The 288,358-nt window shown below is 43.5% G+C and overlaps 2 protein-coding genes across 2 annotated transcripts; both read left to right on the top strand.

Moving 5' to 3' along the window:
* Positions 1-101,010: 101,010 nt before the first annotated feature.
* Positions 101,011-158,325, top strand: LOC134612074 (cytosolic phospholipase A2 gamma-like). The gene is made up of 9 exons (XM_063456454.1): positions 101,011-101,118; positions 127,279-127,421; positions 128,976-129,171; positions 129,309-129,426; positions 129,498-129,638; positions 136,668-136,721; positions 148,534-148,590; positions 153,003-153,125; positions 158,246-158,325. The coding sequence occupies exons 1-9, from the start codon at positions 101,029-101,031 to the stop codon at positions 158,323-158,325; spliced, it is 1,002 nt and encodes a 333-aa protein (XP_063312524.1). The 5' UTR covers positions 101,011-101,028.
* A 22,629-nt stretch (positions 158,326-180,954) lies between these two features.
* On the top strand, positions 180,955-266,993 carry LOC134611180 (cytosolic phospholipase A2 gamma-like). The gene is made up of 4 exons (XM_063454804.1): positions 180,955-181,080; positions 249,885-250,024; positions 250,150-250,324; positions 266,779-266,993. Exons 1-4 carry the CDS (start codon positions 181,017-181,019, stop codon positions 266,931-266,933), a joined length of 534 nt encoding a protein of 177 aa, XP_063310874.1. The 5' UTR covers positions 180,955-181,016; the 3' UTR covers positions 266,934-266,993.
* The last annotated feature ends 21,365 nt before the right edge of the window (positions 266,994-288,358 follow it).

Below are 288,358 nucleotides of genomic sequence, written 5' to 3'. Positions count from 1 at the left end.
GGGTTCCCCGAATCGTGACAAGCGTGGCTGAGCTCCTCTCCGGTCCGCGGTGCCCGGCCGGAGTGATAGGAAGGTGCACACTGAGTGTGCACTTCCTGTCAGTCCGGCTGGTTACAGGAAACAGAAACTCCTGTTCCACGTGGAGTTTCTGTTTCCTGTAACCGGCCGGACTGACAGGAAATGCACACTGAGCGTGCGTCTTCCTATCACTCCGGCCGGGCACCGCGGACCAGAGAGGAGCTCGGCCACGCTACAAGGGAGGGGGTAAGAAGAAGGAGGGGGAGGAGTAAGAAGAGAGGAGGGGGAGAAAGAAGAGGGGAGGGGTAGTAAGAAGAGGGGAAGGGGAGTAAGAAGAGGGGAGGGGGAGTAAGAAGAGGGGGAGGAGTAAGAAGAGGGGGAGGAGTAAGAAGAGGGGAGGGGGGAATAAGAAGAGGGGGGAGTAAGAGGAGGGGGAGAGTAAGAAGAGAGGAGGGGGGAGTAAGATGAGGGAGGAGAGTAAGAAGAGGGGGGAGTAAGAGGGGGGGGTAAGGGGAGGGGGGAGTAAGAAAAGGGGAGGGGGGAGTAAGAAGAGGGGAGGGGGGAGTAAGAAGAGGGAAGGGGGGAGAGTAAGAAGGAGGGGAGATAAGAAAAAGAGGGGGGAAGAAGAAGAGGGAGAGGGGGAATAAGAAGAGGGGGAGGGGGAGTAAGAAGGAGGGGAGATAAGAAAAAGAGGGGGTAAGAAGAAGAAGGGGTGAGTAAGAAAAAGAGGGGGGAGTAAGAAAAAGAAGAGGAGGGAGTAAGAAAAAGAAGGGGGTAAGAAGAAGAGTGGGGGTAAGAAGAAGAAGGGGGGAATAAGAAGGAGGGGAGTTAAGAAGAAGAAGGGGGAGTAAGAAGAGGAGGGGGGAGTAAGAAGAGGAGTGGGGAGTAAGAAGAAGAGGAGTGGGGAGTAAGTAGAAGGGGGTAAGAAGAAGAGGGGGTAAGAAGAAGAAGGGGGAGTAAGAAGAAGAGGGGGAAGTAAGAAGAAGAGGGAGAAATAATAATAAGAAGAAGGGGGAGTAAGAAGAAGAAGGGGGAGTAAGAAGAAGAAGGGGGAGTAAGAAGAAGAGGGGGAGTAAGAAGAAGGGGGGTGTAAGAAGAAGGGGGGTAAGAAGAAGAAGGGGGTAAGAAGAAGGTGGGGGTAAGAAGAAGAAGAGGGGGTAAAAAGAAGTAGGAGGGTTAAGAAGAAGAAGGGGGAAGTAAGAAGAAGAAGAGGGGGTAAGAAGAATGGGGGAGCAATAAGAAGAAGGGGGTAAGAAGAAGGGGGGAGTAATAAGAAGAAGGGGGTAAAAAGAACAGGTGGGGGAGTAAGAAGAACAAGGGGGGAAGTAAGAAGAACACAGGGAGGAGGGGGTAAGAAGAACACAGGGGGTGAAAAGAACACAGGGAGGGTGGAGGGGGGGATGAGAAGAGCACAGGGAGGGTGGGTGAGTGTGAGAAGAGACTGCTAGGGGAGGGTGGGGGAGAGGAGAGACCACTAAGGGGCAGGGGGGAGCTCTAAGGGACAGAAGGGACAGCTCTATAGGACAGGTGACAAGACAGGGAGCTATTTCACACTACGCGCGCACACACACACAATGCATCCCTATACATACACAGAAACACAACATGCTTCCCTTACACACAGAGAAACACACAATGCATCCATTACACACACACACACACACACACACACAATGCAACCCTTACACACAAAGACAATGCATCCTTTGCACAAATACACAGAAACAGACAATGCAAACCCTTACACACACATGCAAACACATACAATGCTTTTCTTACATACACACAGAAACACAATGCATCTCTTACACTCAATGCACACACATACAGACACACACCTTGCATCCCTTATGCATACAAACACATATTCACACAATGCATCCCTTACACACAACCAGAAACACATAATACATCCCTTATACATAAATACACACTGCTTCCACTACACACAAACACACTGCATCACCTGCACAAACTGGTATCCCTATACACTACAAACCATAAGCACACATATTAGATCCTCTACAATAACACATAACACATCCCCTACACACTCCACTCCCTGTGAGCGAACTCATGGGTGGGTGGAACATATAAGTGGACTTATGAGTGGGCCTTATGGGCATACTCACCGTCAGGCACTGGGGCCCAGACCTTGAGCTGTGTAAGAGGCCCCCAAAAATGGAGCTGCTTCCAATTCTCCCAGAACATTGAATTTTGTGACCACAGTTGCAAACAGCCTCCAGAGATCCTGTTCTACACCAGACCAGTGGAGCCAAACTGCAGCCCATCATCATCCTCATCTAATTGTAAGTAGGCAATCTAGTATATTATTAGTGACACTAATCTATAATTTACCTCACATTAAAGGGACACTATAGCTTAATGAAGTGGTTCTGGTGTCTATAGCTGGTCCCTGCAGGCTTTTTAATGTAAACACACACTGTGTGCAGCACTGGCGTTAGTTCATATGGCAGATCATATGGGTGGGGCATTGTGATGTCACATGGGGGTCGTCACATTTTTATTTTTTCTAGGGCGGCAAAAATCCTTGCACCGGGTCTGATCCTGGGCAGGTGCATCAGTCTACTGGTGACCCACAGGAGGGGAGTGCACTGATTGCACTGCACTCTCCTCCTGCCTCCTGTCTTTACCACAGTGCAAGTGCCCTCTGCCCCTAATTTACAGTGGCTCACACTCACAACAAGCAGTGCCTGGAGCCCTTTGCAGAGACGGGAACAAAGAGGTTCTGCGGCAGCTGGCCGTCCTGCAAGTATTACATTAAACAGCTGTTCCCCATGCAGCCACAGGTGGCGCTGTGCTGGGAGAATGTGATTACTCTTCACTTCCTCCCAGCCTACAGAGCAGCGCATGGAAGAGAGAGGAGAGGAGGCATGATTTAATCTTACAATAAATCCTCTAAGCAAACCTTTATAAATTTGGGGGGATCAGCTCTGTTTACACAGTTTATTGGTGTTTACTCTGATGTCTGTATTAATATTGAGGGATGTCTAAGTAGTAACGTCAGTGTGTGTCAGCAGGGCCAGCCATTGGGGTGTGCAAGCTGTGCAGTCACGCAGGGTGCCATGACAACAGAGGCACCCGGTGGCCAACACAGCTCACAAGTTGGGTACACCAGCATATTTAATTTAAACGATTCGCTGGTGGTCCACTGGTGCGCACCAGCAGTAGGTGCAGTCAGATTATATCCTCTCCCTCGTGGTTCTGGCGCTCAGTTAGTGAGTCCGAGCACAGGCTCAGAGCTTCTCAGCCTGTGCTCTGACAACATTGAAAGTCAGAGCCGTGAAGGAGCGGGTATGGCAAAGAGCTACTGATTAGCATAACATCAATATCCGTTATAAAACCAGGAAAAGGTGGGCATGGATGGTGAACTGATTTGGTGGTGCAATGGGCCACTTGACTGGTTTTGCCCCCCAGGCCTAAGGCTGCCAGCCCTCCCCTGCGCACCAACCTCAACATAATTAACTTGCCTCCTTACTAGGATTGAACTTTTTACTCTAACGGCACTTCAGCGGTGGCTATTACACTGGGATATCTCTCAACCTCTCAGAAGCACTACAGAGACAACCTCCACTCATCTATACCAACCGAATCATCACAAGTGACTTTAAACATGTTTCAAGCAAGTTTATCTCCTACCTTAATATATTCCAGAGTCACATATTATTTGGACTTACCTACTGCTTTCAAAACGCAAAATCTTGAGTCTATCTTAAATGACAGGTTGTATGATCTTTACATTTGCCATATATTTTATTATTTGCCATAGTGAAGAAGTTGTCATACAGAAAGGTTAAATGATGATGTAATGTTTAAATGTTCTCAATATTTGTAACCGGTGCATTCACAAAGGTTCACACCAGGATATTACATTTTAGGGAAACCGTAGGGAGACGGAGGGCTTTACATCTCGCTTTATTTCCCCTGTAGTAATGGCCGTATCGCGGTTATAGGGGAAATGAGACGTTATTTTTAGCTCCCTATCAGGAAATTGTTTTCGGTAAGACTACAGTACACCCAGATTAGGGACTCAGACCCACTTTCCTAAACAACTCCCGACTAAAAATGGTGAATGACTTACCAGTCTTACATAGTTCTAGAGGTCTGGGAGTCTTCTGTCTTAACATAAAGAGGAAAACTCACTTTTTAACTGATCCTCTGAATCTATATTAGATGAGGTCAATAACACACAGAATATAAAATAGCCAGGCATTCTTTACTATGCACTAAGTTCACCTCTATCTCTTTAACATAGAGTTCTCACGTACTCATTGACGAATCCGCAATTCTATCCATATGACAATCAACTCACAGACCGACTTGACCTATTACATTCTAGCAAACAAAAACTTATATATAAATTTGAAAAAACAATTTTTAATAAGACAAACATGACAACAATGCACCGGACGAGGGCTTTCTCAATCTCAAGTTCAATAGTACTCAGATGAACCCACATACTTGGCTAATCTCAAATCCCTCTTCCCCAAGGACTAGACGACACCAAGTCTGGGAGCTAACTGTCAACTGTCAACTGACCTCTGTGGGGGTCCCAGCTTCAAAAGATGTAACCCCTGTTGACCTCAGCAATAACATCTCTGTAATTTGTGCCATTTACTAAACAAATTACATTAAAGGATAATATTCCAAGAGTGTAATAATAAATTATACACCCTTGCCTTCGTATCCACGCCCCCAAAATGGGAGTGTATGGGGAATGTGGAATGACAGGGGCCAATGGGAGACCGTTTTACATTTTGGCTCCCACTGTCCCTTTAAGAGCACGCCCGAGACGTGTGGCGCGCTCTTAGAGCTAGGCGGGACACGTGACCGAGTCTCGTGGTCAGTGCCCGCCTTCGTCTGAACTTTGAGTGAGCCGCGCATGGCGGGAATAGAGGACCTCGGCCAGCACCCAGGTAACGTAAGTACCCCCCCGAAGACACGCCCACCGGGCAGGGGAGGACCTGGCCTGGCAGGAAAACCAGAATGGAAGAAGTGCAGAAGGCGAGGAGCGTGAACAGCGTCAGCGGAAATCCAACAGCGTTCCTCAGGCCCATACCCCTTCCAATGCACCAGGTACTGGAGGCGACCCCTGAGAAAACGAGAGTCAAGCACAGCAGCCACCTCGAATTCCTCATGACCCTCCACAGAAAGAGGAGGAGGAGGAGGAACATGTCAGGGGGCCAGGAGGAAAACAGGAGGAGGAGGAGGAACATGTCAGGGGGCCAGCTTCATAGAAGGAACACGAAGGCGGATATTGCGAGTGGAAAGCCACACTCTTTCACCCACAACATAGGATGGAGCCGCCCTGCGATGCTTGTCAGCTTGGACCTTTTGGCGAGCAGCAGAGTCCACCAAAGAATGCTGAACCTGCTCCCGGTAGAACGTAGACCAGCCAAATGTTCATCCAGAACAGGCATGCCTGTAAGGAGAATGCAGTCAGAAGAACAACAGGATGCTGGCCATAAACAACGTAGAAAGGGCTATTACCAGAAGATTCATGAGCAGCATTAGTACGAGCAAACTCAGCCCAAGGAAGCAGATCAGCCCAATTGTTCTGATGGTGAGATACGAAACAACGAAGATACTGCTCTAGGGATTGGTTTGCATGTTCAGCAGCTCCATTAGATTGAGGGTGGTAAGCGGAGGAAAACGAAAGAGAAATGCCCATTTCCGTACAAAAGGCTTTCCAGAACCTGGAAATAAACTGGCTACCCCTATCGGACACAATAGATTCTGTAATACCGTGTAAATGAAACACCTCCCTGGCGAAGATAGAAGCAAGTTCCTTGGATGAGAGCAATTTGACAAGAGACACAAAATGAGCCATCTTAGAAAATCGATCCACTACCATCAGGATGACTGTTTTACCATTCGAAGGAGGCAATTCAACAATAAAATCCATGGATAGATTGGACCAAGGCCTCTCGGGTATGGGCAACGGGTGCAACAACCCACATGGAACTCTATGAGAAGACTTTATACTGGCACAAGTAATACATGCCTGTACGTAATCGGTGACGTCCTTGCAAAAGGAAGCCCACCAAAAGTATCTAGAGACTGCTGTTAAGGTTTTAGTAATACCAGGATGTCCAGCAATTTTGGTGTCATGATATAGTGACATAATGTCTTGTCTTTCAGGAACATCAACGAACAGTTTATCAGCAGGTCTCTCTCTAGGTGCCATGTTTTGTCTCGCCCATATAACTTGCAAAAGGGATGAAGAAATAGATAGAACAGTAGTAGCTATTATTCTGTCCGGGGGAATGACAGGGGTATCATCAAACTCTTGTTTGTCGGTAGTTTTGAATTGTCTGGACAGAGCGTCAGCTTTAGTGTTACAATCACCTGGTCTGTAGGTGATGAAATAATTGAAATGAGATAAAAACAGTGACCACCTGGCCTGCCTAGAAGTCAATCTTTTGGCCTCACTAAGGTAGGAAAGGTTTTTGTGATCCGTAAGAATAAGGATGGGATCCTTAGTACCCTCCAAAAGATGTCTCCACTCCTTAAGGGCTAAAACATTAGCAAGGAGTTCTCGATTGCCTATGTCATAATTCTTTTCGACCTTGGACATCTGCTTGGAAAAGAAGCCACAAGGATGTAATGGCTTTTCAGGTGATTCTCTTTGAGATAAAACAGCACCTACCCCAATATTTGAAGCATCAACTTGAAGAATAAAAGGCAAAGAAGGGACAGGATGCTGTAAAATAGGAGCAGAGGCGAACACAGTCTTAAGGAATTTAAAAGCCTCAAGCGCCTCTGGGCACCAGACACGAGTATTACCATCCTTTTCAGTCATACGGGTTATAGGTGCTACAATGGAAGAAAAGCGTTTAATAAAGCATCTATAATATTTAGAAAAACCAAGAAAACGCTGAATGGCTTTCAGACCCTGAGGTAGAGGCCATTCTATGACAGCAGAAAGCTTCTTGGGATCCATACGAAAACCCTTAGCAGAAATTAGATACCCCAAGAACTGGACTGCGGATTGATCAAATAAACATTTTTCTAGTTTACAATAGAGACCATTAACAAGAAGGGTTTTCAAAACTAATTTAACATGCATGTGATGAGTAAGCAATTGGTTGAATATATTAATATGTCGTCCAAGTACACTATTACAATTGTGTGAATTAACTCTCATAGGACATCATTAATAAATTCTTGAAACACTGCTGGGGCGTTACAAAGACCAAAGGGCATCACAGTGTACTCGTAATGACCACTCCTAGTATTGAATGCAGTTTTCCAATCATGGTCCTTTTTTATACATATGAGAGTGTATGCACCTCTAAGGTCCAGTTTAGTAAACACAGTAGCTTGTTTAAGCCTGTCAAATAATTCCGTGATTAAAGGTATAGGGTAAGCATTTTTTATGGTGATTTTATTTAGGCCCCTATAATTGATACAAGGTCTTAAATCGTCCTCCTTCTTCGACACAAAGAAGAACCCAGCCCCTGCCGGAGAAGAGGATCTCTTTTGCAAAGATTCTCTGATATCTTCTTCCATGACAAGGTTTTCTTCAGGAGACAAAGGATACACCCTCCCTTTGGGAGGTATTGCGCCAGGTAACAAATCAATAGCACAATCGTAGGGTCTGTGAGGTGGTAATTTTTCAGCCTCCCTTTTATCGAAGACAGACTTAAGAGACATGTACTGAGGAGGTATAACAGTAGACAAAGGGGGAGTAGTAGGAATATTAATAGAATTTAAAGGGGTGATTTTAACAATACAAGACTCTTGACAGGCATCACTCCAAGATACTATTTGTCCTGACTCCCAGTCAAATATGGGATTGTGAGAATGCAACCATGGGTACCCTAACAGGATGTGAGAGGAAGGAGAGGTGATGATCTGAAACCGAATGGTTTCTGAGTGTAACAACCCTGTATACATATGCAACGGTTCATTTTCATGTGTGATAACTGGGGAGCATAATGGTCTACCATCTATGGCCTCAACGGCCAAGGATGTCTTCATCTCTCTAATGGGTATGTTGTGTTTTTTAACAAAGCCAGAATCTATGAAGTTCTCGGCTGCACCGGAATCAACCAAGGCTAGTATGTTCCCTGCTATGCTATTCTTTTCAAGATGCAGAGAAACAGGGATAAGTAATCGGTTAAGAGGCAAATGTGGGGACTCCGATGTCACACCCAAGGCCAGTCCCCTATACGGTCTTAGGTTTGATAGTTTTCCGGACGCACGGGCCATTCTTGTCGCATATGGCCCTTCCTACCACAGTACAGGCAAAGTCCCTCCTTTCTCCTATACAATTTTTCAGCATCAGAGAGCTTAGCAACCCCTAATTGCATGGGTCCATCCTCTGATACCTTGGAACTCTCAGGATTAGCAACTCTAGGAGTATTAAGTGTAACAAGGCGTCTATTCCTAGTCTTGGTATAGAGTCTGACATGAATCCTATTGTCTATATCAATGAGATAGTCGATGAGACCTTCTAATGGTATAGGAAGATCCCTGGCCGCTACCTCATCCAATATAGTTTCAGATAGACCTTCCATGAATGCAGCAATCAGCCCATTGTTGGTCCAATCTACCTGTGAAGCAAGGGTACGTAACTGAATAGCATAATCAGCAACAGACTTAGATCCCTGTTTAATTCTCATTAATGCCCTGGCGGCATTCTTCAACCTTTTAGTTGTGTCAAAGGTTCTACGAAAAGCCGTAAGGAAGCTATTGAAATCATGCACCATAGGTCCATTAGCTTCCCAAATAGGATTTGCCCACTCAAGTGCTTTATCTGTAAGTTGGTGCATAAGGAAACCAACTTTAGACCTATCAGTGGGAAATGAACGTGGATACATTTCAAAGTGGAATTCCACTTGATTAATGAATCCCCTGCATGTCTTAGCATCCCCTCCATACCTTGGTGGAGGGGTTAGATGTGCAGAAGCATTAGGCATGGTAGATGTATCTGGAACAAGGGGTGCAGGAGCAGCTGGTACGGATACGGGAGCAGTTCCAGATAAGAATGTCTGGATGACCTGAGCCATCTGAGCCATACGATGATCCTGCTCTACAAATCTAGTCTCATGAGAAGCCATTTGCTGACCTAAATATGTGGGGTCCATGGCCCTATTGGTAGTGTACCCCAACATGCAAGATTTAGTCCAACAATTGACAAGATAAAGCAGATACGTCTTACCGGACCGTAGAATGGCTGGACTCGACGTAGAACAGAGAAGAGACAGAGTCAGGAACGAGCCGAGGTCAAGGGAACAGAAAGACAGCGAAAACAAGAACTAGCCAAGGTCTGGTACACAGGAGTCAGGAAGCCGCCAAACAAGACAATGCAGGGATAAAGAGAAAAATGGAGTCAGATACAATGCCAAGTTCAAGCACGAAAAATCACAACTGAACCATACAAGCGCTAAAGGGAACTGAATCAGAAACCACAATAGGGCAGAGAGTTAAGGGAGAGGGAAGTATAAATACCCTAGTATTTAATTTGATTGGCCCCTGTCATATCCACACCTCCAAAACGTGAGTGTATGGGGAATGTGGAATGACAGGGGCCAATGGGAGACCGTTTTACATTTCGGCTCCCACTTTCCCTTTATGAGCGCGCCCGAGATGTGCGGCACGCTATTAGAGCTAGGCGGGACACGTGACCACGTCTCGCGGTCAGTGCCCGCCTTCGTCTGAACTTTGAGCGAGCCGCGCACGGCGGGAATAGAGGGTAAGGTAAGTACCGCTACAATTGTTTGCCAGTATTTTCTAAAATATGTTGCATTCATCTTGCCATCAATTTCCACAAGATTCCCCGTGCCTTTAGAGCTCACACACCCCCAAAACATCAGTGAGCCACCAACATGCTTCATAGTGGGGATGGTATTCTTTTCACTATAGGCCTTGTTGACCTCTCTCCAAACATAGCACTTATAACTCCAATGAAAAGCTCTATTTTAGTCTTGTCATTCCAAATTACAGTGTGCCAGAAGCTATGAGGCATGTCAAGGTGTTGTCGGGCATATTGTAACCACCTTTTTTGTGGCATTTGCGCAGTAAAGGCTTCTTTCTGGCAACTCGACCATGCAGCTCATTTTTGTTCAAGCATGGTCTTTTTCCAGAGCAGCCTGTATTGCGAACAATTCTCCTGGCAATTGCGGCTGAAATCTCGGTATACCTTAGCTTGGTATCAAGAGAATGTTCCACTTCTTAATAAGTGATTGAACAGTACTGGCTGGCATTTGCAAGCCTTTTGATATCTTTTTATATCCTTTTCCATCTGACAACATGTGTAATTTTTGCACAGAATTCATATTAGACAGAAATGGTCAAGGTGGTTGTAGTTACCATTTAATCTTCTTATCGGAGTCTGTTATTTATGGTCTTGAGTGCTCCTATATAATCATAGATACAGAAATCAAAACAATAATAAACACATTAAGAGATGATTGTGAATCTTGTGAAATTCTCTCTACATGCTGCATAAATGTGTCCTTTTCCTAATTGCCCATTACATTCATGTTTCCAGGAACATGAAGATTACTTGTGCTTGTAGATTACTTGTTTTGGAAAACATGAGAAAAAAACAATGCTGAGATCTTCTATTTTATTTGCTGCCAATATCCTTTATATATTAGTACATGTTTTACTAAGTATTGTATATCTTAGTCGTGTTACACATCAAGTTGCATAAAAATATGAGTGGTGAGTCATGTTTGCAAAGAAATTCACAGGAATTCTATTATCTCCTTCACAATTTCCCTAGAACTACAGTTCAAACATCAAATAAGCTTGCTTATCCACTGTTGACTGATTTCAGGTGTTTATGAACTACCCCTTAAAGGGATACTTTATTCACCAGCTCAACTATGTCTTAATTGTTCTGGTGTCCTCTGCCTGTCCCTGCAGGCATTTTAATGTAAAATGAAGTGCTTACTTTGCTTTATGACCCACATGGTGCTGGAGTAAAGGTACATTTTTACATTAAGGGGGGGGGGGGGGGGGGGCGGGAATGACCTTTATAGTGTTTTTAACACCATTGGGTCAGAACTACAAGTTTTTATTCCTGACCCTATATGGTTCCTTTGAAATAGCAGTGCATCATTGGTATTGTAACACAGAAACATAATTAAAGTTTATTGTTTCTAAAGTACTTGGCGTTTGCAAAAATATATTATTAAAGAGTACACAACTTGTCTCTAGCCTTTTTGGAACATTTTAAATTCCAAGGTTAGAAATAAATGTCCTATTGCCTGCCTATTTTCCATTGAATCTGTAAGGAAGCCCACTAACTAGCATAGCTCAGTAGATCTTGTCAGTTAAAGTGACAATTTCACAGTTAGTTTTAGCTTTAAATCCAGGACAACTGCCCAGCATTCCTTATCAGCTCTCCTGAGCTGAGCTTTTTAGGACAGATCGTGGAGTATGACTGGACTCCAAGCACCATAGGACAGTCTGATGTAGTGATTTTGGTTCCAGGAGAGCCCTGTGTCCCTTGCACAGTAAGTATTCAAACCAGTTAAGAGGGGTTGGGCAATATACCCAGAGTCCTCCAAGCATCCATCTTCATCTCCCCTGGAACCAGAAGCTTCTACAGGGAACAGTTGGCTCCAATGAGCACCTCTCTGCACAGCTGGACTTGCCATTCTATGAGTGTCCAAGACGTGCCCCTGTTCCATTTTTATCCCCTTAAGGACCAAACTTCTGGAATAAAAGGGAATCATGACATGTCAGACATGCCATGTGTCCTTAAGGGGTTAAAGGGCTCAAAAGCTCCTCCTCCATGCTCAATTTATCTATAGGTATTCGGCTCTTCAGCAGTTTGGAATTTGCTGGATGTCCGGAATCCTTTCTCTGTGATTGATCATAGACCCGGAAGTGAGGTCTGTTCTTACTCCGTCATGCCACTTCCGGATTATCATTCGCAACTACATTACCCACAGTCCATCTGCCAGTGAATATCTGCATGTCATATGCGGTTAGTGAACGTTTTGGGTGTTCTTTCTATTTCAATATACCCTAAGTATCATTCTCAGTGACACATAAATACATTTGTACAAATCAAAATTTTATTGGAAATAACTCTAAATAAGAAATATCCAGGGCCACCGGGATTCCTGGTGGGCTTCTCCTCTCTGGGTCTGCAGCACTGGGCGAGCGGCTCTAGGGAAGCCACCTCAGCGCCGGGCGGCTCCTCCAGGCGCCCGAAGCTGGGGGCACCCAGAAGAGCCCTGTCACAGTATGGCAGAGCAGGCACCTTCTTACCTTGATGACTGGTGCCTGCTCTGCCATCAAATGCCGGTGCCTGGATGAGAATGCAGGCAGCAAGGGAGGCTCTTACTCCTCCCTCGCACGCCCTCTGTGATGCCAGGAGCTGGAATATGACGTTATTCAGGCCCCAGCATACTAAACGGCACACTGGAGGAGTGAGAGGCTGCACCACACTGGACACCAGGGTGGTGAGTGTTGGGGTGTCTGTCACTGAGTGTATGTCAGTGAGTGTCTGTGTGTGTGAGTGTATGCCTGTCAATGAGTGAGTGTATGTCTGTCAGTGAGTGTCTGTGTGTTTGTGTCAGTGAGTGAGTATATGTCTGTCAGTGAATGTGTGTGTGTGTCTATCATTGAGTGAGTGTGTGTCTGTCAGTGTATGTGAGTGAGTGTATGTCTGTCAGTGAGTGAATGTCTGTGTGTGTGTGTGTGTATGTCTGTCAGTGAGTGAATGTCTGTGATTGAGTGTGTGTGTGTCAGTGAGTGTATGTCTGTCAGTAAGTGTGTGTGTGTGTGTGTCTGTCAGTGATTGAGTGTATGTCTGTCAGTGAGTGACATGAAGGGACGACATGAAGGGGCGGCAAAATGGATGTTTGCCTAGGGCGGAAAAAATCCTTGCACCAGCCCTGGAAATATCTATGTGTGTATTCATTATTCGCACTTCGAATATTGCGCTGTGTAGTGTATTGTTTACACAAAAAAATAGCAGCTAAAGCTAAAAATACCTTTTATTTGTTAAAAAAAACATTTTGTATAAAAACACACTTAAAAAAACACAACTTATAAAACATAGCTTATGCATTGTGACTGGTCCTTAAGAGAGTTGTGTATAAATAATTCCCAGCAAACCTCAATAAACTGAAGAAACATTATAAAGAAGAGTGGGCCAAAATTCCTCCACAACGATGTGAGAGACTGATAAAGTCATAAAGAAAACGATCACTTCATGTTATTGGTTCTAGAGGTGGTTCTACAAGTTATTGAATCATAGGGTGTACTTAGTTTTTCACACATGGCGTCTCCATGTGTGCTTAATTTTTGTTAAATAAATCTGTGTTGTTGTTCATCTGAGGTTGTATTTACTTAATTTTAAGACCTGCTAGGGAACATATTTTTGTTATTATGTACTGATAAGTAAAACCATAGAATTTAAAAAAGGGTGTACTTTCTTTTTCCCATGACTATATGTCCCTGTGGCAGAGGAGAAGCAGGGGGGTCTGGAGAAGCAGGGAGAGCCTTGGGCAGAGGAGAAGCAGGGAGAGCCTGGGGCAGAGAAGAAGCAGGGAGAGCCTGGGGCAGAGAAAAAGGGGCAATGGGGCAGAGAAGAGTGTATTCATTTTAAATAATAGCAATTATATTTATTACAAACATTTTGCTAATATGAGGGGTATAATTTATGGAAATAAGCTGCAAAGGGGTATACAAGTGGAAAAAAAGGTTGGAAACACTGTTTTAAAGGAAAATATTTCCTTATGTTGTTATAGGATAATCTGATCCCAATTCTGATCTTGAATAAATGGAGTCAGGAAATTATTTTGAATTGGTCTAGTGAGGTTCCAGTGAGCCCACCTGATTAGACAGATTGTAGATGACAAGGCAACCAACAAGGTTACCAATAAACACATGTATATGGCCCTTCCTACCACAGTACAGGCAAAGTCCCTCCTTTCTCCTATACAATTTTTCAGCATCAGAGAGCTTAGCAACCCCTTATTGCATGGGTTCCTCCTCTGATACCTTGGAACTCTCAGGATTAGCAACTCTAGGAGTATTAAGTGTAACAAGGCGTCTATTCCTAGTCTTGGTATAGAGTCTGTCATGAATTCTATTGTCTATATCAATGAGATAGTCGATGAGATCTTCTAATGGTATAGGAAGATCCCTGGCCGCTACCTCATCCAATATAGTTTCAGATAGACCTTCCATGAATGCAGCAGTCAGCCCATTGTTGGACCAATCTATCTGTGAAGCAAGGGTACGTAACTGAATAGCATAATCGGCAACAGACTTAGATCCCTGTTTAATTCTCATTAATGCCCTGGCGGCATTCTTCGACCTTTTAGTTGTGTCAAAGGTTCTATGAAAAGCCGTAAGGAAGCTATTGAAATCATGCACCATAGGTCCATTAGCTTTCCAAATAGGATTTGCCCACTCAAGTGCTTTATCTGTAAGTTGGTGCATAAGGAAACCAACTTTAGACCTATCAGTGGGAAATGAATGTGGATACATTTCAAAGTGGAATTCCACTTGATTAATGAATCCCCTGCATGTCTTAGCACCCCCTCCATACCTGGGTGGAGGGGTTAGATGTGCAGAAGCATTAGGCATGGTAGATGTATCTGAAACAAGGGGTGCAGGAGGAGCTGGTACGGATACGGGAGCAGTTCCAGATAAGAGTGTCTGGATGCATGAGCCATCTGATCCATACGATGATCCTGCTCTACAAATCTAGCCTCATGAGAAGCCATTTGCTGACCTAAATATGTGGGGTCCATGGCCCTATTGGTAGTGTACCCCAACACGCAAGATTTAGTCCAACAATTGACAAGATAAAGCAGATACGTCTTACCGGACCGTAGAATGGCTGGACTCGACGTAGAACAGAGAAGAGAAAGAGTCAGGAACGAGCCGAGGTCAAGGGAACAGAGAGACAGCGAAAACAAGAACTAGCCAAGGTCTGGTACACAGAAGACAGGAAGCCGGCAAACAAGACAAAGCAGGGATAAAGAGAAAAACAGAGTCAGATACAATGCCAAGTTCAAGCACGAAAAATCTCAACTGAACCATACAAGCGCTAAAGGGAACTGAATCAGAAACCACGATAGGGCAGGGAGTTAAGGGAGAGGGAAGTATAAATACCCTAGTATTTAATTTGATTGGCCCCTGTCATATCCACACCCCCAAAACGTGAGTGTATGGGGAATGTGGAATGACAGGGGCCAATGGGAGACCGTTTTACATTTCAGCTCCCACTTTCCCTTTAAGAGCGCGCCCGAGATGTGCGGCGCGCTCTTAGAGCTAGGCGGGACACGTGACCACATCTCGCGGTCAGTGCCCGCCTTCGTCTGAACTTTGAGCGAGCTGCGCGGCGGGAATAGAGGGTAAGGTAAGTACCGCTACAATTGTTTTCCAGTATTTTCTAAAACATGTTGCATTCATCTTGCCATCAATTTCCACAAGATTCCCCGTGCCTTTAGAGCTCACACCCCCCCCAAAACATCAGTGAGCCACCACCATGCTTCATAGTGGGGATGGTATTCTTTTCACTATAGGCCTTGTTGACCTCTCTCCAAACATAGCACTTATAACTCCAATGAAAAGCTCTATTTTAGTCTCGTCACTCCAAATTACAGTGTGCCAGAAGCTATGAGGCATGTCAAGGTGTTGTCGGGCATATTGTAACCACCTTTTTTGTGGCATTTGCGCAGTAAAGGCTTCTTTCTGGCAACTCGACCATGCAGCTCATTTTTGTTCAAGCATGGTCTTTTTCCAGAGTAGCCTGTATTCCGAACAATTCCCCTGGCAATTGTGGCTGAAATCTCGGTCTACCTTAGCTTGGTATCAAGAGAATGTTCCACTTCTTAATAAGTGATTGAACAGTACTGGCTTGCATTTGCAAGGCTTTTGATATCTTTTTATATCCTTTTCCATCTGACAACATGTGTAATTTTTGCACAGAATTCATATTAGACAGAAATGGTCAAGGTGGTTGTAGTTACCATTTAATCTTCTTATCTGAGTCTGTTATTTATGGTCTTGAGTGCTCCTATATAATCATAGATATAGAAATCAAAAAAATAATAAACACATTAAGAGATGATTTTGAATCTTGTGAAATTCTCTCTACATGCTGCATAAATGTGTCCTTTTCCTAATTGCCCATTACATTCATGTTTCCAGGAACATGAAGATTACTTGTGCTTGTAGATTACTTGTTTTGGAAAACATGAGAACAAAAACAATGCTGAGATCTTCTATTTTATTTGCTGCCAATATCCTTTATATATTAGTACATGTTTTACTAAGTATTGTATATCTTAGTCATGTTACATATCAAGTTGCATAAAAATATGGGTGGTGAGTCATGTTTGCAAAGAAATTCACAGGAATTCTATTACCTCCTTCACAATTTCCCTAGAACTACAGTTTAAACATCAAATAAAAGATATATAGAATTTCTCACACACTCATGGATAGTGTCCACATACAGTGCTGTATAAATCTCAATTCGAAAAGTGATTGTGATCAAACATGAAATAACTTCCCTTAGCAATATAGGATATGCCCGGAGATTTCCTCCTCCTGTATATATATATATATATACACACATATACACACACACATACACTGTCTAGGTGTATTTTAATATTAATATATATAATTATAAATATATATATATATATATATATATATATTAATATCACATAACATGTAGACTGATACTGATTAAATATATATATAATTATTTTTTTATATATATATTTATATATAATATAAAAAATATGTAAATACGTAAAAATATAAAATAAAAAAATTAAAAATAAAATATAAAAAAATATATAGATGTGTTTTATTTCTAACTGTATTGTGATATTAATATATATATATTTATATCAAAATACACGTAGAACGAAATATATATATCTATATACATAAATATATACGTGTTATATACCTATATATAAATAAAAATATTTTAAAAAAATTATATATATATATATATATATACGTATATATATATATATATACACATATGTATATATACATATATTAATTCTACACATATATTTATGTAATATTTTTACATAATTAGGTATCCTAATTAATTACAATTAGCGGGATCTGCCTGACAACCCATGCCAAAAGTATAGGGAATTTCATTTGCTAGCACTATATTTAACCCTATAACTTTCCAAGACACCATAAACCCTGTACATGGGGGGTACTGTTTTACTCGGGAGACTTCGCTGAATACAAATATTAGTGTTTCAAAACAGTAAAATGTATTACAACGATGATATTGTCAGTAAAAGTGAAGTTTTTTGCATTTTTCATGCACAAACAGCACTTACACGGACGATATTATTGCTGCAATACTTTTTTCTGTTTTGAAACACAAATTTGTGTTCAGCGAAGTCTCCTGAGTACAACAGTACCCCTCATGTACAGGTTTTATGGTGTTTTCAAAAATTACAGCGTCAAATATAAGGCTTGTGTTTCATTTTTTTCACATAAAAATTTGCCAGATTGCTTACGTTGCCTTTGTGACCCTATGGTAGCCCAGGAATGAAAATTACCCCTATGATGGCATACTATTTGCAATAGTAGACAACCCAAGGTATTACAAATGGGGTATGTCTAGTCTTTTTTAGTAGCCACTTAGTCACAAACACTGGCCAAAATTGGCGTTTTTTGCATTTTTCACACACAAACAAATACTAACGCTAACTTTGGCCAGTGTTTGTGACCAAATGGCTACTACAAAAGACTGGACATACCCCATTTGAAATACCTTGGGTTGTCTACTATTGCAAATGGTATGCCGTTATGGGTGTAAATTTATTTCCTGGGCTACTATACAGTCTCAAAGGCAACGTAACCAATCTGGCGAATTTCAATTTCAAATGTAACACGCTATATTTGACCCTGTAACTTCCCAAAACACCATAAAACCTGTACATAGGGGGTACTGTTTTACATGTGAGACTTTGCTGAATACAAATATGTGTATTTTATTGCAGTAAAAGCAAACAGTATTATGACATTCACAGTTAAAATGTCATGTAGAACTAAAAAAAATAAAAAGAAATCTTATTTTCTCCCATTTTTTTCATATTAAATTATGTTTCATAGCTAAATATTTGATATTAAATGAAAGCCCTGTTTCCCCTGAATAAAATGATATATAATAAGGGGGTGCATTTAATATGAAAGAGGTGAATTATGGTTGGACAGACATATAGCGCAAATGCCAGGTTTTGTTTACATTTTGTTTTGTTCACAACGTGTACATTTGGCTCCGTCCTTAAGGGGTTAAGTTTTCTACATGTGCGTCCCACGTATTGCTTTCCACAGGGGCAGTGTAGCAAGTATATTACATTTTTACTATCACAGTTTATGTTGGTCTTGATGTTAAATTCCCTACCTGTAACCGAACTTCTAAAATGTGTTGCTTTCAGAAGCCTCTGTGTCAAACAGGCTTTACAGGCTTTGGTATCAAGAGAATGTTCCACTTCCTAATAAGTGATTGAACAGTACTGGCTGGCATTTGCAAGGCTTTTGATGTCTTTTTATATCCTTTTCCATCTGACAACATGTGTAATTTTTGCACAGAATTCATATTAGACAGAAATGGTCAAGGTGGTTGTAGTTACCATTTAATCTTCTTATCGGAGTCTGTTATTTATGGTCTTGAGTGCTCCTATATAATCATAGATATGGAAATCAAAAAAATAATAAACACATTAAGAGATGATTGTGAATCTTGTGAAATTCTCTCTACATGCTGCATAAATGTGTCATTTTCCTAATTGCCCATTACATTTATGTTTCCAGGAACATGAAGATTACTTGTGCTTGTAGATTACTTGTTTTGGAAAACATAAGAAAAAAAAACAATGCTGAGATCTTCTATTTTATTTGCTGCCAATATCCTTTATATATTAGTACATGTTTTACTAAGTATTGTATATCTTAGTCATGTTACATATCAAGTTGCATAAAAATATGAGTGGTGAGTCATGTTTGCAAAGAAATTCACAGGAATTCTATTATCTCCTTCACAATTTCCCTAGAACTACAGTTCAAACATCAAATAAGCTTGCTTATCCACTGTTGACTGATTTCAGGTGTTTATGAACTACCCCTTAAAGGGATACTTTATTCACCAGCTCAATTATGTCTTAATTGTTCTGGTGTCCTCTGCCTGTCCCTGCAGGCATTTTAATGTAAAATGAAGTGCTTACTTTGCTTTATGACCCACATGGCGCTGGAGTGAAGGTACATTTTTACATTAAGGGGGAGGGGGGGCGGGAATGACCTTTATAGTGTTTTTAACACCATTGGGTCAGAACTACAAGTTTTTATTCCTGACCCTATATGGTTCCTTTGAAATAGCAGTGCATCATTGGTAATGTAACACAGAAACATAATTAAAGTTTAGTGTTTCTAAAGTACTTGGCGTTTGCAAAAATATATTATTAAAGAGTACACAACTTGTCTCTAGCCTGTTTGGAACATTTTAAATTCCAAGGTTAGAAATAAATGTCCTATTGCCTGCCTATTTTCCATTGAATCTGTAAGGAAGCCCACTAACTAGCATAGCTCAGTAGATCTTGTCAGTTAAAGTGACAACTTCACAGTTAGTTTTAACTTTAAATCCTGGACAACCGCCCAGCATTCCTTATCAGCTCTCCTGAGCTGAGCTTTTTAGGACAGATTGTGGAGTATGCCTGGACTCCAAGCACCATAGGACAGTCTGATGTAGTGATTTTGGTTCCAGGAGAGCCCTGTGTCCCTTGCACAGTAAGTATTCAAACCAGTTAAGAGGGGTTGGGCAATATACCCAGGGTCCTCCAAGCATCCATCTTCATCTCCCCTGGAACCAGAAGCTTCTACAGTGAACAGTTGGCTCCAATGAGCACATCTCTGCACAGCTGGACTTGCCATTCTATGAGTGTCCAAGACGTGCCTCTGTTCCATTTTTAACCCATTAAGGACCAAACTTCTGGAATAAAAGGGAATCATGACATGTCAGACATGCCATGTGTCCTTAGGGGGTAAAGGGCTCGAAAGCTCCTCCTCCATTCTCAATTTATCTATAGGTATTCGGCTCTTCAGCTGTTTGGAATTTGCTGGATGTCCGGAATCCTTTCTCTGTGATTGATCGTAGACCCGGAAGTGAGGTCTGTTCTTACTCCGTCATGCCACTTCCGGATTATCATTCGCAACTACATTACCCACAGTCCATCTGCCAGTGAATTGCTGCATGGGAGTTCCTTCTATTTCAATATACCCTAAGTATCATTCTCAGTGACACAAATACATTTGTACAAATCAAAAGAAGGACATAAAAACAATGTATTAATAAATATCTTTAGATAATTTTTTTTATTGGAAATGACTAAATAAGAAATATCCAGGGCCACTGGGATTCCTGGTGGGCTTCTCCTATATGGGTCCGCAGCACTGGGCGAGCGGCTCTAGGGCCGCCCCCTCATCGCCGGGCCGCTCCTCCAGGCGCCCGAAGGTGGGGGCACCCAGAAGAGCCCTGTCACAGTATGGCAGAGCAGGCACCTTCTTACCTTGATGACTGGTGCCTGCTCTGCCATCAAATGCCGGTGCCCGGATGAGAATGCAGGCAGCAAGGGAGGCTCTTACTCCTCCCTCGCACGCCCTCTGTGATGCCAGGAGCTGGAATATGACATAATTTCGGCCCCGGCATACTAAACGGTACACTGGAGGAGTGAGAGGCTGCACCACACTGGACCCCAGGGTGGTGAGTGTTGGGGTGTCTGTCACTGAGTGTATGTCAGTGAGTGTCTGTGTATGGGAGTGTATACCTGTCAATGAGTGAGTGTATGTCTGTCAGTGAATGTGTGTGTGTGTCTATCATTGAGTGAGTGTGTGTCTGTCAGTGAATGTCAGTGAGTGAATGTCTGTGATTGAGTGTGTGTGTGTCAGTGAGTGACATGAAGGGGCAGCAAAATGGATGTTTGCCTAGGGCGGAAAAAATCCTTGCACCGGCCCTGGAAATATCTATGTGTGTATTCATTATTCACACTTCGAATATTGCGCTGTGTAGTGTATTGTTCACACACACAAAAAAAAAAAAATATAGCATCTAAAGCTAAAAATACCTTTTATTTGTTAAAAAAAACCTTTTCTATAAAAACACACTTAAAAAAAACACAACTTATAAAACATAGCTTATGCATTGTGACTGGTCCTTAAGAGAGTTGTGTATAAATAATTCCCAGCAAACCTCAATAAACTGAAGAAACATTATAAAGAAGAGTGGGCCAAAATTCCTCCACAACGATGTGAGAGACTGATCAAGTCATAAAGAAAACGATCACTTCATGTTATTGGTTCTAGAGGTGGTTCTACAAGTTATTAAATCATAGGGTGTACTTAGTTTTTCCACACATGGCGTCTCCATGTGTGCTTAATTTTTTGTTAAATAAATCATGACCTGGTTTAATAAGTCATGTGTTGTTGTTCATCTGAGGTTGTATTTACTTAATTTTAAGACCTGCTAGGGAACATATTTTTGTTATTATGTACTGACATAGGCGTGCGCAGCCTATTGCATTAGGGTGTGCACCCTAAAGCACAAGCAGTATATATATATGTATATGTATATGTATATGTATATGTATATATATATATATATACACATATATACACACAGACACAAAGCTGTGGGTGTGCTGTGTGAGGGTGCTGTTAGTGTGATATGTGTGTGTGTGAGGGTGCTGGTAGTGTACTATGTGGATGAGGGTGTTTGTGTGTGCGTGCTTGTGAGGGTGCTGTGAATGTACTGTGTGTCAGGGTGCTGTTTGTGTGTGTGTGCACTTGTGAGGGTGCTGTAAATGTACTGTGTGCTGTGTGTGTTTGTTAGGGTCCTGTTTGTGTTTGTGAGGGTACTGTTAGTGTGCTGTGTGTGTGGGTGCTGTATGTGTGTGGGTGCTGTGTATGTCTATGGGTGCTGTGTGTGGGTGCTGTGTGTGGGTGCTGTGTATGTCTGTGGGTGCTGTGTATGTCTGTGGGTGCTGTGTATGTCTGTGGGTGCTGTGTATGTCTGTGGGTGCTGTGTATGTCTATGGGTGCTGTGTATGTCTATGGGTGCTGTGTATGTCTGTGGGTGCTGTGTGTGGTTGCTGTGTGTGGGTGCTGTGTGCGGGTGCTGTATGTGTGTTGGTGCTGTGTATATGTGTGTGTGGGTGATTGTGGGGGGTGGAGGTACATTATTCAATATCCCCCCTCCCTTCTTACCTTATGCCTGTGAGGGGGGATCCTGCTGCCGCCATCCATCCCTGGTGGTCCAGTGGAGAGTGAACTCTAGCCCCGCAGGGTTGTATTTACTTAATTTTAAGACCTGCTAGGGAACATATTTTTGTTATTATGTACTGACATAGGCGTGTGCAGCCTATTGCATTAGGGTGTGCACCCTAAAGCACAAGCAGTATATATATATATATATATATATATATATATATACATACACATATATACACACACAGACACAAAGCTGTGGGTGTGCTGTGTGAGGGTGCTGTTAGTGTGATATGTGTGTGTGTGAGGGTGCTGGTAGTGTACTATGTGGATGAGGGTGTTTGTGTGTGCGTGCTTGTGAGGGTGCTGTGAATGTACTGTGTGTCAGGGTGCTGTTTGTGTGTGTGTGCACTTGTGAGGGTGCTGTAAATGTACTGTGTGCTGTGTGTGTTTGTTAGGGTCCTGTTTGTGTTTGTGAGGGTACTGTTAGTGTGCTGTGTGTGTGGGTGCTGTATGTGTGTGGGTGCTGTGTATGTCTATGGGTGCTGTGTGTGGGTGCTGTGTGTGGGTGCTGTGTGTGGGTGCTGTGTATGTCTGTGGGTGCTGTGTATGTCTGTGGGTGCTGTGTATGTCTGTGGGTGCTGTGTATGTCTGTGGGTGCTGTGTATGTCTGTGGGTGCTGTGTATGTCTATGGGTGCTGTGTATGTCTGTGGGTGCTGTGTGTGGTTGCTGTGTGTGGGTGCTGTGTGCGGGTGCTGTATGTGTGTTGGTGCTGTGTATATGTGTGTGTGGGTGATTGTGGGGGGTGGAGGTACATTACTCAATATCCCCCCTCCCTTCTTACTTTATGTAGGGAGGGGGGATCTTTCCTGGCTGCTTTCCCTGGTGGTCCAGTGGAGGTGGGGGCAGATCAGTTATCCCCCCTCCCTTCTTACCTTATGCCTGTGAGGGGGGATCCTGCTGCCGCCATCCATCCCTGGTGGTCCAGTGGAGAGTGAACTCTAGCCCCGCAGGGTTGTATTTACTTAATTTTAAGACCTGCTAGGGAACATATTTTTGTTATTATGTACTGACATAGGCGTGTGCAGCCTATTGCATTAGGGTGTGCACCCTAAAGCACAAGCAGTATATATATATATATATATATATATATATATATATATATATATATATATATATATATACATACACACATATATACACACACAGACACAAAGCTGTGGGTGTGCTGTGTGAGGGTGCTGTTAGTGTGATATGTGTGTGTGTGAGGGTGCTGGTAGTGTACTATGTGGATGAGGGTGTTTGTGTGTGCGTGCTTGTGAGGGTGCTGTGAATGTACTGTGTGTCAGGGTGCTGTTTGTGTGTGTGTGCACTTGTGAGGGTGCTGTAAATGTACTGTGTGCTGTGTGTGTTTGTTAGGGTCCTGTTTGTGTTTGTGAGGGTACTGTTAGTGTGCTGTGTGTGTGGGTGCTGTATGTGTGTGGGTGCTGTGTATGTCTATGGGTGCTGTGTGTGGGTGCTGTGTATGTCTGTGGGTGCTGTGTATGTCTGTGGGTGCTGTGTATGTCTGTGGGTGCTGTGTATGTCTGTGGGTGCTGTGTATGTCTGTGGGTGCTGTGTATGTCTGTGGGTGCTGTGTATGTCTATGGGTGCTGTGTATGTCTGTGGGTGCTGTGTGTGGGTGCTGTGTGCGGGTGCTGTGTGCGGGTGCTGTATGTGTGTTGGTGCTGTGTATATGTGTGTGTGGGTGATTGTGGGGGGTGGAGGTACATTACTCAATATCCCCCCTCCCTTCTTACTTTATGTAGGGAGGGGGGATCTTTCCTGGCTGCTTTCCCTGGTGGTCCAGTGGAGGTGGGGGCAGATCAGTTATCCCCCCTCCCTTCTTACCTTATGCCTGTGAGGGGGGATCCTGCTGCCGCCATCCATCCCTGGTGGTCCAGTGGAGAGTGAACTCTAGCCCCGCAGGGCTAGAGTTCACTCACGCGAGATCTGAGCGTTGCCGCGGCAATAAACACATGTACTCTGTCGCTAGTAGATTCTATTGTGTTGATCCTTCTTTAACTTTTATTAGAAGTCTGTTGATTCTGTCTTCCGAGATCCAAATTTTGTTTTTTGTTGATAATCTCTTCTGATGGTTCTAATTGACTTTTTCTGAGGTTTACAATCCATCCGAAGTCCTGTAATGTTTGAAAAAACAGATCTCTTTGTGTTGTTAGCTCTTGTGGACAAGAGTTTGCTATTAGCATATCAAATAGATATTGGAAGATTTTTTACTCTTTTAAGACTGCCACCAGACTCTTTTAAGACTGCCCTTTTCTCGAAGACAGACTTAAGAGACATGTACTGAGGAGGTATAACAGTAGACAAAGGGGGAGTAGTAGCCACCAGACAAATCAAAATCTTTGAGAAAGTTCTGGGGGCAGAAGTCAAATTAAATGGCATTCCTCAAAATTGGCAATGGTTGCTAAATATCAGGAATCTTAGATATTTCTGGTGGTTTAGGGCAATAGGAATGCGTTAACATGCACTTTGGAAACCTTGTGATGTTTCTTCTCATATTGCTTATAGGATGGCTGCTCCTTTAAGAGCTAACACTCAATAACCCTATTTAAACGTATTAATATTTATATTCAGGGCTTGATTAATGAGTCTGTTTCATATGCTCATTCTCCCTTTGCTTCCCTAATGTTCTCTCTCCCACACCCAAATTAAACTTTACCCCGTGACTCTCAGAAACATATTACATTTTACACTGATATCTGACTCCTGGCTTCAATCCCATTCCAAACAAACTCCTGCTTTGATATACTGACTGACTCCGAAAGTGTTTAAGACTACTCTCTTTCTCTCTCTCTCAACTCCTTAACCTCAGATGGATTGCTCAACTTCAAACACACAGATTTGATCAAAGGACTCTAGCTTGTCGCTCCTCTCTCCTGACCTCTGGCTACAGTATATGACAACATTTACAGATAATCCCCTATATAACGGATAACCATCTGGATTGAACCTATGACCTAATTTTAAGGTATAACCCTTCCTCTGCTGGTTTGCAAGAAAGAGGTATTGCAAGAAAGAGTGTATATCACCACTGTACTATAAAGTGACGACAATATAGGGAAACGATGTACCTATAATAGTTTTATTAATGCCTTACTGGCTAATACCCTTACCCTATTGAGCAATATACAAATATCTCTAGCAGTACTTACAAGACAGTTAATCAAAATGTTTTCTGAGACGCTGTATAACAAACTATGGGCCTTGCATGGGCCCTCTCAACTATATAAATGGATTGTATATGAGAAATGTTCACCACCCCCTCTATGTATCCCTGTGATTTCTGCTTATGTAAACAATAAAAGTTTATAAAAAAAATAAATAATGATAAGCTTAGAGTCATGTCTGCAAATGCTCGCATGAATTGTGGCAATAATGGCAACTGATAGTGTAGATTTAGTCGCTATTACGGAGACATGGTATAATGAGAAAAATGACTGGGACATAGCAATACCAGGGTACTCTTTATATAGAAAAGACAGGGAAGGCAGGAAAGGGGGAGGGGTGGCCCTGTATGTGAAGGATAGCATAAAATCTAGCCTAATAAAAGTTAGTGAAGCGAACATAGAGTCCATTTGGGTTACGTTAGAATTTGGTAATCAGGACAAATAGGCCCCAGGACAAATTGAAGAGTTAGATAATCTACTAGTTGAGGAAATAGCTAAAATGACAATGAAGGGGGAAGTTATCATCATGGGTGACTTTAATCTTCCTGATGTGAATTGGAAAACAAAAATAGCTGTTTGTATCAGGAGCACACATATTCTAAACTCCCCACTGGGATTGTCTCTAAAACAAGTCGTTGAGGAGCCAACTCGTTAAAAAGGCCATACTAGATTTAGTGTTAACAAATGGAGATAGTTTAGGATCCAGTGATCATCAGTCAGTGTGGTTTAATATAAGAACAGTGACTGAGTCACACCACACAAAAACAAAGGTTTTAGACTTTAGAAAAACAGACTTTTCTAAAATTAGAATATGTGTAAAGGAGTCATTATCAGACTGGAGCAATTTAAATGGAGTCCAAGAGAAATGGGATTATTTAAAAGTTGCACTTCTAAAGGCAACAGAAAATTGCATTAGGCTTGTCAGTAAAAGCAAAAAATTCAAGAAACCACTGTGGTACTCCACAGATGTGGCCAAAATAGTAAAAAACAAAAAGTTAGCATTTAGTAATTATAAAAAAAAAAAAGAGCGAGGAAGACAGAATGATCTATAAAATTAGGCAGAAAGAGGCTAAGAAAGTTATAGGAGCTTCCAAATCACACACAGAAGAGGTGTGCACAGTCAGCAAAAAAGGGGGACAAAACTTTTTTTTAGATACATAAATGAGAAAAGAAAAGAAAAACAAGGCTTAGTTAGATTAAAAACAAAAGAAGGAAGGTATGTAGAAGAGGATAAAGGTCTAGCTGACTGCCTCAATTAATATTTGTGTTCAGTATTTACAGATGAAAATGAAGGAAAGGGACCTCAGTTAAGAAAAAGGATAAATGAGTCATTTATTACACATGGGTTTACAGAGGAAGAGGTTCTATTTCAACTGTCAAACGTAAAGACAAAAAAGACAATGGGACCTGATGGATTACACCCAAAGCTATTAAAAGAGCTTAGTGGTGTACTAGCAAAACCATTAACACATGTATTTAACCAATTTAACAGGAGTAGTCCCAGAAGATTGGAAGTTAGCGAATGTTGTGCCCATTCACAAGAAAGGTAATAGGTAGGAGTCGGGCAACTACAGGCCAGTAAGCCTTACTTCAGTAGTGGGGAAAGTGATGGAAACCATGTTAAAGGATAGGATTGTTGAACATCTAAAAACACATGAATTACAAGATCAGAGACTACATGGGTTTACTTCAGGGAGATCATGCCAAACTGATCTTATTGATTTGGTAACTAAAATTATAGATCAGGGTGGTGCAGTAGACATTGCTTACCTAGATTTCAGTAAGGCTTATCAATAAACTGTGATATTTAAGGTTGTATTCCAATATTGTTGAATGGGTAAGGCAGTGGCTGAGTGACAGGCAACAGAGGGTTGTAGTCAATGGAGTATATTCAAAGCTTGGGCTTGTCACCAGTGGGGTACCTCAGGGATCTGTACTTGGACCCATTCTCTTTAATATTTTTATTAGTGATATTGCAGAAGGTCTTGATGGTAAGGTATGTCTTTTTACTGATGATACTAAGATATGTAACAGGGTTGATGTTCCAGGAGGGATAAACCAAATGGCCAATGATTTAGGTAAACTAGAAAAATGGTCAGAGTTGTGGCAACTGACATTTAATGTGGATAAGTGCAAGATAATGCATCTTGGACGTAAAAACCCAAGGGCAGAGTACAGAATATTTGATAGAGTCCTAACCTCAACATCTGAGGAAAGGGATATAGGGGTGATTATTTCTGATGACTTAAAGGTAGGCAGACAATGTAATAGAGCAGCAGGAAATGCTAGCAGAATTCTTGGTTGTATAGGGAGAGGTATTAGCAGTAGAAAGAGGGAAGTGCTCATGCCATTGTACAGAACACTGGTGAGACCTCACTTGGAGTATTGTACACAGTACTGGAGACCGTATCTTCATAAGGATATTGATACCTTAGAGAGAGTTCAGAGAAGGGCTACTAAACTGGTTCATGGATTGCAGGATAAAACTTACCAGGAAAGGTTAAAGGATCTTAACATGTATAGCTTGGAGGAAAGACGAGACATGGGGGATATGATAGAAACATTTAAATACATAAAGGAAATCAACACCGTAAAGGAGGAGACTATATTTAAAAGTAGAAAAAATGACCACAACAAGAGGACAGAGTCTTAAATTAGAGGGACAAAGGTTTAAAAATAATATCAGGAAGTATTACTTTACTGAGAGGGTAGTGGATGCATGGAATAGCCTTCCAACAGAAGTGGTAGAGGTTAACACAGTAAAGGAGTTTAAGCATGCATGGGATAGGCAAAAGGCTATCTGAAAGTATTTAGAAAATTGGGCAGACTAGATGGGCCGAATGGTTCTTATCTGCCGTCACATTCTATGTTTCTATGAAATGGATCAAAGAGCACGTTAGATCCCCCAAAAATCGTGTTGAGACTCCGATTTCGAGACATTTGAAAGACTACCATTGACAGGAGGTGGTGGGGGGGGGGGGGGTAGTGTGTGTAGGGAAATACGATTCTGTGGCCTTGAACTGGTCAAACGTGACCAAAGACAAAGCAACTTTGACAAAATCCTTCGTCAAAAATAATGCAGATGGATATACAAGCGTATATAGCAATACCCTCAACCTGGGAGGTCTTAATGAAGGCTTTTCTTTTTCACTTTTATTTGAGGAATATTCTTTCCCTGTTAATATTCATATCCAGTGTTCCTATTATTATTCTTTACTTTTCATTTTGCTTATTTTCCCATCATTGTAGATCTTTTGTATAGTTTAGTGTGTGTATAAGCCAGTAACTTTGAAAAGATACTTTCTTCTGAACAATTATCTCCTATACATGTGGCAAACCTCAATTCCTATTTTGTATAACAGTGCAATATGGGTATCTAACCATCACTAGCATGACTAGCACTACTAACAGGACCGTGTCTAACTGGGCACCCTTTAAGTTCTGGACCTCCCCAGACCATTGCACTCAATCATTATACATGATTGATGACATGAGCCATCGGTAATTCATTATTCCGGTGTATCCATTAATATGTGCTCACTGTGCCTCTGTGGCTAGTCTGATATTATGTTTGGAACAGCATTTCAATAATATACTGCTTAAGTGGTAGTCCAAGTACCAAGTACTAATGGGACATAACCCTCCACGGGCTGATCATACGATCTTGGGACCTCATACAGAGGGTTACCTGGGCTTTAAGTGATATATATCCATCGGTAGCCCCTATTCACTGACAAGGGGTTAATCTTGGGAACATGTACATTGGACACTCCCACTAGATAGTCCCTGATTGGTCATAACATATTGAAGGGAGGTCCAAGTGCCCCTTTTTAAACAAGCAATGATTAATTTGCCACTCAGCTCTTGACAAAGGCGTACACTTACGCCGAAACGCTTGATCTCATACCTAACAAAGTTAGACTGCTCACAATGAGGTTTTTGAACTAAGTTCAACTAAGTTTATATGTATATATTGCTCTTTATATGTTACTTTGTACCATGTTTTACATTTATGTTGACGCTACGACATTATACATATCCTTTGTTGAGGATGCCTACCACATACTCATATTTTGAGCCGTACAGGGGAGACATGGGAACCTGACTGAGTCAGACTCTACGAGACAAGTAGAGACTGCAGGATGAACTGCCTGGGAGTGGCCTTGTCCACACGGCCATGACCCACCTAGAGGTTCCTGACTTCCTTCCCCTCTGGGACAAGCATCATAATCAGGTGGGCGCAACCTTAGGCCCACGAGTGGGTATAGGTTTTAACTGCCCCCGGGCGCCAATACCCCAACGTTACCTGAGTGATGGATCTCCTGAACTCCTCCATTCCTTTCCCAGGTTCCACCACCTATCCCCCCCCCCTCCATTGCCCCCTCCCTGACACGCGACAGTTGACAACCCCGCCTTATTGAAGGAAGCTGACCATGACGCTCACACTGGCCAACCTTACGATAATCTCCATAAATGCTAGGGGATTAAATAAACCAGAAAAGACATCAAATGCCCTCCATGATTTTCACTCCAACAGGGCCTCCATGGTCTTTACACAGGAAACCCATTTTAAGGAAGAGGCTCGGCCTAAGATGCACAATCACCAGTACCCCATGGGATATTACAGTGACTATCACTGGCCTCTATCAATACGATCAGCGTTAGGCTGGACAAATTGGAATCCCCTCAGACATCGTCAGTCATCTCGCCCATACCGACCCCCAGTCTTGCTCCCCCCAGGTAATGACACCTCCATAAACCCAATACCAAGCACTTCCACCACTTACATCATCACGCCTGCCCACTTCGTACCCCCGACCATTCGTAAAGACATCCTGGAAGGCAATGACATAAACCTTTGCTCTTTGCTGATTGCTTCTCAGGATGTGGTTGAGAACAAGGCATACTACTATGGCGATCTGTCGGTTGTGTTAAAAGCCAGAGACCCAAGACTCAACCGAAAGCTTACCATACCCGAGTTTGTCCTTGCTTTCGGCTTCTATCATGACGTAATTTGTTCCACTTCCCCTCACCGTAGGGAGGAGTTGGATTTGTACATGCACAAGTTGGTGGACCTATGGCACAAGTATGGGGGATTCTCTTTTTATGATTATCATAAATCTTTTTCAGCTAAAGCAGTGGCATCCCTTACCCAGTTTAACACCCATACCAACTGGAGTAAGCTGGGCACAGAACTTTTCTGTCGCCATTTTGACGGTCAAAAACCACCGTCTTGTGCCTTGTGCGCCTCCATCTCACACTCCACCAACTGGTGCCCAGTTGATCCAGTCTCCCTACCACTAGTCGTGCTTCCTTTGGTTCTTCCACTGCAGAACACAGAGGGTTGAAAGACACATTGGGTAGACCTATAGTATACCTTGGGAAAGCTCAAATCTGCAACAACTTTAATTATGGCAGGTATGGATTTAGCTTGTGCAGATTGTTGCACATCTGCTCAATATGTTTCAGGGCACACACAAAATATATGTGTCCTAATCGTCTGTATCCAAAACAATGACTAACCGAAGTTAGCATTGACAACCTGGTGTTTTACCTCCAGGCACATCCTTCCCATCACCTAGTTGACTTCCTGCTAAAAGGGTTCACAGACGGTTTCCACACTGGCCTTGTCACACTCCCCACTGGTATTAACAAATGTCCCAACCTACAGTCTGCCCTTCTTGACCCTGTTAGCACCGAATTACTACTCATGAAAGAGTTAAACAACGGGTTCATTTTAGGCCCTTTTTCTAATCCCTCCTTTTCCAGCTGGCATGCCAATCCAATAGGTATAGCCACTGGAAAGTTCAACAATGAAAAAAGGCTAATCTACGATTTGTCGACTCCACATTCTTTATTTACCCCCAACATTAATTCACTAATCCCCTCAAAAGAGTTCTCCCTGCAATACGCCACAGTGGATGATGCCATTCATGCCATTCTAAGGGCTGGGGTAGGAGCTTGGTTAGGGAAAACCGATGTTTCCAATGCATTCAAGCTCCTACCCATTCATCCATCCCTGTGGCACGTGCACGGCATTCGTTGGGAGAACAAGTATTACTTTGCTACTCGTTTAACCTTTGGGGCTGAAAGCAGTCCAAAATTGTTCGATATTTTTACTGACTTGTTCTGATGGCTGCTCCTCAACATTGCCGAATGCCCCTCAGTCCTACATTATTTGGATGACTTCCTCACTATAGAATCACCTCTTTCCTCTCCCATCAGCATTCCTAAAAATCTGGCTCTCTTTTCAGCATTAGGGGTTCCGCTGTCACAGGAAAAAACAATAGGCCCTACCACCAATCTGACCTTCCTGGGTATCCACCTAGACACAATCTTATTGCAAGCTAGTTTACCGATAGAGAAGGTACAGCAGATCCTGGAATTGGTGGAATGCTCTCCGGCTAAGGACAAGTGTACCAGAACAGACCAACAATACTTACTGGGCACATTGAACTTCGCCATGACAATGATTCCACAAAGCTAGGCTTTCATTTCTAGATTGTTGTGTCTTCTTCCTCTTCTTAATACCGGCACGAGCTCCATATGCCTAAACGCACATGCTAAGGCAGACCTACATATGTGGCTTAGGTTTCTTTCACGTTGGAATGGGAAAGCGATGTTCCTTCCACCCCTATCAGATTCTTCCCCTGTCATATGGACCGATGCCGCAGCTCATACAGGATTTGCAGCTATCTTTGGCGACGTCTGGTTTAGAGATTTCTGGAGAGTTGAGACCCATGATCTACCCTCATTCCACACTACTTCTGCCCTATTTTAAATATATAAGCCTCCAGAGCATGGGGGCACCTGTGGCAAGGGAAAGTAGTAAAATGCTTCTCCAATAATAAAGCAGCATGCAACATCATAAATAAGGGCAGATCTTCATAACTTAACATTATGAGATTAATTCAACAGTTAACATGGTTAGCATCTACGCTGCAATTCCACATTACATGCATACACATCCCAGGATGCACCAATACAGCTGCTGACACATTGTCTCGATTTCATTTACAGGTTTTCTTTAGAGTCCATCCCACAGCCAACACCAGACCGGTCAGCACCCCCTCATACCAAGACCTCATCCTGGACTAAAAAGACTGATATCACACAGCAGATATCTGGCCAGTTCAGCCCTCTCGACCAACACATCACAGGCATACAATAGAACTTTCACCCTATATACCAAATTCACAGTAGATTACCAGATAACCAACACTCATTCGCTAGACTCTTTAGTAGCATTTATCTCTTTTTGCCACCTTAACTTAAAATTATCATTAAACACCATAAAACTATATCTCACAGGAATCCAACATCACATTCTAAGTGCCTACCCTAGCACAATTCCCTTCATATATACCTACCCCATTAAGAATATTTTGAAAGGGATACACATCCCAGGATGCACCAATACAGCTGCTGACACATTGTCTCGATTTTCATTTACAGGTTTTCCCACTACCACTACCAGGCTTCCTATTAACGGTCCTAAATTTCATGCACTTTCAGACATTCTGGACCCTAATCCATTCGAAACCAACAGCAACCTTGTTATCAAAACGGCAGCTTATCTAGCCTTCTATGGATTCTTACAACCAAATTAATTCACTATCAATAACTTAATGTCTAACCACCAGCACCTTAAAATTTTGAATCTTCAAAAAGACACAGACCATTACGTACTTAACATCTATCACACCAAAACAAATATATATATATTTAATTTTTGCTCCTCTTTTTTGTCCTTATATCGATCACGTTTCACTTGATCTATGAATAGAATCAACAATTTATGTCTGTATAGCAATCAATCATCTTTTCTCCCATCAGTCATCACGGTCGGAACTCCGAATCCCGAAACAAAAAAACATACTTATCCATTGCGCTAGGGGTTTGCTCAGTTATACATCCATTTGGTACTTCAGATAACGGAATTTGGCTGTATCAAATTATATTTAATGTTGAATAACTTTAGGACAGAGTTAATTGTACACGTTCTGATCAAAACAAAATGTACCGTATATACTAAAGTATAAGCCGACGCCCCTAATTTTACCCCCAAAAACTGGAAAAACGTATTGACTTGAGTATAAGACTAGGGTGTGAAATGCAGCAGCTACTGGTACATTTCTAAATAAAATTAGATCCTAAAAAAATTATATTAATTGAATATTTATTTACAGTGTGTGTATATAATGAATCCAGTGGGTGTTTGAGTGCAGTGTGTGTGTGTGTGTGTATATGAATGCAGTGTGTGTGTGTGTATATGAATGCAGTGTGTGTGTATATGAATGCAGTGTGTGTGTATATGAATGCAGTGTGTGTGTGTGTATATGAATGCAGTGTGTGTGTGTGTGTATGAATGCAGTGTGTGTGTTATGCAGAATGTGATGCAGAGCCTTGGTGGGGGGTGGGCATTTTTATTATTATTTTTTTATTTATTATTATTTTAATCTTTTTTTTTACTATTTTTTATTATTAGTATTATTATTTTATTTTTATTTATATTTTTTTTTCGTCCCTCCTCCCTGCTTGATACATGGCAGGGAGTGGGGCTCTCACTCCCTGGTGGTCCAGTGGCATTGGCAGTTCAGTGGAGGGGGGCTGACACGAAGCGCTTACCTCTCCTGCAGCTCCTGTCAGCTCCCTTCTCCTCCGCGCCGGTCCGGTCAGCTCCCCTGTCAGCTCACAGTGTAAGTCTTGCGGCCGCGCTCTGACCCTGCGGCTCTCGCGACACTTACACTGGGAGCTGACAGGGGAGCTGACCGGACCGGTGCGGAGGAGAAGGGAGCTGACAGGAGCTGCAGGAAAGGTAAGTTACAGCTTCCTGACAGTCCCCCTCCTACACAGCCCCATTGTCTGTATTATGGCAATGTAAATTGCCATAATACAGACATTGACTAGAGTATAAGTCGAGTTGGAGTTTTTCAGCACAAGAAATGTGCTGAAAAACTCGACTTATACTCGAGTATATACGGTAAACAAAAACTGGAATTTGCGCTATAAGTCTGTTCAACCGTAATTCACCTCTTTCACATTAAGTGTGCCCACACTTATTATCAGTGGCGTCTCTAGGATTCATTTTTAGGGGGGCACATGGTGGGCCAGGGACAAAAGTAGGGTGGCACATTCAACCCCGCCCTCGCCGCAGTTTGATCCCGCCCCTGCCACACGTTAAGCCCCGCCCCCGACACAATGTGTTGTTTTTTTTTTTATATAATCCCTGGTGGAGGATTCATTATTTTCCACCAGGGATTATTAAAAAACCATATCCTTTGATACAGTGCCATAGTTGCCAACATTAAAAAAAAAAATTCCAAGGACATTTTGCAGCACATCTATCAATTACTGTGTATAATATCCCTGGACAGTCAGTGCTCTCTGTATAATACAGCGTTGTGTGTATAATAAATTGGGACAGTCAGTGCTCCCTGTATAGTGCTGCTCTCTGTATAATACAGGATTGTGTGTATAATAAATGGGACAGTCAGTGCTCCCTGTATAGTGCTGCTCTCTGTATAATACATGGCTGTGTGTATAATATCCCAGGACAGTCAGTGCTCCCTGTATAGTGCTGCTCTCTGTATAACACAGGTCTGTTTGTGTATAATATCCCAAGACAGAGAGCAGCACTATACAGGAACACTGACTATCTCGGGATATTATACACACACAGATCTGTATTATACAGAGAACAGCACTATAGTATTATACAGATAGCTGAGCATATACCCCATGTCCCAATCTCTAGACTACTAGTACCTGTCAACAGCAGCTCCCAGACGTGTGTAACAGGGCTAAAGTGTGCGGCAGCTCACACAGATGATTCAGCGGTAAAGCGCACTCGCTGGCAGAGCCAAACTGAGAATCCAAAGCAGCCCTGGAAAAAAAATGTATGCCATTTCTACAAGTCAATATGTATATATTGTACAGTAAGTACACAAGCTCACTGACATGCACAAATAGGCTTACTGACAGACAAAACTCTCTGACTCACACACAAGCTTACTACAGACAAACTCACTTGTAAAAACACAAGGTTCACTACAAAGAAGTTCAGGGACACACAGAAGCTCACTAAAGACAAGCAGTACCGTCTTAAAAGCGTTAAGGGCCCCCGGGCAAAGCAGTGCACTGGGGCCCTTCCTACACAACAACTCACAGGAATAACATTTTTAATTATTGATAGACTGCTGAGTACATACACACAGTACACTGAATACATACACACACACACACATACACACACAGATTTCTGAATGCACACAGATGTTGCTGAATGCACACAGGCTGATTTATACACGTACATACAGACTGCTGAGTCCATACACACACACATAGACATACAGACTACTGAGTCCATACACACACACACAGACATACAGACTGCTGAGTCCATACACACACACAGACATACAGACTGCTGAGTCCATACACACACGCAGACATACAGACGGCTGAGTCCATACACACACGCAGACTGCTGACTCCATACACACACGCAGACTGCTGACTCCATACACACACACACACACAGACTGCTGAGTCCATACACACATACAGACTGCTGAGTCCATATACACACAGACACACATATACACACATACTGCTGATTCCATACACACACAAACAGCTGAGTCCATACACACACATAGACTGCTGAGTCCACACACACACTGCTGAGTCCATACACACACACACACACACACAGACTGCTGAGCCAATACACACATACACAAACTGCTGAGTCCATACACACGCACAGACTGCTAAGTCCATACACCCACAGACACACAGACTGCTGAGTCCATACACACACAGAGACTGCCGAGTCCATAAACACACACACACAGATTGCCGAGTCCTTACACACGCAGAGACTGCTGAGTCCATAAACACACACACACACACACACAGATTGCTGAGTCCTTACACACATACAGACTGCTGAGTTCATACATACTGATGTCGCGAACATAAAATTTTCCGTTCGCGAACGGCGAACGCGAACTTCCGCAAATGTTCGCGAACCAGGCGAACTGCCATAGACTTCAATAGGCAGGCGAATTTTAAAACCCACAGGGACTCTTTCTGGCCACAATAGTGATGGAAAAGTTGTTTCAAGGGGACTAACACCTGGACTGTGGAATGTCGGAGGGGGATCCATGGCAAAACTCCCATGGAAAATTACATAGTTGATGCAGAGTCTGGTTTTAATCCATAAAGGGCATAAATCACCTAACATTCCTAAATTGTTTGGAATAACGTGCTTTAAAACATCAGGTATGATGTTGTATCGATCAGGTAGTGTAAGGGTTACGCCCGCTTCACAGTGACAGACCAAACTCCCCGTTTAAAGCACCGCAAACAACAACAAACAGTCCATTTGCACAACCGCAAACTCCCCATTTGCACAAGGTTGGATACCGATCGATGGTTCGATATTCTGAGCCCTCTCTGATTTACTGTACATGACTATTTGATATTCCCACAAATTTTATATAGCATTTTATGTTTGTTTGAGACCACCTTAAAAATATAGGATATCGCTAAAAATCATGATCACTATATACTTTCTCTACAAACCTCTAAAACGAACCAAACTACTCATCCATCCGCTATACCACTTTATCCCACCTAGAACTAGTGCCCAGTTAAAATACTTGACTCTTACTTACCCACACTCAGTCATGCCACACACATTTCACCACTACTCTTACTGAATCCCTCTGACTACGGCTAAATTCATCTTCTACATCAGAACACTACTCCTAAGATTGGGTTGTATCCATGTCTCGGGTCTTTCATTTAGAATAGGGCCAGCTTCGGTCTCCTTCAACACTGACACTCCAGTGCATATTATTAAAAGATTGGGCAGATGGAAATCCTCAGTCTACAACCGATATATTCCTCATCCCGAGAAAGAAATGAGGAAAGCTTTTAAAAGTTTGGCTTTGTAAATTTGATGCAATAAGTGTGTTTTTCTTTAATACCTTTTCACCCTCTTTGCATGAACCCGATTTACATATATTACTAATATGTTTCTGAACATTCTCTCTTTGAGAGTGATCACATGGCCCCGGGGGCCTGATTTGCCATGAGAGGGCTGCCTGGGCTTTCAGGCAGTCCTCCTGAAGAGGATCACGGTGGAGTTAAGTCCACCGGAGCTCCTGGGTAGAAAGCCGTTATGGCATTTATTGCCGCCGCAACGACTTTTAAAGCCCATTATAATGAGGACGTCATAAAACGCCGTTATGGCGTTAAGGGGTTAATATATTTAATATTATTATTATTGACATTTACATGGTGCCAATAGATTCCGTAGCGTTTTTAATACCCTGAACCATGTACAAAGTGAAGCACATTCTAAATTTAAAGTTTAATGTGACTACTATTCTGTATATTGAAATAGCATTACTGAAGTCAAATTTAATATATTTAATTTTATTTTATTGCCATATTTTTCTATAGGGTGATGTACCAGTTGTTGCTATTTTGGGTTCTGGTGGTGGACTTCGTGCTATGATTGATTTCTTGGGTATCCTTTCAGAACTGGCTAATGAAGATATTCTAGACACATTTACATATGTTTGTGGTACTTCTGGATCTACATGGTATGCAAATTGTGTTGTAAATTTTAAATTGTGTAAGGAATGTGTCAGGATCCAAACCCTAATTCCAGAACTTTATTGCCTTTCATTCAATTACTTCCAGCAGTAACTATGTTTTGTCACTAGTGGCCTCCCATAACACTACCTCTGATTTTACTTTAACTCATCCTCACCTGCCTGTACTAATGACTGATGCTACAGTGTAGCATCACTCAATACAGAGCCTTTAGATTGAAGTTGATGGTCAAACTGACAAGACTTCTGTCCCTGGCTCCTGGGAACTTACCATCCTGTTGAATACTAACCTTACCTACTGAGCCAAGCTTCTTAATTCCAAGGTGAACTACACAACCAATCTTCTTTGCTACCAAGTTTCTTTTTATCAACCTGAACTACACAACAAACCAACCTTTGTTACCAACCTGCATTATTCTCAGACTGCTTCATTTCAACCTGAACTACGTTATTAACCTGCTTTATAATACCAACCTGCTTCATATCAACCTGAATTACGCGATCAACCTGCTTAATGATACCAACCTGCTTTATTCTAACCTGAACAACGCAACCAACATGCTTTGATACCAACCTGCATTTTACCAACCTGAACTACGATACTAACTCATATTGCAAAGAGTAATTTACCTGCTTTATCAGTGCTCCTACCAACAGGGGGCTGATTCACTAAACTTTTTTATTTGCAATTCTGATATATTTCTGTTCTGATTTGCCTGTCTTTCTATATATCCTATAATTTCTACTACAGGTATTTACTTCTATCCAACTATATCTTGTAACAACCTGTCTGGGGCATATTGTCTATACCTCTATTATTTCACCTTCTACCTACTTACCTATAATTCCGCTTAAAGGTTCTCCTTCAACTCCTTCAACCTTACCTATAATTCTGTTTACAGTTTGTCCAACTACAATTTGCCTAACTCTCTTTTCTGTTCTCCCTTCTTTACTTACCTCCCTCTTTGGCTTGCAAAGTATACCAGTTGTGTGTAAATATGTCTAAGGTCTCAAATAAACCACCAAACGTTAACCCTGTCATAAGTCTCTTACCTGACCTGCTCAAGACCATGACAAAATGTTGTTTTACAACAAATATTCATTTAAAATAGATAGTGCAGATGCAAAACAAACATTTTAGGGCTATATATATAACTTCCTGTAAGAAAAATACGATTTCAATCATGGTGTTTTCGGGTGCCCATAAAATAGAGATGATACCTATCTAAGTGCTAAAATACAATAGTGTGTGGTAGTGAAACAAACAGGGTTATTAATTTAGCACTGGATTTTATCCAGATAGACACGATCCAGTGAAATTGATCGAATTCCAAGCACAATGGCAAATCTCATATTTACAAAAGCCAAATACTGTCAAAAATAGGATGTCTAGAGAAAATCTGCAGCAATCACCCAGATGCTTTTGGTGTTGAATTAAAAATCAAAGGTGTCACATCCAAATCCTATACAAAGTATAGGGTTCAGAAGATTCACAAATTATTAATACAATTTACAACCCAATACATTTGGCAGGATGCACATTCACAATTTATAGTTCACTTGTTTTTTTTGTAAGTTTAAGGAATGTCCACCAGGTATGGTGATAGGTTACCTTTATAACTACAAAGTCTATAACATACATCAGAATCTGTTTTTCCCATATGAAATAATTTGACTGGTGTAAGGGACCAGTGAATAAGTGTTTTAAAGAAAAACACAGTATATGAAAAAGAACAAAGAAAAAATATATATAGTGTAGATGGTCTTGAGAATAGTAATCATTAATAGATAAATAATTAGAACCACTTACATGGTATGGAGCCTATATAATATTGGCTCCATAAAATGGACCTCTTTGCTTCAGGGAAGCAACACACCACTCAATCTATGACGTTTCCTCCAAAAGAAATACAAGAAAAAAGAGATGCGACCAATGTGGGATATTGTACAAATTCAGATAAATCTCATGTTGGTAAGTATTACGCTCACCTTTTTCAGAGCCTTCAATGTCTGACTCTGAGGGTAATTAGCAGAGTGCCACTTTTCTGGGGATGAAAATTCTTGAGGCTTCAATGTCTTGAAAATTCCCCAGTGAAAATTATTTGAGGCTTCAAGGACTTGATTGGTTTCTTTGGGTGTGGCATGTGTTTAGCATGCAGGATTGTGAAATTCTTACTCCTGGGACTCTCTGCAGGTCAAGGCTAAATAGGATCATGGAATGAGGCACCTGTGACAGGGAGGGGTGCAATTTGAACACACAACTAGAGGGCACTTCCTGGTCTACAGCACAGTTTTTACGAGAAGAATTATAAACATTCACAATAGTGTTAAGAGAAATAAAAATCTATTTTTAACAATAGCTATAGACGCTTAAAAAGCCATAGATCGGCTAAATTGGAAATTCTTGGAACAGACTTTGATTTATTATGATATCAAGGGCTGGATATTACAGACAATTATGGCATTATATAGAAAGTCCACCGCGAGAACAGTCGGGTCCAATGTATGCTCAATTTGGTTTAATGTAGGTAACAGGGTTTCCCCCTGTCGCCGTTGCTATATATATATTATCTATTGAACCTATGGCTGTAAATATTAGAAATAATGATAAAATTGGTGGATTTAAAACGATAGTAATTTATAAATTTGTATGTATGCAGATGATATCTTACTATAAATGGCCCTAAGAATACAGTTGACCCTTTTATGGAAGAATTTAAGGACTATAGTTCAGTTTCAAATTATGAATTGAATAACGATAAAAATACTAATATGGGTCATGGGATAAAAAATGCGTTAAAACATAAGATTACAAATAAATATAATTTTACATGGGATAGAAAAAAGTTTAACTATTTGGGAATTTTGATGACAAAAAATTTAGACAGACTGATAGAATTTAATTTTATGAGTTTGTTAAAACAAACAAAGCAATTATTAAAAGACTGGAAATTCCTTGAAATATCCTGGTGGGGTAGAATTCATGTTGTAAATTCATATATTACCGTATATACTCGAGTATAAGCCGAGTTTTTCAGCCCATTTTTTGGGCTGAAAAACCCCAACTCGGCTTATACTCGAGTCAAGGTCTGTATTATGGCAATTTGCATTGCCATAACACAGACCGGGGGAGAGGGGGGCTGGCAGAGCTGTAACTTACCTGTTCTGCAGCTCCTGTCAGCTCTCTCCTCCTCTGCGCCGTCCGTTCTGCTCTTCTGTCAGCTCACACTGGAAGTCTCGCCAGCCCCCCTCTCCCCCCACTGAACTGCCACTGGACCACCAGGGAAGGAGAGCCCCCCTCCCTGCCATATATCAAGCAGGGAGGGGGGACGAAAAAAAAAATATATAAATAAAAAGAAATAATAAAAAAATAATAATACTAATAAAAAATTAATAATACAAAAAAAAGGGGTATAAGGACCACTATGGGGGGGGGGGGGTATAAGGACCACTATGGGAGGGAGGGGGTGGGTTAAGGACCACTATGGGAGGGAGGGGGTGGGTTAAGGACCACTATGGGAGGGAGGGGGGTATAAGGACCACTATGGGAGGGAGGGGGGTATAAGGACCACTATGGGAGGGAGGGGGGGGATAAGGACCACTATGGGAGGGAGGGGGGGTATAAGGACCACTATGGGAGGGAGGGGGGTATAAGGACCACTATGGGAGGGAGGGGGGTATAAGGACCACTATGGGAGGGAGGGGGGTATAAGGACCACTATGGGAGGGAGGGGGGGATAAGGACCACTATGGGAGGGAGGGGGGGTATAAGGACCACTATGGGAGGGAGGGGGGTATAAGGACCACTATGGGAGGGAGGGGGGGATAAGGACCACTATGGGAGGGAGGGGTGGGATAAGGACCACTATGGGAGGGAGGGGGGGGTATAAGGACCACTATGGGAGGGAGGGGGGGTATATGGACCACTATGAGAGGGAGGGGGTGGGATAAGGACCACTATTGGAGGGAGGGGGGGGATAAGGACCACTATGGGAGGGAGGGGGGGGGGTATAAGGACCACTATGGGAGGGAGGGGGGGGTATATGGACCACTATGAGAGGGAGGGGGTGGGATAAGGACCACTATGGGAGGGGAGGGGGAAGTAAGGACCACTAGGGGAGGGGAGGGTAAGGACCACTAGGGGAGGGGTGAGTCAGGACCACTGGGGGGGGGGGGGTGAAGGAACACGGGGGTGGGGAGGTAAGGACCACTAAGGGAGGAGGAGGGGAAGTCAGGACATATGGGGGGGGAGGGGGCGGCAAATTTTTTTTTGCCTACGGCGGCAAATATCCTTGCACCGGCCCTGCACACACTGCATTCACACACTGCATTCATACACACACACGCTGCATTCATGCACACACACGCTGCATTCATGCACACACACGCTGCATTCATGCACACACACGCTGCACTCATACACACACGCTGCACTCATACACACACGCTGCACTCATACACACACACATACGCACACACTGCATTCATTATACACACACTGTAAATAAATATTCAATTAATATATTTTTTTTAGGATCTAATTTTATTTAGAAATTTACCAGTAGCTGCTGCATTTCCCACCCTAGTCTTATACTCGAGTCAATAAGTTTTCCCAGTTTTTTGGGATAAAATTAGGGGCCTCGGCTTATATTCGGGTCGGCTTATACTCGAGTATATACGGTATTCCAAAGTGTAATTATTCATTTCAAAAGATACCTCTTAGTCCAGGATAGCTGGGTAACTCTATTACAAAAAAAATTGTATTTATAAAAGGTAAAAAAATAGGATAGAGAGAATTTTTTTTATCTCTCATGCCCATAGAAGGTGGCCTTAACTTTCCAGATGTTAAAATCTTTTATCGATCCAATATAATAGCACATGTTCATAGAACCCAATTACATTCTTCTTATAAAGCGGACTGGTTTAAAATTGAAACAGAAGCATTGGAGGTCAAAGATATATTCGGACTAGTGATGTGCCGAACTGTTCGCCGGCGAACATAGCGTGTTCGCGTTCGCCACGGTGGGCGAACACATGCGCGGTTCGATCCGCCCCCTATTTGTCATCATTGAGTAAACTTTGACCCTGTACCTCACAGTCAGCAGACACATTCCCTCCCAGACCCTCCCACCTCCTGTACAGCATCCATTTTAGATTCATTCGGAAGCTGCATTCTTAGTGAGAGGAGGGAAAGTGTAGCTGTTGCTCATTTGATAGGGAAATTGATAGCTAGGCTAGGGTATTCAGTGTCCACTACAGTCCTGAAGGACTCATCTGATCTCTGCTGTAAGGACAGCACTCCAAAAAGCCCTTTTTAGGGCTATAACATCAGTCTGTTTTTTTTTTTGTGTAATGTAATTACAGTTGCTTGCCTGCCAGCTTCTGTGTCAGGCTCACAGTGGATACTGTGCCCACTTGCCCAGTGCCACCACTCATATCTGGTGTCACAATAGCTTAAGCTTGCATTTAAAAACAAAAAAAATGTTTTCACTGTAATAGATTGAATAGCAGTTAGTTGTCTGCCAGCTTCTGTGTCAGGCTCACAGTGGATACTGTGCCCACTTGCCCAGTGCCACCACTCATATCTGGTGTCACAATAGCTTAAGCTTGCATTTAGAAACAATTTTATTTTCACTGTCAAAGATTGAATAGCAGTTAGTTGTCTGCCAGCTTCTGTGTCAGGCTCACAGGTGATACTGTGCCCACTTGCCCAGTGCCACCACTCATATCTGGTGTCACAATAGCTTAAGCTTGCATTTAAAAATAAAAATAAAAATTTCACTGTAATAGATTGAATAGCAGTTAGTTGTCTGCAAGCGTCTGGGTGTCAGGCATAACCTCCTCGTGTACTCTGCCAACCTCTGCCAACCTCTGCAAGTGCACTTTGCCACTCATATCTGTTGTCACAATAGCGTGCCTTTAAAAAGCAAAAAAGTTTTTCACTGTAAGCCAATAGCAGTCAGTGTCCTTCAAACGGGTGTCAGGCCTACAGCATGTACTCTGCCAACCTCTGCCAGTGCACATTGCCACTCATATCTGGTCTCACAGTAGCTTGCACGCATAGTACCACTAATCCCCAAAAAAATGACAGGCAAAGACAAACAGGGGTCGTCGTGGTGCTGTGATTCCCTTTTGCCCTAGAATAATGCCCAGTTTTCAGAGGCCACGTACCCTGAACTTGAAAAGTTCTGAGGACATAGTTGACTGGCTAACACAGGACACCCAATCTTCTACAGCTTCCGCTCAGAACCTTGACGCACCATTCTCCTCCAGCTTAGCTTCGGGCACCTCTCAAGATACCACTCACCCACCTGCCACCACCACCAACACTAGCACCACAGCCACTTCACTTGGTATGTCAGGAGTTATTTACACATCCGTTTGAAGAAATGAGTGATGCGCAACCATTATTGCCAGAGGATGTAGATAACAGGGATATGTCTCAGGCAGGCAACATTACACACATGGACGTACGGTGTGATGATGATGATGATGATGATGTTGTACCTGCTGCTGCTTCCTTTGCTGAGTTGTCAGATACTAGTGAAGCAGTTGATGATGACGATGCGTCCATGGATGTCATGTGGGTGCCCGCTCGGCAAGAAGAAGAAAAGGGGGCGAAAGTTCAGATGGGGAGACAGAGGAGGAGGAGACGAGTTAGAAGCAGGGGGAGGTCATCGCAAGGAGCTAGTGGCACAGTCAGACAGCATGCATCGGCACCCGGGGTCAGCCCAACAGCACGCCAATCAAAACATGCTGTGTCCACCACCAGAATGCCTTCACTGCAGAGCTCAGCAGTGTGGCATTTTTTTTGTGGGTCTGCCTCTGACAACAGCGACGCCATTTGCAACCTGTGCCAAAAGAAACTGAGTCGTGGGAAGTCCAACACCCACCTAGGTACAACTGCTTTGCGTAGGCACATGATCGCACATCACAAACGCCTATGGGATCAACACATGAGTACAAGCAGCACACAAACTCAAAGCCGCCATCCTCCTCCTGGTCCAGCATCTTTAGCCACATCAACCACTGCTGTCCTCCTTGCTCCCTCTCAACCATCCGCCACTCCGTCTCTCGCCTTGAGCAGTTCCTGCTCATCTGCCCACAGTCAGGTGTCTGTCAAAGACATGTTTGAGCATAAGAAGCCAATGTCACAAAGTCACCCCCTTGCCCAGCGTCTGACACCTGGCTTGACTGAACTCTTAGCCTGCCAGCTTTTACCATACAAGCTGGTGGAGTCTGAGGCGTTCAAAAAATTTGTAGCTATTGGGACACCGCAGTGGAAGGTACCTGTCCGAAATTTCTTTGCACAAAAGGCAATCCCAAACATGTACTCGATTGTGCAAAATTAAGTAATGGCATGTCTGGCACACAGTGTTGTGGCAAGGGTCCATCTGACCACTGATACCTGGTCTGCAAAGCATGGTCAGTGCAGGTATATCACCTACACTGCGCATTGGGTAAACCTGCTGATGGCTGCCAAGCATGGAATGCGTGGCTCTGCAGAGGAGTTGGTGACACCGCCACGACTTGCAGGCAGGCCTGCTGCCACCTCCTCTACTCCTCCTACTCCATCCTCTTCCATAACCTCCTCGGCTGAGTCCTCTTCTGCTGCTGCGTCTTGCTCCACATCAACGGCACCCCCCCAGCTCCCCAGGTACTGTTCCACATCCCGGATACGGCACTGTCACGCCGTCTTGGGGTTGACTTGCCTGAAAGAAGAGAGTCACACCGAACCAGCACTCCTGTCCGCCCTGAACGCACAGGTGGATCAGTGGCTGACATCGCACCAACTGGAGATCGGCAAAGTGGTTTGTGACAACGACAAAGAAATTTGTTGGCGGCATTGCCTGTGGGCAAGTTGACACATGTGCTGTGCATGGCACATGTGTGTAATCTGATCGTACAGCGCTTTGTGCATAAGTACCCAGGCTTACAGGACGTCCTTAAGCAGGCCAGGAAGGTGTGGGGCCATTTCAGGCGTTCCTACACGGCCATGGCGCACTTTTCCGATCTCCAGCGGCGAAACAACATGCCAGTGAGGCGCTTGATTTGCGACAGCCCGACACGTTGGAATTCAACACTCCTAATGTTCGACCGCCTGCTCCAACAAGAAAAAGCCGTTAATGAGTATTTGTATGGCCGGGGTGCTAGGACAGCCTCTGCGGAGCTGGGATTTTTTTTGCCACGTTACTGGACGCTCATGCGCAATGCCTGTAGGCTCATGCATCCATTTGAGGAGGTGACAAACCTAGTCCGTTGCACCGAAGGCACCATCAGCGACATCATACCATTTGTTTTCTTCCTGGAGCGTGCCCTGCGAAGAGTGCTGGATCAGGCCGTAGATGAGCGTAAAGAGGAAGAGTTGTGGTCACCATCACCACCAGAAACAGGCTCATCAGCATCGCTTGCTGGACCCACGGCAACGCTGGAAGAGGATTGTGAGGAAGAGGAGTCAGAGGAGGAATGTGGATTTATGGAGGAGGAGGAAGACCAACCACAACAGGCATCCCAGGGTGCTCGTTGTCACCTATCTGTTACCCGTGGTGTTGTACATGGCTGGGGGGAAGAACATACCTTCAGAGAGATCACTGAGGACGAGGAACAGGACATGAGTAGCTCGGCATCCAACCTTGTGCAAATGGGGTCTTTCATGCTGTCGTGCCTGTTGAGGGACCCTCGTATAAAAAGGCTGAAGGAGAATGACCTGTACTGGGTGTCCACGCTACTAGACCCCCGGTATAAGCTGAAAGTGCCTGAAATGTTACCGAATTACGGCAAGTTGGAAAGGATGCAGCAGTTCCAAAATCAATTAAAAAGTATGCTTTACACAGCGTATAAGGGTGATGTCAAAGCACAACGGGAATCTAACAGGGGAAGAGGTGAAAGTAATCCTCCTCCTCCCACGACCACGCCGGCAAGGACAGGACGCTTTACAGACGTGTTGTTGATGGAGGACATGTGGAGCTTTTTAAATCCTACGCATCGCCACAGCCCTTTGGGATCCACCCTCAGAGAACGACTCGACCGACAGGTAGCAGACTACCTCGCCTTAACTGCAGATATCGACACTCTGAGGAGCGATGAACCCCTTGACTACTGGGTGTGCAGGCTTGACCTGTGGCCTGAGCTATCCCAATTTGCGATAGAACTTCTGGCCTGCCCCGCTTCAAGTGTCCTGTCAGAAAGGACCTTCAGTGTAGCAGGAGGTATTGTCACTGAGAAGAGAAGTCGCCTAGGTCAAAAAAGTCTAGATTACCTCACCTTTATTAAGATGAATGAGGGATGGATCCCAAAGGGACTGACAGTGGGCGATACATTCGACTAAAAAAGGCTTGATGAGGGGGACTACTTAACACACCACTCCTATCTGGTGGCACATTAGATTGCACGCGCAGTGCCCCAAATTTGAAGTAGGATGACCGACCAAGCATGTTTTTCCATCTCCCGCTTCCTAAAATCGATGCCTTATATACACGTCCCTTGATAGGGGACGTAACAGGGATTAAACTGATAGGAATAGTACTACTTAACACACCTTATAATAACGCAGAGAGAGGAGTCTGAAGAAGAGGAGTCAGAGGAGGAAGGTGGCTTTGAGGAGGTGGAAGACCAAACACAGCAGGCGTCCCAGGGGGCTTGTTGTCACCTTTCGGGGACCCTTGGTGTTGTACGTGGCTGGGTGGAGGAAGAGACCTTCAATGACATCAGTGAGGACAAGGAATGGGACATGGCTAGCTTGGTATCCAACCTTGTGCAAATGGGGAGTTTGCGGTTGTGCAAATGGACTGTTTGTGGTTGTTCGCGGTGCGTTAAACGGGGAGTTTGGTCTGTCACTGTGAAGCGGGCGTAACCCTTACACTACCTGATCGATACAACATCATACCTGATGTTTTAAAGCAGGTTATTCCAAACAATTTAGGAATGTTAGGTGATTTATGCCCTTTATGGATTAAAACCAGACTCTGCATCAACTATGTAATTTTCCATGGGAGTTTTGCCATGGATCCCCCTTCGGCATGCCACAGTCCAGGTGTTAGTCCCCTTGAAACAACTTTTCCATCACTATTGTGGCCAGAAAGAGTCCCTGTGGGTTTTAAAATTCGCCTGCTCATTGAAGTCTATGGCGGTTCGCCCTATTCGTCCGTTCGCGAACATTTGCGGAAGTTCGCGTTCGCCGTTCGCAAACCGAAAATGTTATGTTCGCGACATCACTACATGCCAGATGTAGAACGGGTGCAGGATATACAGTAATCGTAAAGATAAAGTCCTCCTGGGATAGCCCATCCAGTCCTGACACAATTCCTATGATAGGACTGTTAGACACCTCCTGATGCCACTGACTCAAATATGACAAACTCGTAACTGGTACCTCAAATACATAACTTGTTGCTTGGCATACACTCTATTAACCCATGCCACTAGAACCCAGTCAGTCACTCCCCTCCTCCCACTCCCTTTTTTTACCTCTCTCTCATGCTCCCCCTCTTCTTCTATTTGCCTAATGCCTCGCCCTCTCTCGGACACTCCCCCTTGGCACCCAGGCCCGCAATGTGGTTAACGGCAACCTTGTTGTTTGGAGGTAGCTGATCAGCCCAAAAGGACTGAGAGAACTTCTGAAATACATTAACTTTTATTCCACCACATTTGGTATTTATCGATCTCTCACATTCTGAGACACACAGAGATGTGGCACACTAACACACCTAGCAAGTCGAGCTTGTTCTTCAATTTTTTTTTTCCTGGCCTACGCTAGAAATAGCCTGACTCCCCCCCAAAAAAGAAGAAAAAAAGTGAAAGAAGAGAGAGAAGAAAAGAGAGAGGAGACATAAAGAAAAGAAGGGGAATAGTGAAGAGGAGGGGAAGGGGGGAGCAGTTTCAATACTCACATTATCTTTAAAACATGGGATACCCATCACTAAAACTCTTGAGACAGACATACCCTATCCTTCTCACTCAGAAAAATGTGCATCTGTTCACATGTACCTCATTATTTAACCATATCAGTCCCTGTGCCCCTTGACTGCTAAAAATGGAGTAGGGATGTAGGAGATGCAGAGTAAAGGTGAGGAGGAAGGGGACGGGGTAAAAGCTATATACCGCCTGTAGATTGATAGGTTAAGCTGAAGGCTGCACACAATATGTAATGATGTCACACAACTCTGTATGTATTTGTTTCATGTTCAGCTAATTCCTTGTTTCATCAAAGCATGTATTCTTTCTCACAGTCTTGGACCCCTCTAGGTGATTATTTTGCAAATTCCAAGCCGGCAGGCCTATTCTGAAAAATGTTAGATGACTTACTAATAAGAATTTATGCAACTAACATGTATTTTAGAGCAAGAACAATGCATCCTGTTTGCACAGACTGATTTCTTAATGAATTCATTGTAGTTTAAAGACACATCACTGTGAGTATTATTGCTGTGGAGCTCTGTTATAAATAGGGACGCTTGAGAGGAATACAATTGCAGTATAAGGCTACAATATAAGAAAGTGGAACAATGAAGGTGTCTGAATACTTTCAGAATGCACTGAACATACAATAACAAGCAATGGGCAGGGTTAAAGACATGTCATGTCTAAAGGAGGTTAGGTTTTATAGAAGATAGATTACTAATAATCATAATACTCTGTTTATTTACTATGGTTTCATTGAGTTTTATAGTGCACAGTACCATTTTGTTTGTTTTTATAAAGTGTTTTGGATATAATCTTTTCTCTGGTGCGCACTCACTATTTGTGTGCTTTGGTAAGTCATTTATTAAGTCGCTCTTATTGGTGTGTTGCTGCCAATTTGTTTTCCAATTATATAGTATTTATAGTCCATTACCCACAGTTAGTATATTCAATAACATTTCCAGAACCCTCTGTTCTTCCCCTAAAGTCTTGTCCTTGCAGACATTTATGGTATAATGTCAGCAAGTGCCATATAATGTAATTAAAGCATCAACATTTTTTTGTATTAATTGATTTTGCTCATTTTAAATGTATTATCTATAAAATGTATTAAGAAGAACAATTTGAGATACGGAGGCAGAGAGGGCCCCATGTACCACAAATGGTGGCAATGTGCACACATTTATAGCTTCTGCAAAAGAGTGCACAAACTCATTACCGAGGTAACAGACTGTCCTATGCAACTTGTACCTTTAACTTACCTATTAATGCACCTACCCACTGCTACCTCTAAACCTAAATGAAAACTAATAATCCAGATCATATTAGCGGCACAACACTAGATAACAAAGGCCTGGAAGTCTACATATCCACCTAAAATCTCCTACTTACTGGTTAGACAATACCCGCATTTTTGAACACTCATATCAATCGACCTTCCCTTTATCTCGAGCCTCTAGTGAGGCATGGATACTCTGGAAAACATGGAGATGTGTAACCTAAGATCTGTTATGTAGACATTTGTAACATGGGTATATGCAGAATACAGCAACATTCTGAGCTTGAACATGGTAAACCTGCAAGATAATCAGATATCACACAATCATTATGTTGACATAATATGCACTCTACACTGGTTTCCATTTTAAGCCACCCTATTGCTAATAGATTATGTATCAGCCCGAATAGATGCATGTTAACTATTAGATCTACCTCTACATGGATTTACCTAACCATTTGTGTTATACCCGTGTACCTATGTTGTCAATGCTGTCTTTTCATGTACACAATGGATACCCCCCCCCCCCACGACTCCTAGGACCGCTACGATTAGGCGAATAAGGCATTCACCTATGGTGCAGGCCTCTGGGGGAGGCGCCCACCGGGAGGTTTCCAAGGTGGGCTGCCTTGTTGCTGTCTGGGGCTGGTGTGCTGGGCGAGCGGCTCCTTAGCCACCCCCCAGTGCAACCATTCAGCTGCTGGGTTCACTCAACAGCCGCTTGCCTGCTCGGGAGCGGGCTATGCTGTAACTCCAGCACCCGAGCAGAGCACTGTGCTTCCTGCAGGCATGGAAAGCCGGGACATAACTTAGTATCCTAGCTGTCCCCTGCCTGTGAACACCGGAAGCACTCTGAGGGAAACAGGAAGTAGCCTGTGCTCACAGTGCACGTCTCTCCTTCTCCCCCCACCAGGAACAACAGCAGCTACCTGCAGACTGGACATCTCTCCTTCATTCACAGCACTTATAAATTATCCATCTGAAGGTAAGTGGAACTGATGAGTATGAGTGTAAATTGGTCTGTGTGTATTGAATTGCTGTGTTTGTGTGTGTAAATAAAGTGTGATTATATGTGAAGTGGTGTGAGTTTGTGTGTTAGTGAGAGTGTGTAAGTGGCACTGTGAATGTCACAGTGTGTGTGTGTGTGTGTGTTTTTAGTGACTGTGTGTAAATGACATTGTGTACATCAGTGAGCTTGTGCAAGTGACAGTGTTTGTCAATGAGAGTGTGTGTGTGTGTGTGCAAGTGAAACTGTGTATGTCAGTGAGTGTGTGTGAGTGACATTGTGTGTGTTAATGACTGTTACATTGTGTATGTCAGTAAAAATGTAATCGACACTATGCTTCTGAGAGTGTGTAAGCGACACTTTATGTCAGTGAGAGTGTGTTAGATAGAATGTGCATGTGACACTGTCAGTGAAAGTGTGTTAGTGAAAATGTGTATGTATGTCAGAGTGTGTGAGTTAAATTATATTCATAATATATATTAATCTATTTAAATATTAAACCAAATTTTTTTTTCGCAGTAAGATAAATTAAATCTCAATATTATTACAAATGAAATACCACCAAATGCATTGAAAAAGAGTGTATGGATATATGTATTAGGCAGCATGTGTCTATTGATGTATGCCTTAGGCAGTACGTGTGTATTGATCTATGCATTAGGCAGTATGAGTGTATGAATGTATGTATTAGGCGGTGTGTGTGGATTTATGTATTGAGCTGTGTGCATATGGTTGATTGTATGCAATAGACAGTCTGTGTGGATGGATGCATATCCTGGATGAGTGTTTCTACACATTGTGTTTTCTTCCATAAATGTCTCTTCATTGATATTCAGAATTTAATGAATAAACCTGTGAGAGAATGTAGTTGCCTTCATGAAGGGGCGACAAAATGTATTGTTGCCTAGGGCGACAAGAATCCTTGCACCGCCCTGTGTATGCCAATGTAACATCAGTACCTGTTTCTTGCTACCTCCAACCCATCTCCTACACAACTAACCTGCTTTGGAACACTTCCTCAAGCAGGGCTCACCATCCATAAAATTCAGTATGCTATCTCTGTTACCAGGTCATCAGTGTCAGAATGGACTAATGTAGGTGGCAGAGTTTCAAAAACCGGCCACAAGTAAGGAAGACAGGTCGGTGCTAAATATGTGGTGGGTGGACAAATAGGTTAGTGGGCTGAGCTACATGCAGCCTGCACATGCTTCCCTGGCACTGCTGCACACTGTAACAGTGTGTGTGACTGTGAGTGTATGACTGTCTGTGTGTCACCACCTGTAACTGTGTATGATGGTCTGCCTGTAACTGTGTGCATGACTACTTGTAACTGTCTGCCTGAAGCTGTGTGTAGCTGTATGCAACTTTGCATGTATGACTTTCTGCCTGTGACTGTTCGAATGACTATGTCTGGGACTGTGGGCATGTGGCTGCATTTTACAAAATATGTGTATAACTGTGTGGATCTGACTGTGTGTCTGACTGTGTGCATGTGACACTGCAGAAATACACACCTGCCTCAATGCATTTTTTTCTGCAGTAAATACCCATCACAAATATTACACACAGTTAATACATACATATAGCACACAAGCAATACACCCGTAACAAATATCCCCCATGGAGGCGGAGGAGCAGACCAGATTCTTAGCACACTGGACCACCAGAGATCAGCATGTCCCCCTCACTGTATGAAAACAACAGGGGTTGGGTAATGAATATGATATATATATATATATATATATAAATATATATTAGATTAATAAAGCCCATATTACAAACACTATATACACACTATATATGGATGAGCAGCTTATGCTGATACCAGGAACTAGGAGCTTAGAAATTAAGCAGACCTCCCAGGAGCTGAATAGGGAGGCTCTGCAGCAAGATTGTATCCAGTACTAGAAACAAGGCAAGACTAGAGATAGGCACCAAACATGAAAACAAGACGGAACTAATAGAACCCAGAACCAGAGAAGGATAGTAAGCTAAACCCAGAACATATACACAAGACATGAGGAAAACATGAACATAACATGGGCATGACTGGACAGGACTGTACATGGACTGGGTATGATACCGGAGAAACTGACGGAAGCCAAGCACAGAGAGATGGACACAGGTTTCTTCAGGAAGGAAGAGATTCTTTATTCGGTTCACCGATCGGGACTCAGAGGGACTAATGTCACCAAAATACAGCAAGTTCTGAGCCCCGGACAATAGTGCAGGCTCCTTATATAGGCATATAACTCCTCCCATATTAAGCTCCACCCGCACATTCTCTTGACCAATCAATACAAATAAGAATTAACTTCCTGCTTGACCGCATGGCCTGTCCAGCACAATGGAGGAGGGGAATACTACATCCTGTATTCTCGCACATGCTCCGTACACTACTGATCGTATCTTGCCTTGTGCAACCAACTGATCGATACGTCAGCATTTGCACGTACACATGCCACGTGGTAATCTCGGCCTACTAAATTTATTTTTACCGAGATTCCACCACATTCCCCCCTTTGATGCCTCTTGATATTTCACAATTACTTGAGGCATCACTAAACCTTGGTTTGCCTACACCGCAAGTTACCATGAACCAGACCAGACTTGTCTATGATGTGAATCTTTTAACACTCATCTTCCTGCATTGGTTCTCCCTGATCTAGAGCCTTATATTTATAAATTGCCATTATCTGTGCAGCAGCCTTCCTCTCTGCTATATTTTCTATCAGGCTTTGCACAGACCTAACTACTAAGGGTATAAGACATGGCAGGAGTAGACACAACATTAAAATCAGTAGGACTCCACCTACCAATGCCTTAAGCCCTCCAAACTGCTCATACCAGCTACCAAACCAACTACTTGGATTATACCCTTTCCATACCTGAGTAGGCACATGCGCTAGTTTAACCATATGGCTAGTAAGCTCAGCTATTGCTTGCCCTTCGTCATCTATTTGAAGACAGCAATTGCTCAGGTTAAACTTCCCACATACACCTCCCTCTACTGCCAATAGGTAATCCAAGGCTAATCTTTTTTGGTACACTGCTGTCCTCATCCTGGTATTATGCTTCGCTAGAAGATTGAGCGCTTGTGAGGTCTCATTAGTAATAATCTCAACCACCGCCTGTAACCTTATAATACGGTTGAGCATATAAATTGGGGTTCTATAACCAAAGGTACCATCCTCTGCCCACGTGGCTGGCCCATAGTAATCTATAATACGCTGGGGAGGCCATTCATCATCTTCCCAGGCGCCTATCTCTATGGGTCCCCTTTTCTTCCTATGATTCACATCATACACTTTAACACCTAAAGTCTCACCTGTTTCGATAGGTAACAAGAAGAAGGATGGTTTGAGCATACCCAACACACATGCCCCTTCCCAGTCCTGTGGCAACTCTGAATAGGCTTTCTTACCACAGATCCAGTACAAATTTGCTGGGGCTCTCCAACTAGATGTGATGGATAAATCAAACCATACGTCCTTTAAATTGGTATATCTTGCAAACGGGTTAGATGGTTCTGAGACATTTGAAGCCGACCACCAAGTTGTATTCTTTGTATTATCATCATAAGCTTTTTGCCCTAGACAAGTTAACTCTCCTACAGAAGTATTATACATCATTCCTTTCCTTGCTATGCAAACATAACCTATGATGGAGGTCTTTAATCTCCACTCAGATTTACCTCTAACACTCATCTGATAATCGGCTTGTGAAGATATTAATTGTTCAACTGCCTCAGAACCAGACATTACCTCCTTTGCTTCCCAAGGCCATTGGTCTCCCATGTTAGTACCTCCACACACATAGCAGTTGGTAACATTAAGACTACCGGCAATACTTTCAGCTAAATCAATGAACAGGTTTTTAGCATTATGGGGGATCTTATTATCTATACTCATTTCTTCATAGAAGGAATGGTATACTTGATGAGTCTGGGAGGTTACCGTATCAGTCTCTATCCCTATAAACAATACTGTCCCAGGGTCTAAACCCGTCCCGTATATTTGAAACTCAAATAAATTACCATATTTATCTAAGAACTTGTCGGGGTTATTTATAAGTATATGGACTGGATTGCATTCCATAGACTTACAGTATGGATTGGTAGGCAACTTAGTCACAATCATGTCCTTGTCTGCTGTCTGTCCCCAAGTTGCCCACCCCACACAAGACCGATATGGGCAAAAGTTATATTCTCTATTTGGGCATCTAGGACTCACATACTTATTTTTACTGCTGGGACAAATATATTTATCATTAGACCCATACGTTCTCTCCCATCTAAGATCCCCACATACATTCCACGGCTTTCTACCACTTGATATCGCCTTACATGCATCAAATAGCAGAACACCCGAAGAATGTACGGATTCTAATACCGTTTTGTTAATTAGGGTCCCCTGAGGGTCTCCATTCCTGAGAGTCAACCAAATTGTACGGGGTTGATACTCTGGACTGAAGCACTTAGGTTCTCCTACTCCTAAATGGCACACACTATACTCTATATTTAAGTATCTACATCTTGATACATCTCCTTTACACTCGTATTGCGAATGCCAAATTAGGGTCTGGGAAATATGTTTACCTGTTCTTGTAGTCTTAATGCATACCTCACAGATAGGAGTGTCGGTACCTCTACCTTCCTGAATATAAAAATACACATATAAAAACATTATCAGAAACACATCTTTCGTCGTCATCCTCAGTCTTCGTCCGTGCGATGGCACCTCAGCTTCCAGGATGTAAGGGCTGCAGGGAATGGAGTTCTGCTCGTCTTCACAGGGGTCTCTTCGAGACTTTTCCTGACTTTTAAACTACACGTCGGTGAGCGGACAGGCTTTATTATGGCCTTCTCACTCACTTACCAATCCCTGAAACAATAAAATTTATAATCCACAAGGTTCCTCGTCACTCCGACTGAGTCGTGCGCTTTAACCGGATCTTGCAGGGATTCTCTGGATCTGCTGTAACTTGCCAAGAATCGACTGCTGCTGGTTTAACCCTGGAGTGATGTATCCATGGAGTCACTTCGGCCACTTTTATCGCTGTAGGGGTAGACAAAAGAACAACATAAGGACCTCTCCACTTGGGCCCTAGCGGTACATTATTCCACTCTTTAATCCACACTTGGTCTCCTGGGTGGTAACTATGAACTGGGGGATAAATATTCACAGGTAATCTATCTTGTACCCATTTCTGTACCTCCTCCATAGTCTTACCCAACTCTACAACCTGCTGCCGAGTAATACCTTCTCCCAACTGACTCAAATCCACCCTTAAGTTACCAAGTACGGGAGGTGGTCGCCCATACATGATTTCAAAAGGAGAGAGGCCCATCCTTCTGGTAGGTGTACTGCGGATTCGCAATTGTCAGGGTACCTGAAGTCTCTACCTCCGAAAGAGGTAGAGACTTAGTAGTTTATCCCTCCAGCAGGTCGGCTTCCTCCATCCCTCGCGGCTCTCTTAGTCACTCTCACGCCGGCCGCGAGGGATCCGTCCCATTTCATGACGTCACGCACACTGCCCGACGTCATGACGTCAGTCCGGACCGATCTGTCACTCAAGTGACTGGAGGCCACTCAGGACTCGTCGGAGGCGGGTCTACTCACTGTAACCAGGGTATTTAAACCTGTTTCTCCCATTCACTCATTGCCCTGTCGTGGTTCTAGTCAGCCTAGTCACACAGTGCTCTCATATTCTCTTGTCTTTTGGTTCTGACCCGGCTTTGTTATTACTTACCTGTCTTCTCTGTTATCCTTGACCCGGCTTGTCTCTCGCTTACCTGTCTTCTGTTATCCTCGACCTCGGCTTGTCCCTGACCATTCTATACGTAGTATTACGTTAAGTCCGGCCATTCTAAGGTCCGGTATACGTATCTGCTACTCTTTGTACCCTGCGTGTTGGATCCCTGACCCGATCCTGACATTACGACAGGGCCATGGATCCTGCAGGTACAAACTGTCAGCTTGGTTCCCCTGATCCTAGGTTTGACGCCATGGAGCATAGAATGGATCAGATGGCACTAGCACTACAGGCGCTGCTATCACGTCCTATTAATCCACCTGAGGAGATGCGTAATACTTCTATTCCTCCTGTGGGTTCAGGGCTAGAGGTAGCTACTGTAGGTGCTTCTTCCCGAGTTACCCCACCTGTACGTTATGCTGGTTCTCCTGAAAGGTGTTGTGGCTTTTTGAACCAGATCAGTATTCATTTCGAGCTACAACCCCGTTCCTACCCTACTGATAGGGCAAAGGTGGGATTTATTATCACCTTACTCATTGAGAAGGCTCTGAGATGGGCTAATCCGTTGTGGGAGAATGATAATCCATTAGTCTATAACTATAATGTCTTTGTAGCTGCTTTTAAAAGAACTTTTGACCCCCCTGGCAGGAAGGTCAATGCAGCTAGGTTACTGTTGCGCCTTAGACAAGACAACCGAACACTTGTGGATTATGCACTAGAGTTCAGGTCTTTGGCGGCAGAGGTTAAGTGGAATGAACAGGCCTATATAGACGTCTTTTTAAACGGATTATCCGATGTAATACTTGACGAGGTAGCGACGAGAGAGCTTCCCGAGAACTTGGAGGACTTAATTTCCTTTATCTCTCGCATTGACGAACGTTTAAGAGAGAGGCAGAACACTCGAGATAGAACTGGTAGAGCTTCCTTTAGACTAGCTCCTTCATTTCAAAGCCCTGAAACCAAAAATCCACAATTTCCAGAACCTATGCAGATAGGCCTTACTCGCCTCTCAGAAGAGGAGAGACAGTACAGGAGAAGGGAGGGGTTGTGTATGTATTGTGGAGTCAGAGGGCACTTACGTTTGAATTGTTCCAGTCGTCCGGGAAACGCTCGCACCTAAGTTTCTCTAGAGGACAGGCCTTGGGTGTTTCTATTTTGTCCTCTATTCATAACTACAAAGAACACAGGCTTCTACTACCTGTCTCTTTAACTTGGGAGAAGGGAACTTTAGAAACTATGGCATTGATAGACTCCGGAGCTGCTGAGAGTTTTATCGACCAAGTTTTTCTCACCAAACACGCTATCCCATCCCAGTTAAGGAGGACACCCTTGGCTGTTGAAGCCATTGATGGTAGACCTTTAGTTGAGCCTGTGATTTTCCGGGAGACTACACCTCTTAACTTAACTACTGGCATACTACACAAGGAGGAGATATCTCTACTACTTATTTCATCTCCTTCTGTTCCCATAGTCCTGGGGCACTCCTGGCTTAAGAGACATAACCCCATTATAGATTGGAAATCAGGGGAAATAGTCTCGTGGGGTCAGGGTTGTCAGGAGAATTGTTTAAAGAGAGTGTCACCTCTTTGTAGTGTTAACACACTTAATGACTCTACCGACTCTACTAAAATTCAGATACCATCCTTGTATCTTGATTTAAAGGCAGTATTTGACAAAGGAAAGGCTGATACCTTACCACCACATAGGCCTTTTGATTGCAAAATTAATTTACTTCCTGGTACTATGCCTCCCAGGGGTCATGTATACCCTTTGTCTACGAATGAGAACTTAGTCTTAGAGGAGTATATTCTTGAAAACCTAGACAAAGGGTTCATTAGGAGATCCTCCTCCCCTGCTGGGGCTGGATTTTTTTTTGTTAAAAAGAAGGATGGTTCTTTAAGACCTTGCATTGACTACCGAGGTCTGAACAAGATAACCATTAGGAATGCCTATCCGATCCCCTTGATCACCGAGCTTTTTGATCGATTAAAGGGTTCCAAGATTTTCACTAAGTTAGATCTTAGAGGTGCTTATAACTTGGTGAGAATTCAGCAGGGACACGAGTGGATGACTGCGTTCAATACTCGTTATGGGCACTATGAGTATACTGTAATGCCTTTTGGTCTCTGTAATGCCCCAGCGGTATTTCAGGATCTTATTAATGAAGTTCTTAGGGAGTTTCAACATGACTGTGTTATTGTATACCTCGATGATATACTTATACATTCCAGGGATATTGAGACTCACCACGGACAGGTCAGAAGGGTTTTGCACAAACTTCTTCAGCATGGCTTGTACTGCAAATTAGAGAAATGCAGCTTTGACCAAGTCCAAACTACCTTTCTTGGTTACGTGATTTCTGGAGAGGGGTTTGAAATGGACCCGGAGAAGCTCCAGTCCATTTTGGATTGGCCTTCTCCCAAGGGTCTCAAGGCTATTCAGAGATTTATTGGTTTCTCTAATTACTACAGACGTTTCATTAAGGGATACTCCTCTATCATTGCTCCTATCACCAATATGACCAGACAAGGGGCTGACACTAAGAATTGGTCTACTGAAGCACTTCTGGCTTTTAAGAGTCTCAAGGAGCTGTTTGCTTCCGCACCAATTTTAGTGCACCCTGATACTACTCTGCCTTTCCTACTCGAAGTTGACGCTTCTGAGACGGGTATAGGTGCCATTCTGTCCCAAAGGTTGGGTGTGGATAAACCATTACATCCATGTGGGTACTTTTCCAAAAAATTATCAGGTACTGAGAGCAGATATGACATTGGTGACAGGGAACTCCTAGCGATTATCATGGCTTTAAAGGAGTGGAGACATTTATTGGAGGGGACTTTGCATCCTGTTACTATTTTGACGGATCATAAAAACTTATCCTATATTGGGGAGGCTAAACGATTATCTTCGAGACAGGCCCGTTGGTCTATATTCCTCACTCACTTCAATTACATACTCACATATAGGCCTGGTTCTAAGAATTCTAAGGCTGATGCCTTGTCCCGTCAATATGAACCTTCTGCCATATCTGAGCCAGTTTTGTCCTCTATAGTACCCAAATGTAACATTATTGCTAACACAACTCTCAAGATCCATTCTCCGCTTCTTGATCAGATCAGGAGCTTGCAGCATCTGGCACCTAGACTGACTCCTGCGTCTAGACACTTCGTTCCTCCTGAACTCCAACTGGAGCTCCTACGGTGCCTTCACGAGAGTAAGGTGGCTGGTCACCCAGGCGTCCGTAAAACATATTCCTTGATCTCTAAAGATTTCTGGTGGCCTTCCTTACGGAGGGATATTAAGGATTTTATCGGAGCCTGTGAAGTCTGTACTAGGACTAAACTACCACATTCGCTTCCTTGTGGCCTTCTACATCCTCTGGAAGTTCCAGAGAAACCTTGGTCCTGTTTGGCGATGGACTTTATTGTGGATTTGCCTGTTTAGAAAAAGCACACTGTTATCCTCACGGTGGTTGATAGATTTACCAAGATGGCACATTTCGTACCTTTACCTAAACTCCCGACTTCTCCTGAATTGTCAGAGATATTTGCAAAAGAAATTTTTCGCTTGCATGGGATACCTTCTGAAATTACTTCTGATAGGGGCTCCCAATTTGTTTCACGTTTCTGGAGATCATTCTGTTCTCAATTAGGCATCAAATTGAATTTCTCCTCCGCATATCATCCTCAGTCTAACGGAGCTGCTGAACGCACTAACCAAAAAATTGAGCAGTATTTACGTTGTTTTGTTTCTGAACACCAGGACGATTGGGTCGTTTTGATTCCTTGGGCGGAGTTTGCGCACAACAATCTCGTTTGTGACTCTACTCATTCAAGCCCCTTCTTCATGAATTATGGCTTTCATCCATCTATTCTTCCCTCGGTTTCTCCTTCCCAAGGTGTACCGTCGGTTGATGTACATGTTGCCAATTTGAGGAAGTTGTGGGACCAGACTCGACAAATTCTTCTACACAATTCTATGCTGGTTAAGAAACACGCCGATAAACGTAGAAGGGCAGCTCCGATTTTCGTTCCAGGCGATAGAGTATGGTTAAGCACTAGGAATATTCGGCTTAAAGTCCCTTCCATGAAATTCGCTCCTCGATATATTGGTCCTTACAGGATCTTGTCTCGAATTAACCCAGTGGCGTATCGCCTAGCCCTCCCAGCTGCCTTACGCATCCCTAACTCCTTTCACGTTTCATTGCTGAAACCCCTAGTCTGTAACAGATTCTCCTCCACGATCGCCCCTCCTCGCTCTGTTCAGGTGGAGGGTCAGGAGGAGTATGAGGTTAACTCCATCATTGATTCTCGTATCTCTCGGGGGAGAGTACAATATTTGGTCGACTGGAAGGGATATGGTCCTGAGGAGAGGAGTTGGGTACCACAGGAGGATGTTCATGCTCCTCGCCTTCGCAGGGCGTTTCACTCACGCTTTCCGTCTCGTCCCGGTTCCTTCCGCCTGGTGGGCGTATCTGAGAGGGGGGGTACTGTCAGGGTACCTGAAGTCTCTACCTCCGAAAGAGGTAGAGACTTAGTAGTTTATCCCTCCAGCAGGTCGGCTTCCTCCATCCCTTGCGGCTCTCCTAGTCACTCTCACGCCGGCCGCGAGGGATCCGTCCCATTTTATGACGTCACGCACGCTGCCCGACGTCATGACGTCAGTCCGGACCGATCTGTCACTCAAGTGACTGGAGGCCACTCAGGACTCGTCGGAGGCGGGTCTACTCACTGTAACCAGGGTATTTAAACCTGTTTCTCCCATTCACTCATTGCCCTGTCGTGGTTCTAGTCAGCCTAGTCACACAGTGCTCTCGTATTCTCTTGTCTTTTGGTTCTGACCCGGCTTTGTTATTACTTACCTGTCTTCTCTGTTATCCTTGACCCGGCTTGTCTCTCGCTTACCTGTCTTCTGTTATCCTCGACCTCGGCTTGTCCCTGACCATTCTATACGTAGTATTACGTTAAGTCCGGCCATTCTAAGGTCCGGTATACGTATCTGCTACTCTTTGTACCCTGCGTGTTGGATCCCTGACCCGATCCTGACAGCAATAGAGCTATGGGCAAAAGAACATTCCACTTAAGTTGGGTTTCCTGACACATTTTTGCCAACTGGTTCTTAATAGTTCTATTCATTCTCTCTACTTTACCAGAACTCTGGGGTCTATATGCCGTATGAAGCCTCCACTTTATACCGAGCATATGAGTCAGTTGTTGTAGGCACTGATGAACAAAAGCTGGACCATTGTCCGATCCTATAGAGCAGGGTAGTCCATATCGGGGTATTATTTCTCGTAACAGGAATCTCACAACTTCTCCTGCTTTCTCTGTACGAGTAGGACATGCTTCTACCCATCCTGAATAGGTGCACACAACTACTAGGAGGTAGCGATGTCCACCAGATTTAGGCATTACTGTATAGTCAATTTGTAGATCGGACATGGGGAGTCCCCCCCATAAACTGGACTCCTGGTGGCTTTACTGGTCCTTGCCTTGCATTATTTTTAGCACACGTTACACATCTTCGTACAATGGCCTGAGTCAAGTTGGACAATCTTGGTATGTAGAAATGTTTTCTGAGAGATTCTTCTGTACTGTCTCTCCCAGAATGTGTCCCGTTGTGATAGTTTTGGACAATTTCTACCGCTAGTGATGCTGGAATAACTATTCTTCCATCTTCTAACTGATACCATTTGTTCTCCAAATACTTTCCAGGTTCAGTCTTTAACCACTCCTCTTGAGCTGTATAAACTGGAGTCCATTGAGACAGTGGAGTTGGTATAAGAGCAGCTATATGCTCCACATATTCCTGTCTTTCTGATTCAGCGGCACGCTTAGCTGCATTATCTGCTATCCGATTTCCTTTGGTTACATCACCATCTCCTCTCAGATGCGCTCGACAATGTATGATACTGACTTCTTTCGGTTCCCATACTGCTTCCAATAGTTGTAGGATTTCAGCTGCGTACTTGATTTCTTTGCCTTCTGAATTCAATAGTCCTCTTTCTTTATACAAAGCTCCGTGGGCATGAGTGGTTAAAAACGCATACTTGGAGTCCGTGTAGATGTTCACTCTTAAACCTTCAGCCAATTGTAACGCTCGTGTCAGTGCTATCAATTCTACCTTTTGTGCTGATGTTCCTTTTGCCAGTGGCCGAGCTTCTATCACCTTGTCTATTGTTGTTACTGCATATCCTGCATAGCGGATCCCTTCTTTCACATAACTACTGCCGTCGGTGTAATATTGAACATCGGTGTTCTGGATGGGAAAATCACGAAGATCTGGTCTACTTGAAAATACTTCATCCATCACCTCCAAACAATCATGTTGACTTTCAGTAGGTTGTGGCAAAAGGGTAGCTGGATTTAAGGTATTTACAGTCTCTAAATGCACTCTTGGTTTTTCACACAACATTGCTTGATACTTGGTCATACGGCTGTTACTAAACCAATGATTTCCTTTGTAATCCAACAACGTCTGTACTGCATGTGGGACTCGTACATAAAGTTCTTGACCCAGAGTGAGTTTATCGGCTTCAGCTACTAGTAGGGCGGCTGCAGCTACGGCTCTTAGACAAGGTGGAAGTCCGCTGGCCACTGCATCCAGTTGCTTAGACATATAGGCAACAGGTCTTTGCCATGATCCCAAGTACTGTGTCAATACTCCCACAGCCATTCTTCTTTGCTCGTGTACATACAGGTAGAATGGTCTTGTGTGATCAGGCAAGCCTAATGCTGGGGCACTCATCAAAGCCTTCTTCACATCTTCAAATGCCGTTTGTTGTTCTTGAGTCCATAAGACCTGTACCTTTGATAGCTGCATACAGAGGTTTTGCCAGTATCGCGTAACTGGGAATACATATCCTACAGAAGCCTGCTGCCCCCAAGAATTCTCGCACTTGTCTTCTATTCTTGGGTGTTGGTATTTGGCACACAGCTTCTTTTCTCTCTGGCCCCATAATTCTTTGACCTTCAGAGATATGGAATCCCAGATATTTGACAGTTGGCAGACACAACTGAGCCTTCTTTCTAGACACCTTGTATCCTGCCTTCCAGAGAATGTGTAGTAGATCGTGCGTTGCTTGCTGACATATTTCTTTTGTAACTGCTGCTATCAACAAGTCGTCTACATATTGTAACAATACACACTCTCCTGGGATGGACTCGAAATCCAGTAGATCTTGACTTAGAGCTGAACCAAATAGGGTAGGTGAATTTTTAAACCCTTGGGGCAGTCTTGTCCAAGTCATTTGGCGTTTTGAGCCCGTTACAGCGTTTTCCCATTGGAAAGCGAAGATACATTGGCTTTCTGCGGCAATTCGGAGGCAAAAGAAGGCATCTTTGAGGTCTAAGACTGTAAAATAGGTTGCCCCGTCCGGAATTAAAGCAAACAGGTTATACGGATTGGGCACAACTGGATGTATACTAACAACCGCATCATTGACTGCTCTCAAGTCCTGCACAGGGCAATACTCATCTGTACCGGGCTTTTGAACAGGCAGCAATGGGGTGTTCCAGGGGGGAAGTACAGAATTTTAGGATACCATACTTATCCAGATAAGATTGGATGTTCTTCTTAGCCTTCTGCGGGATGTGATATTGTCGTAGGCTCACTGGATAAACACCAAGTTTTAGTTCGATTTTAATAGGTGGAATATTGCGGGCCAGTCCTGGTGGGTTGTTCTCTGCCCAAACTCCTGGTATGTTAAATAAGGATTCATCACTCCTAGGGTTTTGGCTAGTCAACGCTGTATAAAGTCGCCACTCTTCTTCCTTTGGTACGGATAATGTCATAATACCTGAAGGTCCATTAAACTTTAAGGATGTTGTTCCGTTTGGTAGGAACGTAATCTGCGCTTGTAATTTGGAAAGCAAATCACGTCCCAACAATTGGACTGGACATTCAGGCATATAAAGGAACTGATGTTTTACTACGTGGCCTCCCAATGTACAGAGTCGACTTTTAAGAACCGGTTTTGCAGCACTTCTTCCAGTTGCTCCTATTACGGTAATAGTTCTTCCAGATGGAGGAGCAACTAGGTTAGTCACCACCGAATGTTCAGCACCAGTGTCGATCATGAATGCACTCCTTTTTCACCCTATTGATACATCGACCATAGGCTCCGCTCGACCAAGGGGGATGGAGCCCGGTCGGTATCAATAGTCCTCCATGACCGTGTCAGCCAATCCTACAAAGTCCCTACCTTCTCTATCGCGGGACCTTTGCGCTGCGGGATAATACCTATCTTATCTTACACTTCCTCTGTTTCCATTACTTCCTCTATTACCATTACTCCCTCCGGGGCCTCCTCTACCTCTCGCTCTGCCTCTAAAGTTTCCATAACCTGCCCTGGGTGGGTCTCTCTCGTACTGCTCTCTTTGCGGACACTCGCTTCTCCAATGCCCTTCTTCCCTGCAATACGCGCACTGATTCCTACTCAGGGGCTCCCTATTCCACCTACTATCGCCTCTATCTGGGCCCCGTCTATCTACGCCTGCGATTGCTACCGCTAGCATATCAGCCTTTTTACGCATCTTGCGCTCTTCCTCTTTCTTACTTTCTGATTCCCTATTCATGTACACCTTATTTGCTACCTCCATTAGTTGGGTGATGGACATTCCTGCAAACCCTTCTAACTTCTGTAGCTTGCGCTTAATATCTCCGTAAGCTTGGCTGACAAAGGCAGAGTTTACCATTCGGGAATTATCAGCGTCTTCCGGATTAAAGGGGGTATACAAGCGATATGCCTCCAATAATCGGTCATAAACGACACTTGGCGCTTCATCACTTTTCTGAATCACCTCAACTGTCTTCGACATATTAATGGCTTTCTTCCCTCCGGCTTTCATGCCAGCAATTATAGCGTCTCTATAGGCTTTTAGTTGACGCATGTCTGCGCCATTAACGTTCCATTCGGGATCGGTATTAGGATAATGAGTTGCGGCCCATGCTGCTGGATTGGCTTGATTTAAAGTACGGGCTTCATCCTCTAGTGCTTTAATGGCCGCTTGGTTAATCCTAGTCCTTTCCTCATTATTGAACAATGTCATTAATAACTGCTGGCAATCAGCCCATGTCGGATTATGTGTCTGAACTATCGAGGTGAACAGATCGGTCATAGCTTGTGGTTTCTCAGTGTACGAGGAATTGTGGGTCTTCCAATTCAAGAGATCGGTAGTCGTGAACGGGACATATACGAAGACTGGGTCAGCATATACCATTTGACCTGTGGCATCGAGATAGGCTGACCCAGGATTCAAACGAAGAGGCATCTGATAATGTTTGGGTTGTTGGGTACCGGTCAGTTGTCGGGTTAGTATAGGGCTACGTGGAGGGGTGTCGGTTATGGGTTCCGGTCGAGGGGTAATAAGGCGTGGGGATGTAGAGGCTCTATTGTGGGGAAGGCCGGTGAATAAAATATTCCGAGCCGAGCTAGAAGAAGCTTGACCGGAAGTTTGAAGTGGCGCCAAATCAGGATAATTGGGTTTAACAGGGGTTGGTTCCGGAAGGGGAGGTTTAGTACGACGGGGGGTGGATTCTGAACTGGAGGAGGAAGCGGAAGCGGATGGGGACAATGGGCGAGTGGGGGTGGAACTTCCTGTACTTGTATCACTTCCCTCTACAGGGAAGTAAGGGGGCGGCATAGGGATCTCGGACTCGGGGGGCGTGTCCAAAATGGGCCTAACCATAGTCCTATGGACAAACAAGTTCTGGCCACCATGAGGCGACATTGCTCCTCGTGGCATATCCGAATCCATCTAGGCGAGTCGTTTACGGCCTGTCTCCAACAATCAATATATGGAAACTGTCCGTAAAGTTCAGGCCTACCTGATACAGCCACGTGTACACGCTGTACCAGATTTGGATCCAAACTGCCACGTGGCGGCCATGCCGCAACCAAAGTAGGCCACTCCCTAGTGCACAAAGTGACCAAACGTACAGGAGACATTTTAACCCCAAAATCACATGTTGTAAATCCCTTTTTAAAATTCTTTACCATACAACCTAAGGGATCCAAAATCGTCGACTCCGACGCGCCCATACTTATCAATGGAGCGTCGTTGACAACGAATACTATGCACACGTTCTATTCAACAGTCACACCCGTTTCTTCCGGCAACAGCACCACGTGGTACAGTTACCAAGTGAAACGTACACAATAACACAATAAACACTCAGGGAATTCCCGTACACACACAGCTGCTACACCAGTCACTAAATAATCAATATTATGCCCTTTGCAGAAACTATACAGTCACCCACGCTATAATTCTCTATATATGAATTACCCGTCTATAACACACCCCAGTAACATCGTCTTTTACAAACAGCGGTTACAGTACGGTTAGCATAGGTCAAAGCACAATTTAAGGTCACAATACAATTATTAGTGGTTATGGTGTTAAACATGGAATAAACGACAATGATTAGTACTTATATACAATGTCAGTAAATATACAGGGTTATGGTACCGTGCACTATAATACAGCAACACACTATTAACACTCTCGCTAGACGGCTGAGCTCGCGCTATCTAACAAGATATACACTTTACTAACAATCTTTAACACATATACAATCCCAACTAAACTATTGGCCAGTACCTTGATGGACTACCTAAAACGATCTACATCCGTTTTGGTTAGCCACACTGCCCAAGCACCACATATAGCGAACTAGAGTGCGGAATTTACAACAGAACATTTTTAGTCTTTCTACTCTATCAATAGTCTAGTGGGTTCCAAATTTACACGCCTTCCCACTTAGCCAAGATAGGTTGAGATCTAGCAAACGATAATGTACATCAGAGTCTGCTTAGTCTCCCGTTCCCTCCGACCTAGCGAACAAATTGTACACCCTAGAACGCTAGTCTAGACAAGACACCGGTGTCCGGCTAGGGCTATTTACACAGAACCCCGCCTGACTCCAAACCAAATCAAACGGTCTTACTAAAGAGCGTTCGATTGAGCGGTGCGCCTTCGCTCCTTCCCTCCGACAGAGGGGGCAGATTCCATACACCCCTTATGGGCCTACCGCACAATCGGTATACCCCTAGTGGGTCTGCCGTCTAAAACAGCAGTTGTCTTACCTCCTCGTTCCTGAACCTGAGTTCACACTCATCGACGGGGACACCCCAGCACTTCTTACGTAGAGGGCGATGATCTCCTGGACAACAGACCAGTGGCGCCGAGATGAAGGGAGGTCCACGCAGGAGTTCAGGGGTGCAGCCGTAGAGAACGTGGGCAAAGATAGACCGTCTCACGCCTCTGCCTCTCAGCTACCGTTGAACGATGAGCTTCCCGGCCAATGCACCAAATGATACCGGAGAAACTGACGGAAGCCAAGCACAGAGAGATGGACACAGGTTTCTTCAGGAAGGAAGAGATTCTTTATTCGGTTCACCGATCGGGACTCAGAGGGACTAATGTCACCAAAATACAGCAAGTTCTGAGCCCCGGACAATAGTGCAGGCTCCTTATATAGGCATATAACTCTTCCCATATGAAGCTCCACCCGCACATTCTCTTGACCAATCAATACAAATAAGAATTAACTTCCTGCTTGACCGCATGGCCTGTCCAGCACAATGGAGGAGGGGAATACTACATCCTGTATTCTTGCACATGCTCCGTACACTACTGATCGTATCTTGCCTCGTGCAACCAACTGATCGATACGTCAGCATTTGCACGTACACATGCCACGTGGTAATCTCGGCCTACTAAATTTATTTTTACCGAGATTCCACCACAGGTATACAAACTAAAACAAGACAAGACAAGACAACATAGGCAAAACAAGAGGAGAAATAACTAAGTACTACATATGAAAATCATGGGAATTTAGTCACATTATATGATCATACATTGCATAAGCCTGCCAACAATGCCAATGTATCCAGGTCCTACACTGCCTAATGTATGCTAAAACATCCAACACATATATAGCACTTACCTGCAAGAAAGGGCAGAAGCCTTGAGGAGCTGCCTGCAGGACACTGAAACAAAAAGGAATGATGGAAAACAAACGGGTGTGGCAACATAAAACAAACATTTAAATGAATCCAAGAGACTGGGAAATCCAGGGACGGACTATAGGAATGAACCCAGAAATCCCAGCATAAAGAAAACCAGACATAGAATAGAAAACCAAAAGTCCAAGAAAAACTAAACAAGAATTGTAACAATAGTACTGGATACCAGAAGCCATTGCCAGACATCACCACAGAACAGAGCAGGACGTGACAGATAACAGACACGCCAAGTGTGAAAGGAGGGACTGCTGATTGGATGTGCCTCTGATGTTAATTGTATCATGGATGAAATACTGACTCCTTAGGTCGGGTGTCATGCCAGCGATCACTGGTTGTGCAGCCAATGAGAGCTACCCATATGCTACGTACTGCTATAATGTACACATATGAGTTTAATGCCCTTAAATTCACCCCAAGTGCAGTGAGAGCATGATTAGTCTTGCACTTGCACTGTACTTACCCTCAGTCCTCCTGACAGTGGGCAACAGAGCAGGTCTGTTGGAAGATTAGGAGGACTGGGAGAAAAGGCATTACACATGGAGATTGTTTGACTTGGCAATTCTGCTATACATTTGTTAGCAATTCTGCTGGCAAAATGTACAGATGGTTTTATATGCACTTTATTTAACCGAAACTTGTATGAAATCTGCTACTCTTCAAGCATAGCCACTATGCAATGCAAATATAGTTGCAGATTTTCTGAATGACAAAGACACCTACATACTTTCACGTGGATTCTTGGCAAGTTAATTTGAAAGGAGTGGCAACTCAGATGAGTCAACAGCTTCTTTCAGGAATATATAAAAATGAAGAACATGCAACACAATCTCATTCTTCTTTGACACAGATGCCAGTTCAACTTTCAAAGGTACTGTAAATTAAGTTGACACTTTTCTTTGGCACTTTTTTAATCTAAACATAGTTCTCAACTTTACTATCTAATTTTTCACTTGTGTTTCTTAGTTAAGGAGACATCCAGTCCAGGAGACATATGGTAATGGATATGACATAACAAGTATATCAAGCAACGGAAATGTAAATAAGCAGTATAGAATATTATACATAAGAGATGATTGTACATAAATTGTAGCTGAGGAAGGTTTTCGATAAGTAGAAACAATTCTGATTATCAATGACATTCGGATTACTAAATTATTAGTATCAGTTATAAATCACACATAGCCATATTAGTCCAGTGATATAGATGTAAAAAACAGATCAAATTTGTATCTTGTAATACCTTTTTTTTTATTGGACTAACAGAACTCTTTAATGACAAGCTTTTGGGAGAACCTCCCTTCCTCAAGTCTAAAGCATTTCTGAGCAAGACGACACATAGAATTCAAAGTTGAGTTCTGACACAGGGGTTAAAGTGACATGAGTGCAGATAAGACATAGGTTTGATAGAAAATAGACACCATTCTTGCAGAGGGTCGTAAATATCTTGTGTGAAGATCACAGAGTGAGGGGGGAGAGAGGAAAAAAAAAACAGTATTCTTAGCACCATCTTCTGCACTGTTTGCTTGTTTTTTTTTTCTCTTTCCCCCCCTTAGTCTGTGATCTTCACACATGATATTTACAACCCTCTGCGAGAATGGTGTCTATGTTCATCATTTCTAGAACCATTATGCCCTTTCCCTTCATACATCCCTTCCCATCCCTCCCCTCCTTCACATTTCTGTTATTCTATTTTAGGTGCTTTTAAGCGATCTGTTACCCTTAAAGCGGCACTGTCATGCCGAACTTACCTTTCCTCAATCTCTTCCTCTTCTCCCCCTCTCTCAGGATCTGTTATTCTTTTCTTCCTGTCTTCTTTAGTTTTCTTTAAAATCATAAGACAAAGTAGGGACTCTTTGTCTTATGGAGGATTTCTCCGCTTGACCAGCTCAGACCAGTGGAGGAGCAAAGTGTGCTTTATTTCCGCTGGTCAGAGCAATTTTCCCATAATCCTTACCTTTCCTCTGTGTTCCCGCGATGCTTCCTGTCATTTTAGACGAAACTGCCGAATTGCGTTCTAACTGAATGAGAACATTATGTTCGTTTGTTTTAGAACGCAATTCGGCACTTTGTTCGGATCAGAATTTCATTCTAATGAATGAGACTCCGATCCTATTCATTGGTGTGGCTGCATCTTGCAGCCGCTTAGTAGATCACTCCCTAATTCCCACGGTATCAGGGAGCTATCTACTAAAAGGCTGAAAGACCTAAACTGGTCTTTAAGCCAAATTTACTAACACTATGTAAAAATGACTTAGTTTTAGTAAATAAGATGCCCCTACTCGCTATACCGCGAGTAGGGGCATGTCTAGTAAACAGTGAGCAGCTGTGGGTGGGGGCCATAAATTACAATGGGGGGGGACCTACTGTCCTCCCCCCCAGCCCCCACCCTGGCACGGTGGGTGGGGGCCATAAATTACAACGGGGGGTACCTACTGTCCTCCCCCCCGGCCCCCGACCCCTGGGTGGCGGGTGGGGGCCATAATGGTAATAAGGGGGGACCTTTTTTTTTGCGCTCTGGTTTTTTATTTTATTTTTAGTTCGACGGGTTTGATGGTTTTTTATTTGGCCTTTTTGGGGGCTGAAAAATGGAGATTTTAGAAAAAAAAGAAGACGTTGAATGGTAAGTTTAATTTTACTTTACAGGTTAGCAATTTTATTCCCCCCTCACTATTTTTTAGGGTGAGGGGGGTAGGTAGGGGCATTTTTATTTGGGGGGGTGGGTGACTAGGGGCTTGGTGACCCCTAGTCACCTTGATGGGGGGTGAGTAGGGGGATTGACTTAGTGCCCCCACCCGCCGCCCAGGGGTGGGGGCGGGGGTAGGACAGTAGGTCTCCCCCATTATCATTATGGCCCCCACCCGCCGCCCAGGGGTGGGGGCCGGGGGCGGGGACAGTTGGTCCCCCCCCCTTATTACCATTATGGCCCCCACCCGCTGCCCAGGGGTGGGGGCCGGGGGGGAGGACAGTAGGTCCCCCCCCTCATTACCATTATGGCCCCACCCGCCGCCCAGGGGCAGGGGCCGGGGGGAGGACAGTAGGTCCCCCCCCTTATTACCATTATGGCCCCCACCCACCGCCCAGGGGTGGGGGCCAGGGGGGGAGGACAGTAGGCCCGCCCCTAATTACCATTATGGCCCCCACCCGCTGCCCAGGGATGGGGGCCGGGGGGGAGGACAGTAGGTCCCACCCATTACCATTATGGCCCCCACCCGCCGCCCAGGGGTGGGGGCCGGCGGGGGAAGACAGTAGGTCCCCCCCCCCCCAGCTTCTCACTGTTTAGTGGACATACCCCTACTCGCGGTATAGCGAGTAGGGGCATTGGGGAGATTTTAATCTCCCTTATGCTATTATGGGGGTCATATTGACCCCCATAGAGTGAGGGGGGACCTGGGGGGCTTATGAAGTGGTGGGGAGCACAGCTCCCTGACGCTTCTGTCTTTACATATTACAAGGAGGGAGATGCACGCCGGTAGCTCCCTCCTTGTAATAAACCGAACAAACAAACGAACACTGATATTCGGTGTTTGTTTGTTCATTTGATTTTTTCTATTCATTCATTCGTCTGTCTGATGAATGAATGAATAGGTGAAATTCCCGTTCGCATGTCCAGGTGTTTCACTGGGCATGTGCGGGAATCTCACAGTCTGTGTAGTGTGGGTAGATGACGTGTCCCACAGGGACTTCACCTACCCACACAAAGATGGCGGTGCCCTGAATAAAGATCGGGGCAGAAGATAAAGAATACAAAATATGTAATGTGGGGGGCTTAGGGGCATTTGGGGGTGACTAGGGGGTCGATTGGATGTAGTGGAGGCGGGAGGGGGGTTAAAAAAAAAACGGGATTCGGCATGACAGTGCCGCTTTAACTTCAAACCTCCACTGTCATGCCGAATACACAGTGTTTTATGTATCTATATAATTACATTTATCTATTTCCATGGATTAATCCCTTATTCTCAAAGATCCTTTCCACTCCATAGACATTACTTATATAGTTACATAGCTGAAAAGAGACTTGCGTCCATCAAGTTCAGCCATCCTCACATATGTTTTTGCTGTTGATCCAAAAGAAGGCAAAAAAAACTAGTCTGAAGCACTTCCAATTTTGCAACAAACTAGGAAAAAGTTATTTCTTGACCCCAAAATAGCAGTCAGATGTCTCCTTCGATCAAGCAGCTATTACCCCATTAATTAGAAATTATATCCCTCTATGTTATGTTTTTGCAAGTATTTATCCAATTGCAGTTTAAGCATCTGTATGGACTCTGATAAAACCACCTCTTCAGGCAGAGAATTCCATATCCTTATTGCTCTTACTGTAAAAAAAAAAAAACTTTTATTTGCCTTAGATGAAATCTCCTTTCTTCCAGCTTAAATGTGTGACCTCGTGACCTATGTATAGCCCTGCTTATGAATAGATTTCCAGATAATAGTTTGTACTGGCCCCGAATATATTTGTATATTTTTTTATTTATTTATTTTCTCACATCAGAATAGGTAATTACTATTTCATATTTTGTAAGTCAGGATTGACCTTATCAAATACTAAGTCATCATTTGGTTTTGTCTCAATTTCTTATATATATATATATATATATATATATATATATATATATATATATATATATATATAAGGCTTGGCCTGTAATTGTGGGAGGCACTATCATCCCTATTTAAACCCAGTGAGCCCCTGCTTACCTGTCGTCGACGATCTCGGAAGTGATTCGTTCTACTTCCGGTTCACGTAATCCAGACGCGGCGGCAAGCGAGATAGGGTCAGCATATTGAGTTTGGGCCAGTAAACGGAAGCCTAACCGCTGTACAAGGCTGTCCCATGGGTAAAACAGTGAGTTACTGCATGGGCGCATCCAACGACACGAGTAGCATTAGTTAGGGAACCCCTTCGTCCCTCAGGCTCCCCGGCAACGTGCTAGGCTCAAAGGGACCCCCCACGTACTCACAGGGGGCACGGCACATAAAGGGTGCATACTTGCTTTCATGCCGCGTACCGGCTTCGTTTTACCATTTAGACACTGCAATACATTACCTCCCTATACTTACGTGCGCTCCTTGTTCGAGGTAAAATCTTCCTATTCGGGGCTGCTTTCGGCTATTTTTTTTCATAGCTTTTCCCTGCATATAGGCTGGTTTTAACTGTCAGAATGTCATTTACTCAGTATGTGGGTCTAAATATCGCCACCTTGTGGCTATGGTCAATATATATTGGTTTCATTCATTTAAATGTTTGTATAACTTTCATGTACTTTTTCAAATTGGACACTGTGTCAAAACTGAATTTAATTATCAGATGGGTTATAAACTGACTATAATTTTTAACCTGCTACTCTTTTCAATCGCACGCCAGTATTAGACACGTCACTATTAAAATTCTGTAGTTTAATCTATTAATTGTTAAATAGCTTATATTATGTTCAACTCCGTCTTATCTTTTGTTTCCCGCCTGCTCTATCTCGGAAGTAATGCGGTTTACTTCCGGTCACGTGTTCCTGACGTAATTTTCCCATCCGCCGGCAGTGCATTGTGTTTTCATTTCAGGGTTAATACAGAGTGACAAATTCACTACACAAGGTACTGCTGGTGTCGGGTGCCTAGACTTTCATATGGTTAAAGCTTAATTGCGGGCTTTTACTTTGCGTGCTTTTACTTTGTTTATTAGTATGTTATACAGGTTATTACTTTCAAATTCCTTTGATTATTACTCCTTTACATGACAGCCGTTGGTGAGTAAACACATTCAGGCACCTTCGTTGCGCTCTGTATACATTAAAAGTTAAGTTTCATGGTATTTATACGGTTCTGGTTAAATTTTGTCTTTTTTATGGTATGGCAATTATTTGCAACTGTATCCCCCTGACAAATTTAGTTGTGGTAATGAAAGCATGCACACACGCTCTCCATGTTCTTATGTACATTTATACAGCAGCAGCTGTCTGCTTTTGATATTATCTTATAGTATATAATTGTTAAAGATTCTTCATTTGGCCGTCAATAAGGTTTTGTACTATTGTTGTCATCTACTGTGTTTTTCTTAGTAAAGTTATATGTATACGCCCTTTAATAAACACTAATCTGTCTGGGGAGTATGACTAAACAGCCAACAATCGTACGGCTACACCGTTAGTTATACTCTGTCATTCGCACGTTTCCCTGTACTTATCTTCATTCACATCTTCGTCTGAACTTTCATTCAATGCTATAACACTCACGTTAATCGGTCGTTAGGTACCACTGCAATTCGTGTGGTCTGGCTTTCGGTTAACCGTCGTCAGCACAGTACCATTTATGAATGTTTAGTTGTCCGTTTGCCTACATTTCTATGCTTACTATTCCTATACATATGAGTCTTTCTTTAAAATCAGCCTCTTCATTGTTTTTTATGTCTAAATTAAAAAACGAACAGCAATATCCTAATCAGGATGTTTAAGGGCAGTTAAGGTCATACATTCACGGTGTATTATTTTTCTTAAACCATAGCTAAGGTGTTTTTTGGTATATATAAGCATGTTAAATAAGATTATTTTACGCCCACTTCTGTCTCCTGCATCTCATGTTCCTAATTACACTAGGCTGTATTTAAATTAGATGTCAATTTAAGTTAGTTTATCTTCCCTCTGGTTAAAGTTCATACAATTACTGTCACCGATTGCAACGGTGCCTTCTTGGTTAAATACGCCACTTCATTTAAAGAGGTCTCAGTTTATTTATTATACTACATTGTGCGCTCAGTTATAGTTGGCTTCTTCTAAACTACAGTAGGTCCCCCCCCTAATTACCATTATGGCCCCCACCCGCTGCCCAGGGGTAGGGGCCGGGGGGGAGGACAGTATGTCCCCCCCCTCATTACCATTATGGCCCCCACCCGCCACCCAGGGGTGGGGGCCGGGGGGGAGGACAGTAGGTCCACCCCCCTTATTACCATTATGGCCCCCACCCGCCGCCCAGGGGTGGGGGCCGGGGGGGAGGACAGTAGGTCCCCCCATTACCATTCTGGCCCCCACCCACCGCCCAGGGGTGGGGGCCAGCGGGGGAGGACAGTAGGTCATCCCCCCCCCCTTATTACCATTTTTTTTTTTACAGTGAGCAGCCACAGGCTGATCACTGTTTAGTGGACATGCCCCTACTCGCGGTATAGCGAGTAGGGGCATTGGGGAGATTTTAATATCCCTTATGCTATTATGGGGGTCATATTGACCCCCATAGAGTGAGGGGGGGACCTGGGGGGCTTATGAAGTGGTGGGGAGCACAGCTCCCTGCCGCTTCTGTCTTTACATATTACAAGGAGGGAGCTGCACGCCGGTAGCGCACAATGTAGTATAATAAATAAACTGAGACCTCTTTAAATTAAGTGGCGTATTTAACCAAGAAAGCACCGTTGCAATCGGTGACAGTAATTGTATGAACTTTAACCAGAGGGAAGATAAACTAACTTAAATTGACATCTAATTTAAATACAGCCTAGTGTAATTAGGAACATGAGATGCAGGAGACAGAAGTGGGCGTAAAATAATCTTATTTAACATGCTTATATATACATAACGACCGATTAACGTGAGTGTTATAGCATTGAATGAAAGTTTAGACGAAGATGTGAATGAAGATAAGTACAGGGAAACGTGCGAATGACAGAGTATAACTAACGGTGTAGCCGTACGATTGCTGGCTGTTTAGTCATACTCCCCAGACATATTAGTGTATATTAAAGGGCGTATACATATAACTTTACTAAGAAAAACACAGTAGATGACAACAATAGTACAAAACCTTATATATATATATTCGGGGCCAGTACAAACTATTATCTGGAAATCTATTCATAAACAGGGCTATACATAGGTCACGAGGTCACACATTTAGGCTGGAATAAAGGAGATTTCATCTAAGGCAAATAAAAGTTGTTTTTTTTTACAGTAAGAGCAATAAGGATATGGAATTCTCTGCCTGAAGAGGTGGTTTTATCAGAGTCCATACAGATGCTTAAACTGCAATTGGATAAATACTTGCAAAAACATAATATAGAGGGATATAATTTCTAATTAATGGGGTAATAGCTGCTTGATCGAAGGAGACATCTGACTGCTATTTTGGGGTCAAGAAAGAACTTTTTCCTAGTTTGTTGCAAAATTGGAAGTGCTTCAGACTAGTTTTTTTGCCTTCTTTTGGATCAACAGCAAAAACATATGTGAGGATGGCTGAACTTGATGGACGCAAGTCTCTTTTCAGCTATGTAACTATATAAGTAATGTCTATGGAGTGGAAAGGATCTTTGAGAATACGGGATTAATCCATGGAAATAGATAAATGTAATTATATAGATACATAAAACACTGACATGGAGGTTGGAAGTTAAAGCGGCACTGTCATGCCGAATCCCGTTTTTTTTTAACCCCCCTCCCGCCTCCACTACATCCAATCGACCCCCTAGTCACCCCCAAATACCCCTAAGCCCCCCACATTACATATTTTGTATTCTTTATCTTCTGCCCCGATCTTTATTCAGGGCACCGCCATCTTTGTGTGGGTAGGTGAAGTCCCTGTGGGACACGTCATCTACCCACACTACACAGACTGTGAGATTCCCGCACATGCCCAGTGAAACACCTGGACATGCGAACGGGAATTTCACCTATTCATTCATTCATCAGACAGATGAATGAATGAATAGAAAAAATCAAATGAACAAACAAACACCGAATATCAGTGTTCGTTTGTTTGTTCGGTTTATTACAAGAAGGGAGCTACCGGCGTGCAGCTCCCTTCTTGTAATATGTAAAGACAGAAGCGGCAGGGAGCTGTGCTCCCCACCACTTCATAAGCCCCCCAGATCCCCCCTCACTCTATGGGGGTCAATATGACCCCCATAATAGCATAAGGGAGATTAAAATCTCCCCAATGCCCCTACTCGCTATACCGCGAGTAGGGGCATGTCCACTAAACAGTGAGCAGCCTGTGGCTGCTCACTGTAAAAAAAAAATGGTAATAAGGGGGGGACCTACTGTCCTCCCCCGCCGGCCCCCACCCCTGGGCGGCGGGTGGGGGCCATAATGGTAATGGGGGGGACCTACTGTCCTCCCCCCGGCCCCCACCCCTGGGCGGCGGGTGGGGGTCATAATGGTAATGAGGGGGGGAGGGACCTACTGTCACGCTCAGTTATAGTTGGCTTCTTCTAAACGCCGTAATGATTAGGGTGCCAATTAAGCTTGACGTATTCCCATTTTTAGCATTTGCCGGGCAGCCAGTCTATCATTGGCCCTTTATAACGTATTTGTTATACATTTTCATGAACATTTCTGATTAAGCACTAATGTGGTTACCCCAGCGCACATTACTAGTTACAGGGAGTACCGGCAGTTACATTCTTTCAACATCTAGTGTCCGTTCACTTAAAGTCATATATTTAACCATTTGTATGCTTACAGCAGCCGGTAATGGAGACACTCTCATACAATCTTTTCGTTTATTTTATGCAAACTATCGTTTATTTTCAAATGAACCTTCATCGTTATGTTTCTTGTGGTATCATATAAACTATCAAGTAGTACCACGCTGGTTTTTCGCTCTGTCATAGTAGTAGTAGTTTATTCCGTTTAAACAGCGCTGATATCATCCTTCATTATTATGTTCTTTTCCTGTACTTTTGTCCATATACATACACAAATTTAACGTGTACAATGACAGGGTCATTAATTTACTAAAGTATTTTTCCTTAAAGCAATTATGTTTTTTTGAGTATATAAGCATGTTAAACTATGGTTAATATCATGCTCAGCTTCTGTCTGGGGCATTACTTATTGCTAACTAAGCTACGCTATATAATTAAGATGACAATTATTTATGTTTTATTTTCTCCTGTTATAAGATATTCCATCCTTCTTGGTTAAAACGCAAATGCAGCAGTTAAAGAGTTCTAGTTATCACCCTACCAGGACAAGTCAAATCTTCTTAACATTAGTCTACATATACGGGTCATGTAGGTTCATTTTCAACTACAGTATACTTTGCTCAGGACAATCAGAAGGTGCGGTAACTAATAAAACCAGGTGGTATCAGGAGTAAGTTTAAACTCTCGGCAAATTAGGTATGGTCCCGTAGGCATCTCCGCCTATTAGTCAAAGTGGTCCCGCAAGGCATACAGTCAGCCCTTCCGTTCAGAGGTTCGTGCCCAATCGGCCCAACGCATAGTTATAGCCTTGCATCAAATCATAGTTAGGGCCTCACCTGTCACGGCCAATCGATATTACATTCTGTTACGGTCACTGAGAGGCCAACACCCCGCCACCCACCTCAGTGGCACAAAGGCCCCACGAGCCAAATCATAGGTAGAGCCTCTCAAAGCCACTTGGCAAGTAGTCAGGGCGTCACCTTTCACCAACATAAGCTAGTTAATACAATTTCACCTGTAGGCACTACTCTAATAAGCTGGGTCACTGCAGGTCTATATGGTACTATACTAACCAAGCATCTGCTTCACTTCCTTAGCATGTCTAATGCTTCTATATTAGGAGATGTTCTGTCAGTTACTAGCACCCCTCTCAGGTCAGGCTCGGAGAGAATACAATACAAACACCGTTTGGGGTCAGTTACACACAGAACTGTTTCTAGCGTTTTTTTTCGGGTCTCAAAACACCTTCCTGCGCCATTTGCTCAACAGCAGCTCATACGATCAAATTTCGTATGGGAAACTTAGCAAATTCCCTCTACCAGTAACGCTAACGCGTATTATCAGTACAACATCCGATGGAGCATATGAAGATGTCCAATAGTCATACACTACTTAGACAACTTCCTCACCATCGCACCACACCACGCCACACAGCCTTAATCACATGTTCACTCTGTTCAAGATTTAGAAGTTCCCGGACAAAACAGTAGGTCCCAACACCGACATTACATTCCTGGGGATTACACTCAGTTCTATTTCTACAACATCCGATGGAGCATATGAAGATGTCCAATAGTCATACACTACTTAGACAACTTCCTCACCATCGCACCACACCACGCCACACAGCCTTAATCACATGTTCACTCTGTTCAAGATTTAGAAGTTCCCGGACAAAACAGTAGGTCCCAACACCGACATTACATTCCTGGGGATTACACTCAGTTCTATTTCTATGCAGGCCAGCCTGCCACAAGAGACAGTAGATACATTTATTTCTTACATCAACATCTGCACGTCACAAGGCACTTACACCAGGAATCAGCTACAGTTACTACTCGGTTCACTCAATTTTGTGATGAGAATAATTCCCCAAGGCAGGTTTTAATTTCCAGATTCCTCTCTCTCTTGCATGGTCTCCCAGATGACGACTCCACACTCTCGTAGACCATCCAGCTAGAGCTGATCTTAATAATGTGGCTTCTCTTCCTGTCTTTTTGGAATGGCAGGTCGCTATTTCTTCCCCCCATTTATGACAATTCCCCTGTGGTTCAGACTGATGCATCAGGTACCGTAGATTATGCAGCGATTTTGGTAACTAATGGATACACGTCTCTTGGCCAATTGAGTTTACCTCGCTTATAAATTTAAATATCACCTCAGCGCTAGTGGAATTATACCCAATCGTAGCAGCTACACACATATGGGGCGAAGAGTGGAGAGGGCAGTCGGTCAGAAGCTTTTCCAATATCTTGGCGACATGTAATATCGTCAACGAAGGCCGCTCTCAGTCCCTCTCGATTATGAACTTGGTAAGGAGTCTTACCTGGCTGGCGACAAATCTTCAATTCTGCATAACTTGTGTTCACGTTCCGGGTGTTCAGAATAACGCAGCTGACGCTCTCTCACGCTCTAATTTGCAGGAATTTTTCAGTTCATTCATTAGAAACTCGCAGCCCTGGAAGCCTCAAAGCTTCACAGTCCCAATTATGCGTTATAAACTCGGTTGCTCCATAGTAGGTCGCTCGCGTAGGCTGGTTTATTCCTTAATTTAAGAAAGCCTTTTCCAGAGAACGTATGAGCTTAAAGTTTTGTTCGTGAGTATTGCGTAATTAATGCTTTCCATTTTGAAACTGGTCGCATTCACAACTTTTGCCACTTTTCTCTTAAATTAGTTTAAAATACTATGAAACCTTACTTGACAGGCATACACGTTTATCTATTCTCATACCAAAATGAGCATAACTGGTCCAACAGTACAGAGTAAATACTAGCCTACCTCTACCAAATCTCGTCCTATCCACGTTTTGGATAATCTAGTGGAATCTCAACTCACTTCCATCCCTGATTCCCCACTATTAGCTATTCAAGGGAAACCCCTAACCACTATACATTTCATCCTTTACATTCGTATGATATCACTCTGTCAGGATCGGGACAGGGATCCAACACGCAGAGTACAAACAGTAGCCAGATACGTATACCGGACCTTAGAATGGCCGGACTAACGTAAGTAGTACAGTATAGAATGGTCAACGACAAGCCGAGGTCGAGGGTAACAGAAGACAGGTAAGCGAGAGACAAGCCGAATCAAGGGTAACAGAGATAAGCAGAGTAAGTTAAACAAGCCGGGTCAAAACCAAAAGGGATAAGAGAATACACAAGCACTGAGTGACTAGGACAAGCTAGAACCACGACAGGGCAATGAGCTAATGAAAGAAGCTCCGTTAAATACCCTGAGCATATGTCTTGCGGATGCCAGGATGCCCAGCCACCTTGCTGTTATGGAGACAGCGTAGCACCTCCAGTTGGAGAGCGGCAGGAACGAAGTGTCGATCCCCCGGAGTCTGTTTGGGTGCCAAGTGCTGAAACTTCATGATCTCGGAAAGCAATGGAGAGTGAATCTTGAGATTAGTGTTCGCGATGATATTCCCCTTAGGAACTATGGAGGACAGGACTGGTTCAGTTATAGCGGATGGTTCATATTGACGAGACAAAGCATCGGCTTTAGAGTTCTTAGAACCAGGCCTATATGTAAGTACATAATTAAAGTGAGTGAGGAATAAGGACCAGCGAGCCTGCCTGGCGGATAAGCGCTTAGCCTCCCCAATATAAGACAAGTTCTTATGATCCGTTAAGATAGTAACAGGGTGTAATGTCCCTTCCAGTAAATGTCTCCACTCCTTTAAAGCCTTAATGACCGCTAACAGTTCCCTTTCCCCAATGTCATATCTGCTCTCAGGCCCAGAAAATTTCTTAGAGAAGAACCCACAAGGGTGTAACGGTTTGTCCACCCCTAACCTTTGAGACAAAACAGCCCCAACTCCTGTCTCAGAGGCATCGACTTCGAGCAAGAAAGGCAGAGTCGTATCAGGATGGACTAGAATAGGAGCCGAGGCAAAAAGTTCCTTGAGAGTCTTGAAAGCACCAAGAGCTTCCTTAGACCAGAACTTAGTATCACCCCCTTGTTTGGTCATATTGGTAATAGGCGCAATGATAGAGGAGTAACCCTTAATGAAGCGCCTATAGTAGTTGGAAAAACCAATAAATCTTTGGATAGCCTTGAGTCCTTTGGGCAAAGGCCAGTCTAAAATAGATTGGAGTTTTACAGGATCCATTTTAAAACCTTCCCCAGAAATCACGTACCCAAGAAAGTCTACCTGAGACTGATCAAAACTGCACTTCTCCAATTTGCAATATAGACCATGTTGCAGCAGCTTGTGTAATACCATTCTGACCTGTCTATGGTGAGTCTCAATCTCCTTAGAGTGTATTAGTATGTCGTCCAGGTAAACAATAACACAATCATGCTGAAACTCCCTAAGTACCTCATTAATCAAATCTTGAAATACTGCAGGAGCATTACATAGTCCAAATGGCATAACCGTGCTGGATTCTCACCAAATTGTAAGCCCCTCTGAAGATCTTGGAGCCCTTAAGACGATCAAATAACTCGGTAATCAGTGGGATAGGATAGGCATTTCTGACAGTTATTTTATTCAAGCCTCGGTAATCGATACAAGGTCTCAGGGTGCCATCCTTCTTCTTAATGAAAAAAAACCCAGCCCCGGCCGGAGAAGAAGACCTCCTGATGAATCCCTTTTCTAAATTCTCCTGAATATACTCCTCTAGAACCGAGTTTTCCTGAACAGACAAAGGATATACATGGCCCCTCGGAGGCATAGTCCCGGGTAGAAGCTTAATTTTACAGTCAAATGACCTGTGTGGCGGCAAAGAATCGGCATTCTTTTTGTCAAACACTGCCCTTAAGTCTAGGTAAAGGTCTGGTATTTGTCTTTCTGTGGACTGAGTAGGATTCTCTGGTATGCTAACATTAGCTAAAGGAGAAACCTTGCACAAACACCTATCCTGGCAGCCCTGGCCCCACGAGAGTATCTCCCCTAACTCCCAATCGATAATAGGGTTATGTTTTTTCAACCATGGGTACCCCAGAACTATGGGAACGGAAGGAGACGAAATGAGCATAAGAGATAAATTCTCCACGTGTAGGATACCAACATTTAAATTAATGGGTATGGTTTCACGAAAGATAACAGGGTCTATTAGTGGTCTACCATCTATGGCCTCAACGGCCAAGGGTGTCTCCGTTAGCTGGGATGGGAGATTGTTTTTAATAGCAAAGACTTGGTCGATAAAATTCTCAGCAGCACCGGAATCTATCAATGCCATAGCCCTTACTACTTCCCTCCCCCAAGTTAAGGAAACTGGTAGCAGAAGCCTGTGATCGATATAATTAGGAGTAGAGGACAAAATAGAAACACCCAAGGCCTGTCCTCTAGAGAGACTTAGGTGCGAGCGTTTCCCGGGCGGTTAGAACAGTTCGAGAGTACATGGCCCTTGGCTCCACAATACATACACAGACCCTCTCTTCTCCTGTAATGTCTTTCCTCCTCAGAGAGGCGGGTATACCCTATCTGCATAGGTTCAGGAAGCAAAGATACCGTGGAGTCAGGACTTGGAAAAGCGGGGGCTAACCTAAAAGAAGGTCTCCGGTTCCTGTCTCGAGTGTTCTGTCTCTCTCTTAAACGTTCATCTATATGAGAGATGAACGAAATTAAATCCTCTAAATTCTCAGGGAGTTCTCTGGTAGCAACCTCATCAAGGATTACATCAGATAGGCCATTCACAAATACATCCATATACGCCTGCTCATTCCACTTGACTTCTGACGCCAGAGACCTGAACTCTAGTGCATAATCCACCATTGTTCGGTTCTCCTGTCTCAGGCGCAACAGTAATCTGGCTGCATTAACCTTTCTACCTGGAGGGTCAAATGTTCTTCTAAAAACAGCTACAAATGCATTATAGTTATAAACTAATGGGTTATCGTTCTCCCATAGTGGGTTGGCCCATCTCAGAGCTTTCTCAATAAGTAGGGTGATAATAAATCCTACCTTTGCCCTATCTGTAGGAAAAGAGCGAGGTTGCAATTCAAAGTGGATACTAATTTGGTTTAAAAAACCACGACACTTCTCTGGAGCCCCACCATAGCGTACTGGGGGGGTAATGCGAGAAGCAGCACCCACTGTGGGTACCTCTAGACCTGAACCGACAGGAGAAACAGGGGTATTACGTATCTCCTCTGGTGGGTTATTGGCATGAGATAATAGAGCCTGTAGCGCAAGCGCCATCTGATCCATTCTGTGATCCATGGCTTCAAACCTAGGATCAGGAGAAGCCCGCTGACTGTTTGTACTTGCAGGATCCATTGGCCCTGTCGTAATGTCAGGATCGGGACAGGGATCCAACACGCAGAGTACAAACAGTAGCCAGATCCGTATACCGGACCTTAGAATGGCCAGACTAACGTAAGTAGTACAGTATAGAATGGTCAACGACAAGCCGAGGTCGAGGGTAACAGAAGACAGGTCGCATTCACAACTTTTGCCACTTTTCTCTTAAATTAGTTTAAAATACTATGAAACCTTACTTGACAGGCATACACGTTTATCTATTCTCATACCAAAATGAGCATAACTGGTCCAACAGTACAGAGTAAATACTAGCCTACCTCTACCAAATCTCGTCCTATCCACGTTTTGGATAATCTAGTGGAATCTCAACTCACTTCCATCCCTGATTCCCCACTATTAGCTATTCAAGGGAAACCCCTAACCACTATACATTTCATCCTTTACATTCGTATGATATCACTCTGTCAGGATCGGGACAGGGATCCAACACGCAGAGTACAAACAGTAGCCAGATACGTATACCGGACCTTAGAATGGCCGGACTAACGTAAGTAGTACAGTATAGAATGGTCAACGACAAGCCGAGGTCGAGGGTAACAGAAGACAGGTAAGCGAGAGACAAGCCGAATCAAGGGTAACAGCAGAGTAAGTTAAACAAGCCGGGTCAAAACCAAAAGGGATAAGAGAATACACAAGCACTGAGTGACTAGGACAAGCTAGAACCACGACAGGGCAATGAGCTAATGAAAGAAGCTCTGTTAAATACCCTGTCTAGAGCAGTAACCACGCCTCCTAGGCGTCCTGATTGGTCCTGCAGCAATTGACTGACAGGTTGTTCCGGAGGAGTGTCCTGATGACAACTTCCTGCCTAGATGCTGTAAAAGGCAGTCACTCCCTCGCGGCCGGCCTTGCATGACCGGATAGACCGCGGGGAAGGGAGCCATCAGACCGTCTGGATGAAGGAACAGCTAAGTCTCTACCTCTTTCGGAGGTAGAGACCACAGGTACCCTGACACACTCTGACTAGGACATAACCCACATTCCTTCTCGGGTCGTTCATTCCGCATTGGAGCAGCCACAGCTGCCTCTGGAAATCACGCATCTACTCACATCATTAAAAATATAAGTCGGTGGAAATCATCCGCATACAACAGATTCATACCCACTCATGAGATAGCAGTAACACTGGTTTTCTGTGAAATGTCTATATAATGATCTGCTTTATAAATGTATCTGACTTTTAAGAATCACTTCTTATATTTTTGCCCTCTTTTACAGGTCTAACCTCACGTCAGTTTCGGCACACCTCAACTGACTTTGCTCTTACTACTTCTGCTTCATTTATTATTGTTCCGTACGTCCTGGGTATGTGCCGTACACAAATAGAAGGCTTGGCCTGTAATTGTGGGAGGCACTATCATCCCTATTTAAACCCAGTGAGCACCTGCTTACCTGTCGTCGACGATCTCGGAAGTAACCCTCCCACCGCACCCTCTATTTATTCTCATGTCACCTAGGTGGGCCCTCTTTTACAGGTCTAACCTCACGTCAGTTTCGGCACACCTCAACTGACTTTGCTCTTACTACTTCTGCTTCATTTATTATTGTTCCGTACGTCCTCGGTATGTGCCGTACACAAATATATATATATATATATATATATATATATATATATATATATAAATGTTAAAAACAGATACAATTTGTATCTTGTAATACCTTTTTTATTGGACTAACATAATTTTTTAATGACAAGCATTTTGCAACACCATGTTCACTGATCCCTACCATTCAATAAGACATACAACAATTCACATAGCAAATAGTATATCAACATCTGGTATAAATACATATATTATTACACAGTAGCAGACGCATCTGTATATACGTAACTGGTAATATAGTTCACATAAATTTTTCACACGCTGCTCACACAACAGACTTTCCCCTAGCAAGGGGACATACAACATACAAGGTGGGGACAAACCACTTTTTCACTTGTACATACGGCACTTAATGGGTTAAGATTGATACCTATTTAACCAGTATGGCTTTGATGTTTAATATTTAAACATCACAGCACTTTACTTTTCACATATACTATACGTATTAAGATAAGCTTGGTCTATGCCATATTTCCTTATGCCATACGGTTTTATCCATTCAGGTTACAGTTACTACTTAAAAACCTATACGGATTGTCAGGTTCAATACCATACTAGCAGGTACATACACCTGCTCACGTAGTTATCCATCTCTTACCTTCCCTGGAATAGTAATAGCGTACTGGCAATTAGGGTTCTAGGGCCCAATAGGTATTACCCCCTTTTTTCTCTGCATTATGCTTCAGTTAGTGGTCCCGCGAGGCCAACACCCCGCCTCACACTTGGAGGCATACACCCCTCGGGCCACTCGTGAGCTAGCCGCCTCGCATTGTATCATAGAGAGGGCCTCACCTGTCACTCCCCTTCCTATTTTCTGGTTACTGTCACCGAGAGGCCAACATCCTGCCACAACGTTCGGTGGCCACACAAAATCCCCTCATGCCAAGCATAGATAGAGCCTCTAAAGCCACTTGGCAACTAGCAGGGCCTCACCAGTCACCAAAAAACACCAAGCCTAATTGTTTCGCCTTACGGCTTAGCTAGCAAGCCAGTACAAGACCCCTAGGTACAAATAATAATTGCAATCTTTATTGTTATTTAAGTATTTCTTAAAAAGATGGTGAAGAATCACCTCTTCCTAGCACCCCGGCTAGAATTGATACACCTTCAAGCAGAGGAGATGTTGCTAGTCAAGCAGCAATCAGATCCTGGACGATCCCACACATTACCACCGACATAAGGAGGTGACAAATCCCCTACCCTGCCACAGCAAGGAAAGCAGAGTTATTCAAACTCTTCCATACATCAATGGACAACACGGAGGCAGGGGAAGGCCCAGCTACACCAACTCAGGTGACACCCAGGCCATGCTAGCCTCACTCAAACTCATGAGCCAAAAAATTTGTGACAGACTGGCAATCTCGAGTCAGTAACCACAGCCCTCACAAGGCTGGGCATCACGCTACTGTACAACCAGCACCAACCGAAACTCTGTTACCTGGTACAATCAATTCTTATGACACACAAGACGTTAACCCTGCACATATGATCCCAGCACATTGGGGAAACAAGGCATATATATGTATGATGATGTATCTGTGATGGTCAGATCCAGGGATTCCAGGGAAATCGGGAACTGACCATCCCTTGGTTGGGTTGGCATTTGGAATATGTAGAGATGTTTATTTGTGCAAGTACCCATATAGAAGGGATTTTGTCCCAAACAAATGGACGAGCACTCTCAGGCTCCAGGTACCAGCACCTCTGAACTACCAGAGACAATTGATATGAGTAGTTGCATGGCATATAGACTGTTGCATATATGTTCAAATGGTTCAGGGCACATGACAAACCATGTGTCCCAATACAACTTACAAATAACATACTCACCATCTGTACACACCAATGCATTTTCCACACTACTGACTCATCACCCTTCCAGACTTGTAGTAGATTTACTAAAGCTCTGGAGCTTCAAAGGGCTCCCATACAGGTATCATAAATACACCTTCAAGGAATATAGCATGCCCTTACTTACAGTCAGCACAATAGAACCATTGGCTGTAAACACACTCATAGCCAAGATTTGCACAGTGCCTTTACTTGGGTTTTCCTATCTCAACCATTTACAGCATGGCACCAAACACAAACACATTGGTATTGTCACAAGGAAATCTTCCCTTAAACAAAGACTAACCATAGACTTATTGACACCACACACCTCCGCTACCCCAAGTCTCAACTCCCTCATACCCTCCGAGGAGTTTCCTTACTATACAACACCATTGATCTACCTTTACAGCTATCACTCAAGCATGGGTTGAAGCTTGGTTAAGTAAGACCAATATCATCAATGGCTACCATCTACCCTACACACTGGCACTTACATGGCATAAATGGGCTGTCCTTTCCCTGCTCAACTTTCGGGCTACAGATTAGCCTACTATCGATATTTGCAGATACTCTGTGCTGGTTATGATAACATATCCAGAGGCCTTACAGTCATACACTATCTAGAAGACTTCTTGTTAATCAAAAATAACATTTTTCACTAGAAGCCTCACGGCAGCTTAGTCTAGTTGACCACTTGGGCGTCCCAGTACCCCATAAGAAACAGAAGGCCCAGACACTATCATCACATGACTGGGCATACGACTTGAGTCGGCATCCATACACGCAAGTTACCACAAGACAAATAGGGAACATTCTCAACTACATAAATCACTACCTCCTGCTTAGTACTTACAACTGCAAGGAACTACAATCCCTACCAGGTTCCTTAATTTTGCCATGCCAATCATCCAGAGTACTTTCCCCTTTTTTCACACTTCCAACATGACGATCAAAGGATGTCCCTAGACACCCCAGCAACAGCAGACCTGCACATGGGGGGGGGGGGATTTCTTAAGCACTTGGCATGGTAAAAGCATGTTCCTTCCAGGATTGTCTGACACGTCTCCAAACAGATGGTCAGACGCGGCGTCTACCAATGGTGTGGCAGCGATCTTCAGGGAACGATTGCTTTGGAGCTGTTGGCCATGGCATCCAGGTTTGGAAATTTTTCCACCACCTCAGCCCCTTTGGGGGATCTACCCCATTGTAGCAGCTGCTGTGGCATGGGGTAAATCATGGTCAGGGTCATCAATCCGTTTTTACTCAGACAACTAAGCACATGTCATATCATCAACAAACACCACTCATCATCCATAAGGTCATGATATTTCTGGGGAACTCACTCGGTTGGCCACTTATCACATTTCTTTTATTGTCATGTACCAGGCGGGGGTATACATCCCTGCCGACAATTATCTCATTTATATTCCAGGCATGTTCATCATACGCTTCCTACAGCTGCCCATACAGTCACGGCCACTCTTTCGTTCCAGAGACAAAATCATGGATTAGACTTACTCGTGCAGCATAGCATGCACTATCCCACCTAGCACTTTCGTCCCATACTTGTAGAATGCATAACACAGCTTTTCACCTGGCTTAAAGAATCTCATTGGAACACGACATAGCTCAACCTGTGTCATAACATTTCTCCTAGGTTTTGCTTCGTTTTGCCACCTTAAACTATCTCACACACCGTTAATTATACATTTTACAGGCATTCAACAACACTGGATAACCTATGGCCAAAACTACCATAACTTCAGGCTATCATACCAGACAAGAATATACTCAGAGGTTTTCAGGAATCCATTCCCCCACGTTCCTCTCAGATGTTACCAATAGCCATTCAACTTTTCATCCTTATCAGACCTATTAGATCTACAACCATTCAATTATACTACCAAGTCGGCCATTACCAGCCATGTACATTGCCTTCTATGCCTTTCTCAGGCCAGAGAATCAACTACCATCACCACCACTCAGACAGATCATTGTCTTCAACAAACCCACTTATATAAACACATATATCATTACCTATTGGCTCTACCACATTCCGAAACGAGTCAACACGCACCAACAGTAGAGATAGCATACTATCCTACTCACAACAAATGGTGTCCACTTTCGGTCGTAGATTCCTAATTTCAAAATCCTTCCAGGAATTAAATACTGTAATGCATTTAAGGAAATGTCTGGTTAATTTGTATATATTTGTTGACTGTATTAAATCTTTGATTATTCATTTTTGCCCTCTTTATTTACAGGCCTACCGTATCGTCGGTCTCGGCACACCACAACCGACTTGCTCCCTTTATACTATCGTACGCTTATGCTGGATCCTTACTCCATATACGGCTATTTGCCAATTACACAAGTATTAAGGCCGTTTGGCCTGTATTTGTGGGAGGGGCTTAAATTAATTCACTCCCTTATATAAGGGACACCCCTTACCTGACTCATATTGCTTGAGGTCAGCATCAGAATGACCCTCCCACCCACTCCTCATTTCAACACTTTCTCTTTTCTTTCCATTTACTTTACTTTGTTACTCCTTGGTGGGCGCTCTTTATTTACAGGCCTAACGTATCGTCGGTCTCGGCACACCACAACCGACTTGCTCCCTTTATACTATCCTATGCTTATGCTGGATCCTTACTCCATATACGGCTATTTACCCCTTACACAAATATATATATATATAATATATATATTTGTATAATGTTATCATATCCCCTCTGAGGCGCCGTTTTTCCAAACTAAATTTTTTAACCTTTCTTTGTAACTAAAATGCCATTCCTTTTATCAAATTTTGTAGCTCGTCTCTGTACTTTTTTCTAGTGTCATGATATCCCTCTTTAGAACATATGCCCAAAATTGCACAGCATATTCAAGTTGTGGTCTTACCAGCGATTTATAAAAAGGCAAAATTATATTTTCATCCTGAGAATTTATGCCCCTATTTATACATGACAAAACCTTACTGGCCTTAGCAACTGCAGATTAACATTGCATATTGCTGCCTAATTTGTTGTCTATAACAATTCCTAAATCCTTCTCGTGTGTGGTTATCCCTAATTCACTACCATTTAGGGTGTAAGTTGCTTGTGCATTCTTGAGCCCGAAGTGCATAACTTTGCATTTCTCTACAATAAATTTAATCTGCCATTTTAGTGCCCAATCTATCCATATCCCTCTGCAGCAAAGCAATATCCTGCTTATGACAAACTAAAGAGGGAAATAAAAAAACAATTATAACATGTTTTCTTCTGTCGTTCTGTCGAGATGTTTTTTATTCTGTGTCTATTTTCCATTAGATTTATTTTCAGTTCCAATGATTTCATTTCCATTTCCATGTTTTCTTGTGCTTCTTTAACTGTCTTTTTCTTCCATCTTTATAATATTTATCCCAATTTCTTCTTGTTTTAGTTGAGATGCGCTATTATTTTAAATGTTAACTTGATTTTAAAATTGAGTTTAATTATTTTTTGTAGATTGAACATAGAATTTCTCGTGTCCATCGTTAATGATTCTTCTAATATCGTGTTATCTGCTCCTTGTTTGTTTTGTTGGGGAGAGAAAAAGGATGATACACCTTTATCTTGTTTGTTATGCCTTTTTAATTCTTTTTTATTTGATATTGTTGCAGTAGCCATCTTTTTCACTGTTTAGGCTCGATGCCCTTTTTTAAATTCTTTATTTTTGTTGTGCATGCAATAACAGTAAGCTTACTCAGCCACAACAGCCGTCGCAAGCAGAATAATAACAGGTATAATAAACTTAGTATGGCATTTGAGTAGACGGCATAACATTTGTATCAGTAATATGGCATTAGTAGTTACACATTTTTTATGTTGTGTGTTGACAAGCGTGTAACAGTAACTTAGCAATAAGTGTCAGTATGTAAGAGAGTATCTTGGCTTAGTGAGCAGGCTGTCTTTGGATGCCCTTTTTAAATCTCTTTTTCCCCTTTTTCTTTTCCTTTCTTCCTTTTTCTGCTACAAGAACTCTCCAGCAATTTCCAAATCCTATTCAGCTGGTACTCCCCACTTTCTTCTCCCACATCGTATTGATACTATATCTGTTTCAAGCTATTATTTAGATGTTTTTATTTATTTCATATTTGTCAGCATTTCGCTAGTTGTGACGAGAGCAATCTCGCCACATTGCATTGGAGAAGCCTGGCTGCCCGCCTGCTGCCTTTGGACTATGGCCCTGGGAGATTGGGCCCTTTAAAAACAGTATTCGGCCATACCAGAGTGTATGTCACTCATTCTGGCCCTTTAAATACAGTGGGGTCATTTGGTACTTGCCCTGTGTGAGCTGTGGTAACCCAGATAGCTATGCCATGGAGCCTATTCGTGTGATTAAAGACTTTGGCTCTATGGCGATTAAACTGTATTCGGTTGGTCTGAGTGCCATTCACCTAATAATGTGCACTCAGACCTGAGCTATCTGGGGATATGTGAATTGTCTGTGTGTTATGTGTAAAATGTGACTTTATGTATTTTAAAGTGTTTTATGTTGTTTTGCAACCATGTGGTTAATGGAGTCTGCCTCTAGTCCTGGATAATTGGATTACTTCTCCAATTATCTCCAGGGCAGAAGGGATGAAACCAGGATGCATTGTGGGGATGTTTTTTTGCCATGCTGCCAGGGGTTTTAAAAGATACTTTACTAACTTTTGAACCCCTGGTCTGATTCATGCCAATTTTTAATATGTTGTTCCCCTGAATGGATTGATTGTGGATATGGATTTTTATGTGAATGTGATGTATGGTTTTAGAGTTATGAAAGTTGGGTAAAAAGTATGTTTTAACTGTATGTATAATGGGATTATGTGTCACACTAAGGGGAGGGGATGTGTGGGTTGCACCCGTGATACTATTGGTTATTTTATGCCTCCCCCTGGGTGTGGCCTGTATGTGTTCACTTGTAATAAAAACCAGGCTGGGTGTGCCAGCACCTCAGACCACTGCTTGACCTTCAACACGGAGCCTTGTCTCGTTCTTGGGGGGATTCACTGTATGCTGTTGGAGATTGATTGCTAGGAGTGTAAGCTGATGTCTGCTTTTCCTATTCATCTGCTAGCAGCTATTCGTGAGGTTCCAGCTGAGAGTGCTATCTTATTCCCTGGTATACAGTTCGGGAGTTTGATGTATTCACCTATATCCAATTCGTGAGTTTTGATGTTCTGCAGTAGCTGTGCCTTCCTGTAAAAAGGGGATTATCGCCTAAACGGAATTTATTCCCTTTTATGCTGAAACGGTCCGTTACAATTGGTGGCAAGCGGCGGGATCGTTCCTACAGCCAGAAGGACAGCTACAGGAGACACCAGTTCTTTGGATTGTACAATTTGAGGGCAACGCATGTCTCACTACAGCGACCCTGACAGCACCAGGATGGAACCAGCAGTGGAGTACGATGAGGGTGACATAGATGACCGAGATGCATTGAGGAAAGGCATTTGGTACCAGGCCCTGGATAACGTACAGTACCAGCGGGGCAAGAGTCTCCCCAGTGAAGAGCAGCGATGGCAGACACGACTGGCACTGCGGATCCCCTTCCTGGGAGAGCAGCCTCTGGAGCAATGGGTAAAGGAGCTCGAGCACCGGGTATGGCAGGAGCTGTGGCTGGAGGATGCCTACCAGGCGCTCTGGTGGTATATGGCACAGTATATACCCTGGACAGCCGAACATGACAAGCCAGAGGGAGAGGAGTTTGATGGTCCTGGCTTGTTATGGGAGTCCTTTGCAGAGCCTGGCTTCGGGAGCCCTGCGTAAACCAGACTTCAGGATATTTTCTATGAGAGGGAGGCTAGGCATGAGTGGGATGACCCCCATGAGGTAGAGCAAGACCTGGCTCACCTAGCAAACATGGAGTGGGAACTGGAGCAGGACTACCGAGATCTCTTCCACTCCATTGGGAAGGCTCAGCAGGACAATAAGGTGACAGACCCAGATCCAGACCCATTCCGCTGGGAAGATATTGTGGAGATTTACTGGGAAGAACCCCAGGTGGCCGGTAGAGATGGGACCGAGGTCTCTCCACCGGTCCTGCAGGGAATTGGGAGCCCAGTCTCCATTCCCCAGTGGCAGGCTGAGTTACAGGGGGCAGAGGTAGTTGGTCCCACCCCCCAGCAGCAGAGTGATATGCCGGGAAGGCAGTGTGAAATGCAGGGAGAGGAGAGCAGCGTCCTCCCTCCCCAGCGGCAGGCTGAGTTACAGGGGGCAGAGGTAGTTGGTCCTACCCCCCAGCAGCAGAGTGATATGCCGGGAAGGCAGTGTGAAATGCAGGGAGAGGAGAGCAGCGTCCTCCCTCCCCAGCGGCAGGCTGAGTTACAGGGGGCAGAGGTAGTTGGTCCTACCCCCCAGCAGCAGCGTGAATTTTGGGGAATAGAGAGCCCAGTCTCCTTTCCCCAGCGGCAGAGTATCCAGCAGGGAATAGAGAGCCCCGTCTCCTTTCCCCAGCGGCAGAGTGTCCAGCAGGGAATAGAGAGCCCAGTCTCCTTTCCCCAGCAGCAGGCCACTGTATTGAGAGAAGAGACAGTCGGTCTCCCTCCACAGATGATGGAAGTATGTATGGGAGAGGAGCTTGCTACCACCTCTCCCCAGCAGCGGGTCATTGATGTGCAGGGAATAGAGAGCCCAGTCTCCTTTCCCCAGGGGCAGAGTGTCCAGCAGGGAATAGAGAGCCCAGTCTCCTTTCCCCAGCAGCAGGACACTGTATTGGGAGGAGAGACAGTCGGTCTCCCTCCACAAAGGCGGATATTATGTATGGGAGAGGAGCTTGCTACCACCTCTCCCCAGCGGCGGATCTGTAATGTGCAGGGAATAGAGAGCCCAGTCTCCTTTCCCCAGCGGCAGAGTGTTCTATTGGGAGAGGAGCCTGTTACCCCCTCTCCCCAGCGGCAGCTTAAGGTACCAGGGGGAGACTGTAAGCCCCCCACCGGTGCAGATGGGACCGTGGTCTCTGCACTTACCACACAGGGGGTAGGGATGGTCGGTCCTGCCCCCCCACGACAGGGCTGTTTAGCCAAAGGGGAGACAGTCAGTCTCCAGCAGCAGAGCTGTGTAACTAAAGGGAAGACAGTCGGTCTCCAGCAGCAGAGCAGTGCAGCTAAAGGGGAGACAGTCGGTCTCCAGCAACCAGGCTTCAACCAGACTACTCCCGTGGTAGTGCTGGCATCAGGGCAGAGTACCGCTGGTCTCTGCCCACTCAGCAACCCACCAAGGCAGACTACCAGTCCCCCACACAGCCATGGTGAGGCACCTGGACATGGACAAATTTCTCCTCTACCCAGGTGTAGTAACCAGTTATTGTGGGTGGGCTGTACTGCTGTCTCTGTTTTGTGGGTGGGCTGCTGGACTAACAAGGGCACTGACCGGCAGGAGGTCAGATACCCTGTTAGTCTGTTTGGAAAAGGGGAGAGATGTGACGAGAGCAATCTCGCCACATTGCATTGGAGAAGCCTGGCTGCCCGCCTGCTGCCTTTGGACTATGGCCCTGGGAGATTGGGCCCTTTAAAAACAGTATTCGGCCATACCAGAGTGTATGTCACTCATTCTGGCCCTTTAAATACAGTGGGGTCATTTGGTACTTGCCCTGTGTGAGCTGTGGTAACCCAGATAGCTATGCCATGGAGCCTATTCGTGTGATTAAAGACTTTGGCTCTATGGCGATTAAACTGTATTCGGTTGGTCTGAGTGCCATTCACCTAATAATGTGCACTCAGACCTGAGCTATCTGGGGATATGTGAAATGTCTGTGTGTTATGTGTAAAATGTGACTTTATGTATTTTAAAGTGTTTTATGTTGTTTTGCAACCATGTGGTTAATGGAGTCTGCCTCTAGTCCTGGATAATTGGATTACTTCTCCAATTATCTCCAGGGCAGAAGGGATGAAACCAGGATGCATTGTGGGGATGTTTTTTTGCCATGCTGCCAGGGGTTTTAAAAGATACTTTACTAACTTTTGAACCCCTGGTCTGATTCATGCCAATTTTTAATATGTTGTTCCCCTGAATGGATTGATTGTGGATATGGATTTTTATGTGAATGTGATGTATGGTTTTAGAGTTATGAAAGTTGGGTAAAAAGTATGTTTTAACTGTATGTATAATGGGATTATGTGTCACACTAAGGGGAGGGGATGTGTGGGTTGCACCCGTGATACTATTGGTTATTTTATGCCTCCCCCTGGGTGTGGCCTGTATGTGTTCACTTGTAATAAAAACCAGGCTGGGTGTGCCAGCACCTCAGACCACTGCTTGACCTTCAACACGGAGCCTTGTCTCGTTCTTGGGGGGATTCACTGTATGCTGTTGGAGATTGATTGCTAGGAGTGTAAGCTGATGTCTGCTTTTCCTATTCATCTGCTAGCAGCTATTCGTGAGGTTCCAGCTGAGAGTGCTATCTTATTCCCTGGTATACAGTTCGGGAGTTTGATGTATTCGCCTATATCCAATTCGTGAGTTTTGATGTTCTGCAGTAGCTGTGCCTTTCTGTAAAAAGGGGATTATCGCCTAAACGGAATTTATTCCCTTTTATGCTGAAACGGTCCGTTACACTAGTCACAGGTTTTCAGATTGATTAGAATTGATTTAGAACAGTGTAAAAGCAGAGTATTTGTGCGTTACCACAGCTTTGGCAGCTTTATCAGCTTATCAGCCACTTTGTTTCCCCTCCACAACATACAGGAAGTATTTGGCAGATATTATTTGGATATATATATGCAGATTTATGGCAGATAAAACTTTGTATTCTTATAATGGTACCTTACCATACTCTCATAAGCTTGACTATTTACACCTTCTTTTGGTCTGTAATCCTTCAGACCCTTTTATTCCAAGCTGGAACTCCTGATGCTGCACATTACTTTCACTAGCTTTTAGTTTGACAATAATCTCCTCGATTTTCTCACTCTTGGCTTTCCAAGGTGGGGATCTTTCCTCAGTGCTCTGAACTTGTTCTTGTTATTATTATTATTATTATTATTGCAATTTATATAGCGCCAACAGATTCCGTAGCGCTTTACAATATTATGAGAAGGGATTTAACTATAGATAGGACAATTACAAATAAACTTACAGGAACAATAGGTTGAAGAGGACCCTGCTCGATCGAGCTTACATTCTATAGGAGGTGGGTGTAAAACACATTAGGACAGGAATTTGCAATCAAATAAGGTGGACTGCCCTTTAGGAGAGGGCAAGAGACAGGTATGTGAGTGTCAGGATCGGGACAGGGATCCAACACGCAGAGTACAAACAGTAGCCAGATACGTATACCGGACCTTAGAATGGCCGGACTAACATAAGTAGTACAGTATAGAATGGTCAAAGACAAGCCGAGGTCGAGGGTAACAGAAGACAGGTAAGCGAGAGACAAGCCGAATCAAGGGTAACAGAGATAAGCAGAGTAAGGTAAACAAGCCGGGTCAAAACCAAAAGGGATAAGAGAATACACAAGCACTGAGTGACTAGAACAAGCTAGAACCACGACAGGGCAATGAGCTAGTGAAAGAAGCTCTGTTAAATACCCTGTTCAGAGCAGTAACCACGCCTCCGAGGCGTCCTGATTGGTCCTGCAGCAATTGACTGACAGGTCGTTCCGGGGGAGTGTCCTGATGACAACTTCCTGCCTAGATGCTGTAAAAGGCAGTCACTCCCTCGCGGCCGGCCTTGCATGACCGGATAGACCGCGGGGAAGGGAGCCATCAGACCGTCTGGATGGAGGAACAGCTAAGTCTCTACCTCTTTCGGAGGTAGAGACCACAGGTACCCTGACAGTGAGGTAAGGGTTAGTCTTGGAGGCCATATGCTTTCCTAAAGAGATGAGTTTTAAGGCACTTCTTAAAAGATGCAAGACTAGGGGAGAGTCTGATGGCAGTAGGCAGGCTATTCCATAGGAAGGGAGCCGCCCGCGAGAAGTCCTGCAAGCGCGAGTTGGCCGTACGAGTGCGGACAACGGACAGGAGGTGGTCACGGGCAGAGCGGAGAGACCGAGAAGGGACATACCTATGGATCTGTGAGGAGATATAAGAGGGGCTAGAGTTGTTCAGTGCTTTATAGGTGTGAGTTAGTACCTTGAATTGACTCCTATAGCATACAGGAAGCCAATGTAAGGACTGGCAGAGGGGTGAGGTGTGAGAGAAACGACTAGAGAGGAAAATCAGTCTAGCAGCAGCGTTCATTACGGACTGTAGGGGTGCAGTACGGCTTTTGGGAAGACCAATCAGGAGAGGGTTACAGTAATCCATGCGGGAGATTACCAGAGCATGGACAAGCTCCTTGGTAGTATCTGGTGCAAGAAAGGGGCGGATGCGGGCTATGTTTTTAAGATGGAATCTACAGGATTTGGCAACATGCTGGATGTGAGGCTCAAAGGTGAGACCAGAGTCAAGTATGATGCCAAGACAGCGCGCTTGCAAGGATGGACTGATGTTGGTACCACAAACTTGAAGGGAGAGTGAAAGAGGAGGATCAGTATTAGGAGGAGGAAAGACAAGGAGCTCAGTTTTTGAGAGATTGAGTTTCAGAAAGTGGGAGGACATCCAGTCAGAGATGGAAGAAAGGCAAGCAGTGACACGTTGCAGGACGGCAGGGGAGAGGTCCGGGGAGGAGAGATATAGCTGGGTGTCATCAGTGTACAGGTGGTAGTGGAATACAAAAGAGGTAATAAGTTTGCCAAGAGAGGCAGTATAAAGAGAAAATAGAAGGGGACCAAGGACGGAGCCTTGGGGAACTCCAACCGAGACAGGGCGAGGGGAGGAGGTATCATTAGAAAAGGAGACACTGAATGAGCGTTGGGAGATATAAGAGGAAAACCACGAGAGGACAGAGTCACAGAGGCCAAGTGATTGAAGAGTTTGAAGAAGGAGAGCATGATCAACGGTGTCAAAGGCCGCTGAGAGGTCAAGAAGAATTAGTATGGAGTAGTGGCCTTTGGATTTAGCTGCGATTAGGTCGTTAGTGACTTTGATAAGGGCAGTCTCTGTAGAGTGGAGAGGGCAGAAGCCAGATTGAAGGGGGTCAAGGAGAGAGTTGGAATTGAGGAAATGAGACACACGGGTAAAGACAAGCCTTTCCAGAAGCTTTGAGGAAAAAGGGAGCAGGGATATGGGACGGTAGTTAGAGAGGGTGGATGAGTCGAGGGATGGTTTTTTTAGTATAGGTACTACAGTGGCATGTTTAAGGTCAGCAGGGACGATGCCAGAAGAGAGCGAGCAGTTGAAGATGTGTGTTAGAGAAGGCACGAGACAAGTGGAGAGAGATCTGATAAGGTGAGATGGGACAGGATCGAGCGGGCAAGTGGTGGGGCGAGAGGAGCAAAGAAGAGCAGCCACCTCTTGGTCAGTAGCTGGGGAGAATGTCTGAAGGGTAGGAAATGCATGATCTATGTGTGATTGAGAAACAGAAAGGCAAGGATGGGAGAATTCTTTCCTTAGCTGTTCAATCTTGTCAGTGAAGTAACATGCAAAGTTATCAGAAGTAAGGTTAGTTTTGGGGGTGGCCACAGCAGGGCGAAGAAGAGAATTAAAGGTGTCAAAGAGACGCCTGGGGTTGCGGGAACATGAACTAATGAGAGAGGAAAAATAGGACTGTTTGGCAAGGGCAAGGGCTGCACTGTATGAACACAATATGAATCTATAATGGAGAAAGTCTGATTGGGTACGAGACTTCCTCCAGGAGCGTTCAGCACAACGGGAGCATCTTTGCAGGTTTCTTGTGAGCTCCACTATCTCACCATTGTCCCTTCGACACAAATGCCGTTACCACGCAGCTACATACGTCCGCCGGTCCGTCAGTCCCTCAGACCCCTCCTCCCGATGCGTTAGCATGTCGTCACGTCATCGCACCTCCCTTTGATTCATTCTGTCCCCAATTATTAGTTTTAATAACTTAGTAGATATGTCGGACATAGGAATGTTTTAAACCTCCCTTACAGTAATATGAGTGCCTTTCTGACCACCATGGGTTTTTTCAATTTTATTATTACTTTTTTAAGTGGCGGCTTTCTAGCAAGCACTGACCAGCAGCCACATAATTAACCCTTGCTCTGCTGATGTTTTTTAAATATTTGCCTGCTAGTGATGCCAGTGGCAAATAGTACTTAAAGAAGCACTAACGTATTAAGAATATAAACCTGTATTCCCAAAAATGTATTGCAAAAGGTTGCACATGTTTAATGAGGCATTAGGCTTTAGAAAATAATTTTGAAGCATAGAGTATGTCAACACATATACAGTCTAGAAGATAAATATTCTGGATCATGACAGAACCTAGCTAATGCGACTTTCGTTTGAAAGGGCACATTAAAAGTACACAAATATGTCATACAGAAGGAACATTTACAGTTCTCATATTATTATTTTTATTATTGGCATTTATGTAGCTCCAACAAATTCCATAGCGCTTTTACAATATTATTGGACAGGGAGATTCAACAATAAATGAGACAATTGCAAAAACTTACAGGAACAATATGATAAAGAGGACCCTGCTCAAACGAGCTTACAGTCTAGAGCAGGCTTCCCCAAACTTCGGCCCTCCAGATGTTGCTGAACTACAACTCGCATGATTCTAGATAGGCTAAGTTCAGCAACATCTGGGGGGCCAGAGTGTGGGAAAGCTTGGTTTAGAGGATCATATGAAAGACTATTATGGCGGCCACATCAAATTAATTATATATAAACTTTTTTAAAAAAAATTTAATTGATGTTATATATTTTGTAAGACACATACACACAACTACTAAAATTATATATCAATGTATTTATTTTCAGCACTCAAAAATAACTTTTAGAAATGGACATATCTACAGGAGAAAATACATCAGTTAAAAATAGAAGAGAAAAGGTGCATGAAGCTTTCAAAAGATTGAAGATCAATACTGAGGTAAATGTGTGTCTGTGCTCTGTCCTATGGGAAAGTAAGAATTGAGAAATACAATTTAAGAAAAAGCACTTTTATTTATAAACAAAAATATTTTGATGTACAGGTGCCGGTCAAATGGTAATCGATATTGTGCTCCAGCAAGAGTATGGAAAAAAAGACAGACAGGGTTACACACTAAACTGAATATGATGAAAATGGCTGAATATCAGCCATAATGGCAATTGTCATATTTACGAAAGCCAATTCAGATCGGAATTCGGTCAGGTCGAGCAAATTTGCGGAAATCACTTGGATGCATTCGTTGTCTGGATTACAATTGGTGCTTTTGCATCCAAGTCCTACACAAAGTAGGATTCATATGATTCACAAACCATTTGATTTACTACAATTCAGGATATAATGCATCTGGCAGGATGACATTCTCAAATAATCATTCACTTTGTGCATTGATAATTTCAAGTACTATTAGTCTGCTGACAACACTAGCAGCCACAAGGCAAATAGTTAAAAGCTCAGTCTTGTGAGGATTAATTATGTGGTGGATGGCCAAAGTTAGAGATAAGTTGAAAAAAAAACCTACAGGGGTCAATAGGACCCCTATATTAATGTAAGGAAAATTTAAGACATCTCTATGCTCAATGCTGCTACCCATCCCATGTGTTCCCTATTAAGGGTTAATAAGTATAGGGGTGTATATAAAAAATACCCCTTTCTGTCTCATTAGAGATATCTTTGCCAGAAGCTCAAGGAAGCAGGCTGAAGGGTCAGTGTTAGGACCCGCTTAGGGGGGTCTGCCTTGACGTTGGCAGGCGGGCATTCCTCCAATGGCCATTGGAGCAACTAAATGACCTCCATTTGTCTAAATATACATAGGGATTAAGGAGAAAGCGCAAGTAACATTTTCTTTTCTTTGGTTTTTACTATATATTGGGGCTGATGTGTGTTGTAGTCCTTGCTGCTTAAGCGCAGGACTTCTCTTTTTGTATTTGTATTTACTTTGCATCACACAGCCTGGTTACAATGCTGCTACCCATCCCATGTGTTCCCTATTAAGGGTTAATAAGTATAGGGGTGTATATAAAAAATACCCCTTTCTGTCTCATTAGAGATATCTTTGCCAGAAGCTCAAGGAAGCAGGCTGAAGGGTCAGTGTTAGGACCCGCTTAGGGGGGTCTGCCTTGACGTTGGCAGGCGGGCATTCCTCCAATGGCCATTGGAGCAACTAAATGACCTCCATTTGTCTAAATATACATAGGGATTAAGGAGAAAGCGCAAGTAACATTTTCTTTTCTTTGGTTTTTACTATATATATATATATATATATATATATATATATAATGGTCCAAGTTTATGCTAGCACTCAATGTTTTACATTCTTGAATAAAGAAGATAGAATTTTTGAGTGCTAGCATAAATTTGGGCTATTATGTAACGTGTTGCAGAACGCTTCAATTAGAAAAAGAGAGAGAAAAAAAAGGATGGAGCCTTTAATGACTGGTACCTCCGTATGGGGGATAACCCCTAACTAAAGTAGAATAAAGAAAAGAGAGTTGGAGGTAAGCATACTAAATAGTTAAAAAAAAACAGGTAATCACTTTCATTTTATGCTGGATTAAATAATGTATAGAATAAAACGTCACTTTTAATCTGGTAGCTAAAAAACCCTTGAATATAAGGGTTAAATATTTATTAATTTACACACTGACACACAAACACTAAATAAAGAAAATGAATAAAATCACAATATGTAAATTGTAATCTCCAGAAACTGTCCTATGTCAAGATTTTACAATAGGATCTACAGTTTAATACTGACAGGTAAAACTGGAGTACAGTTCTGGTGAAGGTTCTCAAATGTAACCTAAGTGGACAAAAATGAACCACTAAAAACAATAATTGAATGATTGACCACACTACCTCAATGTTTTGTGTGTGAAGCCCACATTATTACAAGCAAGGAAATACATTAAGCTAGGAGCCACGTCCACAACTTTATAACTCTACTATCGATCTACTCCAATAGCAATCAGTTAGAAGATTTCGGCAAAATAGCCTAAATCACTGATGGTTTCATTTCCCCATAGACTACTGAATGATTGCTAGCATTGTCAGCCAAGGAGTTTATGTACTGGCTATTAATACAGTCTATAGTAACTGTCTCTAAGGGTAACTGTAATATAGATACATCTAATAAATTCGAAACATTGGTGTTGAAATAGTTGTAGCAAAACCCTCTTATAGATACAACAGTAGCTTGCTGCTGAAAGTATACGTTACAGGCAATCCCTTTTGGTATAGAGTGTGCTGAAATACAACCTCAAGTTTGGTATAGAAAATAGCAGGCTGATTTTAGTTTTACTTAAATACTGGTGAGAAATCTATGTGTGCTCTCACTTGATCTTTAATACCCCCTCAAGGTTGCTCCTTTGCCATATACTCTGTGCTGGTGTACAGCCTTAAAGTGTTTCACAATAATTTGCTACTTTAGTTGTACTAGGGAACATAACTGGTTACATAAACAGAATTTATGAAAGGGAACATAAATCATAGATGGTAGTAATATGAAATTCCCTACTGCCCGTTCCCCTCCCCTCCCCCCCGCTTTTTTCATATAGCAAAGGAAAAGTAAATTATTGCTGGTGCTGTTATTTAATTATTGTTACCCCTTGCCGATACACCAGTTGGAGGGTATGATGTGTTAGTATAGAGCCTCAGGATGCTCCGTATAGATGACTGGTGCCAGATGGTGCCAGACTGGTGCCAGACTGGTGCTGAATAAAATAACTAGTAGATGATGACACGTTGCAATAGCGGGATAGAGGGAGGGAGAGTACAGGTTCGTTTGCCCCAAAAGTAGTAAGGCTCACCCTACTGTGCCTTCGAGGGCACCCCTTATAAAAACTCTTTCCCTGGTTTGTAACTAACAGAAAAGCCCGTCCCCTACGTTTAGATATATAGCGGAGAGGAAAGGAAATCAGCAAAGGGTAAATATGTAAGTATGTATCAGCCAGGGCAGAACTTTTCATCTAATTCAGTTAGAGTGCAGGACTGCTACAAATGTGTCACGTATTCATCCACACATAACAATGTGGTTAATGGCATTTACCGTCCTGACAGGAAAAGTTGTGCCGAGCAACATTACCGTCCTGACAGGAAACGTTGTGCCAAGCAGCTATCATGCACATGGAAACCTGGTAATTGCTTTTGGGGTCAAAGGCAGGTTTACGGCCAATCAGATCCACAGGAGGGTTTGTGCTGAGCAGCAATCATACACATGGAAACCTGGTAAATGCTTTTGGGGTCAAAGGTCAGTTACGGCCAATCAGATCCACATGAGGGTTTGTGCTTAGCAGCAATTATGCACATGGAAACCTGGTAATAGCTTTTGGGGTCAAAGGCCGGTCGGATCCACAGGAGGGGTATTTAAACCCAATTCACCTTTTGCTCATTGCCCTGTTGTGGTTTCATCCTGATGGTAATCCGAGAGTGCGTTCCTGATCTTGATATTCTGGTATTTGACTTTGGCTTCGTTTTGACTTCCCTGCATTCTGGTATCCTTGGCTTTTGGCTTTCCCTCATCGTTGTGTCTGATTCTGTGTTCCTGACCTTTTATCAAAGTATTTTGACTATTCTTGGATATGTTAAGTCCGGCCATTCTAAGGTCCAGTTATACTTTATCCTTAGTCCTAGGTGTGACACAGTTCTGCGTGCTGGATCAACTTGTAATCCTGACAGTGTGTGTGTGTGTGTGTGTGTGTATATATTGTGCATGTATATATATATATAAAAAATATATACTGTACCTTGCACTCAGGCTACCAATTTGTTCAAAACCAGGTGCATTACCAGGGCCAAAACATCATAGATTCAAATAGTATGGCTGCACTCACGTATATTTCTTTAAAAAATAACTTTTATTCTGGTTCCATAAAATAGATTGACGTTTCAGTCCAACTTGTGGACTTTCATCAGGATCAATAAACATTAAAAAGCATGTCATATATAAAGGAATGCAATAGTTATAATAAATGTGAATAACTCACCCCAGGTGCTGATCGTGAGAAAACCGGCGTCCCTCCCGATAGAGTGCGCATGTGCAACAATGTCCCCGCCCATTTACGTGACATCATCACGCTAATATCTTCCAATTTTCCTGCTAGGGTTAGGGGTAGGGTTAGTGGTAGGGGTAGGGGTTAGGGTTAGATTTGTTTCATCATTCCCTTAATTTTACCTCCCTCTCCTGTTTTGCCACTTTTCAGAAATCCAAAGTACTTCGGCACTTCCAAAATTTGGTTTGGATCGGCACTTCTGAAATTCTGCAGTTCCGAAATTCGGCACTTCGGCAATTCAGACATTCGGAAGCATCTGAATGTCCGAATTGCCGAAATGCATTCAAATTTTAATTTGGACCAAAACGAATTGCACATGTCTAAGTATGATGCAATTTGCATAATCACTTACTGACCACTCCTATCTACTACCTAATTTCCTGCTTCCCTTCCCTTGTAGCCAGTCATATCATATATATTCCCCAAGGATAATAAAGCATATTCATTAGAACACTGTGACAAGGCTGATAAAGGTTATGCATGCAGGCATTCCTCACCTATCTATGAACCATGATTATTAGCTAATCAAATAAGTAGTTGTACCTGGCATGTATACTCATCAGATTATTCAGTTATGTTAGAAATAGAACCACAAATAGTGTGCCTAGCCACCAAGCTACCTGTCAATATTCCTGAAGTTGATAAACATTTACCCTTTGTAGGATGTTTATCAAATGCCACCTCGGTAACGTAGAAATATCAAACCTGTTTCCTACAACATGTTTCCTATTCCCAGTATATATAAGTCCATTATATATATTCCACCTGCGTTACTGTAAGGAAACCAAGTATATTTAAACCTCCTTCGGTAGTTTCCTCCCGAACCGCCAGAGCCTAGTGAATAGTGATGTCGAGAACATAAAATTTTCAGTTCGCGAACGGCGACCCCCCTATATAGGGGGAACAGCCCCTATTCTGCTCTGTGTCAGTGTGTATCAGGGTCCCTGAGGACAGGTGTCAATCCATATCTGCCAAGTGACCCTATGTAGGGGGAACAGTCCCTATTCTGCTCTGTCAACTTGCCCAAATGCAATGCCGCCCACAAATTTCTTCCGTTGTCACAAACCACTTTGACGATATCCAGTTGGTGCGGAGTCAGCCACTGATCCACCTGTGCGTTCAGTGCGGACAGGAGTGCTGGTCCGGGTGACTCTCTGCTTTCAAGCAAGTCAACCCCAAGACGGCGTGACACTGCCGTATCCGGGATTTGGAACAGTACCTGGGGAGCTGGGGGGTGCCATTGATGTGGAGCAAGACGCAGCAGCAGAAGAGGACTCAAGGATGCTCCCATGGCTGTTCCCTTCGTCTGAGGATAAAATACATATGTTTGACTTTTGTGCCCTTAAAAGCTATCACAGCCATGCCTACTAATGGCATGTGCAACATGTGACCCAGACTCTATATATAATATGGAGTCGCATAGCGCCGCACGCACATGCGTTCTTATTAGTGTAGGGAGAAGATGCTGCCGCTGATAGGGACAGCTTAGGAAAGCATTCTGCAAACTAGTACATTAGTGGGGTGAACTTCATATCTGAGAGTCAAATAGAAGCTTAAAATACTGCTGTCACATTGCAGTTTTAAAACTTTTTGGGAGCTAAAAAGTACATTAGTGAGAGTCAAATAGAAGCGTCAAATACTGCGCTTACTGCGCAGTGGTAAACATTCTAATTGTTTTGCTGCTAATCTGCTAAATAGTAAATTTTGGGGCCTGTTCTTCATATCTAAGAGTCAAATCGAAGCGTCTAATAGTGTGCTATCTGCGCACTTGTAAACATTCTAATTGTTTTGCAAAATAGTACATTTGGGGCCTGTTCTTCATATGTGAGAGTCAAATCGAAGTGTCTAATAGTGTGCTTTCTGCGCACTTGTAAACATTCTAATTGTTTTGCTGCTAATCTGCTAAATAGTACATTTTGGGTCCTGTTCTTCATATCTTAGAGTCAAATAGAAGCGTCTAATAGTGCGCTTACAGCGCACTTGTAAAAATTCTTATTTTCTGGGTGCTAATCTGCTAAATAGTACATTTTGGGGCCTGTTCTTCATATCTGAGAGTCAAATAGAAGCGTCAAATAGTGCGCTTACTGCGCAGTGGTAAACATTCTAATTGTTTTGCTGCTAATCTGCTAAATAGTAGATTTTGGGGCCTGCTCTTCATATCTAAGAGTCAAATAGAAGCGTCTAATAGTGTGCTTACAGCGCAGTGGTAAACATTCTAATTGTTTTGCTGCTAAACTGCTAAATAGTACATTTTGGGGCCCGTTCTTCATATGTGAGAGTCAAATCGAAGCGTCTAATAGTGAGTTTTCTGCGCACTTGTAAACATTCTAATTGTTTTGCTGCTAATCTGCTGCTTACATTGGAGTTTTAAAAAGTCATTTTTTTTTGGGGGGGGGGCGCTAAATAGTATTTTTGGGGTGTTCACTTCATATCTGAGAGTCAAATTGAAGCTTAACTTTGATTCGAATTTACTACCTTGGTCACTTGTAATATTGTTTCACCACTACAACACTTGTTACACAGATCTAAGTGATTGATATTTTCTACGCTAGAAACTATCAGATATATTTAAACCAGTGATCAATATCTAAGAGTTACTTCAACAATATTGCAATTCTGGGGCAATACCCTCACAAGTCAAACTGAGAGGTCAGTTTATAGGGAAAAGTGTTGCCTGGAGTAAATTCGAAAACAATTTCCATATGTCCTTTGCAGACTTTACATGCTGTAAAAACACAGGTGCCAACTGCTGTGGCTTTCTGCAGTGTGCATACCGGCAAGGAGGACAGGGTTGAGGAGTGGGTGGAAGATGATGTGGAGGATGATGAGGTCCTAGACCCCACATGGAATCAAGGTCATGCTGATACCCGAGAAACTGACGGAAGCCAAGCACAGAGAGATGGACACAGGTTTCTTCAGGAAGGAAGAGATTCTTTATTTGATTCACCGACCGGGACTCAGAGGGACTAATGTCACCAAAATACAACAAGATCTGAGCCCCGAACAATAGTGTAGGTCCCTTATATAGGCATATAACTCCACCCATAATAAGCTCCACCCACACATACTCTTACCCAAGCAACCGAACAAAGACTAACTTCCTGTTTGACCACATGGCTTGTCCAGCACAATGGAGGAGGGGAATACTATATCCTGTATTCTTGCCCATGCTCCGTACACTACTGATTGTATCTTTGCCACGTGCAACCAACCGACCGATACATCAGTATATGCACATACACATACCAGATGCGCTCGACAATGTATGATACCAACTTCTTGCAATAGTTGTACTATCTCAGCTGCGTACTTGATTTATTTACCCTCTGAGTTCAGTAGTCCTCTTTCTTTATACAAAGCTCCATGGGCATGAGTGGTTAAAAACGCATACTTTGAGTCCGTATAGATGTTCATCCTCAATCCTTCAGCCAATTGTAACGCTCGTGTGAGTGCAATTAGTTCTGCCTTCTGTGCCGATGTTCCTTTTGACAATGGCCGAGCTTCTATCACCTTGTCTATGGTTGTCACTGCATAACCTGCATAGCGAATCCCTTCTTTCACATAACTACTGCCGTCCGTATAGTACTGGACATCAGGGTTCTGGATGGGAAAATCACGAAGGTCCGGTCTGCTTGAGAACACTTCATCCATCACCTCCAGGCAATCATGTTGACTTTCAGTAGGTTGTGGCAAAAGGGTAGCTGGATTCAAGGTATTAACAGTCTCAAGATGCACTCTTGGGTTTTCACATAACATAGCTTGATACTTAGTCATGCGGCTATTACTAAACCAATGATTGCCTTTATAGTCTAGCAACGTCTGTACTGCGTGCGGGACTCGCACGTAGAGTTCCTGACCCAGAGTGAGCTTATCAGCTTCGGCTACCAGCAGGGCGGTGGCAGCTACGGCTCTTAGACAAGGTGGAAGACCACTGGCCACTGCATCCAATTGTTTGGACATATATGCAACAGGTCGTTGCCATGATCCCAAGTACTGTGTCAATACTCCCACAGCCATTCTTCTTTGCTCGTGTACATATAAGTAGAATGGACGTGTATGATCAGGTAGACCTAATGCTGGGGCGCTCATCAATGCCTTCTTAACATCTTCAAATGCCTTTTGCTGTTCAAAGGTCCACAGGAAGGGATCGTGTTCTGTACCTTTTATAGCCGCATAAAGAGGTTTCGCCAATATCGCATAACTGGGAATCCATATCCTACAGAAGCCTGCTGCCCCCAAGAACTCTCGCACTTGTCTTCTATTCTTGGGTATGGGTATTTGGCATACAGCTTCTTTTCTCTCTGGCCCCATTATCCTTTGACCTTCAGAGATATGGAATCCCAGATACTTGACAGTTGGCAGACACAACTGGGCTTTCTTCCTGGACACCTTGTATCCTGCCTTCCAAAGAATGTGCAGTAAATCATGTGTTGCTTGCTGACATATTTCTCTTGTAACTGCCGCTATCAACAAATCATCTATGTATTGTAATAGTACACATTCTCCTGGGATGGACTTGAAATCCAGTAAGTCTTGACTTAAAGCTGATCCAAACAGGGTAGGTGAATTTTTAAACCGGCAGTCTCGTCCAAGTCATCTGGCGTTTCGAGCCCGTTACAGCATTTTCCCATTGGAATGCAAAGATACACTGGCTTTCCGCAGCAATTCTAAGGCAAAAGAAGGCATCTTTGAGATCCAAAACTGTGAAGTAGGTAGCCCCACCCGGAATTAAAGCAAGCAGGTTATATGGATTGGGTACAACTGGATGTATACTTACTACCGCATCATTGACTGCTCTCAAGTCCTGCACAGGGCGATACTCATCTGTCCCGGGCTTTTGAACAGGCAACAATGGGGTGTTCCAGGGGTAAGTACAGAATTTTAGGATACCATACCTTATGAACTTATCCAAATAAGATTGTATGTACTTCTTGGCCTTTTGTGGGATATGATATTGTTTTAAGGTCACTGGATAAACCCCTAGCTTTAATTCAATACAAATAGGTGGAATATTACGAGCAAGTCCTGGTGGGTTATTCTCTGCCCATACTCCTGGTACATTAAACAAAGATTCATCACTTTTAGGGTTTTGGCTGGTCAACACTGTATAAAGTCGCCACTCTTCTTCCTTTGGTACTGATATCGTCATTATACCTGAAGGTCCATTGAACGTTAAAGATGTTGTTCCGTTAGGCAGAAATGTTATCTGTGCTTGTAATTTTGATAACAAATCACGTCCTAGCAGTTGGACTGGACATTCAGGCATATAAAGAAATTGATGTTTTACTACGTGGCCTCCCAATGTACAGAGTCGACTTTTAAGAACCGGTTTAGCGGCACTCCTTCCAGTTGCTCCTATTACGGTAATAGTTCTTCCTGAAGGAGGAGCGACTAGGTCAGTCACCACCGAATGTTCAGCACCAGTGTCAATCATGAAAGAACTCCTTTTTCCCCCTATTGCTACACTCACTTCTCCAATGCCCTTCTTCCCTACAATACGCACATTGGTTCCTACTTAACGGCTCCCTATTCCACTTATTCTCGCCTTTCTCCGTTCCCCTATTCACTTCCTTTTCCCTTCTATCTACGCCTGCGATAGCTACCGCTAGCATATCTGCTTTCCTTCGCATCTTACGCTCTTCCTCCTTTTTCGTCTCTGTCTCCCTATTCATATATACCTTATTCGCTATCTCCATTAGTTGGGTTATAGACATCCCTACAAACCCTTCTAACTTCTGTAGCTTGCGCTTTATATCTCCGTAGGCCTGGCTGACAAAGGCAGAGTTAACCATCTGTGAATTCTCAGGAGCCTCTGGATTAAAGGGGGTATACAATCGGTATGCCTCCAGTAATCGATCATAAAAGGCACTGGGCGATTCATCACATTTCTGTAATACCTCAGCCGTCTTAGACATATTAATCGCCTTTTTCCCTCCGGCTTTCATGCCAGCAATAATAGCGTCCCCTGTATGCTTTTAAATGGGCCATGTCTGCTCCATTGACATTCCACTCCGGATCAGTATTTGGATAATGGGCTGCGGCCCATGCTGCCGGGTTGGCATGATTTTGTGTACGGGCCACTTCTTCCAGCGCTTTAATTGCCGCTTGGTTTATCCGTGTCCTTTCCTCGTTATTAAATAATGTCATGAGCAATTGCTGGCAATCAGCCCAAGTGGGATTATGTGTCTGGATTATGGAGGTAAACAAATCCGTCATGGCTTGAGGTTTATCGGTGTATGAGGAGTTATGGGTCTTCCAGTTAAATAGATCAGTTGTAGTGAAGGGAACATAAACGAATACGGGATCAGCGTGTTCTAATTGGCCCTCGCCGTTAATATGTTTCGGGCCCGGTGTCAGTCGGAGAGGCATTTGATAATGTCGGGGTTGGAGGGTACCGGTCAGTTGTCGGGTTAGTATTGGGCTTCGTTTAGAAACGTCAGTTAGGGGTTTCGGTCGAGCGGTACTAAGACGAGGGGAAGGGAATGCTTTTTCTTTACTGAGGGGGAGGTCAGTAAGTAAAATATTCCGGGCCGGGCTGGGAGGAGCCAGACCAGGAACTAGAAATGAAGTCAAATCTGGATAGGTGGGGTTAACAGAGGTAGGTACCGGAAAGGGAGGGTTTTGAACAAGAGGGCTGGACTCTGAGCTAGAGGAGGAAGTAGGAGGGGACAACGGGGCAAGGGGCAAGTAGCGTTACCAACAGCACCTCCCCTTCCTCTTCCTGTAGAGGAGGAGTAAGGGGGCGGCATGGGGATCTCGGACTCAGGGGGCGTGTCCAAAATGGGCGTAATTACGGCCTTAGTGGACAAGCGAGTTCTGGCCACCATGAGGCGACATTGTTCCTCGTGGAATACCCGGATCCATTTTGGCAAGTCATTTACGGCCTGCTTCCAACAGTCAATATACGGAAACTGGCCGTGAAGTTCAGGCCTACCTGATACAGCCACGTGTACACGCTGCACCAGATTAGGATCCAAACTGCCACGTGGTGGCCATGCAGCCACCAAAGTAGGCCATTCCCTACTACATAAAGTAGTCAGGCGTGTTGGAGACATCTTTACCCCCAAAATCACATACATTATATCCCTTTTTAAAGTTTTTTAACATACATCCTAAGGGATCCATAACCGTTGAATCTGACGCACCCATACTTAACAACGGAGCGTCGTCTCCAACAGAAACAAAACAAACACACTTCCAACGGTCACACCCATTCCCTTGGCAACCCTGTAGCACCACGTGGTACATCCCTGTAGCACCACGTGGTACAGTTACTAGGCGAAACGCACACAACAAAACACTCAGGGAATTCCCGTACACACACAGCTGTTACACCAGTCACTAAATAACTATTACTGTGCCCTTTGGCGAAACCATACAGTCACCCACGCTATAATTCGCAATATGTAAATTACCCGTCTATAACATACCCTAGTAACATCGTCTTTACAAACAGTAGTTACAGTACGGTTAGCATTGGTTAGAGTACAATTTAAATTCACAGTTCAATTAGTAGTGGTTATGGTGTTAAACATACAACATAGACGACAGTTATTAGTAGATATTTACAGTATCAGTAGTTATAATACATGGTTATGGTACCGTGCGCTATAATACAGTTACACACTATTCACACTCTCGCTAGACGGCAGAGCTCACGTTATCTAGCAAGATATACACGCTACTGCAACAATCTTTAACACATTTACAATTCCCAACTAATCTATTGGCCAGTACCTCGATGGACTACCTAAAACTATTTACATCCGTTTTGGTTAGCCACGCTGCCCAAGCACCACATATAGCGAACTAGAGGGCGGAAATTACAACAGTACCCTCTTAGTCTATCTACTCTATCAAAAGTCTAGTTAATTCCAAATGTACACGCCTTCCCACTTAGCCAAGATAGGTTGAGATCTAGCGAACCGAATTTACACAGGCGCCGCTTAGTCTCCCGGTCCCTCCGACCTAGCGAACGTAATATACACCCTAGAACGCTAGTCTGACAAGACAACGGTGTCCGGCTTGGGCTATTTACACAGGACCCAGCCTGACTCCAATACCAAAATTAAACGGGCTGACTACAGGGTGTTTAATTACGAGCGGGGCGCCTTCGCTCCTTCCCTCCACTGGAGGGGGCCAATTCCATACACAAATAACCCCTTATGGGCCTACCGCACAATCGATATCGAATACCCCTAGTGGGTCCACCGTCTAAAACAGTAGTCGTCTTACCTCCTCGTTCCTGAACCTGAGTTCACGCTCATCGACGGGGACACCCCAGCACTTACTACGTAGAGGCCGATGATCTCCTGGACAACAGACCAGTGGCGCCGAGACGAAAGGAGGTCCACGCAGAAGTTCAGTGGTGCAGCCGTAGAGAGCGTGGGCAAAGATAGACCGTCTCACGCCTCTGCTTCTCAGCTACCGTTGACCGATGGGCTTCCCGGCCAATGCACCAAATGATACCGGAGAAACTGACGGAAGCCAAGCACAGAGAGATGGACACAGGTTTCTTCAGAAAGGAAGAGATTCTTTATTCGATTCACCGACCGGGACTCATGTCACCAAAATACAACAAGATCTGAGCCCCGAACAATAGTGTAGGTCCCTTATATAGGCATATAACTCCACCCATAATAAGCTCCACCCACACATACTCTTACCCAATCAACCGAACAAAGACTAACTTCCTGTTTGACCACATGGCTTGTCCAGCACAATGGAGGAGGGGAATACTATATCCTGTATTCTTGCCCATGCTCCGTACACTACTGATTGTATCTTTGCCACGTGCAACCAACCGACCGATACATCAGTATATGCACGTACACATACCACGTGGCAATCTCGGCCTACTACATTTATTTTTACCGCGATTCCACCACAATGTGAGTGACGTGTGCAGTTTGGAGGAAGATGCACTGGTCGCACAGAGGCACCAGCACAGCATAAGAGGGAGCAGGGTGCAAAAGTGGAGCGGCCGTCCCCTAGCGCTCCTCGGCATGTATTAGCTTGAGAATTACCAGTTATCTAAGTAATACATTTAGCGATCAAAGGATTCATAATAGAGTTGAGCAAACTCTTCAACGTTCGGGTTCGCACGAGATTTAACGATCCATTCGTAGTTTCACAGTGAGGTGGGCAGTCCACTGACCAGGACCCAGACACTCTCTGGGCGGCGGTCGGACGACCGGGACCCAGTATGCCTGATGTATAAGTTAGGAGTCACAGTGTGGAATGGATTAGCAGGGTCTGGTGCAGGGTAACCGCACGCCTCCTGGTGTTGAGCACCAGTGTTTGTGTGGCCACATACCATGACCCTGATGCAGCTTCAGTAAAAAGAGTACTTGATACCATAAGCCATCACCAGACTGATCCGCAACTTGGAACAGGATGTGACATTCACTATAGCGGCTGTGCGTGCTTTTGACGTTGTCATCCTGCTGCTACTCGCCTGTCTGCGCTGTAGCGTAACTTCGGCCTTCCCGCTCACCGCCTCATGAGACTTTGCGAGCAGCAGCAGGCGATAGTGGAGTTTCAGCTGCAGCACGAACGGGTCAGTGGCTCTGCACCAGACTTCCCTCCAATTGATCAGAGTTAAAGGATTTCAAGTGGACTCATTACAATTACAGGGCCTCTAAAGAGGTCTGTATTGTTATTTGTTGTCACTACCTTCCTGCGTCGGGAGTGGGTCATTTGCGCGCCTGCTGCCTTCCTTGCATGTGGTAGCCGTTTCTCAGGGTCCCTGTACGGAATGGAACCCTGATTCCCCGTTACCCATGGTCACCATGGTAGGCGCAGAATCTGGCATCGAAAGTTGATATGGATGACATCCGCATGCAAAGTTGCCGCCACGGGGATGTGCGATTTGCCAGAGGTTCTCTAGACTCAACAAAGTTCCTGCGCAACTATAATGTCAACAGCTACTCTGTGGAACAAAGTTGTCTTTTTTTTATATGTCCCAATATTTTGGGGGCTACCCCAATTAAAAATATATATATATATATATATATATATATATATATATATATATATATATATATATATATAAAAACAGTGTTGGTTACCTCATCCTCCTCCTCCACCGCCACGATCACCGCCAGGGCCGGACTGGGAATTAAAAGCAGCCCTGGAAAAAAAATATTTACCAGCCCCATAATGCATCGCGCCAGCATAGTGTGCAGATACAGAGTTAGAAAAGATAACTCAAAATTTAATATTATTACTCCAACGTAAAAAAAAAGCACTCATAGGCTTCAAAATAAACAAAAGTGCTGATTTATTTTAAGCAGACGTGCCTTTGCATGTAATCAATGTTTCAGTCCAACTACCTTGACATATTAAGGAAAGCTTGGTAATGGGACTGAAATGTATTTAGGGCACAACTGTAAAAAAATAACGTTCTCTTGTTTATTTTAAAGTCCTGTGGGTGCGCTCTTCACTTTAAATATGTTATTGTGCTGGAGTATGCACCTAGCAACAAGACTGGGCCAATATCTGCTCATTACATATGGTACATATCTCTGTGTATTATGCATATATAAATGTACATTAATATATGTGTAAATATAACAGCGGTTCCTTTGCTGGGAATTGTGGGAACCGCGAGGGAGCATGGTAGAGCATGACTATGCTCCTCCCTCCTCCTTCAGCCCTCAGCGAGTCAGCATTAGTGACAGGAGTGCCGCCGGACCGGCGAGGCTTCCACCTGGCCCAGCGGCGCCTTCTCATTGAATCCCTTATCCAAAAAAATCACAGTAGAATATAAATAATGAAATAATGAGAATAATGAAAACAAATAAAGATTTGTAGATTTGCAAAGGACAAAACATAACAGGCAGGTTGTTAGGAAGCAGCACAAGCTATTAATCAAAGGTGTAGACTGCATGCAAGTGTAGTGTTAATTTTTATGCACTAGTTTGAAAAGTAGATACATTTGTATCTTTGTTGGAGTAGAATGATAGAGTAATCAAAGTCCATTCCATGGTCAGGGGTCAGAGAAGTCAGCAAAGTCGGATTCCAATAAGCAAGGTTCGGTACACGTGTAGTAATGGAAGCGAGTTCAGATGGCAACTTTGTATCGCTTAGCTACAAATTATAGCTACAAATTAACTGAGCGATTTCAAAGATGCCACGGCTTCCCTATATTGTGGCTGCGTCTGACGTCAGGCGCATGGGCGGAGCATGTCCGGCGAAACCCGGATGTGACTCTGTGGGAATTGCCGATCGGTAAGTATGACAAGCAGTAAGGGACCCAATAGTGAAAATAATTGGACGTCCAAAGGGTTGAACAAATTTTACTGATGATGAATTAGCCCACTGAGCTAGCTCACCAGCTTTCTAAAAGAATTTTAGGTGATATTGTCATCTTGATTACCTCTAACAGGCCAAGCCAAAAGAGGAATTTATATTTCCAGGCGTGCAGGATTGTCACTTTCTCTTTGAGGAGTTTAAGATAATTAAATGTTACCTTATAGGCCTATATTTCGTGTTTTAGATTCAGGAGTGATTAGTGGATGCGTAATTGTCAGTAATATATCGTCCACAAAGAGGTTCAGTTAGTATTCCTTACTACCTATTGGAACTCCGCGGATGTCTTTGTTGTTTCTAATGACTATGGCTAGGCGTTCCAGCACTTGTTTTGCAGGACTGTGCTCTATTTAAATGTACTCTTTGTATGAGAAATCCATCTATTTGTGAAATCCATCTACATGAATGATGTTATTGATCTTTAGCACCAACCAAAGTTGGGCTCGGGATCACACGGTCAGTGCACGAATGATAAGTCATTGATCTTTAGCACCAACCAATGTTGGGCTCGGGATCACACGGTCAGTGCACGAATGATAAGTCATTGATCTTTAGCACCAACCAATGTTATGCTGATCTGAGGATCCCCTAAGAGCCCCTATGACATTGGTTGGTGCTAAAGATCAATAACTTGTCATTCGATCACTGACCGTGTGATCCCGAGCCCAACTCCGGCTACAATAGTGGGGTTTATTTGGACCATAAACCTTATCTAATTAGGCATTACTCCCCGGTTCTGCAGTAGGAGTTTATTTTTAACTAGTGCGCACATTTTTTTCTTGCACTACTGAAACACACTCCAGCGCTTCTTTTTTTGACCAAAAAGCACTGTGAATGTGGTTATTCTATTGTGCAAACATATCTTTGTCTGCGCTTGCTACATACTTATTCCGTGCCTGCATGGATGCACAGGGACAGTGAATACACTGTCATATGCAACCTTATGTTTCTTTGTAACAATCTACTGTTACATATATAAATATATATATATATATATATGTAGGTATCTCTGTGTTATCTAAGCATGGCTTATTGATCTAATCATTATTGTATGCAGCTTTTTTGTTCCTTTGGGACTCTACTCACCTTGTATACTGTATTAGTATAGTTATATTATCCTACTACTGTATTGTAAAAACCATATGGTTTTTGCACACCACTAGGAGAAGGATCCTGAAAACGTTTGAACAGGACCTCCTTATCTAGACCTAGATTCTAGTTATATACAGTGTGAGTTTGTTTTCCCTTTAGGATTTTTACCTTTATGGTTCATTTTGTATATACAGTGACACTTGAGTCTAAATCATTATTCTCTCGTTTCATATTTATAGCGAGTATACCATTTATTTTAACTATACCTATTAAAAGCTATATTTTAACACGTAGGGGCACTTACCTTCGCAGTTGACTATAGTGTACGTTGAATTATTCATGGTGCAAAGCAATATTAGGTACCTGCCCTGGTGGTCGGTTTTAAAGGCTCTCTTGTTAAATAGACATGTAAATTTAGACGAATTTCGGCAATTCGGACATTCAGATGTTTGCGAATGTCCGAAGTGCCAATGTACTGACATTTGAGAGTTCGGAAGTGCCGAACCGAACTGAAGCGCCGAAGTTCCGAATTGCAGACGTTCTGAAGTGCTTTGGAATTCTGGAAAAGTGGCAAAACAAGAGAGAGGGAGGGAAAATTATGTGAATGATGACAGGAATCTTGAACAATAAGCTAATTTCTTTTGTGCAATGTAATGCTTGCTTGCCCAATCCGGTTTCACTATTCTCTGTCCAATGAAATTAGTAGATTTTTGTGATTGATGTTAGAGGATAGCCAATTAAGTCATTGAGGTGAGATAGCAATAAATCAGGCTTTCAGGGTGTTGGCTTGCATTCATGTGACCAGATGGCAGACTAGTTGTGATAGCACAAAGGGACTGAGAGAAGTAAACAACATTCCATTTACTTTACTTGTTGCAGACTTGGGGAGCCACATTTTTAAAGAGGGGATGAGAGAGTGTGTGGCTGTGCAAGCCAGCCTAATTGCCAGGGTGTCTCTCTGCTGCACTGTAACTTTATTTTAATGGGGAAAGGGATACAAACTGAGAATTTCAGAAACGTTGTGGCAAGAATAAAGGGGGATAACCCTAGGTAAAGAGTAATTGAATAGAAAGGTACTTGCCTACTAGAGATGTCCCGAACAGTTCACCGGGAACTATTCGCCAGTGAACATAGCTTGTTCGCGGTCGCCGCGGCGGGCGAACATATGCGATGTTCGGTCCGCCCCCTATTCGTCATCATTGAGTAAGCTTTGACCTTGTACCTCACAGTCAGCAGACACATTCCAGCCAATCAGCAGCAGACCCTCCCTCCCAGACCCTCCCACCTCCATGACGAATAGGGGGCGGACCAAACATCGCATATGTTCGCCCACCGCGGCGACCACGAACAAGCTATGTTCGCCGGCGAACAGTTCCCGGTGAACTGTTCGGGACATCTCTATTGCCTACTAGTGTCACTTTTATTAAATTAATTAAAACATAACATTTAATACATTTGTTTAAAATATTACTGTTGAAAATCAACAGATAAACTAACAGATATTACTTATTCTAAGACTATCAATAATATAGACCAAAAAACAAAAACAAATGTTTAAAGAAAACAAAAAAATATATTTTTAAAAGAAAAAGACTAATATCGAATATCCAATATAAGTTGAAAAATATATGTGAAATGAATTGATAGTATATTGGTTGTTTCTGGAATTGCAGGATGAGCCCAAGTATAAGAAATGTATAGTGTTACATAGTTACATAGCTGAAAAGAGACTTGCGTCCATCAAGTTCAGCCTTCCTCATATTTGTTTTTTTGCTGTTGATCCAAAAGAAGGCAAGTTTAGAGATACCGGTAAAACTGAAACTGGCAATCCTAAGAGACACAAAGTATCAAAAGAGTAAATATAACCACTTAATCAAAACTATAGTATAGTATACAATTGTTTCAGTCGTTTTCTTTTAAAACATATATATTTTTTTTCTTTAAACATTAGTTTTTTTTGTTTTTTGGTCTATATAATTGATAATCTTAGAATTAAGTAATATCTTTTAGTTTATCTGTTGATATACTACAGTAATATTTTAAACAAATGTATTAAATCTTATGTTTTAATTAAATTGACACTAGTAGGCAAGTACCTTTGTATTAAATTGCACTGTAACTTTACTGCATTGATTAATTTTGTATTATTTACCTGTTGCCAGGTAGCCTGATTGATTGCCAAGGTGTCTCTGCTGCACTGTGACTTTGCTACAGTGATTCATTCTGTTTTTTTTTCCTGTGATTTAATTTAAATAACAATTTCATAACACAAAAGAAACCACATCCTCCGAGTCCTCACATTCTCCCCTCAAGCAAAGTGACTGAGGAAACTGGTAGCCGTCATGTTGCTGCTGGAAGTATCACTACTAACTCCTCCACCAGTACTAGTGTTAAGAGACAGAACACAGGTAGTGGTACACTTGCTTCCTCTTCAACTCACCTGAAGAGGAGGCAAATAAAACAGCAGGAGCAAGTGCTTCAAATTCCTGCAACCAAAGCCAGCAGTAGCACTAGAAAGAGTTCAAGCCCAGTTAGCCCACCAATAAAACAGAAGAGTGCAGAGAGGGAACCTGCAGGTCCCAATGTCCAGCTATTTGGCACCAAAAAAGAGCAGCAGTTGCCTTCGAGTAGCAGGGTTGAGAGGACCCCTGGATCCACGAAGCAGTCACCGTCCAAATCTCACAGACGGCTGTTTACTCCCCTCATAACCCCTTGCATTGCTAGTGGTGACAGTAGTACCTCTACCTCCACTACTGTCAGCTCCACTGCTATGTTTTACAACAGCTGGGCAGTTTCAACATTGTCTGTTACTGCTGCTCAGTTTGCCCCAATTTCAGCTGCTGGTGACATATCGTTGTTTCTCAGCAGCAGAGATTTGGAACAAGGCTCTAGTCTAGGAAATGAGAAACTAGACTATGATGATGAGCCTGAGGATCTCTCTGTTGAAGACAGTCCACCACCACCTACTTAATCTCCCCTACTGATATCTGCCCCGCCAACTCCAGCAGTGCCAACTGCCTCTCCAGTTGATTGTGAAATTGCATAGTCTCCCCCACCCATCACTAGTAGTGGCACCCATCGTTCCACAGTGTGGGAACATTTTGCAACAATTGGAGATGGCCGGCTAGCAAAGAGTAAACTATGTTGCAGGGAAGTTGGCCGTGGGAAGGTTTTGGGTCATCTTACTAACTCTGGGATGAACAACATCTTCGTACACACCACAAGGACATCTTGCTAAGGCAAGAAAGTGGTGTGACTCCTCCACCTAGCAGTACTTGGAGAAGTAGTAGTGCCACCACCACTAGGCAGGACAAGGGGAAGGGGGATCATCAAACTTCTGCTGCAGGGCATAGTGCCACCAGTCATCTAATTCATGCTGCACAGTCCACCCTAGAAAGTTGTTGGTGGATTTTACTCTAGGGGGATGTCCAGGCAGCAGTCCAGGAAAATTACTCTACTCATCAGTGAGCTGATAGTCTATGGAGGCTGTTACAACACAATATGTCATTCCATCGCGCACTACTTTTAGAAGAAACGTTCTACCGTTCCTGGGTTGCGGTGTTGAAGGAGAACCTGGCAAAGGCTTGTGGCCAGTCAGTGCACTTCACAACTGACTTGTGGAGTGCTCCTAGTGGCCAGCATGCCTTCTTATCCTTGACAGGACATTGGTGGCAGCCCAAGGTGTCAGGAGATGTCACCACATCCTGCACAGGGAGCAAACACTGCTCTTTCCTCCTCCATGCTGAGATGATGAACGAACAACATACCTAAGCAAATATTTTGCAGACACTAAAGAAGATGGTTTTGCAGTGGGTAGGACAGCAGGCAGACACACAGATGGGATTTGTGGTGACTGACTGAGCAGCAAACATGGTGAAGTCTCTCCGTGATGGTAGCTTTGTAGCCGTGCGCTGCTCATCTCATATCCTTCATTTAGTAGCGAAGGCTGTTATCGAAGAGGAAAGCAGTGGATGGTTGGCAACCCTGCTTGAGAAATGCAGAAAGATTGCTGGCCACTTCCACCGAAGCGTGATGGATAGCCAGCTCCTGAGAAATGAGCAAAGGAAGGCAGGCATTGACCAGCATCATCTCAAGCAAAATGTAGGGACTAGGTGGAACTCCACTTTGGAGAAGCTGGAGCGCATCCTGGAGCAGCAGAAATAAATCCATGCCACGTCCTATGAGAATTACATTGATATCGATAGCCCCTTAGTCAGGGAGGATTGGTTAATGATCGGGCTCTCTGCTCTGCTCTCTCTCTGCTCCTAAACGCTCCATAAAGATGGTGTCACATGCTGGGAGTGCTCCCTGATTGGCTGCACTATCTGTGCAGTGAAATTATCATCCATTTTGTAAATTGTATATATACTAAACTAACACTACTAATTATTAACTAAACCGTGACCACTTCTTTAAGATTAAGTGGTCTGGGTGCAGCTGTGGTCCACAACGCAATGTAAAACACTGCTGTTTAAGAAAAAAAAAAAAAACACACAAAGTTCCGAAGTGACATGAAAGCTATTGGTCCGAATTGCCAAAGCAGACAAAAAAAATGTACGTACACGAATTTCTGAACTGACCGAATTCTTTCCCCATGCACATACCTATTGTCAAAGGCCAAGTGTCTACTAAGTAAGATGGATACTCCTCTGCTTTTGGTAGATGTTTTTAATCTTTTATGAGTCGTTTCTTTCAGGAATTGTACTGGAGGATTGAAGGAAGGCAGAGGTGGTTTCTATGTTCAAAAAGGGTCCAAAATCTCTCTTGGAAATTATAGACCTGTGAGCTTAATTTCTGTGGCTGGGAAAGTATTTGAAGAATTATTAAGGGGTAATATTCAGGAATTAATTGGGAAGAACAATGTTATTAGCAATAATCAGCATGGTTTTATGAAACATAGGTCATGTCAAACTAACCTAATTGCATTTTACGAAGAAGTAAGTAGATGTATTGATCAGGGTATTGCAGTGGATGTGATCTACCTGGATTTTGTCAAGGCGTTTGATACGGTTCCTCAGAATAGGTTAGTGTTTAAAGTAGAAGAAATTGGTCTACATAAAAATTATTGTTCTTAGGTAAAACATTGGCTTAAAGATAGAATACAGATGGTAAATTAATGGTACATTTTCAAGCTGGACAAAGGTAGTAAGTGATGTTCCTCAGGGTTCTGTTCTGGAATTGCTTCTATTTAACATATTTTTAATGATCTTGAAAAAGGCTTTGAAAGCTATGTTTCAATGTATGCAGATGACATAAACTCTTTAAAGTTATACAATGATAGCAGGATATTGCTTTAATGGGCACTAAAATAACAGATTAAATTTAATGTAGAAAAATGCAAAGTTATTCACTTGACTAACCATGAATAAAAGCATCAATATGTGCAATGTTCTGTGCCTCCATGCATTTATTAAGCCCTGATACATAATATTATGTATATATTTTGCATGCACATTTTCCCACTATTTGGTTCACAGATCAAGTGGGAAAGAGTAACCAATAGAGGGAAAAAGAGAGGGAATGGGAAAAAAAAACTGTATTTATATATTATATATATTTATTATACATATAATACATATATACAGTATTTCACTGCATAATAGTCACCACCGCATAATAGCCCTGGTTTTTCATTCGGAGTATTGGTTCAAATTAAATTCATTGCGTAATACTTGCATAATTGACCATTGCTATAGACCGTAAGCTCGTTTGAGCAGGGTCCTCTTCAACCTATCGTTCCTGTAAGTGTTTTTGTAATTGTCTTATTTATTGTTAACAGATGCAGAAAGATAAGTCCTGCGCTCACTCCCATCACTGGGCGGCAGCAATGACTACAGTACACATCAGCCCCAATATATAGTAAAAAAACAAAGAAAAACAAGTTACCTGCACTCTCTCCTTAGTCCCTATGTATTTTTAAACAAATGGAGGTTTTTTAGTTACCTCCAATAGCCATGAGAGGATGAGCCCACCTGCCAACGTCAAGGCAGACCCCCCTAGGTGGGTCCTAACTCTAATCATTCACTTTGCTTCCCTGAGCCTCTGGCAAAAATCTCTAATGAGACAGAAAGGTGTATTTTTTATATACACCCCCATATATTATTAACCCTTAATAGGGAACACATGGGATGGGCGGCTGCATTGTTACAAGACTGAGTGATACAAAACATGGATACAAATGCAGAAAGATAAGTCCTGCGCTCAGGGGCGTACCTAGAGCATTTGGCACCCAGGGCGGGTCCTATTTTTGGCACCCCCCTCAACTTGAAATGTAAAAAACAACCAAATTTTTTTTTTATGTATTTAGCACTGAGCGGTGTTTGTGTGTGAATGTATGCATGTTTTTGTATGGAGTATGTGTGAGTGAATGTATGGGTGTGTTTGTATGTAGTGTTGGTATTTGAATGCAAGCATACATTTGTGTGTTGTGTGGTATTTGAATGCAGTGATGTGGTAATATATAATGTTGGGGTTTGAATGTAGTGTTGATGTTGATATGCATGAGTGTATTTGTGTGTAGTGTTGGCGAGATTTTGAGATATCTGCACATATACACATACACGGACATACACACATGCAGATACATATACACACACGCAGTAATACCGTGCTCTTCATGCTGGCATCTGACAACACATTTACATATAATTCACATTAGGCACCCAGATTTCTTGTTGTGGGCTGGCTGACACCTCTTAACTCTTAAATCATTGTTTAGCAGATAACTCCACTATTTGCTATCCTTATGTGGGCTTGCCATATTTAAGGACACCAAATAAGGGAACTATCTGCTAAACAGCACCCTTATTTGGTATCTTTAAATATGGAAATCTCGCATACAGGCACCAATTCAGGAAATGATCTACTAAACAGCTAAAGGATCAAAATTAAAAAAGCCCTTTTCTTATTTTCAGTTGTTTAGTAGATACATCCCTTATTTGTTATCCTTATATTAGATTGCAATATTTAAGTACACCAAATAAGGGAGCTATCTACTAAACACATACACAGAGATACACACAATCACACACATAATCACAGATATACACAAACACAATCACAGACCCACACACATACAATCACAGACACACAATCACACACACACACAAACATTACATACATACACACATTTAATAAATAAGAGGTCCACCCAGCCTCCCTACCTTGCTCTAGAAGGGCTGGAGTGGATCCTCAGTCCCTCTTCCTGCACGGGTCCCTCGCACGCCCTGTAATGACGCAGAGGCCGCGATGACAACATATCCCAGCTCACTGCAGGGGAAGACCGTCAGACACAGTCAGATGCACACAATCCCACACACACAGTTACAGGCAGACAGTCAAACACGCAGTCACAGGCAGACAGTCACACATACACACACACAGTCACACACACACACGCACGCAATCACAGGAAGACAATCACACAGGCAAACAGTCACACACATACACACACCATCACAGGCAGAAAGTCTCTCTCTCACACACACACACAGGCAGACAGTCACACACACACTCACAGACAGTCACCAAATAAGGGAGCTATCTACTAAACACATACACAGAGATACACACAATCACACACATAATCACAGATATACACAAACACAATCACAGACCCACACACATACAATCACAGACACACAATCACACACACACACAAACATTACATACATACACACATTTAATAAATAAGAGGTCCACCCAGCCTCCCTACCTTGCTCTAGAAGGGCTGGAGTGGATCCTCAGTCCCTCTTCCTGCACGGGTCCCTCGCACGCCCTGTAATGACGCAGAGGCCGCGATGACAACATATCCCAGCTCACTGCAGGGGAAGACCGTCAGACACAGTCAGATGCACACAATCCCACACACACAGTTACAGGCAGACAGTCAAACACGCAGTCACAGGCAGACAGTCACACATACACACACACAGTCACACACACACACGCACGCAATCACAGGAAGACAATCACACAGGCAAACAGTCACACACATACACACACCATCACAGGCAGAAAGTCTCTCTCTCACACACACACACAGGCAGTCAGTCACACACACACTCACAGACAGTCACCAAATAAGGGAGCTATCTACTAAACACATACACAGAGATACACATAATCACAGATATACACAAACAGGCAGGCAGTCACACAGTCACACATACACACACACACAATAACAGGCAGACAGTTACACACACACACACACAGTCACACAGACAATCACAGATAGTCTCACACACACACACACACAGTCAAAGACAGTCACAATCACAGTTACACACAGCACACACTCTCTCACTTACAGTAAGCTTGGGCTGGAGGAGGAGTGGATTCAGTCCCTACTGTGCTGTAGTTAGGGAAGCAGGGACTCCTTCCTGCTTCCCCTCTGTGTGCAACAGTATGAGGCTGCATTTAGCTCCACCCCCACACCCTGCTTTGCTCCGCCCTATGGCCATTTTTACTCCGCCCCCAAATCTCCGTGCAGCCAGCTGGTCTCCTGCTCCCAGTCCCAGCCCCTGCGTGTGAGCTGTGTCGGCTGCCCGGCGCCCCTGCTGCTATGGCACCTGGTGCAGCCACACAGCTCACAGAATAGCAAGCCTGGCCAGCCCTGGTGGCATCCCCCTGCCCGATGGCACCCGGTGCGGACTGTCCCCACACTCTCCCCTTAGTACGCCACTGCCTGCTTTCACTCCCATTACTGGGCGCCAGCAATGACTACAGTACACATCAACCCCAATATATAGTAAAAAACAAAGAAAAACAAGTTACCTGCTCTCGCTATATAAGTGCCAATAATAATAATAAATTGCTATTTTTGTTGTGAAACTATCTTAAAAAATGATGATGAACATCCTACTGACTTATACTTGAGAGTGCATTAAGTGCACTTAATGCATTAAGAAATGATAAGAAATGACAGGAGGACAGGGATCAGGATAGAATTTATGTAATGCATTAGGAAATATGCATGTTATCAGCAACTATAATGTTATCAGCAACTGTTAAAAAACTTTTAGAAAAACAACGCTTTGCGTACTGGTCGCATATACTATCGCAAAAAATAAATCTTCACATAATGGTCACACCACCATTTTTAAGGAAAGGAATTAGGCATAAAATCTGTGACTTTTATGCGGTGAAATACGGTATATGAATATAGATGTTTTTCTGCTCTTCTTTTTGTCCCTTTATTAGTCACTTCTCACTTGATCTGTGAATAGAACCATCATTCACTGGCTGTCCTTAGCCATCAATCATTTTTTTTTCCATCAATCATTATGGCGGAACTCTGAATCCCAGAGCAAAAAAACATGCTTGTCCATTGCGCTAGTAGTTTGCTTGGTTATATGTCCATTTGGTACTTCAGAGATACAGAATTTGGCTGAACCAACAATTAGCCCAAAAAATAACAATTTAAAATCAGGCCGAAACCAAATGCACAAGTCTGTTTATTATTACAATATTTATAATTAATTTTTAACAGATTTAGAATAATACCATGTACAAAGTAAAGCACATTCTAAATTGAAGATTTTGCATGAGTACTATTCTGTATATTTAAGTCACATTTCTGCAGTCAGATTTAATGTAGAATTGAATCTATATTACTTAATTTTCTTGCAATCTTTTTCAATAGGGTGATGTACCAGTTGTTGCTGTTTTGGGTTCTGGTGGTGGTCTTCGTGCTATGATTGGTTTCTTGGGCGTCCTTTCAGAACTGGCTAATGATGATATTCTTGACACAGTTACATACATTTGTGGTACTTCTGGATCTACATGGTATGCAATAACTATGCTATTTTTTAAAATATTGTGTTCTAAATTTTAAATTATTTTAAGGTATGTTATTATAAAGCAAATATTCATTTAAAATAGCTAGTGCAGGAACAAAAGAAGCATTGTATGGGCGATATAACTGGGTGATATAACAGCATGGCAGTCAGGTCCCACCCCATGAAATTCCTTCTTAAAGGAGACTAGGCATGTGCAAAATCTGCCCATTATTTTACATGCCTAACTGCTCTTAAGAGAGCTTCCCCAAACAGCTGCCAATCAGGAGGAAGGGGCGCTGCAAAAGTGAATTGTATTACAGAATTAAGGAGTCACCGATGTATTTATTTATTAATTTGACATACACATAAGGGACCATTTGCCTTAAGTGCTACATATGCTGATGTTTTCTATTCTCTGCTATGTTTCAGAGAGAAGATATAAAAAATTGTTTAGTTTTAAATAACCATTGGCATATTTTCTGCATCTCGAGTGTCCCTATAAAAATTTCTTTCAAGTAGGTCTGAAAAATGATTTCATATTTCTATACCACATGTTAAATCTACACCCGAGGCAGTAAAGAATATGAAAATGATAGATATATTAATTTAAGCAAGATGATCATTGAAATTTTAGCTACAATTATAGTAAATGTGACTAAACAAAAAAAGAAAAAGAAATATTTAATTGCAGAGATTTATCATAACAAAAACAAGTGCTATTTTGGGGAAAAGTGCTAAAGAAAGATCAATCACCATGGAAACTAATAAAATGTCATTCAACATTTCGTTTTTGGCACTTAAATTATTTAAGCTAAAAATGCCTGTGATATTAAAAACAAACAAAAGGGGCACTCTCACCCGCATATGGAATGTTGTATTGGTTATAGTGCCAGGGTCCCTTACATTTACTAACAATTTGACTCTTAACCAGGTAAGTTGGGTGCCTGCAATAATTTCTGACTGCCTATGATATGTTTATACTTCCTCGTTAGGATAACAGCCTTGGATGGTATTCATTGGCTGAAAGCAATCAGCTGACACACTCAGCCATTGAATATTGCTCAAAATTGGTATGTACTGATACGCTAATGTGCTAGCATGACCTTCCTCTTTAGCATAGCAAGGCAGATCAGAAAATATGTGGGTGCCCAACAGAGCCAGGTAAGATTCAAACTGTAGTATCTCACCTTAGAGCATTCTGAAGGACTGTGTTCGATCAATTAGGGAATGACTTGAAAATGATAATCAACATCCTGAAATATCCAAACAAAAGACAGTGTTTCAGTCTAATAGAAGATCTGTAGAGTAGCTTACCTACTTCTACTATGAAATCTTTAGCAGGTACTAGAGACCTTTCCAAACAAAATTGCTGTTAAATGCATTAGCTAAAACGTGCGCACTTCTGCAACAAAGGTTTTTACATTTCTTTTTTATTTCCATAATTTTTTAAATAAATGTTCTATTTAAAAAAAAATACATGATGTGAAGAGATAAAAAAAGATAATTTCCAGACAAGCAGACAAATTGTAAAACATGTTTCATGCACTTTTCTTCTTTTCAGGTGTATGTCATCACTTTATGACAATGACAATTGGTCAAATTGTATTGGGGAGATGGAAGGCAAAATCTGTAAAACATTCGAGAAGGAGTATGATTTACAGAAATCATGGGAGAAGCTGAAACAAACAAAGGAAAATGATACTGCATCACTAACTTCTTTTTGGGCCCATGTAATCATTCAAATGATGACTAAGGATGTGAGTACTGTATGCATTTTAATTAATCCTTTCTCTGCTAAATTTGGCATAGCAGGAACTCATGATTATGCATTTTCTTTTTTATACTTGTAATACTAATTCCTGAAATATTGTCTTTTTCCACTCTACTCTTTTAGGTTAATGAAAAGAAGCTTTCTGATTACTGTGGTGCCTGTGAAATTGGGTCAAATCCATATCCAGTATACGCTGCAGTGGAAAAAACAAATGTGAATAATGGCATTAAACATGAACCAGGTAGGTCCCGATAAATATTAGTATTACCTATTTCCATAGCTTCTGTAAGTAATGAACCATTGCAATTTCAGAAACCTGGTTTGAGTTTACTCCACACACATCTGGATTTCCTGCATATAAAGAATATGTGGACACAAAGTTACTAGGGAGCAAATTTGAACAAGGCAAGGTATCAAAGAGCCAACCTGAGAGAGAAGTTTGTTTTCTGCAAGGTAAGTTAAAATGTTGACAAATGTAACTCATATGACATATTACAAAAAGTAATAATACATATATTAATAATTTTTAACTTAAGAATCAATATGACCAGATGCACGAGCAAGGTGCTCCCTGAGCTAGTCTGCCCAGATTATGTTGGCTTTGTCCCTAGAATGGAGGCGAAGGATACACTATACATGCTCTCATTGTGATGCATGTGGTTCAGAGTTTCGGGCTCCGAATCCTTCTCCTCTCTACCGGTGTGGAGAAGGTGTTTGACTGGGTGGGTTGGACGTTTATGCTGGTGACTCTATGGGCAATGGGTTTTGGACCTCATATACTAGCCTGGATTTCCTCCCTTTCCATGGTGCCTGGTGCCTGGCTGTTAATTAATGGTGTCCTTTCAAATTTGAAATGGTACGAGACAGGGGTGCCCCTTATCCCCCCTCCTGTTTGCCCTCTCTATAGCCTTTTCTACCGGTGGTCAGATGGGATGGTGTCATTAATGGCTCTTGAGAACATAAAGTTGCTGCCTACGCAGGTGATTTTCTTTTTTTATGAAGAGGCCTACAGTGTCTATTTCAAATTTACTTGTGAAGTTCCGAGAATATGGTCATCTTTCAAACTTGAAACTCAGCAGAGATATATCCGATGCCCACCAGTCACCTTCACACTCATAGATTATTTACGCACCCAATATCCCTTTAAATGGTGTCAAGTATCTCATATATTTAAAAATATGTGGCTCACGAAAGATCTGAATTCTGTCTATCAGGACAATTTTTTACCCATTCTCTGAACGTTGCATTTCGACGTTTCCTGGTTTGGTAGGATAAATGCTCAGCAAATAAACCTTTTGCTAAGACTTCTGTTTCTCTTCCAAACCATCCCAATCTTATTACTAAAACCCTTTTCCCAGTCGATTAATTTAGCCCTTACAAAATTTGTCTGGAAATTAGGACCCTCCAGGGTCAACAGATCACAACTATCTCTCCCCAAAAAGTTAGTTGGAGTCAGGCTACTGTTTATTCATCGGTACTACCGTGTGACTTATCTTTTGTGACTCCTAGACAGGCACAGTAAAATTTCACAGAAGCTCTGGATCGATCTGGAGAAGTCCCAGGTATGTTGGAGACTTCTTTCCCAACTCTGGTTTACTAACCCCCTGGGTGACAAGCTCATACAAGACCATCCTTTCCTGAGTACTACTATGGATATTGACTAGACAATTGTCGCAACTTACAATGCTTCAGTCCACTCTCTTATAATCCTGAAGTGACTGGAGGCCTTACGTCCTAAGGGCTGACGGGATTTGGGGAATCAGACTGGCTGTTTTTGAAACAATTGTGTAAAAATTCAGCTCCAGGACTTTGTTCCGGATGATGTTCCAACGGGTTTACACCGATTTCGCTACCAGCAAATACAACACTTTTACACGTCTCTCCATGCAATGCATCTAATTCACCATGAAATTACCTCCTTCAGACTGTTATGCGCTGATAGGGATTTCTATTCTTTACTCGACGTTACTTACAGCCACACAGAAGGCACCACCAAAATACATGGCTAGATGGGAACAGAACACCGGTACTACACTAAATGAATGACAATGGGAAAAAAAAATCCACATTTTAGTGCACCAAGGCACTATCAGTAGCAAGCTACAAAAATGTAATTATAAACTGATCACCTATTGATACAGGCCCCCCTGCTCGACTGAACCGTATGCATACAGATATTTCTGCCACCTGCTGGAGATGTGAGAAGGAAGTAGGAACTTACCTGCATGTTTGGTGGTCATGCTCAAAAATAGTACCTTTCCATCAACAAATACATAAGCTATTTACATAATCAGCAGCAACGTCTCAACCTGCTAAGTGGTCTTTGTCAAGCTGATTTTTATGAAGTGTTGACTTTTAAATGTAGCTTTACAGCTGTGTGTAATGTTGCTTGAATGAAGGAATGTATTTATATATAATTTGGGCTTTTGACTGCAGGGGTATGTTTGCATTTAGTGCTGGCATTTGATTGCTGGTAATTGAGTGCTGATGTATGCACATATACACATTCACTGCCACATACAGTATCTCACAAAAGTGAGTATACCCCTCAATGTAAATATTTTATTATATCTTTTCATGTGACAACATTGAAGAAATTACACTCTGCTACAATGTAAAGTAGTAAGTGAACAGCCTGTATAACAGTGTAAATTTGCTGTCCCCTCAAAATAACTCAACATACAGCCATTAATGTCTAAACTATTGGCAACAAAAGTGAGTACACCCCTAAGTGGAAATATGCACATTGGGCCCAAAGTGTCAATATTTTGTGTGGCCACCATTATTTTACAACACTGCTTCACATGTTGCCACTGGAGTCCACTTCCACTCTTCCATGCAGGGCCATCTATAATATGAATAGGACCCTGGGAAAATAATTTTGTTGGGTCCTCTGGGCCCTGCGACCCTCCCAATCCCCGCTCCCCCCAATTACGCACAACCCCCAATCACACTGACACACTGACACATACACAAACAGACAGACATATTAAAACATTCACAGATACATACTGACACACACATACACTGACACACAAATATATACTGGCAGACATATTGACACACATTCAGACATACTGACACACACAAACAGACACGCATACATACACACACAGACACATACACTGACAGATATACTGACACACACACACACACACACACACACACACACACACATACACTGACAGATATCCTCACACACAGAGACACATACACTGACAGATGTATTGACACACACACAGACATGCTGACACACACAGGCATACTGACATACACACAGACACACTGACACACACACAGGCATACTGATACACACAGACAGACATACTGACAAACACACACATACATACACACACACAGACACAGACACATACACTGACAGATATACTGACACACACAAAGACACATACACTGACAGAAATACTGACACACACACACACACATACACTGACAGACATATTGACAGACACACAGACATGCTGACACACACACAGGCACACTCATATACACACAGACACATTGACACACAGACAGACATACTGACACACACACAGACACACTGACACACACACAGGCATACTGATACACACAGACAGACATACTGACAAACACACACATACATACACACACACAGACACAGACACATACACTGACAGATATACTGACACACACAAAGACACATACACTGACAGAAATACTGACACACACACACACACATACACTGACAGACATATTGACAGACACACAGACATGCTGACACACACACAGGCACACTCATATACACACAGACACATTGACACACAGACAGACATACTGACACACACACAGACATACTGACACACACACACACACATACTGACAAACACACACACATACTGACACACACACAGACATAATGGCACACACACACACACAGACACTGACAGATATTTGACACACACACACACACACAGACATACTAACACACACAGGCATATGGCCGGGTCCAAGGGAGGCTGCGCATATCGCAGGGTCCATGGGGCAGCTTCTCTGGGGCCCCCCAGGAGCAACTGGGCCTGGGGCAGCTGCCCCGTTTGCCCCACTCTAAAGACGGCCCTGCGTCCATGACAACATCACGGAGCTGGTGGATGTTAGAGACCTTGCGCTCCCCACCTTCCGTTTATGGATGCCCAACAAATGCTCAGTAGGGTTAAGGTCTGGTGACATGCTTGGCCAGTTCATCACCTTTACCTTCAGCTTCTTTAGCAAGGCAGTGTTTATCTTGGAGGTGTTTTGGGGTCATTGTCATGTTGGAATACGGCCCTGCGGCCCAGTCCCCGAAGGGTGGGGATTATGCTCTGCTTCAAGATGTCAAAGTACATGTTGACATTCATGGTTCCCTCAATGAACTGTAGCTTTCCAGTGTCGGCAGCACTCATGCAGACACAGACCATGACACTCCTACCAAAATGCTCGACTGTAGGCAAGACACACTTTTCTTTGTACTCCTCACATGGTTGCCACCACACATGCTTGAGACCATCTGAACCAAATAAGTTTATTGTGGTCTCATCGGACCAAGTCTTTGCCATGAGATGCCATGTTCAACTTCCAATTATCAGTGTGTGAGAGCGATAACACCAAATTTAACACAACTGCTCCCCATTCACACCTGAGACCTTGTAACACTAACGAGTCACATGACACCAGGGAGGGAAAATGGCTAATTGGGCCCAATTTGGACATTTCCACTTAGGGGTGTACTCACTTTTGTTGCCAACGGTTTAGACATTAATAGACATAATGAGTTATTTTGAGGGGACAGAAAGTTTACACTGTTATACAGGCTGTACACTTACTACTTTACATTGTAGCAGAGTGCAATTTCTTCATTGTTGTCACATAAAAAGATATTACAAAGGGGGGCGGAGCCTAACCGTTGTGCTGGACAGACGTGCTAAAAATCAGCTCCTGACAAACCCAACATAATAAGGGGCATAAACCCAGAAATTCAGCAAGTTCACCCACCAGAAGGCACAAGCGGTATAGGGGGAACCCGGGGGCACCAGAAGACATTAAAAACGACATACATACTGCCCGGGAACCCGCAACAAGCAAACGAGGCCTGTCTGTGGCCGAGCCGAGGAGAGGCGGCCGCTCTCCTGGACGGTAAAACCATGAACAGATCCCTCGGTGCACGGGCCTCCTACCCCCCCTCAGGGACCAGCGGGGGTTAACCCGGTCTACACAGGGTGACTGGAGCAATCAGCCAAGACCATACCTTGCACCCAAACGAGAAACAGCCCGCACGAGGCGCACCTAAGATGGCGGCTGACAACACAGCACCCAAAAGCAAGCTGCCGATACAGAGCCCACAGCAAGACACCTTGCAGCGTTTGTAGGTGATTTTTAACCGCTTCTGGGACAAACTTCAAGAGCGGCACCGAGCACCCATACCCGACCTGCATGACCTACTAACAACAGGTAAGAGGAGTCGCAGGCAGCGGGAGGTGAGGGGAAAACCCCAGGGCGCAAAATCACAACACTCACCCACCCACACCCTACCTGACCCACATGGGAAGCAGGCCACAGAAGAGACCACCCGGAAGAATCTCCCGCACACACAGAGGCATAAGCGGCCCAAGAGACTGCAGACTAACAGACCCTCCACCAGAAGTGCTGCACCCCACCGACTAGAGACACTCGCTCTCCTCCCTCTATGCGACTCGCTATTCTCCCTCTATGCGACCTCGGACCCAGCTCCAGCAAGAATCCGCCAACGGCAACGACCCTTTATGCACCGCATGCAAGCTCCCATGACCTCGAGAGGTCGGGCATTGGATAAACTGTTTCAGGGACTAACGTTCGTAAGCTGCAGCCCAGAGATGCCACTCTTAATAAGCAGCATTTCCCCTTGTCCACTGCACAACTCTACTTTAGCATGTATACCTATAGTACACCTAACCTATGCTGTAGCTTCTAGCAGATAAGCAAGAAATCCCCATGTTCAGCAATAAGCTCTAGGGCAGCCTAGTCAAACGGATTATCAATCCTGTTACTAGTATTGTTATCAGTACTTCTCTATGCCACATTTTTGTTATGGCTTCAGATTAGTTGCGCGTTAGTTTTATCACTATATGTCGAAACCCACATAATCCACTCACCTATGACATGCATAAGGCCCTACATAGCCTAGCATTACTCTTGATAATCGCATAATTGATCTGCACCTGCCACTGAGCCTAAGCAACCTATAGTGAAGCCTGATTATTTTGAGTTTATTCAGCTTTCAGATGCCATAGCCTAGTACTAGCCTGTTTTTCAATAATCTGCAACTGAATAATCGCCCGACGTAACCTTACTATTCTTAACATAAAATGAGGCTAGCAAATATTTAGAGATGATATGCACTGCATTGTATTACTCCCGACTTGTATGAAACTTTATTGTCTCCCGTCTTACATTCTGTACCCTCAAACTTTTATGCCTCAATAAAAAATAGAATTACAAAAAAAAGAAATTACAAAATGTGACGAACCAAATCTTGTCACAGGCTCCTGGAGGAGCCTGCAAGCCAGTCTCAAGCCCCAGGATTATGGGCCATGCAAAAGACACTGAAAAAAACTTGGTTTGTGCAATTTGGCTTATATTGTTCGTGAACCGAACAGCCGCACAACTCATAGACCACCCGGGTGCTTGTTAAGCCCAATTGATACTTTGTAGCAATTTCCACCGCAGTGTTCTAACTGTTCGTCTGGGTTGCCGCATTTCATATGAATGACCACAAGGTGGCGGCCATCTTGTTCCCGCAATCGCAGGAAGCGGTGTTTGGGCATAAATCATGGGCAGACACAGAAACTCCCGAACACCGCTATACTTCCATTTTCACCTGCGTTCTGTTCTGCACTCACCTGCACTCACTTCCTCCCAGTATTGCTGATACTACAGGGACTTTCTTGTGCATTTAAAGAGCCAAATTGACCGATTGGCCATCTGTGGAGCAATACCCAGCTTGTGGGCCCAAGTGTTGTACCTGCTGAACCTGCGGTATTTACACCACTGGCTGCTAAGCAGGTTGGGAGGGAGCTGCTGGGATCACTGTGCACTGGTTGCCAAGTTCCCTCACGTACCCTGTGATGATGCTTTACCTCATACTCTGCATTATTAAAGATCTGGATGGACTTTGGCAATCCGTTAAGAGACTGATCCTAGCAGCATACCACTGGACACTGGAATGTGTGTTATGCAAATGTAAGTATGCACATGTTAAAGGAATGTTAAAAACTATAGTTTGAGTGGGGGCAGAACACATTTCTACTCCAGGCGCCATGTAGCCTAGGTAAGCCTCTTACTACAATTGCAAGAATTAGTTACATAGATAGTAAAGATTGCAGTGCAAAATGTATAATGCCACCATATTAAGGCCTCATTGACTTAAATTATTACATTATTTAAGGTTAAAATGGAATTGACTTTTTGATCATGCTAAATTTACCTTTTTAGGAATCTGGGGCAGTGCACTTGGAAGTGAAAAAGTAATATTCGATTTCATCAAAGGTACTGTACAAATAGATCTTAACTGTCTTGATAGGGTATAAAAGTAAATAACTATTAATTGAAATCTAGCATAGCAACACATTTAAGTAAAAGGGTCCTGCTTAAACAAGTTAGTACTGTTAAGCACTTGTGTTTATGCAAAACAGATAATTCACTGACAAGAAACAATGGTTATTTTTTCAACATTTATGGCTTGAAGTATTAACCCTTTAAGGACTGAGCCAAATGTACATGTTTTGACCTAAATAAAACGTAAACAAAACTTGGAATGTGACTATATGTCTGTTCAGCCGTAATTCTCCTCTTTCATATTAAGTGCACCCAGACTTATTATATATAATTTTATTCAGGAGGGCTTTCATTTAACATCAAATATTTAGCTATGAAACATAATTTAATATGAATAAAATATAAAAAAATGTGAGAAATTAAGAAATGTTGCTTTTTTTTTTTTTAGTTCTGCATGATATTTTAACTGTGAATGTCATAATACTGTTTGGTTTTACTGCAATAAAATACACATATTTGTAATCAGCGATGGCTCACGTGTAAAACAGTACCCACTATGTACTAGTTATATGACAAATGGTATGCCATCATGGGGGGTAATTCTCATTCCTGGGCTACCATACGGTCTCAAAGGCAACGTAACCAGTCTGACGAATTTCAATGTGGAAAAACGGAAACACAAGCCTAATATTTGACTCTGTAACTTTTGAAAACACCATAAAACCTGTACATGAGAGGTACTCTTATACACAGGAGACTTTGCTGAACACAAATATTAGTGTTTCAAACCCGTAAATCGTACCACAACAATTATATTGTTAGTGTAAGTGTAGTTTGTGTGTGAAAAACGCAAAAAACATCACTTTCTCTGATGATACCATCGTTGTAATACATTTTACTGTTTTGAAACACTAATATTTGTGTTCAGCGAAGTCTCCCGAGTAAAACAGTATCCCCCATGTACAGGTTTTATGGTATCTTGGAAGTTACAGGGTTAAATATAGTGCTAGCAAATTAAATTCTCTGGACTTTCTGCCTGGGTTATCAGGCAGGTCCCGCAAATTGTAATTAATAATACGTAGAATTAAAATAAGAAAGTAAGAAATATACCCACTATAGGGAGGACAAAGGCAAAGGTTTGCAAGGACTGGACTGCAGTTCTGAATAAGTGCTCTCTGGATCTCATGTTGATAACAATCCAAGATGTTAAGGATGACCTGGTAGACATCAGAAGGAAGATCCAGACAGTGGAGAATGAATATGCATTACTGCTTGACACACAAGAAGGGAATAACATCACACTGAAATTGAGTGAGGAACTCCTTAAATACAAAAACCAGTTGATTAAGTTCAAACGGCAGAAAATGGAGAGGGTCCACCAGGACTATCAAGAGTCCGCAGTGTACAGATGGTTGTCAGGCGAGTACAGGGGGAGACCGAGGAGGTATCGCAAAAGGATTACCAAACCGAATGTTCCGACTATTGATGTAACGTCTGGGGAGTCCGCCTCAGAGGGTGAAGGGAACCAGGCGGGCCCATCGGCCCATTTTTTAGACGAGACAATGCATCAAGATACAACCAGGTTACCGACCACGATGACAAGGAGCATGCACAGGCTAGGAAAAGAACCTTCACCAGGCGAGGACAGAAAGGACGAGTCCACTGGTCCAAAGGGCAAACCTCCGAGGCGCAATTAATCCCCATTTTCAACTTATCAAAACGGGCACTAACCCCGACCGAAATCGACATCCTGAGTAAAGGCCTTTCTTTCATACCCACTACCCCCCCTAATCACTTTCAATGGGAGGTCGAACTTTTTAAGTTTGGTCGGAGTTTAAGACTTAAAGAATTTTTCAGTAACACCAAATCACAAATTTCTTCTAACAGCGCAACATCTTATAGATTCAAACCCACTAGTGTGTTTGATCCACCCACAACTCAGGTGGCCATCAAGTCTTTTTAAAGAACAGTGAGGCAAGATACGAACTCTATTTTACAGAGCCACCAGCCTAAACACTACAACCTGTCTAAAGAAAATTTGGCCCTGATTAAGAATTTGGCTTCAGATCCGACCATAGTGATACGCCCGGCAGATAAGGGGGGAGGTATTGTCGTTTTGAACTATGAGGAATATGCTGAGGAAATCAGATCACAATTGAATGATACAAAAACCTATAAGAAATTGGACCAGGACCCCACCAGTTCAATAGCCAGAAAAATTGAAGAATCTCTTTCCTTTGGACTCCAAGCAGGACATATAGACTTGGATTTATACCATTTTTTACAAAAGAAACATCCTAAGTCTCCTATAATATACACACTTCCCAAAGTCCATAAAAGCCTGACTCAACCTCCGGGACGACCCATTGTCTCTGCAGTACAGGGGCTGCTAGAACCAATAGCCAAATACCTGGATTTCTTATTTAAGGGCCCCGTGACGGCACTAGCAACATGTATTAAGGATACCCCAGATCTTCTACAACGATTGAAGCAGGTGGGAACTTTCCAAGGGGTTCTGATTACCATGGATGTCGGTTGCCTGTACACCATCATCCCACACGATGATGGTGTACAGGCAATGCGGGATCTCCTCACACAGTCACCAAATTATCATGGTCCAACTATTGAATACGTTTTGGAATTGTTGGATATAGCGTTGCAGAATAATTATTTTCGTTTTGAGACCTCATGGTACTTGCAGATAGCAGGGACCTCTATGGGGGCGGCCATGGCCCCCATGTATGCGAATGCATACATGTACCAATATGAGTTGAAATATATTTTGCAACAATATGAAGATAAAGTCATCAGATATTTCAGATTTATCGATGACATCCTCATTCTATGGAACGGCACATTGGAGGAAGCGGCCCAATTCACGAAAGGCCTTAATGAGTTACCTACTCCAGTCAAAATGACCAGTCATATAGATGAACATAGTGTTCAGTTCCTTGACATTGAGATCATGGTCATTGACCATAAGCTAGAGTATAAACTCTTTACTAAACCAACCGACCGTAATACTATCTTACATTACGGGAGCTTCCACCCCAGGCATCTGAAAATGTCACTACCGTTCTCCCAGTTTCTGAGAGTGTTACGCAACAATTCCCAAGCAAATCAATGTGACCTCCAACTTGAAATCATGTACAAGAAATTTCAAACAAGAGGATATCCCCGTCCTGTACTTGAAGAGGCTCTTAAGAAAGCCAGAAGTACCCATACTGTTCCTGCAACACGTGCTGACAAATTGACTAACTCTAGACCTATTTTTCCAATGCTTTTCAACACCGCTAGCACGGAACTAACCACATCGGTCCGGCGTAACTGGAATATCATTACACTGGATCCATCCCTTCCCAAGAGCCTACGTCAGAGACCACTGTTTTGCTTTCGAAGAAACAGGAATTTAAGGGACATGTTAGTGAACACAGACCCTACACACTGCTACAAGCCAACATTTAAAGATTCCAAAAACACGGGATGTGTAAGGTGTTTGGGGTGTGTCACCTGTGTACACATTATCCCTGCCAAAACCTTTAGTCATCCACACACGGGACAGAATTTTCGAATCCAACATCGGATTCATTGTCGGAGTGACTTTGTAATCTATAAACTGACTTGCCCGTGTGGCTTGAACTATGTCGGCAAGACAGAGACGGCACTCTGTGAAAGAATCAGGGGCCACAGATCGAGTATCCGACTTGCCTATCGTGATGGCAAGTCGGACAAACCTGTGGCCCGACATTTTTTGGAACTATCACATCCCCTGGCTTCACTCAGGTGTGTGGCCATTGACCACGTACCGACCCCTCTTCGGGGGGGAGATCGGGGCAAACTCCTGTTACAGAGAGAAACGTACTGGATAACACGGTTGGACACTATTTCGCCCAGGGGCCTGAACGAAAAATGTTCTTTCACTATGTTCCTATAATTCCCTAGTACGAGGTTGATCACAGTACAAAGCATCACAGTGGTATCTGAGGTATAGGGATGGACATTCTATCTCTATTGTACGTAGTTCAAATAATAATCTAGTACTGCTTTTTACTATATTTTATTCTTTATTTAATATAAAGAGGATTTTTTAGTCATTATAAAAACAATTTTTTTGTTACTTACATATCCATGGGGGTAGAGCGGGAACTAGGGATTATGCAAATTGTTCCACATATATATATCATTACCAGGCCTATTACATATTGGTCATCTGCTCATGTTTATTATACTCACTAGGTACTTATATAGTTTTTTACTTTATAGAACTTTCCTTATAAACAATAGCACCTTATTACATCTCTCACTTGTTGCACCTTTGTTATATGATTAACACCTTCTACCTTTAATAAATTTTTTGTACACAGATAGAGCATCATACACTTAGATATACATTTTTGCCTCACTAGCAGGCTAGTGCAACTATTTTAGATACACTCATTATAATCTAGTTTACACTTCACAAGATAGGCTGATAGTCCGCCTTTCATTAGTAAAAATCACATAGACTTTACGAGATCGCAGATCACTTCAAGTGTATATTCCACACATCATAGTATTCACGTGTTAAAGGAAACAATGACCAGGCCGTTCACTTAAGATATTATATGACATAATACTTTATTGGTTTGTACATATGCCATACATATATTTTGTCTAGCATTCCCTGGATACCACTGATTATCTGTCACTGCCTGTATTCCCCTGTTTCCCCTCCTTCTCCTGACTGTTTACGGTCCGGTTGCCACGGCAACACATTTTTGCACCGAAGGGCTTAGGAGGATTGACTCATGCCGCTGTCCGTAAGTAAAGGGTTTGACCACAGTGACGTTGGCGTCCCTGGTTGCCCGGTAACGACAGTCGGCGAATCAGATACCTCGGATCTGGTCATGTGGCCGGGAACCCGGAAGTGTAGTGTGCTGATACGGCAGGCAGCTGTGGTCCGTCTGATGGCGGGAATGGAGGTGAAACACCTGAATATGTAAGTTTACTAATTTAGATTCTCCCTATATAAGCTTGCTTGTTTCATTGTTTAAGTTGTCCTGATGAAAGCTCCATGAGGAGCTGAAACGTTGACGTCCTGAACTGAATAAAAGAATACTTGTATCACTGAGAATTCCTGGAGTGCCGGTATTTTTTGGATATTTATGTGTATATATATATATATATATATATATATATATATATATATATTATTATTATTATTTATATATAGATATATATATTGATATACATATTGATATAGTATCAATCTATATGAATTAATATCAAAATAGAGTTAGAATGAAATTACACATATATTTGTATATGTTTTAATTATTTATTTTTTATTTATATATTTATTTTATATTAGATATATATATATATATATATATAAAATCCGAGTGCCCCGCACTCAATTTAACCGGTCTTGTAAGGTGCCTCGGTGCAACAGCTCCAGCCACTCTATATATTCCCGAAAGAGTGCACTCAAAGGACTTGAATAGATTTTCAAATAAATACTTTATTAAAGTATTAAAATGCAAGAAAAATACGGATCGACGTTTCAGTCCCAACGGTCTTGATAAAAGTCCGTTGGGACTGAAACGTCGATCCGTATTTTTCTTGCATTTTAATACTTTAATAAAGTATTTATTTGAAAATCTATTCAAGTCCTTTGAGTGCACTCTTTCGGGAATATATATATATATATATATATATAATTATTTATATATATATATATATTAATATATATAAATAATTATATATATATAATATAAAATAAATATATAAATAAAAAATAAATAATTAAAACATATACAAATATATGTGTAATTTCATTTTAACTGTATTTTGATATTAATTCATATATATTGATATCAAATTGATACTATATCAATATGTATATCACTGTATATATCTATATATATAAATAAAAATTATAAAAAAAAATAATAATAATAATAATATATATATATATTTAGAACAGGGGAGAAGAGTCAACACTAAATAACACACAAAATGGCAGCAACCCAAAAAAGGGAATCCCTCAAGACCCTTTAAAAACAAGATAAAAAGATCCTCCTTTGCATCTTTTTATATATATAAATATATATATTAATATTAAAATACACTTAGACAATGTATGTGTATGTATGTGTAAGTGTATTTATATATATGATCTAAGTATATATTATTTTATTTTACCCCTTAAGGACTAGACTGTTTTGAGATGTTGTACATTTGCGACCAGGCCTCTTTTTACACTTTTGTAGTGTTTGTGTTTAGCTGTAATTTTCCGCTCTCTCATTTACTGTTCCCATACAAATTATATATTGTTTATTTCAGGACAAAAGGGGCTTTCTTTACATACCATTATTTATATAATCTCATGTAATTTAATTTAAAAAAAATATGATGAAAGATTGAAAAAAATACATGTTTTTTGACTTTTACTTGAAAAATCTTTTGCTCATCTCCAAAAGCGAATGAAAAAAACTGCTGAATAGATTCAAAATTTTGTCCTGAGTTTAAAAATACCCAGTGTTTACATGCTTTTTTTTTGCAAGTTATAGGACTATAGGTACAAGTAGGATATTGCAGTTTCAAAACATACATTTTTAAAATGTATCAATAGTGACTTTGTAACACTATTATCTGTCATAAATCTCTGAATAACACCCCACATGTACATATTTTTCTTTAAAGTAGACAACCCAGGGTATTCAATATGGGGTATGTACAGTCCTTTTTAATAGCCACTTAGTTGAAAACACTGGCCAAAGGTAGCGTTCATATTTGTTTGTGTGTGAAAAAAGTAAAAAACTAAATTGAGCGCTAATTTTGGCCAGTGTTTGTGACTAAGTGGCTACTAAAAAAGACTGGACATACCCCATTTGCAATACTTTGTGTTGTCTTCTTTTGCAAATGGTATGCCATCATGTAGGTAATTCTCATTCCTGGGCTACCATACGCTCTCAAAGGCAACGTAACCAACCTGGCCTTTTTCAAGGTAAAAATATTTGACCCTGTAACTTTCAGAAACGCTATAAAACCTGTACATGGGGGGTACTGTTAGACTCGGGAGACTTTGCTAAACACAAATATTAGTATTTCAAAACAGGAAAACGTATCACAGCAAAAAAAGTCACTTTCACTGACAATATCATCGCTGTGATAGGTTTTACTGTTTTGAATCACTAATATTTGTGTTCAGCGAAGTCTCCGGAGTAAAACAGTACCCCCCATGTACAGGTTTTTAGGGTGTCATAGAAAGTTACAGGGTAAAATATAGTGCTAGCAAATTAAATTCTCTGGACTTTTGGCCTGGGTTGGCAGGCAGGTTCCTCAAATTGCAATCAATAAAATTACTTAATTATGTAAAAATATTACATAAATATGCACGTAGAATTAAAATATACAGTTGCAAGAAAAAGTATGTGAACCCTTTGGAATGATATGGATTTCTGCACAAATTGGTCATAAAATGTGATTTGATCATCATCTAAGTCACAACAATAGACAATCACAGGCTGCTTAAACTAATAACACACAAAGAATTAAATGTTGCCATGTTTTTATTGAACACACCATGTAAACATTCACAGTGCAGGTGGAAAAAGTATGTGAACCCTTGGATTTAATAACTGGTTGAACCTCCTTTGGCAGCAATAACTTCAACAAAACGTTTCCTGTAGTTGCAGATCAGACATGCACAACGGTCAGGAGTAATTCTTGACCATTCCTCTTTACAGAACTGTTTCAGTTCAGCAATATTCTTGGGATGTCTGGTGTGAATCGCTTTCTTGAGATCATGCCACAGCATCTCAATTGGGTTGAGGTCAGGATTCTGACTGGGCCACTTCAGAAGGCGTATTTTCTTCTGTTTAAGCCATTCTGTTGTTGATTTACTTCTATGCTTTGGGTCATTGTCCTGTTGCAACACCCATCTTCTGTTGAGCTTCAGCTGGTAGACAGATGGCCTTAAGTTCTCCTGCAAAATGTCATTATAAACTTGGGAATTCATTTTTCCTTCGGTGATAGCAATCCGTCCAGGCCCTGATGCAGCAAAGCAGCTCCAAACCATGATGCCCCCACCACCATACTTCACAGTTGGGATGAGGTTTTGATGTTGGTGTGCTGTGCCTCTTTTTCGCCACACATAGTGTTGTGTGTTTCTTCCAAACAACTCAACTTTGGTTTCATCTGTCCACAGAATATTTTGCCAGTACTGCTGTGGAACATCCAGGTGCTCTTGTGCAAACTGTAAACGTGCAGCAATGACAGCAGTGGCTTCCTCTGTGGTATGCTCCCAGGAAATCCATTCTTGTTTAGTGTTTTACGTATTGTAGATTCGCTAACAGGGATGTTAGCATTTGCCAGTGACTTTTGTAAGCCTTTAGCTTAGGAATTCTTCTTCACCTCATTGAGCAGTCTGCGCTGTGCTCTTGCAGTCATCTTTACAGGACGGCCACTCCTAGGGAAAGTAGCAGCAGTGCTGAAGTTTTTCCATTTATAGACAATTTGTCTTACCGTGGACTGATGAACAGCAAGGCTTTTGGAGATACTTTTATAACCCTTTCCAGCTTTATGCAAGCCAACAATTCTTAATCGTAGGTCTTCTGAGAGCTCTTTTGTGCGAGGCATCATTCACATCAGGCAATGCTTCTTGTGAAAAGCAAACCCAGAACTGGTGTGTGTTTTTTATAGGGCAGGGCAGCTGTAACCAACACCTCCAATCTCATCTCATTGATTGGACTCCAGTTGGCTGACATCTCACTCCAATTAGCTCTTGGAGATGTCATTAGTCTATTGGTTCACATACTTTTTCCACCTGCACTGTGAATGTTTACATGGTGTGTTCAATAAAAACATGGCAACATTTCATTCTTTGTGTGTTATTAGTTTAAAGGAACACTATAGTCACCTAAATTACTTTAGCTAAATACAGCAGTTTTAGTAGATCATTCCCCTGCAATTTCACTGCTCAATTCACTGTCATTTAGGAGTTAAATCACTTTGTTTCTGTTTATGCAGCCCTAGCCACACCTCCCCTGGCTATGATTGACAGAGCCTGCATGAAAAAAAAAACTGGTTTCACTTTCAAACAGATGTAATTTACCTTAAATAATTGTATTTCAATCTCTAAATTGAACTTTAATCACATACAGGAGGCTCTTGCATGGTATAAGAAAATCTTAATTAAACAGAACTTGCAATAAAGAAAGCTTAAATAGGGCTCTCTTTACAGGAAGTGTTTATGGAAGGCTGTGCAAGTCACATGCAAGGAGGTGTGACTAGGGTTCATAAACAAAGGGATTTAACTCCTAAATGGCAGAGGATTGAGCAGTGAGGCTGCAGGGGCATGTTATATACACCAAAACTGCTTCATTAAGCTAAAGTTGTTCAGGTGACTATAGTGTCCCTTTAAGCAGACTGTGATTGTCTATTGTTGTGACTTGGATGATGATCAGATCACATTTCATAACCAATTTGTGCATAAATCCATATCATTCCAAAGGGTTCACATACTTTTTCTTGCAACTGTATATGCATATTTATATATTTGAAGTCTACGTGCATATTTCTATAATTATTTACGTAATTTTGAATATGGACATATGTATATTTCGTATTATTTTTTATTTATTTATATATACATAGATATATATATATATATACAATTTCATTCTAAGTGTATTTTGATATCAATATATATATATATATATATATATATATATATATATATATATATATATATTACTATCAAAATACAGTTAGAATAACATTTCATATAGATATATATATCTTTTAAATTTGTATTATTATTTTTACATGTTTTCATTTAATTTAAATTACTTATTATTTGTATTTTATAATAATATACACATATAATTTTTTTTTTTTTTTTATTAAAATTACCCTTTCATTTTTTATTTTATTTTACAGCAGCAGGGAGACTGCCTGTTAGCACAGGCAGTCCCCCTGCAGGCAGACACATGGACACCTATTGTGACCATGTGACCACTCTGTTGAGCGATCGCATGGCCCCAGGGGTCCTAATCCGCCATGGGGAGACTGTCTCCCCACACCGGGAGCACCACCGATCACCGCCGATCGCCGCCTGGGGAACGACGGCGATCAGGCAAGTACATTGCACCGTTAGGACGGTTCAGGACCGTCACGGCAATGCAAAAATGCAGATGACGGTTCTGAACCGTCCTCGGTCCTGAAGGGGTTAAACTGTGTTTAAACTTTATTTTAATATATTTCATGCAGCAGGGGGACTACCTGTCATTCCAGGCACTTCCCATGCTGGCACTGCTATGGACGGCTATTCCGTCCATGTGATCGTGAGGTCCTCACAAGGACCTCGCGATCACATGGCCCAGGAGGGATGGATCAGCAGCAAGGGGACTACCTGGGATGCCAGGTAAGTTCCCCCATTGCGATCGCCGGCTTGGCATAGCCGGCAAACATTTAAGTGCATAGGACGGCGTGGACGTGCTATGCTGCCAGCCGGCATTTAGAGCCGGGTCTCTAAGGATGGCATAGCCCGTCTGCCATCCTTAAGGGGTTAACGTGGATTTGTTCACATGCCTGTATACTAAAAATAGTGGAGTAATGTTACTACAGGGTGGACGAAAATTCAGAGAAGGGTGAAGTCAATAATGTTTTTATTTCAATTATAATTATATAATTTCACTTTCAATTATATTATTTATTTCCATTATATTACATACATTGAATGACATTGATGACATATTTTAAATGGTCTCCATTTGCCACCTCGCAAAGTTAGGCTCTTTCAACTGCATTGTTCATAACATTGGTTAATGTTTGAATCTCTGTCACTCGAATTTCTGCACGGATATCTTGAGCTGGTCAAGTGTAGGCAGTTTGTTTCCTTAAAATGTTGCATTAGTTTCCAAAAAATAGTCACTGAGAGTCCATTTCTTACACTGAATTGGCGTCAGTAAGATCTTTTGAGAGTAAAATTCCACTATTTAAATTTATTGTTCCTTCATAAAATTAACTATTATCAATCTCCCAAAACTCGATTATAATATGCACCTGCATTATTTTGGCCCACCCTGTATATTGGGGAATTTCCTCCATTGAAGTTATGAGTCAATGTACTGCGTAACACTAACATTTCTTGGTCAACAATCCATGGAATCATGCAATAGTTTTTACTACATCATTACTCTACAAATAGCTTACTACAGCTCTCTCCCCAGCTCATCTGCGGGCATATTACCTCCGGAAAGGGCTGAATTAATGGCGGCATTTACTAATATCAGCTGCTGCTCCCAGAATCTAACCACCTCTAATCTCTGGCAGACTGGGAAATGAATGTCCCAGTATTACCCTAAGATTAATAAAACCCTGTCATAAACTCTAACATTAGCACACTAGCTCTCAAATATCATATAATATGTAGTGTAAGGTACATAACAGTAAAGCATGTATTAAAAAAATACTGCTATTTTGAAGTTCTGTGTACCGTTGATACTGTAGTTAATTATAATGTCTCCATATCAAGAAATTAGAACTGAACACAAACAAAATGCATAGAACTATAAAACCTCTGGTGTAGCAATCCATGGACGAAAACAATCATTATTCTGTGCGTCATCTGCTCCAACTGCCGGCGTAAGTGCTCACTTCACATCCAATTGACTAACATAGTATAAACTGTCCACTACAATATGTGACATGTCATTTCTTAAAAGTTTTTATTTATATATTTATATATTGTGTGGGTGTGTATAAAATACATTTTCGATTTAAAACATAATAATGAAAATGTTCTCTTATATTCTAGAGCAAATTAGAGAGATATGGAGCAAACTTTGGTCCATCCTAGCTCAATCTAATAAAGGTACAGTATGACTAAGTCCTAAACTATATGAAATTAGAATTGATATTTTCATTATGATATTGTGTAAAGAAAATTCAGTGTATAGTTTGGAGGAAAGACGAGACGGAGGGGATATTATAGAAACATTCAAATACTTACGGAAATCAACTCAGTAAATAAAGAGAGTATATTTAAAACAAGAAAAACTACCACAACAAGAGGACATAGTCTTAAATTAGAGGGGCAAAGGTTTAAAAATAATATCTGGAAGTATTACTTTACTGAGAGGGTAGTGGATGCATTGAATAGCCTTCCAGCTAAAGTGGTAAAGGATAGCACAGTGAGGGAGTTTAAGCATGCATGTTTAAGCATATCTAGTCACTTTAAGCCTCTCCCCTCTCTCTCCTTCGGTACTATGCAGTTTTGATTGGCTGCTATAACTGCCAATCAACCGCAGTCCTGATAGGTTAAATATTCTTACATTCTGGCATTAATCAATATTGAGCTTCAGCTAGACGCTTTCACTACCATAGGAACAGTTATCTTGCCATTAGGAGGTACAAGCTGAACAGACCACTTTTGGGAGCTAATAAGCATTAACTATTTCAGCACCACTGATTTGAGGCAGTTAGTCCCGCCAGGTGTCCTTGAAGGCACAGTTTAGTTATATTTTCAGTGTGTGCTGAAACTTTATTGTGGTGCTGGATGAGACAATCCTTCTTACCATCTCTGCCAGCAGCAAGATCCCTAATATTATTTTCTCTCTATTGACTATCATTACATTGTAACAGTATCTTTTTATTGCGCTTGCCTATAGTTACATTGCAGCATTGTTGTTCTACATAGCTTTATCCTTCACACAGAGAAGTACTTTAGAGATGTATTGATACTCTTTACTAGACATGTGCAATTCGTTTCGGTCCGAATATGAATTCGGACGAATTTCGGGCAATTCGGATATTCGGGTACTTCCAAATGTCCGAAGTGCCGAATTGCCGAGGTCCCGAAGTTTCGAATTTACCGAATTTCCGAAGTGCTGAAGTGCCGAAGTTCCGAAGTTGCCGAAGTTGCCGAAGTGTCAAAGTGCCGAAGTGCCGAAGTTCCAAAGCACAGTATTGCCTAAGTACTAATATACTTACCCAGTGGAAGAAGAAGAATGTTACACTGTATACAAGTTTAAATAAAGTATACAAACATAGCCAGGATTCAGCTGTAAGCATTTGCAACACTTACAACAATCAAGTAACATACATTCATATAAAATGTAAGTTACTTGGCCAGTCAGTGTAATGACAGGAATGAATAAGTAGATAACTCCCTAATGCCCACGGTATTAGGGAGTTATCTACTAAAAGGCTGAAAGACCTGAATTGGTACTTCAGCAAAATTTACTAATACTAAGTAAAGATTACTTAGTATTAGTAAATTATGTCCCTACTCACTATACCGCGAGTAGGGGCATGTCTATTAAACAGTGAGCAGCCTGTGGCTGCTCACTGTTAAAAAAAAAAAAAAAAAAATTGCCCCCCCCCCCCCCCCGTTCCCCACCCCTGAGCGGTGGGTGGGGGCCCTAATGTAAAATAATGGTTACTTAATCCACCAATCACAGTGTTTTGAGTCAAATTACACAGCGTGGGAAAATTCCAAAGACTTTCCCACGCTGTGTAAAATGACACAGAGCACTCTGATTGGTGGATTTCAAACCAACCAATCAGAGTGCTGTGACAGGTAAATGTAGAGACTTACCTGTCAGTCTCTTCATTTACCTGTCAGAGCACTCTGATTGGATGGCTTAAATCCACCAATCAGAGTGCTCTGAGCATAATTGCAGGGCGGGGCAAGGCTTTATAAGCCTCCCCCCGCCCTGCAGAGCTCAGTCTGCCCGGAGCCCTCCATGTGTGAAGAAGGATTTTTTTTTTTGCGCTGTTTTTTTTTTTTATTTTTTTTTTTTATTGCGTCGGTTATTATGGTTTTTTATTTGCCCTTTTTTGGGGCTGAAAAAAGAACATTTCAGAAGAAAGAAAACATTGAATGGTAAGGTTTTTTTTTTTGTTTTCTTTACAGGTTCTTAGTTAAAGGTCCCCCCTCATTAATTTTAAGGTGAGGGGGGTAGGTAGGGGGATACATTTTTTTTGGGGGGGGGGGGGACACACATTTTTTTTAAGGCCCCCATCCGCCGCTCAGGGGTGGGGGCTGGGGGGGAGGACAATAGGTTTCCCCCCCCATTGGTATTTAGGGTCCCCACTCGCTGCTCAGGGGAGGGGGGGAGGGGCAGACATTAGCCCCCCCTTATTAGTATTTAGGGCCCACACCCACTGCTAAGGAGTGGGGGCCATGGGGGAGGACCTTAGCCCCCCCTTTTTTTTAATATTTAGGGCCGCTGCTCAGGGGTGGGGGCCAGGGGGAGGACATTAGGACCTCCCCCTTATTAGTATTTAGGGCCCCCACCCGCCGCTCAGGGGTGGGGGCCAGGGGGGAGGACCCAAGGTCCCCCCTCTTTTTAGTATTTAGAGCCCCCACCCACCACTCAGGGGTGGGGGCCAGGGGGAAGGACATTAGGTCCTCCCCCCCTTATTAGTATTTAGGGCCCCCACCCACCGCTCAAGGGTGGGGGCCAGGGGGAGGACATTAGGCCCCCCTTATTCCAATTTAGGGCCCCCACCCGCCACTCAGGGTGGGGGCCAGAAGGGAGGACATTAGGTCCCCCCCTTATTAGTATTTAGGGCCCCCACCCACCTCTCAGGGGTGGGGGCCAGGGGGGAGGACATTAGGCCCCCTCTTATACCAATTTAGGGCCCCCACCCGCCGCTCAGGGGTGGGGGCCAGGGGGGAGGACATTAGGTCCCCCCCTTTATTAGTATTTAGTGCCCCCACCCACCGCTCAGGGTGGGGGCCGGGGGGAGGACAATAGATCCCCCCCCATCATTTTACTTTGGGGCCCCCCTTTAGTTTAAAAGCGGTGGGGGCTCGGGAGGGGGGACCCTATTTTTTTTTATTTTTTTTTTTAAAACAGTGAGCAGCCATAGGCACGGTATAGTGAGTAGGGGAAAAATGTACTAATACTAAGTCATTTTTACTTAGTATTAGTAAATTTGTCTGAAAGACCAATTTAGGTCTTTCAGCCTTTTGGTAGATAACTCCCTAATACCGTGGAAATTAGGGAGTTATCTACTAAGCGGCTGCAAAAGAAGTTCTGAAGTGACGAAGTGCCGAATTTGTCGAAGTGCTAAAGTGCCAAATTTGCCGAAGTGTCGAAGTGCCGAAGTTCCGAAGTGTTGAAGTGCCGAATTGCGAAAATTCCGAATTTCGGAATGCCGAACCGAACCGAAAATTTTCCCCATGCACATGCCTACTCTTTACTATTTGTGCCTATACATATATATATATATATATATATATATATATATATATATATATAGCACAACTATATAGGTGTATGCACATTTTTTATTTTCAGTTCTAAGGAGTCTGTACCTATTATCTACTTACTTCTCCCCATCACTGATTTTAATTATTACTATTAAAAGTTAATTTTTATATTTGTCTCATTACTTTTTGGTCCAGGCAGACCTTTCTTCTTTTCAGTAATAGAAGTAACATGATCCAAAAAGTACAAAAGTAAATTTTCTGTTGAAAGTAGACTCCCAAGGGAATGTAACCATCATATTTCCAGCCTCTGTCACATCTACAGATTTTTATTATATTATACATTTATTTATTTGTTTACTTGTTTATTTGCTTTTGTGTTTTTCTCACATTTTATTTTTGGGGGAAATTTATAGACAATGTGTGTCCCTCTACTGTAATGACCCTTGATTTCGATTCTGCTACTGCCCCCCCGAGTACAATGATCCCCTGACCTTTTCCATATTTTCGAGAAGTTATAGAGTCAAATCACAGACATGCTAATTTCAGCTTTGGAATTTCCGGTTTTGATATAGTTACTGAGCTCATGTTGCGTTTCGGGCAAAGTAGTAGCCCCAACTGCAATTTATCCTATGGCATACAATTTTCTAAAGAAACCTTTGGGCGATTTCATTTTAAGTAATTTTAGCTGGCATGTTTTATTATCAATGTCTGCAAAATTAAGCATTACATTTCATTTTTAACAACACTAATAAATATGAAAATATCAAAAATATCAAAATAATGCTTGAAATTAACTGTCACTTTTCAGAAATCTGATAACTACACCCCATTGTGTCTTGATATTTTACAGGATTATTCACTAAAGTAAGAATTCAAAGTTAATTTCAAATGTAAAGTCAAATTAGACAAACTGTAAAAACTCTCTAAGCCAGCCATGTTTAGGCCAAAGTTCTGCTAATTTAGCCTAAAATTTTGAATTCTCTTTGAATCCCCAGTAAATAACCCTGAATGTTTGCTTTAATCTCATCTAATCAGACGTCCCTTGTATTTGCTTTCACACACAGTGACCAGCCATGGGGAGTACTGTAAATGTGCACTTTTGAAGGAACTTCTCGCAGAAGACCTGGAAAGCCTGGATTATAAACAGAGTGAGGAATTTCTGCAGAAACTGAAACACTTATTAGAAGGTGAGATGCATTCTATATAGTGCAGTATTGCTTGAACTGGTGTTTATTTTGGGGGTCATATAAATAAATTGTAATTGTTTGTATTTGGCAGGTGATTACAATTCTATTGTCACAACAAAAAAGGGTTATAGGCGCTCACTATAATATAAGAAAATTAGTGTGCAGCAGTTAATCACACAAGGATTCCCAAACCTAGTATGTAACAAAAAAATAAAATTCTATTATTTTTTATTACCATTCCATGTATCTATTAATATAAAGTTTTCATGTATATTCAAGATTCAAATTTGCTCTAAGCACAGCTTAATTTTAGCACCAGTTTCACCCCTAGTTTATCTCTGCACTTCTGTTATCTTTATAGTATTGCTTGTTTATTTTTGAAACATCTGCCTGAAATACAGTGGTTGAACTAATGGAGAGAGGGCCCTGGTGCAAGAATTTTTTTTGAACCCCCCTTTAGCACCAGAGTGGCGAAAAGATAGAATACACTCCGTCATACAACTCCGTCAATGCTATAAAATAATCAATACGGTACTGCACTCCACAAATAGTGTTGCAAAAGAGTTTAGGTTTATTCATATAACATTGCCACCAATGGTCAGGTCAGAAGGTACAGAAACAAAAATACATGAGCATCAAAAACTAACCACCAAGAAAAATAAGTGCTAAAAGTTTAGAGTACCGAAACTGCAGCATGCAGAAGGACGTACCCAGGAGCAGGGGTCTCGCACATCTGGAACAAGGCCCGGTCCGGAGCAGCCTGTAAGGAGATAAAAGGTGAGAGACCATCCCTCCCTCCAACCCAGCATCCACAGGCCCACTCCAGGGGGGAACTAGGGACGGGAAGCACCCAGCAGGCCCAGGGGAGACATGGAGGGAAGGCAGGGGCACTGGAGGCCGGACACAGAGCCCTCTGGTGCCCACGTTATAAGTCCCACCCACTTGCACCACCTGGCGAGTCAGAGGCCCCATGGGCATTGGCCTGTGGCCTACTTACCAGCCTGAGGGCCTGGCCTGCACTCCATTGCCGTGACGATCGGGTAAGATGCCGGGGATCCAGATGCGTAGCTCGGGCTGCCGGGGACATCAGAGCAGCCCGAGATGCAGCAGAGGGTAGAGTGAGAGCCATGCACAGCCTCGTGACCATAGACCAGGAGGCCCGCAAGGTAGGACTGTGGCTCCTAGCACTCTCAGCCAACTATTGGGAAAGCACCAGAACCCCCACCCGAGAGGGAGCAGGTGGCAACGGAGAGCTCCCGGTCCTTGCCACCACGGACCACCTAGGGGAGACAGAGACAGAGGGGGAAGAAAGAGACAGAAGGGGAAGATAGAGATACAGGGGGAGGGGGTAGCAAGAGACAGAGGGAGGAGAGAAACAAAGGGAAGAGACAGAGGGGGGAGGGAGTGACACAGGGAAAGAGGGGATAAATATAAGAGGGGAAGAGAGAGACATGGGGAAGAGAGGGGGAAAGAGACAGAGGGGGAAGAGAGAGGCACTGTGGGAGGGAGAGAAAGAGACAGAGGGAAAAGAGAGATACACAGGGTGAGGGGGGAGACACAGGATGAGGGGGAGAAAGAGACAGAAGGTAAAGAGAGAGACACAGGAAGGGGTATAAAGAGTCAGAGGGGGAGGGGGACAAAGAGACAGAGGGAGAGAGAGTAGAGAAACAAAGGGGAGAGACAGAGGGGGAGAGAGTCACACAGGAAAAGAGGGAGAAGTAAAAGAGGGGGAATAGAGAGACACAGGGAGGAGAGGGGGAGAAAGAGAGAAAGGGAGAAGAGAGAGTGTAGCAGAATGGACGCTGTTATATACTTTTTATTCCCTTTGTTCAGCTGTCTGAAACCCCCCCCTCGCGTTTGTCTACCGCACCCCCATCTGTGTGGTCCATGTGGTCACTTCTTTTAACAACCAAACACCCCCGACTGTTAACCATTGCTTGTCTGTACCTCTCCCCCTCCCACTCCCCCTTACTTTTCCTGTCCTAGCAGGACGTTGTCTCTCTTTCATCCGCCATTAGCTTCTTGGGATGGGAACCCCTGATGTTTTGTGTTGGAGACCCCATGTAGGGGTCTGTGCATGTAAAACCTTGTGTGACAAAATAAACAAAGGTCAGTCAGTGTTGTATCCCTCCAAACTGTGTGTTGTCCAGTTACTGGGGGGGGAATGGATGCCTGCTTGTTGTAAGGGTTCCTGAATGGCTGAAGGAAGAGAATTAGCGGAGGTAACTGGTCTGGTTACCTGGGGATCCACTACAGAGAGGAATAGGGGAGTGAAAGAAAGAGACGGAGGGGGAAAGACAAATACACAGGGTGAGGGGGAGACACAAGGGGAGGGTGAGAAGAGAGAGACACAGGGGGAGGGGTAGAAAGAGACAGATTGGGAAGGGAAGAAAGAGGGAGAGGGAGAGAGAGATACACAAAGGGGAGAGGGAGAGGGGGAGAAAGTGACACAAATGGGGAGAAAGAAAGGAGGGGGAAGAGAGAGGCACGGGAAGGAGAAAAGGGGGGGAAAGAGACAGAAGGGGAAGAGAGAACAACAACATAGGGTAGTGCTTTTTTATCTGTAGGAAGGGCAATGAGGGGTTGATTCTTAGTTTAATAAATTTAAACCTCATAAGAAACCTATTTGGATAGGGCATTTTGTTCTCATTTATCTACAAAGGGGGAAGAGAGAGACACAGGGGGAGGGGGAGAAAGAGACAGAGGGGGAAGATAGAGACATGGGGAGGAGAGAGGGAGAAAGAAACATAGAAGAGCAGTGAGAGGGAGAAAGAGACACATAGAGGGGCTGGGGGAAGAAAGAGGCACACCGTGGGACTGGGGGAGGCAAAGAGACACACAGAAGGTTTGTTGGGGGGGACAAAGAGACATGCAGAAGGGAAGGAGAACAAAGAGACACACAACGTTTGTGAAGTCAAAGCTGGGCAGCAGGATAAAGAGATACACACAGTGGCTGGGAGGAGAAAATAGACACACAGAGGGACAGGAGTTAGTAAGAGACACTCAGAGGGGTTTGGAAGGGGATAAAGAGACAAAGGGGCTGGGGCTAAGACACACACAAAAGGGGTGGGGGAAAGAGACATACTGAGGACTGGAGAAGGGTAAAAAGAGATGCACAGGGGCTGGGATGAAGTAAAAAGTGCACAAGGGGAGTTCAAAGAGACACACAAGGGAGTTTAAGAGACACAAAGGAGACAAATTGGAGACGAGATACACTAAACGAGATAAAAAAATCAAAAGAGGGAATAAGAAACACAGAAAATATTTAACTAATTTAAAAGGGGGTTAAGAGAAACACAAGAGAAGATGCATTTTTTTGTGTGTGTTTGGGGGCATGCATTTCCGCCTGTGTCTCCTGCTCTCCCATAAACTCAGTACTTCAGCACAGGAAGTTGTTTATTTGTTACTAAACCGCACTCTCCAAAAGAAGCATATGCTTTCTCAAATATGTTAAACTTGATCCATGATTAAAATCAACATTTCCTGGTTGATCCCTAACTATTATTCATCTTTTTTTGTGCAATCTCTTGAATGGACAGGAGATCCAGCCAACATGATTGTGTAATTGGGCAGGCCTTTTGGCCATCATGGCAAGCTAAGGAGCTTATTTGCCCCACCCAAAAACCGCCTTTACTCCATTCCATCCTCATTCTTTTCTGATGCCAGGAATGGCACTAAGAAGCAAGATTCAATGTGAATATTGACACCCGTTTAGCCCCAATTCAAATGAGTTGTAACTTGGGCCAAACTGAATCTCCAAATCAAGTATACACTGTATACCAAATCTGCCTCTACTTCTTCATTTTCTTTTATATATAAATGTGCTGCATCTTATATATGTTATTCCGTTCAATGGTACATACAGAGTCCATACAGATGTTCAAACAGCAACTAGATGCATACTTGCAAAAACAGAATAATCAAGGATATAATCTTTCAATGTAGGGTAATAACTGCTTGATCCAAGGATAAATCTGACTGCCATTCTGGGGTCAAGAAGGATTTTTTTCCCTAGCTTGTTGCAAAATTGGAAGTGCATCAAACTGTTTTTTTTTGCCTTCTTCTGGATCAACAGCAAAAAACAAATGTGAGGAAGGCTGAACTTGATGGATGCAAGTCTCTTTTTAGCTATGTAACTATGTAACATGTCTGAAAACAATATATTCCCCAATAAATAAAGTCATTGAGATGCCTTCTTTGTCAAACAAGTACATTCATGATAAGCAGTGGCTTAGAAACCTGTGAGACATTACATGAAAGATTGAAAGATTCCATGATTCAACTGGCATAAATATTATTTACATCAATAAACAGTCAGAGAGTCATCTCTCTGAATGTTATATATTTTAGTTCCAGCAAGCCAATAAGTATACAATCTGCTTTGATCATATATATGCAAGATTTTTTTTTAAATTTAGTTTGCACATTGATGGTAACCTACTGGCATTATGCATCACATTTCATTATTATTTCAGAATATCAGGGGGAAAAAAATAACTATTTGAAATACATGCCATAGAAAGTATGTAATCTAAGATTTACATTTTTGAAGAGATAATCTTACATTTTTAATTTGATCTACAAGTGTGTTTATGATTTACACAAATGTAGGGGACAATAGGGGAAAGGAAATTGGGAAAGGAGTGACCAAACATGCAATTCACATGATTTACCAAAAATAGTCTAGCACAAAGGCCCAAAGAGTTTTCTGACTGGCTGGCTGACATCTAGCTCATTCAATATAAGCATGTTTTCCTCATTCTTCATCCATTCCTTGAGTATGGGAGTGGGATGGTTTCTCCAGTGGAGGGGGGTGAGGGCTTTGCCTGTAACTGTGTAACTATGAAAATTTGCTCATTATCTCAAAGCAGTAGGCTCCTCAGGAAATAAGAGGAGCCTTTATTTCATATAAAAATAAAGATGTTTCTCTCAGAGTTCATATTTTGAAAGATGCAATGGTGAAAAATAAGTTACCTCAATAAATATATGATTCACCTCTGTGCATGTTTGTTATTTTAGCCACTAGCAGGTGGATAATCTACAAGATGCATATCTTTGTATTGCTTGCACATTGTTTGTAAACTACGAGTCTTATGTATGTTGTGTCATTATTATTTCAGATGTTGAAAAAAGAGAGAAACAGCTTGAGACAAAATCATTATTAGGTATGTATTCTGTTAAACTGTTTGATGCACCGTAACCTACACTTAGCGCTAGCATTAGGGCTGTATGAAATGTGCAGGTGCGACAGACCATTATGTAGGCTCAGTGTGAGTGAGGCTGGGAGGTAGTGATGTCCCGAACGGTTCGCTGGCGAATAGTTCCTGGCGAACATAGCTTGTTCGCGTTCGCCACGGATGGCGAACATATGCGATGTTCGGTCCGCCCCCTATTCGTCATCATTGAGTAAACTTTGACCCTGTACCTCACAGTCAGCAGACACATTCCAGCCAATCAGCAGCAGACCCTTCCTCCCAGACCCTCCCACCTCCTAGACAGCATACAATTTAGATTAATTCTGAAGCTGAATTCTTTTATTTATTTTATTATTTATTTATTTTTTGTGTTTGTGTTTATTATACATTATCCTCCATAGCCAGTAACCTGTGTTTATTGTACATTATCCCCCATAGCCAGTAACCTGTGTTTATTATACATTATCCCCCCATAGCCAGTAACCTGTGTTTTTTATACATTATCCCCCCATAGCCAGTAACCTGTGTTTATTATACATTATCCTTCCATAGCCAGTAACCTGTGTTTATTATACATTATCCTCCCATAGCCAGTAACCTGTGTTTATTATACATTATCCCCCCCATAGCCAGTAACCTGTGTTTATTATACATTATCCTCCCCATAGCCAGTAACCTGTGTTTATTATACATTATCCTCCCATAGCCAGTAACCTGTGTTTATTATACATTATCCTCCCATAGCCAGTAACCTGTGTGTATTACACATTATCCTCCCATAGCCAGTAACCTGTGTTTATTATACATTATCCCCGCATAGCCAGTAACCTGTGCTTATTATACATTATCCCCAAACAACCAGTAACCTGTGTTTATTATACATTATCCCCCCACAACCAGTAACCTGTGTTTATTATACATTATCCCGCCATAGCCAGTAACCTGTGTTTATTATACATTATCCTCCCCATAGCCAGTAACCTGTGCTTATTATACATTAACCCCCATAACCAGTAACCTGTGCTTATTTTACATTATCCCCCATAGTCATTTATCGTAGGACCTAGGCAGCATGATGTCTTAGGCCGGCCCAGAGAGTGAGTGAGTGAGTGAGTGAATAATATAATATATATGTTCAGAAACATATTAGTAATATATGTAAATCGGGTTCATGCAAAGAGGGTGAAAACGGTATTAATCAAAAACACACTTATTGCATCAAATTTACAAAGCCAAACTTTTAAAAGCTTTCCTCATTTCTTTCTCGGGATGAGGAATATATCGGTTGTAGACTGAGGATTTCCATCTGCCCAATCTTTTAATAATATGCACTGGAGTGTCAGTGTTGAAGTAGACTGAAGCTGCCCCTGTTCTAAATGAAAGACCCGAGACATGGATACAACCCAATCTTAGGAGTAGTGTTCTGATGTAGAAGATGAATTTAGCCGTAGTCAGAGGGATTAAGTGAGAGTAGTGGTGAAATGTGTGTGGCATGACTGAGTGTGGGTAAGTAAGAGTCAAGTATTTTAACTGGGCACTAGTTCTAGGTGGGATAAAGTAGTATAGCGGATGGATGAGTAGTTTGGTTCGTTTTAGAGGTTGATTTTAGTTTGGTTGATTTTTAGCGATATCCAATATTTTTAAGGTGATTGGGATAAGTGGTTGTGGCTGTATTTACCTTATCCTGGGACCGACCTGGCTCCTAAGCTTGAGCCGCGCATGGCTGGATCACTCCTGCCTCCACACGAACCGCATGCAGCTTGATCTCCTCTTCTAACTTCTGAATTTATCTTTAACCCTTTCCTGTCTTGTTTGCCCATGTGACTGATTACCATCTACCTGACTCTGGCTTGTTCTCGTTTTCGTAGTCTCTCTGTTACCATGACCTCGTCTCATTTCTGATTACGCTTTATCTCTGTCTGACGTTTAGTCTGGCCCTTCTAAGTCCAGGTAATAAGTTATATCCTAGTCTTGTCCCTTGCTATCCTAAACTCTGCGTGTTGGGGTATTACATCATGACATTATGATAGGACCATGGGCCCTGCAGGTTTAGGACAGCAAATGGCCTCCTATGAGGCAAGATTTTAAGCAGGATCACCGTATGGACCAGACTGCCCAGGCCCATCAGACACTTTTGTCCAGAAATGCTTATTTGGCCCCGGAGACATTGGTATGCGTACCATCTCAACCCGTACCTCCCATTCCAGAGGCATCTATCCTGACTAGAGATGTCCCAAATAGTTCGCTGACGAATAGTTCCTGGCGAACATAGCTTGTTCGCGTTCGCCACGGATGGCGAACATATGCGATGTTCGGTCCACCCCCTATTCGTCATCATTGAGTAGACTTTGACCCTGTACCTCACAGTCAGCAGACACATTCCAGCCAATCAGCAGCAGACCCTCCCTCCCAGACCCTCCCACCTCCTGGACAGCATCCATTTTAGATTCATTCGGAAGCTGCATTCTTTTTTTTTAATTATTATTATTTTATTTTTTTTAGACAGAAGTGTGTTATATTTGAGCATGCTAGACTGAACATGCGTATGTCACTGAGAGTATGAGTATATAGCAGTACATTGTTGTGAAAGATGGCTGTCATGTTTAGGGTGTAGCTTGCACGTTATCAACTGTGCATTTATATCAGCAGCTCCACCACTAGTTATAAATCAAGTGTGAGTCGCCCCATGAGATGAGACTAGTGAATAACATAATACATGAATGGTTCAGGTAAAGGCATGTAAGGAACTACGACAATAATTTCTTTAGGAGGTGAAATAATGACATGTTTAACCCCTTAAGGACACATGACGTGTGACATGTCATGATTCCCTTTTATTCCAGAAGTTTGGTCCTTAAGGGGTTAATCGCTTGCTACTTTACGATTAGTTAATGTGCAGAGAGCAGTTCATGTGATCAAAGGCATGGTGTGGAGGATCGGCTATAGTGGGTCATGCTTAACAGGCTGCTGTTTACTGCTTGTTCTCATCCGATCCCTTCTGGGCGCCAGGTGCAGACCCTGGGAGTTCCTGATACCTGGAACAACAAAGGCAAGTCTCTGGCTGAGTGCCGGGTTCGCGGCTTGAGGTGGTGAAAGCTGGTTTTGTCGGGTGGACGGATCTGTCCCGGTGGTGCGTCACATCCGGTGCGGGATTGTGGTGACTTAAGGTGGAGGTGAGTGCTTGACCTGGGGCAGGCTCTGCATTTCTGTTTGTGCCTCCGGTCCCGTCTTCGACGCCTTTTGCGTTGGTGGATTTTAATGGGGACTGCTTCGCTTAGCTGTGGTAGAGCTTGTAGGGACTGTGGTGGAGCTTGTTGGGGCTTCCTGCTTGTTATTTGCTTCCAAAATTGATTAAAGAGTCTGTCCAGCTTAGACTCAATATCCTGCCATGCTTTGCTGGTACCAGGAGGACACGCGTCTGCCGCCATATTGGGAGAGTCGCAGATGAGTATGTCAGCCTGGTGGCTGTGCTCTGTGCGTCCATTAGCTCCAGACAGCCTCTCAGGGGTGGACCGGGATAATCCCCACCGGTCCGAGGGGGGGTAACGGAGCTCCTGCCAGGAAGTAGCTGCTCCTGGGCATCCCAGGTTCGGGAGATCGGCCGCCTCTCCAGCCCGGGGAGCACCAGGTCACACTTGCCACGTGGAGGTAAGTAAGACTCTGTCGAGTTGCTGACCGCTATTAAGCATGTCGGGTCGGTCAGGTAGGAGCAACATTGCTGGGTCATCCCCTTCTGGGGTGAAATTCGCTTGTTGATAGCTGCTTAAAGTGAGATATTGAGGGAGCTCACACGAAGTGCATCTTTCCTCCATGACAGCTAGGACCCGCCCCCCGGAAGCTGCATTCTTAGTGAGAGGAGGGACAGTGTAGCTGCTGCTGATTTAATAGGGAAATCGATAGCTAGGCTAGTGTATTCAGTGTCCACTACAGTCCGGAAGGACTCATCTGATCTCTGCTGTAAGGACAGCACCCCAAAAAGCCCTTTTTAGGGCTAGAACATCAGTCTGCTTTTTTTTTTCCTGTGTAATCTAATTGCAGTTGCCTGCCTGCCAGCGTGTGTGTCAGGCTCACAGCGTATACTGTGCCCACTTGACCACTGCCACCACTCATATCTGGTGTCACAATAGCTTGCATTTAAAAAAACAAAAACATTTTTTGACTGTAATATAATAGCAGTCAGTTTCCTTCACATGTGTGCGTTTCAGGGCCTGCCAGGGCACAGTGTCACACCAGTGCAACTCATATCTGGTGTAACAGTAGTGTACATTTAAAAAAAAAAAAAATAGAAATTTGACTGTGAAATAATAGCAGTCAGTTTTCTTCACACGTGTGCGTTTCAGGGCCTGCCAGGGCACAGTGTCACACCAGTGCAACTCATATCTGGTGTAACAGTAGTGTACATTTAAAAAAAAAAAAAATACAGGGGGCTTGTTGTCACCTTTCGGGGACCCTTGGTGTTGTACGTGGCTGGGTGGAGGAAGAGACCTTCAATGACATCAGTGAGGACAAGGAACGGGACATTGCTAGCTTGGTATCCAACCTTGTGCAAATGGGGAGTTTGCGGTTGTGCAAATGGACTTTTTGCGGTTGTTTGCGGTGCGTTAAACGGGGAGTTTGGTCTGTCACTGAGAAGCGTGCTTAACCCTTACAGTACCTGATCGATACAACATCATACCTGATCGGGGACAGTGGGCATCCCTGCCTTGTACCGTTGCGTATAGGGAAGTGGGGGGGTTGTGCGTTTGGAATGAGTAGTTTTGCTTTTGGGGTGGAGTAGATTGTTTTGAGGGCTGTTATGAATGGTGTGGGAAATTGGAGTTTCTCTAAAGTGGCGAATAGAAAGGGCCATAGTAGTCTGTCAAATGCCTTCTCGGCGTCAAGGGATAGTAGGAGGGTGGGGATGGTTCGGTGGTTGGCTACCCAAATGAGGTCTAAGGTCCGTCTGGTGTTGTCGCTTGCCTGTCTTGCTGGGACGAATCCGACTTGGTCGGGGTGGATGGTCGCTGGGATGTAGGGGAGCAGTCTGTTGGCGAGGATTTTGGTAAAAATTTTAATATCTACATTCAGTAGGGAGATGGGTCTATAGTGGCCTGGTTCTGTGTGCGGTTTTCCTGGTTTGGGTATACCTGATGTTTTAAAGCACGTTACTGGGAGGTAAGGACACAACTTTTTGATGTCATCCTGCTGTCTCAACACACAAAACCATTCTATTACATTCTAGAACATCAATGCTGAAGGTGGTTAATGAAGGATCAGATAGAGCCACAACAGATGGTGTGGAAAAATACACACTCAAAGTCACTGAAAAAAGATATTTCAGAGGGATTAGACTGATAGAGGCACACACAGGGAAGACATTTACAAAGACACACAAGGGGGGGGGGGGTGAAGGAAAGATATGCATAAGGGGGGAGATGGTGAGGCATATTTGGAGCAGAGAAAGACAGCCAACCAAGCTGGAGATGTTGAGACATTCAAGACACACAAGAAATTATGGAGATTGAGACTTTTTTTTTAATTTTGTTTGCACATTTATGGTAAACTACTGGCGTAATGCATCACAGTTCATTATTATTTCAGGAATTAAGTTTGAAGAAAAAAAAAATAACTATTTGAAATGCATGCAATAGAAGTATGTAATCTAATCTAAGAGTTTAATGTTAGAAAATATAATCTTACATTCTGAATTCAATTGTCAAGTGTGTTTATGATTTACACAAATGTAGGGGACAATAGGGGAAAGGAAATTGAGAAAGCAATGACTAAACATGCAATATGCACTATTTAAAAAAAATTGTCCAGCACTAAGGTCCAAAGAGTTGTCTGACTGGCTGGCTGACATCTAGGCAGAGTGCAGTCATTATTGATGTGGGTAAGCACATCGCACATACGTATGTTTTCCTAATTCCTTATCTTTTCATGGAGTGTGGGAGTGGAAGGGTTTCTCCAGTGGAGGGGGATGAGGGATTTGCCTGCATTAATCACAAGCATAGCAAGGTTTTTCTTGTATTTGAAGAGTGAGTTGGACGAATAGTATAATGACAACTCCTGTACACCCAGTAAATAAAAAATAAAAAATCAATCACAGTTGTATGGACACCTAGCAACAATTTACAAGGTGTCCCTGAGCACAAGCCCTGTGTGGTAGAGATGCTCAGAACGACAGGCCACTCTATTAAACACACTTGGTGTAACTTCTACTGAGTAATTTTACTCCAAAATCATACTTCCACCCAGCACAAGCAATTTTTTAAAAAAGATTCAATGGTGGAAAATAAGTTAACTCAATAAATATATGATTTACCTCTGTGTATGTTTTGTTGTTTTAGCCACTGGTCACTAGTAGTTGGATAATCTACTTTGACCATATGCATAAGACACATATCTTTGTATTACTTGCACATTGTTTGTCAACTACAAGCCTTATGCATGTTGGGTCATTATTATTTCAGATGTTGAAGAAAAAAAGATACAACTTCATTCATTAGGTATGTATTATGTTAAACTGTTAATGCTCCGTAACCTACACTCAGGGCTAACCTTAGGGCTGTGTGACATGTGCAGGTGAGACAGACCATTATGTAGGCTCAGTGTGAGTAGGGCTGGGAGGTAAGGATACAACCTTTTGATGTCATTCTGCTGTCTCAACAAACAAAACCATTCTATTACATTCTAGAACAGGGGTTCTCAACCCAGTCTTCAAGGACCCCCTACCAGTCCAGGATTTAGAGATTACCTGGGTGTGTCTAAGGTGTTCTTTTTCTAAACACCTTAGACAGGCCCAGGTAATCCCTAAATCCTGGACTGGTAGGGGGTCCTTGAGAACCCCTTTTCTAGAACATCAATGCTGAATGTGGTTAATGAAGGATCAGCTACATCCACAAAAGCTGGTGTGGAAAAATACACAAACAAAGTCAATGGAATTAGATATTTCAGAGGGATTAGACTGATAGAGACACACACGGAGAAGACATTTACAGAGACACACATAGGGGTGAAGGAAAGATATGCATAAGGGGGGAGATGGTGAGGCATACTTGGAGAGGAGAAAAACAGCCAGCCAAGCTGGAAATGTTAAGAGACATTCAAGACACACAAGAAGTTATGGAGATTGAGAGATACATAAGTCAAGTGTGGAGAGCATGGAAAAAAACTGATAAGTGGACATGAAGATAGACATAAAAGAATGAAGATAGGTTAATTAGTATTGTAAAACGTAAAACTGTATTTCTGTGTGTGTGCGATGTTCCTTAATCTTTATTTTGTATATATTTTGTATTTCATGGAAGCACCACTGCTGAGAAACGCTTGTTCTGGGTGTGCCCCCAATTCCCTTTCTTCTACAAAAAAATAAAGAGACACACAAGGGGCACAAGGAAGGATAGAGATGGGGGTAATCAAGTGGGAATGGAGAGGCACATACAAAGCTGGTGTAGAGAGAAACATACATACACTATGAAAAGAGATGTACAAGACAGGATGGAGAGAAAGACACACATGGATGGGTGGAGAGAGACATATCATGTTGAAAGAGATGGGAAGAGTTAAGTGAGGAGGAGCATGATCGGGGATAATAAGGTAAAAAGAAAAACAATGCATTCCCACGCATTTGCAATAAACAAAAAACATCGCCACGCATTTGAGCAGATTTGCACTACATTGAAAAAAGATACCATTTTACATGCCGGCAATACACCCCTGCATTTACACGTAGTGAGGTTGCATGTCAATCTTACAACAAATAGAATTGCAAACCTCCATTTACTTCAACTTTATGCAGACGGTAACATACATTTTCATGGAGGGGACGTGGCTTGGACTCCAGAGCGGATGGACAGGTGAGAGCTGTACTCCATACAGAACGAGCCTAAAAAACAATAATCCCGGACAATAAAGAGACATGGCAAGGAAAAAATCCAAGGCAAATGCAGGTACTACCTCATCCGGTGCTCAAACTTCCACAAAAACCTCATTAAGGAGATTCATAACCGACTATGCCGAAGTGGGCATGAGATACAAGATGGCGGCAGCCAGACAATCTCCGGACAAACAACCAGCGAGCCTAGCTCCGACGGACTGCTCGACAGATGAAGCATACTTCAGAACAATCCTAGCCCACTTACCATCGAAAGCTGACCTCAAAGAGATGTTTTCCGCGAAGAAGTCCAACAAATTTTCACTAGAGTACCAACCCCAGAAGATGCGGGTGAGTTTGCTGAGGCAACATCAAAACTATGTGAAGACAGTACAACAATCACACAGTGAGGCCATAATCTTCCTACAAAGGAAGCTGGAGGACTTAGACAATTATGGCAAACGCAAAAACCTCAGAGTGCGCGGCATACCCGAAATACCTAAAGGGGCCAAGAAAACATTGTAAAAACACTTACCTCTCTCTTCAACCATGTCCTAAACAGGACAAAAAGAGACCACCATAAAATATGACAGGGCTCACAGGGCCGCAAGCCTTGTTACATGAAAAGCCTAGGGATGTGATATGTCGACTTCATAATATCCCTTTAAAAGAAGACATCCTGCAAAAGGCAAAATGACAAAGACAACATAAAAGATTGGATGGGCTTCTCCTTCGATCAGGACAAACAACTACCCCAAAGAGCAAGATGGCAGCGAACGCCGAGAAAAAGGAGACGACAGCTCCCCTCCGGAGCTGACTTACCAAGGACTCCCAGAAGCACAGTGTCCTGATGCTCGAATTAACTCTTCTATATCATTTCCACAAGGAAATCATACCTTCTAGTTTACACAGTTGATTTATCACTATGCCATAACATGTTTAATTTTGTTGAAATCCAAAGGTGGCCGGGGTCCAGTCGGGACAGACCATATAGGCCGCTGGTGGACTCCAGCCACCATAGCAAGGGGATTATCCTAATTGAATTGCATACCTACGTTAAAGGATTACATATAATATTATAATACTTTAAGGCATGTAAGTGTATATAATAAGAAATAACTATACGAAGGACCCAGCCCTCTGGGCACCTATGCCATTTTACCCCCGAGAGGTGTTTACGGCAGCTTGTAGGAACACAATAGTCCCTCACGGGATTAACACCATCTCTAAGATGCAGATACCTAATATGTACATAGGTATTCCACTGTTCCTCACCCCTCCCTGTACCTCCCTCCCCTTGGATACCAACCTTCAAAAACTGAAGGAAGTGGAAGTGCCCCGCACAAAGCGCCCCACACTTTGAAAAAATATAACAAGTGATATTAAATTAATGTCCCTGAATGTACAGGGGCTCAACACGCCTGAAAAGCGCAAAATTCTGGCACAGGAAATAGACAGGCAAAAGGCCGACATAATATTTATTCAGGAAATGCACTTCTCGGGAGGAATTTGCACCCAAATTGAAATCCAAAACAATTGGGCATTCATACTTTAGCAACTACCACAGAGGTAAATCTAGAGGTGTCACTATAATACTAGCATCTTGTGAAGAAAATAGACTTAGTTCGGTATTTTCTCCTATGTTCGGGCTTTTTCTGCAGTATTTTGTGCATGTTGAATCTATTGGTTCGGTAGTTTAAAACTACCGAACACCGACCACCCTCCTGGCTCATAAACTTCAAAAGAACCATCTATTAAGCGCTCTCTGGGCGGTCGCTGTTCGTATAGCCAAATGCCACAGGGAACAGAAAACGGCGGCCATCTTGTTTGCACGAAAGGAGGCAGTGCGACTTGGTTTTCGAGTGTCTGGAACTAAAATCGGACACTCGACCTCCCGAACCACAGCTGAAACTACCGAACGCCTGCTTCCTTTAGTTGCCGAACAGCCAGGAGAGCGCCATTCAGTAGTTTTGTTCATACGGACAAGGGGAGCAATTGCTCCTATGAGCCAGGAGGATCCATTCGGGACTTTTATTCGTTTTATGCCTTTTTCTGAATTGACCGACCGCACACGCTGAATTCGTGAAACTGTTTTGGGCAGGAGCCTCGTGTGTGGTCGGTAAGGACCCCTGAACCGATCTGGGTGAAATTTGGATATGTTGGTCCCCCAGATTGGGGCTATCAGGGGATACCTGGTGTGTGGAAAGGGGTGTTCTAACTTTTGGGAAAATCGTGTGCCCTCTGCCTGTAGATAATTGGGTTATTCCTTAACTTATCTCAATATCTCCCAGGCAGAGAGAGGGCAGGGGTTACTGTAAAGCTGTATGTTAATTGGTTATTGTCTTTGTTTATTGTGGGAGGTCCTCTTGCAGGAGGATTTCTCCATAAAAGCCAGTGTGTCATCAATAAACTTCATTCCTGTTACACCCTTCATGAAGTCTAGGCTCATGTTTGGGGAATATTCTATTTGCTGGGGAGAATCCTCTTGGAAGCTGCATTCATCTACAATATTCCTCTACCTCCTACTGCAGTTATAATCACTTATGCTCAGCTATTGGGGAAGGAGTAGAAGACCGCAGTACCATAACCACTGCCGGTCTTAACAATTGGTGTCAAGTGACCGGATTGAATGGTATGCATAAAGACAACTGGTGAATGGCCCAGCAGTACGAGAGACTAAAAAGGACTAAGCTAAAGGATCTGATGGAAGCCGGAGGTCAGGTGGCAAGCAACAAAAAGAAAGCTACCCTCATAGCAGAACTAATGGAGGGCGACCAAACCAGCAGCATGGCGAATGTCAGCCGGGAGGAAGCAGAGTTTCAACAGAAGGTGATGTGGAGGCTAAACCTATATGGGCCAAACCCTACAACAGAGATGGTGATGCAAGTCCTGACTTAGGTGAACGCAGAAGCAGAGCACAACAGGCAAGCTTAAACCAAGGAGACAACGCTTCCTTAGCTGGAACTATAAATGGAGGGCAGCGGAGAAAGATTAACTATGCTGCTTTTAAAAGTTTTTCGGATGGAGAAATGGAAATTGACGCATACCTACAGAATTTTGAGCGTCAGTGCGCTTTGGAGGGTCTGGAATCAGAACAATGGGCCGCGATTTTAAGCAGCAAACTCACGGGCCGAGCAGCAGAGGCGTACTGAGCAGTTCCTGATACAGCCATACATGACTACATCAGGGTAAAGGAAATTCTGCTAGCCAGGTATGCCGTGACCCCAGAGACTTACAGAAAAAAGTTTTGGGCATTACGGAAAGGGGGCCGAGACTCCTACACTGAATGGGCCTTTAGGATGTATCAGGCAACCCAAAACTGGATACAAGGCTGCCAGGCCACAACGCTAGAGGAGGTGCTGCAACTCCTCTTGCTAGAACAATTTTTTGACCATACACCTGCAGACACCAGGGACTGGGTCAGAGATAGGAAGCCGGCCACAGTCGAGGAAGCGGCCAAGCTGGCAGACGAATATCACAAGGGAAGAAAAGGAGAGGCTAGTGGAAACCGTCCTCTGATAAGGTCCAGTGCTCCAACGCCAGATCCTGTGACCAACCCCAGACCGAACGCGGTACCACCCATGACACAGCCTAACTTTAACCGGAGACCACCATTGGTATGTCACCAGTGCAATCAGACAGGGCAGTACAAAATACATTGCCCTCAGCGAAGCAGAGGCAATTGGGATCGGCCATCACCACCACCACCGAGGGCAGCCGCTCATCACTTTCAACACGAGCTGCAAGTATGATGGAAGATGGAAGTAGGCATTATGTCCGGCCTACCTGCGGAAGTATTGTTGGGGAACGATTTGGGGTGCCTAACTTCACAACTGATTACCCCAGATCCCGCTGGAACCTGCCCCGTGACTCCCAGGGCGCAAGCCCGCCGAGCTGGACAGGCACACTCCGAGGAACCACAGGTAGGAACCGAAAACCCGTTGTATGCCCTAACCCTATCCCCTTCTGGGGCACTCCCCAAGCCCAGCAGACAGATCCCACATTAGCAGGTTACAGGAAGGCAGTAGGTACTCCTAAGGAAGGTAATGCCCAAGAGAACTTCCACTGGGACAAGGGACTGCTATATAGGGTCACAGTGGGGTTGGGAAGTGTGGCAGCCCAAGTTATAAAAAGTCAGCTAGTCGTACTCTGCAAATACAGAGCAGAGCTTCTAAAGCTCAGCCATGATATTCCGCTAGCCGGACATCCGGGTATCAAGAAAACTAAGGACCGCCTTACCCAGACGTTCTTCTTGCCAGGGATTTCAAAAGATTTGCAGATGTACTGCAGGACATGTGACACATGTCAAAGGATAGGGAAAAGGGGGGACCACCCTAAAGCCAAATTACATTCCATACCTATAATAGAGGAGCCATTCTACAGAGTGGCAGTAGACCTGATAGGGCCCCTCAACAAACCCTGCTCCTCCGGAAAGCGCTACATCCTCACGGTGGTGGACTACGCCACCAGGTACCCTGAGGCTGTGGCGCTCTCCAACATTGAGACGGAGACGGTAGCAGAGGCTCTAGTCAGGATATTTTCCTGGGTAGGATTCCCCTGGGAAATACTTTCAGATCAAGGAACGCAGTTCACGTCAACTGTAACTCAACAGTTGTGGCAGAGCTGCGGGGTGAAACCGTTATTTAGCTCCCCCTACCATCCCCAGACCAACGGCCTCTGTGAACGATTCAACGGCACGCTTAAGCAGATGCTCACAGCATTCACAGAGTCATACGGTCAATGGGAGAAATTTCTACCTCACCTCCTGTTTGCCTACCGGGAAGTGCCCCAGGCGTCCACCGGGTTCTCCCCCTTCAAACTCCTATACAGGAGAAAAGTCCGGGGACCCCTGGACCTCATACGGGAGCACTTGGAGGGCAACACAGGAGAGGAAGGGATCCCAGTCTTGCCATACATGCTGGAGTTCCAGGACCGCCTGCAGGCACTGACCGAATCAGTTCGGGAGAACCTGCAGGTGGCCCAGAAATGACAGAAACAATGGAATGACTGGGGGGAACAAGATAAGATAAAAGGAGAAAAAGGCTGCGCCAAAAATGACCTAAAAATACAGTAAAATAAGTCCCAATAAAAGTGAAAAAGTAAAACAGTAAAACGAAGGTGACCCTCTGTAAGGTTGCTGCCTTTTATATATTATTAGCGCTAACCTACTCCCCACTTTTTTCTTGGAACGAGATAAGAACCTGGACGTGGGGCAAAAAGTATTAGCCCTCAAACCTTCCAAAAAGGACAAGCTACAGGGGCTATTTAAAGTGGTGGAATATAGCGACACCACCTATATTGTAGCCAAATGTTCAGATGAAAGGATCAGACGAGCCTTTCATGTGAACATGTTAAAAGCATATTTTGAGCGCTCCAAGGATGTGGCCGCTATCTGTGCCCCGTCCACTGATAATAGTGAAGGACTCCCCTTGCCCGACCTACTGGCAGCTAACCAAGGTACCTTAGAGCAGGTCGGGTTAGGGGAGAAACTAGACCCCACACAGCAGGCAGATGCAAAACAACTGCTCCAGGAATACCGTGGGCTGTTCTCGGTCCTACCCAGGTACACCTCCGCCGCAGTACACTGGGTAGAGACGCAGGGGGAAACCCCATTACGGCAAGAACCGTACCGTATCCCGGCAGCAGTATGGACCAGCATGTGGAAAGAAATACAAGAAATGTTGGAATTAGGAGTTATTGAGGCTTCCCAAAGTCCATTGGCATCCCCGGTGGTTTTAGTACCAAAGCGAGACGGTACGACTCGCTTCTGTATTGCTTACCGGAAACTGAACGACCGGACTATCACGGACGCATACCCCATGCCACGGATCGATGAATTGCTTGATCACATGGCCAGCGGGCACTTCCTTACTACCCTGGACCTGTGAAAAGGATATTGGCAAATCCCGCTAGACTCGGCCGCCATCCCTAAGTCGGCATTCGTCACCCCATTCGGGCTATACCAATTTCTGGTTATGCCTTTTGGGATGAAGAATGCCGCAGCTACGTTTCAACGGATGTTGACTGACATCTGGAGGGAATGCAGGACTTTGCATGTGCCTACCTAGATGATATTGCTATCTATAGCGGCACATGGCTCACCTGACGCACTTGGCTACGGTATTTGGGAGGTTACAAGAAGCCGTCCCCACCCTGAAACCCGAGAAATGCCATGTGGAAATGGCAGAGGTTCAATATCTAGGGCATAGAGTAGGGTCTGGGAAACAGCGCCCCACGAACCAGCCAAAGTAGAGGCCATAGCCAATTGGCCCCAGCCCCGCACCAAGACGCAGGTATTGGCCTTCCTAGGCAGACCAGGGTACTATAGAAAGTTAGTCCCCGAGTATAGCACCCGAGCAAAACCCCTCACCGACCTGACCAAAAAGTCCCTACCCAAACAGGTAGCATGTTCCCCGGAGTGTGCAACGGCATTCCAGAGACTTAAAACTGCTTTGAGTGAAGCTCCAGTATTGGAGGCCCCAGACCCTAAAACAACATTTCTCGTTCATACAAATGCCTCCATGTTTGGGCTGGGAGCCGTGCTGAGCCAAGTGGGGGAAGATGGCATGGAGCACCCGGTGGCATATATCAGCCGTATGTTACTACCACGGGAGGAAAAAGAGTGCCTAGCTCTAGTATGGGCCCTAAAGAAACTCCAACCGTACCTTTATGGCCATGCCTTTAACCCTATTCACTGACCACAACCCCCTCATTTGGCTCAACCAAGTCTCTGGAGACGATCCCCGGTTGCTGCGCTGGAGCCTAGCGTTGCAGCCCTACAATTTTACACTGCAATACCGCCCGGGCAAGCAGAACGGCAATGTGGATGGACTTTCCCGTCAAACCGACTTGGATGTATAATTATGTTACCCGGACATCCCCTAGCCAACCCAGCAGGGTCTAGGAGGGTATGCCGACCCATGTAACTAAGGGGGAGTATTTTGAAGAAAAAAGATTTTGTTCGGTATTTTCTCCTATGTTCGGGCTTTTTCTGCAGTATTTTGTTCATGTTGAATCTATTGGTTTGGTAGTTTAAAACTACCAAACACCGACCACCCTCCTGGCTCATAAACTTCAAAAGAACCATCTATTAAGTGCTCTCAGGGCGGCCGCTGTTCGTATAGCCAAATGCCACAGGGAACAGAAAACGGCGGCCATCTTGTTTGCACGAAAGGAGGCAGCGGGACTTGGTCGTCGAGTGTCTGGAACTAAAATCGGACACTCGACCTCCCGAACCACCGCTGAAACTACCGAACGCATGCTTCCTTTAGTTGCCAAACAGCCAGAAGAGCGCCATTCAGTAGTTTTGTTCATACGGACAAGGGGAGCCATCGCTCATATGAGCCAGGAGGATCCATTCAGGACTTTTATTCGTTTTATGCCTTTTTCTGAATTGACCAGCCGCACACGCTGAATTCATGGAACTGTTTTGGGCAGGAGCCTCGGGTGTGGTCGGTAACTTGTGACTTCCATACTTTTTAAGAACCCCTGAACCGATCTGGGTGAAATTTGGATATGTTGGTCCCACAGATTGGGGCTATCAGGGGATATGTAATTTGTGGGGATACATTTTGGGAAAATTGTGTGCCCTCTGCCTGTAGATAATTGGGTTATTCCTTAACTTATCTCAATATCTCCCAGCCAGAGAGAGGGCGGGGGTTACTGTAAAGCTGTATGTTGATTGGTTATTGTCTTTGTTTACTGTGGGAGGAAGATTTCTCATAAAAGCCAGTGTGTCATCAATAAACTTCATTCCTGTTACACCCTTCATGAAGTCTAGGCTCATGTTTGGGGAATATTCTAGCTGGGGAGAATCATCTTGGAAGCTGTATTCATCTACACAATTCCTCTACCTCCTACTGAAGTTATAATCACTTATGCTCAGCTATTGGGGAAGGAATAGAAGACCGCAGTACCATAACCACTGCAGGTCTTAACACATCTCACCTAGCATATACCATAACAGCCAGTGTAATAGACCCACAGGGGAGATATATTGAAAGGTATGAAAACCTTGAAAACTTTGCAGAGGTAGTGGTGGTGATGGGGAAAACATTCCACTCCAACCAATTAATTGATTGCTGGAGACTCATGCACCCCCAAGGTAGGGACTATACCTATTTTTCACAGGTCGCACATAGTAACTCCAGACTATACATGTTTTTCCTAGACCATAGACATCTCACGATGCTTAAGGAGGCCTCGATAGGACCAAATACCTGGTCAGATCACGCCCCCATCTTCCTCACCCTATCCCTTATCGAGACACAAAAGAACAGCGCAACCTGGTACCTTAATGAAATGCCGTTAGATGAGGTAAGGGTAGTGGACAATCTAACTACAGCTATCCCTCTATACTTCCAAGAAAACAAAAAAAGGGACTGTAACGGATCGACGGGCACCCCGACTGGGTACCTCCGTTGAAGGATGCGCCTAGCGCTTCCTGAGGACTCCAAGCACTGCAGCAGACACCACAACCACCGAACCGGAGAAGCATACGAATGCTCTCAAGCATGCTGTAAACAGCTGAACAGGAAAAGCATACAATCAGTTTACACTCCTGGCAATCAGCATACAATCCAATTCCCCCAATAACGAGACAACACTTAATTTTGAGGTCAAGCAGAACTGACTGTACTGGCACATACAGCATCTTTTATTCACAATCCACAAACATAGTACTTCCCACAGGGTTTTGAAATACAACCAATGAATCCGTACAATACACACAGACACTCCCACACAAAATCCTCCCCTCTGCCTGTGATATGATTACTGAACACAATGGTTAATATAATTATCACAGGCAGAGAAATACAGTATTATAAAACATATCACAGGGACCCCCAAACATACAATAACCCCATAAAAATATATATATCCTCGGAACCGGGAGATCTAGGTGAACCACATATCCAAAATTCACCCAGCTCCGTTCAGTAGTTTGGAAGATACAGTTTAATACAGATTCCGCAGAACATATACAGGCTATATGAAAAATAATTATTGTATAATGTGTCCCCTGTTGTATAGTTTAAAACTATTGCACGATGTCTTTGTGCACCAAATACCGGCGAAATGGCACTGTGTAGAAAAGTCCAAACAGTGTCTGTGAGCAGTGGCGTACATACCAGGGTCGCAGGGGTCGCGGCTGCGACCGGGCCCGGCCCACCAGGGGGCCCGGCCGCCCCTGCGACCTGGTATGTACGCACTGGGCCAGCCTCTTCTCCTGGGGGGCCCAGGAGCCGGCCACCTCCGGGCCCCCCGAGGCTGACCCTGCTTACACCCGGCGGGCAGTCAGGCTGGCCGGTGCATGAGGGAGCACTCTCCCCTGAGTGCTTCCTCTTCAGCTCCCTCGCGCACCGCACTGATACCGGAGCCGGAAGATGACGTCATCTTCCGGCGCCGGTATCAGTACGCGGCGCGCAAGGGAGCTGAAGAGGAAGCACTCAGGGGAGAGTGCTCCCTCACGCTCCGGCCAGCCTGACTGCCCGCCGGGTGACCGGCCCCCCAGGAGCCCAGCAGCACCACTGGACCCCAGGGAATCCCCTCAGCACTCCAAAAGGTAAGGAGGCTGGGGGGATTAAATTTTTTTAAAAATGCGTTAGTGTGTGTGTGTGTGTGTGTGTGTGTGTTAGTGTGTGTGTGTTAGTTTTACTGTGAGTGTTAGTGTTAGTGTGTGTGTTAGTGTGTGTGTTACTGTGTGTGTTAGTGTGTGTGTTAGTGTTAGTGTGTGTGTTAGTGTTAGTGGGTGTTACTGTGTGTTAGTGTTACTGTGAGTGTTAGTGTGTGTGTTACTGTGAGTGTTAGTGTGTGTGTTAGTGTGAGTGTCAGTGAGTGTGTCTGTTGAGTGTGTGTCTGCTAGTGAGTGTCAGTGAGTGTGTTACTGTGTGTGTCTGTTACTGAGTGTTTGTGTTAGTGAGTCTGTTTGATGTCTGTTAGTGAGTGTGTGTTTGTCAGTGAGAGTGTATGTTTTGTAAGTGAGTGTGTATGTATGTCTGTCGCTGAGTGTGTGTCTGTTAGCTAGTGTGTATGCATCTGTTCGTGAGAGTGTGTGTGTGTCTTCAGCACTTACCTTTCTCCAGCTCCGGTCTCCTTTGGCGCTGGGGATCCCTCTGCCGCTCAGCTCCGAATGCGCATGCACGGCAAGAGCCGTGCGCGCATTCAAACCGCCCATAGGAAAGCATTACTCAATGCTTTCCTATGGAGGTTCAGTGTCTTAGAATCGCGGAAGCTCCTCTAGCGGCTGTCAGTGAGACAGCCACTAGAGGCTGGATTAACCCTCAGTGAAACATTGCAGTTTCTCTGAAACTGCTATGCTTTCAGCTGCAGGGTTAAAACTAGAGGGACCTGACACCCAGACCACTTCATGAGCTGATGTGATCTGGGTGTCTGTAGTGGTCCTTTAAGTGTGTGTGCATCTGCATGCACTGGTGTACATACCGCGGTCGCAACCCTGCAACCCCTGCGACCAGGTGCCCGCCGCCATGTGTTGCGGCCCCGGCCTGTGCAGAGTAAGCGTGCCGGGGGTGGGGCACAGATCAATTTTCGCACCGGGGCCCCATAGGTCATGTGTACGCCACTGTCTGTGAGTTAAAATGGCCGCCATCCATTGTTCTCACCATGTGCTTCATCCATTGTTCTCACCATGTGCCTCTGATACATGAAATGGTGGACACCCAGTAACTCCACAGTATGTCCCCAGATGGTTCTTAAAGGGCCAGCAGCCGCATAAAAAAATACAATATGCCCAAATACTGTATTTAAAGGGCCAAATCTACCAGGGGCCATAGTCAGCAGGCAGGAGGTGGGCAAACAGGCTTCTCCAATGCCCAGTGGCGAGGTTGGTTTCGCCACAGGGACTCGGACGACTCCTGGGTTTGGGAGGCCCACAATGGGATAGCCCAGGGGATCCTAATCAAATCGAGCACCCACAAAAAAAAGAGAGGGTAGCACAAATACAAACACTCATGAATGCCATCCAAACCTCAGAACTGACACATAAAACAACACCCACTCCAGAAATATACAAGCATCTAACAGCACTGCGCATAGAATTACGTAACCTACTCAATCTAAAGGCACACAGCTAACTAAAGGAGCATTTTACGCCCATGATAATAGAAGTGGGAAACTATTTGCCAAGGCACTTAAAGACAAACACAAGAGGATATACATAGCACACATTAATACAACAACGGGGGCACGACAAGACATTACAGAAGACATAGCAAAAGCATTCTGCGAGTACTATGGCAAACTATATAATCAACTTCACAACCACAATTAAGGAATATATTACAAACAACTTATCACGCACATTAACCAAAGCACAGGCAAATGGCCTAGAATCGCCCTTCAGGGAGAGGGTACTAAATGTAGCTGTAAAAACCCTACCCACGAGCAAGAGCGCAATATTACCCAGACGGGCTGACAGCGTGATATTACAAAACATTCCCCATAGTTCCTGGACATGCTAAACACAGTGCCACCCTAGTCCTCCCTACCTCCACCAATGCTGAATGCATTGTTCACTGTCCTACCTAAACCAGGGAAGGACCATACATTATACATTATGCAGTAGTGTATAATTAAAAATTTTACTCTGAAAGGACCAATATTTTATATTGAAAAAAGCAAAAAATAAAAATAAAAATATATATATATATATATTTATATATATAATCTAGGGTGGCAAGACATAGCCTTACATATTGCATGCGACAATATATGGCGCAATGACTGTATGAGGGTGTTGTGTGTGTGTGTGCAAGGGTGCTGTGTGCTGTTTGCTATGTGCTGTGTGAGGGTGCTGGTAGTGTGCTGTGTACTGTGTGAGGGTACAGTGTGTGTGTGTGTGTGTGTGTGTGTGTGTAAAGGTGCTGTGTGCTTTCTGAAGGTGCTGATAGTGTGCTGTGTGTGTGTGAGGGTGTTGGTAGCGTGCTGTGTGAAAGTGATGTGTGTGTGTGTGTGCGTGTGCTGGTAGTGTGCTGTGTGTATGTGTGTGAGGGTGTGTGTATGTAAGGGTGCTGTGTGTGTAAGGGCGCTGTGTGCTATGTGAAGGTGCTGGTAGTGTGCTGTGTGCTGTGTGAGGGTGCTGTGTGTGTGTGAGGGTGCTGGTAGTGTGATGTGTGTAAGGGTGCCGTGTGTGTGTGTGTTTGTAAGGATGCTGTGTGCTCTCTGAGGGTGCTGGTAGTGTGCTGTGTGTGAGGGTGCTGGTAGTGTGCGGTGTGCTGTTTGAGGGTACTGTGTGTGTATGTATGTGTGTGTGTGTGTGTAAGGGTGCTGTCTGCTCCTTGAGGGTGCTGGTAGTGTGCTGTGTGTAAGGGTGGTGTGTGTGTGTGTGTGTGTGCGTGTGGGTGCTGTGTGTGTGTGCTGTCTGTGTGTGTGTGTCTGGGTGCTGTGTGTGTAAAGGGTGCTGTGTGTGTGGGTGTTTGAATTTGTTTGGAAGGATTGTGTATGGGGGTGGGGGGACAGATTAGGAAATAGCCCCCCTCCCTTTCTTACCTTTTGCCTGGGAGGGGGATCCTTGCTGCCATCCCTGATCCCTGGTGTTCGAAGTATGAGTGAACTCTAGCCTGCTGGGCTAGAGTTCATTCTCGCGAGATCTGAGCATTGCTACGGCGATGCAACCCAAAGACTAAACGCGTATAATCACTTTCACAAAAGAAACTCTAATCTTCCAAAAACAATGGATGCAGGGACTCCACATACACATGTCAGCCCGAGATTGGTCACAAATATTCACTAGACCAATGGTAGCATCAGTAAGCCTCTTTAGAAGAGAATCGTTCTATAAGCACATCACAAGGTATTAAAGGACACCGGACGTGCTCCATCAGTTCTGGCCCACACTTAGGGATAAATGCTGGAGGTGCGAGGGAGGGATTGCATCGAGCATATCTGGTGGAAATGCCCAAACCTCTGTACATATTGGAACAATGTTCTGGCTGTAATAAAATACATCCTAAAACCACCAAAAACCTTGACCCCATTCCAGATATTGCTGGGGTGGCCAAACACATTCCCTGAGATGAGAAAGCAAACCCTACTCTGGTTATTACTTGGGGAGGCAAATGGGCTGATCCCAGCACACTGGAGGCAAACCGAGCATCCATCAGTCACTCAGTGGGTTAATAGAGTGGAAGATATGAGAGAGATGGAAAATGTGTGCTTGTCCTCTCTAAGTAAAAGAGTCAAATGTTTGACCATATGGGAGCCATGGCTGAACTACTGATCAGATAGAGCAGATTAGTCACAACCCAAAAGATATATATTCCAAGGTATCCTGCACCCCTTCCTCCACCCCATGTCATGTGTCCTTAAGGGGATAAAGAAACTGGAATTGTAGACTCATGTGTAAGGAAAAACTGTTACTTGAATGTTGCAACACATCTCAGTATTTGGAAATGTTTTGGATCTGTATGGAATGAACAATAACCTGTTATCCCCCACCCCTTTATTTTCTGTATCCCATGTTTTTGAAAACAAAACAATAACATTTGAATTAAATAAAAAAATATATGTAAAAAAAACAACATACAGTGTCACTGAATACGCACCTGCAAACACATATTGCTACACAGAAGCTATTTGTAAAATGTATTTAAAAGAGGACACTTCAAGCATCATAAGAATATATAGCTATACTTATATATAGCACAGGTGAGATATGTATCCTGTTGCCTATACAAATATTTATATGGCATGTACACATATGATGTGAATCTCCACTAGTTCTTTCAAGCTTCTTTACAGCTTTTTTATTCTATTTATTTTTATAAGGCATCCTATGATGCATTTGCCACTTGCTTTGCTATGAAAAAAATATATGAAACGAGCTTACCAACAATACAACTACTTGTATTTGCATTTTATATAGTGAAATAATGTTAACAGATACCCCCTAAAGACATCTTGATCTAGTATAAACAATTTCAGCTTTACAAGTCTTTTTGCCTTTTCCCTTATTAATTTTGTTTCCTATCTATGAACTTTACTAGTAACATAATATCCATCATAAGAACCAGTACACTGTACACTCGTGTTTAGGTATTGTTATCCATTTGCAAAGATTTGTAAAATAATATTTTCATCTTGTGGTTTTATACTATTTTTAACATATATGCAATGTTTTTAAATTATCTTAAAGGGACACTAAGTATTCAAACTACTTTAGCTTAATAAAGTCATTTTGGTGAATAGATCATGCTCCTACACTCACTCACCTCTCAATTCTCTGCCATTTAGGTGTTAAATCCCTTTTATTTCTGCTCATGCAGGCTTAAAACACATCCCTTGGCTGTGAGTCACGCAGCCTGCATGGAAAAAAAAATCATCTTCAATCAGATGTTAAGATACTTTAGAAGTTTTTATCCCCCTGCTCTGAGAAGTGAATATTATCTTACGCATAGGAGGCTCCTGCATTTTTTACACAATCTGAAAGATAACTAAAAGTTAACTTGGTTCTATTTCTTTTATTATTATTTTTAAACATGTTTTTATTTTTAATTTACATTGTCTGCATGGCTGTCCTGGTATTATCTATCGTTTGTTATCCTTTATTTATAAATTTCCCTGATCCAGTGTCTAAAATATTCCAGACTTGATTGTAAATGATTGTAAAAAAAAAAGTCTAAAGACACAGAGGCAATGCACAGCAAATGGTTTACAAAAGATCCACTTGTTTCTCTATTACTGAAGTAAACCCATTATAACACTCCATATAAGCATTCTGGATCACCCATGCTAACAAATAAACTTTGTGTTTCTTTTTTGTTTTTCTTTGCCCTGGGTGCAGGTGACATCTGCTGGAAAGTGGAAATAATAGGTTTTCTACTGATGTATCTCAGTCAATGGGAATGGGGAACAACTCATAACTTCCTTTATGATCCCAGCAAGTCAGGTGAGTTTTTGACCTCCGTGTAACAGAAAACATACCAAAGAATAAGGTGACCTTTTGTTATTATTATTATTATTATTCTAATTCTGCAGCGCTTTACAATAGTAACAATAGGACGTACTAGTAACAATAGGACGAACTTGAAAACCAGAGTAATCTGAATGTACCTCTACTGGTTAAATACTTTGTTATTATTATTATTATTATTATTATTATTACTATTATTATTATGAAGGAGGGGGTGAAACCGGAGAAACTGACGGAAGCCAAGCACAGAGAGATGGACACAGGTTTCTTCAGGAAGGAAGAGATCTTTATCCGATTCACCGACCGGGACTCAGAGGGACTAAAGTCACCCAAAAACAGCAAAAATCTGAGTCCTGATCGTACAGTGTAGGTCCCTTATATAGACATATAGCTCCTCCTATAATCAGTTCCACCTACATGTACTCTAACCCAATCAACAGAATAAAGACTAACTTCCTGTTTGACCACTTGGCTTGCCCAGCACAATGGAGGAGGGGAATACTCGTATATCCTGTAATCCTGCACATGCTCCTTACACTACTGATTGTATCGTTGCCACGTGCAACCAACCGACCGATACATCAGCATATGCACGTGCACATACCACGTGGCAATCTTGGCCTACTAAATTTATTTCTACCGAGATTCCACCACATTCCCCCCTTTGATGCTTCTGATATTTCATAATCCCAGATGCATCACTTAATCAGGGTTTGCTTACACCTCAAGTTGCCATAAACTAGACTAGACTTTGCGACTCTCTAGAGATACGAACCCCTCAGCATTCCTCTTCCTGTACGTGTTCTCCTTGAATTAAAGCCTCGTACCTGCAAACAGCCATTATCTGTGCAGCAGCCTTTCTCTCTGCTATATTCTCTATAATGCTCTGCACAGACCTAACTACCAAAGGAATCAGACACGGCAGGAGGAGGCACAGCATCAAGATTAGCATGACTTCACCTACCAGTGCCTTGAGTACTCCAAGCTGCTCGTACCAATTACCAAACCAACTACTCGGATTATACCCTTTCCATACTTGAGTAGGCACATGTGCTAGTTTAACCATATGGCTAGTAAACTCAGCTATTGCTTGCCCTTCATCATCTATTTAAATACAACAATTGCGTAGATTAAACTTCCCACATACACCTCCCTCTACTGCCAATAGGTAATCCAAGGCTAATCTATTCTAGTAGACGGCTGTCCTCATCCTAGTGTTATGCTTTGCTAGGAGATCAAGCGCTTGTGATGTTTCATTGGTAATTATCTCAACCACTGCCTGTAATCTTATGATACGGTTAAGAATGTATATCGGAGTTCTGTATCCATAAGTACCATCCTCTGCCCACGTAGCTGGCCCATAATAATCTATAATACGCTGGGGAGGCCACTCATTATCTTCCCAGGTACCTATATCTAGGGGTCTCCTTTTCTTTCTATGATTTACATCATACACTTTAACTCCCAAAGTCTCCCCTGTTTCAATTGGCAACAAGAAGAAGGATGGTTTGAGCATACCTAATACACATGCCCCTTCCCAGTCCTGTGGTAACTCCGAATAGGCTTTCTTACCACAGATCCAGTACAAATTTGCTGGGGCTTTCCAACTAGATGTAGCAGATAGGTCAAACCACACATCCTTTAAACTGGTATAAATTGCAAACGGATTAGGTGGTTCTGAGACATTTGAAGCTGACCACCAAGTTGTATCTTTTGTACTATCATTATAAGCTTTTTTCCCTAGACAAGTCAATTCTCCTACAGATGTATTAAACATTATTCCTTTCCTTGCTATGCAAACATAACCTATAATGGAGGTCTTTAACCGCCACTCAGATTTACCTCTAACACCCACTTGATAATAATTTTGAGAAGATATTAACTGTTCAACTGTCTCAGAACCGGAATACATTACCTCCTTTGCTTCCCATGGCCATTGGTCTCCCATATTAGTACCTCCACACACATAGCAGTTGGTTACATTAAGACTACCAGCAATGCTTTCGGCTAGATCTATAAATACGTTTTTCGCATTATGGGGGATCTTATTTTCCACACTCATCTCCTCATAGAAGGAATGAAAGACATGATGGGGGTGTATGAATGCAGTGTGTGTGTGGTGATACTCTGCAAAGGGAAGACGTGATGACGTGATGACGCTCACGCCGGGTGGGGAGGGGCTACGATCGTAGATGAGAGGTTGAGGAGAGGTTGAGGCCGCCATCACCGCGTGGAGCCGAGAGACACTGAGAGACGGAGGAGAGATTTCGAACATGCTCGTATGGACACAACATAAGCAGACACTAAGAGTCTGGAAGATGTGGTGAGATTATGACCTATTGGAGTACATACATCGGATTGCACCAGATTTTTTCCCCACTATATAGAGGGGAGTCAGTTTGTGCTAGTGTGATATCAAGACACTTTGACACCAGGGATAATAACGGTCAAACCACCAAAGCCTCTCAAGATTACCAGGGTGCAAAGCTCCTGGTGCAACGTTGCCCCTAAGGGGCAGGACAACGGGAAAGTTAACAGAAAGGGGGAGAGGGGAAAAAAAAAAAAGGGGGTTGCCCCTTTTTCCCCTCAAAAGTATATCACGGACACTACAATCCCTGGAGGAAAACGAAAAGAGAGGAAGGGGGAGAGGAGAGAGTAATTATTTCTGATTATGTTATAAAGTTACTCTTGAATATAAACTTAGAGGTGTCAGAAATTAGGGGATTATATGCTAAACCTCTATATGCTTTATGAAATATATGAAATATATGCTCCCACTGAAGTGATCTACTGCAGAAACGGAGATATCTCCCTAAGCTCTAATTTAATTTATGCTAATATAGCCATGTTGAAAAGACAAGTTCTTATTGAAGATACTCTATTTACGCTTTAAATTAATTCAATTCAATCTAGCTACCCTGAAAAACAACATACACCAGGGCACCACAGGTTAAACCACTATATGTGCTGGGAAATATACGTTCCCATTGAAGAGACCTACTGCAGAGATACAGAGACACAGATATCCCTTTAAGCCTCAAACTAACTCTCCCTATTATATTGACTTTGAAAATATATAAATTCATTGAAGAGACCAAGATACGTATTTATATTCTAAAAATATATGCTCCCAGTGAAGAGATCTACTGAAGAGACTCAGATACACCCCTAACTTCTAAACTATCTCATTCTAATATTGTTACTTTGAAAATTTCAATATTATTAGAACATATATCTACTTATCATGGAGAAATGTCAACTAAAAAAATTCCAGATAAAACCTCAACCAGGTCAGATAAAAAAGGTCAGAAACATGAAAAGAGACTTTCCGCTTTTTTTGTACCACAAGACAACCTGGAAGGTGTGGAACAATCCCCTCTGGAACCGTTACATATAGGGGCTTTACCCTCCCCCACTAAGATCTCAGATAAAGGGGAAGTTACTCCTATTTTTCTAAAGAAATGTTTGGAAGACATCTCTAATGATATCAAAATGGAGCTGAATAATAAATTTTTAGACCTAAAAACAGATTTAGCCATGCTAAATGATCGTATCCAGAAAATAGAAGAAAAGGTAGAGGCTTTAGAATTTCAACTACAAAAAGCAAACGAGATCCAAACTAAGACGACAATGAAACTGAAAGATCTGGAAGATAAAATATGTGACCTAGAAGATAGATCAAGAAGATTGAACCTGAGATTCAGAAATATACCAGAGGAAATATCAGATGTTCAACTACAGGACTTTTTAATAAAATATATTGAATGCCTGGGGATTTCTACTACACAGCAAGACTCTAAGATGTCACGCTACCATCGTCTTTCATATAGAAAACAGAATCAATTATATCCGCGAGAAGTAATTGTGGCGTTTACTACGTATGTATTTAAGATACAGATCCTCCAAGCAGTTAGAAAGACAACGATAAATGATGAAAAATATAAAGACATAAGAGTTCTCACAGATGTCTCTTTTACAACGAGGCAAAGAAGAAACCTTTTCTCTATGATTTTCCCAACTCTGAAGAAATATAACTTAAAGTTTAAATGGAACTCGCAATCAGCTTTAATAATTTGCTATAAAGATTTATGGAAGTCCTTCAAGACACCGGAGACTGCCCAAGCCTGGCTTACAGACAATGACATGTAGCCACCCTACCATCATCTAGTTAATGAGGGGTCATCCCACTAATTTGAGATATTATATAATATTTTTAGTTTTATTAGTTTAGTGTTATCACTTTACTATGCACTTAGAGTGACATATTGGCTTTGGATTTTGCACTTGGATTTAGAATTACTAATTAATTCACTTATTATTAGTAGTAACCCAGACACATTAAGTCAGTTCACAGTTAGTGGCTTTAATAATTATGATAGAATTAATCTCACACCTATATAATAGAACTAATTAGAGTTTATCCACAAAACACTTAAAAGGAAAATGGGAAAATTAATAAGTAAAACACCAATAGATTTGGATTAATATAATGCTCTTCAAAAAAGTTAATGATACACGGGTTCGTTTTTATTATTATGTTTTCTTTTTTTTTTTTTTGTTTGTTCTTGAAGTAAATAAGGATATAAGGGATTGTTGATGATAGTATATAATATTTTTAGTATCTCTGGCTTATTTCTATTTCTCACTTTATTTTATGCATAAAATGAAATACAGGCCAAGGCCTCTGAATTAGGACTTAGGACCTTTAGCTAAACCACTTTCTATTAGTATTAACTATGACACTGTAATTAATCGCACATTCAGCATCCTTAGTTTTTCTCGTTATAATTAATCTCATACTTATAGAGTGGACATAGTGAAGACCTGATCCATAAAACTCTCTTTACGATGTTAGGAATAACAATAAGTAATAGATGAAACGATATAGAGAGCTACAACGTTTCTTAAAACTAATGCCATATGGGCCTGTTATTACAATTTTTTTTCCCTTCGCTCTCTCTTCTAATAAGATACTCCAAATCTATATACCCCTCCCTGTGGGACTCTATGGGACTCCCAGTATATGGAATACTTTTTTGTATTCCAGGTTTCTATGTAAATATATATGTTTTTATGTTGTTTTGTCAGTCATGTAATATGTGTAACCGGTCGGATATATCGCTTATATGGTCAGGGAGCATGAGAAAGAAGATTAGGTTGAAATATGGTTAGAGTTTTAACTATTAATGCTCAAGATCTCAATTCCCCTGTTAAACAAAGCTATTTATACAATACCCTTGTTCAACAACGTATACAAATAGGGTTTATTCAGGAAACCCACTGGATGGCGGATTCGAAGAAATTTTGGTCGTATAAAAATTATCCTTTGATTTTTTCCGCTTCTATACAAGGGAAAAAAAAATGTGGTGTCTCAATAATTTTTTCCAGAGAAGTTAATTTTGACTGTTGCTTTAACTATTTAGACCCAGACGGGAGGTTTATCATACTGGTTGGTCAAATGAATGGGATAGATTACACTTTGGTTAATGTGTATCTACCCAACAAGGATCCAATTAAAACATTGCTCAAAATTCTAGACATGGTGGAGCAAGTAAAAAAGGGTATAGTTATGATTGCAGGGGATTTTAACTGTATTTGTGATACCTTAATGGATAAACAATTAGCTAAAAATCAAAAAATAGACAAATCCCTGAAAAGACAGGCAGCATCATTAAATAGAGTGTTAAAGAAAGCGGAATTGTATGACTGTTGGAGATTATTCCATCCTAATGAAAAGAATACGACCCATAGATCAATCCCTCATAATTCATCGGCGAGGATAGACATGATTATGGGTAATCTAAATTTAATCCAGACGATGTCTACAATCTCTATCGTTGAAAATACTTGGTCAGACCATGATATGGTAATTGCAGATATGGTGGGAACCCGAAGACCCCCCACGATCTGGAGATTGGCAGATTATCTATTAAAGGATAAAACTAATGTAGATCATATAGAGAAGCTAATGGATTATTTTATCAAGGAGAATTCATCTGAGGATATATCTAAAGAATGCCTATGGTGTTCCTTTAAAGTAGTCATCAGGGGATACTGGATAAAACTAGCAAGTCATCAAAAAAATAATGTAGATAAGATCTTGTCAGATCTCTATATAGAATTCTATAACCTCGCTAAAGCTAATAAGCAATCTTTTTCTGAAAGGAGAACATCTGCTATTAAAATCTGCCAAGAAAAGATAAACACACAGCTCAAAATTAGGATAGAACGTAATCTAAAAAAACTTAATATTAGTTATTTTTTTTTTTTTTTTTTTTTTTTTGACATTCTTTATTTTACGGTTTTTCTTATTTTAGATCAAGTGGGGGGTACAGTAAAGAAAAAGGGTATAGGATGGGGGTTACAAAAGGGTTACAGAACACGCAATAGCTATGCTTGACAGATACATGTGCGTTTGAAGTTACACAGTAGGTTTTTGTTGGTTACATGAGGTTGTCTGAGGTTGGAGGACCAATGTAGTATTCCGTGTTTGTATCGGCATGTCGTAGTAACTCATATTAGTTGTGCAATTATTCATTTATTATTTGATTGTGGTCCTGGTGCATTTGTCAGCTAAGGTGTATGTGGCAGGTGTGAGTGCTTAGGTGGGTCGGGCGGGCGGGCTGTAAGCTACAGTCATGCGTGGGGTGGGGCCTGTTCCGGCCCAGCCCGCCTCGTGCACTTCCGTTTCGGGTACAGGTGAGCTACCTGGGCCGCTAGGTCTTGTCCATTCACTGCTGCTCGGTCGCTATGTGTGCCGTTCCCTCAGTCCTAGGTACTGCCGTTGGGGTCGTCTAGTCGCGTTTTTAAGTGTGTCTATCATGTCTGGATGTTGCCTACGTGTGGCGTGACTGTTCGGTGGTACCCGTGTACACAGGTCTATCGCGGCGCCTGCTGTGAGTCTGGTCATGAGCTATGGAGTATCGTACAGCGACCTGGGGGCTGGCGGTGTCTCATCCCGTCCGCGTGGGGTTCCGTCTGCCGGTTGTTTCTTTGTCTGTGTATAATCCATCACGCTATGCGTGTTCCAGTCCAGTTCTGGGTATGGTTCAGTCGTGTCTGTCTCGGTTCCGAGGGGGGAAGGGGAGGGGGGGAGGAGAGTTGGGGGTGAAGCGAGGGGGGGAGGGAATAGTTGAGAAAGAGATGGGTGGGGGAGTGTGGGGGTGCGGGGCTGATGAGGGCTAAGGTATGTGCTGAGGTCTCAGGGGGTTGTCCTGTCTGCAGTTATGAACAGAAGCCAGGGGGTCCACGTCAGGTTGCATTTCTCTGTGCGGCCTTGGAGGGAGGCCGTCATTGCTTCCATGTTGCGTATTTCTCCCACCCTATCCACCCATTGTTGGAAGGTGGGGGCGGCGGCCTTTTTCCATAGAGTGGGTATCAGGGACTTTGCCGCTGTCAGCAGGTGTTTTGTCAGGGATTTCTTGTACGTTTTAAGTGACATGGTCGTGTGGTGTAGCAACATGGGGAGTGGTTGGAGCGGGAGCTCCGGGTCCGATATTTCCCGGATGTTGGTGTTAACCATCTCCCAAAAGGGGGTGATGGCTGAGCATGACCACCAAATATGAAGCATAGTGCCTCTCTCTTCTCCACATCGCCAGCAGGTCTCCTCGATGTCCGGGTTCATGCGGTGCAGCACATCCGGGGTCCTGTACCAGGTTGTCAGCAGTTTGTAGCTCATCTCTTGGTACTTTGAGCTAATTGAGCTTTTATGAGTGAGCTGAAATATTTGATCCCATTCTTGGGCGGTCAGGGTTTCCCCGGTCTCTCTCTCCCATCTGGCGATGAATTTCGGCGGTGGTCTGTTGTCTCCTTCCATAAGCATTGCGTATAGCGTAGAGATTCCCCGTTCTAGGTGACGACCGGCCGTGCAGTATTTCTCAAAGGGTGTGAGATCCCGATGGAATTGTTGCTTGGCTGCTGTTGTGGAGTGGTATGATTTGACCTGTAGGTATCGGAACCGATCAAGGATCGTCGGGGTAGTGTCCGGGAGCAGGTCTGTCAGGGCTTTGAGGGTGTCACTGCCGCACCATTGGCGCATGTAGACCCAGTTCGACTGAGTGAAGTTTTTCAGGTCCGCCGGTGTTAGACCTCCCCCAATGTCTGGATTGTAAGTAAGGGGTGTTAGCGGGCTGGTGTGGGTGGTCAGCTGTTGTGGGTATCTCAGGGCGCACCAAGTCTTCAGGGTTGCATCGATCAGGGGGTTACCCGTCTTGAGGGCACTGAACGGGGTTCCCGTCCTCCACAATTGCGAGGGGATTTCCCCCCCTACCTGGGTCACCTCGGCTCCCACCCAGAGCTTTTCCGTCGTGTGAGCGTGCCAGTCGGTGACCCTCAGCAGGTGGGCAGCTCGGTAGTACCCCAGTATCGAGGGGAGCCCTACCCCCCCACGCTGTTTAGGCTGTTCCAGTTGGTGTTTACTTATCCTTGGTGCCCCTCTTCTCCACACGAATCCCCGTATCGCTGCAGAGATAGAGCGGAAGAATTCCCGTGGCAGGGAGATTGGGATCGTCTGGAAAAGATAGAGTAAGCGAGGTAGGATGTTCATTTTAATCGCGTTTATGCGACCGAACCACGAGATGTAGAGGTCCGTCCAACGGTGCATATCGGCCTGTAGGGAGGCCAGGATGGGAGCAAAGTTTGCCTGATATAGGTGTGCAAGTTCTTTGGTTAGCCAGATACCAAGGTATTTCAGCTTAGTGTCACACCATTTGAATCCGAATTGGGAGCGTAAGTGCATTTCTTCGCCGGTGGGGATTGAGATATTGATTGCCTCCGATTTCTCCGTGTTGAGTCTCAGGTTCGAGACCCTCCCGAACTCACGGAAGAGGCTCAGGAGGTTCGGGATGGAGATCAGGGGTTGCTGCAGAAAGAAAAGCATGTCGTCAGCATATGCTGCGACCCGGTGTTCCACTCCCCCCATCTTATGCCCCGTTATACCCCCATCCGCTCTGACCGCCTCCAGGAATGGTTCCAGGGAGAGGGCGAACAGAAGGGGGGACAGGGGGCATCCCTGCCGTGTGCCATTTCGTATGGGAAACGAGGCAGAGAGGGCACCGTTAACTCGGATTCTGGCTGTTGGGGTCGTGTATAATGCAGCTATCCAGGTTCTGATATTGGGTCCGAATCCCATGTGTTGCAGCGTTGCCTCGAGATAGGCCCAGTCCACTCGGTCAAAGGCCTTTTCCGCGTCTGTGGAGAGGAGGACCAGACCTCCTCCCTGGCCCCTGGCCGAGTGAATGATGTTAAGGGCCCGGATAGTGTTGTCTCGGGCTTCCCTGCCTGGCACAAAACCCACCTGGTCTGGGTGGACCAGCTCGGGTAATGCCCGGGCGAGGCGCAGTGCCATGACTTTAGCATAAAGCTTTAGGTCTGCATTTAAAAGGGAGATGGGGCGGTAGCTCGCACAGCAGGCCGGGTCCTTCCCTTCTTTCGGCAAGACTGTCACTACAGCTCTAAGTGAGTCTACCGGGAGCTGCCGACCCTCCAGTATCGAGTTTAGGCCCGTTAGTAAGTGTGGCAGTAGGATATCTTTGAAGGTGCGGAGGTAGCTTGCGGGGAGGCCATCTGGTCCCGGGGCTCTGTTGGGTTTGGTTAGCTTGAGTGCAGCGTGGAGCTCCTCGAGCGACACTGGGTGTTCCATGCCTGCGGCCTTTTCGGGTGTGAGTTTGCGGGTGACATGCGCGGCGAGGTAATCCGTTAGTTCACGTCTGCGTCGTGCCGGATCACACGCATTAGTCGGATCTGCCAGGTTGTAGAGGCCGGTGTAGTAATCCCTAAACGCCTGCAGGATCTCCGCTGGGAGTCGCGTTACTTTCCGTCCTTGGGTATTGATTTTGTGTATGTGGTTTTGCCTCTGTCTTTGTTTTAGGGTCTGGGCAAGTAGTCTACCACATTTGTTTGAGTACTCATAAAAATAGCGGTTGGACCTCTGGAGTACGTTGAGCAGCTTCTGGGAAAGTATGTCCCTGAGTTTTCTCCTTGCGTCTGTCAATCGCAGATATATGTCGTCTCTTTGGTCTCGTTTATGCGTGGTTTCCAGGACCGAAATCTGCTTGGTCAGTTCCAGGACTTGCTTGGCGTTTTCCCGTTTGCGCTGCGTACATAGGCTGATATAGTGTCCCCGAACCACGCATTTATGCGCCTCCCATGTAGTCAGCGGAGAAACCTCGGGTGTGGCGTTGGATTCAAAGTATTGGGTGAGTATTTGCGAAGTCAGTGCAGTGCATTCCGCGTCAGTTAGCACTGTCTCGTTTAATCTCCACTGGCGTTCCTTCGGCTTAAAGAGGGGTGATTTGAGATGGACGGTCACCGGGGCATGGTCGGAGTCAACGTGGATCCCTATATCTGCGGACATGAGCAAGGGGAGGAATTCCTGTGCCACGAAGATGTAGTCTATCCTGCTGTATTGGTTGTGAGGGGCAGAATAGCAGGTGTAGTCCCTGCCGTCGGGATGTGCTGCTCTCCAGCAGTCGACTAGTCCTAGTCTGGCGAGTGTTTGTTTGGCCTTGCGCACACAGTGGTCCGGTATGGCGCTGGAGCCCCGGGAAGTGTCCACCCGTGGGTCCAGTGGGAGGTTTACGTCCCCCGCCAATATCAGGAGGCCCTCCCGGAATTTCTCTAGTTGGGATAGCGTCCGGGCCAAAAATGAGTGTTGGCCACGGTTGGGGCAGTAGATATTGGCCAGGGTATATGGGCGGTCTGCTATGGTTCCTTTCACGAAAAGGAACCTCCCTAGCGAGTCAGCCTGAGTGGCAGTGCATTGAAACGGCACCGTCCCCGCAAAGAGAATGGCAACTCCTGAGCGTTTGGAGTCCCGGTGATTCGCAAAGAATCCCTGAGGGAATCGCCTGTCCTTCAGTGTGGGTGCACCCCCGTCTTTAAAGTGCGTCTCTTGTAGGAATGCTACAGACACCCTGAGAGACCATAACGTCTTCAGGAGTTGACTGCGCTTTTCAGGGATGTTGAGGCCTCTGGAGTTATTGGTCCAGAGCTTGAGTGAGGCCGGTTGGAATCCCTGTGACATTGCTGCGGACTGTGTGTGTGGGGAAGGAGGGGGGAATGAGTAGGCAAAGAGGTGGTAGGGGAGTAGTTAGAAACAGTTAAGAAGAGTAGGGAGATGGGGGGGGGGGGCGAGGGCAGGGGTAGGGAGGATGTGTCGGTCGGTCAAAATCAGTCAGCTGGTGTCGGGGTGGGTTGGAAGGGATGGAAACGTCGGGTGGTGTTAGACAACTATGACCCAGGATCGGGTTAGCGCACCAGGGTCTATGCTACCTGTCTGAGGTCAGCGGGCAACCCTGGGCCCGATCTAATATACAGTTCGGGTCTGCTGCGCGGGGTCGCGGTGACCAGGTAGAGTGTAAGGGGTTAATGGTCTTGAGGCTACTGCCTGTGACCGGCTCAACTAAGCAGCTAAGAGCTCCTGAGCCTGGTGGGGGAGCCAAGTGTGTGGTTGGTCCAATTGTGGACTGCGTGTACATAATACAATAAAGCTAGTCATATGAACAATATTCAACTTAAACATTTTTGCGAGTTATAATGTATCAGAAATTGCAATTAAACCGGAGAATAAAACAGAGTAAATCAGCAACTGTAAACAGATCAGCCAAATTCTGAGGGCAAGTGGGAGGGTCTCCCCGTAGTCGTGCCTCCCCCCGCGGGTGTCCACCTAACTCCAGTCCCTAGTCCCTAGTCCTCCCTCCCGGGTTCCCGAGCTAGTCTGCTGTGCAGTTGGGGTGCGGTTGAGGTGGGGGGCTGTCAGGGGTGTGGTGTTTCGGGCAATGCCGGCTGTCTGGGGCGGAGGGGGTCCCAATCTCGTGTCTGTAATATCCATGGTGGTCCCTCTAGTTCCTCCCATGCGGCCTTCCCACGTCTCCCCTGTCAGTGCGGAGTGTTCCCTGTCTTGAACCTGCTGGTATCAGCCTCCCCTGTCTAGTGCGGTCCCCAGGCCTAATGTGGGGTAGTCAGATGGATTTGCAGGGGAGTCTGCATGGCATGGGTCGGTGCGTCCGGGGGAGGGGATTTTGCTGTCATGGGCTGCACTGGGGTTCACTGTCGGTCTCTTTCTCTAGTGGTCACTGTCCCCACATCTGTCTGGGGTCTGCCCTCCTTCCATTGCCCTTTTCCCATCCCTCCCTTCCCCGCTGCTCGTGGTAACAACTCTGGGCCCAAAAAGGGCCTTTCCGGGGTGTACCGGGGTTCGACCAAGCTTGAGAGTCCCTGGGTATAGCCGGGTCAGAGCCAGCATGAGTCCAGATCTCCGGTGACAGCATTGTCTCATGTCCGTGGGCTGTTGGAAATTCCCGGGGAACACATCCCCCCACATCACCGCAGGGCGGTACCAGAGTAAAGATATGCCCGGGGCCCCCCCGCCCAAACAAACCTCTCCCTCCCGCTGGTTGCGTTGTGTTAGCAATGTGAGTCTTGGGTTTAGGGTCTATGTTGACCGAGTCTCGTTGTAGACTAGAGCCCGATACAGATGGGTTTGGGCTGAAGGGAGGCTACCTCGTGTAGCGGCCGTGCTGGGGGTCCCGGGGGGAGTGTGGGCTGGGAGTGCAGGTGTGTTTGCAATGTTACTTACATACCCCTGCTGGTGGCTCCGCTGCGGGGTCCAGGGCGTTGGTGCCGGGTCGGGCGGAACGCCGGGGTAGGCTGGCCCTCCGCAAGGTGGGGGCCCCGCAGTCCTCGGGGTGGGCCGATCTGGGTGTGGCGGGGAGTCATTCTTCCGAAGCGTCCGGACCCCCTCTCCTCAGTGGCCGATTCCTACCTATACCGGGGTCAGCGGGATGTTGTGGTGGCCCCATCAGTATCCAGTTAGGGACTGCCACTGCCGGTAGGTCCAGGGCTCGCAGGAACCCGGGAACATCGTTTGGCCATCTTAGCGTGCGCCAGGCGTTGTCTTTACGCGCCTGCAGGCTAAACGGGTGGCCCCACTTGTATGGGATCCTTCTGTCTTGTAGCAAGCGGGTAAGCGGCTTCAAAGCACGACGCGCTTCCAGCGTCAGGGGTGAGAGGTCTTGAAATAGAGATACCTGCGAGTCCATGAAGGTAATGGTCTGCGGCCTGGCTGCTCGCATAATAGTCTCTTTCAGGTGGAAGGATAGCAGGCAGCATATAATGTCTCTAGGCAGACCGTCATTCCTCGGGGGTCGGAGGGCTCTATGGGCTCTTTCGATGTGGTAAGTGTCTGGAGCGTCGTCCCCCAGTATTTGTGTGAAGAGCCCGGACAGTATGGCCACGAGATCTTCCCCTACCTGTTCAGTCAGACCCCTGACGCGTATGTTGTTCCGGCGTCCGCGGTTATCCAGGTCCTCAACCTGTCTTCTCAAGTCCAGAAGGACCGTGCCCTGTCTGGAGGTGGCGTTATCCGCTGCCTGGGAGTGTTGGGAGGCCTGTAGGCAGTCTGCTTCCAACTCTGTTACTCGCTGCTCCAGGGCAGTGACATCTCTCCGCACCTCTTGAATCTCCTCCCTGATTGCTGTGCGCATTTCTCTCACCATGGCTGCCTTGTCAGCCTTAGTCAGCATGTTGGATGCTATGGCTGTTAGTTCCGCCGAGATTTGTGCCAGGGAGTCTGTTTGCAGAAATCCCGCCGTGGATTCAGCTGTGCTGCTGGCGCCCGGCGATTCCGGCGCCATCTTGTCCGCCGGCCGCATGGATTTGAAGCCGTCAGGGGTGGACAGGTATCCGTCCATAGGTCCGGCTTGTCGTTTCGGGGAGGTAGTCCCTGCGGGTCCAGGAGTCATCTGGCGCCTCGGTTTCCCCATTTTAGGCTGCAGGAGGGCTGTGAGTACTGTGCTTTGTGAGCCGGGTTTGCAGAGCCTCACGAGCGTGCGGCTTACTCCATGTCCGGTCGGCCACGCCCCTCGTCTAATATTAGTTATTATTATAAGAGTAATCGTGCTGATTCAATGTTAACTAACAAATTAAAGAAAAAAAGGTCTGAGCAAAAAATATCCAAATTAGGAGATGGTAAAAATTTTGTCTACAAACCAGATGAAATAGCTAATAAATTTAGGTCATTCTACGAGAATTTATACAATTTGAATAAGTCTCCTGATATGGGTGGGATCGAGAAATATTTGGAAAAATCTAATCTGTCGAAAGTGTCCCCTGAGCAAAAAATTGAGGCTTAATGGAACTTGTAGCGGAGTAGAGGTACGATCCAAGGTAGCTCCGCTGGTAGACAGGAACAGCAATCCAATACAGGTATCAAACGGGTAGCGTGGTTACAATCCCTTCCCTCCAAGAACTAGACGACACATAGCTTGGAGGTCAACTGTCAGCTTTATTCACACAATTTCTTTTATGGCTTTTTCCCATGCAAGGGAGGTAACTCAAAACAACCAATCACCTCACAATCACCTCCCCTCCCTCTCCTCCCCTTAGATTAGCAGGTAAATTAATTAGAGGGAACCGAGTTTTCCCCAGTTTCTGAATGACCCCTAAATACGGGGGGTACGAGGATAAACGAGGGGTCCCCTGGTAGGTCTGCTCTGGGTGAGTAACATATTCAAATTTCACCCAGATCAGACCAGGGGTTCGGGAGTTACAGGTATTTAAAGATTTGACCGACTGCAGGGACACAGTAGCCGAAAACGGCTCCATAGATTCTGGCCCTGTAGTCGGTCTACTTCACTGCATGGAAAGTGCCGAACAGCTCAGCCATCCGACCCCAATCTTTGGTTCGGATGAATCCCCTAGACTGGGGAATGCAAACTACCGAACGGCGGGCCGTTCGGCAGTTTGGATCATACGATTTGGTGATCCTGGAGGTCTGAGCGGTGTCTGGGTAGTCGAGCGTCCGATTTTAGTTCCAGACGCTCGACGACCCAACACCGCTGTTCGGCAGTTAAGATGGCCACCGCCACGTGGAGATTAGGCGAACGGCGGCCACCCACGGACCCAATAACGGTATGTACACATTTATTCTTCCTTAACATGCTGGTACAATATACAAGATGCAGGGACATATAGGGTTAGGGACAAATAACAATGTAACTACGAGTTTCTGGTGGCTGCTTCTGCCACAATGCTCCCCCAGAACCAAGCCAGCATACACAGTCTGATCCCAACGGATCGGCTTGGGGATGTCTGGAGGAGTACCCACAGATCACTTGTCTAGTTCCGTTTGTCGGGATAACCCGTCAGCATTTCCATTGAGCTTCCCCGGGCGATATTGGATATTGAAATCAAAGGGCTGAAGCGCTAAGCTCCAGCGCAGCAGTCTGGCATTGTCTCCTGACACCCGGTTCAGCCAGACCAACGGGTTGTGATCTGTGAGCAGGGAAAATGTTTGTCCATACAAATAGGGCTGTAGTTTCTTGAGGGCCCACACCACGGCAAGGCATTCCTTTTCGATGGCGGCGTAGCTTACTTCTCTGGGTAAAAGCTTTCGGCTGAGGTAAGCTACGGGGTGTTCACCGCCATCGGCTCCGATCTGGCTCCGTACTGCTCCCAATCCGAACATTGAAGCGTCTGTATGGACGAGAAAGCGTTTAGTCGGATCGGGAGCAGCCAACACAGGGGCATTAACAAGGGCATTTTTTAGGAGTTGGAAGGCCTGTTCACACTCTGGGGCCCATACTACTAGTTTGGGAAGGTTCTTGCGGGTCAAGTCGGTAAGGGGCTTGGCTAGGGCGCTGTAGTTAGGTACAAACTTTCGGTAATATCCTGCCGTCCCCAAAAAGGCTAGTACCTGGGTTTTAGTGCGGGGGGTTGGCCATTTAGCTACGGCCTCTATTTTGGCTGGTTCGGGTTTTTGGTGGCCGCTGCCTACTCGGTGTCCGAGGTATTGGACCTCGGCCATCCCTATATGGCATTTACTGGGCTTGAGGGTCAGTCCGGCTTCCCGGATGCGGTCTAGTACTGCTCCGATATGGTCTAGATGATCGGCCCAGGAGTAACTAAAGATGGCTATGTCGTCTAGATAGGCGCAAGCATACTCCTGAAACCCGTCCAATAGTCGGTCCACCATCCTCTGGAAGGTGGCCGGGGCGTTCTTCATCCCAAATGGCATGACCCGGAATTGGTACAGGCCAAATGGGGTGACGAAGGCCGACTTGGGAATGGCGTCCTCGGCTAGAGGAATTTGCCAATACCCTTTACACAGATCAATGGTGGTTAAGTATTTCCCCCTAGCCATTTTGTCTAATAGCTCGTCTATCCGGGGCATGGGATAGGCATCGGATATGGTTTTATCATTGAGCCTCCGGTAATCTACACAGAAGCGGGTAGTTCCATCCCGCTTCGGCACGAGTACTACGGGGGATGCCCAGGGGCTATCGGAATGCTCAATTACCCCTAACTGCAACATTTCCTTCAATTCCTTGTACATGTTCCCCCTCACTGCTTCGGGAATGCGGTAGGGCGGTTGACGGAGTGGGATCGGGTCTAGGGTTTCTACCCGATGGGTAGCTAACGGGGTATACCCCGGGAGGTTGGAAAAAGTGGCTCCTTTTTCCCTAATTAAACTTTGGGCCTGAGCTTTTTCTTGGGGATTCAAGCGGTCTCCTAGCTGTACGGCCGCGAGATCCTCTTGTAGCGTTCCTCGGGCCAGCATGTCAGGGAGGGGCAGGTTATCTGTGTCCTCTGCAGCCGAGGCGCAGATGGCGGATACTTCCTCTGTGCGCTCGTGGTAGGGCTTCAGCATGTTCACATGGAACATGCGTCTGTCCCCGGTCCCGGCGCAGGGGCCGATTATATAGGTGGTATCGCAGACCTGCTCTACCACCTTGAATGGGCCCCGCCAGGAAGCCTGCAGCTTGTCAGTAGGGACGGGGCGTAGGACTAGTACTTTCTGGCCGACCTGAAAGCTGCGGTCCCTGGCTCCCTTATCATACCATTGGCGCTGGCGTGTCTGGGCCGCCTGGAGGTTGTTGCGCACAGCCCGGGTCAATTCCTCCAGGCGGTTCCGAAACTCCAACACATAGGGTACGATAGGGGTGCCGTCAATGGTTGTTCCCCCCTCCCAGTGTTCCCTTATTAGGTCTAGGGGTCCCCTTACCCTCCTTCCGAACAACAGTTCGAAGGGAGAGAACCCAGTGGACTCTTGGGGCACCTCTCGGTAGGCGAACAGGAGATGGGGTAAGAACCGCTCCCAGTTCTTCTGAGTGGCTACGAACGTGCGGATCATTTGTTTTAAGGTCCCATTAAACCGTTCGCAGAGGCCATTGGACTGGGGGTGGTATGGGGAATTAAGGATAGCTCGGACCCCGCATACTTTCCACAGCTGTTGCGTGACCTCAGCCGTGAATTGGGTACCCTGATCTGAAATGATCTCCCGGGGGATCCCCATACGGGTAAATATACGCATGAGGGCGTCTACTATGGTCTCTGCGTGTACATTCGTCAGGGCTACTGCTTCGGGGTATCTAGTGGCATAGTCTACCACGGTCAATATGTATTTCTTACCGGACGGGCTTTTTTGTCTCAGGGGTCCGATAATGTCTACCGCTACCCGGCTAAAGGGTTCTTCAATAATGGGCAGGGTGTGTAGTTTGGCCTTGTATCGGTCCCCCCGCTTTCCTACTCTCTGACAGGTATCACAGGTATTACAGTACTGCTTAATATCCTGTGATATCCCTGGCCAGAAGAAGTTCTGTAACAGCCGATGTTTGGTTCGGCTGATCCCTAGGTGTCCGGACATGGGAATGTCGTGGGCGATCCGCATTAACTCTCGTCGATACTTTCGAGGCACAATTAACTGTTTAATGGGTACAGGAATGGATCCGGCTACTACCTTTTCGGCATACCGGTATAATAACCCCTTATCCCAAGCATATCTCTCCCCCTCTCTGCCAGTCTGGTCTTTATCTATCCTGTCCTTGTAAACCTGTAGGGACGGGTCCAGGGCGACCTCGCTACCAAATTCTAATGGGGCAGCCCAGGGTAATACAGTGTGATCAGGGGGGTTCGTGCTTACCTGAGCCTCAGAGTCAAGGTGGGGTGCCGTGGTGCGAGCCTGTTGGCGGGTGACGACCGGGTAAGCTTCCTGTGGAGGAGGCCGGGTAACAAAAGCGGAAGTTAGCTCCCCCAAATCGTTCCCCAAAATCACATCGGCAGGTAGATCCTGCATCATCCCCACTTCAATTTGTCCTGCCCCCGCTCCCCAGTCCAAATGTAGTTTAGCAGTGGGTACCTTGTAGATAGCTCCCCCTGCCACTCGAACTGCAATGCAATCCCCAGTGAGATGGTTCGGGGCCACTAAATGGTTCCGTACCAGAGTGATGGTGGCCCCAGAATCTCTTAACCCCTCCAGCCGCTTGCCCTCCACATGGACTACTTGCCGGTGGCCCTGGCGGTTGTCTGAGGCCGCCTGGACTGGGTTTACCTCATGGAGGGTGCCCAAGGGCTCTTCTATTTGGGTAGAGGTGAAAGGTTGAGCCCAGGGCCTGCCCTGATAGCAGTGTACCGCAGCTCGGGGGGTGGTTGGTGGTCGTTGAGGGGTCCAGGTCGGTCTGGCCCGGTTTTGGGGACAGTCTCGTTGCATGTGACCCAGCTGGTTACATGCATGGCACCTGACAGACGCCCAGTTGTTGTACCTGGGGGGTTGGGACTGGTAGGTCCCCCCTGGTCGGGGTGAATTTGCTGGGGTAAGCTGGGGAACAGCTGGCGTAGGTTGCACTCTACTGGAGAACTGCTGTTCCCGCTGGGAGTCCTGATGCTCATCTGCTAGTTGAGCGGCCTCATGCAGAGTACGGGGCTTACGGTCTCTTACCCAGATCTGTAACTGTGGAGACAAACGTGTGTAGAACTGTTCCAGCATCATCAACTGCTGGATCTCTTGGGCCGTGACGGCTTTGGCTGCCTCAAGCCACCCGTTAGCTGCCCGTTGTAGGCGGTGTGCAAATTCTGCATGCGAGTCTTTTGCTGATTTGGGTAATTCCCGGAACTGTGTTCGGTATGCTTCAGGTGTAATGGCATACCGTGCGAGCAAGGTTTGTTTTACCTTCTGATAGTCTCGGATATCCTCCGCCGGCATAGCTCGGTAGGCATCTGCTGCGCGGCCGGATAGGTTACCCGCTAGCACTCGTACCTGTTCTTCAGGGCTAATGGCATGCAGCTGGCACAAAAGTTCAAAGTTCTGTAAATATCCATCAATGTCCCCCTCGGTATCATTAAACGCTTTGAATACCTGGTACGGTATTTTAGCTTTCGCTGGCGGGGTGGGGGCCGATGTTGCGCTTCCCTGCGCTGATCGCTGCATAAAGAGAGCCTGTACATCGTTGTACACCTGGTCTGCTTTCTGTGCTGCCATGGCTGGTGAGAATAGAGCCATTCTGGCCCGATATTCTCTGGTAAACTCAGTTTCTTCCCCCTCCCTTGGAGGTGCTGCAGCAGCTGCGACTCTGTCTCCTTCCATGAGTTCTGCGATTAGGATAGCCTTTGTTTTGTTGCTTGCTATCCTCCCTCTCGCTTCCAGTAACTCTTTTAGTGTATCCCGTTTCAAGAGGGTATAATCTGTTTCCATTCAGTCCTTTTTAATTCCTGCTGAATGCCTCTTGCTGTGTAGTACGATCCCGTCGCTTGCCACCAATTGTAGCGGAGTAGAGGTACGATCCAAGGTAGCTCCGCTGGTAGACAGGAACAGCAATCCAATACAGGTATCAAACGGGTAGCGTGGTTACAATCCCTTCCCTCCAAGAACTAGACGACACATAGCTTGGAGGTCAACTGTCAGCTTTATTCACACAATTTCTTTTATGGCTTTTTCCCATGCAAGGGAGGTAACTCAAAACAACCAATCACCTCACAATCACCTCCCCTCCCTCTCCTCCCCTTAGATTAGCAGGTAAATTAATTAGAGGGAACCGAGTTTTCCCCAGTTTCTGAATGACCCCTAAATACGGGGGGTACGAGGGGTCCCCTGGTAGGTCTGCTCTGGGTGAGTAACATATTCAAATTTCACCCAGATCAGACCAGGGGTTCGGGAGTTACAGGTATTTAAAGATTTGACCGACTGCAGGGACACAGTAGCCGAAAACGGCTCCATAGATTCTGGCCCTGTAGTCGGTCTACTTCACTGCATGGAAAGTGCCGAACAGCTCAGCCATCCGACCCCAATCTTTGGTTCGGATGAATCCCCTAGACTGGGGAATGCAAACTACCGAACTGCGGGCCGTTCGGCAGTTTGGATCATACGATTTGGTGATCCTGGAGGTCTGAGCGGTGTCTGGGTAGTCGAGCGTCCGATTTTAGTTCCAGACGCTCGACGACCCAACACCGCTGTTCGGCAGTTAAGATGGCCGCCGCCACGTGGAGATTAGGCGAACGGCGGCCACCCACGGACCCAATAACGGTATATACACATTTATTCTTCATTAACATGCTGGTACAATATACAAGATGCAGGGACATATAGGGTTAGGGACAAATAACAATGTAACTACGAGTTTCTGGTGGCTGCTTCTGCCACAGAACTAGATCTCAGAATGAAGTTCAATTAGCTATTGAAAAGCTGGTTAACAGAAAAGCTCCAGGTCCGGATGGGTATACGAATTTGTTTTATAAGGTCTTTAAAAAAACAACTTCTTCCGCTATTAACGAACACCTTTAATGAACTGGCGCTTAAGGGATCTGCTTCTGTAGACCTATTAAGGGCTCATATCACTCCGATTTTAAAACAAGGTAAAATCCCATACAAAGTGAGCAGTTATCGCCCTATTTCGTTGGTCAATGTTGATATTAAACTTTATGCCGCAATTCTAGCGGAACGTTTAAAAATAGTACTGCCATCACTTATCCATCAGGACCAGATAGGCTTTATGCTAGGTAGGCACTCATTCAATAATACGCGTAGGGTCCTGAATTTGCTGGACTGGGCGCGGGCTGAGGGAACCCCCCTCCTGACCCTGTCGGTGGATGCAGAAAAAGCCTTCGACAGGGTCGGGTGGGGGTTCCTGAGGAGAACTCTCTCTCAATTTGGTTTTGAGGGGTGGTTTATGGATGCAGTTGGGGCTATATATTCAAACCCTTCGGCCCGCATAGTAACTCGTGATATTTGCTCAGAATGGTTCAGTATAAATAATGGGACAAGGCAGGGGTGTCCTCTTTCCCCCCTTCTATATGTATTATCAATAGAGCCTCTAGCGAATAATATTAGACAAAATAATGAGATTAGAGGAATGGGTCCAAGCAATGATGAATGGAAAATATGTCTGTACGCAGATGATATCCAAATTTCTATAACAGAGCCTCACGTTTCGCTCCCATACCTAATGCAAGAATTTGACAACTATAGTACTGTTTCAAATTATAGCTTGAATATGAATAAAACAATAGCTCTGTCTACTAATATACAAAGAGATAAATTAACATTGTTAAAGAAAGAGTTTGACTTTAAATGGACAAAAAGAGTTTCCTTATCTAGGGGTGATTATATCTTCAGATACAAAAAGGACTATGGAAACTAATTTTCTGAAATTGCTAAAAGAAACTAACGCTCTACTAAAAGAATGGAGAGTAAATGAAATCTCCTGGTGTGCAAGGATTAACATTGTTAAAGCCTATATAATCCCGAAATTATTATTTATAAAATTTATTATTTATAAAATATTTTACCAGGAAAGATACATTGAGATTTCTCTCGTTTTCAAGTATGTCCTGGGTCCACAAATCATTGCATTGTTACAGTTAGTGTACAATAAAATACAAAATTAATATACAATATATACAACATTTAACATAGAACAGGTAGGAAAAATATAATCAACCATGACAGGTACATTCTGTTTTGAGGTATGTAGAGAAGGATCTCTTAAAGGACTTTAAACTTAGGGAAGATTTTAATTTGTGCGGGAGGTCGTTCCACAAATGCGGTGCTCTGTAGGAGAAGGAGGATCGGGCTGCTTTCTTTTTATATTGAGGTAGACTAAGTAAAGTGTTGGTACTGGATCGGAGGTTGTAGGAAGTGGGAACAGCCGGGGAAAGCATTGCGTTCAGGTAGGGTGGGAGTTTCCCAGAAAAGCTCTTAAACACAAGGCTAGAAAGATGAAGGGTGCGTCTGGATTCCAGCGACAGCCAGTTTAGTTCTTTTAGCATGTCACAATGGTGGGTCCTGTAATTACATTGTAGCACAAATCGGCAGAATGAGTTATACAATGTATTGAGTTTATTAATGTGAGATTGCGATGCAGATGCATATACTACATCCCCATAATCAATGACTGGCATCAGCATTTGCTGTACAATCTTTTCCTTTACTGAAGGGCTTAGGCAGGATTTGTTTCTGTACAGGGCACCTAGTTTTGGATAAAGTTTAGATGCAAGCTTTTCTATGTGCAGGCCAAAAGATAGATTGGGGTCTAACATCATACCCAAGTATTTGAAAGAGTGGACTGCGGTCAGTGTGCCATTTGAAATTGTTTTGATGGATAGGTGAGAATTGTGTAATTTGTGTAATTTAGGTACTGTTCCAAAGATCATTGTGACAGTTTTGTCAGTGTTCAGGAACAGTTTGTTTTTTGCGATCCACTTTTCTACCTCTGTAAACTGGTCTTGGAGCACAGCCTCAAGCTGCGGTAGATCGGAATTGCTCGCATAGATTACCGTGTCATCTGCGTACATGTGTACATTTGAGGATTTGCAGACATTAGGCAGATCATTTATAAATAATGAAAATAGTAGGGGGCCGAGAATGGAACCTTGGGGAACACCACACGTGACTGGGAGAGGGAGGGAGTCGCTGTCAGAAATGGACACATATTGCGAGCGTTCCGATACATACGATCGAAACCAGTTTAGCGAATGATCACCAATACCTGAGTTTTTGAGTTTGTGCAGTAGAATGTCGTGGTCTACTGTGTCAAAGGCCTTAGCAAAATCAAGGAAAATAGCTCCAGTTAGGTCTCCTTGTTCCATGCCAGTTTGGATGTCATTGCAAACTTTTAAGAGGGCAGTTGTAGTGGAGTGATTCTGGCGAAAGCCCGATTGATCAGGGGTCAGATAGTTTGATTGTTGGTAATACTCACATAGTTGCGTATGGACACATTTTTCTAAGATTTTTGACAATACCGGGAGCAATGATATAGGGCGATAGTTAGAAACCAAGGTAGTGTCACCACTTTTATGGATAGGCACTACTCTTGCAGTCTTCCAAAGTTTGGGTAAGTATCCAGACACCAAGGATTCATTAATTAGAGTTGCGACGGGTTTAGCAATTGCCGGTGCACTGAGCTTCAACAGCATTGCTGGGATTTGGTCAGGTCCGGACTGGTTTTTCATTTTTAGATTATTAAGATGTTTTTCAACGACACTAACAGGTACAGGTCTAAAAGTGAACTTGTCTATATTGGGCGTTTGCAAATTTAGTGAGACCTGATCCACATTTGTAGTTTCAGGATGTGTGCCATTCATTAGCTTGGCAATCAGGGCAGTAGAGCATCCAACAAAATAATTGTTAAAGGCATTTGCTACATCTAAGGGAAGTTTCAGGGTTTGGTTATCCACTTTGACAGTGGAGGGTTGGGAGTGGATTGGGGGAGTTTGTAGTTTATTTATGACTTTCCAAAAGTTTCTAGGGTTTGAGATGTTATTGTTCAGATTGTCATAGAAATATTGGGCTTTGGCCAATTTTGTTTGTTTTGTGCATATATTTCGCCATTGTCTATATGCACAGTGATCATTCATAGAGCCAGTACGCTTAAACTTTGACCACAAAGAATCCCGAAACTGGTACATTTGGATGAGGTCAGCTGTGATCCAGTTCATATGTGCTCCTTTTACTCTCACCTTACGCAGCGGGGCATGCAGATTCCAAATTTGTAGGAGTTCAGACTGAAAGAATTCAACAGCACAGTCTAGATCTGGGATAATGTTTAATCTGTGCCATGGGAGGTTCTTGATGTCTTTTAAAAAGGATTCAAGATTAAATTTTTTGAAGGACCTTGTTATTTTAACCTTGGGAGCGGATTTAATAGCCTTAATTTTGCGCACACAGTATACTAAACAGTGATCACTGAAAGTGTTTGGGAGAACACCGGCCTCCTGGATTCTATCAGGAGAAGTAGAGAGAATCCAATCTAGCAGGGTATGGTTAAGGCTTTTAATGTTTATGCGAGTTGGGGAGGAGATTAATTGTGTTAGCTGCAAAGTCTTAAAAAGCGTGCACGAACTATTATTTTTAGGATTCAGCCAATCAATATTAAAATCTCCAAAGACCAACAGTTCACTGTTAGGGTTTTGAGCAATGGTTTCACTAAGGAGATGGGCTATGTCAGAAAGAGTATGCACAGGGGAGCTAGGTGGGCGGTAGATTCCTGCAACAATGATTGATTTACTGCATGGGATCTCAATTGTGCCAGAGAGGAAATCAAAGGTTGCAGGAGGATTAAGCTTTTGTAAAGGGGTAAACTTTATGGAATTGTCAACATAAATAACAATGCCTCCTCCTCTCTTTGCTCTGTCATTTCTAAAACATGAATACCCCTGTATTGCAATGGCGGTGTCTGGTATTTTAGTTGTTAGCCAAGATTCTGAGAGCACAATGATTTTTGGTTTGTAATGGGAACACCAGGCTTGCAGTGCATCCAGTTTAGGGAGTAAACTACGGATGTTGCAGTGCACAAAAGAGAGGCCTTTTTTAGTGGGGAGATTAGGACTAGAATTAGCTGGGGGACCAGGGTTAGACTCCACATCATTTGCAAGTGCGAGTAACATAAGGAATAGGAATTTGGACATAATTTTTGTTTGGGCACATAGTGAATGGGATACTTTATAATTTTGTGAGGTGGGGGTAGGAGGGCTATTTTTTAGAACTCTCCACCAGCACTCAGCAGATAAGTTACAGGAACAGAGCATGCCATGGTGTATGATAATTTGTTTTCCAGTTTGAGGTGTGTGCTTATGCTGGTAGTGGTGTGAACAAAATTGAATTGAAAAAAGGGTTATTAAGAATATCTGTATGGTTATATTTGGATTCATGTTAGTGGTATGAGGTGTGTAGTTGAAAATGAAAAACAGAAATTGTGAAAAACAAAAATTAAACAAAAAGTATATAGTATTAGTGTGTGAGATATCTATTTGTAGGGAGAGAGGGTATGTGTTCTATAGGGTTAAGAGACAGGCTTTAGTTACAAAGACATGAAAAGGTATACATTGAAAATAATAAAACTAAATAATAGTCACGAAATATAAAAACATTACACATTCAACAAAATTAACAGGTTATGTAGATATAGAATGAAATGTGAGTCTTCCAGAAGGCTACCTGTTTCAAATGGCCATGGAACAGCTGATGGAGCTCTGAGTTCTATGCTGGGCTTGGTATGTTTAAAAATCAGACTGTGGGAGAGAGATGTATATTAGGGTCAGATGGGCTAAGAGAGGGGGGGGGGGGGTACATAGATGGACATTTGATTTAAGGTCATTTAAGGAAAAACAAAAGCAAGATTGAGAATTACAGAGATAAGACAGAGGTATTTAAGTAGGGAAATAAAACCATTAAACAAGGAACAAGAAAGATATATGGGCCTGAGCTGGTTAAACTAACTTAACATGATGGACAAAGACAAAGGTGATAAAATACTTTGCATGATTAGCACAGGCTTTAGTTACAAAGACATGAAAAGGTATACATTGAAAATAATAAAACTAAATAATAGTCACGAAATATAAAAACATTACACATTCAACAAAATTAACAGGTTATGTAGATATAGAATGAAATGTGAGTCTTCCAGAAGGCTACCTGTTTCAAATGGCCATGGAACAGCTGATGGAGCTCTGAGTTCTATGCTGGGCTTGGTATGTTTAAAAATCAGACTGTGGGAGAGAGATGTATATTAGGGTCAGATGGGCTAAGAGAGGGGGGGGGGGGGGGGTACATAGATGGACATTTGATTTAAGGTCATTTAAGGAAAAACAAAAGCAAGATTGAGAATTACAGAGATAAGACAGAGGTATTTAAGTAGGGAAATAAAACCATTAAACAAGGAACAAGAAAGATATATGGGCCTGAGCTGGTTAAACTAACTTAACATGATGGACAAAGACAAAGGTGATAAAATACTTTGCATGATTAGCACAGGCTTTAGTTACAAAGACATGAAAAGGTATACATTGAAAATAATAAAACTAAATAATAGTCACGAAATATAAAAACATTACACATTCAACAAAATTAACAGGTTATGTAGATATAGAATGAAATGTGAGTCTTCCAGAAGGCTACCTGTTTCAAATGGCCATGGAACAGCTGATGGAGCTCTGAGTTCTATGCTGGGCTTGGTATGTTTAAAAATCAGACTGTGGGAGAGAGATGTATATTAGGGTCAGATGGGCTAAGAGAGGGGGGGGGGGGGTACATAGATGGACATTTGATTTAAGGTCATTTAAGGAAAAACAAAAGCAAGATTGAGAATTACAGAGATAAGACAGAGGTATTTAAGTAGGGAAATAAAACCATTAAACAAGGAACAAGAAAGATATATGGGCCTGAGCTGGTTAAACTAACTTAACATGATGGACAAAGACAAAGGTGATAAAATACTTTGCATGATTAGCACAGGCTTTAGTTACAAAGACATGAAAAGGTATACATTGAAAATAATAAAACTAAATAATAGTCACGAAATATAAAAACATTACACATTCAACAAAATTAACAGGTTATGTAGATATAGAATGAAATGTGAGTCTTCCAGAAGGCTACCTGTTTCAAATGGCCATGGAACAGCTGATGGAGCTCTGAGTTCTATGCTGGGCTTGGTATGTTTAAAAATCAGACTGTGGGAGAGAGATGTATATTAGGGTCAGATGGGCTAAGAGAGGGGGGGGGGGGGGTACATAGATGGACATTTGATTTAAGGTCATTTAAGGAAAAACAAAAGCAAGATTGAGAATTACAGAGATAAGACAGAGGTATTTAAGTAGGGAAATAAAACCATTAAACAAGGAACAAGAAAGATATATGGGCCTGAGCTGGTTAAACTAACTTAACATGATGGACAAAGACAAAGGTGATAAAATACTTTGCATGATTAGCACAGGCTTTAGTTACAAAGACATGAAAAGGTATACATTGAAAATAATAAAACTAAATAATAGTCACGAAATATAAAAACATTACACATTCAACAAAATTAACAGGTTATGTAGATATAGAATGAAATGTGAGTCTTCCAGAAGGCTACCTGTTTCAAATGGCCATGGAACAGCTGATGGAGCTCTGAGTTCTATGCTGGGCTTGGTATGTTTAAAAATCAGACTGTGGGAGAGAGATGTATATTAGGGTCAGATGGGCTAAGAGAGGGGGGGGGGGGGGTACATAGATGGACATTTGATTTAAGGTCATTTAAGGAAAAACAAAAGCAAGATTGAGAATTACAGAGATAAGACAGAGGTATTTAAGTAGGGAAATAAAACCATTAAACAAGGAACAAGAAAGATATATGGGCCTGAGCTGGTTAAACTAACTTAACATGATGGACAAAGACAAAGGTGATAAAATACTTTGCATGATTAGCACAGGCTTTAGTTACAAAGACATGAAAAGGTATACATTGAAAATAATAAAACTAAATAATAGTCACGAAATATAAAAACATTACACATTCAACAAAATTAACAGGTTATGTAGATATAGAATGAAATGTGAGTCTTCCAGAAGGCTACCTGTTTCAAATGGCCATGGAACAGCTGATGGAGCTCTGAGTTCTATGCTGGGCTTGGTATGTTTAAAAATCAGACTGTGGGAGAGAGATGTATATTAGGGTCAGATGGGCTAAGAGAGGGGGGGGGGGGGGTACATAGATGGACATTTGATTTAAGGTCATTTAAGGAAAAACAAAAGCAAGATTGAGAATTACAGAGATAAGACAGAGGTATTTAAGTAGGGAAATAAAACCATTAAACAAGGAACAAGAAAGATATATGGGCCTGAGCTGGTTAAACTAACTTAACATGATGGACAAAGACAAAGGTGATAAAATACTTTGCATGATTAGCACAGGCTTTAGTTACAAAGACATGAAAAGGTATACATTGAAAATAATAAAACTAAATAATAGTCACGAAATATAAAAACATTACACATTCAACAAAATTAACAGGTTATGTAGATATAGAATGAAATGTGAGTCTTCCAGAAGGCTACCTGTTTCAAATGGCCATGGAACAGCTGATGGAGCTCTGAGTTCTATGCTGGGCTTGGTATGTTTAAAAATCAGACTGTGGGAGAGAGATGTATATTAGGGTCAGATGGGCTAAGAGAGGGGGGGGGGGGGGGTACATAGATGGACATTTGATTTAAGGTCATTTAAGGAAAAACAAAAGCAAGATTGAGAATTACAGAGATAAGACAGAGGTATTTAAGTAGGGAAATAAAACCATTAAACAAGGAACAAGAAAGATATATGGGCCTGAGCTGGTTAAACTAACTTAACATGATGGACAAAGACAAAGGTGATAAAATACTTTGCATGATTAGCACAGGCTTTAGTTACAAAGACATGAAAAGGTATACATTGAAAATAATAAAACTAAATAATAGTCACGAAATATAAAAACATTACACATTCAACAAAATTAACAGGTTATGTAGATATAGAATGAAATGTGAGTCTTCCAGAAGGCTACCTGTTTCAAATGGCCATGGAACAGCTGATGGAGCTCTGAGTTCTATGCTGGGCTTGGTATGTTTAAAAATCAGACTGTGGGAGAGAGATGTATATTAGGGTCAGATGGGCTAAGAGAGGGGGGGGGGGGGGTACATAGATGGACATTTGATTTAAGGTCATTTAAGGAAAAACAAAAGCAAGATTGAGAATTACAGAGATAAGACAGAGGTATTTAAGTAGGGAAATAAAACCATTAAACAAGGAACAAGAAAGATATATGGGCCTGAGCTGGTTAAACTAACTTAACATGATGGACAAAGACAAAGGTGATAAAATACTTTGCATGATTAGCACAGGCTTTAGTTACAAAGACATGAAAAGGTATACATTGAAAATAATAAAACTAAATAATAGTCACGAAATATAAAAACATTACACATTCAACAAAATTAACAGGTTATGTAGATATAGAATGAAATGTGAGTCTTCCAGAAGGCTACCTGTTTCAAATGGCCATGGAACAGCTGATGGAGCTCTGAGTTCTATGCTGGGCTTGGTATGTTTAAAAATCAGACTGTGGGAGAGAGATGTATATTAGGGTCAGATGGGCTAAGAGAGGGGGGGGGGGGGTACATAGATGGACATTTGATTTAAGGTCATTTAAGGAAAAACAAAAGCAAGATTGAGAATTACAGAGATAAGACAGAGGTATTTAAGTAGGGAAATAAAACCATTAAACAAGGAACAAGAAAGATATATGGGCCTGAGCTGGTTAAACTAACTTAACATGATGGACAAAGACAAAGGTGATAAAATACTTTGCATGATTAGCACAGGCTTTAGTTACAAAGACATGAAAAGGTATACATTGAAAATAATAAAACTAAATAATAGTCACGAAATATAAAAACATTACACATTCAACAAAATTAACAGGTTATGTAGATATAGAATGAAATGTGAGTCTTCCAGAAGGCTACCTGTTTCAAATGGCCATGGAACAGCTGATGGAGCTCTGAGTTCTATGCTGGGCTTGGTATGTTTAAAAATCAGACTGTGGGAGAGAGATGTATATTAGGGTCAGATGGGCTAAGAGAGGGGGGGGGGGGGGGTACATAGATGGACATTTGATTTAAGGTCATTTAAGGAAAAACAAAAGCAAGATTGAGAATTACAGAGATAAGACAGAGGTATTTAAGTAGGGAAATAAAACCATTAAACAAGGAACAAGAAAGATATATGGGCCTGAGCTGGTTAAACTAACTTAACATGATGGACAAAGACAAAGGTGATAAAATACTTTGCATGATTAGCACAGGCTTTAGTTACAAAGACATGAAAAGGTATACATTGAAAATAATAAAACTAAATAATAGTCACGAAATATAAAAACATTACACATTCAACAAAATTAACAGGTTATGTAGATATAGAATGAAATGTGAGTCTTCCAGAAGGCTACCTGTTTCAAATGGCCATGGAACAGCTGATGGAGCTCTGAGTTCTATGCTGGGCTTGGTATGTTTAAAAATCAGACTGTGGGAGAGAGATGTATATTAGGGTCAGATGGGCTAAGAGAGGGGGGGGGGGGGGGGGGGTACATAGATGGACATTTGATTTAAGGTCATTTAAGGAAAAACAAAAGCAAGATTGAGAATTACAGAGATAAGACAGAGGTATTTAAGTAGGGAAATAAAACCATTAAACAAGGAACAAGAAAGATATATGGGCCTGAGCTGGTTAAACTAACTTAACATGATGGACAAAGACAAAGGTGATAAAATACTTTGCATGATTAGCACAGGCTTTAGTTACAAAGACATGAAAAGGTATACATTGAAAATAATAAAACTAAATAATAGTCACGAAATATAAAAACATTACACATTCAACAAAATTAACAGGTTATGTAGATATAGAATGAAATGTGAGTCTTCCAGAAGGCTACCTGTTTCAAATGGCCATGGAACAGCTGATGGAGCTCTGAGTTCTATGCTGGGCTTGGTATGTTTAAAAATCAGACTGTGGGAGAGAGATGTATATTAGGGTCAGATGGGCTAAGAGAGGGGGGGGGGGGGGTACATAGATGGACATTTGATTTAAGGTCATTTAAGGAAAAACAAAAGCAAGATTGAGAATTACAGAGATAAGACAGAGGTATTTAAGTAGGGAAATAAAACCATTAAACAAGGAACAAGAAAGATATATGGGCCTGAGCTGGTTAAACTAACTTAACATGATGGACAAAGACAAAGGTGATAAAATACTTTGCATGATTAGCACAGGCTTTAGTTACAAAGACATGAAAAGGTATACATTGAAAATAATAAAACTAAATAATAGTCACGAAATATAAAAACATTACACATTCAACAAAATTAACAGGTTATGTAGATATAGAATGAAATGTGAGTCTTCCAGAAGGCTACCTGTTTCAAATGGCCATGGAACAGCTGATGGAGCTCTGAGTTCTATGCTGGGCTTGGTATGTTTAAAAATCAGACTGTGGGAGAGAGATGTATATTAGGGTCAGATGGGCTAAGAGAGGGGGGGGGGGGGGTACATAGATGGACATTTGATTTAAGGTCATTTAAGGAAAAACAAAAGCAAGATTGAGAATTACAGAGATAAGACAGAGGTATTTAAGTAGGGAAATAAAACCATTAAACAAGGAACAAGAAAGATATATGGGCCTGAGCTGGTTAAACTAACTTAACATGATGGACAAAGACAAAGGTGATAAAATACTTTGCATGATTAGCACAGGCTTTAGTTACAAAGACATGAAAAGGTATACATTGAAAATAATAAAACTAAATAATAGTCACGAAATATAAAAACATTACACATTCAACAAAATTAACAGGTTATGTAGATATAGAATGAAATGTGAGTCTTCCAGAAGGCTACCTGTTTCAAATGGCCATGGAACAGCTGATGGAGCTCTGAGTTCTATGCTGGGCTTGGTATGTTTAAAAATCAGACTGTGGGAGAGAGATGTATATTAGGGTCAGATGGGCTAAGAGAGGGGGGGGGGGGGGTACATAGATGGACATTTGATTTAAGGTCATTTAAGGAAAAACAAAAGCAAGATTGAGAATTACAGAGATAAGACAGAGGTATTTAAGTAGGGAAATAAAACCATTAAACAAGGAACAAGAAAGATATATGGGCCTGAGCTGGTTAAACTAACTTAACATGATGGACAAAGACAAAGGTGATAAAATACTTTGCATGATTAGCACAGGCTTTAGTTACAAAGACATGAAAAGGTATACATTGAAAATAATAAAACTAAATAATAGTCACGAAATATAAAAACATTACACATTCAACAAAATTAACAGGTTATGTAGATATAGAATGAAATGTGAGTCTTCCAGAAGGCTACCTGTTTCAAATGGCCATGGAACAGCTGATGGAGCTCTGAGTTCTATGCTGGGCTTGGTATGTTTAAAAATCAGACTGTGGGAGAGAGATGTATATTAGGGTCAGATGGGCTAAGAGAGGGGGGGTACATAGATGGACATTTGATTTAAGGTCATTTAAGGAAAAACAAAAGCAAGATTGAGAATTACAGAGATAAGACAGAGGTATTTAAGTAGGGAAATAAAACCATTAAACAAGGAACAAGAAAGATATATGGGCCTGAGCTGGTTAAACTAACTTAACATGATGGACAAAGACAAAGGTGATAAAATACTTTGCATGATTAGCACAGGCTTTAGTTACAAAGACATGAAAAGGTATACATTGAAAATAATAAAACTAAATAATAGTCACGAAATATAAAAACATTACACATTCAACAAAATTAACAGGTTATGTAGATATAGAATGAAATGTGAGTCTTCCAGAAGGCTACCTGTTTCAAATGGCCATGGAACAGCTGATGGAGCTCTGAGTTCTATGCTGGGCTTGGTATGTTTAAAAATCAGACTGTGGGAGAGAGATGTATATTAGGGTCAGATGGGCTAAGAGAGGGGGGGGGGGGTACATAGATGGACATTTGATTTAAGGTCATTTAAGGAAAAACAAAAGCAAGATTGAGAATTACAGAGATAAGACAGAGGTATTTAAGTAGGGAAATAAAACCATTAAACAAGGAACAAGAAAGATATATGGGCCTGAGCTGGTTAAACTAACTTAACATGATGGACAAAGACAAAGGTGATAAAATACTTTGCATGATTAGCACAGGCTTTAGTTACAAAGACATGAAAAGGTATACATTGAAAATAATAAAACTAAATAATAGTCACGAAATATAAAAACATTACACATTCAACAAAATTAACAGGTTATGTAGATATAGAATGAAATGTGAGTCTTCCAGAAGGCTACCTGTTTCAAATGGCCATGGAACAGCTGATGGAGCTCTGAGTTCTATGCTGGGCTTGGTATGTTTAAAAATCAGACTGTGGGAGAGAGATGTATATTAGGGTCAGATGGGCTAAGAGAGGGGGGGGGGGGGTACATAGATGGACATTTGATTTAAGGTCATTTAAGGAAAAACAAAAGCAAGATTGAGAATTACAGAGATAAGACAGAGGTATTTAAGTAGGGAAATAAAACCATTAAACAAGGAACAAGAAAGATATATGGGCCTGAGCTGGTTAAACTAACTTAACATGATGGACAAAGACAAAGGTGATAAAATACTTTGCATGATTAGCACAGGCTTTAGTTACAAAGACATGAAAAGGTATACATTGAAAATAATAAAACTAAATAATAGTCACGAAATATAAAAACATTACACATTCAACAAAATTAACAGGTTATGTAGATATAGAATGAAATGTGAGTCTTCCAGAAGGCTACCTGTTTCAAATGGCCATGGAACAGCTGATGGAGCTCTGAGTTCTATGCTGGGCTTGGTATGTTTAAAAATCAGACTGTTTCAAATGGCCATGGAACAGCTGATGGAGCTCTGAGTTCTATGCTGGGCTTGGTATGTTTAAAAATCAGACTGTTTCAAATGGCCATGGAACAGCTGATGGAGCTCTGAGTTCTATGCTGGGCTTGGTATGTTTAAAAATCAGACTGTTTCAAATGGCCATGGAACAGCTGATGGAGCTCTGAGTTCTATGCTGGGCTTGGTATGTTTAAAAATCAGACTGTTTCAAATGGCCATGGAACAGCTGATGGAGCTCTGAGTTCTATGCTGGGCTTGGTATGTTTAAAAATCAGACTGTTTCAAATGGCCATGGAACAGCTGATGGAGCTCTGAGTTCTATGCTGGGCTTGGTATGTTTAAAAATCAGACTGTGGGAGAGAGATGTATATTAGGGTCAGATGGGCTAAGAGAGGGGGGGGGGTACATAGATGGACATTTGATTTAAGGTCATTTAAGGAAAAACAAAAGCAAGATTGAGAATTACAGAGATAAGACAGAGGTATTTAAGTAGGGAAATAAAACCATTAAACAAGGAACAAGAAAGATATATGGGCCTGAGCTGGTTAAACTAACTTAACATGATGGACAAAGACAAAGGTGATAAAATACTTTGCATGATTAGCACAGGCTTTAGTTACAAAGACATGAAAAGGTATACATTGAAAATAATAAAACTAAATAATAGTCACGAAATATAAAAACATTACACATTCAACAAAATTAACAGGTTATGTAGATATAGAATGAAATGTGAGTCTTCCAGAAGGCTACCTGTTTCAAATGGCCATGGAACAGCTGATGGAGCTCTGAGTTCTATGCTGGGCTTGGTATGTTTAAAAATCAGACTGTTTCAAATGGCCATGGAACAGCTGATGGAGCTCTGAGTTCTATGCTGGGCTTGGTATGTTTAAAAATCAGACTGTTTCAAATGGCCATGGAACAGCTGATGGAGCTCTGAGTTCTATGCTGGGCTTGGTATGTTTAAAAATCAGACTGTTTCAAATGGCCATGGAACAGCTGATGGAGCTCTGAGTTCTATGCTGGGCTTGGTATGTTTAAAAATCAGACTGTTTCAAATGGCCATGGAACAGCTGATGGAGCTCTGAGTTCTATGCTGGGCTTGGTATGTTTAAAAATCAGACTGTTTCAAATGGCCATGGAACAGCTGATGGAGCTCTGAGTTCTATGCTGGGCTTGGTATGTTTAAAAATCAGACTGTTTCAAATGGCCATGGAACAGCTGATGGAGCTCTGAGTTCTATGCTGGGCTTGGTATGTTTAAAAATCAGACTGTTTCAAATGGCCATGGAACAGCTGATGGAGCTCTGAGTTCTATGCTGGGCTTGGTATGTTTAAAAATCAGACTGTTTCAAATGGCCATGGAACAGCTGATGGAGCTCTGAGTTCTATGCTGGGCTTGGTATGTTTAAAAATCAGACTGTTTCAAATGGCCATGGAACAGCTGATGGAGCTCTGAGTTCTATGCTGGGCTTGGTATGTTTAAAAATCAGACTGTTTCAAATGGCCATGGAACAGCTGATGGAGCTCTGAGTTCTATGCTGGGCTTGGTATGTTTAAAAATCAGACTGTTTCAAATGGCCATGGAACAGCTGATGGAGCTCTGAGTTCTATGCTGGGCTTGGTATGTTTAAAAATCAGACTGTTTCAAATGGCCATGGAACAGCTGATGGAGCTCTGAGTTCTATGCTGGGCTTGGTATGTTTAAAAATCAGACTGTTTCAAATGGCCATGGAACAGCTGATGGAGCTCTGAGTTCTATGCTGGGCTTGGTATGTTTAAAAATCAGACTGTTTCAAATGGCCATGGAACAGCTGATGGAGCTCTGAGTTCTATGCTGGGCTTGGTATGTTTAAAAATCAGACTGTTTCAAATGGCCATGGAACAGCTGATGGAGCTCTGAGTTCTATGCTGGGCTTGGTATGTTTAAAAATCAGACTGTGGGAGAGAGATGTATATTAGGGTCAGATGGGCTAAGAGAGGGGGGGGGAGGGGGTACATAGATGGACATTTGATTTAAGGTCATTTAAGGAAAAACAAAAGCAAGATTGAGAATTACAGAGATAAGACAGAGGTATTTAAGTAGGGAAATAAAACCATTAAACAAGGAACAAGAAAGATATATGGGCCTGAGCTGGTTAAACTAACTTAACATGATGGACAAAGACAAAGGTGATAAAATACTTTGCATGATTAGCACAGGCTTTAGTTACAAAGACATGAAAAGGTATACATTGAAAATAATAAAACTAAATAATAGTCACGAAATATAAAAACATTACACATTCAACAAAATTAACAGGTTATGTAGATATAGAATGAAATGTGAGTCTTCCAGAAGGCTACCTGTTTCAAATGGCCATGGAACAGCTGATGGAGCTCTGAGTTCTATGCTGGGCTTGGTATGTTTAAAAATCAGACTGTTTCAAATGGCCATGGAACAGCTGATGGAGCTCTGAGTTCTATGCTGGGCTTGGTATGTTTAAAAATCAGACTGTTTCAAATGGCCATGGAACAGCTGATGGAGCTCTGAGTTCTATGCTGGGCTTGGTATGTTTAAAAATCAGACTGTTTCAAATGGCCATGGAACAGCTGATGGAGCTCTGAGTTCTATGCTGGGCTTGGTATGTTTAAAAATCAGACTGTTTCAAATGGCCATGGAACAGCTGATGGAGCTCTGAGTTCTATGCTGGGCTTGGTATGTTTAAAAATCAGACTGTTTCAAATGGCCATGGAACAGCTGATGGAGCTCTGAGTTCTATGCTGGGCTTGGTATGTTTAAAAATCAGACTGTTTCAAATGGCCATGGAACAGCTGATGGAGCTCTGAGTTCTATGCTGGGCTTGGTATGTTTAAAAATCAGACTGTTTCAAATGGCCATGGAACAGCTGATGGAGCTCTGAGTTCTATGCTGGGCTTGGTATGTTTAAAAATCAGACTGTTTCAAATGGCCATGGAACAGCTGATGGAGCTCTGAGTTCTATGCTGGGCTTGGTATGTTTAAAAATCAGACTGTTTCAAATGGCCATGGAACAGCTGATGGAGCTCTGAGTTCTATGCTGGGCTTGGTATGTTTAAAAATCAGACTGTTTCAAATGGCCATGGAACAGCTGATGGAGCTCTGAGTTCTATGCTGGGCTTGGTATGTTTAAAAATCAGACTGTTTCAAATGGCCATGGAACAGCTGATGGAGCTCTGAGTTCTATGCTGGGCTTGGTATGTTTAAAAATCAGACTGTTTCAAATGGCCATGGAACAGCTGATGGAGCTCTGAGTTCTATGCTGGGCTTGGTATGTTTAAAAATCAGACTGTTTCAAATGGCCATGGAACAGCTGATGGAGCTCTGAGTTCTATGCTGGGCTTGGTATGTTTAAAAATCAGACTGTTTCAAATGGCCATGGAACAGCTGATGGAGCTCTGAGTTCTATGCTGGGCTTGGTATGTTTAAAAATCAGACTGTTTCAAATGGCCATGGAACAGCTGATGGAGCTCTGAGTTCTATGCTGGGCTTGGTATGTTTAAAAATCAGACTGTTTCAAATGGCCATGGAACAGCTGATGGAGCTCTGAGTTCTATGCTGGGCTTGGTATGTTTAAAAATCAGACTGTTTCAAATGGCCATGGAACAGCTGATGGAGCTTACCTCTTTGGGATGCTCCCACTCTCGATATCTACACATTGGTTAACCATGTTACAAAATAGTTTTACATCTTATATATGGAGAGGAAAGAAACCAAGAATCAATACTCATACCCTCTCCAAGAAAACTCAACAGGGGGGATTAGGATATCCCTTAATTTCCCAAATCTATCAGGCTAATATGCTGATACACGCCAGCAATTTACAACTAAGTGAGTCTAAAAATCAAGCTTGGTATAAGATCGAAACAGCCAGAACTGGATTGGATAATCTGGAATTTCTCCTATGGAGAGAAGCCAGCCAGAATAATCAAATAGCTGAGATCCCCTCTCATTACAATTTACCCTTAATTCAAACACTAAAAGAATAGAATACTATAAAGAGAAAATTAAAAATTAATAAAAAAATATATGAAAATTTAGATTTAAGCTCTATGGAAATGTTTATGCTGGAGATTAACTTAGTAAATTGGTACAAAGATCCTAACTTCAAGATAAAAGATCTTTATACTGATCAACAACTAAAAAGCTTTGAAGTACTTAAAGCTCTGTTGGATCTACCCTCCAGAGAAATATTCAATTACCTCAGTTTAAAGAGCTATCTTAAAGACAAACTACTAGTCCGTAATGGTCAATTGGGAAAACTGTTTAGAAAAATGTTTTCCAACTCAAGGGCTAAAAAGGTGTTTTCTCTGGCGATTGAATTAATAAAACTAAAAGGTATCCCAGTTATCCCCAATGCCTTAACTAAATGGGAAAATTACTTGGCAATTTCTATCTCGCTTGATATTTGGTGCAAATCTTTTTTGATGACTAAAAAAGCTATACATTGTCTGAATATTCTAGAGACCTTTACTAAAATTATGTACAGATGGTATTTGGTACCGACTAGATTAGCAAAAATATCGGATTCCAACCCACCAAATTGCTGGCGGTGTTTTCAACAAGATGGCTCTATGCTTCATATTTGGTGGGCATGCCCTAGAAGTAAGCCTTTGTGGATTATCTCATTTAACTTAATATACAGGATTGGGGGGCTTAGATTGGAGCACAAACCAGAAATTGCTCTTCTTCATACTAAGGGGGAAAAATTACATGGTATCCATGAAATTGTAACCCTACACTGCTTATTAGCAACTAAAATTCTTATCGCGAGATCTTGGAAAAGCATCTTGATCCCTAATAGAGACCAAGTTTTAGCCCAATTGTTATATCAATTGGAGATGGAAAAAGGGATTATACTTACGAATGACTACCCTAATGTAGATACTTTGACGTTATACGCCAATCTTATTGATATGACTAAAGGGCTGGCATGAAACGTGGACAATTGCTCCCTGACCATATACTTATTTGATATTGATATCAGATTAAAATCAGATCTGATTGATATCAGATCTATTATTGATCTTTATTTTTCATTCTTCTCTTAATATGGAATTCTAGACCTGATGATTTATTTCCGTTATTCCTGTACGGTTATATATATGTCTGTATTTGTATTTTCTACATGAGTATCGATACTTAAGATATGGGATGACTTGATATACTGACAATGTAAGCTTAACTTTTTAGGTATAGTAATAGTTATCCAACAGATCTACATGATTCAACCGAAATACTCTGTGCTTTGTACGTCTATCCGAAAGAGGATGTCCTTGTGGTAATTCCTTCTTCGGTGTTGTAGTGTATTTTTAATGTCATATTTGTCGTGTCTTTTGTATTAAAAAATCCTAATAAAAACTAATTTAAAAAAAAAAAAAGAAAGACATGATGGGTCTGGGTTGCCACAGTATCGGTCTCTATTCCTATAAATAATATTGTCCCAGGATCCAAACCTGTTCCATATATCTGGAACCCAAATAAGTTCCCAAACCTATCTATGAATAGCTCTGGGTCATTGATAAGTATATGGACTGGGTTACACTCCCTAGACTTACAATATGGCTTGGTAGGCAACTTAGTAACAATCATATCCTTATCTACTGTCTGTCCCCAGGTTGCCCACCCCACACAGGACCAATACGGACAATAATTGTATTCTTTATTTGGGCCTTTTGGATCTATATATTTATACTTACTACTGGGGCAGATATACTTATCATTAGACCCATACGTTCTTTCCCATTTAAGATCGCCACATACATCCCACGGTTTTCTACCACCTGATATCGCCTTACATGCATCAAATAGCAAAACACCTGGAGAATGTACGGTTTCTAGTATGGCCTTATTTATCAGGGTCCCCTGGGAGTCTCCATTCAGAATAGTCAACCAAATTGAAGGGGGTTGATACTCAGGGCTAAAACACTTAGGTTCTCCTGCTCCTAAATGGCATACACTATAATCTATGCCTAAGTATCTACACTTAGATACATGTCCTTTACACTCATACTGGGAATGCCAAATAAGGGTCTGGGAAATGCGATTGCCGGTTTTCGTAGTCTTAATGCAAACCTCACAGCCTGGTGTGTTGGTACCTCGACCTTCATGAATAATTAAAAACACACATAAATACATTATTAAACACATCACTCCTGACATCTTCTTCCTAACTCTTCGACCGTGCGATGGCACCTCAGCTTCCAGGTAGTGAGGGCTGCAGGGAATGGAGTCCTTCTGATCCTCACTTTCCTTCACAGAGATCCCTTCAAGACACTCTGGCTATGAAACGTAGGCAGGTGGTCAGGCTTTATTGTGGCCCTCAAACCACCTACTTGTAGATTCTTGTTGATGTTCCCTTGTAACAGAACTCTTCGCAAAAATCACTTTCAATCCAACTGGGTCACTCTCTTCAACCGGATCTTGCAGGGATTCTCAGGATCTGGTGTAGCCTGCCAAGAAACTGCTGCTGCTGGTTTAACCCTGGAGTGATGAATCCACGGAATCACTTTGGCCACCTTTATAGCTGTTGGGGTAGACAAAAGAACAACATAAGGACCCCTCCACTTTGACCCCAACGGTACACTGTTCCACTCCTTTATCCAAACTTGGTCTCCTGGATGATAAGAATGGACAGGTGGATAAATATTCACAGGTAACCTATCTTGTACCCATTTCTGTACCTCCTCCATAGTCTTACCCAACTCTACAACCTGCTGCCGGGTAATTCCTTCTCCCAACTGACTCAAATCCCCCCTTAAGTTACGGAGTACGGGAGGTGGACGCCCATACATAATTTCAAAAGGTGAGAGACCCATCCTTCTGGTAGGTGTACTACGAATGCGCAACAGAGCTATTGGCAAAAGAACATTCCACTTGAGTTGGGTTTCTTGACACATTTTTGCCAATTGGCTCTTAATAGTTCTGTTCATCCTTTCCACTTTCCCAGAACTCTGAGGCCTATATGCCGTATGAAGTTTCCACTTAATACCAAGCATATGAGTCAATTGTTGTAGGCACTGGTGAACAAAGGCTGGACCATTATCTGATCCTATAGAACATGGTAGTCCATATCGGGGTATTATTTCCCGCAACAGAATTTGCACAACTTCTCCTGCTTTCTCTGTACGAGTGGGACATGCTTCGACCCATCCTGAATAGGTGCACACAGCTACTAGTAGGTAACGATGTCCGCCGGATTTAGGCATTACCGTGTAGTCTATTTGGAGATCAGATATAGGGAGCCCTCCCATGTACTGGACTCCCGGTGGTTTCACTGGATCGCCTTGCGTTGTTTTTGGCACATAACACACATCTTCGTACAATGGCTTGAGTCAAGTTGGACAATCTTGGTATGTAAAAATGCTTCCTAAGAGATTCTTCCATACTGTCTCTCCCTCTCTTCTACAGCTAGCGATGCTGGAATAACTATCCTTCCATCTTCTAACTGATACCAATTATTCTCCAAATATTTTCCAGCTTCAGTCTTTAACCACTCTTCTTCTTGAGCTGTATAAACTGGAGTCCACTGAGACAGAGGGGTCGGTATGAGAGCAGCTATACACTCCACATATTCCTGTTGTCCCGATTCAGCGGCACGCTTGGCTGCATTATCTGCCATCCAGTTTCCTTTCACCACATCACCATCACCTTTCAGATGCGCTCGACAATGTATGATACCAACTTCCTTCGGCTCCCATACGGCTTCCAATGGTTGTAATATCTCAGCTGCGTACTTGATTTCTTTACCCTCTCAGTAGTCCTCTTTCTTTATACAAGGCTCCATGGGCATGAGTGGTTAAAAACGCATACTTTGAGTCCGTATAGATGTTTACCCTCAATCCTTCAGCCAATTGTAACGCTCGTGTGTAACGGATCACCTGGCACCCCGACTTGGTACCTCCGTTAATGGATGCTCCTAGTGCTTCCTGAGGACTCCAAGCACTCTGGCAGACACCACAATCACCGAATCCGAGAAACCTTTTAAATTCTCCCAAGCATATGAATGCTGTAGACCATTGAATAGGAACCATACGAATAGGCTTGTACTCCTAGCAGTCAACTGGAACAGCACTCAATAAATCCTTCCCCCCAATAATGAGACGACACATCACTTTGAGGGTAAAACAGGAACTCTGGACTGGCTCATCAAGCCTGGCTTTTATTACAATAATCCACATACAGGCCACACCCAGGGGGAGGCATAAAATAACCAATCACATACATGGTTCAGCCCACACATCCCCTCCCCTAACATTAAACCCAATTATCCGGTACACTTTTCCAGCCAAGTTCTGGATGTACCCCAAAAACAGGGGGTACACCTTTAAATCCAGCATCGCTGGATAGCCCTTATTCAGGGGGACAACATATCCAAAATTCAAGTCATTCGGATGAACAGTTCGGGAGATATGAGGTTCCAAAGATTTGACCGACCGCATGGGTAAAGTATCCGAAAACAGTTCCATGCATTTTGGCCCTGCGGTCGGTCACAAACAAGGGAATGAAAACATACGAATTGCCTGTGTTATAAAGCCTAGAGAGGGTTTGAATGAATTCCCTTGTTTGTGGGGTTCTTTCTACCGAACGGCGGGTCATTCGGTAGTTTCTATACGAATTCCTGGAAGTATGGAGGTCTCAGCGGTGTTTGCCTAGTCAAGTGTCCGATTTTAGTTCCAGACACTCGATGGCAAAACACCGCTGTTCGGTAGTTTAAGATGGCCGCCGCCACGTGTTTGTTTCCCGAATGGCGGCCACCCAGAGGACAAAGAATACATTACACTGATTGCCAATTACCCGTTTGCAACATTGTTGCAAACTGTAATTGGAGGCACACTTATTCCTGGGTGGTCTGGTTGTTCGGTAGTTTCACTCAATATAATGAATGGAGTGATTCTACCGAACAATCAGTTGAATGCTGCATACATATCCCAGGTTAAACTCAACACATAAATACATATGTAATATTAAAGGCAGTATACTGGAATATGCTCCACAGTCTTAAAGGGACAGTAGTCCCAAAAGTCCCAATATGTCCATCGCTGATTTTAAAGGGCCAGTAGAAGCAATATAAAGTACAATATGCCCCAAATAACCCAGGGGCCATAGTCAGCAGGTAGGAGGTTAGCAAACAGGCTTCTCCAGGGCCCAGTGGCGAGGTTGGTTTCGCCACATTTCTCCCCTTTTCCAAACAGACTAACAGGGTACCTGACCTCTTGCCGGTCAGTGCCCTTGTTAGTCCAGCAGCCCACCCACAAAACAGAAACAGCAGTACAGCCCACCCACAATAAATGTTTACTACACCTGAGTAAGAGAAAAACTTGTCCCGGTCCAGGTGCCTCACCATGGCTGTGTGGGGGACTGGTAGGCTGTTTTGGTGGGTTGCTGAGTGGGCAGAGCCCAGCGGTACTCTGCCCTGGTGCCAGCACTACCCCGGGAGTAGTCTGGTTGGAGCCTTGCTGGAGACCGACTGTCTCCCCTTTAGATGCACAGCTCTGCTGCCAGAGGGGGAGACCGACTGTCTCCCCTTGAGTTACACCGCTCTGCTGCTGGAGACCGACTGTCTCCCCTTTAGTTACACAGCTCTGCTGCTGGAGACAGACTGTCTCCCCTTTGGCTAAACAGCCCTGTTGTGGGGGGGCAGGACCAACCGTCCCTACCCCTTGTGCTGGAAGTGCAGAGACCACGGTCCCATCTGCACAGGTGTGGGGCTTACAGTCTCCCCCTGGTACATTAAGCTGCCGCTGGGGAGAGGTGGTAACCAGCTCCTCTCCCATTAGAACACTCTGCCCATCGATGATCCGCCGCTGGGGAGAGGTGGTAACAATCTCCTCTCCCATTAGAACACTCTGCCCATTGATGATCTGCCGCTGGGGAGAGGAGGTAACAATCTCCTCTCCCATGCCTACTTTCAGTCTTTGTGGAGGGAGACCGACTGTCTCTCCTCCCAATTCAGTGTCCTGCTGCTGGGGAATAGAGACTGGGCTCTCTATTCCCAAACAATCACGCTGCTGCTGGGGGGTAGGACCAACTACCTCTGCCCCCTGTAACTCAGCCTTCCGCTGGGGAGGGAGGACGCTGCTCTCCTCTCCCTGCACTTCACACTGCCTTCCCGGCATATCACGCTGCTGCTGGGGGGTAGGACCAACTACCTCTGCCCCCTGTAACTCAGCCTTCCGCTGGGGAGGGAGGACGCTGCTCTCCTCTCCCTGCACTTCACACTGCCTTCCCGGCATATCACTCTGCTGCTGGGGGGTAGGACCAACTACCTCTGCCCCCTGTAACTCAGCCTGCCGCTGGGGAATGGAGACTGGGCTCCCAATTCCCTGCAATTCACACTGCCGCTGGGGAGTGGAGACTGGGCTCCCAATTCCCAATAAATCACGCTGCTGCTGGGGGGTAGGACCCACTACCTCTGCCCCCTGTAACTCGGGCGCAGAGACCACGGTCCCATCTGCACTGGTGTGGGGCTTACTGTCTCCCCTTGGTGTGCTAAGCTGCCGCTGGGGAGAGGGGGTAACAAACTCCTCTCCCTTACACACTTTCAGCAGCTGGGGAGCAGGGCTGACCCTCTGTCCTCCCTGTAGGCAGGGCGCAGAGACCACGGTCCCATCTGCGCTGGTAAGGGGTTTACTGTCTCCCCTTGGTGGGTTAGGTTGTCGGTGTGGAGAGGGGGTAACAAACTCCTCTCCCTTACACACCTTCAGCCGCTGGGGAGAGGGGATAACAGGTTCCTCTCCCTGAACCGTAGACTGCCGCTGGGGAGGAAGGACGACCCCTTCAGCTCCCTTTTTGTTTAAATCTGCTAGGCGCTGCAGGAAATCTGCCGTTGATTCCCTTATGAACTGCACAATTTTCTCAGAGGGGTTGGGTCCAAAGAAAGCCAGCCGTATGGCAATCTCTCTGTCCAACCGCTCCTGAGTGTAGCCAGGCGCCATGCTTGCTCTGCTGCAGTTGCTTCTTTTGTGGATAGGGGCGCTGTACGGGTACTAGCGTTGCCCTCCCTTTGTAATCCAAACGAACTGTGTCTCCGAGCTGCTTTACCTCACACTAGGACGCCATCCCACCGCTTGCCACCAATGTAACGGATCACCTGGCACCCCGACTTGGTACCTCCGTTAATGGATGCTCCTAGTGCTTCCTGAGGACTCCAAGCACTCTGGCAGACACCACAATCACCGAATCCGAGAAACCTTTTAAATTCTCCCAAGCATATGAATGCTGTAGACCATTGAATAGGAACCATACGAATAGGCTTGTACTCCTAGCAGTCAACTGGAACAGCACTCAATAAATCCTTCCCCCCAATAATGAGACGACACATCACTTTGAGGGTAAAACAGGAACTCTGGACTGGCTCATCCAGCCTGGCTTTTATTACAATAATCCACATACAGGCCACACCCAGGGGGAGGCATAAAATAACCAATCACATACATGGTTCAGCCCACACATCCCCTCCCCTCAGATAACATTAAACCCAATTATCCGGTACACTTTTCCAGCCAAGTTCTGGATGTACCCCAAAAACAGGGGGTACACCTTTAAATCCAGCATCGCTGGATAGCCCTTATTCAGGGGGACAACATATCCAAAATTCAAGTCATTCGGATGAACAGTTCGGGAGATATGAGGTTCCAAAGATTTGACCGACCGCATGGGTAAAGTATCCGAAAACAGTTCCATGCATTTTGGCCCTGCGGTCGGTCACAAACAAGGGAATGAAAACAGACGAATTGCCTGTGTTATAGAGCCTAGAGAGGGTTTGAATGAATTCCCTTGTTTGTGGGGTTCTTTCTACCGAACGGCGGGTCATTCGGTAGTTTCTATACGAATTCCTGGAAGTATGGAGGTCTCAGCGGTGTTTGCCTAGTCAAGTGTCCGATTTTAGTTCCAGACACTCGACGGCAAAACACCGCTGTTCGGTAGTTTAAGATGGCCGCCGCCACGTGTTTGTTTCCCGAATGGCGGCCACCCAGAGGACAAAGAATACATTACACTGATTGCCAATTACCCGTTTGCAACATTGTTGCAAACTGTAATTGGAGGCACACTTATTCCTGGGTGGTCTGGTTGTTAGGAGGCTAGCAAACAGGCTTCTCCAGGGCCCAGTGGCGAGGTTGGTTTCGCCACATCGTGTGAGTGTGATTAATTCTGCCTTCTTTTGCCAATGGGCGAGCTTCTATCACCTTGTCTATGGTTGTCACTGCGTATCCTGCGTAGCGAATCCCTTCTTTCACGTAACTACTGCCGTCCGTATAGTACTGGACATCGGGGTTCTGGATGGGAAAATCACGAAGGTCCGGTCTGCTTGAGAACACTTCATCCATCACCTCCAGGCAATCATGTTGACTCTAAGTAGGTTGTGGCAAAAGGGTAGCTGGGTTCAAGGTTTTGACAGTTTCAAGATGCACTCTCGGGTTCTCTCATAACATGGCGTGATACTTAGTCATACGGCTATTGCTAAACCAATGATTGCCTTTATAGTCTAGCAACATCTGTACTGCTTGCAGGACTCGCACGTAGAGTTCCTGACCCAGAGTGAGCTTGTCAGATTCGGCTACCAGCAGGGCGGCGGCAGCTACGGCTCTTAGACAAGGTGGAAGACCACTGGCCACTGCATCCAGTTGTTTAGACATATATGCAACAGGTCGTTGCCATGATCCCAAGTACTGTGTCAGTACTCCCACAGCCATCCTTGCTCGTGTACATATAAGTAGAATGGACGTGTATGATCAGGTAGACCTAATGCTGGGGCGCTCATCAATGCCTTCTTAACATCCTCAAATGCCTTCTGCTGTTCGATGGTCCACAGGAAGGGATCGTGTTCTGTGCCTTTTATAGCTGCATAAAGGGGTTTCGCCAATATCGCATAACTGGGAATCCATATCCTGCAGAAGCCTGCTGCCCCCAAGAACTCTCGCACTTGTCTTCTATTCTTGGGTGTTGGTATTTGGCATACAGCTTCTTTTCTCTCAGGCCCCATTATCCTTTGACCTTCAGAGATATGGAATCCCAGATACTTGACAGTTGGCTGACACAACTGAGCTTTCTTCCTAGACACCTTGTATCCTGCCTTCCAAAGAATGTGCAGTAAATCATATGTTGCTTGCTGGCATATCTCTTTTGTAACTGCCGCTATCAACAAATCATCCACGTATTGTAGTAGTACACATTCTCCTGGGATGGACTTAAAGTCTAGTAAGTCCTGACTTAATGCTGATCCAAATAGGGTAGGTGAATTTTTAAACCCTTGGGGCAATCTTGTCCAAGTCATCTGGCGTTTCGAGCCTGTTACAGCATTTTCCCATTGGAATGCAAAGATACACTGGCTTTCTGTAGCAATTCGTAGGCAAAAGAAGGCATCTTTAAGGTCCAAAACTGTAAAGTAAGTAGCCCTTCCCGTTATTAAGGCAAGCAGGTTATATGGATTGGGCACAACTGGATGTATACTTACTACCGCATCATTGACTGCTCTTAAGTCCTGCACAGGGCGATACTCATCTGTCCCAGGCTTTTGAACAGGCAACAATGGGGTGTTCCAGGGTGAAGTACAGAATTTTAGGATACCATACCTTATGAACTTATCCAAATAAGACTGTATGTTCTTCTTTGCCTTTTGGGGAATATGGTATTGTCTTAGGCTCACTGGATAGAAACATAGAAACATAGAAACATAGAATGTGACGGCAGATAAGAACCATTCGGCCCATCTAGTCTGCCCAGTTTTCTAAATACTTTCATTAGTCCCTGGCCTTATCTTATAGTTAGGATAGCCTTATGCCTATCCCACGCATGCTTAAACTCCTTTACTGATAAACCCAAAGTTTTAGTTCAATCCGTATAGGTGGGATATTGCGAGCAAGTCCTGGTGGGTTACTCTCTGCCCACACTCCTGGTATATTAAACAAGGATTCATCACTCCTAGGGTTTTGGCTGGTCAACACTGTATAAAGTCGCCACTCTTCTTCTTTCGGTATTGATATTGTCATTATACCTGAGGGTCCATTAAACTTCAAGGATATTGTTCCGTTAGGCAGAAATGTTATCTGTGCTTGTAACTTCGATAACAAATCTCGTCCTAGAAGTTGGACTGGACATTCAGGCATGTAAAGGAACTGATGTTTTACTACGTGGCCTCCCAGTGTACAGAGTCGACTTTTAAGAACCGGTTTAGCAGCACTCCTCCCAGTTGCTCCTATTACAGTGATAGTTCTTCCTGAAGAAGGAGCGACTAGGTTAGTCACCACAGAATGTTCAGCACCAGTGTCGATCATGAAAGAACTCCTTTTTCCCCCTATTGCTACATCGACCATAGGCTCCGCTCGGCCAAGGGGGCTGGAGCCTGGTCGGTATCAATAGTCCTCCATGACAGTGTCAGCCAAACCCACAAAGTCTCTATCTTCTCTTTCTCAGGGTCTCTGCGCTGCTGGGTAATACCTATCCCCATGAACGCTTCCTCTATTATTCCCACCATTTCCTCCAGGGCCTCCTCTTCCTCTCGCTCTGCCTCTATAATTATTACTATATCCTGCCCTTGTTCTATCTCTCTCATATTGTTCCCTCAGTGGACACTCACTTCTCCAATGCCCTTCTTCCTTACAGTATGCGCATTGGTTCCTACTTAAAGGCTCTCTATTTCACTTATTCTCGCTTTTCTCAGTTCCCCTATACACTTCCTTTTCCCTTCTATCTACACCCGCGACAGCTACTGCTAACATGTCTGCTTTCCTTCTCATCTTTCGCTCTTCTTCCTTTTTCGTCTCTGTCTCCCTATTCATATAAACCTTATTTGCTATCTCCATTAGTTGAGTTATAGACATCCCTACAAATCCTTCTAACTTTTGTAATTGTCTCTTTATATCTTCATAGGCCTGGCTGACAAAGGCAGAGTTAACCATCCGGGAATTCTCAGGAGCCTCTGGATTAAAGGGGGTATACAACCGGTATGCCTCCAATAATCGATCATAAAAGGCACTGGGCGACTCATCACATTTCTGCAATACCTCAGCCGTCCTTGACATATTGATCGCCCCTTTTCCTCAGGCTTTCATGCCAGCAATAATGGCGTCCCTGTAAGCTCTTAAACGGGCCATATCTGTGTTTGGATAATGGGCTGCGGCCCATGCTGCCGGGTTGGCCTGATTTTGAGTATGGGCCACTTCTTCAAGCGCTTTAATTGCCGCCTGATTTATCCGAGTTCTTTCCTCGTTATTAAACAATGTCATAAGTAATTGCTGGCAATCAGCCCAAGTGGGATTATGCGTCTGGATTATAGAGGTAATCAAATCTGTCATGGCTTGAGGTTTATCTGTGTAGGAGGAGTTATGGGTCTTCCAGTTGAATAAATCAGTAGTGGTAAAGGGAATATAGACAAATACGGGATCAGCATGTTGTAACTGGCCCTCACCGTTAATATGTGTCGGGCCCGGCGTCAGTCGGAGAGGCATTTGATAATGTCGGGGTTGGAGGGTACCGGTCAGTTGTCGGGTTAGTATGGGGCTTCGTTGAGGAAGGTCAGTTATGGGTTCAGGTCGAGGGGTAGTAAGAGGAGGGGAAGGGGACGCTTTTTCTTTACTGAAGGGAAGATTAGTAAGTAGAATATTGCAGGCCGGGCTGGGAGGAGCCTGACCAGGAACCAGAAATGACGTCAAATCTGGATAGGTGGGGTTAATAGGGGTAGGTACCGGAAGGAGAGGGTTTAAAGCAAGTGGGCTAGACTCTGAGCTAGAGGAGGGGGTAGGTGGAGACAACGGAGCAAGGGGAGTAGTATTACTAGCAGCGCCTCCTCTTCCTCTTCCTGTAGAGGAGGAGTAAGGGTCACAAGGGGATCTCTGACTCAGGGGGCGTGTCCAGAATGGGTGTAATCACGGCCTTGGTGGACAAACGAGTTCTGGCCAACAGGAGGCGACATTGCTCCTCGTTGCATACCCTGATCCATTTTGGCAAGTCATCTACGGCCATTCCCTACTACATAAAGTAGTCAGGCGTGTTGGGGACATCTTTACTCCCAAATCATGTACATTGTATCCCTTTTTAAAGTTCTTTAACATGCATTCTAAGGGATCAATGATCTTTGAATCCGACGCACCCATACTTAGCAACGGAGCGTCGTCTCCAATAGAAGCAAAACAAACACACTTCCAACGGTCACACCCATTCCCCTTGGCAACAGCACCACGTGGTACGGTTACTAGGCCAAACGTACACAACAAAACATACAGGGAATTCCCGTACACACACAGCTGTTACACCAGTCACTAAATAACTATTACTGTACCTTTTGGTGAAACTATACAATCACCCACGTTATAATTCTCAGTATTTAAATTACCCGTCTATAACACGCCCTAGTAACATCGTCTTTACAAACAGTAGTTATAGTACGGTTAGCATTGGTTAAAGTACAATTTTTAAAGTCACAGTTCAGTTAGTAGTGGTTATGATGTTAAACATACAACATGAACGACAGTTATTAGTGGTTATTTACAGTATCAGTAATTATAATACATGGTTATGGTACCGTGCGCTATGATACAGTTACACACTATTCACACTCTCGCCAGACGGCAGAGCTCACGCTATCTAGCAAGATATACACTCTACTACAATAATTTTGAACACATTTACAGTTTCCCAACTAATCTATTGGCCAGTACCTCGAAGGGACTACTTAAAACTATTTACATCCGTTTTGGTTAGCCGTCGCTGCCCAAGCACCACATATAGCGAACTACAGGGAGTGCAGAATTATTAGGCAAGTTGTATTTTTGAGGATTCATTTTATTATTGAACAACAACCATGTTCTCAATGAACCCAAAAAACTCATTAATATCAAAGCTGAATATTTTTGGAAGTAGTTTTTAGTTTGTTTTTAGTTATAGCTATTTTAGGGGGATATCTGTGTGTGCAGGTGACTATTACTGTGCATAATTATTAGGCAACTTAACAAAAAACAAATATATACCCATTTCAATTATTTATTTTTACCAGTGAAACCAATATAACATCTCAACATTCACAAATATACATTTCTGACATTCAAAAACATAACAAAAACAAATCAGTGACCAATATAGCCACCTTTCTTTGCAAGGACACTCAAAAGCCTGCCATCCATGGATTCTGTCAGTGTTTTGATCTGTTCACCATCAACATTGCGTGCAGCAGCAACCACAGCCTCCCAGACACTGTTCAGAGAGGTGTACTGTTTTCCCTCCTTGTAAATGTCACATTTGATGATGGACCACAGGTTCTCAATGGGGTTCAGATCAGGTGAACAAGGAGGCCATGTCATTAGATTTTCTTCTTTTATACCCTTTCTTGCCAGCCACGCTGTGGAGTACTTGGACGCGTGTGATGGAGCATTGTCCTGCATGAAAATCATGTTTTCTTGAAGGATGCAGACTTCTTCCTGTACCACTGCTTGAAGAAGGTGTCTTCCAGAAACTGGCAGTAGGACTGGGAGTTGAGCTTGACTCCATCCTCAACCCGAAAAGGCCCCACAAGCTCATCTTTGGTGATACCAGCCCAAACTAGTACTCCACCTCCACCTTGCTGGCGTCTGAGTCGGACTGGAGCTCTCTGCCCTTTACCAATCCATCCATCTGGCCCATCAAGACTCACTCTCATTTCATCAGTCCATAAAACCTTAGAAAAATCAGTCTTGAGATATTTCTTGGCCCAGTCTTGACGTTTCAGCTTGTGTGTCTTGTTCAGTGGTGGTCGTCTTTCAGCCTTTCTTACCTTGGCCATGTCTCTGAGGATTGCACACCTTGTGCTTTTGGGCACTCCAGTGATGTTGCAGCTCTGAAATATGGCCAAACTGGTGGCAAGTGGCATCTTGGCAGCTGCACGCTTGACTTTTCTCAGTTCATGGGCAGTTATTTTGCGCCTTGGTTTCTCCACACGCTTCTTGCGACCCTGTTGACTATTTTGAATGAAACGCTTGATTGTTCGATGATCACGCTTCAGAAGTTTTGCAATTTTAAGAGTGCTGCATCCCTCTGCAAGATATCTCACTATTTTTTACTTTTCTGAGCCTGTCAAGTCCTTCTTTTGACCAATTTTGCCAAAGGATAGGAAGTTGCCTAATAATTATGCACACCTGATATAGGGTGTTGATGTCATTAGACCACACCCCTTCTCATTACAGAGATGCACATCACCTAATATGCTTAATTGGTAGTAGGCTTTCGAGCCTATACAGCTTGGAGTAAGACAACATGCATAAAGAGGATGATGTGGTCAAAATACTCATTTGCCTAATAATTCTGCACTCCCTGTAGAGGGCGGAATTTACACAAAACCCTCTTAGTCTATCTACTCTATCAATAGTCTAGTGGGTTCCAGATTTACACGCCTTCCCACTTAGCCAAGATAGGTCGAGATCTAGCGGACAGAATATACAACAGGCTCCGCTTAGTCTCCTGGTCCCTCCGACCTAGCGAATGAAATATACACCCTAGATACGCTAGTCTAGACAAGACACCGGTGTCCGGCTTGGGCTATTTACACAGGACCCAGCCTGACTCCAAACCAGGATTAAACGAGCTGACTACATGGCATTTAATTACGAGTTGTGCGCCTTCGCTCCTTCCCTCTACTGAGGGGTCCAATTCCATACACAATTCCAGATACAAACCCCTTATGGGCCTACCGCACAATCGGTATCCAATACCCCTAGTGGGTCCACCATCTAAAACAGTAGTCGTCTTACCTCCTCGTTCCTGAACCTGAGTTCACACTCATCGACGGGGGCACCCCAGCACTTACTACGTAGAGGCCGATGATCTCCTGGACAACAGACCAGTGGCGCCGAGACGAAGGGAGGTCCACGCAAAAGTTCAGGGGTGCAGCCGTAGAGAGCGTGGGCAAAGATAGACCGTCTCACGCCTCTGTTTCTCAGCTACCGTTGACCGATGAGATTCCCGGCCAATGCACCAAATGATACCGGATAAACTGACGGAAGCCAAGCAGAGAGAGATGGACACAGGTTTCTTCAGGAAGGAAGAGATCTTTATTTGATTCACCGACCGGGACTCATAGGGACTGTCACCAAAAACAGCTAAAATCTGAGTCCTGATCCTTATATAGACATATAGCTCCTCCTATAATCAGTTCCACCTACATGTACTCTAACCCAATCAACAGAATAAAGACTAACTTCCTGTTTGACCACTTGGCTTGCCCAGCACAATGGAGGAGGGGAATACTCGTATATCCTGTATTCCTGCACATGCTCCTTACACTACTGATTACATCAGTTGGTTGCCACGTGCAACCAACCGACTGATACATCAGCATATGCACGTGCACATACCACGTGGCAATCTCGGCCTACTAAATTTATTTCTACCGAGATTCCACCACAGGGGGAGAAATTTACAATAAATTAGACAATTACACAGTGACACAGGAACAATAGGTAGATGAGGGTCCTGCTCAAACGAGCTTTAACCCCTTAAGGACGCATGACGGAAATTTTCCGTCATTGCAGCACTCCCCTTAAGGACGCTGGACGGAAAATTTCCGTCCAAAATGAAAATTAACCCCTGATTGCCACAATCGCGGCAATCGTGGGGTTAATCTTCCTGTAGTGTGTCTCCCTATCGGAGGCACACTAACACAGGCAGTTTCACTTTCACAGCCCATGTGATCGCTCTGACCGGGAGTCAGAGTGATCACACATGCTGCAGTGAAACCCGATCTGTTTCCCTGCAGCTCCGTGTGAGCTGTGAACAGCAGAGAGACAGATCGGTGCTGATCTGTCTCTGGCTGTAAAAAAAAAAAGTGTTTGTTGCAAAATCCCACCCCCCCTCACCTCTTTCAAATAAAATTTAACCCCTTCCCTGCACTTTGATCACTGTCTGCAGTGATCAAAATACAGATCACAGTATTTCACTGTGATCTGATTTTTTTCTTTTAACCCCTGAGGGTTAACTTTTATTTTTTTTAATCCTCAGGGGTTAAATGTATTTAATTAATTCTTTTAAATATTTTAAAATATTTATTTATTTAGCTAAGGTGGGTAGAAGTTAGTGGGAAAATTTGGGGATTTACGGTTAGGCTAGTTAGGGGTTAAAAGTAAAAAAAAAACAATAAAAAGTTAAAAAAACTTTTGAAAAGTTTAAACAAAGTTTTAAAATAGTAAAATAAGTTGTTAAATGCTAAATAAAACTTTTTAAAAGTTAAAAAAAACTTTTAAAAAGTTAAAAAAATGTTTAAAAAAGGGGGTAAATGCGTATTACCGCTACACTTGGTACAGGCTAGCGAAAAAATGATACCACGCTAAGGTTTCAAATATGCCTTTTGAAACACCCTGGGGTGTCTTCTTTAGGAAATGGTATGCCTTTATGGGGTAGCTGGAATAATTAATCTACAAACACACCTCCAAAGTGGGGTATGAACACAGCGTAAAAATTTAAAGTTTGAAAAAACTTAAATGGCTGTGTCTCAAATGTGCCCCTTCAATGTCTGCATATACCTGGCAAAGGTACATATGGGGGTATTGCTGTGCTCAGACGACATAGCTGAGCAAGATAGGAAGTATTATATAGCCGTAGCACACATAAGGTTTGCAAAATATGCAGTACAAACTCATTGTGTGTGTAAAAAAGGCAGTAAAAAAGGCTTATTACCACTACACTTGGTACAAGCTAGCGGAAAAATGATTTCACGCTAAGGTTCAAAATACATCTTTTGAAATACCCTAGGGTCTCTTCTTTAAGAAATGGTATGCCTTTATGGGGTAGCTGGAATAATTAACCTACAAACACACCTCCAAAGTGGGGTATGGACACAGCGTAAAAATGTAAAGTTTGAAAAAACTTAAATGGCTGTGTCTCAAATGTGCCCCTTCAATGTCCGCATATACCTGGCAAAGGTACATATGGGGGTATTGCTGTGCTCAGATGACACAGCTGAGCAAGATAGGAAGTATTATATAGCTGTAGCGCACATAAGGTTTGCAAAATACACAGTACAAACTCACGGTGTGTGTCAAAAAAGCAGAAAAAATGCTTATTACCACTACACTTGGTACAAGCTAGCAGAAAAATGATCCCCCACTAAGGTTCAAAATATGCCTTTTGAAATACCCTGGGATGTCTTCTTTAAGAAATAGTATGCTTTTATGGGATAGTTGGAATATATAGCCCGCTAAAAAACTTCAAAGTGGGGTAACAACACAGCGTAAAAATTAAAAGTTTGACAAAACCTGCAATGGCTGTGTCTGAAATGTGCCCCTTCAACGTCCCCATATAAGTGGCAAAGGTACATACGGGGGTATTGCTGTACTCAGACAACATAGCTGAGCAATATATAAAGTATTATAAAGCCGTAGCACACATAAGGTTTGCAAAATATACAGTACAAACTCACTGTGTGTCAAAAAGGCAGAAAAAAAATGCTTTTTACCACTGCACTTGATACAAGCTAACGGAAAAATTATCCCACGCTAAGGTTCAAAATTTGCCATTAGAAATACCTTTGGGCGTCTTCTTTAAGAAATAGTATGCCTTTTTGGGGTAATTGGAAAAAGCAGCCTGCTAACATATTTAAAAATAGAATAGGGACCCATTAAAACTCTCCATGTAAATTCACACTTAAAAACCTGAACTTATCACATCTCTTTCACAGCACTGTAACTTCACAAAATAGTGTCTGGGTCATATATTGGGCATATTGTTTTACTCAGAAGAGGTAACTGAGCATACTTAGGGGGAATTTATGACAGTGGCACTTATCAAATGTAAGAAATACCCAGCGAAAATGCAACATGCATGTAAAAAATATTTTTTTTTTTTCTCACCACAAAATTTGAAATAAATTTGTGAAAACATGGCGGCAAGTTAAGGTATAATATATGCCTAATAACATACCCTTGGGTATTTGCTTTCTCAAATGGAAGGCCTTTATAGGGTTATTTGAACAGTCAAATGGCTATAATGCCACAAATTCAGACATATGACCATCTATGAAAATTCCAACTAAAGTATATGAAATAGCATGGTCTCCTATATGGCACTGTAGCTTCACAGAATAGGGGCAAATGTATACAATGGGGGTATCGTTGTACTCAGAAGATGTAGCTGAACACAATATGGGGTTCTGTACAGGGATAGCACACACTAGATTTACGAAATACACATTACAAAAACCTTGTTATATGTGAATATGCCAAAATAGAGAAAAAACACAATTTTACTACAATGTTTAGCAGAGATTGGCGGTGAAATGGCTACGCAAAAAAGTGTCAAACTAACCTTAGGTAAATAGCCTGTGATGTCTACTTTATATAAATATATACTTTTGTGTGGCAATTTTGTTTCCTGTAATGGGTATTAAACTTCCAAGACAAACATACCAACTTCTAAAATTGTTTCACATTTAAATTTTATTTTAGACCTTGTAGTTTGTGACCTGTAACTTTCAAAATAAACTGAAATCCTACACATATTATGTACTTTGTAAATCAAGACACATCAATGAATTGATTTTGAATTACTTTTCCTAAGCTGTACATATTATGCACACATTATTATTGCCAAAACGTGGGGAAAAAAGCGTTTTTTTTTTATTTTTCCACATTATTTTGCATTTTTTTTAAATAAATGAGAATTTATACATGTATAGGTCACATCAAATTAAAGCCCTTTTTGTTGTCTAAAAAACGGTATATAATATGTGTTGGTACAATAAATGAGAGAGATGCAAATTGCAGTTGAACACAAACAGCAAAAAATGCAAAAAATGCTTGTGTCCTTAAGGGTATGTCCAGCTTCTGAAGCTGTGTCCTTAAGGGGTTAAGTCTAGAGGAGGTGGGGTACAATAACACAACAGGGCAGCAAGGGGCCACCAAACAAGGTGCACTGTTTTCCTACAAATACCCAGACTAATGGAAATCATGTCATTTGAAATCAAACTCTGCAACTAGATCATCAGCATTAATATGTAGATATATTTCTTAAAGCAGCACTGTCACTTTGCAGGTTTTAAATTAATCATTTTCATCTCTCTATTTCCCCTTATTTTAAATTTATATTAGTCAATTTCACCTTTTGTTTTTAAAATATATATAAGAAAAACCATGGACTACACTTTCTTCTGGCAAGTGTGATCCTTGGTAATATTTGGCAATAGATGGAACTTAAAGGTATTCTATGGACTCCAGTACAACTTTATTGCATTTGATAGATTTTGGCCTCACTAATATAATAATGTCAGTGGCTGAGCTGTGTGACTAGATTTGATAAGGAATTATTTTTTTTAACAACATTCTGCAGTCTCCAGAAAAATACTTCCTTACCTAATCTTTCCACACAGCTCTGACAGTCACTGACAATACTGAATGATCTGAACTACAAAACAACCTGCAAGAGAAGGAGAGAACATCCCAGGGAGACATATAGGAAGAACATCACTACATATTTGCAGTTTCTATGTCTGTCTGCAGTCAGGTTGTCAATGAAAATTAGCTTGCTTTGTTATATCACCTGTTCTCAATAATTCTGGATGAAGAAACGCCCTAAAATATGGCAATAGAGAGAGCTCAAAGAGAATGGCAGGAACACTGAGGGATATTATTTGTAATAAAGGATTTTATACATTCAAGGAAAGGATTATGTCTAAGTCACATTGGGACTTTAAGGGAGCACAGATTATGCTATTTCAAGATCTGTCTCCTCTTACATTGGAGGTGAGGAGAGCCTTGAGGCCTATCACTAACCTGCTAAGGGACATACAGATCCCATACAAATGGGGGTTCCCCTTTAGCCTTCAAATTTGAAAGGGAAAAAGAAGGTATCACCCGAGGTGGCCAGTAGAAGCACCTGCCTTTCTAAAATCTTTAGACTTACCTGAGGGCCCATCCAAAACTGGATAATCCAGCCGGTGAGCTCAAGAGAGACAGATATCATACAGGGTTATAAATTAGCCCCCAAAGATGATACTACTATGAATTGACTTTACATGCTTGCTTAACATAATTAAAATTAAGAAGTAATTTAAAATGTGACCCTTCCCTTCTCCCCCACCCTCCACATTTTCTCACCCTTCCCTCTGGCAGATTGGTCCCTTTTCTCCCCTCCACCTTTTCCCCCCCAACATCATGTTGGTGATATTTAAAGAGAGTTATCATTACTCTTAGCAGCCAAACACCATCGCACTTTATAGCGTTCAGAATTGTGTTGCTTTTTTATAATAATGAAAATAAATATGGTAAACTTTTAGCACAAATGTTTAAAGAGCGCAATAAAAAAATGATACACCGCATCTCCCAGCAGAGGTGGAAAACAACCCCTTTTCCTGATAAGATAAAAGAATAATTTCACATATATTATTCATCACTTTATAACATGAGAGTAGAGTACCACTAATTGAACTAAAGGAAGAGATACAGACATATTTAGCCAAAAATGTAAGTAGCATAGTTAAGCACTCAGAGAAGATCTCTTCTTCTCTGTGATACACAAATAACTAAGGAGGAATTGTATGCGGCTTTGAAATCAATAAAACCAAGGATAGCACCAGGTTAACTCATGCTCTTAAGTCCATGCCTGTTCTCCCTAAGGAATGGCATGGAATAGCTACATAGTAGTTATAGGCCCATACTGAATCTGAACATTAAAGGGAGCACTATAGGGTCAAGAACACAAATATGTATTCCTGAACCTATAGGGTTAAAACCACCATCTTGCCACCGAGGTCCCCTCATGCCTCCCTAAATATAGTAAATCTTACTTGTATTCAAGTCTGCAGCTGCATGCTTTGTGTCTGTTTCCTTTAGACCTGCCCATTGCCTGCTGACATCAGCAGAAGTGGTAGCCTGATCCAATCACAATGCTTCCCCATAGGATTGGCTCAGACTGACAAAGAGGCAGATCAGGGGCAGAGCCAGCACAATTCAAACACAGCCCTGGCCAATCAGCATCTCCTCATAGAGATGAATTGAATTAATAAATCTCTATGAGGAAAGTTCAGTGTCTGCATGCAGAGGGAGGAGACACTGAATGTTTGGATGCATTTTAGGCAGCCATGACCCAGGAAGGATCTCTAACAGCCATCTGAGGAGTGGTCAGGGAAGTTATCACTAGGCTGTAATGTAAACACTGCATTTTCTCTGAAAAGACAGTGCTTACAGCAAAAAGCCTGAAGATAATGATTCTACTCACCAGAACAAATTCAATAAGCTGTAGTTGTTCTGGTGACTATAGTGTCCCTTTAAATTATTTTCAAATGTCCTAGCAACAAGGATGCTGACATGCCTTCAGAAACATTATACATTTGGCGTGAAAAGAGAAACACCCCTTACTGTTGCTTTGCACAGATGTATAAAAAGCAGTTGATCAGGTGGACTGGACATTTATATAGGCAACCTTGGAGCACAAGGGCTTTGGAGAGCAAATTAAGCAGTGTATAAACTCTTTATATACTATCCCAAATGCTTGGATAAATGTAAATGGGACATTTACTGAGACAGTCCAGATAAAAAATGTAATCAGCCAGTTGTATTTTCATGATCTCTCGAGCTCTTGTTACAAGCGGTCAGAAGTAATGCAAATATTAGTGGGTATAATTTTAAACAGGTAGGACACAAAATAGTAGCTTACGCAGATGATATGCTGTTTTTTATGACAAGACCCAGAATTACTTTACCAAATGTAATAATACAATTTAATAAGTTTGAATTTGCGTTTATTAAATTAAATGAAAACAGACCTCTGTAGATTGAACAAGCAACATATCTCATGGTTTGGGCGTATTAATGCTCTTAAAATTAATATTATACCATAAAGTTTGTATCCATTTCAGACAATTTCGATTGAGTTACCACAAACTTTTTTTGCCTCCCTTAGAGTAGCGGCCATATCTTTTGTTTGGAAGGCTCACGCCTTAGACATGATATTTTATGCCTACCTAAATCAAGGGGGGCTTGGCACTTCCTAATTTAACAATACTATCAAATAGCGCATATGCTGCAAGTACTGGAATGGTATGTTGCAGATCTAAATAAGCCTTGGGTTGCTTTGGAAAAAGCTTTGAGTCCTATCCCATTAACTACTCTGGTTACAAATCTTTAAAGTGCCAAAACAGATACCCATATCGAATCCAATTTCAGGAAAACTAAGAATCTGGTTTCAGATTTAAAAAAAACAAAAACAAACATCAGTTGCCCCTATTCCTATTCCTCTTTTACCACTGACATACAATCTAGAGTTGGCAGAATGCACCCCTAAGTTAGAGAGATACAAATACGCTCAGATTAAGAATTTGTATGACTCTATACCGAACAACCATCTACTGACTAGATGTAATACAAAGTTTGAGGACCTATGTAGCAAAGGGGAACCAATCATACATGCTTTTTTCAGTAATGTATCAATTACTTTTTATACAAGGCAGTATCGGACGAGGAGTTTTTAAGAGGAGATGGGAGAAGGTTCTGGGTATATCGTTGTCGGAGAAACAGTGGTCAAAGGTTCTGGCATACAATCACTATAGTATGGTATGCACTAAATCACAAGAAATACTTAATAAAATACTTTCTTCCTGGCATCACACCCCGGCCAGCCTACATAAAATTTGCCCCACACAATCACCAATATGCTGATGATGTAATGAATTCCCTGGTACATTTATGCATATCTGGTGGTCGTGTCATGCTTTTACAGCCTATTGGGAGGAGGTTAAGGCAACCATGGAAGCAATCATTATTATTGTTGTATGTAAGAAGAAAAAACTAAAAGGAAATACATTTAATAAAGATTGTTTAAAACAAAAAAAAATCGTTTGCTCAATGCTGTTGGGGCTGAAACTGTGAGCATACATTTGATAAGGAAGTATTTCTGGCATGCTTCTGTGTCAGGTTGGATGCCTTGCCCATTTGCACAGTCAGTGCCACCACTCATATCTGTTTTAACAATTGGTTAAGCTTTAGATTTTAAATAAATAATTTGTTTTCACTGTAATAGAAGAGCAGTTGCCTGCCTGCCAGCTTCTGTGTCAGGTTGGATGCCTTGCCCATTTGCACAGTCAGTGCCACCACTCATATCTGTTTTAACAATAGGTTAAGCTTTACATTTAAAAGAAATAATTTTTTTTCACTGTAATAGAAGAGCAGTTGCCTGCCTGCCAGCTTCTGTGTCAGGTTGGATGCCTTGCCCATTTGCACAGTCAGTGCCACCACTCATATCTGTTTTAACAAAAGCTTAAGCTTTAGATTTTAAAGAAATCATTTTTTTTCACTGTAATAGAAGATCAGTTAGTTGTCTGCAAGCGTCTGGGTGTCAGGCCTACTTCAGCGTGTGCTCTGCAGACCTGTGCCAGCGTGCTTTGACAGTTGCCAATCATATCTGGTGTCTCTTTAGCGTGCTTTTACAAAGAAAAAAGGTTTCCAGTGTAAGCTAATAGCAGCCAGTCAGTGTCCTTCAAGCGGCTCTGTCAGGCCTTCCTTCAGCGTGTGCTCTCCAGAACTGTTCCAGTGCACATTGCCAATCATATCTGGTGTCTCTATAGCGTGCTTTTAAAACCAAAATTTGTTTTTCACTGTTATAGATTGAATAGCAGTTACTTGTCTTCAAGCGGGTGTCTCAGGCCTACAGTGTGTGCTCTGCAGAACTGTTCCAGTGCACATTGCCAATCATATCTGGTGTCTCTATAGCGTGCTTTTAAAACCAAAATTTGTTTTTCACTGTTATAGATTGAATAGCAGTTACTTGTCTTCAAGCGGGTGTCTCAGGCCTACAGTGTGTGCTCTGCAGAACTGTTCCAGTGCACATTGCCAATCATATCTGGTGTCTCTATAGCGTGCTTTTAAAACCAAAATTTGTTTTTCACTGTTATAGATTGAATAGCAGTTACTTGTCTTCAAGCGGGTGTGTCAGGCCTACAGTGTGTGCTCTGCAGAACTGTTCCAGTGCACATTGCCAATCATATCTGGTGTCTCTATAGCGTGCTTTTAAAACCAAAATTTGTTTTTCACTGTTATAGATTGAATAGCAGTTACTTGTCTTCAAGCGGGTGTCTCAGGCCTACAGTGTGTGCTCTGCAGAACTGTTCCAGTGCACTTTGCCAATCATATCTGGTGTCTCTATAGCGTGCTTTTAAAACCAAAATTTGTTTTTCACTGTTATAGATTGAATAGCAGTTACTTGTCTTCAAGCGGGTGTCTCAGGCCTACAGTGTGTGCTCTGCAGAACTGTTCCAGTGCACATTGCCAATCATATCTGGTGTCTCTATAGCGTGCTTTTAAAACCAAAATTTGTTTTTCACTGTTATAGATTGAATAGCAGTTACTTGTCTTCAAGCGGGTGTCTCAGGCCTACAGTGTGTGCTCTGCAGAACTGTTCCAGTGCACATTGCCAATCATATCTGGTGTCTCTATAGTGTGCTTTTAAAACCAAAATTTGTTTTTCACTGTTATAGATTGAATAGCAGTTACTTGTCTTCAAGCGGGTGTCTCAGGCCTACAGTGTGTGCTCTGCAGAACTGTTCCAGTGCACATTGCCAATCACATCTGGTGTCTCTATAGCGTGCTTTTAAAACCAAAATTTTTTTTCACTGTTATAGATTGAATAGCAGTTACTTGTCTTCAAGCGGGTGTCTCAGGCCTACAGTGTGTGCTCTGCAGAACGGGACCAGTGCACATTGCCAATCATATCTGGTGTCTCTATAGCGTGCTTTTAAAACCAAAATTTGTTTTTCACTGTTATAGATTGAATAGCAGTTACTTGTCTTCAAGCGGGTGTCTCAGGCCTACAGTGTGTGCTCTGCAGAACTCTTACAGTTCACATTGCCAATCATATCTGGTCTCACAGTAGCTTACACTTATAGTACCACTAATCCCCCAAAAAATGACAGGCAGAGGCAGGCCACCCTGCAGGGGCCGTCGTGGTCGTGGTGCTGTGATTCCCTTTTGCCCTAGAATAATGCCCAGTTTTCAGAAGCCACGTACCCTGAACTTGAAAAGCTCTGAGGACATAGTTGACTGGCTAACACAGGACACCCAATCTTGTACAGCCTCCGCTCGGAACCTTGACGCACCATCCTCCTCCAGCTTAGCTTCAGGCACCTCTCAAGATACCACTCACCCGCCTGCCGCCACCACCAAAACTAGCACCACAGCCGCTTTACTTGGTATGTCAGAGGAGTTATTCACACACCCGTTTGAAGAAATGAGTGATGCGCAACCATTATTGCTAGAGGATGTAGATAACAGGGATATGTCTCAGGCAGGCAGCATTAAACACATGGAGGTACGGTGTGATGATGATGATGTTGTACCCGCTGCTGCTTCCTTTTCTGAGTTGTCAGATACAAGCGAAGCGGTTGATGATGACGATGCGTCCATGGATGTCACGTGGGTGCCCGCTCGGCAAGAAGAAGAACAGGGCGAAAGTTCAGATGGGGAGACAGAGAGGAGGAGGAGACGAGTTGGAAGCAGGGGGGGGTCGTCGCAAGGAGCTAGTGGCACAGTCAGACAGCATGCATCGGCACCCGGGGTCAGCCCGACAGCACGCCATTCAACGCATGCTGTGTCCACCACCAGAATGCCGTCATTGCAGAGCTCAGCCGTGTGGCATTTTATTTGTGTGTCTGCCTCGGACAACAGCGATGCCATTTGCAACCTGTGCCAAAGGAAACTGTGCCAAAGGAAACACCCGCCTAGGTACAACTGCTTTGCGTAGGCACATGATCTCACATCACAAACGCCTATGGGATCAACACATGAGTACAAGCAGCACGCCTACTCTAAGCCGCCATCCTCCTCCTGGTCTAGCATCTTCAGCCACGTCAACCACTGCTGTCCTTCTTGCCCCCTCTCAACCATCCGCCACTCCGTCTCCCGCCTTGAGCAGTTCCCGCTCATCTGCCCACAGTCATGTGTCTGTCAAGGACATGTTTGAGCGTAAGAAGCCAATGTCACCAAGTCACCCCCTTGCCCAGCGTCTGACAGCTGGCTTGTCCGAACTATTAGCCCGCCAGCTTTTACCATACAATCTGGTTGAGTCTGAGGCGTTCAAAAAATTTGTAGCTATTGGGACACCGCAGTGGAAGGTACCCGGCCGGAATTTCTTTTCACAAAAGGCAATCCCCAACTTGTACTCGATTGTGCAAAAGGAAGTCATGGCATGTCTGGCACACAGTGTTGAGGCAAGGGTCCATCTGACCACTGATACCTGGTCTGCAAAGCATGGTCAGGGCAGGTATATCACCTACACTGCGCATTGGGTAAACCTGCTGACGGCTGACAAGCAAGGAATGCGTGGCATTGCAGAGGAGTTGGTGACACCGCCACGAATTGCAGGCAGTCCTGCTGCCACCTCCTCTACTCCTCCTACTCCATCCTCTTCCATAACCTCCTCGGCTGAGTCCTCTTGTGCTGCTGCGTCTTGCTCCACATCAATGGCACCCTCCCAGCTCCCCAGGTACTATTCCACATCCCGGATACGGCAGTGTCACGCCGTCTTGGGTTTGACTTGCTTGAAAGCAGAGAGTCACACCGGACAAGCACTCCTGTCCGCCCTGAACGCACAGGTGGAAAAGTGGCTGACTCCGCAGCAACTGGAGATCGGCAAAGTGGTGTGTGACAACGGAAAGAATTTGATAGCGGCATTGAAGTTGGGCAAGTTGACACATGTGCCATGCATGGCACATGTGTGTAATCTGATCGTACAACGCTTTGTGCATAAGTACACAGGCTTACAGGACGTCCTGAAGCAGGCCAGGAAGGTGTGTGGCCATTTCAGGCGTTCCTACACGGCCATGGCTCACTTTGCCGATATCCAGCGGCGAAACAATATGCCAGTGAGGCGCTTGATTTGCGACAGCCCTACACGTTGGAATTCCACACTCCTAATGTTCGACCGCCTGCTCCAACAAGAAAAAGCTGTTAATGAATATTTGTATGACCGGGGTGCTAGGACAGCCTCTGGGGAGCTGGGAATTTTTTTGCCACGTTACTGGACGCTCATGCGCAATGCCTGTAGGCTCATGCGTCCTTTTGAGGAGGTGACAAACCTAGTCAGTCGCAATGAAGGCACCATCAGCGACATCATACCATTTGTTTTCTTCCTGGAGCATGCCCTGCGAAGAGTGCTGGATCAGGCTGTAGATGAGCGTGAAGAGGAAGAGGAAGAGTTGTGGTCACCGTCACCACCAGAAACAGCCTTATCAGCATCGCTTGCTCGACCTGCGGCAACGCTGGAAGAGGATTGTGAGGAAGAGGAGGAATGTAGCTTTGAGGAGGAGGAGGAGCAAGACCAAACACAACAGGCATCCCAGGGTGCTCGTTGTCACCTATCTGGTACCCGTGGTGTTGTACGTGGCTGGGGGGAAGAACATACCTTCAATGACATCAGTGAGGAGAAGGAACGGGAAATGAGTAGCTCGGCATCCAACCTTGTGCAAATGGGGTCTTTCATGCTGTCCTGCCTGTTGAGGGACCCTCGTATAAAAAGGCTGAAGGAGAACGACCTGTACTGGGTGTCCACGCTACTAGACCCCCGGTATAAGCAGAAAGTGGCGGAAATGTTACCGAATTACAACAAGTCGGAAAGGATGCAGCATTTGCAATAAATTAAAAAGTATGCTTTACACAGCGTATAAGGGTGATGTCACAGCACAACGGGAATCTAACAGGGGGAGAGGTGGAAGTCATCCTCCTCCCACAACCACGCCGGCAAGGACAGGACGCTTTAAAGACGTGTTGTTGATGGAGGACATGCGGACCTTTTTAAGTCCTATGCATCTCCACAGCCCTTCGGGATCCACCCTCAGAGAGCGACTCGACCGACAGGTAGCAGACTTCCTCGCCTTAACTGCAGATATCGACACTGAGGAGCGATGAACCCGTTGACTACTGGGTGTGCAGGCTTGACCTGTGGCCTGAGCTATCCCAATTTGCGATAGAACTTCTGGCCTGCCCCGCTTCAAGTGTCCTGTCAGAAAGGACCTTCAGTGCAGCAGGAGGTATTGTCACTGAGAAGAGAAGTCGCCTAGGTCAAAAAAGTCTAGATTACCTCACCTTTATTAAGATGAATGAGGGTTGGATCCCGAAGGGACTGACACTGGGCGATACATTTGATTAAAAAAGGTCTGATGAGATGAGCTGCCTTGGGCTAAAAATGGTCCACACGCTGCTGTATTTTAGCTCTGAATGACGTTTGACTTGCGTGACTTATCCGCCACCAACTAGAGTTCAAGCCGCCATGTTTTAGGGCACTTTCTGCCTGTGAAACAAATATCAATTTTTCTGGCCGCTGCTACAGTAGCGGCTGCAACAATACCAAATTTTTCAGGCATGTGTACATGCCTAATTTTTAGGCCCACTGGTGCAGCACTGTGGCTTCAAAAACCAAACCAAAAAAAAATCCTCCAAGATGGCACCAATATACCAGTGGTCTAAGCATCTTCCCACCTTGGCCTAAAAAGGGGAGGTGATTCAACAATTAAAAATCTCTGCCATTTACACGTCCACTGATAGGAGATGCGGAAGGTATTAAACTGATATGAACAATACTAAACTCACCACTCCTATCTGGTGGCACATTAGCTTGCCCGCGCAGTGCCACAAATTTCAAGTAAGAGGACCGACCAAGCATCTTCTTCCATCTCCCTGTTACATAAATCAATGCCATATCCATAGAACTTGTAGAGAATATCCAGGATAGTTTTACAGGGCCAAATCATGTCGCCTGTTGAAAGAGGTGACCTTGCTCGGGTCCCAGGTGTGCGGTTCCTAAAATGGCTGACATATACATGTCCTCTGATAGGAGACGCGGAAGGTATTAAACTGATATGAAAATTTACTAAACTCACCACTCCGAGTGCTGTTATTTATTTAATTTTTTTGTGGTGAGGCTTTACAGGACAGAGTGCTTCTCCATGGGACATGTTAACTCACGGGCAGCTGGCTCATCAAGGAACCAGAGCAGCTTGAACGAGGTGAACTTGCTCGGGTCCCAGGTGTGCGGTTCCTAAAATGGCTGCCATATACACGTCCACTGATAGGAGACGCGGAAGGTATTAAACTGATATGAACAATACTCCACTCCTATCTGTAGGTCCGTCCCATTGTGATTTATGCCCCCCACCCACCGCGCAGGGATGGGGGCCGGGGGGGAGGAAAGTAGGCCCCCCCCATTGTGATTTATGGCCCCCACCCACCACGCAGGGGTGGGGGCCGAGGGGGGGAGGACAGTAGGTCCCCCCATTGTGATTTATGGCCCCCACCCACCGCGCAGTGGTTGGGGAGGACAGTAGCTCCCCCCAGTGTGTATCATGGGCTTTGAGGACAGGTGTCAATCCATACCTGCCAAGTGACCCTATGTAGGGGGAACAGTCCCTATTCTGCTCTGTGTCAGTGTGTATCATGGTCTCTGTGGACGGGGAACAGTCTCTATTCTGCTCTGTGTCAGTGTGTATCATGGTCTCTGTGGACGGTGAACAGTCTCTATTCTGCTCTGTGTCAGTGTGTATCATGGTCTCTGTGGACAGGCAACAGTCTCTATTCTGCTCTGTGTCAGTGTGTATCAGGGGCTTTGAGGACAGGTGTCAATCCATACCTGCCAAGTGACCCTATGTAGGGAGAACAGTCCCTATTCTGCTCTGTGTCAGTGTGTATCATGGTCTCTGTGGACGGGGAACAGTCTCTATTCTGCTCTGTGTCAGTGTGTATCATGGTCTCTGTGGACGGTGAACAGTCTCTATTCTGCTCTGTGTCAGTGTGTATCATGGTCTCTGTGGACAGGGAACAGTCTCTATTCTGCTCTGTGTCAGTGTGTATCAGGGGCTTTGAGGACAGGTGTCAATCCATACCTGCCAAGTGACCCTATGTAGGGGGGACAGTCTCTATTCTGCTCTGTATCAGTGTGTATCATGGTCTCTGTGGACGGGGAACAGTCTCTATTCTGCTCTGTGTCAGTGTGTATCATGGTCTCTGAGGACAGGTGTCAATCCATATCTGCCAAGTGACCCTATGTAGGGGGAACAGTCTCTATTCTGCTCTGTGTCAGTGTGTATCAGGGGTTTTGAGGACAGGTGTCAATCCATATCTGCCAAGTGACCCTATGTAGGGGGAACAGTCTCTATTCCGCTCTGTGTCAGTGTGTATCAGGGATTTGACTATCTTTATTCAGATTCAAAAATTACAATTCCAGGAAAAATTTAACAAACATTTACAAGAACATGTTATGCACATCATAGAAACAACGTGAACCTCTTTAAAGCCACAAACTTAAGACAAAAAGTATGTACACACAATGTGTAAGGGTTTGAAAGAATATTCTGAATCCTTACATGTTTACTTTATCGTTTGTTTGATTTTTGTGAACCATATATAAACTACAAGCAGCGTGAAAACTATAAAAGCTCAAGTGGCCATGCTGATCAGATTAAATAGTATGCTTTACACAGCGTATAAGGGTGATGTCACAGCACAACGGGAATCTAACAGGGGAAGAGGTGAAAGTCATCCTCCCCCTCCCACGACCCCGCCATATCTGCCAAGTGACCCTATGTAGGGGTAACAGTCTCTATTCTGCTCTGTGTCAGTGTGTATCATGGTCTCTGAGGACGGGGAACAGTCTCTATTCTGCTCTGTGTCAGTGTGTATCAGGGGCTTTGAGGACAGGTATCAATGTTAGGTGATTTCTGCCCTTTATGGATTAAAAGCAGACTCTGCATCAACTGTGTAATTTTCCATGGGAGTTTTGCCATGGATCCCCCTCCGGCATGCCACAGTCCAGGTGTTAGTCCCCTTGAAACAACTTTTCCATCACTTTTGTGGCCAGAAAGAGTCCCTGTTGGTTTTAAAATTCGCCTGCCCATTGAAGTCAATGGCGGTTCGCGCAGTTCGCCGGTTCGCGAACATTTGCGGAAGTTCGCGTTCGCCGTTCGCGAACCGAAAATTTCGGGTTCGCGACAACACTAAATATAATAAATATAAAGGCTATTTACAAGGAGTGGGTGGCATAATTATTAAGATACAAATGACATAAGGACAGGTAAACTGAAAGGGGAAAAAATCATGACATTGCTGCTTTAACCCCTTAAGGACCAAACTTCTGGAATAAAAGGGAATTATGACGTGTCAGACATGTCATGTGTCCTTAAGGGGTTAATGTTAGTGGATAAGTTACAACAAACCTATGCATTTAAGGGACTTTAGATTTATTAAGTGTACCTAGAGTTTAAAAGAAATGTACAATCAGATAGGAGATAGTCCTATCTATTTTGATTGACAGTAACATCATATGCTAAGTTTTATGATAGATATTTGTTTTTTCAGATTACATTTCTAAAAGCCAGTATATTCACCTTATTGATGCTGGCTTGGAGATAAATACAGCCTACCCATTAATTCTCAAGCCAGAACGCAAGGTGGATCTCATTCTATCTTTTGATTTCAGTGAAGGTGACCCATTTCTGGTAAGACAATGTGTCTGTTATATAACAAAAAATATATATGCATGTACGTACGTTTGTATATATGTTTTTCTGTCATATTACATTTATTTTACTCATCATTGTATTATTGTGATTTTGTTACCCAGACATTGACTGAAGCTGAAAAATATTGTTCTAAAAATGACATCCAATTTCCTGAGATAATCATTAAAAAGGAAGACGAAAATATCCCATCAAAAAGCTTCTACATATTTGGGAAAGGTGAAAAGGATGTACCTGTGGTGATGCATTTCCCACTTTTCAACAAAATTAATTGTGAAGGTTAGTTTAATCCACTAAATAGTACCTTGATAATTAATCTGCTGTAAAAAAAAAAAAAAATCAGTTATCAATAATATCCATCAACTCCTCAACTTACTCCCCATGGTAACTCAAATGGACTTTCTTGGACTTAACTCAATCAACTGTGTAGGATCATTCAAGTAATATTATTATAATCATCCAAAGACATGGTAATTCTTTCTGTGTTTTAAATGAACACGGTACTCACTCCATCTAAATGAATTTGTTATAGTGCCTACAGTAGCTCCCCCATGTCATAGTTTAAAAATTAGAATATTTTAATAGTTAGAAGCGTGGCATGCTTCAAACCTCACCTCCAAGAACTCTGGATTGGAGAACCAGGACTGATACTAACTGGCTCTCAAATCCAGATTTATGGAGCAGTCATGTGACCTGTGAGGAGGTAAGATATTGGACTGACTCTTACTAAATACTTCCTTAACCTCCCAGCAGGGCCGCCACCAGAAATTTTGGGGCCCCTAACTCAGCTCAGGGTCTGGGCCCCCTGGGGCCTGCCTCCAAATATGCCCACTGGGTCAGTGGCGGATCCAGAGCCTGATCTCGGGAGGGGCACTTGTAGATTATTTAACTAAATAATCCAGACACAATAACCACTACAGCTCAGTGTGAGTGGTGCAATATGTGAGGGGTGCAGTGTGTGAAGTTTGCAGTGTGTGAGTGAGGGCGGCAGTGTATGTCAGGGGTGCAGTGTGTGTGTGTCACAGTTGCAGTGTATGTGTGTATGGGGCAGTGTATGTATGGGGGGCAGTGTATGTGTATGGGGGGCAGTTTGATCTCCCCTCCGGTCCGCAGGCACATTGCAGGGCTAGCACCTGCATGTGCTGGCAGGGGAGAGGGAGACCGTCAGTTTTCTTGGGGAGGGGGACAATTGCCCCGTTGCCCACCCCCCCGAATCCACCTCCAAATACCGCCCACAGGAATACACACACTGATACAAAACGACACAGATACATACTAACAGACACACATACTGAAACAGACATACACGCATACAGGCATACATACTGAGACATACACACAGGCATACATAGTGACAGACACATACTAACATACATACACACACGAGGACATAAAGACACATACAGACACACACATTCATACTGACAGACAGAGACATCCATTCATAATGGCATACAGACATACATGCATATATACTGACAAACTGACAGACATACAGACATCCATATACACACGTTAATAATAATATGCAGACATACATTCTGACTTACAGACATATATACATATATAATGACATACATAGACATACCTACAGACAGACATACTTGCATACATAGACATACATGCAGTCAGACAGACATACATACATACAGACAGGCATACATGCATACATACATGCATACATACATACATGCATACATACAGACATAGCTCATTTTCCAGCCACCCTCCTGTCTCTTACCTTTTCTTTGCAGGAGGGTGGCTGGGGATGATGGGAGTCGGCACGGCTGCCTCTTCACTGCCTGGCTCTCCCTCTTCACTGGTGCGTGCTCCTCCCGCACGGAATGTGCAGGGAGGAAGTGACCACTTCCTCCCAGCAGCACTTGCGACTGCTTTTTTTTTTTTTTTTTTAAAGGGGCACAGTCACGCTATACAACGGCCACAGCGCTGACCGAGCCCCTGAAGATATAGGGCCCATCGGGTGGCCCTAAGTGTGTGGGCCACCCAATGGGCCCCACACGTGGGCCGCCGGGCCCGTGACAACTGTTATGGTTGTCACCCCCTGATGGCGGCCTTGCCTCCCAGTTGTCAGGATTCGAACCTGGGACCTTGGCAGCTCTGGTGCTTTGCCTTACCTCTGAGCCATCTCTCCGCTTCTGTTTCCTGTATCTAGCCCTGTTTAGTATTTAGTACTGAAGCTGGACATTTGTTGGAACTATCCTGTCACTCATGTTACACCTGAGCCTGATGTCTCGTTAGCCAGGTATATAACACTGCCTCTCCCAGAAGGCAGTGTCAGTTCCTTGACTCTGGTGATCATTCTGCTATTTCCTGTTCTCCAGTTTGTTATTGACCTCTGGCTTGGTACACCGATTATCCTGACTTCTGGCTTCCTTTGACCCTTGGCTTCCCACGACTATTCTCCTGGTTTATTCTTCCTGTACCGCGTTTTGGATTTACCTTGCACAGCCCCCGTGCACCGACTCACAGGTCAGGTGAATTCTTGCCTGATCACCTTGGCCTGTGTTTTCTTGCAAGGGTGAGCATACTTCTCTGCCTGCCGGACTCCCACACTCAGGTAAGCCCTGACACCAGTATTGTATGGGAACTTCGGGGGTTTGAGGTATAGTAGTGGGTAATTTAATGGTACCCACTCTCTTGGTGAGGTGTAACATACACTTCCCTTTACAATCCTTGCCCCATTCCAATATTTCCCCATTAGCCCAGTCAATATGAGGGTTGTGCTTACTAAGTCAAGGAAAGCCTAATATGATAGGGCAAGAAGGAGATGCAATAACCTGGAATATTAAATCTTCCTTATGTAAGGCACCAATAGACATGTTAATGGGCAAGGTTTCATGGGTAATTAAGGGTTGAGAGAGTGGTCTCCCGTCAATAGCCTCAACGGCCAGAGGTGATATTCTTTCCTTGATAGGTAGAGCATTCTTTTTAACAAAATGAACATGAATGAAATTTCCTGCTCCACCTCGGTCCATCAGGGCCTTGCATTAAAAGTTATTTTTGTCAACTATGATCATAATATCAAGGAGAAATCTATTTTTGGTATTCCCAGAGGACGTATCCATTACACCTAAGACCTGTCCCCTTAAGGTTCTTAGGTGCAATAGTTTTCCGGACTTATGGGACAAGTACTCCTCATATGTCCTATTTCACCACAGTATTTGCATGGACCCTCTCTTCTCCGATGTTGTCTTTCTGCCTCGGACACTCTAGTGACCCCCAACTGCATAGGTTCGGGTTCGGACTGTATAGAGAGGTCAGGAACATCCGGTCTGGAGAAATGAGGTGCTAATGGCAAAGCCATACGTCTGGTTTTATTTCTGGTTCTGAGTCTATTATCAATTAGCATAATAAACGTAATAAACTCATTGAGTTGTTTGGGTAGTTCTTTAGCAGCAATCCCATCCAACATAGTCTCAGATAATCCCTTCTTAAATGCTGAGATTAATCCGCTGTTAGTCCAGTCTACCTTGGAAGCCAAGGTGCGAAATTCTATGGCATACTCGGAGATAGACCGGTTCCCTTGTCTAATATGCATTAGCGCAGTGGAGGCGTCATCCTCCCTGCCTAATGGTTTAAATGTAAGATTGAATTCCGCAAGAAATTCCTGGTAATTGTGTGCAATGCTTCCACTACTCTCCCTTAACAGGTTAGCTCTAGCTAAAGCTTTACCTTTAAGTTGGTTCATCAGGTAACCAATTTTAGCTCTGTCAGTGGGAAAAGATCCCAGTGAGGCCTCAAAACGATACTCAAATTTGGTTAATAAATCCCCAGCATTCTTGAATATTACCATCAAAATGCAGGGGAGGAGATAGGGAGATAGTAGGTGCCTTATGTACTACAGGTGGTACATTAGGTGGAGGTGACACAGTTGGAGAAGCCGCAGGTTGCAGATGCGCTGTTCGAGTAAGGAGCGTACTGAAAGCCTGGGCAAACTGATCCATACAGTGATCATTCTCCACTAGCTTTTTCTCACAAGCAGCTATGTGCTGACACAATTCTACAGGATCTATGGCCCTGTCGTTATGTCAGGATTACTAGTTGATCCAGCACGTAGAATTGTGTCACACAGATTACTATTAGGTAACGTATTACCGGGCCTTAGAATGGCCGGACTTAACGTACCAAAGAATAGTCAGGATACTTGCCGAGGTCAGGGGATACAGAAAGAGACACAATGATAAGAGAAAGCCAGAAGTCAGGGATACAGAGTACAGGGAAGTCAAAATCAAAGCCAAAGTCAAAAACTAGAAGAAACTAGAAGAAACTAGAAGAAACTAGAAGAAACTAGAAGAAACTAGAATCAGGAACACGCTCTCGGACAACCACAAGGGAAACCACGACAGGGCACTGAGCAGGATGAGAACTGGGCCTAAATACCTCTCCTCTAGATCTGATAGGCTGTAACCGGCCTTTAACCCCAAAGGAAGTTACCAGGTTCTCATTTGCATAATTGCTGCTCAGCATTAACCCTTCTGTGGATTTGGTTGCTGCTCGGCACAACTTTTCCTGTGTGGACAGTAAATGCCATTAACCACATTTTTATAAGCAGATGAATATGTGACACAGGTGAGCCATGGCATTAGAGTATTCATATAAGCAGTAACTTATGTGAATGTTTGGATGGCACTAAAGATAGTGGTTGGACATCACACCAGTGAAAGATTCACACCTGCCTTGTATATTTCTAACATAAAAGTCAATAAAAATAAAATAGAGTCCAAAAAGGATAAAAAATTAAGATGTAAACATATGTATTACCAGTTTCTGACAAACATGTAATGTAGTCCAGTTATATATCATGGTACTTTTCTTTAAAGGGATACTATAGTGCTAGGAATATAAAGTTGTATTTCCAACACTATAGTTCCCTCGTGCCCCCTCCCCCCTCCCCCGACCCTTCAGTGTAACAATTAAAAAACCCTTACTGTTCTTACTGATTCCAGCACCGATGTCCCTTCAGCGCCTCAAGCGCATTACGTCCTATGGGGAAATGATTGATGCTGGGTGTTCTCATGCAGAGTGTGAGAACGTCCAGTGTCAGGTGTCCAAAAGTCGCCTAACCATCAGTAAGTGCCTCTAGAGACAGTCTTAACCCTGCAAGTTAATTATTGCAGTTTTTCAGAAACTGCTAAAAAATTACAATTGCAGGATTAAGGAGTCAGTGGCAGTGCACCCAGATCACTTCAAGACACACGCAGTTTGCACTGTATATTTTACAAACCTTATGTGTGCTACGGCTGTATAATACTTCATATGTTGCTCAGTTAAGTTCATCTGAGTACAGCAATACCCCTGTATGTACCTTTGCCAGATATATGTGGATGTTGAAGGGGCACATTTAAGACACAGCCATTCCAGTTTTTTTCAAACTTTGAATTTTTATGCTGGGTCTATGTCCCATTTTGGAGTAATACACATTTTTTTCCCTTTTTAAAACGTATTAAAACTTTTTTTTTTACTTTTAGCCCCTAACAAGCCAAACCTTCAATTCCCAACTAACCTCTACCCACCCTAGCTAAATAAATAAATAATTAAACAATATTGAAATAACTAATTAAATAAATGTAGCTCCTGAGGGTTTAAAATAAATAAATAAAAGTTAACCTTCAGGGGTAAAAACTTTATTTGAAAGAAGTGGGGGGAGTGGACATTTAACTCAAAAACCTTTTTTTACAGGGAGAAATGAACCTGCAGCGATCCTTCTCCCTGCACTTCATACTGAACATGGAAGTGCAGGGAGGCATGTCAGCAGTCCCTGCAGCACATGGTCTCTCTGACAGGCTGTCAGAGCAATCACATGTGCAGGGACCGCGCGGCTGACTGCTGCACATCTGCCTCAGATAACAAGGCAGGCTGCAGCAGCATTAACCCCACAATTAGTAATTGACGGAAATTTGTCATCATGCGCCCTTAAATTTCCATCTAGCATCACGAAGGGGTTAAATGCAAAACATGATACCACTGAGGTTTGCAGTAACGTAACAACAATAATAATGCAAAAAAAAAAAACAACACACATATCAGTTCTGCAAAACCCCAGTCTTTCCAAGATTCATACTAAATTGTGCACTTATGTATATGATCAGGTGCAGCAGTCTTATCTATTTTTGCATTTAGTGAATTAGATATAGAAACTAGGTTTTATTGAATTCCTGGAGTGTCTTTTTACTTTTTTAATAACCCATCTCCTGCAACACTATTCCATACCTGCTACCTTTGGGAAGTATGAAATTGGTGCAGGTGGGCAGATCTTAGAGGGGGCATCACGAATTGCACAACTGGAAAAACCCATAATGGATGGACAAGTCCAAGAAGTGACCTAAAGGGACCTGTTAGCCTAGCAACACTATTGAAGTGCTCCCTGCATGGTTCTAGTGCCCACGGCACAGCGCCAGTGCATTTAATTATGCACTCATACTGTGCTGTCCAGAGAACTAAGTAGGGCTGGAGGAACAGGACCCTAAAATCAAGATCCGCCAAATCTGGGGCAATTGTAAGCTTTGTCCTTCCACTTATTTCATTTATTTATAAAATATTTTACCAGGAAGGATAAATTGAGATTTCTTTTGTTTTCAAGTATTTCCTGGGTCCACAAAACATTGTACAATATGGTACAATAAAATAGAAAATCAATATTAATACATAATAGATAAAAAAATTAATATAGAACAGGTAGGAAATATATAAATATATGACAGGTGTATTCTGTTTTGAGATATGTAGAGAAGGAAGGCCTGGGGAAGATTTGAAAGTGTGCGGGAGGTCTTTCCATAATTGAGGTGCTCTGTAGGAAAAGGATGATTGGGTTGCTTTCTTTGTATTGAGGTAGACTAAATAAAGTGCTGGTACTGGATTGGAGGTTATAGGAGGTGGGGACAGCCGGGGAGAGCATTCTGCGCAGGTAGGGTGGGAGCTTCCTAGAAAAGCTCTTAAACACTAGGCTGGAAAGATGAAGGGTGAGTCTGGATTCCAGCGACAGCCAGTTTAGTTCTTTTAGCATGTCACAATGGTGGGTCATGTAATTACATTGCAGCACAAAGCGAAAGAATGAGTTATACAATGTATTAAGTTTATTAAGGTGGGTTTGCGGTTGTGGCGAAACCGACCTCGCCACGTGTCCTTGGAGGGGGCTGATTGCCCGCCTCTTGCCTTTGGACTATGGACCAGACTTTATGGGAATGTGATACCCCAGATAGCCATACCATGGAGCCTATTCATATAATGAAAGACTATGGGAAAGATTTAGCTCCATAGCAATTGTACTGTGTGAGTAGGATCTGCGCGCTATTCGGTAGTTTTGTGCGTGCAGATCCCAGCTATCTGGGGATAGGTGAAATGTCTGTGTGTTATGTGTAAATGTGACTATGTATTTTAAAGTGTTTTATGTTGTTTTGCAACCATGTGGTTAATGGAGTCTGCCTTTAGTCCTGGGTAATTGGATTACTTCTCCAATTAACTCCAGGGCAGAAGGGAGGAAACCAGGGTGCATTGTGGGGATGTTTTTCTGCCAGCCAGAAAGGAACAAAAGATACTTTTAGTAACTTTTGAACCCCTGGTCGGATTCATGCCATTTTTTAATATGTTGTTCCCCTGAATGGATTGATTGTGGATATGTATTTTTATGTGAATGTGATGTATGGTTTTAAAGTTATGAAAGTTGTGTAAAAGTATATTTTACACTGTATGCATAATGGGATTATGTGTCACACTAAGGGGAGGGGATGTGTGGGAGGTAACATCTATGGCATTGGTTCTTTTATGCCTCCCCCTGGGTGTGGCCTGTATGTGTGAGTTGGAAATAAAAGCCAGGCTGGATGAGCCAGTCCAGAGTTCCTGTTTTACCCTCAAAATTATGTGTCGTCTCATTATTGGGGGGAAGGATTTATTGCATGCTGTTCCAGTTGACTGCTAGGAGTACAAGCCTATTCGTATGGTTCCTATTCAATGGTCTACAGCATTCATATGCTTGGGAGAATTTAAAAAGGTTTCTCGGATTCGGTGATTGTGGTGTCTGCCAGAGTGCTTGGAGTCCTCAGGAAGCGCTAGGAGCATCCATTAACGGAGGTACCCAGTCCGGGGTGCCAGGTGATCCGTTACAGCGGTGCAGGTGCATATACTACATCCCCATAATCAATTAGTTTTCTAAGATCTTTGACAATACTGGGAGCAATTCAATTAGGCGATGGCAGGGCCGGTGCAAGGATTTTTGCCGCCCTAGGCAAAAGAAAGATTTGACCCCCCCCCAGTGACTTCACAATGCCCTACCCATATGATCTGCCATATGAACTAACGCCAGTGCTGCACACAGTGTGTGTTTACATTAAAAAGCCTGCAGGGACAAACTTTAGACACCAGAACCACTTCATTAAGCTGCAGTGGTTCTAGGGACTAAAGTGTCCCTTTAATGTGAGGTAAATTAGAGATTAGTGTCACTAATAATATACTAGATTGCCTACATGTGGTGAAACCGACCTCGCCACGTGTCCTTGGAGAAGCCTGTTTGCCCGCCTCCTACCTGCTGACTATGGCCCCTGGGTTATTTGGGGCATATTGTATTTTATTGTGTGACTGCTGGCCCTTTAAGCACAGTGAATGGTATTTTATTGTACTGCTGCTGGCCCTTTAATAACTGTCTGGGGCCATATTGAGACTTTGGGTAACAATACCCTTTAAGACTATGGCCCCTGGAAGGTATTACCTGTTAAAGACTCTTTTAGCAGATTGGATTTTATAAGACTGTCCCTTTAAATAATTTGGAACAGTGCTGCAGCTTTAAATGGGCACTTCGGATGCAGCCGAAGTGCCGAAGTAGTCGAAGTGGCCGCCATTCGACAAACGAACACGTGGCGGCGGCCATCTTTTTTCATTCGAACGAGGTCAGCGGTATGTGTAGCCAAATTCATGGAACTGAAATCGGCTACACATTTTACCGAACACCGCTGACCCTTACCTTCTCCTACACTTCGTTTTTCAGCTCCAGAGACTAAGTCCCGTTCGAAATGGGACTTAGTCGTTTTTTCGCATGAAATTGACCGTCCGCACAGCCCAAATCTATGGAACTGTTTTGGGCAGGAAATTGTGCTTGCGGTCGGTCATAAAGGGACCTCCAGCTAACTTTTGATCCACTGGGGGGATTTGGCTGATTTTTGGAAGTGTTTATGTTTGAAGTGTGCTGATTCCGATGTTTTGAAGTGTGCTGATTGAATGTATAGTTTTAAAGTTACAGTGTATGTGTGGAAAGTATGTTTTAAACTGTATGCATAATGGGATTATGTGTCACACTAAGGGGAGGGGATGTGTGGGATGTAACATCTATGTCATTGGTTCTTTTATGCCTCCCCCTGGGTGTTGCCTGTATGTGTACTCTTGTAATAAAAGCCGGGCTGGATGAGCCAGTCCAGAGTTCCTGCTTGACCCTCAAACCGATGTGTCGTCTCGTTTTTGGGGGAATTGGATTGTATGCTGACTGCCAGGAGTGTAAGCGGATGGTATGCTTTTCCTGTTCAGCTGATTCCAGAGTTCGTGTGTTTCCAGTTCGGGAGTTGTAAGATTCGTACAGTTTGGAGTTCGGAAGATTGGTGCTTGCAGTACCTGCTGGTCTATGGAAAAGGGGGATATCACCTAAACTGGGTTTTATCCTCTTGTAAGTGAAACGGTCCGTTACACTACATACAACCAGATGAGGATGGTGATGGTCTCTGGCTGCAGTCTGGCTCCACTGGTCTGGTGAAGAACAGGATCTCTGGAGGTTGTTTGTAACTGTGGTCACAAAATTCAATGTTCTGGGAGAAATGGATGCATTGTGTGTTTCTCTGTGTGTAAGGAAAGCATGTTGTGTTTCTGTGTGTGTAGGGATGCATTGTGTGTTTCTGAGTATGTATAGGGATGCATTGTGTGTGTGTAGTGTGAAAGAGCTCCCTGCCACCTGTCCTATAGAGCTCTCCCTTCCATCCCTTAGAGATCTCCCCTGCCCCTTAGTGGTCTCTCCTCCCCTGTACCTTAGTGGTCTCTACTCTCCTGAGTGTGCACTTCCTGTCAGTCCGGACGGGTCGCGTACCGGAGAGGAGCTCGGCCACGCTACAGGAAAGGGGAGGTGAGGCATTGCGGCAGCCGCCTGAGTGCTCTCTATAGAGCTCTCTATAGAGCGCTCAGGCAGCTGCAGTATTTAAAGGGCCGGCGATGGGGGGCGCAGGGCGCCCCCTCCTATTTGGCGCCCTAGGCGGCTGCCTAGTTTGCCTTATAGGAAGCGCCGGCCCTGGGTGATGGTTAGAAACCAAAGTAATGTTACCACTTTTATGGAAAGGCACTACTCTCGCAGTTTACAAAGTTTGGGTATGTATCCAGCCACCAAGAATTTGTTAATTAGGGTTGTGACAGGTTTAGCAATTGCCGGTGCACTGAGCTTCAACAACATTGCTGGGATTTGATCAGGTCCAGACTGATTTTTCATTTTAAATTATTAAGGTGTTTCTTAATGACACTAATAGGTACAGGTATAAAATTACACTTAGTAACATCTGGTTTTTTTTTTCAATGAGGTTTCATCTTTTTTTTTAAATGAGGTTTCATCTGTTTCCTTATTGCGTGTGTCGGGCTGGAAATTACAACAGGGTCTGGAAACCCTTATGCTGCCATTGACCTATGCACTAACAAAGAAGTTTCTGCTTGCCTTTATCTTTATAATCATCTGTTGTAAATATTCAATGAAATCACACCACTCTAATGTAGTATTAATAAGCATTCAATGGTTTTATGTGTAGTAGATCATATATATAAAACACAGATTGTCTAGAGGTGCATACATCAACGGCAACATTAACCAATCATGGAAGTCTCAGAACTGAAAGTATAATTTTTTTTTTAGCTATGTTCTATCTATGTTCAGGGAATTTTCCCCAAAAAATGATTCTCGGGATTCCATTCATGAGTAAGCTAATCTATGTTCAGGGAAATTTCCCAAAGTGCTCTAGTAAACTGATCTATGTTCGTGATAATTCCCCCGAATTTAAACCTGCTTTCTACAACATGCTTGCCACCGTTTTCCCCTGAAATAAGACCATCCCGAAAATAAGCCTTAGTGCTTTTTTCGAGGGAAAAATGAATATTTCGAGTAGTTAGAAAGAATGCTATTTTTTCAAATGCAGAATATTTATAAAAGATAGCAAAAGCTAGTGTCAGGCGCAAAAACGCACAAGAACAGAAAAATATTTTTATGTTTAAAAAATGTGATTTTATCTCTTTCAAAGCATGAGTATCTTGTATTATAATCAGGCCTATTGACCTTTTGTTCTTTCAAGTTATGAATACACTAATACTTTAGCTGCTATTCTGGACCGGCTGCAAAGGCTATGAATGTGGTTTTCAGGAGCACATGGCGCTCATTGCCCTGATGAGATTATACATACCAAATCACCTTCCCAGATAGTTTACTCAGTCACAACTCACATGAAAGAAGATCTGGCGATGTTTATTCATCGTATGATCTGTAGAATGTGCAGTCACAACAGGTAAAAGAACGATTCTTCCATACAGGTAGGAGAGATATCACAAGTCACATATAGATGTACAGCATAGAATACACTAGAACAGGAGAGGGGGAGGGGATAATCTGAAGCATCATGCAAACTATGGAGTGGCCCAAGATACAAATTTAAGATGAACATTAAAGAAACAGTACATTATAATAAAACAATATCATGTAACATGACAGCTGCGTAATAAGAAATATAGAAGTAGAAAGAAGGACATGAGACGGATGCCCTGTAACATAAAATATATAACTATGTATGTCTAGGGGAATAAATATTCACTAAGCATTGCATAGGTAAAAAAGTTTTTCCCAAAAGCATGCTTGTGTGCATATATGCTAATTTATCACATAGGATATTGTAGGAAGTTGCTGCAGCTGAAGTGAAACATACCTTTATACAGTTCTGCGTAATGAATATGTAGATGTATTATCATGAACATAAAGTTACATGCTTTTAGTCATAACCATTTACACATTGCCAGACACAAACAGTTACATACTGCCAGACATACATATTTACACACTGCCAGACATACAGTAACACACTTACATACAATCATACATATACTTGCAGTCTCCTGCACACACAAACACACTTCCCAAAACACACATGTATTGAAATATATTATATGCATGCATTTTTAGCCATTCACCTGCTTGTCTACCTTTTGATTACAGGAGGGTCACTCGCCTGAAGTCAAGGGTAACAAGCATAACAAAGGTTGATGGCCAACACCTGAACTCCAATGATTTATCCTTTGCACTGGAAATAATTAAGGGAACACTATAGTGTCAGGAATATAAATATGTATTCCTGACATGACCGGTGTATAGTCGCCATATGGGCAGTCGGAATCCAGGACAACCAACCCACATACCTTACCCAATAATGCACTGACACTAGAGATATATGGGAAAAATTGTCCACAGCTTTAATAACAATTTCAACTAATAACCATTATATAATAATATCATAATATAACATAACCAAATAAATTAACATGTAAACATGGGTCATTGCCCCCATACTCTGCCCTTGCGCCCGTATCCTTCTGTCAATATAAAAGGCAATGACCCTAATATAAATAACACGTATATACAAATACATAACATATCAAATGATTCCAACATGAACCAATTTAAAGTGCCAAAACATCAATTAACCACGGCAGGGGTATACCCGGATACCCCTACCCCACCAGGTTCTGAGCCACCGACAGGACTCGAAACCTACCAACCACCAATGTCCACCATTTTCCAATTCCATCCGGTTCCTCCTGGGGAGCCTATTTCTTCTCCTTCAGCTCCCCATCCCGCCACTAGCTCAGACCTTGACCCCTTAAGCCGTCTGAGCTCCGCCACCCCGAAGAAAAAGTACTTTCTGCATCCCCTCCTGCCAACCCATGTTCAGCAGATCCCAGCCCACAGCCGAGAGATGAACACCGTCTGGGTGGTAGTAGCCTAGCAGCCCATCCTCTAACTCACTGTGCCGCACCACTACCCCCCCAACTTCCGAACAAAGCTCGCCATCAAGCTGTTTACTTTTTTCCTGCACCTATCTATGGCCCCTGGGTCCCGAGCGTGGCGCCACCGCCGCCTCGGGACCATCTCTGACCAGACCAGCATCACCTCCGGAAGCAGTTCCCTCAACTTGTTGAGGTCCTGTTTTATCCATTTTACCAGTCGACGCTGCGGCGTCAGACCCAAATCGTTGCCCCTGGCATGTATGACCAGCAGATCGAGCCTCCGCCCACCAGCCACCATCCTGAACACGGCCCCGCAGACATCCCCCCAGCAACCACCCCGGTACCCAAACCATCGCACTAACAGGTGTTCCCTCGGAAAGCCCAGCTGATGACCTTGAGCTCGAGCTGCGGCCCTCCTTTCCGCCCCAACGACAAAAGAGTGTCCAACGATCCATGCGACCCGGCCTGGGGAAGAAATAAACAGACTTTCAGACATCCCCGTCCCCATCCGGGACCCCACATATCAATCCAATAAGCGAACATAGGATCGGAACCTCACCGACTCCCACCTCCCAATCCACTTCACTAAATCGTTCCCAAACCCCAAGTGTGTGGCCGCCCCGATACGGAAGGAATGTGTCCCAAACCTATCCGCCTGCAGGCCCAGCTTACCCAGGCCCGACCGAAAGACTTTGGTAAATTGGAACCGGGACAGTGAAGACCCGTCCGCGTGTACCAACAATGAGCCCCCCCGCGGGCCTCCTAGCCAAGTACCCCGCCACTGCGGCTAGCGGGCATAGCGTGGAGCCCGGCAGGGCCACCAGCATCACTTCCCGGCCTTTTCCGTCTTGGACCTGGCCAGGTGCACCACCAACTTATGTCTCCAACACCCGGATGCCTGAAAACTGCAACCCCCTGGAAACCACTCGGTTGGTGCTCACCAACTCCCCAACCCGGAAGGCCCTGAAAAAGGCCAGGAGGAAAGCGGCCCGGAACAGGGACACCTCAAACCCGTCAAAACAAATCTCCGGCAGGACCTGTATTAGGTCCCCAAGCACCCGCACCGACACCGGGCGCCTGGTGTCAGGAGATCTCCGGCCCTTCCGGTACCCTTTGAGCGCTTGCCTAATAACGAAGGACTTGGTCAGATCCTCCTCCCCCCGGAGTTTGAACCAGAACGCCATTGCCGCCATGGCCCTATCCACCACCGCGCTTCCCTCGCTAGTAGCCGAAAGGCAAACCACAAGAAGGCGTCCAAGCGCGACTCTCTCACCCACACCTGATCCAGCCCTCGTAGCGACTGTTCCCAAGATTTCCAAACCTTATCGTAGGCGGCCCAAGTGGCCGGCGCCAGCGAAGCTTTCACTAATCCCCACAAGCAAGATGCTCCTAGATTCCATATCTCGTCTGGGCACGTCTGGCCCATTTCCAGCGCTTCCGGGGCCGCCGTCCGGAATCGGGACCACTGAAAACGAGACAGAGCGTCAGCAACTTCATTCAAATACCCCGGCACATGGCGCGCGCGAAAGACTACGTTTAGTGACATACACATCAACACAAGATGCCGCAGCAGCCGAACCACCGGTTTCGACGCTGCGGACTGGTTATTGACCGTGTGCACTACGGACATGTTGTCCGAGAAGAAGATCACCTTACGATCTCGCAGCCCATCTCCCCACAGCGCCATGGCGACGACCAGCGGGAAGAGTTCCAAGAAAGCCTGATTACGCATGAGGGGGCTCGACCTCCATGCCTCTGGCCATTGCTCCACACACCACCGACCCGCAAAATAAGCCCCAAAGCCAACGCTACCCGACGCGTCGGTAAACAATTCCAACTCTGACGCCGATACACCCTCCTGCCAAAAAAACACTGTCCCATTAAAGTCCCGCAGGAAGGCATCCCACACCGCCAGGTACTCCGGGGGACCGCCCGACCTCTGCCGCAGTCCCCGCTCCAGGCGCGGCCTCCTCGGTGGCCTCCTGGCCCGCACAGGACGTCCTCTCTCCGGATCCGCCACCAACGCCAGGGCCGGACCAAGTTGGGCCCGCAACCAATCCGCTCCCTGGTTCTGGCCCGCCGACCGGATCCCTGCCAGCAGTTTCTCCACCTCGTCCATGGCCCTGCAGTAATTAGAAAAGAGAAAACCCACCAGGCCAAATCTATGAGCACAGGAGTGCACACAAACTTAGCCAGGTAGGAATTAAAAGTGACTGCTCTAAAATGGCTGCCAAGGCCCTTTTCCGCTAAGCTGTGCTTTTGCTCCATGGGGCTACACTATAGTTCTAATAGTGCAGTTTTTGGTCCCCTTTTTCCAGTTCCGTGCAGGTCTCGTCGCAGCTGGCTCCAACCTTGCATTGGGAAACTATTACACATAAGCAGCAAAACGCTGTGCTGCACCAGTCCGCATCTCCTCATACAGCCTATGCCTGTAGACTTTTAAATGCAAACACTGCCTTTTCATAGAAACGCCAATGTTTACATTACTGCCTAGAAACACTTCTAATCTGAGGCATAGCTAGAAACCACTGGGCCTTGGTGCAAAAATTACCCTGGTACTCCTTATGTGTCTTATCCCCTTATGTGTCTCATCCTCCCTCTTTCCCCCCCCCCCCGGTCCTCTATGTGTCTCATTCCCCCATGTGTCTCATTCTCCCCTCAGACCCTCCATGTCTCATCTCACCCAGATTCTCCATTTCTCTTATTCTCCCCCGAACTCCCCCATGTGTTTTACCCCCCAGCTCCTCCATGTGTCTCATTCTCCTATTTCCAGCTCCTCCATGTGTCTCCTCCCACAGTCCATCCATGTTTCTCTCCCCCACCCCCCTCACTTCTATGAAGCATGGCCAAGTAGACAGCTGTACCCGATCTGACAGGAAGTGCTCTCTCTGTGAGCATTTCTAGGCCAAACTACATACAGTGACCATGTGTCCCAGGCTGGTGGGGCTGTGCACCTACCCTGAAGTTATGCCGGTCGCAAGCTGTGCTCCTGGAGTGATGGGCCCGGTCACGGCTGCGACCCCTGCGACCGCTATAGGTACACCACAACGTGCAGCACTGATGCTCAGCATCTCCACGCTTTGCATAGAGATGCTGAACATGCCCCATAGAAACAGATGCTGATAGGCACAACACAGTATTTTGCCACTCATGTGCAATAGCCATTGGCTGAGATTGTCAAATTTGATGATCAGGCAAAGCCTGACACAGCAAGACCAGCGATGTGCTGGAAAAATGGCAAGTAAACAACCTTTTTAAAGTAAGGAGAGGGAAACAGGGCCCTAAACATTAATTTTTAAACTCGAGTATTAGGAATACATTTGTATTTTTTAATATTATAGTGCTCCTTGTAACTGAATGCAGCACTTAATTTCTATGATTACAGGTTGTTCAGCTGTTATGTTGTTATTCATCTACATCTTGCTCATGTACCATAATTATGAAAACTATATTTGGTTTTCATTGGAGTCATTGTAGATATATTTTTTGATATTATTTTGTTATAAAAAGTATATATGAAAATAAGTTTATATGAAAATAATTTATATTACTTAATTATAAAAAGTTTATATGAAAAACACGGACCAATTTGTGAATGTGCCCTAAATCTTTGCTACTAAAATGTGTAGTACAGGTGGTCTTGAAAAGTCCATATGTAAAATGCTTTACTGCCTAACTGTATCTGTAGTTCTAACTGGTAATATTGTTCACAGACAATGTGCAAGGCTGGAGAGATAGGTACCAGACCTTTAAACTGTTGTACACGCCATCGGATATAGAAGATCTATTAAAAGTCTCAAAACAAATTGTGACATTAAGCAAGAATGAGATTCTGGATAACCTTCAGCAGAAAAAGAAAGCTCCATAATGTGACACTTTACCTACCCGAACAACTAGATTTAGCAAGAAGCCACATCAAGTTCTCATTCAAATTACAAAAGTTATCATGCTGAATTTGTTAAAAAAAATTATTCTGAAAATTAAAAGTAAGTGTCCATTGTTTAATAAAATTATCAAAGCCTGGTCTTTTCTTTGGCTAATCACGGTTCAGAACAGATAATTGTATAATGTATTTATCTCCATTTAACTATGAAATGATAATTTCCTTATAATTGGTCCACACCTGAATTTTTGTTACGCAGTGTGCATTCCAAGTGACATTCATATGCTCAGCAGCATACTAAAGGAAAGGGGGGCGGAGAGGCTGTTACCGTGGTGGGGGCTGCACATAGTGCACCATCTCTCACCTGGGTAGGCACCTACCTACTGGCACCTTGTTTGCATAGGTGCTGTGCGGCAGGAGTCTGCCCCAGGGCTGTCATGCTCAGCTGCAGAGGGGGCTGCTGGGCATTCTCTACACTGATTTCTCAGCTCCATGGCTCACCTTGTACTGCTGCTGAAGCCATGATATGACTTTCTTCCAGCCCTGGCAACAGTACAGAGCTGCAGGTGTCTGGGCATTCAGTGAGAGAGATCCCTGCTGCACCCCACTGAACACCAGGAATGAGGTTTTGCTCCAGAATTCCTAAGAACAGGGGGGATCGGGTGCACCTCAGTGTGAAAAAAAGTTGTCTGTGTAGATGTAAATATGAGTGTGTATATGAATGTCTGTGGGGACACAGTTAAACCAATTAACTCACTGCAGTGTCCTTGAGCTTCTGGCAAAGAAGATAAAAAAATACCACTCTGCCTCATTAGAGATATCTTTGCCAGAAGCTCAAGGAAGCAGGCTGAAGGGTCAGTGTTAGGACCCGCTTTAGGGGGGTCTGCCTTGACGTTGGCAGGTGGGCATTCCCTCCAATGGCCATTGGAGCAACTAAATGACCTCCATTTGTCTAAATATACATAGGGATTAAGGAGAGAGTGCAGGTACCCTTTTCTTTTCTTTTGTTGTATGTCCCAATATTTTGTGGGCTACCACAATAAAAATAAAAAATAAACTAAAATACAGTGTTGGCTACCTCATCCTCCTCCTCCACCGCCACCGTCACAGCCTCCTCAACCTATGGGTCACTTAGTATAAACTAGGTACACATTAGAAGAGGCTTGTGAAGGCCTTTTCTCCATACATCAGGAGTTGAGCATTTCTCCATGCATCAGGACTGCAAGAAATGTACCGCAATTAGAAAAAAACAAAAAACATAAAACACAGTGTTGGCTACCTCATCCTCCTCCTTCAACGCTGCTTCCTCCTCCACTGCCAAGGTGTCAGGGATCTTACCTGGAGTGGGAGTCCGGCAGGCAGAGTTAAGGCACCCTTTGCAATTCGGCACAGACCGAGGGGACTCAGGACAGAAATCCCCAAGGCTGTGACACAGTGCACTGGGGCTGAAATAACCAGTGCTTCCCGGAACGCAGTACAGACAAGGGAAATCCAGAAGAGTAGTCGGTAACAGAATCAGAAGTCAGGGCTGGCGGCAATCAGGCGAAAACAGTAGACGAGCAGGGGATCAAAACCAGGAGTCAGATGAACAGTAGTGAAATCAAACGGAACAGGAAACACGATCTGACAACAAGAACCAGACTTGCGGGGTTTAAATAGGAAGACTCAGCCAATAATCATGGAACCAGGAACAGGTGTGCAAATCCCAGGCAAACAGGCTCAGACTACAGGATACCAAGAACATTTAGAGACAGTCAATGTAAAGATCCTGACTGGGATGCAGGAAACTCAGGTTCGATCCCAGCCAGACCCAAATACACAATATTGTGCAAAGCACAATGATGATCCTGACATTACCCCCCCTTCAAAGACGCCGTAGGCGAGAAGAGGAAGGCAAATACGACCCAGGAGGTTACTTTTTTGTTTTCTTGGTTTTAGTAGTACTTGTAGGAGTGGAGGTCATAGCTATTAGGGCCTTTTCAAAAACTTGCAAGTCCTCCTTCCGGACTAGAGTCCCATTAGAGGCATAGGTACAGCCAGCAGGAGGGACTTCCTTGATAGGACTTGTAGTGGTTGTGGTGCTTGCCTTCCTAGAAGCAGACTCTTTAGTGGAAATAGCGATCTCAGGTTCTTTCGTAACTGATTCCAGCACAACCTCAGGGGCAACAACTGTAGAAGACGGAGGATTGGTCAAAGTGGTCAAGCAAGGACAGGCAGCATGTTGGCAGAGAGGTCTCATAGGATATGCCGGAGTAGTACCCAGACGGAGAACCCGAGGCCTAGAAGGACGAATGGGACAAAAAGAGATTAAATGCCCCATCTCCCCACAATAAAAACACAGTCCATGCGCCACCCTTCTTGCCCTTTCTTGAGATGACTGACGGCACCTAACCAGTCCAATCTCCATGGGTTCCTCCGCCTCCCTGCCAGATGTATAGGATGTTTCAGGCGTTTCAGGAGACTTGGGAGTGGTAGGGTTAGTAGTAACATCAGTCCGAGTAAAAGGAGTAGTGTAATCCATTTCCAGTCCGGGTTGCAATATATGGGAAGCAACAGTAGGTGTTCTATGTACATAGGACTTTTGTGTCTTGTTGCATTGTAACCCCAGGGACCGAATAAAGGACTCCCAGGAATCCAGGACTGGGCTTTTGGTGAGTAACAATTGGTGGGCCCAAATCTTAAGGTGCCCCGACAATAAGGTAATTGCTGTCCTCACTTTAATGACATCTGTGGCATAGGTAAGTGGTCTCAAGGAGAACAGGACCTCGCAGTCGACTTTGAAGGTGTCAAACTTAGACCGGATCCCAGAAAATTTCTCAGGTAGAGCAACCAGCGGTTCAGATAGTCCAGAGTCATAGGTTACTCTCCCTTTAAGGGAAGCCAGCTCCTGCTGTAAGCCCTGCAAAGCCTGGGTGAGCTGGGAAACTTGCTGGGTCAAGGCTGCAACGGTAATCCTCAACTCTGCAGACTCCATTTGGTCAGATCGTACTGTCAGGGATCTTACCTGGAGTGGGAGTCCGGCAGGCAGAGTTAAGGCACCCTTTGCAATTCGGCACAGACCGAGGGGACTCAGGACAGAAATCCCCAAGGCTGTGACACAGTGCACTGGGGCTGAAATAACCAGTGCTTCCTGGAACGCAGTACAGACAAGGGAAATCCAGAAGAGTAGTCGGTAACAGAATCAGAAGTCAGGGCTGGCGGCAATCAGGCGAAAACAGTAGACGAGCAGGGGATCAAAACCAGGAGTCAGATGAACAGTAGTGAAACCAAACGGAACAGGAAACACGATCTGACAACAAGAACCAGACTTGCGGGGTTTAAATAGGAAGACTCAGCCAATAATCATGGAACCAGGAACAGGTGTGCAAATCCCAGGCAAACAGGCTCAGACTACAGGATACCAAGAACATGTAGAAACAGTCAAAGATGTGTGGAGCCCAATGTAAAGATCCTGACTAGGATGCAGGAAACTCAGGTTCGATCCCAACCAGACCCAAATACACAATATTGTGCAAAGCACAATGATGATCCTGACACAAGGTCACCCTCTCAAATGGATAATTCTGTTGATCCTCCTGAAAGCCATGCTTTAGATTTTGATTTATGTTCTTCCAAAGCTAGATTCAAAGATTCAATCTAGTGCTATTTTATAGCTCAGCTGTATTTTTAATTTTTATGTTATTCTAAGTGATTTCCCTATCCACATTTGTATGCAGGGCACTTGTCCTACTCTTACCCCCATTTTACTTCCTTTTGCAGCTCTCTAGCCCTTTCCAGGAGTTTTTTTAGAGGCATTTTTGTTGCCAAAAGTTTGGGTTCCCCTTGACTTCAATGGGGTTCGAGGTCAAGTTCGAGCCCGAACCCGGACTTTTTTTCAAAGTTCGTCCGAAACCGCCGGACCCGAACATCCAGGTGTCCGCTCAACTCTACTTATGAGAAATGCATTACATAATTTTATTTTTATTATTTGTTCTGTTTCAAAAAGTGACTTGAATGCATCAAAAAGCAAACATCTACTGATAGTGATGTCCCGAACAGTTCGCTGGCGAATAGTTCCTGGCGAACATCGCTTGTTCACGTTCGCCAGGATGGCGAACATATGCAATGTTCGGTCCGCCCCCTATTCATCATCATTGAGTAAACTTTGACCCTGTACCTCACCGTCAGCAGACACATTCCAGCCAATCAGCAGCAGACCCTCTCTCCCAGACCCTCCCACCTCCTAGACAGCATACAATTTAGATTAATTCTGAAGCTGCATTCATTTTTTTTTTTGTATTTTTTTTTTGTGTTTGTGTTTATTATACATTATCCTCCATAGCCAGTAACCTGTGTTTATTATACATTATCCTCCCATAGCCAGTAACCGGTGTTTATTATACATTATCCTCCCATGGCCAGTAACCTGTGTTTATTATACATTATCCTCCCCATAGCCAGTAACCTGTGTTTATTATACATTATTCTCCCATAGCCAGTAACCTGTGTTTATTATACATTATCCTCCCATAGCCAGTAACCTGTGTTTATTATACATTATCCCCCCATAGCCAGTAACCTGTGTTTATTATACATTATCCTCCCCATAGCCAGTAACCTGTGTTTATTATACATTATCCCCCCATAGCCAGTAACCTGTGTTTATTATACATTATCCTCCCATAGCCAGTAACCTGTGTCTATTATACATTATCCCTCCCATATCCAGTAACCTGTGTTTATTATACATTATCCCCCCATAGCCAGTAACCTGTGTTTATTATACATTATACTCCCATAGCCATTAACCTGTGTCTATTATACATTATCCCTCCAATAGCCAGTAACCTGTGTTTATTATACATTATCCTCCCATAGCCAGTAACCGGTGTTTATTATACATTATCCTCCCATAGCCAGTAACCTGTGTTTATTATACATTATCCTCCCCATAGCCAGTAACCTGTGTTTATTATACATTATCCCTCCAATAACCAGTAACCTGTGTTTATTATACATTATCCTCCCATAGCCAGTAACCAGTGTTTATTATACATTATCCTCCCATAGCCAGTAACCTGTGTTTATTATACATTATCCTCCCCATAGCCAGTAACCTGTGTTTATTATACATTATTCTCCCATAGCCAGTAACCTGTGCTTATTATACATTATCCTCTCATAGCCATTAACCTGTGTCTATTATACATTATCCCTCCCATAGCCAGTAACCTGTGTTTATTATACATTATCCCCCCATAGCTAGTAACCTGTGTTTATTATACATTATCCTCCCATAGCCAGTAACCTGCCGGCCCAGAGAGTGAGTGAGTGAGTGAGTAATATAATATATATGTTCAGAAACATATTAGTAATATATGTAAATCGGGTTCATGCAAAGAGGGTGAAAAGGTATTATAGAAAAACACACTTATTGCATCAAATTTACAAAGCCAAACTTTTAAAAGCTTTCCTCATTTCTTTCTCGGGATGAGGAATATATCGGTTGTAGACTGATGTTTTCCATCTGCCCAATCTTTTAATAATTTGCACTGGAGTGTCAGTGTTGAAGGAGACCGAAGCTGCCCCTATTCTAAATGAAAGACCCGAGACATAGATACAACCCGATCTTAGGAGTAGTGTTCTGATGTAGAAGATGAATTTAGCCGTAGTCAGAGGGATTCAGTGAGAGTAGTGGTGAAATGTGTGTGGCATGACTGAGTGTGGGTAAGTAAGAGTCAAGTATTTTAACTGGGCACTAGTTCTAGGTGGGATAAAGTGGTATAGCGGATGGAGGAGTAGTTTGGTTCGTTTTAGAGGTTTGTAGAGAAAGTATATAGTGATCCTGATTTTTAGCGATATCCAATATTTTTAAGGTGATCTCAAACAAAAAAATGCTATATAAAATTTGTGGGAATATCGAATAGTCGTGTACAGTAAATCAGAGAGGGCTCAGAATATCGAACCATCGATCGGTAACCTGGATGAAGTAGGGGGTCTATCAGTTTTACTAAATACGCGGTAATATGCTTTTAATGGGATAGGACGTTAGGAAAGGTGTGTGATTGGGATAAGTGGTTGTGGCTGTATTTACCTTATCCTGGGACCGATCTGGCTCCTAAGCTTGAGCCGCGCGTGGCTGGATCACTCCTGCCTCCACACGAGCCACATGCGGCTTGATCTCCTCTTCTGACTTAGCCGCATGCACTGACCGCAGTGATCGGTCACGTGGCCCACCTGGCACTAGGAGCACGGCTCAAGTCACGAGCTCGCTCTTAAAGGGGCAGTGGGAGCCAAAAGTTGATTCAGGCTCAAATTGGCCCACGTCATTCCAGCACCCCCACAAACGAACGTTTTGGGGGCGTAGGCATGACGTGGGCCAATCAAATGTTAAAGGATATTTAAACTTCCCTAGTCCTATCCACTTTGTCCTATCGTGGTTTCTGTGTCAGTACCCTTTAGTGCTTTCCTTGATCTATTTTGTTTATTTTGGTATTGACCATGGCTTTATTCTTGACTCTGAATTTATCTTTAACCCTTTCCTGTCTTGTTTGCCCGTGTGACTGATTACCATCTACCTGACCGCTATTAAGCATGTTGGGTCGGTCAGGTAGGAGCACAATTGCTGGGTCATCCCCTTCTGGGGTGAAATTCGCTTGTTGATAGCTGCTTAAAGCGAGATATTGAGGGAGCTCACACGAAGTGCGTCTTACCTCCATGACAGCTAGGCCCCGCCCCCCGGAAGCTGCATTCTTAGTGAGAGGAGGGACAGTGTAGCTGCTGTTGATTTCATAGGGAAATCAAAAGCTAGGCTAGTGTATTCAGTGTCCACTACAGTCCTGAAGGACTCATCTGATCTCTGCTGTAAGGACAGCACCCCAAAAAGCCCTTTTTACGGCTAGAACATCAGTCTGCTTTTTTTTTTTTCCAGTGTAATCTAATTGCAGTTGCCTGCCTGCCAGCGTGTGTGTCAGGCTCACAGCGTATACTGTGCCCACTTGCCCAGTGCCACCACTCATATCTGGTGTCACAATAGCTTGCATTTAAAAAAAAAAAAAAAACTGTAATATAATAGCAGTCAGTTTCCTTCACACGTGTGCGTTTCAGGGCCTGCCAGGGCACAGTGTCACACCAGTGCAACTCATATCTGGTGTAACAGTAGTGTACATTTGAAAAAAAAAATACAGGGGGCTTGTTGTCACCTTTCGGGGACCCTTGGTGTTGTAAGTGGCTGGGTGGAGGAAGAGACCTTCAATGACATCAGTGAGGACAAGGAACGGGACATGGCTAGCTTGGTATCCAACCTTGTGCAAATGGGGAGTTTGCGGTTGTGCAAATGGACTGTTTGCGGTTGTTTGCGGTGCGTTAAACGGGGAGTTTGGTCTGTCACTGTGAAGCGGGCGTAACCCTTACACTACCTGATCGATACAACATCATACCTGATGTTTTAAAGCACGTTATTCAAAACAATTTAGGAATGTTAGGTGATTTCTGCCCTTTATGGATTAAAACCAGACTCTGCATCAACTATGTAATTTTCCATGGGAGTTTTGCCATGGATCCCCCTCCGGCATGCCACAGTCCAGGTGTTAGTCCCCTTGAAACAACTTTTCCATCACTATTGTGGCCAGAAAGAGTCCCTGTGGGTTTTAAAATTCACCTGCCTATTAAAGTCCATGGCGGTTTGCCGGGTTCGCCCCCCGTTCGCGAACATTTGCAGAAGTTTGCGTTCGCCGTTCGCGAACTGAAAATTTTATGTTCGCGACATCACTATCTACTGATGACAGTTGAATTGCCAAGAACAACAAAGATACAAAACTAGATTGGAAGAACTATGGGTTTGTTTAAATAGTTACATTTATGTGTCCCTATAAAAGATTAATTCTAGTTATCAATGGAGAAGAGCTACAATGCATTCTGATTTGGTATTGATTACTGAAGCATAAAATAAGAAAGGGGAGTTAAGATGTAAATTGATGTTTAAGAGATGAGAAGCCATTTTCAGGTCCCTCCATGGATGTTTGTTTGGGTTCAAGTCCAGGCTCTTGCTTTCCCAGTCAAGGACATTCAGAGTAATCTCTAAACCACTCTTGTGTTATCTTCGCTTTTTGTTTACTGTCAATGTCCTATTGGAAGGTGAACCTCCAGCCCAGTCTGAGGACTTGATGATCTGGACCAGATTTTCATTAAGGATCTCTCTATTTTTTGCTGTGTTTAGCTACCACAACCATTCTTTACCATAGGATTGGCTTCCTCGAGAGATGGTGCTTTTGGTCAACCAACATTTATTATAGAGCAAGAACAATGCATCCTTTTTTCACAGACTAATTTCTTAATGCATTTATTGTAGTTGAAAGACACATCACTGTGAGTAGTATTGCTGTGGAGCTCTGTTATACACTCAGACACACCAAAAATATGCAGAAAAGAGATATTAGAGTAAAAACAGAGGGACCTATGGATTTGGGCCGAAACTAGGAACTATCTGTCCTAAATAGGGACACTTGGGAGGAATGCAACTGTAGTATAAGCGTGCAATATAAAAAAAAGTGGAAAAATGAAGGTGTCTGAATACTTTCAGAATGTACTGAACATATTCAATAACAAACAACAGACAGGGTTAAAGACACGGGAAAAGGGGATTAGGTTTTATAAAGAATAGATGGTTGTGTACTACCTTCTCATCATACTCAGGCAGTTGCAAAGCTGGATAAGAATTATGGGAAATGCTATCTACAAAACCGGCAGTGCTATGTTAGTAATTGGTTGTGCACTCAACAATATGTGTGATTTTTAAGGAGTGTGGTCCACAAATATAGGCAGTGTTATGGTTAATCACCTTTAATAGTACTAGAATTAATTCAATTTCTATGGACTAGATTACCCAAGATGCTCATCCAACAATGGGAAAGGTGTGGGACATATAAGAGAGGAGCATGCATAAAGGGGATGAGTTCATTAAACCACAGTCACAGGAGGTAACAAAAAAAGCTTACACCCCAAAGTCACCAACCTTTGTTTCACCCCTTTGGCACTCTATAAACTTAGTGTCTTGTGCCATGTAAAATACTGCTCCTTATTAAAGAGTCACTGATTTTCCAAAGTTACAAGTGGCTGTCAACGTACGAATCTGTAATGGAACTCCCCGCACTCCGACCGAGCACCTTCCATTGATGGACGCTTCCTAGCTTACGCCGAGGACCACAAGCACCGCACCGGACACCACAACCATCGCAGACTCCACAACCGCCGTAGCTTAACTGGAGTCTCGCCATCTTCCTTCCACCCTGGATCAGCCTCTGTCCTCCAGGACCGTGTGGGGAAGACCTCTCCTCCAGGAGAGTGTATCAGGAACAGCTCTTAGAAGAGTTAAGTGATTAAAGCTTCAGGGGAGTATACAAGTAGAGCAATCCCCAGTGTGAGAATAGCTGTCCCCTCCAATCACGAGACAAGACTACGTGTTGAGGGTCAAGAAGATATGTTTTATTCAGCAACAAAGGGCTTTCTTTTATGCAAGTTTTACACACAAAGTACCACCCACATGGTCTTGTGGAACAGCCAAACACGTACAATACAGTAAAATACTCCCATTAATTCCAGCAAAATCCTCCCCTCTGCCTGTGATAGAATTACTGTACACAATGGGCTAATGTAATTATCACAGACAGGAAAATACAGTTTTTATACAATTCCGATAACTTTAAAAGTACACATGCAATATTAATAAACATATTCAAACTCAGCATACTTCAAATATAAACATATCCAAAAATCTGACAATTCCCTCCAGTGGTTTAAAAGTTCCATGGAAGTCTCTTTTTGACCGACCGCACGCACATTTTTATGCCCAAAACAGATCCAGAGAATCAGGGTGTGCGGCCGGTCTATTTCCCATTTTAAAGTCAGTTCAAACAGACGAACGACAACCATTCAAATTGTTGAACGGCATTCAAATTGTCGAACAGCGTTTGAATTGTCGAATGCATTCCAGGGAAGGTTAAACTTCAGCGGTGTTCGTGACGTTTTGTAGCCGATTTTAGTTCCATGAATTTGACAGCACACACCGCTGACCGCGTTCAACTAAATAAAGATGGCCGCCGCCACCACGCGTTCGTCTGTATGAACGGCGACCCCCCCAGCGGTCAGCAATTAACCTTGCGGTTAACCACCAGCCTGGGAGGTAAATTGACTGCACACTTCCCCTTTGTGTGTGGTCCGCCTGTGCAGTAAATGGTTCGTTAAGCCCCAATTACCGAACCATATGGGAAAAAGCCATGTACAAGTTATTTTCACAGTCTGGGGAAACAGTTTTAAAGGGGCATTGTTCCAATTCTCCCTATGTCCCAAAAATGTGCTTAAAGGGCCAGCACCAGTCCCATAAAAGTCCATAAGCCCCAATAATGTTTTTAAAGGGCCATACACCCCCGGGCCATAGTCACAGGGCAGGATGCTGGCCTCTCCAGGACCAAGTGGTGAAGGGCACTTTGTCACTGCTTCTTTGTAGCATATGTACTTCTGAATTGTTAAAAAACGTATGTCTTTACAGACTCATTTTCTTCACAACAATCATCAAGTACCTTAGTTATGCGTGCCATCTTTCTACCATTTCTGTACCCAGGGATGGACTGACGGCCTTCTGAGCCCCTGGACAAAAGTAGATCCAGGGCCCTTCGAAGACAAAATATTACTGGAGCATTATAGTGCCAGGAAAACAAACTCATTTTCCTGGCACTATAGGGTTATTAGGTCCCCCCCCCCCCCACCCCAAGGGCCCCCCTCCCACTGAGCTGAAGGGGTTAAAACCCCTTCAACCACTTACCTTTCTCCTTTGCCGGGCTCCCTTGGCGCTGGGGAACTCTCCTCCCTCTTCCGACGTCAGATTCAAATGCGCATGCGTGGCAAGAGCCGCTCGCGCATTCAAACCGCCCATAGGAAAGCATTACTCAATGCTTTCCTATGGACGTCCAGCGTCTTCTCACTGTGATTTTGACAGTGAGAATCGCGGAAGCGCCTCTAGCGGCTGGATTAACCCTCAGTGAAACATAGCAGTTTCTCTGAAACTGCTATGTTTTTAGCAGCAGGGTTAAAACTAGAGGGACCTGGCACCCAGACCACTTTATTGAGCTAAAGTGGTCTGGGTGCCTATAGTGGTCCTTTAAGGACTAAGTAAATGTTAAAAATAATTTTAAAGTAAGTAGTCAAACTGTTTAAGAACAGTTTGGCAACTTACCTGGTGTCTGCTGGGATATGAGGCTGTAGTAGAGCATAGGAGCAGTGGTGTGTGTAAGTGGTGCAGTGTGTGTGAAAGGTTCAGTGTGTGTGGGGGGTGTAGTGAGTGAATGTGTAGGGTGTGTGGGGCAATGTGTGTATGGGGTGCAGTGTATGTGGGGGGGCTGTGTATGTGTGTGGGGGGAATGTGTGTATGGGGGGCAGTGTGTGAATGTGTATGGTGTGTGTGCGGCAATGTGTGTATGGGGGACTGTGTGTGTGTGTGTGGGGTGGGCAGTGTATATATGGGTGACCAGTGTATGCAGTGTGTATATATGCGTGGGCAGTGTATGTGTGTGGGTGGGCAGTGGGTGTGTATATATGGGTGGGCAGTGTATGCAGTGTGTGTGTATATATGTGTGGGCAGTGTGTGTGGGGGGCAGTGTGTACAGTGTGTATGTGTGTGTATATATATGGGTGGGCAGTGTGTGCAGTTTGTGTGTATATATGGGTGGGGCAGTGTGTGTGTATATATGGGTGGGCAGTGTAAATATATATATAAATATATATATATATATATATATATATATATATATATATATATATATATATATATATATATATATATACAGTTCAAAGAAATGCTAGCACTCAGGGACTTAAATGTTGAAAAAGAGTAGAAAAAAACTTTTATTCCAGCGATCGATGTTTCAGCCCACCACTGTGGACTTTCATCAGGACATAAAATACATAATAAAATATTCAGCTTAAATAAGGACAAAGCTAACTTACCAAACTTCCTTCACCTGTGTGCTGGCGTGGTCTGTTACCCATTGCGCATGCGTGTCAAATCACCTTACCCCTTCCAGTACGGAAGTGCTACCTATCCGTCACCATGGTGATCAAAATAAACAGATCGCGAAAAACGGCGATCTGTGTGTATGTACCCATGTGGGCTATATCAAAATAAACAGATCGCAAAAAACAGCGATCAGTATGTGTATGCTTCTATGGGCAGTGTCAAATGTGAGCTGCTAAGCTCGATCTAAGTGTCGAGCTGACATGTGAGATCTCAAATGTGTCTGTTATGGATCTAATAGATAGATCAAAAAATCGCTACTCAAGTGAATTGAATATTGAAATAGTGCCTTACATAAAGGTCTATTGTATGGATCTCTGTATAAATACCCATCACATTGTGTGTGAAAAAGTATTGGTGAGGTGAAAATGCATTACCTAAGCAATAATGCAGAGAAAAAGTGCCAGTGCTCCAAAACACAAAAACGTGCAGTGATGTGTTAATCTCTTAAAGTGACAAGTGCATGCAATCATAAGACATGGCCTCCAAATAAACACTAAGCAAGGGTATAGGAAGGGGAGACATTATGCTAATAAAGGGTAGCAGTGTGACATATACTAACTGTTTATAATTGGCTTAACCTATAGCAAAATAGTAATCTGCTACATATCAACGGAGAGATCTAGTTTGGGGGATATCAACTCTGTAATAACTTTTGGGTCAATTAGTCTCCATAAATCGCAATACTTGCTTACAAACTCACTGATCTGTATATATACAATGAGAAAATAGCAATTATAGTAATAATCCTACTGTTCACAATATAAGTACCTATATTCAAATTCATATGGAATCCACTAGGGATATAAATATTGATATGTATGCAGAAAAAACTAAACTAAAAAGTAATTGCTCATCTGAAAATTCAAATAAAATATATAAATGTCAATTTTTCATTGAGGCCCATTGGAGCCATGGTATTAAGTTCTCGGATCCAAAATGCCTCTCTTTGCAACAGTGCAGTGGATCGATCTCCTCCTCGTCTAGACAATGGAACATGATTGATGGCAATGCATTTCAATGCCGTCAAGGGATGTTTCTGTTCAAGAAAGTGGCGGGCGACTGGTTTATCCGTAGTGCCATCTCTAATCGCCATCCGTATACTCGAGCGGTGTCCCCTTATTCTTTCACACAGTTGTGTGTCTGTTTTGCCAACGTAGTTTAGTCCACATGGACATGACAATTTGTAAATGACATGATCTGTTTTACAAGAGATGCGATGCCTAATTGCATATTTCTTCTGAGTGTGAGGATGAAGGAAAGACTTAGTGGGGATGAGGTGCCCACATGTCACACATCCTAAACAGCGACAACATCCCAGATTAAGAAATTTGCTCTGATCTCGCAGATAACTCTGTTGCGGATCAGTGCGGACTAACAAGTCTCGCAAATTTTTTTCTCTCTTGTAACATATCATCGGCTTTTGAGAAAATACTTTTGGCAGAGTTGGATCCCCCGTAAGGATATTCCAATTTCCCCTCACAGCTTGAACTAGTTTAGTACTAGCTGAATTAAACTTCATAGGGAAAGTCAATCTCGGTGTCTTAGGTTGTTGCTGGGTGCTCAGGGTTTTCTCCCTTTCCAATCTTGCTTTATGTAGAGCTGTGTCGAGTATGTATCGGTTGTAACCCCTCGTGAGGAATTTGTTATACATAGCATCTACTTGATCTTCAACCCGTTCAGCGAGGGAATTATTCCAAAAGACTCTTAGAAACTGGGTATATGGCAGAGATTTTTTACTGTGTTCCGGTGCTCTTGAAATGGAGTATGGTATTCCTATCAGTTGGTTTTGAGTAGAGTTGATACTCAATTTTGCCCTCTTTGATAAAAATCTCCAAATCCAGATATTGTACCATTGTATCGCTGATATTGGCAGTGATTTTAATGGGGCTAGGTAGACTGTTAATGTCCTTGACAAATTGTTCAGCTTCAGTAGCCGGGCCCTTCCAAAAAATCAAAATATCATCGATAAATCGTACGTATTGTATGATCTGTTCTGTGTATGGCTGCAAAATGTGTTCTTTCTCGAATGTATACATGTATGCATTAGCATACATTGGCGCCATTGCTGCGCCCATCGATGTTCCTGAGCATTGCATATACCACCGAGTTTCAAATCTAAAGTAATTCAGTTGTAGAGTAAGCATGAGTAATTCCATTATTAATTCTATTGGAGGGCCTTTGTAAAAGGGGGACTCTGATAATATTTGTCTCATCGCCTCTGTGCCTTCTTCATGAGGGATTGCGGTGTAAAGGCTTTGCACATCTAATGTGATTAACACCAGATTAGTAGGAATTTGTTTAAGTTCCCTCAGTCTGTTGATAAGGTCCTGTGTGTCCTTAATACACGTTGGCAAGTGCTCGACCGGTTCTTTAAATAGAAAGTCTAGGTACTTAGCGATGGGCTCTAATACCCCGTCAATCGCCGATACTATCGGGCGTCCAGGTGGAGACTGCAGACTCTTGTGTATTTTTGGCAGTGTGTATATAATTGGCATTTCTGGGGTTACTTTTTTTCAAGAAATTGAAAAGATCTAATCCTATATATCCAGCTCTTAATCCTGTAACGAGAGAGCCTTCTATTTTACACATCACTGCTGAGGTGGGGTCATGGTTCGAAGGAGTGTATGTTTTTTGATCTGCCAATTGTGTATTGATTTCAGATGCATAATCCTTATAATTAAGAAGCACGATCCCACCTCCCTTGTCCGCCGGTCTCAATACGATGGAAGGGTCCTTTGATAGACCCTGTATGAGATTGTGTTGAGCTCTAGACATATTACTATGTCGAACTTGATGTTCCTTCAGTATGTTGTCAGTATGAGTCTTCAGGGACGTAAGAAAGGTCCTAATCGCGGGATGGCTTGGTGGAGGATCAAAAGAACTCTTCAATTTGAACCTAGATATTTGGTTTATAGGATCTTGTTTCCTGTTGCCTTTCTCAAAGAATTCTTTGAGTCGTAAGTTCCTGCCAAATTTGAACATTTCTACTTGCCATTGAAATTTGTTCGGTTGAGATGTGGGGATGAAGGAAAGTCCTTTGCTTAAGATATCCATTTCCGAGTTTGTTAATGCTCTATCTGAAAGATTGAATACCGGAGTTAGGGTCGTATTGGGGGTTTCCCTCCTTGACCAGTGTGGGTACCCTTTTTGGCCTCGCCTGGTGTTCCCTCGTTTGCGTTTTTGTTTCTGCTCCTTGTAATCGTGCCCTGTGTTTCTTGCGGGCACCCTGATGCTAAAAAATTGGCTGGTCTTTGAGTTTGAGGATTTTCATGATCAGAACCAGATTCGCCTGATGTAATATCAATCGTATTTATGTTAGGCCTGATGATCCGTTTTCTTATACGCCTTGGTCTAGGGCGTCTGTCACCAGAGAGCCATCTGTATACTTGATGTTCTTTGTAGTCCTGCTGGACTCTCTCTTGTTTCTGTCTTTTAAACTTAATTAATTGATTTTTATATTTCAGGCTTTCCTCGGCTAATTTCAGCTTCAGGGCTACGCCTTCCTGTGAGCTCAGTAGGATAGCATGTTGATTTTCCAGCTCCAATATCCTCTTACTGATATTCTGTAAGTCATCCTTCACATCTTTGATAATAACTAACATCAGGTCCAGTGAGCATTTGTTTAAGACAGCTGTCCAGTCTCTACATACGTGTGCTTTAAGGCGACCTATGGTAGGGATGTTATTCACTCTAAATCCACGCGGGATTTGTTTAGCACAATGGTAATCTGAGAGGAATAATCCATGCAGGTCTAAATCTATTTCCTTCTTCTTTAGTTTCAATAGTTGGAAATATATATCTTTGACCGTAGTAGTATCCGGTAAATCAGTTGTGGTGACTTCCCATAGGATATCTTTGGTTTCCTCCTCCGTGAACTGAAGTGTCTGGGCTTGTGATGCCATGGCTCCAGCCTCAATCAAAAAATTATCCATCAGGCTATTATCCAGAGAAAATTAAACTCAATAGCCTGGCAGTAGGATAAGCAAAACCAATTAAAAGAAAAAATAAAAAAAATTTATTGGTGGTATATTACTTTAAAAAATAATCACTCGGGGGGGCGGGGCCTGACTGCCAAGATGGCCGGACGCAATCTTTGCTAGCTCCGGCACCAGCGGGCGCAAAAACATAAACCATGTTCTACCAAACACTGTCAGCGGTGCATGGTGAAAACGACACAGGACCCTGAACGGAACATGCCGATACCAACCGCGCATCGAAACGCGAAACGAGCGCTTGAACCGGCCATGAGGCCCAAACAGGAGCGGAGCCTACAGCCTGGGGGAGGCGGCCGATCGCCCGCTCAGAAGCACGACTCAAACGCTGCCCTGCTACCCCCCCCTCTGGACCGGCGGGGGACATCCCGGTCCGCGCTGGGGGTGCCCGCCCCCGCAAAGCTACAAAAACGAGCGACAAAAACTACGTGTAGCGAAAGCCACTTCGCCACTGTGTTTTGGAGGGGGCTGCTTGCCCGCCTCTTACCCTGTGACTACGGTCCCTGGACGATTTGGCCCTTTATGCACGGTATTTGGGCATACTGTGGGTTATTGGGCTGCCCCAGGATTATGAGCCATGGCGTTTGAACTGTGTTTGTGGCATCTGAGCGCTGTTTGGATATGTTGAGCGCTCAGATCCAAGCCATCTGGGGATGGGCTGAATGTGGGGGTTCTGTTTAGTATAACAGGAGTTATGTATTTTTATGTCTTTTGGTGGTTGCTGGTAACATGTGCTTAATGGAGGCTGTGTTTGTCCCTGGATATAATTAAATCAGCTTCTCCATTGTCTCCAGGATAGAGGATTCTGGGGAACTAGTTTGAGCTGTAAAAACCATGCTTCCAGAAGGTCAAATGCACATTTGTACTAACTTTTGAACCCCTGGTCCAATTCGTATGATTTTTGAGTATGTTGTTCCCCCGAATGGATTGATTGTGAATATGTATTTTTATGCGAATGTGATGTATATTTTGGGAGTTATGAATGTTGTGTAAAAACTGTATTTTCCCTACCTATGATAATTGTATTTCCCTGTGTGTACAGATAATTCGTTTACAGGTAGAGGGGAGGGCTATGTGTGGGATGTAACTATCGTGTGATTGGTTAATGTACGTTACTGTGTGTGTCCCTCCCCTTCATGGGAGCACCTAATAAAAAGGGCTGCAAGCTAGCAGCCAGAGAGTTCCTGTTTAACCCTTAAAGTGAAGTGTTGTCTCATTATTGGGGGAGGATTTATTGCATGCTGTTCCAGTTGACTGCTAGGAGTGTAAGCCTATTCGTATGGTTCCTATTCAACGGTCTACAGCATTCCTATGCTTGAGAAGATTCATATGCTGCATCGGTTCAGTGATTGTGGTGTCTGCCAGAGTGCTTGGAGTCCTCAGGAAACGCTAGGAGCATCCTTTAACGGAGGTACCCAGTCGGGGTGCCAGGTGATCCGTTACATTGGTGGCAAGCGGTGGGATGGCGTCCTAGTGCGAGGAGAAGCATCTCAGAGACACCGGTAACGTGTGGAGTTGTGCAGCGTCCCTATCTTCAGCAACATAATGGAACCAGCAGTGGCTACAGCAAGCATGGCGTATAGCTACTCCGTACTAGAGTTTGGCACGATGGTAGGGTTGCACCTGAAGTTTTACGGACCCAATCCAGAGGAGAAATACGTGCGGTTCGTGTGGGACATGGTGACCCGGAACCTAAAACACAGGGCGTTGAGGGAAGGCCAGTGGGCACGTTGGGAGAAACTCCAGCCACAGGTAGAGTGGGACGAGGAAGAAACCGAGGTGGCCGGTGGAGATGGGACCGAGGTCTCTCTACCGGCCCTACAGGGATGCTGGGCACCCGGCCGAGATCCCCAGCAGCAGTATGTTTTACAGGGAGGGGAGACAGTCGGTCTCACTCCCCAGCGGCAGAATGTGTTATTGGAGGAAGAGACAACCGGTCTCCCTCCCCAACAGCAACCAGAGGTACCCGAGGTAGAGGACCTCATAGACTGGTCCTGGGAGGACACCCTGCAGGCAGGTGGAGATGGGACCGAGATCTCTCCAGCGGCCCTACAGGGATGCTGGGCAACCGGCCCAGATCCCCAACTAGAGCTGGAGTTATAGAAAGTGGAGAGCATCAACCTCCCCCCCCAGCAGCAGCCGGAGTACCAGGGGGAGGTAAGTGATATTTCTCCTCCCCAGTCAACTCCTTTGTTCCCTGACCCCCCAGCAGAAGAGCTGGCAACTGGGCAGAGCGCCGCTGGCCTCTGTCCTCCCTTGTTTCCTTCCCCTGAGCCTGACTTTCTACAGGCTGCCCCAGCGGAAGAGCTGGCAACTGGGCAGAGCGCCGCTGGCCTCTGTCCTTCCTTTTTTCCTTACCCTGAGACTACCCCAGCTCTGACCCCGGAGCAGAGCACATCGGGCATCTGGCCCCCAAGTACTCACAGCCATTTGCCCAGAAAGGCCGAGGGTGCCACAGTTTCACCCCACAACTTGGGACCTACAGGCCAGTATGACTTATTGTGGGGGGGGGCTATTCTGTGAATTATTTATTGTGGGGGGGCTACACTGCTAAATTTGTTTTGTGGGTTAGACCCTCTGTGAACTATGTACCGTGGGTGGCCATTCTGTGAATTCTTTATTGTGGGGGGGCTACACTGCTAAATTTGTTTTGTGGGTGGGCTACTCTGCTAATTTTGTTTTATGGGTGGGCTGCCCGACTAATCTAGGTACTGACCGGCAGAAGGTCAGGTACCTGGTTAGTCTACCCCCGAATGGGAAGATATGTAGCGAAAGCCACTTTGCCACTGTATTTTGGAGGGGGCTGCTTGTCCGCCTCTTACCCTGTGACTACGGCCCCTGGGCGATTTGGCCCTTTATGCACGGTATTTGGGCATACTGTGGGTTATTGGGCTGCCCCAGGATTATGGGCCCTCTCATCAGCCCATACGAAACTTAAACCCCATGGCGTTTGAACTGTGTTTGTGGCATCTGAGCGCTGTTTGGATATGTTGAGCGCTCAGATCCAAGCCATCTGGGGATGGGCTGAATGTGGGGGTTCTGTTTAGTATAACAGGAGTTATGTATTTTTGTCTTTTGGTGGTTGCTGGTAACATGTGCTTAATGGAGGCTGTGTTTGTCCCTGGATATAATTAAATCAGCTTCTCCATTGTCTCCAGGATAGAGGATTCTGGGGAACTAGTTTGAGCTGTAAAAACCATGCTTCCAGAAGGTCAAATGCACATTTGTACTAACTTTTGCACCCCTGGTCCAATTCGTATGATTTTTGAGTATGTTGTTCCCCTAAATGGATTGAATCTGTATTTTTATGCGAATGTGATGTATATTTTGGGAGTTATGAATGTTGTGTAAAAACTGTATTTTCCCTACCTATGATAATTGTATTTCCCTGTGTGTACAGATAATTAGTTTACAGGTAGAGGGGAGGGCTATGTGTGGGATGTAACTATCGTGTGATTGGTTAATGTACGTTACTGTGTGTGTCCCTCCCCTTCATGGGAGCACCTAATAAAAAGGGCTGCAAGCTAGCAGCCAGAGAGTTCTATTTTTACCCTCATCTTGAGTCCTGTCTCTTATTGGGGGAATCTGCTACAAGGGATTGCTATGCTAGGCATATTCCCTTGCTATAATCACTGAGCTCTTGTAAGAGCTTGTTCCTGCTTCGTTCTGAAGGGAGAAAGCTGCAGCCTGTGGTGCTTATGGTGTCTGGTGGAGTGCTTGGAGTCCTCTGGAAGCGCTGGGAGCATCTTTCAACAGAGGTACCCAGTCAGGGTGCCAATGGATCCGTTACACTACGGTTAGACAAAAATGCCAGGGCTCAGGCAAGATGGCGCCACTGACAAAGCCAACGACGCAACACATCCGGTTAAGGCCCCCCAAGCATACCTTGGACTTCTTCGACCAACTCTGTGCAAGCCTCTGGACGAAGCTCAGTGCCAAGGGTCATGCTTTCAGGCTAGCGAGGAGACTGGCGGCGGCATGGATTCGCCCAGCAACCCGGCGACTCCTGTGTGGACTCCGGGCAAGCACCGCTAGGGCGGCCTCCCGATGGCGCCGAAAAACAAGATGGCGGGAAAAGGCGTCATGTCCCGCGGCGACAGCGCTGACTCCCACTCACACCAGGGTGAGACCAGCCAGTATACCTAAGCTGTCTACCACACTAACCTCACCAGCCACCCGAACCCCAACTTGCGACACCAAGACTCGCCAGAACGGTGAGCACCACACAGGTACCTCGGGAAGAGCCCGGCGAGAGGAACAGCCGAAAGCCTTAACCCCTGGTGCGCTGGCGATCGAGGGAGACAGACACCTGTACACCTGCAGCTTCCCAGTCCAGGGCATTGGCTGAACAGTCCATATGGATGCCCACGGCACGCACAGGACACAGGTCCTTTTGTGTCTGAACTGTTCAATACAATTAGCCTGATTCTAAACAGGCTCCTACCATTGCTCACCCTGCTGTATGTTAGTCACAGCTCGATACTAACAAACATATCCCTTGCATGCAGCATGCTCCTTATTAATAAGCCTGTTTTACATGTGTACACCAGCTGACTTAGCTTACCATTACTGTTATATGCACCTCATAACTTGCCTAGCCTGTACTTAACGTTATGTTTAAGTTTGAATATAAAAACATGATTCAATTAACCCCTTAAGACCGCAGCCAAATGTACAAGTTGTGAACCAAAAAAAATGTAAACAAACCACAGATTTTGACTATATGTCTGTTCAACAATAATTTACCTCTTTCATATTAAATGCACCCACACTTATTATATATCATTTTGTTCAGGGGAAACAGGGCTTTCATTTAACATCAAATATTTAGGTATGGAACATAACGTAATATGAATAAAATATAAAAAAATGAGAGAAAATATGATTTTTTTTAAATTTTCTTAGTTCTATGTGACATTCTAACTGTGAATGTCATAATACTGTTTGCTTTTACTGCAATAAAATACACATATTTGTATTCAGCGATGTCTCACGTGTAAAACAGTACCCCCTATGTACAGGTTTTATGGTGTTTTGGGAAGTTACAGGGTCAAATATAGCATGTTACACTTTTCAGTTTTTTCACATTGAAATTTGCCAGTTTGGTTACGTTGCCTTTGAGACTGTATGGTAGCCCAGGAATAAAAATTACCCCCATGATGGCATACCATTTGCAAAAGTAGACAACCCAAGGTATTGCAAATGGGGTATGTCCAGTCTTTTTTAGTAGCCACTTGGTCACAAACACTAGCCAAAGTTAACGTTAATATTTGTTTGTGTGTGAAAAATGCAAAAAACTAATTTGAAAGCCAATTTTGGCCAGTGTTTGTGACTAAGTGGCTACTAAAAAAGACTGAACATACCCCATT

Source organism: Pelobates fuscus, chromosome 5 (assembly GCF_036172605.1).
Source record: "Pelobates fuscus isolate aPelFus1 chromosome 5, aPelFus1.pri, whole genome shotgun sequence".
Taxonomy (NCBI): Eukaryota; Metazoa; Chordata; class Amphibia; order Anura; family Pelobatidae; genus Pelobates; species Pelobates fuscus.
This window is presented reverse-complemented; position numbering and strand designations above follow the sequence as displayed.

Excerpts from the sequence above, each read along its gene's own strand:
- LOC134612074 (XM_063456454.1), top strand. The coding sequence starts at position 101,029 with ATGGACATATCTACAGGAGAAAATACATCAGTTAAAAATAGAAGAGAA. Across the intron at positions 101,119-127,278 it reads GATTGAAGATCAATACTGAG|GGTGATGTACCAGTTGTTGC; the intron begins GTAAATGTGTGT and ends CTTTTTCAATAG. Across the intron at positions 129,639-136,667 it reads AGAAGTTTGTTTTCTGCAAG|GAATCTGGGGCAGTGCACTT; the intron begins GTAAGTTAAAAT and ends TTACCTTTTTAG.
- LOC134611180 (XM_063454804.1), top strand. The coding sequence starts at position 181,017 with ATGTATCTCAGTCAATGGGAATGGGGAACAACTCATAACTTCCTTTAT. Across the intron at positions 250,025-250,149 it reads GTGAAGGTGACCCATTTCTG|ACATTGACTGAAGCTGAAAA; the intron begins GTAAGACAATGT and ends TTTGTTACCCAG. Across the intron at positions 250,325-266,778 it reads CAACAAAATTAATTGTGAAG|ACAATGTGCAAGGCTGGAGA; the intron begins GTTAGTTTAATC and ends TATTGTTCACAG.